The sequence below is a fragment of the Epinephelus fuscoguttatus genome, linkage group LG1 (assembly GCF_011397635.1).
Source record: "Epinephelus fuscoguttatus linkage group LG1, E.fuscoguttatus.final_Chr_v1".
NCBI classification, from domain to species: Eukaryota; Metazoa; Chordata; class Actinopteri; order Perciformes; family Serranidae; genus Epinephelus; species Epinephelus fuscoguttatus.
In genome coordinates, this window is record NC_064752.1 from 45,902,979 (window position 1) to 46,191,336 (window position 288,358).

A 288,358-nucleotide genomic window follows, 5' to 3' on the forward strand; every position below is an offset into this window, starting at 1 on the left:
GTGGTTTCCTAGCAGCTATTTGACCATGAAGGCCTGATTCGCGCAGTCTCCTCTTAACAGTTGTTCTAGAGATGGGTCTGCTGCTAGAACTCTGTGTGGCATTCATCTGGTCTCTGATCTGAGCTGCTGTTAACTTGCCATTTCTGAGGCTGGTGACTCGGATGAACTTATCCTCAGAAGCAGAGGTGACTCTTGGTCTGCCTTTCCTGGGTCGGTCCTCATGTGTGCCAGTTTCGTTGTAGCGCTTGATGGTTTTTGCGACTCCACTTGGGGACACATTGAAAGTTTTTGCAATTTTCCGGACTGACTGACCTTCATTTCTTAAAGTAATGATGGCCACTCGTTTTTCTTTAGTTAGCTGATTGGTTCTTGCCATAATATGAATTTTAACAGTTGTCCAATAGGGCTGTCGGCTGTGTATTAACCTGACTTCTGCACAACACAACTGATGGTCCCAACCCCATTGATAAAGCAAGAAATTCCACTAATTAACCCTGATAAGGCACACCTGTGAAGTGGAAACCATTTCAGGTGACTACCTCTTAGATCTGATAAAATAAATACTGCATTTTTTGCAAACTTTTTTTATTTGAACTTGTTCTTCTTTAACAGGAACCAGAACAGGCCCAAAACACTGCCTTCACAGCAACCCGAGGAGACTCAATAGTGTGTGTGTGTGTGTTTAACAAAAACTTAAAAAAATAAAAAGTCTATGCAAAATTTCTATTTTAACAAGACTCCTCTTTTCATTCAGCAGATTTCTGAGGTGAGGTGCCAGGCTCAGTAGGAAGAGCTCCTCCTCATCTGGCTTAGCACTGAGCATCCCCATCACCTCATTCTCAAAGGCCTCATCATCCTGCCCCTGCCTTTTATTTTTTGCTTTCCCAGCCCTCTGACCTGGGGGTGGTGGGGTTGCTGGGGGTGCTGAGGGTGCTGGAGGAAGTCGGGGAGTAGGGCATGGGGTGGACACTGGCACTGAGAGGCAGCATGAGGTGCCTTGTGTGACCACAGACTCGGACACCTCATACTCCTCAGGGAGCAAGAGGTTAGATGTGGTCTCCCTCTCTGTCACACTCGGCTCCAAAAAAGTCATGATTGAATTAAACTTCCAGAGGGGCTTGTGGTCCACTGCCGACCCACTTTTTTTCTCCCTGGCTGCCTTCCTCTCCTTAATGGACCTGTCCCTCAAGTTCTTCCTTTTTTTTTTCAAGCCGTCCACTGTAAATAGTCAAAAACATTTTTTATTTAAAACCTTTCTGTAATGACCTGTTGTTTTTTTTTTAAAAAAAAAATTAACTGCATGAAATAAGGCTAATGTATTTTTTTCCTCATTTGATAACCCATCTGAGTTGGAATTATGTAGCCATCACCCTTTCTGTTATGTACTTCATAAGTGAATCGAATAGTCACATATAAAATTATTAAATGTATGCCTGTACTGCATTTTCTTTGCAAGAATAGTGTGTAGCTCATGTCAGTCAACTAGATTTTTACATACTGAGTGTATGTAGTGGGTCTAATTCTGTGTTGTGTTATGTAGGCAAAGACACACTCCAGAATGGTCTCAACAGTATTTATTCACCTTTCTTTTTTGTTTATACATTTTTTTTAATTGATTTTACACACAATAGCCACAACCTTTTGTTTCCAGTCCATTCCTCCTTCATATTTGTGGCATATTGAATAAAACACACAAACAAAACAAAGACAAACAAACAAGACCCATAACACACTACCCATAAACGAGGAAAAAAAAAAAACAGTGATAAAGCTACAAAACAAAATCCAAAATAAACTCATAGGATGGGATGACATAGTTCATGTCTCTCAAGATTCTGCACATATCTATGCATACACATATACATCTTTATCTGTGTTAACATATTCTATTTCCCACTTTCATTTTTAACCAAGTTCAGTCCATACTCATGCTAAGTTAGTAAAAAAAAAAATAAATAAAAAAATAAGAGAAAAAATAAATAAATCAGCAAATCAGACTGCCCCAGGCACTCTCCAATTCGTTGTGTCATACCCTTTACGGATTGTGTCGCTAAGGTCCTAAGTAATTAATTAGCGGCTGCCATATCTTAGTAAAGTTGTGCTCATTTCTTTTGAGTTTAGCACTTAATCTTTCCATCGGCATTATTCTAAAGATTTCTCTATACCATTGTGTTACTGATAGCGGTTCTTCTTTAATCCAATTTAGAAGTATACATCTCCTTGCTAAACAAAGAAGTTTCTTTAATAACTTAGATCTCTGAGTGTCTATAATTTGTTTTTTTGATGGCAGCCCTAATAAAAACTGTCCGGGATCTTTACAGATCTTACATTTCGAAATTAATCTCAATTCTTTAACAATACCTGACCAAAATATAACAATTTTTGAGCATTCCCACAAATAATGCATATAAGTTCCAACAGAAATTTTACACTTGGTACATATGAGAGACTTGCTGGAATCGATTCTACTTAAGATATGTGGTGTTATATGTTGTCTGTGTAGTATCCAGTATTGCATTTCTTTTAATCTATTACATAAAAACAGAGTGAACTTCTTGGATACATTCTTTCCAATTTTCTTTTTCATAGCTCGTTTGAAAGTCGTTTTCCCATCGATCCATCACTTTATCTATATTTTGCTGGTTGTCGTTCACGGAATTATCATAAAAATATGAAATGAACCCTTTATTTTTCTTATATTGTATAATAGATTTCTCAAATGGCCCTAACAAAGTCTTGATCTGAGACGATTTATCAATTGCATTAATAAAGCTACGAGCCTGGAGGTAAGCAAAAAATTCACCCACACCATTTTTGTCTCTAACCATTGAAAATGACATAAGAACACCATTATCCTCAAACAGATCTCCTATCACTTTAATACCTCTGTCAAACCAGGACTGAAATATCCTGCTTCTAATTCCTGGAGGAAAGTTCCTAGTATTTACAAGCGGGGTTAGATGAGAAACTCCATTCTTTCTGCCTGTATGGTCAGCAATTTCCTTAAAAACCTTAAATGAGTTACTAAGTCCAGGATTATCTGTTGCTCTAACTGGAGATCTTTTTATACTTGTGAGTTCTCCCAGTAATTCCAGAGGGGTACATTCCCAAGCTTCGATAGATTCTGGTCCACCTTTATAATAGCAGTGAACCCATTCATATATAGTTCGACTGTGGCAGGCCCAGTTATAATATAAAATGTTTGGGAATGCCAAGTCTTTAGTCTCACTGATTATTTCCTGAATCATTTTTTAATGACGAAATTGAGTTAGACTCCTGCCTCCCTGTGGCGAAGCGTGCCAGCAGTCGTCTGGGTTTATCCCCCATTTCAAATAATCTGTTTGGCATTGAATATGCTGGCCTCTGCTTTCTGTGTTAAAATGTGGTTAAGGGCAGATTTCGTTACCTCAAATTCATCATGTAAGACTTTGGATGGATTATTCTTGAGTTGTTTTTCAAGCTCTAGTAGTTGTTTTTCAAGATAGACTTGAGTCTTTAGCGACTCTTTTTTCTTAGCTGTACAGTATGAAATGATAGCCCCCCTCATGTAGGCCTTCAGTGTTTCCCAGAGTCGAGGGATTTGTATCATCATCATTTGTTGCTAGAAAAAGTTCAGTTTGCTTCTCTACATACTCCACAAAGAAAGGACAACTTAAAATAGATGGATTTAACCGCCAGAATCGTGGAGACAGCTGAGAGAATGGAGGTTTAATTATCATAGAAACATCCGCATGATCAGTAAGTAATCTAGCACCTATACTGCATTCCTCAACTCAATCTAGCACTTTTCTTGAAGTATAAACATAATCTATTCGGGAAAAACCTTGATGAGGGTTTGAAAAGAAAGTAAAATCTCTTTCAGTGGGATGAAGAACTCTCCATGTATCAGATAGGTCTAAGTCTGAGCATACCTCTTTCATTGCCCTTGTCATTTTTGAAGATACTTTCTTGGCTGGAGGATTGCGATCTATCTCAGGATCCATGACACAATTGAAGTCTCCTGCTAAAATGGTATCTAAAGATGTGAGAGGAGAAGCTTAAGCCAAAAATGTTGAATAACATTCACACTGATAGACATTTGGAGCGTAAATACACCCAATAGTAATTTGCTCCCCGTATAACACCCCAGTTATAATTACAAAGCGGCCATGTTGGTCTTTAATGCATTTATCTAAAGTAAATGGTGTATTTTTATTAATTAGAATAGCAACTCCTCTTTTATTTGAAGAAAATGATGAGAAATATATCTGGCCAACCCATTCTCTCCTGAGTTTTTCATGTTCCCTATCAATTAAGTGTGTCTCCTGTAGTAATGCTATGTTAACTCGTTCATTCTTCAACCATGAAAGTACCTTCTTACGCTTAATCATATGATTCAGTCCTTTCACATTGAGTGTAATATATTTAATTGAACTCATTATGTGCACTTCTTACATACTCTAAAAGTGCAGTGTATATGAGTGTATCTCATGAAGAATAATATCAAATCCATCCCAGACATGTGCTTTCCAAATATCATAACACAAAACATTTGGTCAAAGTCCCATATTTTGGGTGATCTGCACAAAAACTCCCATCTCATCCCATGCACACCCACCAACAGTGCACTTAAAATAAGAATAAAATAAACACCTACATATAGAAAAGATGTAGGTAAAGAAAAAACAAAATTCCGTGATACTGAGAGAAATAGTTCACTTGATGAGAGCAAATCTCCAATCTTCACACCTCTTCTTGTGAACATAGCCACGTCAAAGCTCTCACTCACTCCCGACCCCATCTCCAAATAATGTTAATTCAATCTGAGCCACTAACCTAAATTATACACGCTCATGGAGAACAGCGATAAAAAAGGGCAAAAGTAGGCTAACATAAGTAAAAAATAAACTAAAAAAAACTGAACAAACGACGGGAAGAGAAATTTAAAAAAATAAATAAATAAAAATGCCTGCGCTGTCCATATGTTGCTGTCTCATATTTAAGTCAGTTCATTCCTCATTAATTAAATAATTGACTTTAAAATTAAATTAAGGACAGAGATAAGCCCACACAAAAAATAAAGTAGCCTACAAACAAGGAGTTTGATTGTAAAGAAAAAGCAAAGAAAATATGACACGCTCCATCTAAATTCCTATTTTACATAGCAACGATACTTAGCCTAATCAGTCCTCTTATAATCAGGCAGCCGCACAGGCTATTCTACACTTGACTTTATTGTTCATCCAAAGCCTGTATAAATGAGTGTTCATTCAAGTTACCTATCAGGGCTGTACACTTACTTTTTTAAGTGGTAGCACTGGTGCTAGCAAGTTAAAAATTTTAGTAGCACAAAGAAAAATTTAGTAGACAGTTAACATGTTTATTGTGATATTGATCAGAATTTCATTTACATATTGTTGAACAGCAATTAATCAGGTTCTTTCAAATTTAAACATTAACAGTGTTGAATGTTTCCAATGCACATCAGTCTGTGCTGATCTGAATGAGATCTTGTTCTTAAACTTGAGACACAAACTCTGGCCACTCCTTATAGTTTGGCCGCCTGGAACGTTTAGATGAGGAAAGCCAATGGATTGCAGAATTTGTTGGGTCGAATGTTTCCAATGGACCTCCCTCAGTGCTGATCCGCATGAGATCTTCTGTGGTGGAGACATGAAGACTGCTCCGGACAGAATTTTTAATTCTATTCCGGGCGGAGAAACCTCTCTCACACTGGGCAGAGGAGATTGGAAGCAGCAGCATGATTGCAACCAAGTGCAGGATGTTCTGTAAAACAGCAACTATTTGTAAGTTCTGTTTGAATATATTAAACTAATTCTATAGATATTATTATTGACATACCTCAAAGTCATGTTTGTATGGCTCTTTTGTCAGAAGAGTCTGCCACAGAGCTAGGTAGTTCTTGTCGCTGAAGGTGCTGGTAACAAGGACCTTCAGATTCTGCCACTCCTCCTGCACTTTGTTAGCGTTGCATCCTCCTCTATGAAAAGAAATGTGATGTGTGGGAGTGAGAAGTGTGAATATAAGGAGAGGTAGTTATTCAGGTAAGTAACTCCTTAATGTGTGAGTTTAAATCAATCTACTCACTTTTTAAGGATGTCACCAAAATGCTTGAGGAGGACATCAACCTCTTCAATGCTGTAGTTCAGCAGCTGGATTTGATTTTCAGGCCAGGCATCGTGGTTGAACACCCTGAAGCAACTGACTGCATTGGAGGCTTGATCTTCAGATCCACTGAGCAAACAGCTAAAGCAAGAGAACAAGAGTTCTCCAACAGCTATATCCACAGCTGTTTGCTGTTCAATGCAAGGTTGGCACCATCTCCTTTCAGCTCCATTCCCTGAAGAAATGTAGTACAAATATAAACAATATTAATATCATTTTTTAATATTATGTGGAATCCCTCACTCAATAATACTATCAAAATATTACAAAAGATTCATTACTGAAGCAAAGCATTTTAAATATTAATATATTTACTGTCAGAATGCCATACAGCCCTGCCATTCCTTCCTCACAAACCTGAAATTTGACTTTCCCTGTTGCTTTCTGGGTGCATGCAGTGAACCTCTCTAACATTCCACCTCTTTTTGGCCTCACTTTCATGCCCTCCAACTCAATCACTGTTCTCTGGAGCTCAGATGTGGCTTTTGGGAGAATCAGGTCATTTTTTTTAAGAGTGCAGCTAAGTCTTCGTAGCTTATGGAACATATCAGCCAAAAAATGGCTGAATGCACAAAAGTGTGCACGCTCCATCTCGCCCTTGACCTAAAGAGCAAGCAATTAAGAGTTATGTCCGAATTTAAATTGAATTATTTTTACAATAATTTGTCTGTGAACACAGTATTTAAAACATGAAATAATAGAAATAAAAATAAAATAGTTTACTTTTCTTGCCCTCCCTTGCACATCAGCAGAGGTAGCAGAGGCAGCAAGGTGATCCATGTGTTGCAATGTGGCTGCATACTGGCCACTGTCCTCAGCAAGAGCCCCTGTCTTGGATGGTTTGAGCAGAACATGCAAGGCTCGCTGAATATGTGGAACCCAGCGTGTTCTTTACACACTCGATGGGTTACAAATGTCACTCCAAGTTCCGTTCCCAAGGCCTGCAACTCTCGCCGTGACTTCGGGCTGTAGTGGTAGGTCTTCCACACAAGGTGCAGCAACTCATACACCTTGGCCACCATAGGCTCCTTTTTCTGAAGGGTAAGGACCACAAGCTCTAATCTAAATATCAGTTAAAAAGAGAAAAGGTGAGGAAAAATGATGTGAGGAAGCAGGAACAGTATAAGACTAACACAGAGAATTACACCTACCTGTGAGCCATGCAGTGAAAAGGAATCACATGATCCCCAATTTCTCTTTTTAAAAGAGAAATAGCTCCTCTCTGGTGCCCCATATTAAGTGCGGCTCCATCAGCTCCAAATCCAATCAGCTTCTCAATCCAGCCGTTGGTGTCTGCACCCAGTTCATCAAATGCTGCTTTTGTAGCCTCCAGTATGCCTTAAATTAATTGATATATTACATTTTTTAAAATCCATTAAGGTTTTACAAGAGAAACAGTGAAAATGAACACTTACAGGTGAGACACCTCAGGTGAATAGGGTAAATTTTTTTACTTATTGATATCACCATGAAACTTGCCCAGTTGATTACTTTAAGACAAAAAAATATTACAAATTTTCTGAAATTGTGTGTTTAAATATGCAAATGAAGTGAGGCATTGTCTACTGAAATATACGCTAATTGGCATACATTTCCAGAACAGAAATCTGAACATTGGATAAAGCCTGGTTCAAAACTCTTGTTTCATTGTGTTGACATATTAGAGCCAAAGGTATTTACAGAGGGAATTTTGGATATTTATTTTTATTGCTCCATAAATCTGAAAATACTGTCAATACGGTCATTTATTAATTTCCCCCGTGTTTTTAGTAATAAAATGCTGTATAAACTGCCATTTTATCCTGTTCACCTGTAGTGTGTCACCCTCCAGGAAAACAATATACGTGACAAAAGGGAGTATCAGCAAGGGGCATGTCAGGTAACATTATGTAAATATAATACTGACATTTACTAACCTTTTGCATGAGCGTGTTGTACTTCTTGCTGTCCGACAAGTTTATTCACTGGTTTCCCGTCTTCAATGAGCCGAACGTACACCACCTCACACTCTTTTGTAGAAACGTCCGTGCCTCCATCAATCATAATGGACAGATAATGCATGTGCTTCACTTTAGTAGCAAGTTCACATTTCATTTCGTCCGCTATTTGCCCTATCATTTCAGCACAGCGCACATGATTGTCATATGTTGCACTGACATTTATACCGTTCTTCTTGTGGAGCATTATTAATGGGCCAAATTTGGTGAAGGGCAGCTCCTCTTTCGTGACACAGTAGGCAATGTTCATCTTTATTTTCATTTCTCTCAGTACGTCCTTGTTCATCTTACTGAGTTGTTTGTTGACAGCAGCGGGGACTGTCCCTATGCGGTCTGGCTGACTTGAGACGAGGTGTGTATCTCTGCAGGCAATGTGTCGTTTTGTGGTGCTATGTTTTGAAACGTTATCCTGTTTAAATATGGTATTCCCTGTAACGTAGGGCGTCCTCTCTGCCATTGTTTCGCCTGCCTCCATACAGTATTTACAAAACACTGCTTTTTTGGCCTGATCGTAAACAAGCCAAGGAAAGTCTTTTAACCACTGCGGGTTGAATCGATAAGTTTTTGTAAGGTTATCCGAGGAGACTGCCCCGTCTGATGATGAAGAGATGAGTGTTGAAGGTTCAGACTCCGTAACGTTAACGTTACATGCTGTAGCGACAGATGACTCCTCAAAACGACGTCTTTTTTCTTGATTGTCGTCATTGTGGCTGGTTGAGGTTACAGTAACTACCAAAAAGTACCTTTTCATTTTGATGCTCCTTCATTAATGTTGTTGTTAGCTGGCGTAGTTTGTAACAGACTGTGGAAAAACTTGTTTGTCGTGGTTTTCCAGTAAAGTTCAGCGAAGGCGGGGTCATTTACCAGGAAATGTAGTTCTTTAGTAGTTGAATTGAGATGGACAGTATACACTTAGAACTACAACTCCCATGAAGCAGTTTCCCAACAACGGACGGGTACTTGTATAGGTCAAGAGACAGTAATATTCGTTTTTCCCACTTTTTTTTTAGACATGATGCCAGCGCAACTGATTTGCACATATGCAAGTGGATACATATTTCTCTTCGCACAGAATTATTTTTATTCGCAAATGCGACACAAACTGTCGCACTGTACAGCCCTGCCTATTACGCCAGCTTGATTGTTTCCACCATCTTCATAGCTTCATCGGCAGAGTCGAATCAAAAAGTCAAGAGTGTGTTCTGTAGTGCCAAGAGGCAGCGTCTCCGTCATTGTTAGCCATCTCGTTATCAGCAGCAGGTGGGTTAGTACCTCTTCGGCTTCTAAGTTTTTTCGGTCCCATTTGCCGGCGATACTTTGCTGAGCATATTTGGTATCTTATACCCGTTCCACATACTTCTACTTAGTTTTTCACCAAGTTATCAACATATCACCCATTAAAATGCAAGTTTAGGGAGAGTTGGCTCGGGAGCGTCTGAACTCACAACCTCTCAGTTTGACGTCATCACCGGAAGTCTAATTCATCTAATTATTCACCTTTCTGCATTATGGAGAAGAAACATTCACAGGTGTTCACAGGTTTTTCCTCATACATGCTCTCAGTGCTCTTTCTAGGAAAAGTCACGGAGCAAAGAGGATTATGTGTGATAGCATAAACAAAAATAAATAAAACACAAATTACATCAACTTACAGAAATTCCTATCAAAGAAATGAAAAAAATAACTTGCATAAACGCACATACCTGCATTATGGAGAAGAAACATTCACAGGTGTTCACAGGTTTTTCTTACACATGCTCTCAGTGCTCTGTAACACCATGAGGAAAGTCACTACGTCTCCTGTTAACCAGTCTCAACAGTACACTCTAGCGTGACAAGCTACGTAGCAGCCCTGCAGCACACACGGACCGCGACAACTTCTCCTCTAATTATCAAATTTATGCATGAAAACAAACATCATAACAGTTCTATCACATAACGCTGTGACTACACCAGCTTTACAAATATTTTTGAGTAACTTAAATTCACTTTTACAACAAAAACCATGAAAATACGAAGAACAGCAGATACGCTTACCTTTCTGGGAAACGTCACGGAGCAAAGAGGAAGTAAATCCCATCGAAACGCAGTAAGTGCAGTTTTAGAAAATAAAATACTCACTATACTTCCGGTAATAATCAGACCTTTTCTCTAACATATATGTGTTTAAAACATTAATATGAACATTTATAATAATACAGTTTTCTCCCAGCATTTCAACAAGACTCCAGGAATAAAGAAAAACATGACAGCAAAAACGCTACCCTTCAAAATAAAAAGTTTGCGCTTCCCTGCCTTGTTCATAATATGGCGCAACAACATCACACCACTACATGTACATGTAGTTAAGTATCAGCTTCAGTTCACAAACGTATTGTCACATGGTCTTTTCATAACCATATATTGATAATTTAAGTGATCCTGATATGAGGCATTGGAATACTATATTTTATTTTAAGCTAACATTTTATTGTTACAAGAGCAAAAAAAAAAAAAAAAAAAAAAAAAAAAAATCACATTTCTACCACTTTTAAACATACCTGGTAGGCCCCAAATTGGTGGAGATTTCTCTCCACTTTTGTGCCTTCTTGTGAAGGTTGCGATATGCCTGCAATCTTGTGTCCCAGAGCTCGTCACAGAGGGACATTTTCTCCTCCATCTTGCTGTTCCATAATTATTTTCCCCTCCATCTTGCTGTTGATCTGAATTTTTCCGCCAATTTTTTTCACACTCCTCCACATTCTCTGCTATTGGACGCACCGAGGTGTCGTCACAGTGCGTTGCGGTCAAATTAAAAAAATTTCAATTCAAGCGCAGGCTGGTGGCGCACAGACTCTGCGGCAGGCGCCCTCTCGCGCGCCGCTCAGCTCGGCAGAGGTCTGCGCTTTGCGCACTCTATGTGAAATGGGCTTTAATTTCCGGTTCACCTGTCAGAAAAAAATGGGTGTGCTGCAGAAGAAGAGGGGAGAGAGACGATTAGAGGAGAGACAGACGCATGTGCGCGTAGAGACAGTGTTTGCCGTGTTTTTCTCTGCTGAGGTGAGCTGTTCGCCAGTTGCCACGCTTCTGTAGGCCTATGGGACTGTCTATTACTGAAAGAACGTGTTTCTTTCGTTGCAAAGTGAGCTAACTGAGTTAGCCTCGCTGCCACATCGTGCGAGAGACTGCGCTCGTATCCCTTCCCTGTGCAGTGATGGAGAGGGCCGCTTGGACCAGAGGAGCTTCAGCGGACGTTGCAGGATTGATGGTGAGGACGAACTTTCCTGGTCATTTGGTGAGGTTGTGGATCTTGCTGCTTGTTGTTACTGTGCTGCTTCAGACGGAAAGAACATGGCAAACACTGTCTCCACACCCACATGTGTCTGTCTCTCCTCTACACCATTAATCTTCTTCAACAGCGCACTCTTTTCGGGGTCACTAACATTATAACATGACAATAATTACTTTTAGGCTTTTTCTCCTAAAAATACTGAACAAACACATGAAATACATTTTTTAGGCACATGTTTTAACCATAAATTTATGCATTTTAACTTTTTAATTTAAATGTTTACTTCCATGTTATATCGACTTAACCTTGACAACTGAATATTAATCAGGCATCTTCAATAACTTTAATTAAAAAAACACTTTAAAAGAGAAAAAAAATGAAACTGATATTTATCAAGCCATATGTCACTCTGCAGCTTGGCAGCGGGATTTCTGCTGTAAAGTTTAGTTGATTCAAGACACATTAAACACGGCTTAGGCTAATAGCAAGACTTTCAAACACAAGTACAGAAATCAGCTTTACTATGAATCACAGGATTCACAGACAAAGCATTTGTCTTTTGCTGGACACATTTTCCTCACAAATACAACATGCTAATGTTTTTAGCACAAGTCTGTGGCATTTTACTTTTTATAAATTAGCCTAGTTGAAGCAGACTTTTCCTCTACTCATATGAAGCAGGATAAATCACAAACAAAACTTAAAAATCAATTTTGTGGGGGCTTTATTGTCTTCACAATTTATTGTTTCTTATCTGTGAAATTAAAGTAAATAAAAGCTTCATTTCCATTGAGGGGCATAGTTTCAGCCTATAAAAAGTGACGCATAAGTATAAATCCCGCTTTAGTGAGTAAAAGCCAATACTTTATCAATGCACCTGTCTAACTGTTCAGCTTAGTTTGCCACATATCTTAAAATTTACAAGTGGTACCTGTAGGCAGTGAATCACATCAGCAGCAGCCTTCTTTAAGATGTTAACAAGAGATCTACTGTGTTTTTCTGGAACGATCTTTGTCTAGAGGTTGAGGAAGTCCTTGTGGTTGGCCAGTTCTATAGGGACTATTTGTCCATGGTACCTGTGGAGGAATATGTTTCTCAGTCGGCTTGAAATTCAGGTAAAATAAAACTAGGACTGTAAAAGCACTCAACAAAAAACAAGAGCCACAAATCACAAGATTGTGGAAAAAGTTACTCTTAATCTCGTTATGCTCAGCTCGTTGGAGATCATAACAAAGAAGGGAGGTCGACACAGGAACAGCTTTTAAATAAACAAATAACTTGAAATATTCAACAAAGGCAAACACATGGTGAAGTCAGCAATCAGTTGTGTGGTGAGGGTGTTGGGTACTATGAGTCTGTGGGTGCTAACACAAGCTATGTGTAAAAGGAAACCAAGGTTAAACTCAACATAATCAACCCAAACCAAACAAGCCCAAGGTGGGTGCCTGAAAGGCACCAGCCTTCCAGGGGGAAGAGAGAGAGCGCAATCTGGGATTCACCCAGCTTTTAAAAGCCCCAAGCAGGTGAAGCCAATCCCTAAACGAGGTGGGAGGGGCAGGTAATCAAGGAGGCTCTGGAGGAGGAAAGCAGAGGCAGGAATGCAGAAGGTGATAACTCATCTGACTTCTGGTGCACCATCTAAACACATTTTAGAAACAGCAAGAAGGAAGCGCTGACTGACTGCTCCAGCTGGTGCAGGTGCTGTGTCATGCTGGCTCAAAGGGACAAAGAGAGAAATGTGAGACAAATAAATCATGTGACTATGTCTCATCATCCCATTTCATTTCTTTTTAATGTTGATAAAATTAATTTAGTATCCTTTCTCTTCATACCTCAGCCCTGTGTTCAGCAGAATACTCATGCGACCATGGCTGTAGTTTGCCACCAAGGCATTCAGTACAAGATTGGTTTGCTGCTGTAAAAAGTTGTTTGCAGATGATGCCAGTTTCAGCAGCAAGGGCAAGGGCCTGTTCCCTCCACCTCCGGGTCCATGGCTGCACAGGCCACTGCAGAGTGCAGGTTTTTCACCTGTATCGTTAGTACAAACATCATCAGTCAAGATTTAGTGTACACACTCATAGACAGATGTCAGCAAATGAAAATGCATGACACAAAAAGAGGGAACTACAGATACCAAGAGGAAAGTTTGTACAATACCTGCTTAATGAGGACCAAACACACTTCATGGAGTTTGGTCTTCAGGATCTCTGAATGGTGCTATACCAGAGCTCAAATGATTTTCAGGCTGTCAATTTCCTTCATCCTGTATGTTTAAATGTAAAGAATGTTTAATCGATAAAAGTTACAGTTGACAGCATTTACTGGCTCCTCACAGGAGTTCAATAGGAAAGTGTCTGGCAAGCTGTATTGATGTTAAAGTGAAAGGTAAATTTCAAACCAACTAGTTGCACCATGATTGACTTAAAATCAAGCATTGGTTAAGCTGGTACAACAGACTGCTCTCCAGTGTCAGTGTCTTACCAGTTGTCAGAGGATAGGAGCTTGAAGTAGGGAGACAGACAAAACTTACCTGCTCCATTGGAATCTTTTGTAGGAGGCAGGAATGTCCTGCATCAAGTTCCTCCTCTCTGGCTCTGGGGAACTGGTTGAGGTGTTGGGACCAAAGGAGTGTCTACTGGGACCCTCTTGGAAGTTGGTGCAGGGGTCCTTCTGGGTGCCTTTGCAGGCAGACGAAACACTCTTTTCCTGGACAGAGGAACTGGCCGTGGAGAAGGAGGAGTTGGTCTGATTGGGGTATCCTCAATCAGACCAACTCCTCAGCTCAGGAGGCATTCAAGTATCAGCTGAGCTGAGGGAAGCAGTTGGGCTCTCGTCTCTGTCTGCCATCTGAACCTCTTGACATGCAAGAACGGCCATCTCACTGCCAAGAAACAACTTGTTCCAGAAGGAGTTGTCCTCCTCCTCATACAAACTCCCGGGACTCCTCTGGCCTCTGCCGATGTCCTCCACGTTGACATGGAGAACATCTAAAAGAGGAATAAACCTCATTGCTCGGGAAAGGCTGGGTGATGTTCTGAACAGAAAGTCCAAGTCTCTTCAGAACAGCATCTTTTTGGGCTTTCTATGTAGCACACAGCCTTCCTATGTGAGGAGTTGATGCAGCCCTACATATGTCCAGGATCTTGGACTCACTGGTGAAGCCATCAAGGGTCTCCTTCTGGTTCCCAGTCGGCTGTGGAAATAAAATACAACCCAAGTGAGTAACTTGGTAATCATTACAGTTGAATGGATAATTCAACTCAGATATGAACAGAAGGTAGGTCAGAGATGAGTGGAGTTGGTGAGTGTTTGGGAGCTAGTTACATGTAATTAAATTACAAAATAAATGTAATTGTAATCAGTTACAGTTATTGAGAAAAAAAATTAAGTACAGTTACTAATCAAAATGTTAGCCATTACAAAGGAATTACATCCCAATATATTTATATATATATATATTTTTTTTTATAAAAAAATGAAAAAAAAAAAAAAAGTAGAAGATGAACAAATCTACTACAGTCTATGTACAGTTTTAGAGTGAAAAAAGGAGAGGAGCACCATGCAAAAGTTTGGGCACTCCAAGACATTTGATCACTCTGACAACTTTTTCCAGGGTCTGAGACCATAATTAATTAACAAGCATTGTTAAGAAAAGTCAGGTGATGCAAATTTCAAAGCTCTATAAATACTCTGCCTCCTGAAACCTCGCCCTGTCAATCAGCAGCCATGGGCTCTTCTAGCGGCCTAGCACTCTGAAAACCAAAATAACTGGTGCCCACGAAGCAGGAGAAGGCTAAAGTGTTTTTGGGTAGCTGTTTTCTCAGTTCATAATGTAATTAAGAAATGTCAGTTAACAGGAACTGTGGAGGTCAAGTTGAGTTCTGGAGGACCAAGAAAACTTTCTGAGAGACCTGCTTGTGGGATTGTTACAAAGGCAAATCAAACCCCCAGTCTGACTGCAAGAGACCTGCAGAAAGATTTAGACTCTGGAGTGGTGGTGCACTGTTCTACTGTGCAGTGACACCAGTGGTGTAGCGGAGGGTATACGCAGGTATACGGGGTATACCCACATCTTTTTCTGGCCAATTACAGTATACCCACCTATCAGACAAAAAACCATTAGACTATATAGGAGAGTATGCCCACTTCCTCCTCTGTAACTTACCCAGCTACTAAGTAGTATGTCCACCTCATCAGCTACCACTACACCACTGAGTGACACCTGCACAAACATGATCTTCATGGAAAAACCTTTCCTGCATCCTCACCACAAAATTTAGTGTCAGAGGTTTGCAAAGTTTCCAAACAAGCCTGATGTTTTTTTTGGAAACATGTCCTGTGAACTGATGAAGTTAAAATAGAACTTTATGCATGCAGAGAGCAAAAGTATGTTTGGAGAAAGAAGGGTGCAGAATTTCATAAAAAGAACATCTGTCCAACTTGTGATGCAGCCAGTGGTATGGGGAACATTTAACAGGTAGAGGGAAGAATGGATTCAGTTCAACTTCAGTAAATTCTGGAAGCAAACTGAAGCAAGCTGAGGATGAAGGGAGGATGGGTTCTACGACAAGACAATGACCCCAAACATACCTCAAAATCAACAATGAACTACTTTAAGAGGTGAAAGCTGAAGGTTTTGCCATGGCCCTCACAGTCCCCCAACCTAAAAATAATTGAAAATCTGTGGATAGACCTCAAAAGAGCAGTGCACGCAACACAGCCCAAGAATCTCACAGAGCTAGAAACCTGTTGCAGGAAGAATGGGTAAAAAAAAACCCAAACAAGAACCAAAAAATTTTACAGGTTACAAAAAGCGTCTAGAAGCTGTATTACTGACCAAAGGAGGCACTACTAAATAATGACCATGCAAGGTGCCCAAACTTTTGCTTCAGGCCCTTTTTCCTTTTTGTTAATTTTTGGATTTTAAAATAGGTAGTCTTGCTGAAAATACTGAAGAAATGTTTTATCATCAACTCCATGCCTTTCGGAAATCAGTTCATCTTCTACTTGCTTAGCTATACACAATCAACGGAATTTTGACCAGGGGTGCCCAAACTTTTGCATGCGACTGTTTGCTTCCTGTAAAATTGTAAAGCCAAACCCTGTTCTTTTTCCTGAGCCCAACCACATGCGAGTGTTGGCAAAATATAACCACATGCATCTGTTGTTGAAGGAAAAAAACATAAATTTGCAGTGTTGTACTGATGTAGTGCATTTATTTTGAAAGAGACTTTATGCAAACTGTACATTTCCTGTGAAAACGGATGTTATGCAAGTGGTTACATCAGTCAGAGGCCTCCACCTGGGAAGACAGACAGGACGCTCAGCCAATCATTCCATTCGGATGCAATGATTGGTTGGAGTTTTCTTAGAACCATATGAGAATGGTACAGTTATGAATTTTTATCTCTGATGGAATTCACTTACATCTTAGTGTGCCATCAGCTTATTAATAGCATTTTAACCTAAACAAAGAAAAGCGTGTCCAAAAAGGTAAGTGTTGCTTCAACGACGATTACCCAGACATTCACACAGAGGCACACATCTCAATTTTTTACACAATTACCAAATTTTTGGGGTGTAACGGAAAACTAATATAACAAGTAGTGTAATGAATTACTGCCGGCAGGGTGTAATAAGTAAAGCAATGTTATTACTTTTGTAAAGAGTAACGAGTAATAAGTAATGCATTACATTTTTTAGAGTAACAAGCCCAACAGTGCTGCAGAAAAATGGCGATCTTCATGAATGAAGACCCACTCCCTGCAGAAATAATGAAATAATGCAAAAGGCTCATTCTAAGGTGAGGAGAACACAGCAATTCATATTTTCAGGTTATTATACACTAAAGAAAACAAACTCATTATATTGTATTCAGTTTCTGCAAATACATATATCACCCTAAATCCTACACACTGGACCTTTAAGTTAAAGAAGTGTCAGTTTCAGACCTGATCAGTGGAAGCTTACTAATATAAGCGCAGACTAGTTTTATGACCGAGGTGTCCATTATAATTGTAGCCTATTTTAGCCAGGGACAGATCATCGCATGGCATCGTTGTTGCTATGCCCTCCACCCCAACCACCTGCCCGTCAACCCCTGCTTACGTGAGCGTGTGCACGCGGCGGCACAACCGTGTTTGCGTGCTTGCGGAGCAGAGAGAGAACAGCTGAACGAGGGGGAACGAAGAGTCCGAGAGAGAGAGAGAGAGAGAGAGAGAGAGAGAGAGAGAGAGAGAGAGAGACCTGCGCCGCATTGACAGGAAACACGGAGTCAGAGCTCCGGTATCGCCGACAGCACAGAGGAGGAGCTGGATCTTTTTCTGATGCCGCTGCGGAGTTGACGGTGCCCGGTGCAGCAGAGGGGAGAGGAGCTGCGGATCAGTGCAGGTAAGCGGACACTTTCTACTTTCTCCTGTGATGCTCCATAGTTGTATCTCCCATCGCACTGACGCATCGGGTGGTGTCCCGCTCGTGGCGTGGCTACACCGGGGCTGATGATGAGAACCGAGGATATGGAAAATGACAGCAGGACAGAATGCAGCCCCGGTCCCGTCCAGGAGGCAAGGTAGCCTACACTGTTGCCCGGTCTCAATGCAGTGTTTTCCGGGCACCCGGTGCACACGGGCCCCCGCCTCTCTCTGCGCATCTTCTGGATGATGCTGCGGTTTTGTGGATTTTTTGCTGCTCTGCGCAAATCGCAAATAAAGGTACCGAAGTCCGATGAATTGACCGGGCCCGGCCTCGCCGTCTGCATCTGCAGAGGCCCGTGTGATGTGTGAGCAGAAGTGTCATTGCAGAGGACGACTGAACAGGGACATTTAAAGGGCTGTCAAGTTGGGCTTGTTTGGTTAGGCCCCGGGGCTGCAGCCTGGGCTGCACACAGGGTGAGTCAGGTCTGTCTCTCAGCACTGGAAGTGGATCAGAGCACATCTGAATGTGAGGGAGGCCACTCAGACAAAAAAAAAAACAAAACAAAACAAAAAAACCCCACAGCATCTAAAGTCGATTGGGCCTGTATCTCGTCACCCAGTGGAAGACACAAAAAGTATATTCCTGTGGTGTTATCATAGCGACTTGTACATGTTTCTGTGCTACAGGAGGCTGTATTACATGGTGACCTTGTTGGACTTTATGGCTGCCTATTTTAATACCATATGTGAACACTAGTGACTGAAGTCCTTTATTACAACAGTCCCACACAGTCTGCAATCAGTAGCGAGTTTAGTTACATTATTAAATCTGGTATCTAATATTGCATGTCAGCAGTAGCTCTGTATTACAGTCATTATGTACTCACAAGGGATTCCCATCAATAGTGACCTGAAGGATGTTACTCACCTGATGTTTTTATTGACAACTGTAATATTGTTCTTACTGTAGCTACTTCTAAGTGTGTGTTAAAAAGTGGCTTACAACTTAAGTTTTAAATTGTAAGGCTACTTAGATCTTTTAGGTACCAATGGCACAGTACATAAGTACACAGTTGCAACTCAAAGTCCTTTATTCACAATTTCACGAAAGCAGAGGGACAGAGTACAGTCAGTGAAATGCACACAAAAGTCCCAGTTATTGCGCAGAATCACTTCTTTAGGATGTTTTATTATTATATTATTCATATAATTGTATTATTATTAATTTATTAACATATAAGGGGCTATTTCTGGTCTAGCTAGTTGAGATGGAGCTAATTTTTAACTTCTTTATAAACTGGTGGTTAGTTTAATCTATGACAGTGCATCATCATCACCACATGTTTTGCAATTATCTGCAAGAGATAAGTATCTATAGCTGTCAAATAAATCTGAGTAAAGAGCAGCCTACATTTCCCTCTCAGATGGAGTGGAGTACAAGTTCAAAGTAGAAGTGAAATATTTTGATCCAGTACAGAGTACAAATGCCTAAAGTAGAAATACCGTACTTAAGAACAGTACTTGAGTATACTTACTTACATTGAATCAATTAAATTCAGGGGAATTTTATCATGATACTAAATTTAGTGCTTGTCCTTGAATGGGTTGATAAGAATTTGTCTGAGGTGCTCAGTTGTGAGTTTTCATGACCTATTATACTTGCAGTAATTTTAATCTCCTATGATAGGACTTTGTTATTCCTGTAGTGTTCTTCCATAGGGGCCATGGCCTGTACTGTATGTGCTTTGCTGCGACTGTGTAACTGTATAGAAAGGTTTGCATATTGACTGGTGTAATAAGAGCCTAATGCATGTACTCAGCCATGGAAAGAGAAAAGTGTGTGTGAGCACATGTGTGAGTGAGAGTTTAACATAAAACCTATAGAGGAAAGGCTGAACTCTTTTTACACTCATTTTCCCAGCAGAGGGCATGTTTGAAGTGCACAGTGAACCATCAGCTCTGAGAACAAACTCTTCATTTGCTTCAAACAGTGTGTGTAACTTTTAGAGCGATGATTAACTTCGTTGTTCTAGCAAAATTACACTCCAATCACAAGCTCACCTACAATATAAAAGTATAAAAACAACACTTTAGGTTGACTTCAGTAGTTTTTGCTTGCATTTTAAATATGGGGATTACCCTGAAGTCACATGATGTCATGTGTTTGTAGCTACGTGTAAATGCATCTCAGGTTTTTGTTTTTTTTAAACTTCATCCTGTTCTATGATGTATGTTGAATTACATAACAAACACACATTTTGATAGGTAATCAAATGGATTAATACAGGGAAATGAATTCATTGAGCAACAAACTGGGAAGTATTTCATTTTGTTTTTCTTATTTTCACAGTAACAGAGTTTTATTAGTGATTAAATTTTTGCAATTTGTATTGCAGATATTTTTTGAGTTAATTAGTTGCACTTTTCTCATTTGATTTAATGATGTCACTTCTCATCACTCTTCAAGTTTTGACTGTCAGTAGTTCAATAAAGCAAGTCATTTAAGTATTAGGAAGGAGCATTAGGAAGTGGCTGGATGTGATTGGTTAACTAAAAGATTATTTAACTCCTGGAAAGACGGTCGTTTCATAAAATAAGGTTGTCTATACAGTAGAAAGACTCAAATACTTTTAAAATGTTTGCCACATGAGCAGAAAAAAACAAAAGGGCTGAAGCATGCGATGATGATGATGTGAGTTGGTTTTGGCTATTCTGAAACAATATGCTGGCTGGTTGGAACCAATGATCTTGTGTTACAGTTAAACGGTGAGTTAAAATATGTTTCTGAAAACATATGAGGCAAAAATAGGCAATGCAGTAGCAGAATCTTGGTTCATATTTGATCAGCACTGCCTAGTTTTGATTTGATCTGAGTTTAAGATGGAGAGAGAGGAAGAGGCTGATCTCCCTCTTGATCTGCTCCTATGCTCTTTGTGTCCGTTGTGGCAGGCTTACGGAAATGCAGAACTGCAATCTGTAGTTTGAGCAACAGCCCCGGAGCCAGTGAAAATTGGAGCAAAGAGATGGGTATCAGCAAGTCAACATAATAACCGACTGTGTGTGTGTGTGTGTGTGTGTGTGTGTGTGTGTTGTGTGTGTGTGTGTGACCTGAGCCTTGGCCAACAGTTTAATGGTCTTATGTAAGAAAAGGACAGTATAACATCTGGACAGGCACGGATCTTACATAAAGAGGCCAGATGTTCATCAGGTAACAGAAGCATTTATATTATGTGATAGTATTTTTTCATGGACACACTAATTGGTAATATAATTAATATAATGAAAAATGAAACAGAAAACATAAAAATCTCAACATGAATGATTAAAGGAGACACAGACATAAACACACCATGCGATTTAGATAGTAAGTGATAGCTTGGACTCAGTGACTGAACAAACACAATTCTAGTTAGCTAATCTCAGCACTCACTACATTTAAGTTTTTTTGGTAAGCAATAACATAGCATAACACTGATGCCAGTTCACAGTTTTCACATCTGCTTGTCTGTGAGGGTCACCTTCACTCCAATCTCTTACTCCACACTCCAGTCCAGTCTAAAACGCTGCTGTCAAGCCAGCTGCAGCCGGGTCACCATGGTGAAGTTAGTTTTAAGGTGGATACTCAACAGACATTCACACTGGACCCAGCAGTATCTTCTTAGTTTCACTTTCACTGGATGTTGGCAGTGGGAGGACAGTAAGCTCACCTCCCAGCCCTCCCATGTACTGCCGGGGGCTGAAGTGGACCGTCAGTTGTACTATGAATAGAACCGTGTGTGTGTCTGTGGATGTTCAGTGCAGAAATGTATTATATATATTTGAGCCTCAACACTCATCAAAAATGTCTACATTCTTTAATGTTCAAATACAACTTTATACTGTCTGTGCTGAAGAACACCTGCATTCACTCTCTCTCTCTCTGAGAAGGCTAGGTTTAGCACCTGTCACTTTTAGCCCCCCTCCTGAAAACTGAGAATATTGGCACTTTTTACTGTGAAATTTCACCAATAAAAGCTTCTTAACACAACCTGATATGCACCAGAAAGAATACAATTTAAAATTGGGGAAAAATTAACAGCATCAGCAAACAAAGATTATTTGTATCCCTGATGTTAGCATGTAGCTACATGTATGACCGCAGTGTACTTGCAGCCAGCAAATGACTGTAATTAAGAATAGGGGCACTCTCTACCAGGAGAAATTACAGATAAAAGCTTTTAAAGACAACCATACATGTTTCAACAGGGATACTGATCCAAAATTGTGGAGAAATTTGCGACATTAGCAACCAAGTTAACATGTTTCCCTGACGTTAGCATATAGTTAAATTTAGCACTGTAGGCTACATAATGTAACAATTGCAGTAGTGTGCCCGAAACAGATAACCATGTGGTCACGCTATGACATCATACTGTAGCCAGAGTAGAAAAACCTGTGTGAAACGAAGTGTTCAGAATGGTAGGGAACCTGATGTTTTTGCTCACAGGAAATGACTTTTACGTATGTTTAGCTCATTATTTGAAATTTTGGCCACGTTTAAGAACGTCCTTCATTGTAACACGATATATAATATGGAAAAGCATAATAGGTCCCATTTAAAGCAGCTTTTAAATTGAGTCTAAACACTAACCTCAACAAAATAAGTTTGAGTCAAACCTTACAGAAACACTTTAGCTGTTATATTTAGTCAGTGTTGGAGCCAGTGTTGTCAGGTATATTCTTAATTCTAATGCTAAGTCTGACCTCAACCATTGTTTCTTTTTGCACTAATTTCAGAATGGGTATTATATAAAAATCTGAGTCCCAAAATATATTTTACACACTATGAAGCAAATTTACACAGTAGTATATTTCAATTCTGTAGGCCACATATGCATTAGTCATGTGCCAATACACATGATTTTTGGCTATCCTCTTATTTGCTGTGGATATTGGTTTAGGGTCAATGGTCAAAATATGGTATGTTTAATATGGTTTTAGACATTTATACTAGATACACCATTACTAGTGACCCTTCATGTTGGTTTTTATTATAAATGATTTTTCTTAGCAGAACATTTTCACCAAATAGGTAAAACTTGATTTAAAAAGTCAATAAGACAAAAATCTGACTAAATAAAACCATTTGCAACGCAACATATTGTAGTTTACACAATACTATACACAAGCTCACTTGCATTTTCACCTCATTTGTCCCTGAAGTTTTAAGTATTTTAATCAGTGTGTTGTTGCTCTTGAAGGAAAAACCCTTTGGATATGAGGCAACACAATCTGGATGAATTGTTTTCAACCGAGCCTTAAAGGGATAGTTCTGATTTTTTGAAGTGGGGTTGTATGAGGTACTTATCCATAGTCAGTGTATTATATTCAGGAGATGGCAGTTGGCATGCACCCAGTTTGGAGAAGTGGCTGGGACTACCACCACAGAAGCTCAACAATGTACTTGCTGTGGATGGAGGTTAGCAGCAAAAAGTATGTTAGCCAGTTTAAAAAAAGCCTACCTGAAAAATCTTTATCACTTTGAGTGGGCACTATAATGAGAATATTTTTTACAACTTTACCTTGCTGTCAGATAGCCCCGTTCTTTTAGTACTCCATTTTCTCAAACATATAATTTCCTTATTCCTGCACTGTATTATGCCTCATATCAGCTGTTAGGTTCAGTCGTTCAGTGGTTTATGGAGAAGACAACAAATACAAGACAATAAAAAAGTGATTCAATAGCAATGACGAAATGTTGCTCACTGTGGAGACAGTATGATACCTTCATGAACCCGAGTATACAGAAGGAGAACTTTTGCAGAGGGAGACTGAATGACCTGAAAAAGAAAGAGGGCAATTTTCTTTGGAAATTGGAGGCCCAGAAGGAGCAGAGGCTAACAGTATAAACTGTAAACACACTCTCACGGACCCAAAGAGCTACTGCTGCCATGAGTGGGATTTGGTTTCAACACAACTTCAGGATCTTTCGGCATCAAAAGATGCTAGCATTTCACACTTGTCTGCCTGCTTCTCCAAACCGGGAGGGTGCCAGCTGCCATGTAATACACTAACTATAGATAAATACCTCTTATAGACCCAGTTAAAAAAACCAAATTATCCCATTAACCATAAACCAAGAATATTTGTAGAGTAGTCAGTTTGCTCTTGAGCTAATTTGACAGCTGTTAGCAGTTGAAGACAGGTGAAGTTAGCAGTTCAGCATAATTCACATAACAGGGCAAAACATGAAGCTGTTCAGTGTAGCTATGTGTGAGGCTGCAGGGCTACAAACACACACACACACACACACACACACACACACACACACACACACACACACACACAGTTTAGTTTTAGTGAGATTAATCTAATGGGATGTTTCATTCTGAGTATATCTACTAAACTGATATTGATCACTGAAATGAACTGCAGTTATATAGTATTAATTTAGATATAACCTTATTAAACATATTTAATTTGATTTTTACCAGCTGTGATTTGGGTTTGTTGCAAGTGTTGGCGACCCTGGGATAATTTTCATCCAGACAGCAGCATCTAGAACACTGAGATGCCATTACTGTCTCTGATTCCAATAATGTTATGTGATACCATTGGTCCTCAAACTTTTTTTCCATAATCTACCCGAGTATCAGACCAGCACAAAATGTTTTTGGTAGAAACCCACAATGAGCAAAGGTAAACCTGAATGAGATTGTGTTTGTTGCAGCACTTGACCATTTACGGCAACTAATGATGGCATGGAAAATAGCAATACTGAACATAAAGTATACATTTTTTTAAATGTCATGACCCCCTGCAGTACCCCAGGGGTATCCCCACCCCATTTGAGAAACACTGTGAATACTGTGGTTCTGAGCTTTGTCTTTGTCTTAAGTTACTTCCAATTAAAGTGTATATTTTCCAATTATAACGAAAGTTGTTTTTGTCCTGTCAGCTACATTGCCTAAATTGTGTTAAATGGCTTCCCATTACAGTTGTACATTTACACAATAATTTTGATTAAAAAAGTTAATAAAAACATAATTGTCAAGGCAAAACCATTATAGTTAACCCATAAAAATGAAAGTAATGCCAAGGATTCTTCCATATTTAAAATGCTACTGACCAAAACATCTCCCAGACTTTAGGTACAGAACATTTAGTAATCTGGTAGTTAAATTCAAATGTAAAGGAATTTCTGCTCAGGATGTGAAAACGATTGTATGATGTCTACTGTGGCTGTGGAGGGATGTTTTTAAAGTTTAAAAAAATAATCCTGATGATGTCACAGATTTGGGCAATTGTTTTTTAAATCTTTCTCTTGTGAGCTGTCCAACTGTATGACCAGACAGACACAGTAGAGAGAAATAATTACCACATTCGGACCAAATTTGAATTTGGCCTAGAATGCGGAAAGCCGGGAGGCATATGGCCAAGAAAAGCAGCCTTCATTTGGCCAAATCTTTTGTAGCTCTCGCTACTCCACAATTCATTGTGTGCCTATCACTTTACCACCAGTGTTTACAACATCCTGGTGATAAACCTTTTGTACACTTTTGTAAATTTTGCACAAAAGAAGTTAACAAAAGGTGCCTGAGTGCACCATTAGTTTTTTACCTTTGTCAACAGCATGATCTTAATCCCAACTCATCAAATACTGTTGCTTTGACAGTGATTTCAGCATCAGATCAGACAATAGAGCCACCATAGCAATATGATACGCACCGGGTGGTGGCTATTTCTGATGTTGCCAGAAACCGTAGCATAAAAAGTGTCCCTACAGGGTGGATGGGAGGTGAGTGGGATGGGACAAACACCAGACTTTCACCTGGGAGCCCAATGTTTGTTTCCCAAAAGAAACAAATACCAAAAGTCAGTGGAGTAGTGTGCTAGTATGTGTAGCATGCTACAGTAGTAACATATGTCACGTGACTCATTTAAGGCTAACCCATGACGTTTTTTTCTAAACCTAACCAGGGACTTTTGTTGCTTAAAGGGATAGTGCACCCAAAAAAGAAAATTCAGCCATTATCTACTCACCCATATGCCGACGGAGGCCCTGGTGAAGTTTTAGAGTCCTCACATCCCTTGCAGAGATCGGCAGGGGGAGTGGCTAGCACACCTAATGGTAGACGGTGCCCCAGACTAACGTCCAAGAACACAAAATTGAATCCACAAAGTATCTCCATACTGCTCATCCATAGTGATCCAAGTGTGCTGCAGCCGCGACATAAAAAGTTGTTTCGAAAAACATCATGAACTCTGTTTTTAGCCTCACTAGGCCTGTTTCCACTGAAGAAGTTCCTGGTACTATTTGAGGAGCAAGAACTACTACAGGAACGTCCTCTCGCTCGGCCCTCTCAACCACCGTGTCTCCACTGAGAGAGCGGAGTACGAAGAAGGTTCCTGTAAAGTTACAGGCTCTGGATGTGACGTAATCGTTGGGCGACCATTTTGACCGGGGCGACGTAGGGACGCCGTTAGCCGATAGCAGTGTCTGTAATAACTCACTAAATGGCCCGTGAAAAAAATATGTTTTCCAGCGGATGTCTTAGTTACAACATGATTGAGCTTACTGGAGTAGTTTCATGTCGTATCCGACAACGGGAGGCTTTTAACAGATGACATCCTGATGTTAGCTTTGCTGCTGCTTTTAGCTGTCCCTGTCAGCTGCAGCCACTGATACTTTCTAGACATTGTGATTTCCCAAAACTGAATAAATACCACACATAGCAACACAAAACTGCTTTGCTAGCTCAATCATGTTGTCACTAAGATATCCGCTGGATAAGATATTTTTTCACGGGCCATTTAGTGAGTTTTTTTACATGGCGGCGGAAGCTATATGAACGAGCTAACCCTCGTCTGCTGAGTTTTAAAAATGCCGCTATTTTGTTGCTTTCTGTTGACGTCACATCCCTCCTTGAGTATATCCAATCAGCACCAAGTAATCCCCAAGCCCCAGCCAGGAGTTTCTCGGGGCCATTCTGAGTACCTACTCCGAGGCAGGGACTTGTTTAGCCCCTGTAAAAGTTCTGGAACTCTGTCCTTCGGGGGTGGTTCCTGCGGTGGAGACACGCACCAACGGCCCCGGCCCCGTAAAATTACCCTGAAGTTCTGGCAGTGGAAACGGGCCTATTGTAGCCTGTAGCTCTGACTGCTTCTCTGTGCTCTGCGTTCACGTGTGCGCGCACTCAGGGTGAATGGTGATCTCTGAAGAGCAGCAGTCTCGTCAGTACTGATGTCCAGATTCTCAAGTGCAGGCATCGCCAATTCCCAGTCTGAGCAGCAAAGACTTTCCTCATCCGTTGGCATTGCTTTGCATTTGAAACAACTACACCACCAGGTTTCCAGTGCTCGACTCCGGTATTCTGCGGCTGGCTGAGGGTTAGGCTCGCGAGCTGCGGCAGCTGCTTCATCCAGTAGCCTGAGTTCTGTCTGTATACTCGGACTCAAACAAATACGGCTCAACAAAGAAATGCTGCTCCTCAGTTTCAAAGTCTTCAGACATGTTGGGCTGTCCTTTGCTAAAAGACCGTAGTGCAAATGATCTTTTAGATCTGTGGTTACGTTGTCTCTCCCTGCGGCGCACGTGTCACGTGATGTAAACACGGGTGAGCAAAGCTCATGCTTTCACTGGTCTCGCGCAGGCGCGCACCCGTGATTCCATTTTCATTTTTGGGTGCACTATCCCTTTAAACTAAATCCCTATCCCTAAAAACAAAATGTTTATTTTGAAAAAGATTGTATGAAACTTAATATTTCCTGTGAAAATGAAAATGTATTTTGAAAAGACACAATGCATGTAACACGTGTCAATTGAGGCGCCATCCGTGGATGTCCAAAACTGACGAAGGAGGCTACCTAGCACTTCATATTTTGACATTTAGGTCCACTGACAAAGTGGTGATATTTGACAAGTTGGGATGAGAATGGGTTGGTCAGGTTGACCCATTTGGGGAATACGCTCAGGTCCTCAGGACCTGCTTTTGAAGGACTGTGTCCTTCAGAGGATCCACTTCCTGAATTTGGACAGAGCTAACAAGTCAATTTCTGGTGAAGGTGATATGGAGGTTGATGCGTACATTTCCTTACACCATTGAACTACATTTAAAACCACCAACAAAAAATGGCTGGCAGACAAGAAAGATGTTGCGACAAGTAAAGACTCACAAAGAGATGACTGCCTCATGACTAAATAAAACACTGTTAGATAATACAGATATGCAGTTGCAGATAAATTCCCTCCTGACTGTATGCTTTTGGCTTCCATATTGAATGTGGGCCACAGTGCCCTGGGATCTGCTAATCTAGATCTACCAGAGCATGCCCTGCTTCTGAATGGAATATATTTTTCCACTATGAATTAAAGATGTCAGGGCAGTCAGAACAGCTTCCATGTTACCGTGACCTGGAGCCAAGCTTTCTCTGGTGGGCTCCAGTGGGCATGTGCCATCTGTCAGCAGTGGTTTCATGGTCAGTGTTGTTCTGTACTGAAACCGATCTGGTGGGTTATGATGGAAGATGAACACAGTGTGCTTAAAAATGCACCACACCCAAACCAGATGCAGGATGATATGTATACATGTCTTCAGTGAGAAATCTGACTCTAGGGTGTCAGGTGTCAGTGCTTTAACTGACTTCCTCTGATGAATGACAGGAGAGGAGGCTGAGAGATGCAGTGGGGACACCCACTCACAAATATGTTAGGATTTCTGAGGCCAGACACTTAAAGCTTCAGTATGCTTCAGATGAGCTCTGTTCTGTGATGTGTTGTCCAAATACATCCAAAGGCAAAAGTGTTTATTTGTGCCCTGAAGGGCCACACAGTTTTGAAAAGCCATCATAGCTTCCTCCTGGCTCCACCTCACTGTCTCTCTTATTTCTCTCCAAGAATTTGTTTTTGTGAGCCTTTGTCATCTTGATGCAATGGTGTTATTAAGTAGTTGTGTAAACAATGAAAAAGAGAACTTCAGAGGGAACTCAAACACTGCCCTCTTTCACACCTCCGTCCTTCTGGCCAATTGCTGCATAATGTGGCCGGGGTTGTCATGTAGTCTGTTCAGGGAGGCTTCTAAAATTGATGCTGCCAAGCTGCCAAGATCTGTCTCCTCAAAGGGGGTTTCAGAGACTGTCAGATGATCTGACAAGCACTTCCCTTCAAGGAGTCTGAGGTCTTTTATAGCTTGGATTCACATTCCAGCACATTTTCATGTGTAAATCTAAGAAGCAGTATGAGAATGCTGATGAGGCACATTTAACCATGACGCAGTGTTTCAGGATGTCAGGCATCCCACCCATATGGAGATTACTCAATTTTTTCTTGGCATTTTTGCCGTTATTGTACAGTTAGTGAAGAGGCAGAGAGAGTCATGGCATGCAATAAAAATCCCTGACTGGAATCAGAGTGGTGGCATTGAGGCAGTGGCATGCTCTGTAGTCTCATGTTGCCAGACCTATCTTCACAGTGCTGTACATGTCAGTGCTAGAGGAAGGTCTGGAAGCGCACATCATTCTCCTATGGGAGAAAAAATGCTTTAGCTTGTGTGTGTTTCTTTAAACCAATCACAATCATTTGGGAGAGCTAGGCCCAGGACGCAGCAATGGTGCCCTTGCATAAAAGTGTTGGGGGGCAAATTGTTTTGCTGGAACAGTTGCACACAAGGAAGGGAGCACTTTTATTACTGAAAAGCACTGAAAAGATGGGTGAGTATGTACTTCCTTATTATTCATATTCACAACTATACTATCCTGGGTAACGTATAGATATTGTTGTAGCTGCCATACTATATCATACAACCATCTCCATTCTGTAAAACAAGCTAGCTTGCGAGCAAAGTTTTTTGTAGTGAAATGAGGAGGTATCATACAGATAACTCCTCATTTCAACCTCATGAATCAGCTATTCCTCGTACATTGCGGCGCTTTCAACACAAGCGACAGGGATAAAATAGAAATAGGGCATCCGACCAAAGTGTAGCTGAAAATGACGTGCTGCACTGCACTGCGTCATGACGCTTGCTGGAAGTTAGGACAATTCAGTAGAAAACAATGCAATCAAACTGATTTAGTCACTGGCGCTTGCTCACATCACATCTAGTTAGCACAGGGTGCTAGAGGTGAGGCCTGACTATACTTTAGCTTTGGAGGAGCTCACTGGACCTGTTAAAACCACAGATAATTTGCTAGCTGTATTTGGCTCTAGCAGAAGTCTATTATGACGATATCACAAGAGCTTGTCTTAGGTGGAATGGATTGGTGTATAGGTGAAGTCAGTGTCACTAACATCTGCAGAGTAAAACGTGGCAAATCAGTTTCAACTGGCCATGCCAGACATGCGAGACAAAGTCAAAGGCTTTTCTGAGGTGCATCCACAAGTTGTCTTATTTGTTGTAGATCAAAACAATTAACCAAAAACAGGCATGCCTTATTGCATGTTTCAAATCTTTGTCAAAGCATGCTGTTTTAAGCATGTAGGTTAAGTCAGAGGTTGTTGTTTCGTGTAGCAAAGGGTATATTGACGACAGTAACACACAGATAGCATAAGGGAGGGAAAATGCTGGCCTAAATAGCCAGCTAACGGCAGGTTTATACCCACAGTCTATATCTAGCGAGTCAGACTACATTGGCTGTAACCATCTGGCTACTAAGGCACTCCAGGTTTGACTATTCTAACACTGACATTAAAACTTGATCAGTTATGCCAGGTGCAATGCATGCATAAGAGGATTGAAGAGTATTACAGCCTGTCACTGTCAGCCACTAACTTGTGTTTTGACTGTGTGTACCTCATCTCAGAACAGAACAGCTGCTGTGGTAACAATAGACAAAAATACATTTTTAACAAGTTCAAGTTTGTGTTGTCCGTGACAGGTAGCACAACAACCTGATGGTTTTCAATGAGGCATGAGAATTCAGCTATTTTGAGTTGGGCCTTTGAGCCATATCCAAGAAGTAAAGAACATAAAAAAAAAAAAATCTAAGTAGCCATAATCCTGTAATAATTCCCCCTAAAGCTTCTCTCTGAAAACTCTGGACTCCAAGTGAAAACAATGCTGCAGTTCAGGTTTTTGGCCAGCAGATGTCAGTGTTGTGACACACAAGACATGTCTCCTCCATATAGTCATTGACACTCAGAGAGTGCACCCATATGTGTCCTACAGTCAAATAACAAACACACACACACGCACCCGGAAAATTTACTACATTTACACTGCTACATTGAGCTGTTGTGGTGCTTTTATATCACTTTATTTCATACTTAAAACATGGTTCATCACTATCAGATGTTATGTTTAGACCATTTAAAACTGAAAACAGAAACTTTCCAAATGTGTCATTTTATATTCCCTGTTGGATTATAATAGCTTGTGGTTTTACAGTGTATCTCAGGGGAACCAAAGGACACTTTACAGATATGGAGAAAAATAAATAACATAACATAAAAGTGGTCATAGCAAAGTTTGCCAGAGATAACAAATTAACAAAGTCCATAGGCTGTTGTGAACAGGTGGGTTTTCAGGAGTTTTTTGAGGTGGCCATAGATGCAGCAATACAGAGTTCTGAGATGAGAGCGTTCTAGAGGGTGAGGGCTGCCACACTGTAGGCTCTGCTGCCCCAAAGTCTGGTATGGATGGTAGTGAGCAGACCTGAGTTTGAAAATTGTAGATTCCAGGATGAGGTATAGGGGTGGAAGAGGTCCAGCAGCACTGGGGGGCAAAGACACAGTGGTATTTGTAGGTGAGGAGGAAGATTTTGTTGGAGATAAAGGATTTGACCGGGAGCTAGTGAAGATGGATAACTGTGGGCTCACGTTTTCTGAGGGAAGCTAGTGAAGAACATGAAGACCAACCAGTTCCACATCCTGCCATAGCCCAAAACTCGAGAAAATAATCTCAATTTTATACCTAAGCTAAGAAATCAGGGAGCAAAGAACATGGTTAACCATGAGCCTTTAGGTTTGCCTGTTTGCAGTGTTAATCTTGACAGCTAGTTTTAGTTGATGAAAATTCATGACATTTTAGCCATCATTTTAACTCCACCATCCACAGTCAGATACATACAGCTGATTATTTGCTGCTGAATTACAGCTCACATCTCGCACCAACTGACGCTGCTCTGGTGTGTGTGGTTTGCTGGCTAGCGAAACACCCTGGCGCAGACTATTAACTAGACTTTACCAGCCTGTCACTCATGTAGCATTTGAATATAATTACAGGCATGGCTGTTCTTGGTTTTCAGTGTCCACCACTAACATTTTCGTCACGTCTCGTCAGGGAAAATGAAACATAGATTTTGTCTTTGTTTTTATTATCGAGATCTATTTTAAATTTGTCATTTTCGTCAACCAAAACCAAATGAACGCTTGTTTGCTCACTTTTCATTCTATGTAGGATAAAATATATATTGTGTGTGAAGCTACACACTGCAATGATTTAAACCATTTAAGGGTAATTTAAAAGCGTACATACAGTTTTGAAAATATTATTACTGTTAACCTAAGCATTACATCAGTTTTTGTGTTTCATGGTAGTGTTCATGCTGTTTCATATGCCGACAAGAACACACACACTGAATACATCAATATAAATTATATACATAACATTGGCACACAAATAAATATCAGCCTTTCCAAACCTTTATTAATCAAAGCGTGGAATAAAGAGTACGTGGTGCGTACACAGCAGTAGGCTTTATGGCTGCTTTCCCAGTGAACTCCTATCCTGGCTCCCATTTAGTCAAATGGAGCAGCCAGTGCAGATGGGCCGTAGCCAGGCCAGGTGGATTGTGGGTAGGATGGGGTGGTGCCCAGTGATGGTTAAATTAATTCTGCATTAGGGAAGCCCGCTGGCATCACTATGATCACTTGGCATGGTGTGCCTGTCTAGGTATATGTGTGTGTGTGTGTGTGTTACTTACCTGGCATGGGATTTAGAACAATCGCCCTGCTGAGGTGAATGTTGGGTTTTAATACTTCACCTGGCACCAAATGTAGTCTGAACTGCAGGTCAGCATCCAGTCTGACTCTGCCTGAGGGACACAGAGAGAACTGCTGTAGAGTCAGTCAGACAGACAGCAGTATGTAGCTGGGTGGTTTTTCATTTCATCCACAGTTGCTGATTGACTTTGTATTTTACCATTATAACAAGGTTGGCTGCTCTAAATGCCCCTTTAGCCCTTTTTCAACAGGATTTGTGGAAATTTGCAGGAAAGCCCAATCAGTCTTCTTTCAGCATTGGCAGTATTAAAAAAAAAATCAGGGAGTGCGGCAAAATGCCGCCTGCCTACTTTTGTTTATACAGAAGGTGCATTTTTTGGGGCAAGGGGGGGCGTGAGCAAGTAACACAATTGTAGCTGTGTAGCTCAGCGTGTGACGTAAACAGTGACGTGGGAGGGAAGCTGCGGCTGGTCAGTCCTTTCGTAAGTTGGCCCGTTCTTCACCATCCCCGTCATCTGATGGTTAATGGCCTCTTCGTTTACGAAGGCAAGGAGAGTGCGCAATTCCTTGTCTCCCCAGTTACTCATCTTTACAGTGTCTGTCAGGTTTGCGTTTCCCTCTTGCTACTAGCTGCTCGCTAATTCCTGCTATCAGCTGTTTCCTATTTATCCACTGGCAGTGGGTCACACGTGCGGCATCATCAACAGCTCCTCCCACAAGTCTTCAACAGTCCCTCCCATTGCAGAAGGCCACCTCGGTCTTTTTAAACTAAAAGCCAATATGACTACCCTACAAGGCGGAAAATTGGGCACCTCGGATCAACTCGCCAATCCGGCTCTGTGTGTCTAAGCGCTCGCAGCTTGCCGGCAAATCAGCCCAACATTCGTAGAAAATCTGGCAGTGTAAAAGAGGCTTTTGTGTTACTTCCACTAGCTGGGCTTCCATCTGAGGCAGAGTCCTGCACAGGTCCATTTTTGAAAACCCACCCTTACTGGTAACATTCAGTAACAGCACTAACCCGTTACTTGTCAATATGTCCAAGTCAAAGCCGCACACACTTATAAAAGTCCTGGGATCCGGCCCACACCCATGATCAAACACGCAAGCTAAAGTCATTCACATTGACCTGAGTTCTTCGCTCTTGAATTGCAAATCCAGCTAAGGATTCCCTTTCACTGGCTGCGCTCGATACCAGGATAGTGAAAACAGTCTGCGCAATCACTGCCACGTTAGGAAACATGTTAGCATGTTCCTTCCACCACCATAAAACCTCAAAAGGATCCTCCTTGGGTGTGTTGAACTTGATGTAGGCTGCTACCTCATCCTCAGGTTGCGAAGTTTCATCGCTGGAGTCCTTGGTGACAAATGTGACGACAGGGTCAAAGGTTCAGCTTTTGTCACTGACTTTCAAAATAAAAGTAATTGCAGCCTAATAATAGTGATTTAGATGCCAAAATATTACACATACTGCACATCTTTGTACCTGGAAATGTACAGGTTAAAAAAAAGTGTGTGTACATATATATATATATATATATATATATACACACGCACTTTTTTTATTTATTTATTTTTTTAACCCATTACACAGCTTTTTGCTTTACCCGCAGGTAATCAACCTGATGTAGGGTTCTGATCTGATGTCTTTAGAAAGAATTTGCAGGCTTTCCTCTGCAAGAAAGACAACTCACAGTCACATATGTAAAAACAATAATTACTAAGAAATCTATCTCAACAACCTTGCTCAAAGGTATGTCATGTGATTCATCCCTTTATCAGGGCCCCACTGACTCCATTGACAGTGACTGTAAAAGAAAAGCATGGGTGGATATCATGGATGACATGATAGGCACTGCATGGAAACTGCTGTTCTGCACAAATTTAACAGCAGTTCTCTATTTAATGATTCTAGCACTGACTTGGCTGTGATAGTGTTGGCAGCTCTTAGCATTTAATATCTGACATACTGTGTGTATATTATGTTCATTTGTTTTTTTCTGGCATTTAGGATGAGGTTTTCTAATGCCACAATTTTGAGCAAATTTTCTCCCATTATTAGGTGGTTGTTACACTCTCAAAAGCACCCATTACCTCAGTCTCGGAACCTATCGGTTATTGGTCTGATGATTTTAAGTCTCTGGGAGCAACAGCCAATATTTTGGGAGATCTGGTGTAGCAAGTGGATAGCTGGGTCAAGACTCATCCATGCACTGGTCATTTCAGCTGATCTCTATAAACAGATATCTGCATGTAAATGCAAATAAATAAAAATAATAATAAAATAGTAACAAGCCAAATTGTCATCAGACGATAGCTGATGGATTGTGAGATTGCATTTTGGCCAATGCAATCTGCCTTTCCACATGCACTATTTACCTGCTGCTCAAACATGGTCAGTGCTACTCAGACTACAAAAGGAAACCAGAACACTTATGCTCCCAGAATTTTGTCCCATTGTGTACAGATTCTGCATACATATACAGATATCTGTTTATAGGTATAACTAATTCAAGCGAGAGTGCAAGTTAACCCACAACTTAGTGGGTGAAAGTGTATTTCTTCTGAATTGATTTGTCTGCCCTTAATGAAAGCTGAAAGCAGAATGGTCCCCACTAATCAATTAGAAATACCTTTTCCAATCAGCTTTACTGAATAAATACCATCTATTTCATATGTGGTTTCTTTTAGCTCGTGATCTCTTTTATGTGCAAAGATGATAGAAATTTTCAATATCAGCATTATCTTTTCTGACACTTCAAAAAATCATCCAAATCTTCCTCGACAGTCAGGCAGGTGTATCTTTATCTCTGTGGCTATGGCTCATCCCTGCTGTATACACTACATCCTCTAACTCTACAGCCATCCGTCCTTCTGTGGAAAACCTTTTTTTCCTATCTCCCATCCATCTGCGGTTCCTCTCAGGTTACCTGAGCTGTACCTTCAAGTGTCAATCACTTTTTGCTTTTCAGCAGCTTCTATTTTTAAACGCTTACAGAAGCTGCTGTTTCCTCAGAGGGCAGGGAGGGATGAGAGGAGTTTCAGAGAGAGAAAAGAAGATGGATGGGAAAGAGAGGAGTAAGAGAGGCAAAAGGAGACAGAGGCACATACCAAGATGGAAGGATGAAAATAGAATAGAATGTGAGTGTCTGGAGTGAAGGGCAATGGCACAGTGCTGTCTGGCAGGCTGCCAGGTGGAGAGGATAAATAGAGGAGGGAGGGAGGGAGGGAGGGAAGCATCCTGGAGTCTGGTACTGCTCCAGGCCTCAGTCTCCACTGAGACCACTGACTGGATGAATAGAAAACAGGGAACAAGGAGGAGAGAGTGTGTCTTACCGATATGATTCCAGTGCTGATATTGTCGGATTAATGCTGCTTAAAGCCGATTTTAAAACATGACCAATGACTTACTGTAAAATGTCTGAAATTAAATGAAAATTCAGTAATATACTAACCTTGTCTTCTAAGAGAGCAGACATGGGTGTCTCTGAGCAGCTTTATAACAAAATCTAAGTAAGCCAAGAAAATATTATCTAAAGCTCTAAAGCAGTGTTATTGGAGATCTAAACGAAAGTGAACATCAATTGTTATCACCCCAATTATCAATCATGACTGCCTTTTGCAATACAGAGCAACTCCCAGGTTGAACCTGCAGGTTGAAATCAACATATCCTTATACAACAGTTCGTATGATATACGAATAAGCGCCCCAAAATGACATTATGTTCTGAATGTAAAGTTACATAGTAAAGTTACAGAGGTTAGGTTTAGTCAAGTAAAGATATAGACGTTAGGTTTAGGAAAAGAAAGACCAAGTTCACATGGTTCCAAACATCTGTACATCAGTACAGGGGGAAAGTCCTGTATTTTGTGCCCATCCACCGGCCCCAACCAACATCCATAGCAGAAACAGAGAGGCTGAGGGAGGGAGAGAGTGAGAGACAGTTGTCTTGTATATGGAATGTCTGTGTTGCTGCGGCATTCATTCATCTTCTAACCGCTTCATCCTCTTGAGGGTCGCAGGGGGGCTGGAGCCTATCCCAGCTGACATCAGGCGAGAGGCAGGGTATACCCAGACTATCACAGGGCTGACACATAGAGACAAACAACCAGTCACACTCACATTCACACCTATGGACAATTTAGAGTTACCAATTAACCTAGTCCCCAATCTGCATGTCTTTGGACTGTGGGAGGAAGCCGGAGTGCCCGGAGAGAACCCACGCTGACACGGGGAGAACATGCAAACTCCACACAGAAGGGCTCCCACGCCCGGGATCGAACCGGCAACCCTCTTGCTGTGAGGCGAGAGTGCTAACCACCACACCACCGTGTTGCTGCGGCTTTTTTTTTTTAAAAAAAAGCATATCTGTCGCCTGCATCCAGGCGCTGTCTCAAAGTCACACAATAGACTACAGCTGACAAGAAGGACCTTGATAAGCTATGAGCTATCTCACACTAGTGTTATCACGATACCAAAATTTGGACCCACGAAACGATACCAGTCAAAGTATCACGGTTCTGAGTAGTATCACGATAGCACAGCAAAAACAGCGTGTCTGTTAGCCCCCCTCCCCCCCCCATTCAACCCACAACCGGCAGGATTTGCCTTTCGTTTCTGCTGCTGGTTGAAATCTGTAGGTGCTCCTGAATGATTTCTTTTGCTCGCACAAAACTATTTTTAGTCGCAAATGCGAGTAAAATGCTCGCACCGTAGAGCTCTGTGGAAAACAAATCACGATAGCATATATAAACAAATCTAACCTACAAGTAAAAAGAAATAAATAATAACTTTCACTGCTTAAAGATACTCAATAGCTCAGCTAATATCTGAAATATCACTGGATACAAACCACTGCAGCCGCATATTGAATGCCAGGTGGCCAGCGCGCGCCGTTATTGGACCGTGCACAGACATTCACCCTCTTGCGATTGGACTTTGAACTTATCCCACAGTAGTGGTACCTGAGGTACTGTAGTACTACGGTACTCCAACATTATGGTATCATATGTTAGGGATGTCCTGATCTGATATTCGGATCGGTATCGGCGGTGGATATTAAAACGTGCATCGGCATTGGATCAGACTGCATGGAAAAATGCCGATCCAAGAACTCCGATCCAGTTTTTCCATGGATTCTGATCCATGTTTTCCGACCAGCCCAGCACTCTGCGATTCAAGCAGTCAATTCCAATGATCCACTCCAGCACTTTCTATCAATCCACCAGGCCAGCATGCAGATTACAGACACACAGGGAGGGTAGGAGGAGTGAATTTAGTTAACTATTTGTTTTCTGCTCTTGGTTTACACTCTTACTGTTTAAGTAAAGAGCACTGATGGCATTGTTTTGGACACAATTAGTGAAACTGGAGGCATGGATGGACTACTGCTTGTTTATTGCTTGTTTAAACAGTTGTACAATATTGTGTGTGGTTTTTTGTCCCCTCTGTTGGTCCCAGGAAACAGCAGCACCAGGCTGGCACTGACACTACAAAAATAACTGAAAAGGAAAAGCTGCATTGTTTGTTAAATGCCAACAATGTCTTTTGGTGTTAATCTATTTGTTATTTATTAGGGGGCCAAAGCACAAGTGTGTGGAGTCTTCCTGCTATTTTAATTTCAATGTTAGACATTTTAAAGATTTCTTGTGTTGATTTATTTTCTGTTTATTAAGGGGCCAAAGCAGCCAAAGCAAACCAGATATATTTTTTATTTAATGTTAATGTTCAAGTTTAAAGTTTGTTTATTTAACCCTGTCAACAATAAACAGGTCAGTTTCTCATACCAACTGTTGTGGATCATTCTAACTAACCTGATTAAGTAGTTGTTCTTGTTAGAGTAATATTGCTTGATCAAACCTTTTCTAACATGACTGACAACAAAATAAGTGAATATGTATAATACGCGCTTGGATCGGATCCGTTTGGCCAAAACTCAAGGCTGTAATATCGCTATCGGGACATCCCTATCATATGTACCATGGTACCAGTATACCGTGCAACACTACCTCACACACAAACAAACAAACAAACAAATGCTCATCTGACACAATCAGATAGCTCTGTCTCCCACACATGCAGCACAGCGCTGTACTGCACGTGTGGTACTGCAGTAATTTCTTTCATCTCACAGACTGATTTAGCATAGCATGTGCAACATACAGACCGATGTGGCACTGTAGACTAATTAGCAGACAGATTAAACAGAGGAGCAACTCTGTGTCTCTCAGGGCTCTAGTTTCGCAGACCGGGCGTGGCGGGGGTGCAGTGCACCTTCGCTTCGCCAACTGGGTGTGGCCAGGCGGATTTTGCAAGTTTGGCACACCATGCACCTGGCGCAGCTACTCCTCTTTCCCACCTCCGTCCCTCCTACCGGTGCAAGTCGGAAAGATCAATCAAATGAGCCCCTCTCCTCACCCTTAAATGCACCGCGCGAAGGCGTAATGAGAGTTTATTCAGTTCGCCATTGCAGAAGAGAGCAGCAGCGTCAGACGGCCAAACTTCTCCCAGGAGGAAACTGATGTTTTGGTCCAGGAGGTCCAAGCTCGCAGTGTCCAAATATACGGAACTGCGAGCAGACCTCCACGGGCTGATGATGCAAAGGTAGCCTGGGAGGAGGTCACCACAATTGTAAATCAATATCGCGTTTCTCTCGTGCGCGCACACTGTCTCTTTCTCTCTCGCAGTCTCACTCTGTTTCTTTTCTTTTGGCTTTTCTAAGATGACAGATGCTGAATATATACTCCCTATCTGATGCTGTGGCTGTTTGTGGTTGGCTGAGAGGGATGTGAACTCATTAGTTTGCAGCTGTGTTAATCAAATCAGGTTGGGTTTCCATTACGCGTGCCAAACGTGCCAAACGGTGCCAATCCACTTTGATCTGACATCAGATGTGACGGGACAGTCAATATAGAGATACATTTATGTGCTGATTGCAGATAGCTGCATTGAATAGTGTTTTTTGGGTATTTATTGCATCATTAATGTGCCTGATATTCTGGAATCCTGCCTGTGAGGTTTTGGTGGCGTGTGCGCACTGTCCGCCAGTCAGCCAAACTTCGGCTTACACCAGCTGCGCTCTGCCTGCATTGACAGTAGACGTGGTTTCAGATGGCGAGCTTTTAGCGAACCTTCGGCGAAGCCTTTTGGCATGAAACTGTCACTGCACCAAGCTGGATCTGTCGGCACCTCCCCCTGCTGCGCCACCACACCCATCTCAGCGCACCTTGGTCTGCCAAACTACCAAACTGAGCGCGCCTCGGGTTGCGCTGCTCGAAACTAGCTCTGCGCGGGGTTCGCCAACCTGCGCCACCTGCGCTGCACCGGGAAACTCAAGCCCTCAGTGTTGCTGGAGAACTTGTGAGTGAATGAGTGGGGCGGAGCTGTGCAGGGAGTGTGAGAGAGGTGAGATGCACAAAAACCACAAGGCTCTGTATTGGTAGTGGTGTGTCTTCTCAGGTACTGGTGTCAAGATGAAATGAGATCCTGGAATCCTGTTTAAGTAATAGATCCATTAGTTCCTAACAGACACTAAACATATTACAGCAGGTTTTTTTATGGCAGTAGTTTTCTCTGTCTCCAGAAGAATTACACCTGTGTTTATTCGATTGTGTATGCCAGGACAATGGCCACATTGAAAAGAATAAGGAGGCTGTGTATTTTTACACAGTGCTTATGCCTGTCTTAATTATAGACTTTATAAAACAACCTGACATAGCCACGGTGATGTCACCCATTGGTTTGTGGACAGCCAGTCTGGCACTTTGGCTGTCACCATCTAGTTTTTTTGGAGCCAGAAGTGACCACGTGGAGCTGTGGAGGAGCGAGGGGTGGAACTGACAGGAACCTGAGGATAGTGCTGTGGTAGGGACTTGTCAAGTGTAGTTGGCTATCCTGCCAATCTGAAGGAGAGTGTGAATTTGCAGCTGTGGCAGCATGTGAAAAATGCCTTTCTAAAGTGTCATCTTATTACATTGAACTTATGATCATTCCATACAGTCAGTATAAGATAATCAGTTAAAAAAAAATAATAAAAAAGAATTATTGGCTCTATATATCAGTCTAGTGCTGGAGGAGACAGAGACAGGAGTGCTAAGGAAAGCCTGATGGAAGACAAAGGTCATAGCTCTGCTCAGTCGATGCACACTGACGATGGTTCAACAAAAGCTTTGCCACAGGCTGCTTTCCAAATGTAGCTGCTCTGTGGTTAGGATTTAAAATACAGTCAGCAGATCTGATCCTTGGAGACAAACGTCTGATTGGATAGAAGCTGCTATTCAGACAGATGTTATCAGGATAATTAAAGTTTAGGGCCTGCTTTGTTTGTCTCGCCTCTCCATTTGAAAGCATTTCTTCCCATCTCCTGATTTATTGCTCACTTTCTCTCATGTTGCAATTGTCTATGTCTAAAATATTAGGTTTCTCTCACTGTCAACTCATTGATACAGTGCTTGCATTGGCATATTTCATGTGCAGACACTGTAAACAAGGTGTCCTTTAATGTAGTTGTTTGAAGTGCTGCTGAATCAAAGGTAGGGTCACAGAGTTCGTCGTATATCCCATCCTTTTTCCTCCCTTTGCCTTCTCTTGTTCTACTCCCTCTGTTGTGCTGTAACCAGAGGCTGAATGGATTTACATTAGGAGAATAATTGTTAAGTTGATGTGTTGTGTCACTGATAAATGCTGCTTCTGAAGCCCCAACTTAACCTTAATCTAGGATGATTCTGTCAGTTTTATGTTACTGTTGCAATTTTGTATTCAGTAATATTGCCTTTATCTCTCTCTCTCTCTCTCTCTGTCTCTCTGTATGCCTTGCAGCATTACAATATTAGGCCATGCATATGCATCAAGGGCAGAAGTGACACATGGCCTTTTCAGCTGTGAAAAGGACAAAAACTAGGAGAAACTCTCCTCTGATCTTTCCGCACAACTTGACATGCATTCTAAATTGGAGCCCTCTGAATGAATCTGCAACTTCTGCTTTGTTGCTCATTTGTGCTGTCCTTCATATGGAATAGTTTTGTTGTCCCTTAACAGTACACTCTGTTATGAAGTTCAGTCTGAATTGCTGTGTCATAACCTCAGGAATAATACTGGTGTGTCACAGTTCAGGTTTTAGGCAACAGGGTAAGGTGACCCACATGCAGACACGTGCAAGCAGAGCAGATTAAATTTAAAGCACTTTACCACAGGCCATGGTCAAAAAGCAGACTTTCATTCCACAACGAGATGGTGGTAGGTAGTTAATGTTAGCAATGCACAAATTTAGCTGCTTAACATCTGAATTGGCTGATATTTGCCTTGTTGACTGCCGTTCCCCATCACATCAATACTGCGCAGGCTGAAAGGCAGGGCTTGAGACTAACGTTATCCCGTCATCCCAGGGACAACAGAAAACAATGTTAGGGATGATTCCCTGGGACGCTGTTGGGACGAAAGGACGCAGTAAACTCACTATGGACATGTCAGGAGACTCACCCTATTTTTTTCCTTGATAATGCCACTTTGTAAACAGTAAATCTGTGTTAACGTCAGCAGGATCTAACTGCTGACGGAGGTTGCATTGAGTTACATTATGATGTGTTCAAGCTCTGTTATATGAGTATTGGGTTAGGGAATGTATTTTTTGGCAAGAAACTTGAATAAATACAGCTGTTTGAAAGAGGAATTTGTGAGTGTTTTCACAGGAATATCAAATAGATATGAGAGATGGCATTATGGCAGACATAGTAAAAGGTTTTAGAGGCAGTTATTTTTTTCTTTTTAAACATCCTTTTTTATGTTGAAGAAGGTTATTTTAAAGGTTGTTACATAACTGTGTAGGAATTGAATTTGTGCTCATTCAAAGGTAGCATGATGGAGGACTGAATGAATTTAGAGCAGGTTAGTTATTTTTTTTATAGTGTAGATTTCTTTGCTTCCCTGGCCAAAAAGGGGAATAAGTAACAACAAAAACAAAATAAACAACAGCACAAAACACACCCTAAAAAACATTGGTATCGGCTACTGGCCAAATTTTAAACAAAGTATCGGCCCAGAATCAATCGGTACATCCCTAGTTAATATGATTTTAGCTGTTACAGAGTTTTGACTCGTAAATGTAACAGTAACGTTATCATCACCTTGTAAATGCACATTCGCTGATTCGCTAGCTAGTGTTAACATCAAACAGTCTAATGTTAGCTAATTGGTAACTTTAACATTATACTAGAGCACTTTCCTCACTGACTTGGGTTGAATTTCCCTTTGCAGCTGTGACTGTCAGTGAGGTCAGAGGCTGCTGGCTCTGTCTGTGGCTGTTCCCTCATCCAATCATCCAAATCTAACTGGGGCTCAGAGGGCTAATTTGGCCTGTTCTTTGTATTATGTGAATGTCACCCCGAATGTCCCTCCAAACCTGGTTAAAACTCTCAAACTCTATACAGAAATAAAAGGAATGAATAGTCAAATTTTTTTTTTTCAAAGCCAAATCCAATTTGACTGACATAATTCTAAAGTCCCTTTTCCACTGCACAAAATACCCCATTAGCACCAGCTAACATTTGGCTTTTTAACGTAATGGGAAAGGCTTTAATAAGTATTCACTCCAGGGTCAAATGACTCTGCAGTAGTCAAGGGTATTTATTGGCTCCGGCTCTGATTAGCATTGATGGAAACAGAAGATTGGGGTGAACGTGCTAATTTTAGCCCCCTAACTGGTGAGATGCAATGATGTGTCAAAATACTGTCTCTGCTCAAGCAATGATCAAATATCGGCCCAAATGATTCTTCACAGAGTTTGAAAGAGAGACTGAATGATTAAGAGATGTATAAAAAGAAATAACCATCATTAGGTTTTCAGGCCTCTGTGCTGCTTTTTAATGTTTACTAACCTGTTTTCTGGCCTGTCCATGACATCAAATGCAACACACCAAAAACGAACCTACACACAACCAGATAGGCATACTGGTCTATCTGGATTGGCTCTGCAGATTGGCTCTGTTCTACTGGCAATGGAAAATAAGTCTTTTTTTAGTGGGTTTACCTGTGTTTAAAAAAGCCTGCGTACATGCGCTAATTTAAGTGGAAACATTGTTAAAGTTGGGTAGGACCCCATATTAGGCATGTACCTTGTGAGGTCAGGACAGGTGTGGAATGACCAGGTGAGGAAATGTTCATGAGAATGCAGGGGTGTAGGAATAGATTATTAGTCTAAGGGGTAAGGGAAACAGGGCAGGGGTAACCATGACATGGTGATTAAACCAGGCTGTTCTCATGAATTTTTCTATGAAAAAGCAATGCACCCAAATTTGTATGTATATCCCACATATTTTGAGAGGCTGCACTGACAGCAGTAAACAAAGAAGCAGTCCCGAGCAGTCTTGTGATGAGGCAGACTGGTGGATGGGTCACAAAAAATGGACTTCTGCTTTGAGTCATTGTAAGGTACATCTTCACCATGGTTTTTCCTAAACCTAACCACAGTAACTTTTATTGACCGCCTAAGCGAAGGATGAAACTAACTACATAAACCTGAGGTTAAAGAAAAAACAATTTTCTTTTAATATATGAGATGCAGAAATTTGCTAGTAACTGTAGGGGGTGTGTGTCCGGCTTGTAGACTGCTTCTGGCTATAAAGAGGAAGCAGATGCTGCTGTTGTGCAGAGGAAATGAGCCCCATTAAAAGCCTGCATGGTTAATCATTAACTCAGTCCATCCAGTTTTATCACCCTTAGGTGAGTGCAAATCTGTACCACTTTGTGCTAATCAATCAGTTTCTGTTGTTTTGCTCACTGTGTGACTTAACACAACAACTACATATTTAAAGTTGACATGAAACCCAAAGGTGCAGTGATGCCCGTGGCAGTGGGTCATGATTCACAGCACAAATGGTAGTATAAAATAGATCTGTTTGCACAATGAAAGGCAAATCAATCATTTGCCTCAGAAATTTGTAGTCCTCAAACTGAGAAGCTATATTGATTTTAACATCATGTTTAAATTCTTCCCGCTCTACTTTCATATTCATATTTTCACATTCTATCTTTGTTTGTTGTTCTTTATTAGTGTCCTTAGTGTTTATTAGTGTTAACTAATGAAGTGTCGATGGTGGACAAAAGCTGTTAAATGAACTGTTTTTCATGTGGACAAGTATTAGAGGTAATAGACCTTTTTTTCACATATAGTGACAGACAGAGATGTTAGGTGAAGAATTTGATCTGAATCTCGGCTTCAGCTCATCCTCTCACTACAAATTAGCTTGAAAAGTTATTGTTTGTTGTAAACAGTTGTGTGTTTTTCACCTGATCATTCAGCTCTATTCCAGCCTGTCTGAGTGTAACTAAAGCTGGATGCCTGAAGGGCTGTTCCCACCATACATCCCATCTGTCACTGCACTTTGTGTCTTCCTACAGCTGATTAACTGCATCTGGCAGGCAGGTGAGGAGCGTCTGTGACAAAAGGCTTTCCTCATTTAGAAGCTGAACCACCTAAACCTGTTAACAAAGGACAGCCTTCCCGCCAGCAGCAGTAACCCTGCAGGGCTTTCCCACTGCTGTCTGACTAGGTGTCACAGCTTTATATTGATCATGGTTAACCCATCGCAGGATCAATAGCACTATTACCAGCCTGCTACGTGATATGATTGGCTTCGACACCTTAGAGCTGCAGTGGATAGGTGGGGTTTGTCACAGTGACCTGATGATTGTGACGTGAGGGCTGTTAAGGTCAAGAGTAAGGAGACAAAGACAGAGGGATGACAATGATGATGATGGTGACAGTATGTAAAACATTCTTACGACTCACTCATTTCAGTTTTCCTAATTTTCATGATTTCTTTACGTAGCTGGTTGGTGTAGGCTGGGGTGGTCAAACTTTTTTTTGAATGGGAACCAGTTTAGATAATGTGATAATACCCTGGGGCCAGCTGCGTCTCGCATCAGATGGGTTATTAGAGAAAAAGGAAAAATCATATACAAATTAGACAAACACAACTGAAACACATTAGATCCACCTGCATAGTTCTTACTTGGTACGTGTCTACAAAATGTATGACAGTGTGGGAGATGAATGGAAAAAATGCAAAGTGATCTTGCTTGATTAACTTGGTCAACAATATGCAGTATATTTTGAGAGACAAGCTGTGTGCTTTTTAAAAACAGTCCACACCCACGATTGGCCCCTGGTCAATGGACATGCCTGGTTTAAGCTTATGTTCACTCAAGTTTTATGTCCCTAGCATTCAAACATTATTGTTTTTCTGCTATACAAAGACATCAACCACTAATGCTTATATGCAAGAAGGTGCTCTTGGAGTGAGCAAAGTTCAGGAAGTCTTTGGTTTACAGAAATGGAGACTGTCCTTCCAAAAAAAAAGACACCATAGCTTGTTTGTGCAAACAGCTTATTTAAACCCCTGTTTACATTTATTGTAGGCAGTGACCAGTAGCGGTCACTAGGAGGAGGTCAGGTGAATGAATGGGTCAAACAAACACAGAACTTTGAACCACAAGACCACTGCACCTGTCCCATGTGAAACCAAAAGTCAGTGTTGAGTTAAGTTACATTAACTGAGGTAATGTAACTATATGTAACGTAATTGTACTTAATGTACAGTATCTGTGGGTAATGCAACTATACATAAAGTAACGTATGTAATGTCAGTAATTAATAATAATAATAATTATTATTATTATTAATTATTATTATTAATTATAATAATAATTATTTTAACCCAAACCATGATATCTTCCTAAAACTGACCAAATAGTTTTGTTGCATAAACTTGACCAAACTGCAACTGTTTCACAATGTAAACAACGTGTTTAAAACTACATGTTACTGGTCATATGTTATTTCCGTGTTGATCTCCTGACACTGGTAGGGGCATTTATTTAGGAGACGCTTCTGTGGGTTGTATTAGAGGTTTGGAACAAAGGACGTGTATGTGGTCTTATAGGTTGGAAGAATTATTGAATGAAAGAAGTAAAGAGAAAGACGGGGATAACACACAAGTGAGATGTTTTTTATGTGCCAGCAGCTCAACCGATTATGACTTCCTCTACTGTGAGTAGTACAGTAAATCTACTGAACATGTACATGTATGAAAAGGACTCAAAATATATAGCTTTTTATAGTTTCATTTAAAACAAAGTTCAGTGCATTACTCAAACAGAATGGCATTGTTTATTTGTTAGGGACTATTTTCAACAATGGATTAATCCACATTTTTTGCTTGTGAATGTAGGATCGAATCAAAATAAATTACAATGCGTGTTCTTGGGAATGAAGGAACATATCACCCAGTGCAACAGTGTGGCTCAGTAATTGGTTTTGAGTAGTTTTGGACAACAATGGAGCTCTATGGCACAAAGAAAGAAGAATCAGGCTGTAGATAAACACACAATACTGAGGTATTAAATATATAATCCTTCAGTAGAGGGATCAATTTATTATCGGTTTTTGGTTTTTACTAGCATTGCAGAATACAGCTTGAGCTACAATCAATGACTTAAGTGCATTGTGTAAGTAGAGATGAAAGGGGAGAATGGCATAGAAGATGCTGGATGAGAGTTTATTTTCTGGTTGCTTCTGATGAAACCACTATTGTATTGAGTCCCATTATGGAGGTTTCAGAAATATAAGCTACTGTAATTGAAATATTTTAAGAATGGTGAAATGGTTGAAATTATGCTTGTGTTTCTGTGTTTAATTCATTCTCCTGGACTATATACTACATCTGGGATTACCATGATCTGTACGATCACGACCCCACACACAGATGCCATTAGCATGCAGTGTTAATGGCTACTGATGGTATAAGGTTAGAGGTTATCCGCCTCTCCATTAGGGAGCCACATGCTAGCATGGGACAGATGTGTCTGTGGTGTGTGTATGGTGTGTGTGAGTGTTTGTCATCCCCTATAAAACCTCTTTTTCTAATGAGAGGCAGACCATCATTATCAGTTAAGCATTCCCTGTGAGTAATCCTAGTAAGGCCTGAAGAACTTACATGTATACACGCATCCTGACACTCTTATGTATTTGTTATCATACTTAATCAGATTTTTATGCCTCCATGTCAGCAATAGCCGTGGATGGAGGCATTGTGTTTTAAGGTAATTTGTCCATCCATCCGTCTGCCTGTCTGTCTGTCTGTCCATCTGTCTGTCCGTCCCATTCTTGTGAACTGGTCATCTCAAGAATGCCTTGAGGGAATATCTTCAAATTTGGCACAAACATCCACTTTGAGTCAAGGATTAACTGATTAGAACTTGGAGGTCAAAGGTCACTGTGACCTCGTCCGGGCTGCCCACCCTCAAGCGGGTAGTGGTGACGACTCACCGACACCAGGCAACCTCCCTTTTGAAACAAGCCGTGTGTGTTGCGAGACTCCACTCACCTCTGTCTGCAGGAGACCAGAGAGAAAGGAGTTTTCAGAAGTCTGTTTGTTTAGCTATCAGTGCTTTTGTAGCTTCTAACTACATCTCTTTGGTTTGGAGTGTAGTTTCTCTCCTGTGTCCTGTTTTCACTTGAGATATCTGCTTTATTTTACTGTTTAATGTTCGCTATCAGCCATATTAAAAGTTGTGCGAAACTGCTGTTAAAAAAACTTAACATTTCATTGTTTTGGTGCTTTATAATAAAAGTTTTACTTAACAAAATAATGTGGGGCTTTTATCATGAAGAATCTATAGTAAATTAAGTGTGTTCATTACTGAATTAGAAAAACTTTCTTAGGGGTTTTTCTTGAATAAAGGCAAGTCTACTACTACCACAGGGAGGAAGGTAAAATCAGAAACAGCCACAGTGAGATTAAGACCCTGATGCAGCAATAGTCCCAGTAGGGCACAGTCTGGACTTGAAGCTCAGTTTGACATTAACACTTGAGCCTGTGTTCCTGCTGTTTTCCTTTAATGCCAACAAACTGTCAGTGTCTACATTCAATGAAAGTCTTGTAGCATACATTAACATCACATCCACTGTAGTCTGCAGGCCTGTGCTAGCTTTCACTGTGTTGATACGCTACAGTACGCATACAATACACTCACAATACACGCACACATACACAATGCAAATATACCCACAATGCATCTGAACTCTGAGACATACTGTGGTTCTTTCTTTTTGTTCAGTGCATTTGAAAGAACCATATAATGTAGAGAAAAGTGAGCAGTGAATGCATTGTGTGTGTGTGTGTGTGTGTGTGTGTGTGTGTGTGTGTGTCCAGCTGACTGAAAGACTGAGACTGGTGTGATATGTTTAACAATGACATGGAAGTGGGAAAAAGAAAAAAAAAAACCCTCTGCATGTCCGTGTCACTGTTGATAGATTCCAAATTGTTGTTTTGTCAACACTTAACCATTTTAGTCTTCTTTAAAACTTTGAATTATAACGTATTGTGTCAGTGCAGCTGATTACATATTACAGGTGTTGCCACTGACATATGTTTTCTTTTATTTAGTCAGACATCTGCATCAAGTATAAAATGAGGATTTGATTGAAGCTTATCACCTGCTAACCAAAGCCAACTCACAGTAACAGAGTTGTAAAGTGGGAAAAGCTATTCTGGGTGTCAAGGGTTCTATTAGCCTTGTCTGAGTCTTATCCACTCTGTATCCACACTTTTGGTTTCTAATGTTGCTAATGTTGTGAGGCCAAATTTCTCCCCGATTATTCTGCTGCAACAACCCTGGTGGTGTTTAGAAGCTTTTATTGGTAATTTTTCATGGTATGTTCAAGTGATGTTATTCACTGTTACAGTCATTTCCTGGCTACATGTACACTGCTAACATACAGGACATGTAGCTACCTGCCAATGTCAAAGAAATGTAATCTTTTTGTGGACTATTCTGTTAATGTCTCCCTGATTTTTTATCAAATTCCTGCTGGAACATGTCCACTTTTGTTTAGAAGCTAAGATAAAGGAAACGTCGTCCCTCGTCTCAGTGTTTTTTTTAATTTTCTAATTTTAATTTGTTTTGATGGGTTTTTAGTTAGATGTCTGAAATGCGTTCTGTGGTTAACACAAGCTTTTAGAGATATTCACGTTTTGTTCTACGACATAAAATACATCAGTAACTACCCCAACCACGGAGTTTGACGCTTGTAAGTGTCTTAAAAAAGACAGTTGCTAACAAGTGGCTAAATGAAATGACAGAGTGTCATCACGAAACTGCATTGAATTTTACAGGGTTGTACAGTGTTTGTTGTGGTGGCGAGGTTGAAGTCATGCGACCGTAGTTTAGTTCATTTATAAACTAACATTAGCATTTATGATTGCATTTACTCTTCAAAAACAAAGGTGGTTTTCAATTGTGAAGATTACCTGGCTGAACAAAACTTTTAAGTATCATAAACACTGTTTGCCACAGAGCTTATTTTCTGCAATAACCTATAAGCCTTTTGATGAGGGATCCAGGGCGAAGTTAACTTCCGTGTCACCCTAGGAAGACATGTCATCCCTGCAGCATTCTATGAACTTGAAATATATCATACCATACACCCATAGTATTATTAAATTATTCAGGAGACTCTTGTGTTTCTATGTCAAGGAACATTAGGGACACAACTTGGAGAAAACTGGAATGTAATGCAGTTTACAGTGGAAATACATACTTCTGGCACCAGCAGCTCCTCCTACTTCCCAACATTATGGCATCAAGGAGAGTTAGTGCATCTACAGAGTGGCCATGGACCGTAAGAGACAGAGTGTGAGAGGGTGAACAGAGTGTGTCGCTGTCTGTGCACGCACACACACACGCACACATACACATACACATACCACAATCACCTCACTCTCTCTCTGCTGTCTGTCACCATCCTCTATAACCCCCCTTTTATCCTTTCAGCACCTCAGCAGATGGGCAGTAGTGCTCCGTCTCTGTCTCTGTGTCTCCGTGTCTCTCTCTCAGTGGGGAGCGGTCTTTTGATACTTGTACTGGCCCTGCGATCTACATACCCTCCCATCGCCTCAGGGGCTCACTCCCCATTGTGTCTATTGTTTTCCCTTGAAAGTGGGTTAAGAAAGACAGCAGCAGCGGACAGAAGGGACAGAGGGCTGAGGAAGATGGGGGCAGTGATCAAGAGACACAGAGGAAAGTTGAAAGAGAGAGAGAGAGAGGAAAAATGACCAAATCAAGATGGAGGGGAGGAGGTGTTGGATTATATGAATACAAGACAGGGAGATGATGAAATGATGGGGGAGGGGAAGGGAGGAGGGTTGATTTGTAAAAAAGAAACAGATTGGGGGAGAGATGAGATATGGATACCAGAGGGTGTTAATGCAAACATGGAGGGAGTTGGTGAAAAGTGGAAAAAAAAAAAAAAAGGGACGGGGGGTTGGTGATGTGTCTACAAATCAGTGATTAGAGTGGTTATTGTGCTGGTTGCTGGTCATTTAATATACCTCATTACATTGGTTTAAAAGTATAAAAGTCAAAGACAGAGGCAATGAATGTAGAGGGTTGGGAGGTTCCATAAAAATAGTGTATTTGTGGGCACATAGACAGAAAGAAGCACATAGTCCAAAAATGCAAGAGGAAAAAAATCTAGGAAATCCAGTTGTTTTTTGTTTCAGGGTTTTTCTTTTAAACTAATACAGATTTTGAACATTAAAAAATAGTTTTTTTCACCCTTCGATGGGTTGAGAGGAGGTACCGCTCAAGGCACTGGAGAGAAGCAACCCGTTCTCATTCCCAGGTCTTCAAATAGCGACAAGCGTCTCATAGTGACAGAAAGCTGAAACACCATTATAACACGTGGTTAATGTTGTGAACTGTCACAGATTTAAGCAGCAACACCTTGGTAAGTGTTAGAAGTGTTTATGTTTTGGGTTAAAATAAGTACATTTGTTATGTAATGACACGTGAGTGATGTTACTGCAAGATGATCATACAAAAAATTATGAAACATTACGGTATAGCAACGGTGACCTTTGATTTGGCATGGGCCGTTGGTACATAAGTAAGTTAATAAGCTATGTAAGTTATGTAGTGTATGGGGAAACAATGTTGACTTTTGGTTTGGATGGGACATGAACTGCCCCTCTTGGTAAAAGTTGGTGATTTTATTTGACCCATCCACCTCATACACAGACTTTCTTGTTCTTGATACCATGTCAGCTGCTCTCAGCATCAGGTATTGCTGCGGATGGCTTTACATTGGAATAAGTTGAAAGTTTGGCGCCTCTCATAATCATGCTGAAGGTAGTCTTGGGTGTCAATATCAACATTTTCACATCAATGCAGCCACTTGCATTCTTTTTTTTTTTCCAACACAGACATGCTTGCAATCAATGTTTGTGCCCCAAACTCCTCCTTATGTTCTGCTGGATCCCACAGAGGCCAGGCGGGGAGCCAAGGCTACGGCTGCTGCTCAGACTGTTGTGGTACAGATGTGATGTGTTCAGGATGAGAGGTCGGGTTTGGTCCAGGCCACAGATGCTGGGAAAGAATTCAGTCAACCCCAGATGCTATTTGCTCACATTTTAAAAGAAAACCCCTTGTCAAATTGAACAAAGCTCCATCTGTGCAGCATTTGTTCACATACAGTAACAGGAAGATGCACTTATGGTTCAGATTTTTGGGGACACAAAAGAATTTTCTGTCTGACACTGATAGTCTTGGTTTCCCTCTGCTGCTCACACATGATGTTTTTTTGTTAACAAATGCATGCATGCACACACCACAGACACAAATACACACAAACACACACACACATGCACACACATCTCTGCAGTCCTCATTAGCTCTCAGTGTGTTTTTGAGGCTGAATGCCTTTTCACTACAAACCTGATTTGTTTGCCTGATTTCCCTTTCATTTAACTCTCACACCACTGTGAATGTGAATGTGTGTGTGTGTGTGTGTGTGTGTGTGTGTATTCCATGTCTTAGTTTTGTTCAGGCTGTATAATACAACCCTTAACCAAACCAAATGACACGTTTGTCTGCTTTGATTTGAAGCGTAAATTACCCATTATTAGAGTCAATGTCATTTCTGGTCAGAAAATGACATCCATCGATTTGTCTAATAGACCTCTGCATTTTTGTCAGCCTGCTCTGCAGCTGTTCTGTGACTAATTTCAAGGTTGCTTTTCAGAAAAAAGGGCTTGAATGCTGCTCAGATTACTTTGTGCTCAGCTGTGGAGATTCATTCTATAGTATATTTTAAAACAGCCATTTGATAGCTCCACAGCACTGAAAAGGATTTAGATTTTCTGGTTAGTGGAAAACTGTCAGGCTGCTGCTCACCATCAGCAGCAATAATTCCCTGGATACTATTTATATTTCTTAATGGAATTTTTTTTTACTTAATTCACATGAGCCTAAAAAAATATTTTTTATTTATTTTTTTTTAACATTTTGTTCTACGACATGAAAAACTATTAATATCTCAGCTGAGAACGAAGCTGTAAAATGTTGGCTTCCTTTTATATGAATTATGGGTTTGGTCAGGATATGGTAAAGAGTGTAGAGATTAACTGAAGAAAATTGGTGTCTTTGTTCACAAAGCTTATTTTGTAGCCTAATTTCCATCTCATTTCATTCATTCAGCTTGACTTCACATTGATTTTAGGCGTTTTCCATAGATTGTAGAGGGGGAGGGGGAGGGGCTGCTAGTTCCAGATATGTTTTTCTTCATTCTTTGTTCCAATTTCATAATTTTCTTTCAATAACTTTAGGACTGCTTAACACAGAAAGACATTTCCTTCCATTTTCTAAGGGGGGGGGGGGGGGGGGGACTTGGATTTGGGAACCAGGGAGGCCTGAGTAAGCCCCTCGAACTTCACAGCTATATTTGGGGGAAATTTTAATTTGGTTTTGCCCAGGAGGCAACATATGGGACTGAAAAATGAATCCAACAAGAAGTGCCAAAAACTGCAGTTCCTCTCATGGCCACTTGAGGCTGGCCACAAGAGCGAGTCAATCCCCATAGACCCCCATGTTAAAATTCCCAACTTGATAGCAGCAATAATCATGTTTACAGCCTCACAGAACCTGAGGCGAATTTTTTGCGTTGCGTTACTTGTGCAAAATTGGCCGTCTGAGTGTTTTTTGAAGTATTATTTTTTGAAGAAATATTTTCTCTTAACAGCTGTGCTAATAGTTGTGCTAGCTCACTAACTGGGGAAGGCAGCTACCAGCTAACTTACTTTGCAGTTAAGTGCAACCAATAGGTGGAAACAAGTTGGGTAATCACTCTTTATTATTTTTCATACTGTCACGGCAGCACATTACAACTTACCTGCTTCTGTTTACATTCCACAATTAAAGAGCAAATTAAATAACTCTGAGCATTTTTCTAAGAAGCAACTCCACAAAATAGCTTACACAAGTCACAAATACATATTGTCGGCACTTACCATGTAGTTCTATGACTCTGGACACTAATCTCCAAGCCTTCTCCTGTTTTTTGCTCTGTCTCTGTGCAGCTTTGGGTGACCACAGACAGCGACAATAAGGTTGTCTTCCATTTCTGGTTCTTGGTTACATCAGGAGAATCTCAACTAGATCTCAGTGCTGATAGGCTTCTGTAACATGTCACGCAAATTTCTCATGCAAGTTGCAAATCACTATTGACGTTATCTGCCAATTTTAAAATTATTTATTTTTCTATTAATGTATATTGTGCACTACGGGAAGTCTGCAGTTTCATTGTATACTTGCTCATATAATGATAAACAGAGTTCTTCCTCAGTCACACTTATTTCCTGTCTTCACATCATTTGTGTTGCATCATTAGAGTCACCTGACGCGAATTCACACCTATTCTCATCTTTGCATTGACTTTGTACATACTTCTTGCGGTGTGAAACACTTGCTTCATGTTCAGTGTGAACACACCATTACCTTGTGACAAGTCGAAAAACATCTGTGTAGATGCTGTAAAACGTCATTAAAAGAACAGACTTTAATGAAGAGTTGCGGAGATGGGCTCTTATTTTGATTACTGCTACTGAACACATCTGATCTGAACCAAGACTGCAATGTTCCCCAGATAGCCATAATCACCACGTTCTACATGGAGGCCAAACAATAATTCTATGATTAATTAAGGTCTTAATCCCAGTTTAAGCCTTGTGCATAATTACTGAAGTGCCTCATACACAGTAAAGAGGCCATTGAGCTAATTTGGAGGTGGGTTGGTTCATTCACTCAGCAACTAATCTGATGACTAATCTGTTTGCCTGGTCCATCAGTGGTGATGTGTTGTCAGTCACAAGGGACTGCAGTGCAGTGTGTGTTTGTGTGTGTGTGTGTGTGTGTGTGTGTGTGTGTGTGCGCGTGTGTCCTCTTAGAGTTGTATGTGTAGTCTTCATTATGTATTCATATGTGCACAGGGAGTGTATCAGTGCTGTGAGTGACAGACGTTCAGTCTAGCCTCAGGCGGTGAGCTGTCATGGCAATCTGCGAGAATAGACTCTGGGTTACATGCGAAAATTGGTAATCCTCAAGACTATCTTGATCTTATTTTATCGTCTCCTCTGGGCTAAATGATTGTTGCTTTGTATTTTAGATATTGTGTCACCAATTTATGCATCAACATTGTTTGGTTGTGTTGTACAAGTGCACTATCTGGTGATTTCTCACTTATATTGGCAATCCAGCATAAAAAAAATCTTACATTAACACTAGACTGTGTGACTGTCTGTGAAATGGATGTTAGTCCCATAAACCTTTCTGGCATCCATAATGACTTTGTTATGATACTGTTTTGCAATATGCAATGTGCCCACATCCGATGTGAGGGGACTTGTTTAGGCTTTGATATCCCAATAATGGTGTAATAGAGGTAATTATGTGAGACAGAAATACAAAATTCTCCGATGAGTGCAAGATCGAGTGAAAGTATTTAAGAATATCAGTCTAATCTGTAAATGCGATCAGCTCCCTTCAGCTCCCTATTTTTCACAATTATTTTTTCTGTCCTAATTTTTAGAAGCAACTCAACCCTCATAGACCCCCCATGTTAAAAATGTCCACCTTAACAACAGAAATAAACATATTTACAGCCTTGTACAAAAACTGCACGGGGGGTAAAGAAGTGTAGAGAGAGGTCTGCAAGCACTGTCTTTCTGCTATAGGGGATAAAAGGCAGTAGTTTGTTTTTAATTCTTTAAACCTATCACAGTCGACTTGGGTGGCACTAAGCCCAGGATGCAGCAACAGTTCTCGTGCAAAATAGTTTAAGGGGTAAACTTGTTTTGGTGGAACATATGCATATGTGGAGGTGAGCACTGTCGTTAGAATAGATTTGCAATAGTATAAAATATGAACAAACATATGTTAATGTGTGATTCAAGTAATGGTGATAAAAAGACAAACATAATCTGGTATTCTGTGCCCTAGAGGTAAGGCATGACTATAGTCTAGCTCTGGAGGACCCGTTAAAACCCGAGATGATTTGCTGGCTGTATGTGACCTCTAGCAGAACATTATTATGACGATGTCATGCTTGTGTGAAGTGGAATATAGTGGTGTCACTGTCAGTGGTGTATACCACTACCGCAGTTAAAAGATGTTGCAAATTGAGGCGCCCTCTAGCTCACTGGATAAAGCATATGCCCCATGTAGGCTGAGGCTTAGCAGAAACCTTGATTTGATTCGTAGATTTTAACGCAAGGCAAATTTATTTATATAGCACATTTACACCCAAAGGCAACTCAAAGTGCTGTACAGATCAGTCAAGTCAAAGTTCAGTGTAGCCCATGCCTCAAAGGGCTGTACAAATAGTAATTTCATTTCAATTTCAATATCAGTTTAATCTACAAAGTCCAAAGTCCAATCACAATTCAGAGGGCTTTACAGCATACCACATCCCTCTGTGGTAAAAATGGTAGAAACCTCAGAAAGAGCAACTGAGGAGGGATCTCACTTCCAGGATGCACTGACGTGCATTAGATGTTGCATGAACAAAACAGAATAATTAGATAGTGGACACCGAGATGGTGCCCATTCATTCCAATAGAGTTGATTGCCTGATGCATATGCCCAAACAGTTTTCTAGCTTCCGGGTTTACTTGCATGATATGCAGCCCACTGAATATGCTTGGTAGTGTTTCACCCAATGGCCCTGTTGCATGTTGCATGGATGTGACAAATACTAGCCAATCACTGCACAGTGGGGTAGGACTAACCAAAAATAAAATTGTACAACTGTCATCAGTGGAGCTGCACTGTCAGCAGTGAAGGCTCCAGTATTAAAAAGGAAGAAAAATGTGTTGAATAAAAAAGATGTGTTGATTTAGATCCTTGTAAACTGCATATTTTAAGTCTGACAATGTTATAGTCAGTGTATTGCTTAATCAGTGTAATATTATTTTATCATAAAGTACTTTGTAAAAAAAATTATAACTCCGCTGAGTCATTTTAGACACTGAAAAAAACAAAAACAAGTTGGAAGACACAGCCACTACATCCAATTAGCTTATAAAGTCCTTGCAACAGTATGTCAGCAAAAAATTGCTTACTTAAACATCCAGAAAAAACAGAGCAACATTAGCTTTAGCATATGTTTCTGTCCATCTGATTAATTTAACCCAATATTCAGTCTTGTTTTAGCTCTGTTTTGGTCTCGACCAACCTGCTATGTTTGACTTTCTTCACAGCAGGATGCTAACTTTGTTTGTCTACTGTTTAGTGATGGGCAGGTAATAGGGCCGTAACGGTACATGTATTTGTGTCAAACCGTTCGGTACGCGACTTTCGGTTCAGCACGACCCTGTACCGAATTATTGGGCGCAGGATATTATTTTATTTTATTTTGTTTTATTTTAATTCCGTTTTTGCGAGCCTAACCATTTAAAATATCTAGTTCCCTGATGGACATAATTGAGTGATGGACCGAGTCCCGTAAATCTCCGCTTTCATTTTGTGCAGCACATTCTCGTATTTTGACAACATGGCAAGTGAACCTGACAAACCTGAAGACCCACCCGCGAACCTTAAGTCCTCCGTTTGGGAACACTTTGGTTTCAGGGTAAAATATGAAGATGGAAATAAACAAGTTGACAAGACAAAAGCAGTGCGCCAACACTGCAGAACAGCGGTCGGGTATGTACTTGGAAACACGTCTAACATGCTAACGCATCTAAAGCGACATCACCCGAGTTTGAACGTTAACCGGCACAACTAGAAAAAGCAATCTGGTGCAAACTACGATATCGTCGTTGTTTAAAAAGAAAGAGCGTTTCCCTAACCATTCTGATCGCGCTAAAGAAATAACCAACGCCATTGGAGTTGAGTAAAATTGTTTAAGCTGCACTTTAGATATAAGCATGTTTTGTTTACTGCACTTTAACAAAGTGGGAAAGCTAAGTAAGTTCCTAGTAAAACTGAATCTGAGCAGGCTTTAAAGCTGACCAGCTGCACTATACGTTTTATTTTAATTGAGTAAAACTGTTAAAGCAGAAATTTATATTTATATTTTTCATTCAAAAAATGTGTTAAAAAACAGCCGGATTTTATTTTTCACTTTTATATTTCTATTTTCATTCAAACAATGTGAAAAAGTAGGATTTTATATATATTTGTTTCATTCAAAAATTGTGTAAAAAGAGTTAACTGCTGTGGTGGTATGTTTTAATAAGGTTACCAATAAGTAAAAGATATTTAACAGTTGTCTATTTTTTTCATTACTGTACCGAAAAAAAATGAACCGTGACTTGTGTCCCGAGGTACGTACCAAACCGAGATTTTTGTGTACCGTTACACCCCTAGCAGGTAATGTTCAGTGGCTTTATTGGAGGTTGTTTGCCTGGAAGAGCTGCCTATAGGTGTTAATGAAAGACTGAACTGTGCAGTAAATGTGCCTTAAAATCAAAACATTGAGCTAAACGTTAAAATCTCCACTGACCTCCAGAGTTAATTCTTTCTACACTACAAATACCACTATCTTATTTTATGTGACCCTTTTACATTCAATGATAACTAAAAACATTGATGAATGAATGGAGGTTTTTAAGGGGATCCCAGAGGTCTTAAAATGTTGCTTTTCAAGAGTGCAGTCATATTTCGCTCCAGGCTGATTTTCAGAGTGAAACTGGTACAGGAACTGTTCACCTTAAATTTAAAATTCAGTCATCATCCACTCTCCTCAGGCTGACTGTCAGGATGAGTCAGAGCTGAGTGGTGAGTCCTTATCTTGCCCAGTTTCCCAGCAAGTATTAGGGCAATACTTTACAATAAACTGTGTCTAATTGTGCTCCCTGCTACAGACCCATCTCAGTCTTCTGCCAAACAACTTACATCAATGGAGTGTAGCTGGTAAGAGCTACAAAAAAATGATTTCACCTCTGTACTACCAGGGTAGTACAGAGGTGAAATCTACTGTATGCAAAATGTTCATATCCTTAATTCTTTTTACTATACTCCAGACACAGGTACATGTACAAATGAATGGCAGAATAAAGTGATGCAGTAGACAGAAAAAACGTGAGACAGAGGAAGACGAATCTAGGAAGTGATGAGAATTTAAAGCAGATGAGTTTTCCGGAGGTTACCCGTCTGTTCCTGTGGTCCTCGCCCACCAATTATCCTTTGGACCTTGTTATCTCAGTGCTTAATTAGGTCAGCCCAGGCTATCCACTAATTTGACTGGATGGAGCCCTGGCCTTAGTCAGGGTGGAGGACCAATTACCTCAAAGGTCGTACTCTACTACTGAGGAAAATGGGTATCCAGAATTGTCTTTGGTTGAGTGATGATTAAGATGTTGGATACAAGATGAGCTGGAGTGAAAGCATGCATGAAGACACACAAACACTAACGTGTGATTGTAGCTGATTATAAGGGCATGGTAGACACTTGTACTGTGGGAAACCTTGCTAAAGTTCATGGCCGTAACATTGAAGGTCAGTGGCTCTGGATTAAAGATAAATCTTCAGTGTTGTCTAAAGAAAAAAGGGTGGATGCACTGTAAGATTGTTCAGCTAGAACATTTAGTCACCAGTTTGCATATATACTGTAGCACAGTGCAGTACTTTTCAGTAATAGATTGATGTAGAATGACTATTGTGATTCTGATCAATAGGTCTAATATGAGTACCAATTATTAGAAATTCAGTTTTCAGATAATTGATATACAGATGGCTGACAAATGAATGGAAAAACAGAATGACAGAGCAGAGAAATGTACTCTGAATTCAGATACATCCATACCGGTAAAGACTCACTGAATGGTTTGATGAATATAAAAATGTTTCATATGTATGGTGTTTGAAATCACAAGCAGTGGTGAACTATCAGATATTAAAAGCTGAGGACGCCAATGCTTACAACTATCTTCAAATGCTGCATGAGCAACAGGCTGGTAAACGCCAGTAAATAGTCTGCACAAGGATGTTTTGCTAGCTTGCACACACTCACACCAGAGCAGTATTAGCTGTTGGTGTGAGTTGTGAGCTGTAATTCTGCAGTAAATAATCAGTCGTGTGTGTCTGACTGTGGATGGTGGAGCTGATAAATGGATTTATGGAGTTTGTTAGTTGCAGCGCTGGCCGTTAGCAGTTAGCTCCACTTGTTAGAGATTGCAGCGGAGCAAGCAGCGATTTGTCACTGGACTTCACGGCTGATCCCTGTAGGACTCTACTCAGTCCTGACTCGAGAAGCTTCATGGATTGATAGCTGTTTGACAGACAGGTAGGAGGCTCAGTTTTCTGTGTCAGTTTTCTCTGACAGATGAAAGCTTAGTTTTAATCACCGACTCTGTGAAAGGACACAAGTTTAAACCTCCAGACTAACATGCTGCAGATCAAGAAAGAATTCAGGCTTTTAGTTATTCTTCTGCTACTTAACAGTGAGATGGACAAGTCAGAATCTACAATGACCCTAGGTACAAAACCTAGTTGTCTCATATTAGTTAGTTGTGGTTTCATGGTTTTTGAGACTATAAATAGAGATCTTGAGCTTTTCAAATGATGATCAGTAAGTGTGTGCTTGTAAATCACTCCTTAAATCTGTCAAAACTGCTGGAGAAATGACCTAACCCTAACCCCCCTAACCCTAACCCATACAACCTGCCACTGTGATTCTAATTTCTGATACATGAATTAGCCTAACTGGATTAGTTTAAAGATGAAAAAAAAAAATCTATAAAAAAAACAAACACAATGACTAAAAGTTGACTTAAATGTCAGGAATTTTCGTTGACTAAAATGTTTTGAATTTGCATTGACTAAACCTAGACTAAAACTAGGAAGGATAGAAATGACTAATATGTGACTAAAACTAATAAACATTTTTGTCTCAAGACTGAGACTAAATCTAAAACAGCAAAATTACCACTGGTCACAAGATCCCAAGGTTGTGGAGCAACATATAGAGACCACCATCAAAATACCAGTGCAGGGGATACTTTGTAAGTACACTGTTCATTCAACCTGTAGAGTTACACACACACACACACACACACACACACACACACACACACAAGGCTCTCCTCCTTGAGTAGATGCATGCTTCCTTCTGCGGGGTGACACAGTTGGCAGGTGTAGTTCAGTAGGAAGAAAATAGGTCCTACATGAAACTGCTCACAACAAAGTTGGTGGATTATCTTCAGTAACCGGGTCTTGATTTCTGGAAAGAGACATCGCTGTTGAGTTTTGTAAATTTTGAGCACCACAAGCCAAGATAATTGGATTGATAAATAGCACTACAGGTAAGAGGGAAAACATGTATTTTTGATTCTGGGGTTAACTATTCCTTTAAAGATTTTCGGTTAAACATGCCCTGGCATCTATTGTGCCTTCAAAGTAAGGCAACAAGAGGGTCCATCCCCGACTCCTCCTGCCCACATTTGAAAGTTTCTCTGAGCAAGACACTCAACCCAAATTGGTCCCATTGGCTAGACCAATGCCTTGCATGGTTCTGGCTATGGTGTTTAAGCATAAAAGAGTGAATGACAGGCAAAGCGTATCGTTAACCAAGTCCATTTACCACTTACTCAATTCACATATAAATCTGGTGATGCTTTGACTTCATGTCTTCATTTGGTAATACTCCACAACTGACCAAGAACTCTCATAGCTATACTCAGTAAATCTTTTGGGATGTGTATACACTACATTGTGCCTTTTACATCTTGGAAATTAATTCATTTAAGCTTATGAAATAATTGCAGAATTGTGGCAAGCACTTAGCTTCAGCCCATATGGGAAGATGATGTGGTAACCAAGAACCAGTCAGAACTTGTAAGACATTCTCATATAAAACTGATGAAACTGAAGAAATAGTTTTCTGTATCTCTGATTGACAGTGTTTCTTTGGACTGTATAAGCACAGTGCATGATGAGGAAAGTAAGATACATGTATACAGTACACGCTTGACTACACTACTAATGTAAGGACAAAGCAATCTGTTTCAATTTTCATTGCATGTGTGTATGTGTGGGTGCTTACAGTGCTGTAGCCCTGTGTGTACAGTAATCAGAAGTCAATGGAGCATAGCAGGTCAGAATTGAATGCCAAGAAAGGGATTAGAGAGGAGTCAAGGGCATTAAACCCATACAGTCACTTCATTGTGTGACCTTCAACACACACACACACACGCACACGCACACGCACAGTCATGGCCCAGTGCTGACAGGTTAACAGTATGTGAGTGATGGAGGTCAGCTCCGATAGACTGATCTTTCACCTAATGCTATTCAGAGTAACGCATGTAATGTAATTCTGTGTTGTGCAGCGCTCACTCAGATTATATGGGCTTCTCTTCTGATGAAGAAGTGTGCAGGCAGAGCATTGGTTGCAAAACCTCATATGCCATAACTCTAAGCTGAGCAATGCTGTATGTGGAACCCTCAAGAAAAGTCAGTATAACAGTCCTTTAATATTCCCTCCAGAGGTTATACTGTAGCCCTCAGGTGTTTTATTACATAATTCAAACTACTTAAACACAGTTTAACTTCCATTTTAAAAATCAAACTACATGCTGATGCGTCACACAACCATTACTCCAAACTAACTTGAATACGGGTTACGGTTTAAGTAGCCTTTCTTTGTTCCTTTGGTTAATGACTATGTTTAATTGTGATAATGCTCCAAAATGTGGCATTATATAGAAAATATCTGACTTTTTGTGTTGTTGAATCATGTTCCCTTCTCCTTGTTGTGCACAATTATTCACTTATTGTAATTAACTATACAGCATATATGTCTGCATGGAATTTTAAGTCAAATTTGTCCAGCACCTTCTTGAATAAATTACAAAATGCTCATTGGACCAATACGCGAGCAATGATGAGTGGTTAGATAATGGTGACTCTCAAACCTTGTAGCTAAATATTTAAACTAGATGTAACTTAATTTCCATTTAAAATATATCTGCATATGTTTGCAGAATCTGTAGGAATTAGTACAATATTGACCAATCACATTTTGGCGGCAGGTAAACAGTCCTCGTGGAGAGCAAAAGACGCAGGGGGGGACACGACTCGCGGCAGTATTTTGAATTTGAGTGCAGTAACCATTTTGGCCACATTCTTACATACAGCGCCTTTAAGTGACTATGCCCAAGAGATCTTCATTCCATATTTAGCCAGAAAACTTGAAAAGTGTGTCTAGGCTTGATCTGGTGTGGGACCAGTACTTTCCTGAGTCTCTGAAAGCTGCTACAACACCAAAGCATGGTACAGGGATGCAGAGGCGTGTCCTAGGTAAGGCAATTCTCAGTGGTATGGTAAATAAATTTAACTAATTATCGCCTCATTATCAAATTATATCCATCCTAGATAAGAAAACTGTTGTTGCTGGCTGCCATTTTGAAAAATATTGAAAATTCAAGATGGCTCCATATCCAGTTATATAAGTGTACCAAATGTCATGCTTTTATCACAAGTTACACAATTTCTCCCTATTTTTGAGCTAAGCGACTCCACTACAATGACTAATGGTCAATCATTTATTTTACAATAATGGGACATCTGTCCCAACCCAACCCCTTTTGATGCTCATCAGACCACAGATTTTGCTATGCTGATTATGGGATGGTGTTGCAGGGCTGACTGAAGCTATATTTTTTTTGCAAGATAGTGGGTATGGTAGGGTTTTGACTTTGAGAACATTTGTTGTTTTTCAGGCAGATTATTTTAAGGCATGTAAACTGACTGAATGAAAGAAATAAGAATGGCTGTCTTCCATTGTATGTCCAACAGTTAATATATTAAAGTCTCACTTCGTAGACTTTAATATCAGTAGAGCTTTATCACTTCTTATTGGACTAATCTGCAAGTGTATTCATACCTGGTGTATTCATCCTCAATATACCAGAGCACTGACATGATGGCAATAATCCTGTCTCTGACCCCTTGGGTGTGTATGTCCTTGCTGGTTGGGTTAACGTGTCATGACCAAATATAACCCAAGCCCAGGGGTCTTCTACACACTGCACTGACACATATAGGTCACCCAACCAACTATGCACGCACGCACGCACACACGCACACACACACACTGCAGCATCACTGACAGTTTTGTCCATGTCTTACTATCTACTCTCTACTTGTCTCACTTTGTCTGTTAGCCACTTTCTGCGTTTTCTTGTCTTCCTTCTCACATCATCATCATCATCATCATCATCCTCATTCCATTAATCTTCAGACACTCAGTATGTTTACATGGCATCAGAGAAAATTGATTTATTGTTTTAGCCCGACTAAAACCAGACGTTTAAAATACATGCGAACATGGTAGTCCGACTGAAATCGCACTAAATCAGATTTCTCAAAGTCAGACTAACACACCCAGATAATGTGATTGGGAATCGAATCACTACTGCATGTGGGCAGTCAATCAGACCCAAACTGGCTTAGGTTCTCTGCTCCACCGTTTATCCACCCTCAGTTTGATGCATAACAGAAGAAGAAGCCAGTAACAACATGGCGTACAACACAACATCAGAGCCAAACATTTTTGGACAGACGAGGAGACACAGTTCATGCTGTGTCAGCTGACAGAGTTAAAATTTTTTAAATACATGGATGGGAGGAAAACACGGAATGGCGATTGTTTGGTCTGTGTTCTAATAGGTCAACTGGAAAAATGTCCAATACTAATAAGCTGAAAGGAGGCTTATCGCCACCTATTGTAGTGGAGTGGGACATACTGCGGTCAATAAATTGATTCCCCTCCTGTGCTTGTATACTGGGACAAGGACGGTAGTCCAGTTAAATGGCCTAGTCGAGCTATTACCATAGCTTGACGTCTGCAAATCTGATCTGATCTCACAAAGACTTCAGACTATAGAACTGCTCTGACTTTAAAGAAGGCTACATTAGTAAATGGATATGAGTGGATCATAGCACTACTCAGTTCAAGTCATCCATGTGGGTAAGTATGCAAGTAGTAATGTACAGGTCCACATGTATCAATGACCTTGTATCAGTGAAAAATAATGATTCATTTAGTTATAAGATTACAGCGTACACAGAATAACTGGCATTTCCTGAACAATAATGTTTTGTTTTATAATTTTTTTGTAATGTTTGTGGAGTTGGTCATCATTTCAGTTGGGGTGGTCCATCTGTCTTAATCCCTGGCCACGGCATTACGGTATACCAAAGTATTAACAAAATCCCAAAGGTATGATTTTCAATACTATCAAAAAAAAAAACAAAAAAAAACCAGACACTCATCTCTCTTTTAAACACAAACGGAGGTGCTGTATTAAAGGGATAGAGCACCCAAAAATGAAAAGTCACATAATTGAAACCACATATGGAATATGTATGGAGATATTTTGTGTTTTCAATTATGTGTTTTTGGATGTTTGAATCCGGGGTGCCATAAGCCTCCATTAGGTGGAGTTGTGTTGCTGCCTCCTCTCCCCTTGGATCTCTGCAAGTGTTGTGAGGACTCTGAAACTTCACCAGAGCCTCCCTCGGCATATGGGTGAGTAGATATTGACTGAATTTTCATTTTTGGGTGCACTATCCCTTTAAGGATGTATATTATGCACATTAGCGCCACCAGAGAACAGGCGGCTCAGCTAACAGACATGGTGACTGTGAGTAGGATAACGTTACAGGACTGTGAGCAGCCGGCCAGCAAGAGACCATGAAGAGAAAGGTACCATGGGGTGTAGCAGCATGGGTAGCACCACACAAAAATGCCGTCATATACCATACAACCTAATGAAATTTCAAGAAGGTATAAAAATGTACTGGCCTGTATAAAACCTCCCATAAATGTTCATGACAAGGTATAGCACATTTTTGCACCCCTAGTGGTGATTTGAGATGGGTCCGTCAATCCATCCATCTGACTGTCCTACTGTCCAACACTTTGGTAACCCAACACTGACTGAGCAGATTGCATTGATATTTGCTCTGTATACTAATGGTCCCCAGAGCATCGTTAATAATGTTTTTGGTGATGCTAGACCTCAAGTCTCTCACTACTGTTAGGCTAAAATGCCCACTTATGTATGAGAAATAATAATATGATATAGGCTATGAAATTTACGGCGCACATTCTCACTCCTCAGAGGATGTATTCTCTACATTTTGGATGCTTGACAGGTTAAAAAAAAGGTATTTTCCAAAACCAGTTGCATTCATGTTTCCCTGTGCCCTCTCAGCTGCCTCTCAGTAATCTGTTAATTAAGGCCTAATGAATAGAGTGAGACTCAAGACTTAAGGTGTAGATGCATATTGTTTCGTTAAAGCAGATAAGTAGTAAGTAGAGGAACAACGTGCGTGTGTTCTTGTGTGCGTGTCTGTTCTTGTGTGCACGTGTGTGTAAGCAGTCACTACCCTAATTGGTTAGGGGATGTGTGAACTGTGTTCTAGCACATGTGTTCTGTTCCCCAGAATAACAAGCATGGCTGCAGGTGTTTCCCAGAAGGGGGGGATGGGTGTGTGTGTGTGTGTGTGTGTGTGGTGTGTCTGTGTGTGCATGTGTGCGTGTGTGCATGCCTGCGTGCGCACTTACATACCTATCTAGTGTGTGTGTGTGTGTGTGTGTAATCCAATTCCTCTTCACCATCCTGATGTCTTAATACTAATAAGCAGCACTTATAAGCAGCAGCACACTTACAGATATCTCCACCTAGTTTGTGTGCATGATTACTGAGTGTATGTGTGGTCCTACTATATGTGCGGATTTGTGAAGAAAATGTGAGGAAATTTAAGTTATTCATATCCATTGTCTGTTAAATAAAATTAGGCTCCTGATACATGGAATCCTAATGCAATAATGTGCCAGGTGAAATTAGCAAAATCTCTATGCACCCATGTTACTGATTATTGGTTGTTACTGTCAGCATACCATACTAATATTATTAAATGTATTGTAATATTGCTGTAATTGGTCTTATCACTATTGACTTTATTACAAATATTTTTGTTGTTGATAAGTAAATATTAATATATAATATAATTAAATATTTTATTTTATTTATTGGGCCATTTTGCCTTTAATGGACAGGACAGGTAAGCGTGAAGGGCGGAGAGCGAGAGGGGATGACATGCAGCAAAGGGCCACAGGCTGGATTCGAACCCGGGCCACTGCGGCAACAGCCTTGTACATGGGGCGCCTGCTCTACCACTAAGCCACCGACACCCCAATATAGTTAAATATTAATATTTAATTAATATTAAACATAATACAATGTTGTTTGAGGAGAAAATACACTGTACAAAATTTTAAACCCAACACTTTTGTTGGGTACATTTTTAAGTAGCCTTTCATTTTGTCCATCCCAAGGCACACCTGTATAGTAATGATGCTGTTTAAACAGTAGCTTGATATGTCACACCTGGCAGGTGGATGGTGGAGGTGGATTAGGTGGATTAAATTGGAAAAGGAACAGTGTATCCTAACATCGATTGTAACAAATTTTCAACCGAAATTTAAGAGAAGTATATCTATTGAGTGCACGAAAAAAGTCTTAAGTCTAAACATAAACCTGAGAAAAATGGCAGCAAAAACAAAAGTGTTGGGTTTAAATTTTTGTTTAGTTGTGTATACTGGAATATAGCCCAATGCCTCCATTGAAAATAAAGAAAAAATGAACTGCATTAAATCCAAGTGGCTCAGTGAGATTGCCCATAGTGTGTCTGTTGTTTTCTATATTAGCCCATACATTGTGGGATAATATATCAGATCATCGACTGTATAGAATAATGTACAAAGCCACCATGACATCACCTATTGGTTTGTGAACTCCTACTTTTGTCTTGAGTTTGGCATTTTGGAGTCATAAGTGATAATATTTGGACCAGTGAAGTTAACACTAATGTTAGCTTCTAGGTTGGGTAGCACGGTTTATTTACAGCTGTTGTTAACTTTGATAGTGCTCATGCAAACACTAATTTTCAAGAGCAGAAAACAGGCTTAAAACTGGTAAAACAAAATGTACTTACTGACTTGTGTGTTTGTGTCAGAGTTTGTGAAATAATACGACTTCAGATAAGAATTTGTTGTTATTTAAAACTCTGAACCTGATCGAGGGACAATGCGTTAAAAAAAAATTGCATCCCTTCTTTTGTAAGTGATAACTCATGACTGCTAAAAAAGCAGCAATTTTTTATCACATTCACATCCTTAAACAGTGTGCCCCACCAATACCTCGGTACCTCACCATGACCACTACTTCTGTCTCAGGGATGCCTGAGCAAATGTACAACAGAAATTTTAAAAATAGGTTATTTGAATGTTTGCAGTTGTTTTCAGCAAAATACTCATATTTATGTGCTTTTGTTAACATACTTGCCTGCGTTGGTGCATGTGTTTACTCATGCATGCCTGTGTGTGTGTGTGTGTGTGTGTGTGTGTGTGTGTGTGTGTGTGTGGCAGTGAGTGTGTTACTGATTGGCGCAGATGTTCCACATGGCCTCCATGCCACAGATGGCCAGTCAAGTTGTCTTCTCTTGTTCTTATGTCGTCTTGGCACGTCATTAGACATGCAGTGGCTTGTACATGTTGCATGTTTGCATGTGTCTCTCTGTGCGTTTGTCTGCATGTTTGTGTGTGTGTATGAGTGTGTGTGTGTGTGTGTGTGTGTGTGTATGTGACTCCTATGGCTACTGCTGACCAGCTGCTACCAGAAGCTATTGTGTCACCAGACGCCAGGACTATATGACTGTGTGTATGTGTGTGTGTGGGTGTGTGTGGTGGTGGTGTATGGCTGTGTGTTTGTGAGCATTGTGAGTGTGTGTTGTTTTCAGAAAGTGGAGACAGTATTTCTGTGGGTGATTAAAATTTGTGCTTTCTCCCCACCAGCAGCAATATTAGAGTATTTCTGTGCTATAATGTGTAATCTGTGTTTGTGTGTGTGTGTGTGTGTGTGTGTTGGGGGCTAAGGAAGGGGCTAAATGAATGAATGACCCGTGCCTCCGCTTGGCCCTCGTGGCCCCGCCAACTCATTAACTGTAGAAAAACGACCACACCTCCTGTTGCTGGAGACAAAGACATGGGAGATTGAAGTGTGTGTGTGTGTGTGTGTGTGTGTGTATCTATATAGGTTTGGGAGGTGAAGCATGGTGGCAGGTTTTTGGGGTGGGGGGTGGGGGGCTGTGGGGGTCAGTGTATGGACAATAGGCTTGGCGCGCAGCAGCCTTTATTTGACTTGATGATCAAGGAAAAAGTGTTTAAGGCCTGCTGGTCTTACACACACACACACACACACACACACACACACACTGCTAGTACTGCCATGTCCTGCTGTTACTGTGTCTGCTGTGGGCCCAGTTTTCCTGGGGGCCCGCCTCCTCGCTGTTTTACTTCTTAAACCTTTTAATGACTTTCTGTAAGGGATGTCCCAAAATCCTTGTTGTTTTAATTAAAGACAATATTCAGAAATCTTTGATATATATTTGCCTTGGGACACATCACAATAAACAGTCATTAGATATATGTGGCAGATTTTTCTAATTCAAGTAAAAGCAGTGGAAGAGAAAAAAGTTCAAGACTAGACTAGAAGACTTGCTTTTGAGTTTATTACTGATGAGATTTTATTTATGTATTTGGGGCATTTATTTGTTTGACATCCTTACAAAGTACAATAGGTTAACATGCACAGTTTTGAACAATCCCCTAGGTTAGTCTAATTTATTCAGAAGAGGAAATGAGAGTGAACTATAAGATGATTACTCAGACTGTCCATTGTAAACATCAATCTCAGTTTACAGACCCACGTGAGCTGCGTATTTACTGCAGCAACATTAAAGCTGGGCTCACCTTTTCAGTGCAAATAAAGTAGTTAAGATCATCTGGAACTGCTCACAACCTTTCTGATTGGCTCACTGCTCATGTTTATTGTCCTGCTGGTACATTTTATTGTTATGTCATTGAGTTCCCAAAAGTGAATATTTACTTTGGTGAGAACAAAGTTATAATAACTTTGAGAATGAATGACCAGAGCTATAAACTAAAAACTTACTTTACCTTAAAGGTACTTTTACTTTTATGGCCAGGTTGCAAAAGTGGAAGTGAAAGTCATCCCCAGATTCGCTCTCATTTTGGAACAAGCTTTGTGTGCTTGGTGTGTGGCCTGGTTATATTTGCATTATTTTTGCACTGTGTTGCGATTTTCATAGGTTACTCTTGGATGCATGCTACTTACAGTCTGGCACCTGGTCACTACCTGCGCACTCTGACCAGGAACATCCCGAACACAGCAAAATAAGAAAAGAAAACACAGGCAGAGGGCAGAGTCTCTGCAGATAAATACTTAGCCACACAGTAGTGGGTCATAAGTAATGATTAAGAGGGATTATGTTACAATGAGTCTATACATTTTTTTCTTTGGAAGTTTTTTCTTAGTATATCATTGAGAAATATCATTAAAAAAAAATCCTGGACCCATTATCACAAATTGGCCTTATCTTTCTTTCTACCAACTTTTATTTAAAGTTTGTTTTAAAGTTAAATTGCAGCTATACTCTACTATAAGCCCATTATATTTTATACAGCAAATACTAGTTTGTTGCTCTATTAATGCTCTGAATGTGGCATACAGAACCTCTTAGAAGTTACAGATGCAACATCTATGAGGCTGTAGGTCAGTATCCATGAAACAAAATTTGTTCTTTATTAAAATTATTTCACAAATAATATATTAATTAATGCAGAATACTGTAAAGCGTGGCAACCATTTACATAATAAATGTATATAGAAACTCAACCCTTTCTGTTTATTAGCATTAATTAGCATTCATTACAATGTTTTTGAATTATTCACGGATGTTAAAGTTTGTTGCTCAGCTACTAAAGAATATTTAAATCAATGAGATTTGAGATGAAATGAGGTAAGGCTTCAGGAGAACTTTGATAAATGTAACGTTTATGATGGTTTTTACATGCAGACATTTTGCTGCAAGATCACTTGACTGTTAAATAATTTAAAACAATCCATATACAACTTATACTCAGCTTCTTTTGTCCTTCACAATTACAATTTCTTCTAAATGATATCTCAGTTTTTATCATAGAAGCTGAGCGCAAGGCGTCATACTCTGAAAATTATGCCCACTAGGGGGGAAAGTTACAGCATCACAATATGCAATTAAGGGCTAAAACGCTAACAAAATGGCTGTAGCTCGCAATAAACATTAAATATCAGCATGTCAAAGGATTACTTTAGCGCCTTTTGTCTACCTGAGAGTAAAAGTCATATTGACTAACTTACTATGGACAGTCTATCTCAGTGAACACTCTCCTCACCTTGCTTATCTCAGAGAAATGATCCCACTGAATGGCCAGTAGTGACACACTTTAATATTTACAACTATTTGATCGCAACACCAGGTGAGATCATCATTTATTCATTTAACTGTCTGACCAAAATTAGCAACATGTTGCTGCTTGTATGTCTTATTGCACCTTTCACGCAATACAAAGTTAATGGAGAGCAATGTATTGTTTTTGCCTCCATCGGGGGCAGGATTTAAATGTGTTCTGTCGCGACATTGTTAGCAGTTTTGTATTTGTCTCCATGTTATATGTTACTGACCTGATGGTTATTGTACATGTTCAGAGTCTCAGTGAGACAAACTGAAGAGATAAAGATTTAAAATGAAAGGAAAGGCTCATGGAAGGCTGTTTGCAGTGCTTTTCTGCCTCTGAATTGTTTTGACTCGTGTCCACCTCCTGTCAGTGTGTACGTGTGTTTTTGTGTCTAGGGCTGGGCATGGGCGGATATTCAGCATCAATGTAGCCATAGCAACGGTTGCTCAATTATCAGTGTGTGTCTTGTTTACCTCAAGACAGCGAGCCTCTCTCTCTCTCCTCTGCACTGTCTGCAACAGCTGCTCCCTCTGCACTCCCTATCTTTCACTCTCCCCCTTTCACTGTCTGCTCTTTCTTACTATTTTAATCCCTGTTTCTCTTTTTTATGACAGTCTGTTTCTCTGGCCCTAATTTTGTTTAACATAAAACAGATTCAAGCTTTAATCAGCCTGCAAGTCATGATTTGTGATAGTGCATGACCAGATGTGTGTGTGAAAAACTATTTGGTGCTGAAACTGGTTCTTCAGGTTTTTCACACAGCACCACAAACCGGCAGCCACGGTAAACCCAACACTGTTTTCGTAGTGAAATGTTAAATAGGTTTACCAGTACAAAAATCCAGCATACTGGCATAACTGTGATGCGGCCAGAGGGTACGCATAAAACAAAAACCATCAGTTGTCTGCACTCAGTGAATGCACTTTTGTACCATACCCAGTAGCTTAGCATGCACCTCCCCAAGAAGTGTAACTACAGGATGCAGTGACGCAGGTCTCCCGTTTATTTTTGTAAACTCAAAACCATTTTCCTTAGTGGAAGCAGAGCTTGTATCTTTTTATTTCACAGATAAGAAATTATAAATTGTGAAGATAATAACGCAATCACAAAATAACATTGTAAGTCTTTTGTGGGATTTATCCTGGCTTTATATGAGTAGAAGAAAAGTCCGCTAGCTGCTAGGGTAATTTATACAACAGGCAATGGCATAGGCCTATGCCAACAATGTTAGCATGCTGGATTTGTGGGGAAAACATGTTTAGTATGAGGCAACTTTGTGTGTTAACATATAATTTTGTTCAGTATTGTCGCTATTAAGCCATGTTTTATGTGTGTTAGCTGAATCAGTCAAGCTTTTCCGACTTAACAGAAACTCAACATAGGGGCATAGAAAATGTAAATGCATTCCACTGGACAAGTATAAATGCTCACAACAGTGAAGGCAACCTCAGAGGCTGAAAAATTAAGCAAGTGTAGGAGTGCCAAAAACTGCAGTTCATCGCATGGCCATTTGAGGCTGGCTGCAAAACAGAGTCAATTCCCACAGACCCCCATGTTAAGATGCACAACTTTACAGCAGAGGGACCTCAGCACTGCAGTTTACCAACCAGTAAGTGATGCCAGGGTGGCTACGTCCATTATTTTATAAAGTCTATGCCCACAGTCAGAGCTTACCTACAACTATAAATCTGCCTTTACTCTGCAGACTGATTTAATGGTCTTACTTTCACCATAATGTCAACTTTTGATACTGATTCAAACACATCTACTGGTCGGAGTATGTGGTGATGGACTAATTATTAAAAGGTGTATTTACATTTAAAGATTTTTTTTGTATTTAGTTTGCTCTCGATAAAATCATCAGAATGGCAGCAAAGTGACCATCATTGACCTAGAGTTGTGGTTTTGTGCATGCATGAGACTCTCTCGCTCACACACACACACACACACACACACCCTGTTGTCTGGGAAGAACACAGTGTTACTGGCAGGAGGGGGAGAGACAGCCCTTTATTAACATCCTTTGACTACTCTCAAACCATGAATACACTACTTACTACGAACCATTTCATGGCTAATTTTGATGTCTTAGTCTTTTTTCGTACCAATTTAGTGATTAAGACTTTTAAATTAAATGTAAGGACAATTTAGAGTCAAATTAAGTTGTCTGAGCTCTTAAAGTTGGCCTTAAGAGACTCCCTTCCCAAATGTGGAAATGACCTAAGAGTTCTTGCTTTACTGGAACTAGGCTGAACATCAAGTTTTGTTGGCACGCAGCACATCAGTATGTGTGTATGACTCATGTGCCCCTTGACTGACTCTATCAGTGCACAATGTGATTTTACGCAGCTGAGTCCTAGAGGTGGATGGACGGCTTCAACCATGCAACTTCCAGCAGAGAGGACAGGTGTCCTCACACACACAGGGTGCTCCATCCTGAGCTTAGAAAAGCCCTTGGTTGCCTGGAGGTCAGGGGTCCCAGGTGGCTGATAGTGAACAAGCAAAAACACCTCAGCTTTGTGTGTGTGATGTGTGTATATTGGCTTGGGATGCTACATTTGTAGCACATCTGTTTGGCCCTGATAGTCTTAAAGTATAAGACAACTGAATGATATATCTCTTTAAAATTTTGTTTTTCTGTCTTAAAGAATAAATACTGAAAGCTTTACTCTGACAGTGATGCAATTTTTGTAAAACATTTACTCTGACAGTGATGCAATTTTTGTAAAACATTGCACCTCTCAGAAACAATAGTCTCCTGGTCTGCTGCAGCTGACATGTTGAGCACTCTCTCTCTCTCTCTCACACACACACACACACACACACACACACACACACACACACACAGGCTAACATCAAAACACATTTTTGGCTCCCATCCTAAACTTGTTTGCTCTGATGAAGCAGCCCACTGGCCGCATGATTAGAGAGAAATAAACAACAGAGGATTCAGGGAATGTTCATTGTGTCCTCACTTCCATGGAACTGCACTGCATGGGGTTAAAGAGCTCACTGCTGACAGTTTTTACTCTTATTCACTCTTTTGTTTTTAATTGTTCTCTGTAGTCAATGCGTGTGTGTGTGTGTGTGTGTGTTGTGTCTGTGAATATTTAAATTATTTCCCCATCAAGTATTTTTTTTTTAATCTCTATGCTCCTTCTCTCTCCCAGCCTCTCTCCCTTTATATCTCTGTCACTATAAATTTTTAAATAGTTCAATTAGCGAGCTACCTGATACCGATGAAGGGGGCTGTTCACGTGTGACCATACATGTGTGTTTGTGTGGGTTTGACAGAGGTATTGTTGTTCTGGTTTAAATATTTGTTCTTTGATATATGGTGGCATATTTATATGAAATGATACAACTTCAGATAAAAATATGTTGTTTTTATAAAACTCTGAACCAGATCAAGGCACAACGCAATGTTTTCTGGGTCATAACTCATGACCATACAGCCACTCAGAAATAAAATAAAATGAGAAAATCCTTAAGATGTTATTATGACATACTGTATATTTCACATTATTACTACACATTCTAAAGGTTGTTTGAACAAGAGCCTTTTCTTGTCGTTTTTACACAAAACTGATGGGATCTTACTTAAAGCAAGACACTTTTCTCATTATAACACACCATTTGTTTGTGGACTCCTGTTTTGAAGCCTCAAGTGGTGTTTTGGAACCAGAAGTGACCATATCTGGTGCATTTACAGCTATTGTTAACTGATAAAATGCAACATCGAACTCCTTAGAGGGTCTTTTAGTACAACCAAAAGCTGGACAACACTTTTTAAGGCAACCAAAATGTTACAGTTAACATTCGTGAGTTGAGAAAACACTGAGACAGCAACGGCTATGCCAATATTCAGTGAATTCGGGGTTAACCCATGCTTACATTACTTAACCAGCGATGTTTCCATTTTTGCGTCTTGTCAACGGGTGTCACCCACCTGTTACTCAAAGCAGCCATGCCTTTAAGCTTAATTTAGGAATATTTCAAGCATTAAAAACTCATGCCCCGTACAGTTGTCACAAAGGGGGAAATTAGCCATAGAGACAAAAAACACTTTTTTGTACCAGGATATAAACATGTTCATTGCTGTTCTAAAGTTGAGCATTTTAACATGGGGTTTATTGGAACTGACTCACTTTTGGAGTTAGCCTCAAGTGTCCATTAGAGGAACTGCTGTTTTTGCACCTCTGCATTTGTTTTTCAGCTCTGGAGGCTGCCACTTCTCATAACAAGTTAATGGTTAATGGTGTCAGGTTGGTAGATAAAGATTTCCACACACTTACATCAATGCAGTGTTTCTTTTTATTGTTGAGCTTTCAGTCTATTCGACCATCATCATTGAAAGTTCAACAATAAAGTGAAACACTGCACTGATGTAAGTGTGTGGAAATCTTCTACCAATCTGGACTCATTAATGTTTAAAGCACCTTGCCAAGATTGAGCCAGGTGGATCGGTAGCTATTCTGCATCAGCGGTGTCAGGTTTGAATGCCTGAACCTCAAGTCCTGTTGTTGATGTTCTGTTATTAGTCGCCACATACTTTTCTTGTCTAAACCTAACCATGTGCTTTTGTTGATGTCCCAGCGATGGGCAGTAGCATCCTGAAACGTCCACAGTAGATGCAGGAAGATACCTAGCATGTAATACATAGACATGGAAGTTCACTGAGAAAGCAGGGATATGTGATGACTTGAGATTAGAACATGTTGGTAATACAGTATATCTTGTTATAATGTGAAAAGGATCTTGTTGAAATGGAAAAAAAATCCTGTCATCTGACTGAAATGGAAGGAGTCTGTCTGTCTGTTTGACATCGACTTCACACTGGGCAGGTGTATTGCTGAGGAATCAGATACAGTAAGTGCGGTGTTGAGTGTGAAGCTGTATGAGCAGTTTCTGATTAAAGCCCAAGCAGCAACAGGGGAGGCCCAGCAATTTGCCCATTCTGAACAGACACCTTTTGAACTAGCACTGCACTATGACAAACCGAACACATTTTGTGTTTGTCACGATAGCTGCAATATTCATTTATAAGAAAAAGAAAAACGATGGCAGTTACATCTTGTTTTTATTGTTTTACATTTACTGACAGAATGTGGCTCTGAATGTCTGATCAACATGGTTCTTCTATCCCTTGAACACTGACAGCCTCCCCTAACCATTCACATGCATTTGTTTGTGATGTGTTGAAAACCATGAAAACCCCAAACTGGCTAAAACTTTTTAAAATAGAAGCCTCACGTACTGCATAGTACTACTCACATGCCAAGTGATCACACTTCTTAGTAGCCTAACTGAAAATAACGATATACAACATGCCGAGTCAGGACATGCGGTGACTATGTCATAGGCCTGTAATGAAAGGAGCTAAAAACCAAGTACAAACAGCTAAGGGTTAAAAGGATTAATGGTGTTGAAATACTGGTGTGTGAAACAGAATGTTCCTGGCACAGATGTATTAATGAATCACTCAAGTTTAGTGTAACCACAGTTTGTCTCTCTGAATTTGATGTCTACCAGCTTGGTAACATGTCTCCATATAAAAAGACCTTGATGGGATGCATAGGAGGGTTTCCTGTGGGTCTTCTGCTCTACAGTGTGATGTTGCTGTGTGTTACTTGAGAGGGAAAGAAGGGGGACACTGTCTGTACAATGGATGCAGTCTGTTCCTCCACCACATCGTTTGGCTCGATCTACAATCCTCCATCCACTGGACAAAGCCTTATTTATAGTTGCCCACGTACTGTATCTGCTTACCATGGATTAGGTCTGGACTAACACACACACACACACACACACACACACACACACTGACATGAGAATGGGAAGTACTGGAATTTTCCATATTTGAGGGAATGAAACGTTGACATTCACCCACCCATATAACTAACAAAGTGTGTGTGTGTGTGTGTGTGTGTGTGTGTGTGTGCATGCGTGCATGTCAATCAATCAATAAATTTTATTTATAAAGCCCAATATCACAAATCACAATTTGCCTTACAGGGCTTTACAGCATATGACATCCCTCTGTCCTTAGGACCCTCACAGCAGATAAGGAAAAACTCCCCCCAAAAAACGGGGTAAAAATAAATGGTAGAAACCACAGGAAGAGCAACTGAGGAGGGATCCCTCTTCCAGGACGGACAGACGTGCAATAGATGTTGTGCAGAACAGATCAACATGATGAAATAATAGTAATCCATATGACAAAATGATACATGAAGAGAGAGAGAGAGAGAGAGAGAGAGAGAGAGAGATGCAGGACAGACAGTAATGATAAAAGCTTACAACAACATTAATTAAAGTAATAATATTACAATAATAGTTACAGCTATTGTGGTGCAATATGCTATAGGTATGGTATGTTGTAGGCGTGTGTGTGTTTGTGTTTGTGTGTTTGTAGATAGGTGACATTTCAAGTAAAGTTTCTCTCAGTTTGATGTATGAGGACACAGACACAACCAGTGGCTCCCTCCAACAATACTTTTACACTGTCTAATGACTGAGTGTTTTTACATTTAAGTGACTTGTGTGACCCTACAACCACAGACTTCTACTGAGTCATAGAGCAGTGTGATCATTGTGTGTGTGTGTGTGTGTGTGTGTGTCCGTGCTATTTTGCTACTTTGATTGGAAAACAAACTCCCCCAGTGCTTAGGGTGAGATTTGCCCATCACACTCAGTTCAATAACCACAGGACATGACTGTACTCTCTATGTATGTGTGTGTGTGTGTGTGTGTGGGGGGGGGCATGGGGTTGTCGCGCAGGGGTCAACAGCAGAGTTAATTAACGCATGGCCCCCCATGGCATACACTGTAATGAGTCCAGTTATTGTCTAGCTATAATGTTGACTGATTTTTTATTTCCCTCACCCTACCTTCTCTGTTTCCACTTTGCTTTTTTCTGCACTCACCACTCAGTAGCCCCTTTTACACTGCCAGATTTTCCGCGAATGTTGGGCCGTTTTGCGGGCAAGCTGTGAGCGTTTAGACACACAGAGCTGGATTGGCGAGTTGATCCCAGGTACCCAATTTTCCGCCTCGTAGGGTAGTCATATTGGCTGAACCCTTTTAGTTTAAACAGACTGAGGCAGCCTTCCGCACTGGCTCTCTGTAAAATCCAGAATTGAATTTAAAATCCTACTGTTAACTTATAAAGCTCTAAATGGTCAAGCTCCGTCATATCTTAGAGAGCTCATAGTGCCATATTATCCCACCAGAACACTGCGCTCTGAGAACGCAGGGTTACTCGTGGTCCCTAAAGTCTCCAAAAGTAGATCAGGAGCCAGAGCCTTTAGCTATCAGGCTCCTCTCCTGTGGAATCATCTTCCTGCTACGGTCCGGGAGGCAGACACCGTCTCCACATTTAAGACTAGACTTAAGACTTTCCTCTTTGATAAAGCTTATAGTTAGGGCTGGCTCAGGCTTGCCCTGTACCAGCCCTTAGTTAGGCTGACTTAGGCCTAGTCTGCCGGAGGACCCCCCTATAATACACCGGGCACCTTCTCTCCTTCTCTCTCTCTCTCTCTCTCTCGTATTCTATTACTGCATCTTGCTAACTCGGCCATTCTGGATGTCACTAACTCGGCTTCTTCTCCGGAGCCTTTGTGCTCCGCTGTCTCTCAGATTAACTCATATCGCAGCGGTGCCTGGACAGCGTGACGTGTGTGGTTGTGCTGCTGCCGTGGTCCTGCCAGATGCCTCCAGCTGCTGCTGCCATCATTAGTCATTAGTCATACTTCTACTGTTATTATACACATATGACTATTGTCACACAGGTATACTGCCAGATATTAATACATACTTTCAACATATTGTACCGCAGTAGCCAGAACTATAACTATAATATTATTACTTTCAATAATGTTGTTGTAAGCTACTGTCATTACCTGTCTCTCTCTCTCTCTCTCTCTTTCTCTGTCTCATTGTGTCATGTGGATTACTGTTAATTTGTTATGCTGATCTGGTCTGTACAACATCTATTGCACGTCTGTCCATCCTGGAAGAGGGATCCCTCCTCAGTTGCTCTTCCTGAGGTTTCTACCGTTTTTTTCCCCGTTAAAGGGTTTTTTTTGGGGAGTTTTTCCTTATCCGCTGCGAGAGTCCTAAGGACAGAGGGATGTCGTATGCTGTAAAGCCCTGTGAGGCAAATTGTGATTTGTGATATTGGGCTTTATAAATAAAATTGAATTGAATTGAACGGGAGGGGCTGTTGATGACTTGTGGGAGGAGCTATTGGTGCTGCATGTGCGAGCCACTGGTGGTGGATAAACAGGAAACAGCTGATAGCAGGAATTAGAGAGCAGCTAGTAGCAAGAGGGAAACACAAACCTGACAGACACTGTAAAGATGAGCAACTGAGGAGACAAGGAATTGCGTACCCTCCTTGCCCTCGCAAACGAAGAGGCCATTAACCATCAGATGACAGGGATGGTGAAGGACGGGCCAACTTGTGAGAGAATCGCCAAAGGACTGACTAGCCGCGGCTTCCCTCCCACGTCACTGTTTACGTCACACGCTGAGCTACACGTTTTGTTACTTGCTCACACCCCCCATTGCCCTGAAAAAGGGGCATTCTGTATCCTAACAAAATTAGGTAGGCCCTAAAAAGGGCTAGTGATGCTCAATATGAGCTCTGGTGTGATACCACAATAATACCTTACTTTGCTAAGTATAAACACATTCTTCTACAAAACCTTTTTTATGCTGGCAAACAGCATAGACTATAATCATAATGGATGCAGCCACTGTGACATCACCCCTTGGGATTGACAGCCACAAGTGGCCTTGAGAGGAACAGCAATTTTCGGCACTTTTGGCTTGTTTTTAGCATATTGGCTTCATTTTTCAGCCCCAGATGTCGCTGCTTGGCAACTGTCAATACAGACCCTCCTCACCAAAAAACGGCTGTTATGACAGGAGTAGAGGAGGAAGTCAGGTGATGTAGCACAAATAACAACAAAGTCTGCACTGTGAGGTGGTCAAGGTGAATGGATGGGAGAAATAAACATAGGACTTAGACCCAGGAGACCGCTGTTTATGTCCCATGTAAAACTGAAAGTCAGCTTATATTTAATTTAACTTGCATAAGCAAGTTAAGTTACTAACGTACTTAACTTACATTGTGTACATAATGTACTTAATGTGAGTGTACTTATGTATGTAACTTCAGTTGCATAAAAAATGTATTTATTTGAACCCAAATCTGGATTTGTTTCTCAGACATAACCAAGTAGTTTTGTTGCCTAAACCAGAACAAGTAAAACTGCAACCATTTCACAGCGTTAACCAGGTATTTAAAACTGCGACCCCTTAAGACCATCAGTGCATGTGCCTGTCGCCATGGTCATACATGTCAATTTGGCATTTGTTGTTGGCAAGCAAGATATTCTCTTGTTTAGGTGTGAGGACATGGTTGATACCTGTCTCTCAGTGACTTTTAACTGCATTCCTCAGGCTTCATCAGTGGATAAAGGTTCAAGCAGTCCAAGTCAAGTCTTAAGTTAGTTTGTGACTTAAGTATGAGTCAAGTTTATGTCTCAAATCTTAGGTTTACAGCTTTGTTGTCCTCTAATTGCAACTCCAATTAAAGACCTTGGGTCAAAAAAAAAAATAGTATTGTATCATAGTTGTTTTTGTTTTGTTTTTTTTCATTTTTATTGGCCAGAATATAATGAGCATTCACTGATGTTCATAAATAACAGCTGTAGAGTCAAGTTAAGATATGTTTGATTAATCAGCTGGTTAAGACACCATGAGACACGCCTTAAGAATGTCAACACATTTAATAGACTTTCCTTTGTGTGCTGATCTCAGTCTTAATCGTTTAAATTGAGTCTTAACTGGAGTATGCTACATTAAATGAGTGGATTTTATTGGACATGAGCATAACTCCAAGCTGAAAGCTTCAGTTTTGAGGTCGTAGCAGAATGATTGAAGAGGGGTGTGAGTGTGCATGTGTGTGTGTTGAGCTCAAGTGCACTGATATTGTTGCCTGTTTGTCTGTGTGCTTGTCTGTTGCAGATCCGAGCAGAGGTCAACTGACTGGAGTCCATCTGGGCACGAGTTGATGTTGTCTTTGCTTTTGTTTGTGCACATTGTGTGTGTGTGTGTGTGTGTGTGTGAGGAAATGTCTTGGTACGCGTCTTAAGGAAGAGCGGAGGGGAGGTTGAGGTTATCCTATTGTTGTCAGGGCATATCTTTTAATTATATGCGAGGGTCATTTGCATGTCAGCTAACGGCGGCAGGGTGGGGGGGTTATTGATTGTTTAGGAGTGTGGCTGGAGACAGAAGGGAGCTGAAAATGCTGGCTGAGGTCAGGAGGTCAAGACTTGATACACACACACACACACACACACACACACACACACACTACTTAGATGCATAAAAATGAAAATCTCTCTGTCTATCTGTGTCTCACCAGGCCTTACGCCTGCCGTAACTGCAGGGGGGGCGGGGGTGGGGGGGCTCTTTTAGTTACCCTGAAGGCCTAATCCTCCAACCACCCCCCCTCTCACTGACCCTCTCTCTCCCCTCTAGATTTCTTGGTCCTTTTGCTCTTTCTGCATTTTCTCTCCTATTAAGAACATTTTCATATTTTGAAATTGCTAAGTGAACAAAGAGGTTTTATTTTAAAATGATTATGTTTGACTGATGTGTATATGTTGACATATTGACAGACTGTGACTAACTGACGTTTCCCTTATTCACCTGTTTGTTTTGTTGCGCTTGTTTGAGCAGTACAGCTTATACCTTGGGATTTGGTGAGCTGTTGACCAAATCTAAAGTTGGTTGTGTGATGGTTAAAAATTATGTAAAGGGATGTCAAAAGTTAACCGTTAAGTAACTGCCTAGAATATTTTATACCGTTTACTCATGTCCATATGTGAATTTTGCAACCAACCGGGTCTGTTGGAAGCTAGTTAACGGTCTGCTCATTCGGCGATTACGGCTGATATCCCAACAGCATTGCTATGGAAACATTGTACCCACCAGCAGCTCTCCTCCAGCTTACCCCAGTGAGTAAGCGGCTCAATTTTAAGCCACAAACCCCCTTTATCATTGTTAACTATGTTATCACTGTTAGCTCAGTCAGCACCATTTGCAGCTTCAGCACCTCTGTCATGTTGTGACATAATTTGGAGCCAGAGTCTGTGCAGTAGCAATCTCTGGTGGTGTCGATTTTCCGCCAGAACACCATTGATCATGAGCACACTGATTGGTTCACACAGCTGTCATTTATCATGTCAAGAAGATGTTTTAAGAACACTTGAACAAACATCAGCACGATAAGAGCTACCTAAAATTTATTTGACGTGTACTTATAGTTTGGCTCATGTTCTATCCGCTAACATGGAGGGGACGGGCTTTATGACCTATACTACATCCAGCCACCAATCAAAATGATTGGCTTCTTTTCTGGGAGGCTGTCAGGTCATCCATCTTTGTATACAGTCCATGGTGAAGACCAGGGAGTTTGCAGTGGGCACTATATTTCTGCAGATTTTTTTTTTTGTCATAAAAATTAACTGGTTAGTTACCAGTTGGTTGGGCTGGGCTATTGAATGCAAAGTTAATAGAAACTGACATCCCGAATAATGTGCATTGAAAGTAAAGCACTATTATCATTACATACAGATATAGATAGCTCCAAAGTGCTTTAAGCCAAAGTTTGCACTAAACCTGGAAACAAAAGTAAAAATATAAACCCGGAATATACAGTGCATCTTTACGTACCTGTTGGCATGCAATAAACGTCCACTGCGAGATTCAAACGGGTGATGTTGCAATTAAGTGGTACATGCATACAATGTCAGCCTCAAGGCCAATGTGACATCTCTACTGGAGCTTTTTCTTGATCAACAGCTGGATGCAGTGACTGTGTGTAACATTTTAAAGGTCCTTTCCTCATGGTGCGGTTGCCAGGTTTGCACGCTGCCCTAAATCTATACAAAACCCAATTAACTCAGATTGGTGGCTAGTTTAATGTCTGTATAAATATTTTCATGACTTTGGGTAAGACAGTAATAAAAGGTCTATACCAATATGTTGGAGTGTTCCTTTACAAAGTATGTTGCATTTACAGTAAAAAGGCAGTGTTTGCTATTATTTTATTGTCCATATACTGTCTTTCTGATGGGTTTTGCCACACACACACACACACACACACTTCTCTCTGACTTCCAGCCATGTCTCGTCCATGAGAAAACTCAGATAGCCTCCAGCTGTGGGGGGCTTCCTTGCCTGCACTACTAGCATGGACAACTAAGTGTGTGTGTGTGTGTGTGTGTGTGTGTGTGTGTGTGTGTGTGTGTGTGAGAGATTTTGTGTGTGTGTGCATGCATGCTCTGTATTCATGCATGATTGGCCCTGTCTTCTCCGTGACCTGCGTGTGTTTTTTTGCATGTGAATGTGGTCATGCATGGCTGACATGTGTGTTCGAGCTTTTATAGGTTATATGTACATGTGGGGAGAGTGTGGGAGGAATGCATATTTTTATTTCACCAGACAGACCCACTGAGATCTGTGTCTTTAATACAGAACACGAAAGACAATACAAATGACTGCTCATTTATATCCACAAGGGAAGTATGCTACAAAAACAAGACGAGGTAAAAACAGATATATTAATATACACCACATAATTAAAAAGAAAACCCTCAAAATTATTTCCTTCTTTTTGTAAAGCTGCATGTTTTGATGTCTTCACTGGATAAATGATAATTTATGAAATTACCACTGATTCATTCATCTAAAACAAAGCCTTCTCTGACAGGCTGCTGATGTTCCAGCACAGACAGGAAAATGAACTGTTTTTGGAAACACTTAAGCGTGTCAATATGTTCTAATAGAAACCTTAAGTACAAGTATGACCCTGAAAATAGGTTCATTTTAAGATAAGCTCAAATACTTGCCATACTACACATTATACAGCACCTTCACTAAACATTTTGTACTACAAGGAAATGATGCAAGTTGTGCAGCACCAGGCATCCAGCAGTGACATACTTTTACTTACTTTACTATTACTTTAGTTCAAGTAATTCCATGTGGACACATTGCAAAATAACATGTCAAACTGAGCTCAAGTTTTTTTTTCCAGTGTGATAAATTTGTAAAAAAAAGAAAAAAAAAAGATCTAGTTTTCACTTTGTAATTATGGGGTGTTAAGTGTAGGCAGATGAGTGAAAAATAAAAGATTTAAGTATAAGGCTATAATATAAGAAAACAAGTCTGAAGACTTCCTGAACATTCTGTGTGTAGGAAGATGATGTTCCCATTCTCAATCCTGCATACAAAGCTCTCATTGGTTGAAACAGGGGAAACCTGTTCCTGGATCATTCTTGGGGTTCGATGTTTTTGTTATAGGGTTACTAAGGGGAAGTTTAGTCATAGTTTAGTTAAGCTTACCATTGAAAACATCCTGCTTAAGTCTAATAAATATCCACACCTTTCCTTTGAAATAGAGAAGAGCCATGCCTCTGTGATCTCTCATACACCTATAGATTGTGCAGACATTGGCCACTGTGTTTGAATTGCATGTGTGTGTGGGACATAGCTTGTAATGTGTGTGCGTGTGAGTGTGTTTGACAGCAGTGGGGCATGTGTGTGTCTCTGAGACTCATAAATAATGTATGAGATGGGAGGGTTGAAGGAGAGGGGGCGGTGACAGATGGAGAATCAGTGTGTGTGTGTGAGAGAGAGAGAGAGTGCGCGGACAGAGAAACAGCGAGAGCAAAGAGAGGGAGAAAGGGACAGAGAGTGAGGGAGAGAAAAATAGATTGGGTGAAAGAGATGGACAGAGTGTAGTGTTTTCCTTCATTTTTACAGTTGTTACATCTGTTGTGTTTTTGTCTTCGTGGTGGATTTGGCTGACAGACGCTCAGTCTTTGTGTTTGCTGTTTTCTCTTTGGTTTCTTGGATGCTGAAGGATTGATCGGGATGGAGATACAACACAGTCATCCAGCACTGCTGTACACCTGGACGCAAGAGCAGCACTGACAGAGGTACTAATGTCTGTACACTCTGTGTGTGTGTGTGTGTGTGTGTGTGTGTGTGTGTGTGTGTGTTTGTGAAGGGGAGAACTTTCAGTTTTCCACTTTTATTTTATGCACAGATGTAGAGTTTAGCCATATTTTAAGCAAACACGAGGATGCCAAATTCACAGTCAGCAAATTTTTTACATAGCACTGAGTCAAAATCTGCGGTTACAGTGTAAAGTGTATGGGAAATAACAGCTTTGTGAAAATATTCCAGATTTTTACTGGGTTACTTAAAGGCTCACAAAGACACTTGTTTGTTGAGAAATTAGTTTCAAAGACAGCAGCATGTGGATCAAACATAATACAGTGTGCTGTGCTTTGTGATGTGTTTAAATCCCTCACAGCTCACAGTCTTTATCCCTTGATTGTTTTCATCTCCTCACTAAATATCATCCTGAAAGACCACTACAAAATCTGTTAAATGTGTAATTCAGCCTGGTAGTGCCCGCTCTGTGTGAGTGAATGTAGGTGTGAAACTTCAGTTCATTGTTAAACAAGTTATCCTGCACGGCATGTGATACACTCAAGTCAGCATTATTGTGGATAGTATGCAGTATGTGTACTGTAGCTGCCAATTATATCACACCTTCATCATTTTAAATGATTCATTGGAAAAAAGATGCTCAATATTTTATCACCTACATACAATATCTGAATTTTATCTTGTTGTTTTAAGTGAGAAATGCATTGTGGTTACGCCTGTCTATACTGCTAAGCTGCACACACACACACACATGCACACACTAATTAGTCAGTCTGCCACAGTTGATTGGGAAAATATCGATTATGTCTTGTCTGCATGTTACCTCATTGGTCACAATTACTTTTAGAGCTGCTGTCTGTCCATCTGTCTGTCTGCATTTTTGTCTCTTTCTGTTTATTAATGATGTTAATTTCTACATTTGAAATGCATTTAGATATCTGCCTCATTCTTAGACGCCTACAGTGACATCAACAGCAGAGTTAGCTTCAGTTTCTGGGCAACAAACATCACACAGACATGATGTGATGTGGCCACTGTCGGCCATATTGGAGTTACCCAGGTGTCATCACCACTGATACCAGTTAATTGTTTCATACCAATTATTGGCAATCTCATGACAGTTGACTCCTAGTGTTAGTGGTATGGTGTGGTATTTTGCTGAGGTATGGACTCGAGTCACATGACTTGGACTTGAGTCAGACTCGACTTGTCAAAATCATAGAAGACTTGCAACTCGACATGAACTTAAACACCAATGACTCGTGACTTTACTTGAACTTGACTTTACCTTTTCCCAAGCCTGAAGATGAAAAAGTATGCTATTAAAAAAGTGTGCCATGAATCACTTCACTTTTTGTCATTTTCTGAATCAACTAACATCGAAGCTATTCTCAGCAAGTCGACTTTTAATTCCCAAGATTAACCACTTTGAGCCAATCCCACAACATCAAACCATCAAGAAATTATTACGTCACTGAGCGCCAATTGGAAAAAATTATACCAAAGATACTTTCCTTCATGTTCAAAAACTATGCTTTGGTCAGAGAAAACAAATTGGTATGAAAAAAAAAACTAACAAGGACAAGACAATGTCACCTCTTCTTTCTTATGATTCAGTTCAGTTGCACTTGTTTTAATACACTATGACTTGTTGACGAATAGAAACACAAAGTTAGGACGTTAGACTGGACATGAAATTGTCAGTCTTCACTTGACTGCAAAAATTAGAGACTTGCTTGTGACTTGCAACACAATGACTTGGTCCTACCTCTGGTATATAGCAATACTTGACATTGCTTTGATAATATATTTAGATAATATTTTTTGCTGGCTAGCCTTTTGATCCAAGTGTCATCAAAAAACATAAGTATATGTATATTAGTAGGCCTGGGACTGCTGTTTAACAGATGAATTACAACAGTTTTTTTCATTCGGACATGAACATACAATCTTCCTGTACCTGACTGGCTGAACACACTCCTCACTGGGCTCAAATTTTTGGATTTTTAAAGCTCCCATGAAAAAAAAATGTTTAAGTGTTTCTTTAATTACATATGTCCTGTGCTGATCACCTACATGCCAATATCTATCTGGGTATTCGTATTGGTATTTTAGAGTTTGTGCATAACCGCACTCAGCACTCTTGGCCACTGTAAACCCCAATCTCTGTCAGTGACAAGTCCCGCCCTTGCTTCCTGCTTTTTACAGGAAACACAGAAATATACTGAAACAAATTGCACTCTGCTAGCCATTTCATGGGACCTGCCAGCTGTCCTGAAAATGTTGTCAAATTTCTCCTAAACTAATCTACCAATATTGTAAAATTGACCATGCGGTTGTGGTGTCATGCTTGTCCATTGTCTCAAACGTCTAGTGTAAGTAGTTCATTGGGTTCAGGAGTTCTGAGAGGTTTATGAGTCATGTCATCTAAACACTTTCTATGTTCTTTGATTGATCTAATACTGGCTGGTCTAGCCAGAATTTTTTTTTTCCACAGTGAAAACTTGAACCCAAAACCATCTCACAAGTTGAAGTCTTACTTTGCAGAATTCAGCTTTCTCTGTATCTACCTTGAATGTTATCTGTTATATAATATGTTACATTACATTTTACACAACAAACAGCACATCGCATTTAGTATAGATTTTCCTATTTAATTTAGTGTCAAGTCTGTGCCTTTACACATTATTTAGAAAAAGGCACTGAAAGCCACACAGCATTCATTTATATATAATGTGGAGTGTAGACAGTAAACTGTGTCACATTATTGTGACTTACTGTGCAGCACTGTGGGGGTGTTACGCCGACATTTAACCTTTTCTCAGGTCAAAAAGTCACATCAATAAGGAAGAGACTGGTCTATTTATTGGAAATAATTCAGAGAGAAGAAATGTTCTGCTGTTCCTTTTCAGTATAACCTGTCTTTACCTCATGGCCTAAGTCTAACCATACTGTACGCCCCCTGTGTGTGTGTGTGTGTGTGTGTGTGTGTGTGTGTTTGTGTGTATGTGTGTGTGTAGGAGGCCTAAGTGGCTGTAGTGACGCAGAGCTGTCTGAACATGCTGTTTGTTTGCCACGTAGGAGGATTTTAATACTGAACACATTACACACATTTACACACAGCTCTTTCACAGATGTTTATTGTGTGTGTGTGTGTGTGTGTGTATGTGTGTGTGTGGCATATGAAAGTGGGAGGATTATTGCATTAATACATTTCAAGTGGGTTTTTTTTTTGCCATGTGCAGGTGTGTGTCTGTGTGGTGGATAAGTGTTTGTTGAGGGATGCAGGAGGATGGACAGCAGTGCCAGAGCACACACTCACACACACACACACACACACACACACACACACACACACACACACACACACACACACACACACACATTCACAAATACACAAATACAGTCATGTCTTTGTTTGGGCGCATTGTGAAGAGGAGGTTAATGCACCCAGAAAATAGAAAGAAAGAGGGAGAGACCCTAATGGACAACGACGGGCCTTTCACTGCAAATATTTGGCCAAGAGGTTTCATACTAACATCTAACATCCTATCCCCCTTTCTCTCTCTCTCTCTCTCTCTCTCTCTCTCTCTCTCTCTCTCCCCCTCTCTCTTTCCTCCCCCTCTCCTCATGGCCAAAGGGAAAAGATCAGAACAAATTGTCACTCTGTGATCTACCCACATTACATGGCTTTTTTTCTAGAAAGAACAATGCCCAAGGCCATGTGTCTGATGCCAATCATGTGGTTGTTGGAAAGCAGTGAAACGGATGTGAATTTGATTAAAAATTGTCATGATGATCATTTTGACATCAGTAAATCATTATCACAGTCATTTAGAGACATAATGATATTTAGTGTGGAAAAACAAGCAGCCCTGGCTTCTATTTAGTATGCTCACACAAAGATATTAGACTTTAGCAAATTACATTAAAATGCTGTCTAAACATATCCAGATATTTTCCTCTACATTTGGGCCTCTCGACCACATGCAAGCAGAGTTTTATATACCTGAAACAGATATATTTTAAAACGCCCTCTAAGGTGAAGATTTATCAAACTCCATTTACTGTTTGTCTGTGTGGCCTTTGCAAACAAGAACAGCAATGGCGGACTACCAGTTTGCTAATGTTTTGTTTTACTGCTTGGTCTAAAGACGACTTACACTTGCATGTGTTCAGCAATAGAAAGGCAGTGAAAATAGTACTTTCATACTCACATTGACATCGCACCACCTTTCGCTACAGTTTCAGTGTTTATATCAGTGACAGACATGAAAAAACTATATGTATCTATTTTTAACTTTTTGACTAACTTTTTAAGTAACATTTTTTTATTGTGAAAGTTTTAGAAATACAGTAGTTACAGCAGCATGCACCTCTGAAGCAGTACAGAAGCGACAACGCTGTCTGTGTGAACACTGCTCACTTAAGCTTTTGGGGCCGTTTTAGCGTTCTGGTGTAGACAGAGATATTTTGTATAACTAGGTTGTGTCGATAGAAATTTATTTTAAAACGGAGGAAAAAATTAGCCGTTTACAAAAATATCTGGATACATATAAACAGGGCCTAAGTGTCAATGTACAGTGCTAATGCAGTTTAGTATTACCCTCATGTAGTGCAGTGCAGAGTCCTGCATGGGTCTGATTTTTTTTTAAGAACTTCTGAACCTGACCTGATGCAGGACGTTGCAGGATAAAGTCAGGATGGCAGATAGGTGCACTGGATTCCCACTCAGTCTAATACTGTACAAGCGGTTAGATGCTTTAGATTTTTGAAGCACTTATCTTTAGGATTGAGACTATTGGTTGGGCAACTGAGTTGCATTAGTTCCAGGCCTAAGATCTATTGCCCTAAAGATTCATTTGTTTATATTTGTCATATCAGCAGCAGGATTCATGGCAAATGTAGTGTTAGTTGGACAAGTTGTGGAACGAAACAATACTAAAGATAGCACAGAGGCTCCACACTTTGCCATGCTAACAACAACAGCATCCATTCCCCTTAATAAAAGAGACTGTGTGCCTCTTTGTGAGAAGTTCTATGTGAGATTTGAACAGTAATGCATATTTTCACTCATAAATTAACACTCATGGATTGCCTATGTCATTGCATTGACAAAGATCTACCCACCAAATTCTAATTTATTTATCACCTCATGCTGATATATGTATGTTAATTCATCGCATATATTATAGGGACTTACATGAAGTTATTTAAGGATCTTAAGCCATATAATGTTAAACTCAGCAGTTTGACTGGGTGTTGCATGGACCTATTGCAAAATGCAGTTTATAATAAAAAAGGAATACTTCACCTGCAAAATGATCAGTTGTGTATCAGTTACTGTGTGTTACCTTAAAAAAACATAGGGTGAGTAACTGATGTACAACCATGATTACAAACTACTTCACTCTTGAATGTAAGTGTTTTTAACTGTTCTGTTGTTTGATTGTCTGAGCCGTGTGTGTGTGATCCTTTCCTTTGTATGTGTATATGTGTGTGTATGAGTATATTTATATGCCTGTATGTATATATTTGCTCTTACTTTGTTTTGTTATCATATTTATTCTGTTCTAACTGTAGACTTGACATCATTGTAAATGAGGGCGGTCCCTCAATGATTTCTCGAATTAAATAAAGGTTGAATGAATGAGCATATGTTCCTTTTGAAGGTGAAGTATTTCTCTGTTTAGCATTTAGAGCATACAGTCAAGTCCTAGTTTGGCAGATGTTGACCAAACTCTTGAGTCCAGCTAGAATAAAAATCAGAGCCATCTATAAACTGATGTGGTTATAAATGCAGTCTGATCAGTCATAACAGGTTGAACCTACCCTGTATGGTCATGTATCATGATGTAGCTTGGACCAATCAGGAGCTTGAGATGAGTCTCATGCAGCTGACGGACAGAGCCATGGTCTGTTTGGAGACCAATAAGAAAAATAAATGCACACATTTAGATGAAAAACATCAGTTAACACAGTTAGTCAATGTAATTTTAATTTGGTGGAAGGATTTTCAGTCAAAGGTGAAACAGCACACATATGATGGGTTATAGTGTGATTTGGCGGCCTTCGCCTTTGACTTCAATAGAACTGACACCAAACTCTGGATCCAATGTGAAATTTAAACGCTGTCACTGATGTCATGACCTTTCCGTCTTTTATAGTTTCCTTGGTAGCTGAAAGGAAGTAAATGGGACCAAAGCTGTTGCTGTAGCAACAGAATAGTATTGAAACAGCCTATATACAATAGTAGGTATAGAAGCATATTTTTTCATCAGTCTCCAGGCTGCTTTACCTCTGTATTTTGTCTCCATCACCACTGCTTGGACTTTTACATTTACGTAACTGTAGAGATTTAGCTGTAGATAACTTCTCTTTTGCCATGTCCAGTTAATCTGTTGGCTCAAAGTGTGTGTGCGTGTGTGTCTCTCACAAGTGTGTGTAGCCAGATAGCAGCGGATAAGCCGTTGCCTCATCAGCAGAATATTCAAACAGAAAAATCATGGCATGCAGCAGAAACCAAGTTCCTGTCGTGCAATATTCTGTCTGAGCTGCGTGTTGAGAACTAAAAAGTGGAAGGTTATCTCCTGTGCTGATGGTCCATCTCACATGAACAGAATAGAAGAGGCTTTGGATTACAGATCTATACTCAACTGGTGGAAGTGATGTGTGACTTTTTTTCAGTGCATGAATTATTGTTTCAAGTAAAAATAGTCTTTTTTTATTACCTAATAATTCTTTTGTGATCTTACAAGCTTTGTTTTCCTGTGATTACCATAAAAAGAAGCTTGTTTACTCGCCATCAGGGAATAAATATATTGACAACAGGAGAGAACTGTGTAAGAACAGATGTGTTCCTCCATCAAGGCAAGGAAAGTGAGATATTCGAGAAGCAGGATGATAATGTTTCTGACACTGTGACACTTGTGTTACACTGGCTGTCTTTTGAGAGGTGTTTTAACAAATGTGCATTTCCCCACAACTAAATCTGCACATTAATATGCAGCAAAATGTAGTCAGGGATTATGAAAAACAGGTTTTAAAAAGGGAAAATGGGTTAGATGAGTGAGAGATGGAAAGATGAGGAAGATGTTAAAGAAGGTCAAGACCCAGAATTGCCTGATTCCAGGTGGGAATACAGATGTTGTGCTCATGAGCCAGGTACTTAACCTATATTACTGCACAGGCATCCATATGTCTGTTTGTGGTTGATATAAGGCCTGGGGACAATCTGTTACACTATGACACACTGTCAAAGATTAACACTCAGACACAAATGCTCTGGAGCGAGAGGTGGTAACCTACAAAAATCCACGGAGTTACTGAGACTGTTTGGGTGCATGTGTCCTGTCAGGTCAGAGCTGTGTGCTGCTGTATTTATTTTCAGAGGATGGATGCAGATAGAGAGGGATGGCAGGCTGACAAGGGGGGCGCATTTTGGTCATTTTGCTAACAAAGCGGAAAGCATCATATCACCTACTGCCTATTAGAGCAAGGTTGCTTGGAAATTAGACTGCAGTGCACTATTAGTGAATGGGATTTGGTGGTACACATTTTAGTAGCATATTTAAAGATCAGATGGAAGGAGTAGTTGAACTTTTTCAACAAATTGGAAAGCTACCGTTCTGCCAAGTCATCCTGTTACAACAGCACTGGGACCTAAGTCACTCAATGACTGGATGTCTATTTATGATTAGGAGACTTTTACAGTGTTTTTTATAGTTTACCACCTGTTTCTGTGTGCATTTTCAATTTGGGCAAAACAAAGCTTGCGTGCAAATGCCAAAAAATTAGAAAAATTCTCAAAATATTGCAAAAAAGCTTTTATGCTTAGGGAAGGTGGAAATGTTGGTGTATTAATAAGCTAATATATGCAATGGAAACAGATTTAGTACATGAATGATGACATACAGTAATTGCGTACATTCATTGTCATCTCTGAAGGCTTTTAATATGCTTATGTATGCAGACAAGATTGTTACCAGAGCACTCCCAAGAGCACAGAGCTGTAATATTAGTTGTTCAAAGCTCTCAATGTCCATTGTCCAGTGTGCTTTCTGTTATTACACATCCATTGTTTTCCTAAGAGTTTTGACTGGTGCTCCTTTAATTACACCATCTAATTGTACCCTCTTCTTCTGTGGTGGCACCTGAATTCCAGAATTTCTGAAAATTCTGTGAAAATCGGCTGGACTATTAAACTATTAAAAACTGGCTATTAAAAGGTGGCCCTGTGACTGTCTGGAGACCTGTCCAGGGTGTACCCCACCTCTCACCCAATGTCAGCTGTGATAGGCTTCAGCCCCCCTGCGACTCCTAACAAGATAAACGGTTACGGAAAAATGAATGAATGAATGAATGAATGAATGAATGACTATTTACATGCAATCTCAGAGATAGGTAGTAGAAAGAACATGTTAGTGATGTGCCTCCAACCAAAGATTGAGAAAAAAAAAATCAGAATAAGGGAACTTGAGAATCACTACTGACAATAATGAAACAGTAAATCTGCTCTACCAGCACATCTGTATGGACCTCTTCTTGAATTGTGTCATAAATCCATTATATTAAACAGGGTGATGGCTGCCCTCAATCTAGAAATGCAATTTGGGGGTGACTTGTTCTCATGTATTTTTCCACTCAATGACTCTCTTGATTGGGGAGGACTCAGGGCTCAGCTTGCCATTGGCCATTGCTCCACTCAGTCGTGAAATGGTTCCTTTAATTTGTGACCGATGCTGCTGCTGCTGGGATAGCCCCTCTCATTTGAATTCACCCACTTAACAAGATATGACATATGGATATATAGGGTTTTGCTTAAGCATAAATTTTGTCTGTTATTCCTAAATGATATTTTTCATTTCTAGATCTCCACTTCTCATTTTTGTAGCGTTTGTTACCTAGCAAAATGCTTCGGATAACAAAGTACATTAGTAAGAGTGTATGTCAGTCATATGTTTGACGTTGTTTACCATGGTGTCTTTGTGGATTGGCTCACACGGCAGCTGGTATTTCTTCGGCAGCTTCTGAAATGTGTGGCCCAGGGTGCTGTGGATGCTCTCACATCATCCTACAGTTTTAATCTTTGCCTAATATCTCAGCAGAATTACATTTGCATTTTTGAAAATCACCTGAAGTAACAGGCTGAGTATGGCTGTTTCAGTTAGAGAAACATAACAAAAACCAGGCCCTTGCTGCAATCTTAAGTTTCAGGAAAAGTTATTCATGCTTTTAACCCAACGACTAAGTACTGTTTTACCTTAGTAATAATGGTTATAGACCAAATAACTTTTTAAGCAATGTCACTGTTGCCCACAAATTTTCAATGTTGGAATAAAATCACAAGAGTTTTACCTCAGTTGGTTCACATGTTTTCAATAGTTTGGTGTAAGGTGGTTATAAAACCTGAGTTCTCTTATGTCAGCCTTTTTTGCATCCCACCATCATCAAAACAAACATTCAAAATTATTGTACGTGTACGCTTTGTTGTTCCTTTGACTCTGCCCTCAAGTGCCACCTATTGGCTCTATCTATGCCATCATAAAGGAAGCATGGAAATTTGAGGGCAGGGAAATTTACAGTGTCTGAAACGGACGTATGTATTTTCGTATGTAAAGGGAGTACAAATAAGCCTTAAGGCGGTGGTGTTCACACTTAAGCAAAGCTTTCATACACACATGGCCATGCATTTCAGGAGGGGAAAAAACTACTGGAAAACAATTCTCTAAGCCTGGTCAGGGTTGTAAGAGCCATATTGATATTGGTAAGAATCGTATGGTAGTTTTACTTTAAAGATGTGGAAATGCTCCTTTAAGGTATGCCTTTGATGATGTCACAGCCAAACAGCCCTCAGAGATGGTTAAGCAGCCAAAGGAGCAAGACATTTTTTGACGGTGTGCCTAGTTGAGCCAATTAGGAGTGAATCTTGTAACTTTGTTTTTTGATTTTTTAATTAAAGTTTTCAAACGGAGTTACTGCCTAAGAAGATTCATTTCGTGTCAAGCTTATTGCCAACGGACTGCTTAATAGTGGTGGTAATGTGGAGTAGGCCTACTGGATGGATGAAAGATTGCCGCTACAAGGGTTGTCTTGTAGTTATGAGGGCAGCTTTTTGTTATTTCTAATGACTCTGTGGTCAGTCATTTTAAATGCTGCCATTACTGACTCTTTGGTGGTAGTGGAAGTGTTGTTGTCAGTGACCTCTATTTATTTATTTATTTATTTATTTGCTGGAAAAGATGATGAAGGAGAGCAGAGAAGCACTGTACTTTTGCTTCAGTGTTTAAGTCATGTTTGGGATCTGGCTGGACATGATGGCTTGATAGTTTGGACTTAGGCTCAACCTCTTTTCAGTAGCCCCTTTTACACAGAGATTGCACTATAAGGCCACTTTGAAGTCCCTACATTCTGTGCATTTTTGCACAGAACCAAACAACGGCAGTTTCATTCTGCTCCCATGTGTTATTTTAGACAGCATCCCAGCCTTGCAGATGCACAAGAGGCGTGATGGGCCTGATATGAAACACATCAATGTCAGCCTATAGTGTGACATATAACGTACATGTCAGCAGCGCTTTATAAACAATAACAAGGGCAAAACATTACAATAACAATCAGTTATCACCATTGTTATATGGCTGCTGATCTTGTCCTCTGCTTGGAGGGTAAGGAGCTCCCGGACCTCAGCGTTTTCCCGATTTGCGGTCATTTTTGGCAGTTGTTCTTCTTTGAGTTAGCTGCTAACTACTATCAGTTACTTTTTAAACCTCCCATGTTGGGCCGCATGCATAATATCATGTGCCGCCCATGATCCTGTTCTGCTGGCTGTCCCATTTATATAGATCAATTCAGCACTGCCGAGACAACTCTGTCCCGATTCCACCATCCTACCCTCTATACAGAACAGTGCGCAACATTCATGCCTTGAACAGGTAGTGTAAAAGAGGCTGTTGACTTCTTGTTTCCTTCAATATTTTCTTGAAACTATTGTTGTTGCTTTTAAGTTTAGAACAGCATGCCTCAAAATCTCAGAAGCAAAATCAGGGCAACATTTTTGAAAATCATCATGTTCTCACTGCATTCTCCTAAAATTATAATTTTAATGTGTCATGTAGTCATGTAGTTAACGTATTTTGTATATAATACTCAGGGCTTTGTGTATAACACATGGTCTGTCTGACTCTTATTAGGGGTGTGTGTGTGTGTGTGTGTGTGTGTGTGTGTGTGCGCGCGTGTGTGTATTTGGTACCTGATACATATCTACAAAGTGTTAATTAGACTTGTCAGCAGCTCAAACACTCAACCAGCAACCAGCCCTCTTGCAATTTTGTGAGCACACACACACACACACACACACACACACACACACACACACACACACACACACACACACAGGCACACACTCTTACAGACTCAGCAAAAAAACCCCACCTACTCTTACAAAAGCATGTGCGTACACACACACACACACACACACACACACACACACACATCACCATCCTGTCTAATCCCCTTAAATGTGTGTCCATACACACTCATACAAAGACACACGTTATCACACCTTTTAACCACTCCACCAGAGCAGTAATCACTACGCACACACTTGCACACTGACATGTCAGTCATTTTAACACCATGGCTCCCTCAGGAGGGGGGGTCGTGAAGGGGAGGGGGGTTTTCCTCACAGTAATCAAACGTGCATGTGCACACATGCACTTTATCTCCCAAACATAAACACACATGCACAAACACACACACACATGCACACACTGAGCTGTTGGTGTGTCAAGAAAAAGATATATATTCTATAATATCTACATGTATCTATATATTAAACAGCAAACATGGTCTTAACACAGGAGAGCAGCTATGTTTTGTATAGGAGGAGATGAAGGAGAGATGGGAGGGACTGATGTAATATCATCCTACATAATGAATGAATAGAGAGGAAGATGGAGGACAGGGAGGTGTCTGTTCACTGTGTCCCTTTAAGTGGACACACACATCCGATAATGGACCTAATGTCATTTTAAAGCTGTGCAAGAGAAAAAGAGCAGAGAGAGAGAAACCTGAGAAAATAAGATGTGGTAGTGGCATAATCATGGCAGAGAATTTGAAAAGGACAACTGTTTGTGTGTGAGTGTGTTTGTGTGTGTGTGAGAGAGAGAGAGAGAGAGAGACAGACAGACAGAGAGAGAGAGAGACAGAGAGACAGAGAGACAGAGAGAGGCTGCAGTACAAACCAGCCAGTGGTAGAATTACTTTAATCACCGTGGTAACCTCAAGGCAAAGGGCCCACGCTAGCAAATTAGGCCTGGTAGTCAAGCTCACAGAGCAGCACACACACACACACACACACACACACACACACGGAATAGGTCGATATAAGGGGCTCCGACAAGGTGGTTCAAGATTTTATGTTTTGGTGTTATTATTTTATTAAACGCCTGTACTGTTAATTTTGATAAATTGAACAAATTTGACAAACATTTTTCTAACAGAATAGTACAGCTCTGAAGCTGACTCACTCCACATTACATACATTATAAATGCCAAAATTTGGAAATATCTAATCCAGCCAGTAAGGCCAACCCTTTATTAAGAGTTTGATTTTTATAATAAAAAAAGGAAAGAAAATGTGTGCTCTGCCTCTTCATGACATATTAATGGAAGCCCTACAGATGACCTCAGCAGTCCACTGAGTATTCACACACACATGCACACGTCACATGAATGTACAGCCTACAGTACTACACTACATACTGTATGTGTGTGTCAAGTCTTTGAGTTGTCTTTTTGCTAAAATGAGAATGAATATTATTAGGAGAACTAGCATAATGTTTTTTATAATGACATGCTTAAATTGACCTGAAACTTTTTCTGCCTCCAAATACTTGTGATATTTAGGATTTTTTGAAGTTGGGGTGTATGAGCTACTTATTCATAGTCAGTGTATTACATACAGTGGACAGCAGTTGGCACATCCCCTGTTTGGAGAAGCAGATAGTACCACCAAGGAAGCTAAGCAGTGTACTGCTGTTGATGGAAGCAACAGCAAAACATATTTTAGCCACTTAAAAAAGTCAAATTCAGTTCAAATGTACGCAATATTTAGAATATTTTTATCTTGCTTCAGACAGCCTGCTCCAATCAGTGATGACTTCAGTTGCCCATCTGTGCCTTTTCCAAGCAGGACTCAGTTGAGAGAAACAGTTATTTAAGTTTGCTAAATACTGGAGCTATGGGTCTACTGCTGCCTTGATTGGTTGGTTTGTTTATGTTATTGTGTGACTATGGTGTTTTAAAAGGTCAGACTCTGTTCAGCAATGTTAAATTATAGTTTTTCTCAATGGAGTCTGGCTTGAAGAGAGTCAACACAGTCCAACTCCCAACTTGTCAAATACAGACGCTTGGTCAGTGGCCCTACACGTCAAAATATGAAGCAGTAGGCATCCTTGTGTCACTTTGGATGCTTTTGGACAGTGTATCAATTTACGCTTGGCATTGTGTCTTTTAAAAATGAATTTCAGTTTTCACAGGCAATATGCAGTTTCTGCTCAGTAAATGCATACAGTCTCATTTCAAAATAAACTTAGAACACAGGTAAAATCATTTTTAGGTTTACTTCCTAAGGTTTGGCAACAAGGGTGTATGGTTAGGTTCAGAAAAAAATATCATGGTTTGGCTTGAATAAAGCTTATTACTAACATTATGTCACGAGACAAATGTTACATGACATATGTTACTAGAGTAGTATGCTACACATACTAGCACATTATGTTGCTCTTTCTACTACAATAGTTGCCCTGCACAAAACATGCTGCAACCTGGTGTGTCTCAGCGCCACTATAAATGATTCCTCTGTGCATCGATGTCTGAGGCTGAGGGCCACTGACCAAGCATCCGTATTTGATAAGTTGCATAGATGCATAGATGGATATGATGGCCTCAGTTTCCTGTTGGAAAGTGCTGTCTGACGGAATGGCAGTGAAAAAGAGGTGAAAATATTCTAAATATGATGCACACTTAAAGTGATATTGAATTTTGTAGGTGGCTAAAATGTATTTCCACAGCAGTACATTGTTTAGCTTCCATGCTGTAACTGTCTGCCTTATGTTGACCGACATCTACAGTCTGTAATACACTTACTATGGGTAAGTGCCTCATATAAGCCCACCTCAAAAAAGTCCAAACTGTATCTTTAATGTGTTTAATACAGCATGTTGAAGACTTTACTGTTTTACTTCTTCAGTTCAAACTGGTTCACACAAGAAGAGATGTTTATGTATTTATTATGGTGTTGTATTTGAATTATTTATTGTGATTTTTGAATGGATTAATGAATTACTATTTAGTGTCTTACTGAATGCTACTTCCACATTGGCTTTTAGCTTCATCCCATGATGGGGGTAGGTTACTTTTAGAAAACTGAACATTCACTACCAACAGCTTTTGTCCAAATGAAGAGTCAGACCATCAAAGATTCAGATTTGTGCGATGCCTACACTTTGTAGTTGCATAACAGCAACTAGTCATTGAATACCACCACTTTGTCAGTGATTTTTGTGTCAGACACTGACGCCAAAAGTCACCTTTTGTGCAGTATGATACACTGCAGGATGGCATCAGGTTCAAATGCTGCTGTCAATGATGTAATAAGAGGAGCTGGAAAGTCCCTATACGGCAGGTGGGAGGTGTAGTGCATGGGTCTTTCACCCAGTAGCCCACTGTTCACTTCTGGTTTGAATGTAACGCCAAACCATGATGTTTTTTTTCTAAACCGAACCATGTGCTTTTGCTGTCATTCTGGTGTTGGTAGTGGCGTCTTTGAACGTCAACAGCAGATTGAGGAGGAGGATACCTGGCGTGTGATATGTAAACGTGTAAGCAAGAACTTGGAAGAGATCATATTGGTCTTTCCCACATGATCTTTTGCAATCTGAGTGACATGCTATGGTTACCAGTTGCATATGCTGGTATTAGGGCATAAAAGGATATTTTTGTAGCACATGCCCAACACCACGCTAGATTCATGTTTATTCATTAACTCTTTCAGTAAGTCACTTGGGAGCTTACAAGGCAGTCTGCTTGTTTTCCATACCCATCTTTGACCTTGCTATTAGGCTGTTTTTTTTTTATTAATTAGAATATAAAGCAGAAACACTAGCTTCTTATTGAGGAGGTTGAGATTTTGTTTCTGTGTGTACAGAGAGATGAAGACAGAGAGTGTTTGCCAGGAATGCAATATGACTGTGGGGTATTATTGCTCAGTGCACCTCGTTCCCTGTGAGGTCTGGGATCCATGCATATATACATGCACTCACACACTTTGAAATAATGCCTCCTGGATCATACACTTGCCATTTTTTGCTCTGCAGCTCTTGTTGCAATAAAACACACATACACACACACTGAGATAAAACACAATGATTGCACTTTTGCTCCATCCCTTTCAGGCCTGTATGCTCTTCCTCTCTCTTCCCCCCTACACACACACACACACACACACACACATACTCCTCAGATGCAATGCTTTGATAATGGCAAACACACCTCTAGCCTCACACTCCCGCTGGGCATGGTCTCCCAATTCACCTCCTCCTCCTCCTCCTCATCTTCATCCCTTCTTGCTCCCTATCACATCTCCCTCCTTCGTCCTCCCCTTACCTCCATCCCTCCTACCCCTTGTGGGGCTGTTGCTAAGGAGCCATGGTGACCAGGGAGTTTTCTTATTGGAGGAGAGGAGAAAAGAGGAAGTTGAAAAAGGAGGATGGATGGAGGGCGTGGGTGTGTGTGTCTGTGTGTGTGGGGGGTGTTGCTGGAGGGACCAGTGGTAAGAGGAGGAGCACAGAGTGAGATCCAGATGTGCTAATGAGGTAGCGTGGTGAACAGGCATCGCCGCAGCAGGTGATGGAGGCATGGAGGGAAAGATAGGATGCATGTATTGCTGGATTGGAAAAGTGAGGAAAGATAACAGGAGAGGAGTGAGGAATGAGTGGAATTGGGAAGGAGTGATAAGACAAGTAGAAGGGACATGGACCAGGAGTGATAGAAATGGTAAATATATAAAAGACGGAGTGATGAAATAAGTTAAAGAGACAAAGAGTGAGGAGTTTGACATTAGATGGAGACAAACAACAGTCAAGTATGATGAGATCGTGTTGGCAAAGAGAACAAAGGATTGACAGAGATGAAAATAAAGGAGAGGAGAAGGAGGCTAAAGGAAGAGAGAGAGAGAGAGAGAGAGAGAGAGAGAGAGAGAGAGAGAGAGAGGTAATTTAAGATGGGGAGGGTGAATAGCAGTAAGGGGTGGCAGGAGGAGGGAGAGAGAGAGCCAGACTGTAGCCTTCATTTATTTTGGCTGGCACAAAGGAACATTACCTTTGGACACACACACACACACACACACACACACACACACAAAATCTTGTATTACTATACATGTGAGGTCCTGCCACTGAAGGCTCATTTCTGAACCTCAGACTAAATCTAATTAAAGTCTCAAACCCAAACCTTGGTCTTAAAAGAGCCATTCGCCTGTTTCTGCATGTTTGTTTGTATTTCACAAAATCTGTTTGTATAAAGCAACTTATATTTTTCACATGCACAATCACTGTCAACAATCTGGAGTTCAGAGACTTGTTCAGGACATCCGCTTTAATCAGCCAACCTGCTCCGCCACCTGAGCTACGAATGTTATTTGGTTATTTGACCTTCCAGTCAGCAATCCATTTCCATTTTTGTCAGTATACAATATCACTCATAGTGCCTCATTTACCAATATCTGAAGTTTTTTCTTAATTTCTTTCTTAAGAAAGGTCTCAAGAAAAGGCTACATCAGATTCATGAAGTGTTTTTGAATGGCAGCGTTGTTAACACCTGTATTCCTATTATAATAAATCCCATTGTCTTTGTAAGTTGACAGTGGGTGCCACTTGATCTTAAATAGCATAGGTTAACGCCCCGCAAATCCTCATAAAAGGGTATGAGACTACAGCAGAGGAAGAATATGGAATCAAAAAATGTTTTATTGCAAGTAAAAAATGATTGATTAAAAAATGCAAATCCTAAGGTTTTGTTTGCGAGTCATTTTTTTCTGTTTGCAAGTCAAAAAGTTTTGCGAGTAAAAAGTTGAACCTGGTGGGCGGGGCCTAAACTGAAAGCTGTAAGACACGCCTCCGTTGGCCATTCTCAATTGGAATGACAGCTTGCAAAGCAACATGGGAGTTCTGAGGTTCACAGAGAATTCAGTGCGGGAGCTGTGACGAAAATCAATGAGCGGGTATGTTTATACATAACTAATAATAGCAAGAATGTTTTATTTGAACTGGTGCATGTAGATTGCTTTTGTTTTGCCAGGGCAGAACTATTTGACGACATAATGGTCAGTACCGTCGAGGCTCTGGGGTGTAGCAGTAATGCCGACTGTCGAGTGTTTCCAGTGGGAGAGAGGGAATCGTGGGTGTAGCCCGCTCTTGAGCCATGTCAAACCCACCAATAGAAACTCTTCTCTCATCCATCAGCATAGGCCCCGCCCATTAAGTGCAGTTGAACTTGCAAGCAAAACTTTAACTTGCAAAATGACCATACGTTTTTACTTACAAACTTGATTTTTGATTGCAGTTCAAGAAATATGCTCTCAAAACAGTTTTATATGATTGCAACAAAAAGACACAAAAATGCCTCCTTAGAAGAAGAAGAGGTAGAAAAAGAAGAAGAAGAATTGGTAAATGTGAAAATCTTTGTGAAAACTGTGCGTGTAAGTGGGTTTTAAGGAGAAATTTCCTCTTAAGAACGTTGAGTGAATGAGGCACAGTGTACCTTTAAAATCTTTGGAGTTTTGACTGTTGATTGAACAAAACTACTAATTTGAAGATGTCATGTTGGGCTCTGGGAAATTGTAGCAAACAATGATTGATAATGACAATAATTGTTGCAGTCTGAGTGGATGATGTGGGAATCGGCTTGCAGTATTGAATGTGCCTGTAAAGTTATCAGTGATGATCCGTCGGCTTGAATTATGGTTAAAGATCAGAGATTTTTAAGCTAATAACTGTAAGCCAGTCTTTGCCTCTGTCAGCTTAGTGTCTCTGTGTATGTCCTCTATACTAGTCAATACTGCAGAATACGAATTATGTCTACTGCCAACAGAGAGTGCCAGTTCAAGAAGTAGTTTTTTTTTCAGCATCCCCTGTGGCCTCACCGCTGCAGCCTATGCGCATTAATTCCAGTTGTAAAAATGTTTGGCACAATATATGAACCCTAAACTCCTGTATACCACAAGATGATATCATTCATGGGAACATTTTATTCATGTTGACCTGCTCCATTTAACACAGACCATTCCAGACTGACTGTGATCTTACACATCATTTGTCAGGTTATATCAGTGTCGTAATCGGGCTGTGCAGTGGTCTCCTAGTAGGGCGTGGACAGTTTTGTCCTCTTTGTCTTTGTGAGGACATCAAGAATGGAAGCACACACACACACACACACACACACACACACACACACACACACACACACAGGTAGGCAGGCAGGCTGCAGTGAGGATTCAGCCTTAATAAGCCTTTTCCAGTGGAGCAGAGCAGCAGCAGTCCTGTCATAAGCCTCTGGCTGAGCCCTCAGAGCCGACCTAACATTTATTTAACCTCCAGCTGGCTGCAGCCCTCTCATCTGCTACAGTGCATGCTTACTGACTCACTGCTGCTGTCTGATGGCCCGGCTGTGTGGACTCTGAGCTAAATACTGTACAATATAAAGAGCATTATTACATATGGACAAAAATCTATGATAATGGTCACATTAACATGACAGAAATATTACTATGACCACCAATCCATATAATCAAATGATTAAGTCATGTCTTAAGCAATATGGGCTGGTAAACCTAACATGGTCTTTATAATCTTCAATTCTTTTATGCCATATTGGAAAACCTTTAGCAGTGCCGGTGAACATATTTGGCTGGCTGCCAGCTCCCAGTGGGTGGGTGTGGTTTTTGACTGTGAACAGTGTGCCTGGAGGGATCACTAAATAGCCTCTTTGTATGTCATGAATACGTGATGTCTTGACAAAGGTGAGAGGGGACGTCTTTAGTGTGATTTGGATGTCAGCAGGAGTTCTTCAATATTTCAGATGAAGGATGGAGGAGGAGGGTTCTTTGTTGAGTCGTGTAGAGACGCACCAAACAAGAAAACTGCCACAAAGCCTTGCTGCAAACAGGTCCTGCTAGTTGATTTTATATTTTATTGCTTTTGAGCTCTCAATAAACAGGAAGGCTGACATGAATAGAAATGACTGTTAAGTTGCCTAAGCATTTCTATAACACACACAAAAACAGACACATTTCATGTTCTGTCAAAAAGTAGTTTCCTTTAAAATGTAGTTATGGTTTAGGGAAACATGAGAGAAACAAACATCAAACACATGCCAGCATGTCCTGGATCAGCTATGTTCATATCAGGGGTTGTCAGGTGCAAAATCACTGCTAACAGCTCAGTGGAGGAAATCAAATATTGGCCAAACTATAGAGGCAACCTACTCCTGCTTTTGAGAAACTGTATTGTTATGAGGACAGGTGAGAGGTCAAATCAGAGATGATGCGAAGAACTATTCAGTGTCATGACTTCTGGCTTATACCTCAACTCAGCTTTTGTTTCATTGTTTTCATTAAGGAAAGGGTAGGAATGAAGGACACGACACGTACAGTACACATCTTGAGTTTGTATTGATAATATTGAAAATACAGAGAATACAATGATACGATATAGGGGAAAAACAAGTCGAAGTCATCCTGGGCTCCTGAATGCAAAAAAAACCCATCGCCTTGGAGCCCTGCCACACCAGGCTGTTGTTTAACGTCAGGTTGTCGGTCAATGTATTGTGAGAGAACAGTGCGTATGATATGAGAGTTATTTCCTCTGATGCAGTTGCAGAACATAAATGCTAGTTGGCTGTTGGCTGTAGTTGATGTGTTTAAGTGCAATTTTTTTTGCAGAGACACAGGTTATGTGAGGCCAAGCATAGGCACTAGTTCTTCGATGTGGGTTTAGTGTGTCTCGTCCTTTAGTCTTTAGCAGGGACTCAGGAACAGCCATGGCTGAATACAATGTTGTATTTATGTTGTTACTTGTGGTACATAAGTTCTTATTAAATTATCTGCATGATGGGCAGGAAAAAAATCATCAAACATGAACGCAACAGTGACACCATTCAGTGCGCCTGTGGAAAGGCTCCTCAGCTTGGACAGTCTGCGCTGACACTGAGGAGGACCAAGTTGTCTGACAATAGATTTAATGATCTCCTCCTCATGAGGTATAACCAGTATAAAGCCATGGTTTGGTGAGAGAGCGACTCGAGTGAGTTTGATTGAGCTTAGCCATTTAAAGATTTTCGTCATCTGATGATGTAAGGGAGGCCAGTCTGTTATATTATTTTATTTACTGATATATTATTTTGGTGCAATTAATATTTACACTAGGCAGTGTTAGGAAGGCATTTTTCTGTGAAGTGCTCTTTGGGCTGGTTTTCACTAACTTTGCTGTCGGCTTTGGTGATTTTACTTTATTATTTATTATTTAGGAGATTTGTTAAGTTAGTGTGGTTAGGTTTAGGAAAAGAAACATGGTGAGGACATACCTAAAATGACTCAAAGTTCACATGGTTCCAAACACGTGACTCCAGAAGGAAGGAAGGAAGTCCTGGGTGAAAGCCTGTTTTGTGACCCATCCACCACCCCAACCTGCTCAGGACTGCTTCCTTGTTTACTGCCATCAGCACATTGATCACATGATCGCAACCTTTTAACCCTTTGAAACCTGAGCAAATTGACTTAATTTCTTTTTAAAACATGGGAAGAAGGCAATGAGCAATAAAAGAAGAAATGACCCAAAAAATTAGCAAGAAATCTGTAAAAAGAGAAAATTATATATATGATAATCAGCAAAAAACAAACAAGAAAATTAGCAAAAAAAACCCAACAAAATTCAAAACAAGAAAATTAGCAAAAAAAACCCCACAAACAAACAAAATAATCATAACAATTCTGTAACATAATTTTAAAATGTTATAATAATAATATTAAATGGAAAATATAGTTTAAATATAGTTTTTTTAAAATTTTTTTTTATTATTTCATAAATCTATTTGGTTTCTTCCTTTTTTTTTGCAATTTGTGGGGCGTTTCTTGCCAAGTTGCTCAATCCTTTTTTTCCCCATGTTTTTTAAGGAAACTGCACCAATTTGCTCAGGATTCAAAGGTTTAAATACTCGTGAAAGGTGTCTGAAAGCAGCAGAAAGAAAGTGATTTCACTCCAGGTTTCAAAGGGTTAAAATACCTGGGATGTGTACAAATTTGGGTGCACTGCTTTTCATAAGAAAACATGCAAAAACCTTGTGAGAACAGCGTGTGTGTTCTGGTCTTCATTCACATATGTATTCTTCAGTCTAGACTATTGGCAGCGTGTGTGTGTGTGTGTGTGTAAGTGTAACACACAAGGACAGACAGGAGGATTGACCTCCTTGTTCCTTTGTGAGGCAGTGTTACAACATCTGGTACATCATGAGCCCTTCTGTCTTCTCTTCACCCTTTATTTTCATATCCTTTTGTCTCTCTCTCTCTCTCTCTCTCTCTCTCTCTCTTTCTCTCTCTTTCATGCTTCTTCTCTCTTTATCCTTTCAACCCTGATCTGTTCATCTTACAACATTTTACTCCCCACACATTTTTATGTCTCTTTGACTCTGTTACTGGTATTTTTAGATGCACAGATCCAATTTGATCACTTTTTCTCAGCTCACATGGAAACAACAGTATATTTGCAACCCCTAAAAATACCCTTATGTTGTTTTAACTGTTGATTCAGTGGCATCCAGCCACTGTAATAACTGTCAGCGCTGCAGTTGCCAGTCATATACTTTGTGTTTCTTTCTCTTTTGTCTCTTCTCAAACGCCTTATCTTTCTCCCTCTCTGCCTCTCTGGTCCAGTCTGCTGATGTCTTGCTGTCTCCATCTTTAACCTCTTTCCCTCTTGTCTCTCCTCCCCCAGCCTCCCTCTCTGCCTGCCTGCCCCCATCCAGTCTTTGCGGGTGTGATGGGTAGAAACTGACAGGGGGTAACGAGCTGATTGGGGTCCCCCCGCCTCTTGTATTTCCTGTTCAGACAGTATGAGCTGAAGGAGATCTGGGTGGCTTGACATGATGTGGTTTTGGTTTCTGCTCTGCTTGTTTTTTTTTTTTTTTCGTGTGAAGTGCTTTCTGTGAAAACTTTTGTGAATATGATCACCAAATACATATTTTTGATCAGGGCTAGACTGATACAGAGTTTGTGGTTGATATCGATCTTCATCTGATATGATGCATATAGCGCAGTTTGACTGATTTCATATTTATCATTCCAGTGATTATTATAGTGTTGGCTCATTTCAAGCTGTCCTTCACTGCCTCACACTACTGTGGTGTGCTTTGTAATCTGCAATTGTTAACTGTAGACCACTGTCATGGAGGATACAGCAGGATAAGCACAGGTGTTATTACATTATTGATGGCTCTGTTTCATATTGATGGACCAGAAAGCAATTATCCAGCATGAACAAAACCAGAGCCCTGGAGGTGAAACACCTGGATGGAATGCAGCCATGATTGATGTTAGTTATTATATCTGTGTTTAATAGGTCAAAACGTCTGCTGTGAGAATGGTTGCTCGTTAACGCAAGCTTTACTTTCCATTTCATCTGACAAACTGTCACCCAAATAAAACAATAACATAAAGTTTGCCCTGAAGAACAACACATAGAAGCGTTTTCTGATGTGACACCCATATCAGCAGTGCAACTTTGTTTGTGCAAGTAGCTTTCAAATTAGTTAAATAAATCTGCTTTATGATTTGACAGCTCTATGGTTAAGGTGTGGTTAGGTTTAGGGAAGGATAATAGTTTGAGTTAAAATTAATAACTAGTTAAGGTTAGGGAAACAATATGGTTTGAGTTAAAATAACTAGTTTGTTAAAGTTAGGGGACTTTTGTTGGTGTGGTTACGATAATAAACACTTGGCTAGGTTATGGAACATTTGTATTCATGGTAAAAAAGAAAGCAACATCGGTTGGGAAGGGGAAACAAACAGAGATTTCCTGTGTTAAAGCCACTTAATCAACAAATAAATGTTGGCATTGTATGTTTCTGCAAACCAGCACAAAAACAGCTTGGATATGGTTAGGAAAAGATCATGTTTTGATTTAAAATCAGTTTTGGGAGTACAATTCCAATTAGAAAAGCAGCGATGTCTCAGTAAAAAACAACTTCTTGTTGTGGTACCCCGTGGCTATCCCCGCTAGAAAAACAGCTTGCTGATTGCCACAAAACATCCATGTTTAGGGCCTAAAGCCCAGTTCAGACCAAAAATTTGCGGCATGAATGTTGAAACAAGGGACTTACAATGGGAGATGGTCTATCAACTCTCTGTACCTCTGCTCTAATTTCCAGCATTTCAGGCTTATTTTGTGGCTCAATATAATAGGAGCTTCTTAAAACATGAATGAGGATAGTGATAGTGAGATACTGGCTGAAGTTACATTTGTAGTAATGATGAAATGGTAAAAAACATAAACAGAACGAGCATCAGATGGTCTGTATTCATAATAAATATGTTACAATAATATAAAAAACAGAAGGCTTGGCGGAGATGGCGCAACTGCTGCAGCAAGCAAACAGACTGCCTGAGGTCATTTTGACTTGACCAGCGGACCTTACTACAAGCTGATTGCCTATTGAAACACGTGATGATTTTACTTCTTAAACAAGATGCCGATGATTTGACCATCAGAGTTGCAGGTGACATTATCAGCCGGCTTAAGCCAACCTCAGAGCGGCCAGTTCACACCACTGCAGGTTATCTCTGCAACGTTCTCAAATGGTTTAATCTCATCGTGAATCTTTGGTTTGAACTGGGCTGAAATTTGTCATTTGTTGGTTTTAAACAGTGGTCTGCAGCTTAGCAGGCGTCTTGCCAAGGTGACACACCATCCACCATCTCCTCCACTTTCCGATGACAGAGTCAGCTCATATACTGTTACTTTAGCCCCATTTCCTCAGAGTAGTACGGTACAGTGTGGTTCACTTCAGTACGCTTTTTTTCCGTTTCCACTGCAAAAAGTTGTGGTTGGTACCAATGGAACTTTTCCTAACCGTTTTCGGTACCCGTTCTGTTGGGGTACCTAGAACATGGCTCATGTGCAAATGGATGGCTATGGCTCATGTAACCACTGTTCATATCATGGAGAGTTTAATTAGTAATCTGTAACTATAAAATATAAGGATGTTTTGATGCCTCTTGCAGCAGTTTGGTGGAATCGGGGCTTTTATCACTTTGAAACATTGATGGGATACGTATGACACTTGCAAATGTAACAGATTTGCAGAAACATACAATGCCAACAGGTTCTTCTGTCAACTGAGTTGGTTAAAGTCCAGTGCTTTGGTATTAGTTGTATATAAACCCAAGTTCTGGGACACAGGTTTGCCATTTTAGTATTAAATACTGTGGAAATACAAGGAACATCCTTGTATCAAAGCTACACACTGTTCCGTAAAGTGCAAGGTTATGGGAAGCCCCTGCTAACTGGAAAGGAGCTTATAGAGTTTTATGACGTCTAGTTAAGCAGAAAGCTGCTGAATGAAAGATAACATTTCTGCTTGTGCATCAAAAATATTTTTAAATGGTCTGTATTGAGCATGGCTGGTCCTCTGTTACTTTTAGAATTTGTACAGATTGGTTACTATCAGAATCACAAGTATTTCCTTTTACAAATATGTGATTTGTAAGTTAATTAGTCTTGCACACAATTGACACTCCCAAATGCTGCATGTGCATACTATACAGGACTTTAGTAGTAGTGCTAGTAGTAGTAGTAATACTGTTGGGTTTTATAGTTTACATTATAGTGTTTTTCCACAATTTCTTTAAGGAAACGGACTATTTTGGATGGGTTTTTTTTTATAGATCAAGATATTTTCATTAAAAGCACAAAGTATCAGCTTCAGTCCATTTGACCAATCAATCACAACTTTGCATCCTCTCCTCTCCCCTTCACAGCTTCCCTCCTCTGCTGTTTCTTTCTTTTCACCTCTCCTCTCTCAGTTGACCCTCTGGGACATCTTTTCAGTTCTTTATCACCTGTCTTTCTCTCTGTCCATCCATCTCTGTCTTCTCCTCCTGCTCTCCCCTTTTTCGTCCAAACCAGTGAACCTGCCTGTCTTCCCACTTTGTCTCCTCTCCTGCTCTCTCTCTTTCCGTTCCTCGCTCTTTCTTTCCCTTTCGATTAAAAGTAGGTCATTCTGCAACATTGAGCTACAGCTCCTGCCAAGCATGACATCCACATATACACATGTATTGCCTGGCAACCACGCGTTCGCCCCACAACCCCCCTCATCCTCCATCCTCATTTCCTCCATCTTACCTTCCCTGGAGGTTGTTCTCTGTGCAGAGGGCTGGGTTTGCAATCTGACACTGCTGTGTTTTGTCCCTGCTCTGCTTCCATAGAGGGGCTGAAGGTTAATTGAGCAGTGTTTTGTTGAGGAAAGGAGGGTTAATTTCACACATACATAATGTCTGTACTGTAAATGAGTATAGATGTTCAATGGAAGGGGACAGTCTAAACCATGTGTTGTAGAGGTGACATGTAGAAAGATGATTTATGTAATTTGATGGCACATATATTATATGAATATACTATAACTAGTCCATACCCATTGAGTGCACAGTTGCCCACGTACAGTTTCACATGGTGTGTGTTTGGGATACAGGTCATAGGAAACTGCAGATTAAATAGTCAACTGAACCCATTAAGAAGAGCAATGTATTCAGACAGAGTTTTTGTGAATTTCATAGTGCGATTGCTTTATTGAAAGTACAGTAGTACCATTGTCAATAGTGGGATAGTTAGTGGGCTAAAACTGTACATTAGTAGTTGAGGTAGCACATTGAAAGGCAGATAGTTAAAGTGTTTATATGTTGTATTGACTTCAAAGTGGGGCGCACTGGTAGAATGACTGACTGACAGACAGAATGACACACTGACAGTTTCTGTGATTATGTACAGCATACCATACCATGACTTAGTCATACCAAAAATTAGAAAAAAACAAAACAAAAAAAACCCCATTCGGCCACAGGGGGAGCCACAGCGCTCGGTCGCATTTTAGCCATTTTTAAGCATTTATCTGTTGTTATAGCGCCACCCAGTTGTCAATTAGAGTTAAATTTCTCCAGTCACCTTGAGTCGTCCTGTTCTACATATCTACCAAGTTTAGTAAAAATCCATATTGCAGTTAGGCCTAGATAAGAAATTAGCTCTCTAGCGCCCCCATTTTGTTTGATCAGGTCAATAATGGAGGGGTCCCCTCAGATTATGTGTGGTCATATGCCTACAAAGTTGCGTGGTGGTCGGTGAAACCCTTGAGATGTTATACACCTTTATGTGATGAGCCACGCCCTCTGCAATATTCATTGCCTTATAGAAACCATAACCACAGCATTGTTGAAACACAAAGAAATGTAAAGTTTCAACATATCCGCTACATAATAACACACAACATTACTGTGGTTTACAGAAACATACAATGGCAACATTTTTTTCTGGAGTGGGTTTGGAATTCAGTATAAATTCAATAAAACAGTGAAGAGCAGTGTTTTAGCTGCCAGTGTTTATGTTTGCTCATTGTCTTCTGGATTCAGGTTGCCCTCTTCACTAACACAGAGCTGTTCAGCAGCCAATTCTAACATCTCAGATTTCAGAGCCCCTCACCAGCACATAAATGCATCCCAAGTCAGAGTTCACGCTTTCAACTGCATTACCACACAACAAGGATAATGTTGTCACAGATATTATTACAAAATATATTTGATGTGATGGACTACTCAGCATGAGCATAATTAATGCACTAATGTCAATGGCTGCCAATAAGGTAGGAGAAACACTCTATAGGAGTGCAGCACGCTATAGAAAATGATACATGGTAATGAAGAGAATATGTGATCTGTAGGGATAAAACATGAACAAACCAAAACAACAAAAACAATCTAGTGACAGAACCCAAAACTGAAATACTTCTTAGCTATCAGGTGACAGACTGTAATATATACTATAATACCATAACAGTCAGAAAATTAAGAAACAACATCATCATAATATTTCTGTGCAGTGCTGAATATTGAATCTGGATTCATAAATGCTGTTGTTACACACAAACATGATCCAAACATCTCCCACACTTTTCCCAATTAGCCAATTAGCTCCTGAGAGTGGTTGTCATGTCAACCCCTTTAAAGAACGTCTATACTGAGGAAATGATGTCACTGTCATATAGACATTTCCCTCACAACCTCTTTAGCATGTGACCTGTGACCTTCTTGTGTGTGCATGAGCTATTCATTGCCACGACCTCTATGTATGTGTGTGTGTGTGTGTATGCGTGTGTGTGTGTGTGTGTGTGTGTGTGTGTGGCACAGTAATGGACTGAGTTCAAAGGCCATAGCTGTAGGGTGAATAGGAGGTTGGGGATGTATGGGGGTGGGAGGTAATATGCATGTATAGAAGAGTACATAACACACACACACACACACACACACACACACACACACGGACACAAACACACACCTCTGGGACAGTCATTAGTGAATTGGTGAGTGCTAGACCTGTTATAGATCAGGGAATAGCAGGTGATAGACTGGACGTCAAAGTGCCACCCACCCACACACACACACACACACACACACACACACACACACACACACACACACAGTCCTTATTGTCCCACGAGGCTGTTGAAAGCAGCTCAGAGAAAGCTGCACTAGGGTGTGTTTGATTGAGGGCATCAACAACATCAGTCCTTTCTTTATTCACCTCACACACTGAGTGCAGTCTTTACTATTTACAGTCTCTGTGTGAAGACACACCCAGTTTACTGCTGGACACAGAGCTGGCTTGCTGGCTTCTTCTGTTGTTTATACTTTTTAAAGAAACAGTTCAACACATTTTATTCATATATATAGAAATATTTACTCTGTTGGAGACAAACAGTTAACAAAATCGATGGTGATTAAGCAAATCATTGCAGTTTACAGCAGCTTTTTAGACATGAAAACTGTTTTTCACTGAGACATCATTGCTTTTCCTGCAGGGATTTTGACCCTCAAACCAGGTATTTCAAGCCAAAACAGAATCTTTATCTAAGTATAACCAAGTGGTATTTGTGCCTAAATCTAACTATGTGTAAATCAGTGTGTTGTTGAAACGTAAAGTTTCAATGTACCACTACATAATATCATGCAAATGTATATGTGGCGTGCAGAAATATACAATGCTGACATTTTGTCTGGCAATTGGGTTGAAAGTTTGGAGAGGCATTACAAGAATGTTAATGGTGGTGCATACAAACTGCATACAGAAAATTCTTTAAAATGAAATAAAATAAAATACCATAAAGCTGAAAATATCCTAAAAAGCTACATTGGAAAACCTTTGGAAATGTGAATAATTGATCATTTCATGTCGGCAGCATTTCTGATTTTGGAACAAAGGTCTTGAGAAGGCTACAGTCTGAATTTGGCTTCCTGCCTGCAAATCATTTTTTTGGGTGATGAGAGTAGAATGACAATCCAGGTTGTCAGTATTTCACTTGCAGAGAATGTATACAGTAATATTGTCGTAAGGCAATCTGTATCTCAGCAGGATAATTTGACAGAAGTCCCATCTATTGGGATCTGAGGATAGATTTAGAGCATGACTAATGGACTGTAATCACATTACGACCAAATGTAGCTCCTTGCTTTTAGCTTCTGTACACCAGACTCACTATAAGTTACTGAGAGTGATTATTTACAATCAAAGGTCCATCTACTCCGTGTTCATCTTCCAATTCAGACTTTGTTATTTGATCTTAAATTAGTGTTAACAGAGTAAGCTTAGAGGATGCAGTGAATTAAACCAGCTGTCTGATTGCGGAAGTTTTTCTTTTTCTTTTCTTTTTTTTTTTTTTTAGGACAAACTGCATTTAATTGACAACCCTTGCTTCATGTGAGCATTGTAGCATTGTTGAGTGATAACAAAACAGTCCTTTATTAAATATAAGTAGAAAACAGAGCAGCTGTGCATCTGGTCTCTGATGATCAGGCAGAATGTATGTGTTCTGCTGATCAAACTGATAAGAGTGGTAGATGGATAAACCATCAAGATCTATCATAGATAACATGATAAGCAGGTCAAGTGATCGCCAACTGTATAGTTGTATAACATAGTACAAAATGGAAACACTCAACTAAGACTCAAGTCAAAGGGACAGTTCAACCCCAAATCAAAAACACATATTTTTCTTCTTGCCTGTAGAGCTGTTTATTAGTCTAGATTGTTTTGGTATGAATGTCCGAATGTTGGAGATATCAACCATTGAGATGAATGCCTTCTCTCCAATGTAATGGGAATAGATAGCACACAGCTTGTGGTGCTCAAAGCTCCAAAAAGAAAATACATTTGAAAAATTCAACATCAATGTCTCTTTCAAGAAATCATGACCCGGCTGCTCAAAATAATCCACTGACCTTGCTGCGAGCAGTTTCATGTAGGAACTATTTTCTTTCTACAGAACTACACCCACCAACAGTACCACTGTGCAGAAGTAAGCGTGCAATTACTAAGTGCTCACCTAGCACCACTGAGCCAGCTAACGTTACAGATCAGCTGAGGAAGACACCATTGCTGTTTACATCTCGCTCTGTCACAAGCCTCTCGGCCATACATAAGATGCATGCTTCCTTCTGTGTGATGATGCGGTTGTTGGGTGTGGTTGGCCAGTAGATCAGTTTAGGGTTTACAGAAAATGTTGTTAGGGTGAAGATGGGTCTGGTTCGGGACTTCAGGTGTGGTTCTCAGCCAGCTAAGACAGTGGTGTTGCAAAACCAGATGATACAGAGAGTTTCAGTGTGTGTCAGTAGTAATACACAGCGCTGCAGCCTTACTCACATACACAGTCTCCTCAAGTAGGGCATACTACTACTGTGCCCTTTGGCAATGCACTTAACCCAGTTAAACATTTCTCCCCCAGATGTTCAATATGTGCTATAGTGTAGTCGGGAGGGGTTTAACTGCTTAAACATGTATCGGATGAACTCTTTAGTCATCAGAGAGAGTTAAGGATGATGTAACAGTTTATGAATACTGATCATTTGAAAGTGTAACCACTCTGAATATACTTTTCAGAATGCAGCTGAGTACATTTAAAGATGCTTTCACATTCATATGGTGTAAATAATTTAATAGCAAAAATAAGTAATTTTCAATCATATCCTTGTCAAAGCAAAGGCATATTTGTAAAGTGTTTATTATATTTATTGAGGTAGACCTTAAATTGCCCTCTGTAGACACATGCAGAGAATGTTATGTTTTTTGTGTGTGTTCAGTACATCTTGTCTTGTCTGTTGCCACTCTTCCCCTGTGTCTGGCATTTGGCACTGCGGCTTAAGGAGCTAAGCTGTCCTTCCTCTCTGTCTCCACACTTTCGCTCTCTCTGTCTGTGTGCGATCCACATCCTCCTCCCCGTCATCATTATCCACTTGAATATTACTATCTGACCTGTTGAAAGTCTGCTATCTGACTTCTAAAAAGGATGTTGATCGACACGTTTCTCTGTCTTGTCATGAATGTGTCCTGCCGTCACATTTACTACAATCAGACTTTCTATACTGATTCTTGGTCAAACAAGTCTCTTGGTCTCTAAAGGCTTTTGACGGATGCGAAAAATGCAGAAATATTTTATGACGGATGAAAGTTTTGGTCTCAGTGTGCAAATGTAACATAGCACAATTTGAGGTTGACTTTGGACAAAAAAGATGGACTCTGTGGAGTCCAACAAGACCTGGCCCCATCCACCCAGTCCCAACTGGACCCAGTTATTTTGTCACATCAGTTGGTAGTCATGTGAATCAACCACAATCTTTCCCTAATCCTAACTAAGTGGTTTTGTCATCTAAATGCCCAGACACACCAAATTGACTTCAGGGAACTAGAATGAAAGCAGACTGTTGTTATGCTTCACGTCACCTGTGTTTCAGCCAAAAGTTGCACATGAACACACCACCAGCACGTACGTTCTGAGCCTGCGTGAGAGGAAATAACTCTCCACACCAGCAGATGGCAGTAGACTGTATTTGTCATTTAGAGAAGGAAACCGGAAGACCGTCATGACGCTAGTTAGCCAGTTGGCACACTAACAACACAATCCAATGTTGAAAGAACAGAGCATATATACCGTACCAGTCAAGAATACCACAAACCATCACAAAATGTTTCTGTTAAAGAGCTCAATGACTAAAGAAAAAAATCTCGCCTTATGTACAAGTTTGTTTTGATCTCACTTCCTCTTGACTTTTGCTTTTTGTTTACTTTCCTCAATTCTGTTTCTCTTCTCGTGCGCTGAGCTGAACTGCTCCACTGTTGCCAACGCTGATTCAACATTCCAAATCAGCCAACAAAATGTTGACAAAGGCCGATGAGGGGCAACGCAATGTGTGTCAGGGCCTTACTACCTTACTACCGACCCCTTCTTAATCACAAGTCGTCATGTGACTTAATTGCTGACCCCTTCTGTGTCAAGGTAAGGATGCCCTTGGTGTCATTATAGGGGCAGCCTTTTACACTGTGTTGCGTTGGGCCTCTGCTCATCTCAGCTTGATTCTCAAAGCTACATTAGCCGCTAAAGTAGAGTTTGGTTTTGTTGTGTTGACGGAAACATTGTTCTTATTGTAGCGCAAACTGTTTATACATACAGTGATGTATGTTTAAAGATAGTGTGTTTTATATTTTTTAGATGCTTTTCCACAGACCTCCAGGCAGACTGTGTGTCAGTGTTGGTTTGTGTATGTGCAGCAGCAGCAACACAGACAAGAAGGATACAAAGGAAGAGGGAAAGAGCATCCTGTGATCCTGAGGGCAGCGGCTGGCGTACAGACGAGCTCTTTGAAAGCACACACACATAGTTGAAGAAATAACACTGCTGCAGACAGTCCTAAGGCGTGTGTGTGTGTGTGTGTGTGTGTGTGTGTGTGTGTGTGTGTGTGTGTGTGTGCTGCCACTGTCTGCTCTGCTGTATTTACTGCTTCTTCCTGCACTCAGACTTACACCCACTAATGAGCAGTCAGCACATCTTTCTGGCGTCTTCTCTTTAGACTTACTTTATTGCAAACTGTCTTTCTTTGCACACAAAACTTGAGCTGGTTTAGCTGTAAACATATTCAGTATTACTGTACACCATAGCCTGTCAGTGGGTCCAGTCAGAGTAACCTCAGATATTGCTTGTTTGGAATAATTTATTAGCGTACATGGCTTCCATATCTGTTTAACTCTGGTGTGATGCTTCCTGTTTAAAGTGATAAAGAAACTGTGTGTGGTCATTTGTTTGTTGAAGAGGACTCAAGAGGTTATTGTATTGTTTATTTGTTGTCTTTGTGTCTCATCAGGTCTTTTGAGTGGTCACGACAGAGTGGGTGGACAGACAGAAACTAATTGTCCACATCAGTGAACGTAAGTCAGTGTTTCTGTTCAATCAGTGCTGCACATTAGACATGAGTATTCACAAGAATGGACTGTACAGAGTTCACTAGCTGCCTAATCGTCAGGTAAATAGCCTAATTTCTCATTTAGGACAGGGTTTTGTGTGTGTGTGTGTGTGTGTGTGTGTGTGTGTGTGTGTGTGTGTGTGTGTATTTATATGTACAGTTATGTAGACATACATGCATATAGAAGTTGGTCTTAATCAGTTTAATTAGGGCAAACTAATTGTACTGAAAAATATTGGGAATAAAAGTCTCTTAAATAATGTTAAATTACATGCCAAAGGTTTTTTAGTTATAGGAGCAAATTTATAACAGTTTTTCCTCATACAGCAGTTCATATCATATCCTATGAAAATGCCCACAGACAACAGTTCGTATGATATCCTACGGAATAGTGCCCCATGAAATGATGTTAGGTCCTTAACGTAATCTTACATAATGAACATAAAGTTACGGAGGTTAGGTTTATAAAAGTAAGGTCTCCAAGGGCCAGCTCGGGACTGCCTCTCTCTTTATCTTCTTTACACAATAGCCATGTGATTGCAGCTTTCCAAAATACATGGGTTATGCACAAATTGGCCCATCATTACATGGGATATGTATGAATTTTGGTGCACACAGCCGTGACAGAATAATAATTGGAATAGGAAAAAAGAGTTTTTACTTAGTTGTGATAAACTGAAATGACATTTGGTTTTGTTGGTCATCAGTTATCAGTCATTATTGGAGGAGGCAGGTTGTCCTCTAACTGGACTATTCTATCCCCGACTCCTCCAGTCAAGATATCAAACTCCAAAGGGCTCACGTGAATGTTTAACTGACTAGAAAGTATCATCTTGTATGGTAGTCTCAGCCACCACCAGCGTATGAATGTGTTAGAGAATGGGTACTGTAAATGTGACATGTAGTGTAAAAGCTCTTTGTGTTTACAGAAAACTAGAAAGGTGTTATACAAGTGCAGGTCCATTCACCATTTATAAGTCATCAGTCACTGAGTGTCACTACTCAAGTGAGAGGAGCTGCAGATTTATGGGAATTTATCCTAATGTTTTATTGATAGAAACTGCCCACATGGTACAAAAAGTAGCCTACATAATTGTGACCTGCACAAGTAAATAATTCGTGCTCCTCCTTACCTCTGACTTATCAGAAAAGAGCCTTTACAAAACCACATCATCTGAAAATCACAGCTTAATGTCCAATCACCCAGCTCCTATAAATATTCAGCTGGTGAATATTAAACTTAACCTCATTTTAAGTTGTTGACATGGCTTGCTGATGGCTGATTCTTCTTTTGCCTTTAACATTTCCTGCCTGCAGAAGGGTGTGCTGTTAAATGTCTATCCATGATTTTTGTGTAAGTGGATGTGATTTCAGTGGGGAAGGGACACCAGCTAACAGGAAGAGAATGAAACACTGGTGTCATGGTATAGCTCTATTCACACGGTACTAGTATTACAAGAGGACCTAATGTGATTTAGAAATGACCTGCCCCATAAAAAAAAACACTACACAGCACCACTAGTGTAGATGTACAGTGTTAACCTCCTTTTCTTTTCTTTTTTTAATGTGAGTTACACAAACATGTTTTCACCTTATCTGTCTCGTCATCCCATCATCTTTGGAAATTTCACTCTTTAGATGGATTCAAGCTTGCTTTTATTGTGAATGGGTCTCTATGTTGTGTACTGAGATAAGCCTCCTGCACCCAAAATGCTGTCAAATTTTCATTCACAACTGCTTACACAGTCCCCAAAATTCTCGACCGGGAAAGAGGCAGAACAGGGGAACAGATAAAACAAAAAACCTGCATATGACCCCAAATCACCGTAATGCTGATTTGTATAGGACTAATATTATCACATGACCTGTGTGTATGGCAAAATATGGTAGGTCATTTGCGGTGGAGGTTTTACTTGACAAATTATGGACATGGTGGATTAAGATCACAGACGACCTCCACAATTAGACTAGAGGTCCACAGGAAATACTACTCCTGTGCGAATAGGCCTTATGTATGTATTACCTTTGTGCAGTTGCTTACTAGTTTGTGATTTCCTTTGACTGCTGGCTTGTTTATACATACAGTATTTATTTATGTGTGAGCAGGGCTCCCAGCAGCTATGAGAGTACTGTGTTGCTGAGGGTAATTGTGTGTGATGGATGTAGGGCTATTTTTGGGGCGTTTGTACAACAGAATTGGTGATGCCGTGGTAGTGGTGGTGGTGGTATATATGGAGGTCAGAGAAATGGCTGGGGGGACAGATAATGTGTGTTTTGCCTCCAGCTTTGCCACTGTCTCAGAGCAATAAAAAACAGGGGAGAAATGTTCAGGATTTGTATTTAGAACGAGCTTTTCAGCAAGAGGGAAAGAGGGTTTACATGAAAAAAATCCACCCAGACTTACGTCTTAACTGCCTTCCTTTTCATCATGCTAACTTCTAGTAGCATAGATCTGTATGACCTACATTCACTTTATATACTACATGCAGTGAATTTATAATGTATAAGAAGTGGGATTAAATGTACTGTGTGTCACATTAATAAGTGGGGAACAGTATCGATTAACTGTTAATTATGTGGCCCTCCACCAACAATTAAAGGGATAGCCCTGATTTTTTGATGGTGATGTCACACCCCCAGGCAGGCAGAAGAACTACCACAGAAGCAGAGCAATGTACTGCTGTGGATGAGGGCAGCAGCAAAACGTATTTTAGCCATCTTATAAGAATAAATGCAATAATCATTGTGAGTTAAAGTGTACGCTATATTTAGAATATTTTCACAGATTTACTTTGCCGTCAGACAGTGATTACCATCATATCAGTTTATGCTCCCTTAAAAGCCACCAGACCCCTTTGCCAAATATAGTAACGAACCAGCAACTCCCCCTGTACTACAAGATAGTTACTGGTTTTATCTGTTAGTTAGTTTGTATTATTGTGTGACTTTGGTGATTCCAACTTAATCCTTTAAAACACCAATAAAAGTCACACAATAACACTAAGGGCCAGTCCCAATATGTTGGCTGGTTAGCTAGCTATCTAGCGAGCAGAAGTCCCCTGTTGTCTGTCGTTCATCAAAGGAAGCATGATGCATAATGCAAACGTGATCGCAGTGGCGGCTCCTGTTCTTTCAAGGAGGGGAAGCTCATTTTCGGCCTACATCATAAAATGTGTCCGTTAATTTATACGTAAATTCTACCCTCTGGGGCTGCTGCGCGAGGCTAGTGTTACTGCCTGTGAATGCTTTGGGACGGTGGAGGGGCTCACAGCAGCACCCGCTGCTCGTTGGGGACAGTAACTACAGAGCAACAGAAGTCAGGGTCTCCAAACACAAGTACAGTCTCCAATAACACCAGAAAAAGATGCTAGATTTGTCGCTAGTCATTTTTAACAAGGAAAAAGTCACTAAGAAGATTGGAAAAGTCTCCAGATCAACTCGGAACTATGGAATGAAAGTTGAAAAATGCTCCGGTGGTGGTTTATATTTCAAGATCGCTGATTCGCTCATTTCGCTGTCAATCAAAAAGGGATTCAGCCTCAGACAGATCATCCAATCATCATGCAGAAGCCTCGCGTCCAGGCCAGCCGAGGCCAGCCCACTGCCCCATAGACCCGATGGGCGGGACAAAACCAAGCATTTATCCAATGACTAGTTTCGCTGCAGTGGAACAACCCACTCTATGCTTCCCCACTGAAGTCTTTGGACGCTGAGCTTCCACTGTTTAATGCACTGTGGCACTACGGGAATGAATGAGAAGAAAGTCACGTCAGTTACCTGTGATAAATAGCTGATTCTGAACAAAAGTTGAACGAGTTCTAGTGCATATTTAGTTAATGAAATGTAAACACAACAGTACACATTTGACCACTTATTTTTTGACATTTTAGGGGAAGCTGCTTCCCTTGCAGTCTTAGAGCAATCGCCACTGCGCAATCGATACGATGAACTCAACTGGAGACTCCATTGTAGATGCCGGTTGGAAATGTAGATGGCTCACAGCTTCCTGTTTAAAATAGTTATGTATTTCAATATTCACTTTGCACTAAATATGTTCACTTTAATCCATTGCTCACTGCTCATTATTATTATTATTATTATTATTATTATTATTATTATTATTATTATTATTATTATTAATTGCTGTTTCTTGTATTTTTTGTACTTTTTTCTGCATGCCTAGTTTTTTAAGTTTTTAAATATTGAAATCTTTAATTTGACTTTTTACCCTTGACTGCTGTAACACTGGAATTTCTCAATTGTGGGATCAATAAAGGTGTATCTTATCTTATCTTATCTTATCTTATTTTATCTTATCTTATCTTATCTTATCTTATGCCTGAACGTAACCGACGCGGTGGCATAGTGAGTGGTGTCCCAGTTCCTAGGGAAAGATTTCAACCCCTACCCCTTGTTGCTTCATTTCGAGGGCCAAGGGTTAGTGGGCAGGGGCTTGGGGTAGGGCCAAGGGCTAAGGGGTAGTGGTCAAAGGGGGGTATTGGGATTGGGCCTAAGTAACTCACCCATGGAAGAAGCAGTAGACCAGAAAATCCTGTTTTCTGCAAGGTAAAATTACTGTATTTATCAAAGGAGTCTGGTGGCTTTAAAGAGAGAAAAGATATTGGCTTCAGTTCCCCATTGGAAGGACTCTCTAAGGTAGAGGTAAACATTCTAAATATAGCTTAAACTGATATTGACATTTTTTCGGTGTCTAAAATATGATTTGATGCTGCCCCCGTCCACAGCAGTACATTGCACAGCTTCTGTTGTGGTACTATGTGCTGCTCCAATGGGGGTGTGCCGACCACCATTTACTATAGGTAATACACTGACTATGCATAAGTATCTCATACAGCCCACTTCAAAAAATCCATACTATTATTGAAACTTTTGTACAAAGTTGACAAATAGTTTGTGCTGTTCATGGTTTATCCTGTAGGAATGATTTCCCCTTGAAAATAATGAAAATTGACATAAATGCCTCATAACTGTCTCAGATCTGAATCACTACAAATGAACTGATCCTTGTGCCAAATAGTTTGCTCTGACAGAGTATGTTACAACAGCAAAGCATTCTTGTAGTGATAAGTAAAGGACCTGAAATGAAGGAATAATTACATAATCAGTGTAAAGACTAAATTTTTGGATGCCTGTAAACCCATGATTTTTGCAGTTTGCCCATTGGCAATAATGGTGGACATACACGATAAGTGCAGTGCTCTTGTCCAATAGATAAATTATTTGCAAAAAACACATTTTTGATGGTCAAGTTACAAATATGAACTTCCAATTGCAGGCTTTTTATGGACTTTTTTTATGTTTATGTTTTCCTAAAAAAGTACTGGACCAAAATTCATGCATATCCCATGCAATCATGAGTCAGTATTTTGTCATGTGTCAGTTCAGAGGAGGACCCAAATACAAACCAACAGACAGTCTGAGTTTCTAAAAAAAGAAGTGAGCTTTAATGTAGCCGATGGAAAACATTCAGTATAGGCATGCAACTCAAAGCCCAAACGAAAACAGAATAAAAACCAATCAGGAAAAACATGATGAACAGGAATGAGCACAGGAATAACGCATAAAACAGGAAGTAGATTAAACATGAATCAACAACATGAAACAAGACACAAACAGAAAACTCTCAAACAAAGTCCACAGGACAACAGAATCCAAACAAACCCAGGATCATGACATATTTATTGTCTAACCCATGTATTTGGGAAGGCTTTAGTCACCTGACCAATGCACTGACAGGAATGATTAAGGAACTAGTCCCTCAAGGATGTAGATTGCGGTGGTGGATGGGTCACATATCACAGGACTTACCCCCAGGACTTTCAGCAGGAGACAGGTGTTCAGAACTGTGGGAACTTTTGAGTGATCTCTGAATCATTTTAAGGTACGTCCTCACCATGTTTCTCTTCTCAAACCTAAAACTTGTACCTTTATGTTTAGGTTTATGTACAGAACTTAATATAAAGCACCTAAAATCGTTTGTGGGGAGCAAATTATATGATCTGTTGTGTGTGCATTTTCTTAGGATATCATAAAGTGAAGTATTGCACAGATGTAAGTGTGCGGAAATCCTCTCTACAAACTGTCTTATAAGGATATGTTGCCAGTTGACTTGTCCCATTTTTTATATATTCTTTTTGCATTAAGTGACAGAATCACGGTGTTTACTTTTCAGGGAGTTGAAAACTGCAGTTAGGAAATAGAAGTAGCAAAGCCTAAACGTAAGCTATTACAAAGCAGAACAAGGATAAGGTGTGCACAGACAAACACAAGCATTCATGTACACACATGGATACAAACTTGCCTTGTTTATCTGCGTGGGCATTAAAATTCATGTGTACTCTACAAGCATAATTACATGCAAAATCATTAAATGGAATTCAAGTGTGAAATGAGGGATTCTCCAGTTTTAGGACATGTTTACATACACATATACACACACTAAAATACACACTCAAATTCTAGTCATTTCACCTCCTCAGCTCGTTACCCATTGTGTTTGTGCCAGTAGAGCACCATTAGCACCCAGCAATATCCAAATCGAGTCTAATGGAATCTCACAGTAATGGAAACAATGGGATAGCGGCAGTTGGCTGTGTGAGTGTTTGTGTGTACTGTGTTGGGGATGGGCATAGCTGAATAGGAATGCACTGTCTGCATGAACAAAGAGGAAACACAACAATGAACTTAATGTGTGATTGCACACAGCTAAAGGAAATGATGACAATAAAAGACAAAAATAAGACAATTAAAGATCCATCTGTCCATTATGTTTAAAGACTAGTCTCTAGACTAGACTAGAAGTCTACAGTGTACTCCATTGTCTTCAATATGTGATCTACATTGCCTTGTATTTGTAGCTATAACAGTTATGCTTATCATGCTTTCATTCACAGTTTATTTGATGGTTAGGGATTGTTTAGCTCTTGCATTTTAAATTCCCTCTTTTAGGACAAATAAAACATATGAGGGCTGTGATAAGAAAATTAGTCTTAAGATGAATGGATTTAGTCTCCATTTGTCCTCACAAGACTGGGAAATGTATTATCTTACATTTATGATCAGATATCATTGGTCCACTCTCATTTGAAATACATGAAGAAGTTGTATAATATTTGAAGAACAGTTGTCTTAGCTGTCTCATTTCTAGAAGTAGGTTAACATGTTTTTTTTTTTAAAGCTCTGTGTCATGATTTGCACTTTGAGCGTGCTTCTAGCCAAACTCATGGAAGGTCACTAAGCAGTGCTCACTGATACACAAAACACTATATACACATAGCACAAATTAACATGTTAATTTTAGAAATAGCCTGCAACAGGCCAGTCTGTTTCTGTTAGAGCCTGTAGCACAGGACACAGAAGGAGAGGCCAGACGAAATTGCATCCATTTGTCTAATGGCTTCTGTGATGCACCCTTTGATGTAATGTTAGGAGAAGTACTCAGTGTGTGTTTGTGTGTGTGATGATAATGTGTGCCTAAGGTCATGGACCTCAGGCTAAACCAAGGTAACTCTGACCTGGTTGTGTATCAGCTAGTCTTTTAGGTCACCTAGTGTGTGTGTGTGTGTGTGTGTGTGTGTGTGTGTGTGTATCTGTCTCCCAGCATGTGTAAACCAAACTGTGTCAACTAGAAATGTGAAACAACCTACAATCTAGTACACTACCATACTGTCAGAGCAGCAAGCTAAACCAAACCCACCAGCTCTGTACAGCACTTGTGCATGAATGTTTGTGTCCCCTACACTATCCTGTGACACCTTTGACCTGCACATTGATCCTCCACTTTTTGGAGCCACTGCCATGATCAGGGCCACAACCATTTTTTTGTGACTGACACCAAGCAAGGCTTTGCAAGAATGCCAGATTGAAAACAAGTGTTAACTCCAGTGTCCTCCTGATTTTGGTATAGTGCTATTTGGTTCTTGGTTTTATGATGTATTTACACTGAATGTGTTTTTCGCGGGGCATTCACATACAAAGATATTTCAATCAAAAGATGCAACTTCACACCAGGCAATACAAATGACAGGAACACCCGAAAAATGCGCCATTTGTGTATTTGTGTAAGATGAACTTTTTCAACTAGTGCGAGAACTTTGCATGATGCTGTGTCACTAAAGCCCATCAGCATTGAGATCTTGTATAGATTTTCCTAAGAACAAACTTATTGTTGCTGTCTGTAGACACACATAGCTCTATGACTCAACAGCCCCCCTTTATACAGAGATCAGGCCATATAGCTGCTACGAAATCCTTTGTTCATGCTTCCTTTACATTTTTACACAGAACCAAACAATGTCAGCATCTTGCTGCTTCAGTGTGTGATTTTAAACAGATTGCCATCATTGTGAAATCAAAAGAGGCGTGATGGGAGTGACATGTAACACAAGTTTTGGCCTCTAGTGTGACATATAACATACACGTTGGCAGTGCTTTATAAACTATAACAATGGCATAATATGGCAGTAACAATCTTTTACTGTCCCTGTCATATGGCGGCTGATCTCATCCTCTGCTCAGAGGGGAGGGAGCTTCTGGAGTTCGTTGTTTTCCCAGTTTGCGGACATTTTTACCTGCTGTACTTAGCTGCTAACTGCTATCAGCTACTTTTTAAATCTCCCAGCGAGGGAAGGCATAACATGTCATCAAATGTCACACCTTTGCAGCCCAGGATCCTATCTTGCTGGCTGTTCCATTTATACAGACATCATTTCTGCACTGTTACTTCCTCTGATGCTGGCTTAAGGGTGAGACATCTCTGTTCCCCTCATTCAGTGATTGTACCTTTTAAACAGAACAGTAAGACAGCATAATGGTAGGAAATGCCTGCATTGAAGAGGCAGTGTAAAAGGGCCCATTCTCAGTACTGTACAGAATCTGAACAAAAAACGAGGGAGTTCTGAATTAAATTTGAATTAAAATTAGTGAATGAAGCCATAGGACTACATGGTAAGTTCTGAAAGTATGTATCTGTGACTCGTATATGCTATTTTGTTGAGCTAATTTAAGTTTGTTTGGTACAAGATTGTCCCGGGAATGGAGCCTCCATGTTCACATTATTTGATTTCAGCTATTGGTAGTGGTTTACTATGAACCAAGTTAGTCGTTAGCTGCCTTCCTCAGTAGAACTGTTAGCACAGATGACAAAAGCTAAAATTTGCTTCACATTAAAAGTGAACCCAGCATTAGTGAAGAGTGTAGACAACCACATGTCTCCTCTAAGCGACAGCTTCTGGGGCTGAGAAATGAAGCCAATATGGAAGTGCCAAAAACTGCAGTCCCTCTTATGGCCTCTTGAGGCTGGCAACCTTACAGCAGAAATAAACATGTTTACAGCCTACTACAAAAAAAAAGGTCTTGGTCTCTGTGGCAAATTTCCCCCTTCATGACAACTGTATAGGGGTGAATATTTATATAACTCACCTGGTTTCTTTTTTTAAGGCTTAAATTATACATAATTACGGGCTTGGTCACTTTGAGTGACAGGCTATCAGCCAAAATACCGAATTTGGGGCTTTAAAACAGCAGTCCACAAACCAATGGGTGACATCAGGGTGGCCTCTTCCATTTTTTATGCAGTCTGTGATCTCTAATACCATTGGCGTTGTCTGCCACTTCCACCATCCACCTCCTGGCAAAGTCTAATGCCTGCATGATAACCCTCTATTGGGGCACCGGGAAAGAAAACAGATGTTGAGCACAACATACCCCCATTTTATCCTGTTGAATTTGTCTAATTAGAAGGCAGCTAATTCTGGGCTTGAAAAACTATTTGCAATATTAATATGTTATTTGTGAAGCAGGATTCTGCCAACATTTGTGATTAGATTGTAAAAATAGTTGGATATCAGTTTTGTAAAATAGGTCCCAGGTTTTAGCAGCCAGCAGTATACATGCTATTCTCCACTGCCATGTGAGGTAATGTGTAGTATGTAGTATATGACGTTCATTGACCCTTTTTTCTCGCCTGCATGTGCGCTCAGCCTCAGAGTATCACTGTGTGCCGTCATTTATAATGCACTGCAGTGTGTAGAGAAGGTTCCACATGTGGGAAGAAACACTGACCTATTTCAGAGCTTTCACTGCCATTCTCTTTCTTTTATGTCCATGTCTCTCTCTCCCTCTGTCTTCCCTCTTTATCTTGATTTCTCTCTCTGTGACTTCTCTGCTGGGAACAGATCTGCAATTCAAAGCAGATTTCTGTTTTAAGGCTCATAGTGGATTGTGTGGCATGCTCTTTCCCTAATCCCTTCCTTTTACTGTTCTTCTCCTCTGGTGTGCTTTGGTGTGTGTGTGTGTGTGTGTGTGTGTGTGTGTGTGTGTGTGTCTGTATCTTCTAAAAAGAGTTCAGTAATTAACAGAGATGGGGTGATGCTGGTTCAGGTTTCATAACAGCTGGGCTACAGAGATGTGTGTGTGTGTGTGTGTGTGTGTGTGTGTGCGCGCGCGCACGTGCGCTGAGCGGGATGAGGGTGTGTCGGGGTGCGTCTTCATTCATGTGTGACCATGTACTGTACTTCCCCGTGCATCTGCAGCCATGCATGGTGTGTGTGTGTGTGTGTGTGTGTGTGTGTGTGTGTGTGTGATTGGCACCTCATGCCAGCCTATGCTGGGGTAGTAGCTCCCTAGGGGCAGATTAGCTATTTAGTTGGATAGTGTTGGACTGACATACCACCAGATGGTTTATGCATAATGTGTGTGTGTGTGTGTGTGTGTGTGTGTGTGTGTGTAGGGTAGGTGTTTGCAGGTTTTGGGTGAAATCTGACTACTGCCCCGAGGCCAAAAAGCTGTTGTGTCCCCTCTGTTGTGAAATCAGTCTGTTATTTCACAGCTCCAAAATTAAAGTAAAAAAAGGCTGATTTGGATCAATTTGTGAGCAAAACAGTTTGTATGATCATCAGGAAATAGCATTATCATAGACTTCTTCTAATGTAACTCCACAGTGCTAATATGCTTCATGCTGATTATTGTACGGTAAAGCATTAGTAAATAATCAAAACATTTGTTTGTTTGTTTGTTTTATCATTTTAGCTTTTCTAAGGGAGTTTTTGTAATTTTGCTGGATAGCTTTATCAACATAAAACAGAAAAAAAAATCTGTAAATCAGCCCAAGTGACATTGAAGGCTAATTTTCATCCTCATGAACAGATGCTAAAAAAGAAAAATAAAATAAATAAAAGGTAAATGCTAAAACATGAGACCAAACCTCTGTGTAATAGTAGCACAGTAGTAGTAGAGAAAAGTTGTTTTAAGTCAACAAAGGGCTCTTTACAGCAGTGCACAGGACATTGCATGCATATTTATGCATTCAAAGTTTTAGTATAATACATATTATACATATTATCAAGCAAGGTGTCTCTTGATACATATTGTAAAACCTCAATAAAAACTACCTACAACACTTAAAATAATAATAATTATTATTTTAGCCCCACTCTATAACACTACACTTCACCATGAAATATGATAATTAGAAATTTAAATAAAAAAATTGGAACATTACACAAGTCACGTGATCAACAGGAGGTAGTATCATTTGAGTCCTCTGAAGGCCATGGGAAGACCAAAAGTCACTCCTGTCATTTTTTTTTTCCAATGATAGTTTTGCTAAACTACTTGAAGGTGCTTAGTGTTCTCATACTAAAAGCATGTGGCTACATTTCGTGTATTTGCTAATGCTAGACTAAAAACTCAGTTACTCATATGGCCCATCTTCCACTGAGAGACATGATGTAGAAATAAATAAAACAGCCTGAAACTGACCTCTACACATTTTGAATAGTTACAGTAAACACGTGTTATTAGATACAACGCTGGGGAAAAAAGATAAAAAAAAATGAAGTTTAATTTTAAAGAGGTACATCATACAAATGGCACAGGTTCAACACCGATTATCCACCATTAGCTACTGCTCATACCACACCAAGTGAAGCTGTAGCAGTAAAACCCTATACTGTATTGAGTGAAGGTGCGTTTAATTGCTTGTGCATTTCATTTATAAAAGGAGGACTAATGTTTCCTCTTTCAAAGATTTAATAGTCTTGCTGTAATTACTACAATGAGTTAATTATATTGATGTATTATTTTTGGAACCATACTAATAGAATAATAACCGTTGAGGTAATTGTAACTATATTAAACATTTAAATTAAGGGATACAACTTCAGTCTTCTTTGTTTATTCATACAGTGGCCTGGTGGTGCCCAGTGCAGTCTCAGCCCTCCTCAGCACCTCAGCTGTCCTTTATGTTATGTCATATTCACTGCCCTCATTTTCCCATATTTTCCAGGAGATACGAAATGGCAACCTTATGGTAAACACCCACCCCCACACTCCCACCTGTTTTTTTTTCTTTTTTAAAAATTGATCCTGTTGTCATAGCTTTGAGCTGTGGTGTGATTTGAAGCAGAGTGAAGCATTGATCCTGGTGGGGGATGGCAGCATGAGGGACAGGGATTAACAGTGGGCAGGTGGTCCTGCCATGGTTGCCAGTACACAGACCTGGCTGTCATGTGGAGGTGGTGGGGAGTAAATTAGAAATCTTTGGCTTGTGGGCTGGCTGCTGAATAATGTGGCAGGAAGAAGGGTTGAAACCACTGATTTTAGAAAAACATGGATGTAATGTCTGTGCTTTCACCAGCCTACAAGCTCCTGCGAGATCAGTCTCAAGCACCTATTCAGGTTTACCACTCAGTGCCATCATTGTAGCTGAGGCCAGAAAGAGGTATGAGGCAAAAGCCAAAGGAACAACCCAGTTGCCAGAAAAAAATGTTGGCATTGTACATTTTTGCACACCACGGATACGTTACATTTCTACATTATTTTGTAGTGGATACATTGAAACTTTACATCTCAACAGTGCTGTGGTTAACATGTGGTTAGGTTTAGGAACAAAAACTACTTGGGTGTGGTTAGGAAAGATCATGTTTGGGCTGAAAAAACATAGTTTTGGGGGCACAATCCCTGGTTTTGTTGTGTGTTGGTTTGAACAGTGGTCTGTAACTTGGCAGGCATGTCACCTAGGTGACATCTCATCCACCATCCTCTCCACCTCCCAAAGACAAAGTCAGCTCATGTACTACGTCACTTTAGAAATCTTGATGATTTAATATATCCAGGGTTTGCAGACACCTACAATTCCAATATTTTGTTCTGGCAACGGGGCTGTAAGCTTGGTATGAGTGGGAACACATTCATCTTTGCTCCCATGGTGATGTTTAGTTTTGTAGAATTACATTTTGCCCAAGGCAAAGGAGTTCAATTACTTGGGGTCTTGTTCATCAGTAAGGGTAGAATGGAGCGTGAGATGGAAAGGTGGTTTAGCACGCTGTCTGTAGTGATGCGGCAGCAGCGCCGGACTATTGTGGTGAAGAGGGAGCTGAGCAAGAGGGCAATGATTTTGATTGATTGATCCATCTACGTCCCAACCCTCACCTATGGTCATGAGCTTTGGGTAGTAACCAAAAGAATGAGATTGCGGATACAAGTGGCCGAAATAAGTTTCCTCTGTAGGGTGGCTGGGCTCAGCCTTAAAGATAGGGTGAGGAGCTCAGACATTCACAGGGACCTCAGAGTAGAACTCCTTCGTGTCCAAAGGGGTCAGTTGAGGTAATTTGAGCATCTGACCAGGATGCCTCCTGGGCACCTCCCGTTAGAGCTTTTCAAGGTATGTGTAACTGGTGGGAGGCTCCGGGGCAGACCCAAAACATAATTAAACAACATTAAATGTCTTATCTGGCCTGGGAACACCTCAGGGTGCCCCAGGCGGAGCTGAAAAGCATTGCTTGGGAGAATGGCGTCTGGAGTACTTTGCTCAGCCTGCTGCCCCATGACCTGGCCCTGGATACGTGGATGAAAATGGATGGATGGATTTTGCCTTTTAAATTTTGAAATAAAACATATGCTCAAAGAATTTAGCATTGAAGATACTGTATATCAATTCAGTTTGGGAATTCACATATATATGAGATCTGTGAGCCAAAATGTCTTGTCATTAAAGTGCAATATATGGTGAGATGATAAGTAGTAATATAATATATTTCCTAGTCCTATAATGCCCATAAATATCCCTTTGTAACTTTAAGTTAAAAGATCTTACAATTGTACATTGTAGCAAAGACACTGTATCATTGGGATCATTCCATCAATCACATCTCAACATTATCAATCATCATTTCTGGGCAGATGATTGGAACATTTTACTGTAAAGCAGCTTGTGATTGAAGCCATATCCCACTTCAAGAATCAGTGCCACAGAGTTCCTCCTTGGCTTTGTTTCTAGGCTGATCTCTCCAGGGAGCCACAAAGGGACTCAGCTGTGAATGTAGGCCAGAGACGACACACAATCTCATGCCAGAATATAAACACAGCTACACACTTACCTACGCACACAGACAGTTCATACTGTAGATATACAGTGTGGTCTACTACACTGTCTTCATCCTAACCATCTGTCCCTGTCTCTGGGTCTTTGCTCGTAGGTCCTCGGCGCGGCTGTCAGGAGAACTGCCCTAGCCAGTCAGGAGAGGCGAGGGACGAGGCCGGCCAATCGGAGGGAGAGAGATGTTGGGGCAGGGCGGCCATGTGGCCCTGGCTCTTGTGTCATTACTGTTGCTACTGTGGCACGAAGCAGCACCAATTGAAGTCCCACAAGACCGTAAGTCACTCAGCAATCATCAAATCCACTTTAAGGCAATATGTTACAGCAAATGGTGATACAAATGCTGCACCAAAAACTATGACACAGTTTATTTAGTCAAAGAAGCTGGCTGAGATAGAGGGCTCAGGTTTATGTGTGCTGCTGGGATTGCTGCAGCCCCACTGACTCACTGTCTGGAAAACAGTACTTTGGACAAGCAAATGGTAATATTAAGGTAGTTATTATGTTCCATTCAGTGTCAGTGGGGTTGCAGCGATATACAGGTTTCAAGGTATACCATGATATATAAATTGACAGTTATCAAACCGTGTGCATTTTTTTATCTACAGTATTGAAAAAAAATGCAATTGGACTTAGACTCTCCCCTTGTTTTTAGTTATTTTCTAAGGGGAGACTTACACATACTTCCATTTACAAAATGGTTTCAAGTCTCAATTATAGTGTTAAAATGGTTTTTTTTTAACCAACAATAACTCTTCCATTTTCATTCCTTTAAGGGTCATACTGACTGATGATAATATGAATTCTTTAATACCATGATGTGATGAAACAGAGGTATTTTCTGAGATGGTTATCGTACTGTGAAAATCTTATACCGTTGCAACCCTAAGAGTCAGATTCTGCCAACCATTTTTAGCTCAGGTTTTTACAAACTCTTTTAACTGCATACTGTTGACATAAGCTGACACAGAACAAGGAGCTGTGTGCAGGTTTGCCTAAAAGTCATTGCTTCAAGCCCTTTTGTAAAGGGCTGATAATTTTAGAATTTATCACGAGTGAGACACATTTTGTAAATCCATTCATTGTGAGCTCAATGAGTGAATATCATATAAATTGAAAAGTTTTGTATTTCATGTCTCCATCTGTTGATGAGCCATTACAATAAGAGCATACATACATAATATGATGTTAATTTCACTACAAAGAAGACTTGATGATCACTGAAATTAGGTTGGGAAAAAAAGTGACCATATCAATATCAGTATCGGTTATCGGCCAAATACGTTGTAATATATTGGTGTATTGGATCAAAGAATCCAATATCGTACCCTACATACTACAGTCCCCTGCTGGACTCAAACAGGGTACATTGGGGGTGCAGGGTTTATGTTTCAGACTACTAGACCACCAAAATGCTCAGATATAACAACAGCTACAAATGCCATAAAAATCTGATCTTTATTTAAAATGTTTTTAGAAGGGCTCACGAAAATAGCATTGTGACACTAAACCATACATACTTGGACAAAAATTTGAATTTGCGGAGTTAAGTACGTAAGGAACACAAGTTGGAAGCAACAAAATGATGTAAAAATCTCTAAATAAACACATAAATAATGGTCCCATCCCTTAAACCAGTTGTAAAAGTCTTAACACACAATAAGAAGCCAAAATGTGTTCATAGGTTTCAAAATATTTTAGCATTTATTTTGAAAATATGAAACCATAAGCATGTTGCTGGAGCTGTGGCAGTGGGGACATTAACATGTGATTATCATGTGAACAGACTGCATCATATCCCTGGGTAATTGTGTTTCACTGGGTGGCTCCCTCACTGCAAATACAAAGATGATGGGTCTGCATTGGTTCCAACATGCACATATAATTATATTATATAGATATGCATCCAATACACACACAGTCATACACATTCTCATACCTGCCATTATGACAAGTATAAAAGCCTGACTGAATCCTGCTGTTAAATAGATTCCTGAGGGGATTGGGAACAAAAGCACAAAGGAGGAAGGGAGGACTCTCTCCTTACTTGCACTACACACACACACACACACACACATACGCATGCACGCACGCACGCACGCACGCATGCACACACGCACACACGCACACACATACACACTAACAAACACACTCCTTTTTCATAGCAAAGATGAATGTTTCACAATGAAAAATGATTTACTGAGAGAACACCAAGGACACCTGGCCTATATGTCCCATACACAACTGACACACACACACAGCAGTCAGCCGTCAGCTGCTCTGCCTTCTATTTCTCAGCCCCCACATGGCGCCGTCTCTCGCTCTGTTTTTTTTATAAGCCTGACCTTTCAACCCTGGACTTATGATGCTCTATTGATCTGATACAAACACACACACATATGCACACACCCTGCCCAACTGAGACCATTTGGATAAAACCCCTAAACCCAGTAACCTCTCCTAAATGTATTCCCCACACTGTTTTTGGTGCAAAATGAAAAAAAACAAAACAAAAACAGAATCTCTTAAAATGAGTACGAACAAATCTCTGAATCTGGAGGGATGAGATCTGGAAAACAAGGTCATAAACCAAGCTTAGGCTCGCAACTAATATTTTATTACCTGCAGGTCTCCATCAGAATAAAGTGCTGTTTTTTTTTAAAAAAAAAATAATAATAATAGTTGCTATACCTTAATAAAACTATATTTACCTTTTGCTTCAGAACTCATCTCTTTGTCCCTGGCTTTAAAGGCATCCATGCTCCAAACTGACTAATGTGCCAAGATCTCCCTCGCAAATTGTTTTAACTTGGTTGGACTAACATTTTCCAAAATACTTCAGTTTAACCATCCTCACATAGATGACATTTTATGTTTTAAAGTATCAAACATGTTATTATCACATGCAGTCAGGCACCTAAAATAAGTCACATTACACACTTCACTGTCTGATCCGTGCTGCCCTTTATTAGGCTGTTGTTGTCCGTCAGCACACAGCTCACTCACCAGAAGATCTGTGTGCTTACCCTGTGTGCATAAAAAAGATGTTTTAACATCTCATCCACTATCTGTGTCATAAGTCTACAGCCTGGCGCCTTCTCATAAATTTGTCAAATCTCAATAGTGATGGCTAAGCCTCCATAGTGAGGATAGCTATTGATTCCAAATCCAAAAAAGAAAACATCTAGAATAAAATGGAATACAAAGGAAAATAGAGAATTTAATAGTGATTGGACAGATTTGTTTGCTTTCACCACTAATGCTGCAAAGTTTAAGTACCAAATAATCCCCAAGAGCCAACTGCAGAGTAGTTTCTTTATTGTAAAACATTTTAATGAATGCTCATTTAGACCTATTAGGAATGTTGATAGGCTAATGTAGATTAGATAGGCTGCGTTGTCATCGTTATAATGCTCAAAATGTATTGCGGCTCCAGACAGATTTTTTAACATTTTTTTGGCTGAAAAAGGCTTTTGATAGTAAAGGTTGCTGACCCCTGGTTTAGGGTTAGTGGCACAATCCCCGCTGGAAAAACAGCACTGGATCCCTAAAAAACACCCATGTTTTTGGTGCCTAAAAAGCCGCTAGAAACACAGTGATAACTTGCTAAAAAAAACCAAATGGGTTTTCTTGTTTGTTGGTCTTGAACAGTGGTCAACAGCTTCACAGGCTCACTTAGGTTTCATGCCATCCACCATCCCCTCCACCTCCTGATCACAAAGTTAGCTCAATTACTACTTTACTTACGAAAAGGTAACGTATTCGTGGTTTGCAGAAATGTACAATGTCAGCATTTACTTCTGTCAACTGGGCTGGGAATTTGAATCGGTTTATGGCATTCTATTAGCTCTCCATTATTCAGGCACAGTTGCAAAAACAATGTAAATATGGGTCTTTCAAATGGCTCACTAAGCATGACACTCTTCCCTTGTAGCTTTTTGTCAAAGCCAACTAAGGGATCACATGCTTCACAGTGTGTTGATGGTTTAATTCAGTAGACAGAATGAGAAGTCCCATCCCCCTCTTTTCCTTATGTCTCCTTATCTGCTTCACAGCAAACTGCACTCCTGACCTTTATTGATGAGTGCTTTCCGCACATCCCTACAGGACACACACACATACACACACACACACACACACACACACACACTCAGTTTTTACATATTAACATCTAAAGTGCATATGATGAATGTCAGTTCAGTATAAAGGTCTGTGGAGTTACACTGTAGCTGACAGAACACACTCATCATTATTCACTGGATTAAATATGAAAAACATGCAGGCAATAACACACAAAAGCGAATAGCAGCGTAGCTCCAAGTGTGGTTACATGCACGCACTGCACACACCTTATATCAGGGCTCGTCTGTCACGCACAAGGTCAAGCCGCTGACACAGGGTCACTTTATCATTGTGTGTGTGTGTGTGTGTGTGTGTGTGTTCCTTTGTCAGTGGGAAAGGAGCTTAAATCAAAAACAGGCTGGCAAGTCCATATTACCACTAAATATCTACACATGCAGGTGTTTTGTACATTAACAGCATTTGGTTAAATAAGATTGATCTCCAGTTGAATAGATTCTTATTAGTGTTGCATTACAGTGTCTCCACATGCACCTGAAATAAGCAACGTTACACACAGAGCTGTCAGGTCAGAGCTGTCCTTCATCAGGCTGTTGTTATCAGTCAGCACACAGCTCACTTGACAGAAGAAAATGTTGGCATTGTACATTTATGCAAACCATTGATACGTTACATTTGTACATCTCATATGCATCATATTAACATTTTAAAAGTGATGTACTATATGAACCAACTTTGTCATCAGGACGTGTAGGGGATGGTGGATGGCCTGACACCTAAGTGAGATGCCTACCAAGCTGCAGACCACTGTTCAAGTCCAACAAACAACAGAAGTGGTTGTGACCTGTCATTTTTTCCCCAGTGGCTTTTTAGCCAGCAAAGTGGATGTTTTTTATAGACTTGTCACTGTGTTTCCCACGGGGATAGTGTCACAGAAAGCAACTGTTTTTTACCAAGACATCGCTGCGTTTCCACCTGGGATAGTGCCATGAAAACCATTGTCTTTAAGCTCAAACACAATCTTTTCCTAACCATAGCACTGTGGTTTTTGTGCCTAAACCTAACCACATGATAATAGAGTGTTGTTGAAATGTAAAGTTTCAATATATCTACTACAGAATAATGTACAAATGTAATCTGTCTGTAATCTTCTACCAATTGTGTTGCAGCACTTTATTTCAGATTGTCAAAAAGCCAGTCTAATCATATCCAGCATGCATTACAAGATGACTGCACAAACATAAATGAGATTTATACCCTAATCATGCATTTACCAAAGTGGACAAAATGATGCAATATGGAAAAAAGTGTTTTCTGACATTAATTTAATCAACTTAGTATAATCCAGTCCACCTCCTCACTTTCCTTTGGCCCTTCAGAAACCAAAACTCATTTGAATCACATACAGAATCTGGCTGCTGAGGAAGAGTGAGTCATGGCCCCACTTACTGAGATGAAATGAAATGAAAGTCAGAGGGAAATACAAACTGCCTCCTCGCCAGCAGTAAGCAGCAATCCACCCAGACAAAGCTGAGCTCATCAGCAGTAGATCTTTAGTCTCTCTGGCGTCTTTGATTTTGTGAAAGATTTCGTGAGTCGGCCGGGTGAGAAGACATGAATGTGTTGCCTCAACTTAAAAATAGTCTTCTCTGCTTTTATCATAGTGCCCAATACAATAGTGCATGTGTGAAAAATTCTTTTACAATTATAAAAACACCCACATCAGTAGTACAATAAACTTAATATAGCCCTGTGCCAACTTTAAACATGTGCTGGCCTCCCAAATACAGCCGAGTATGTTAAGCTTTAAAGGCAGTTTCTTCCCTTTGTTACTACTCAGTTATTTGCAATTGAAATAAACAGCATGACACTGTGTTAAAGTTTTTGATTTAGAGTCTAAAGCATTACGTGTGTGTTGTCTTTCTCCTCCGTACTGCTCACCATTTGCTGATATGGGAACTCCTTACAGGTGAGTCCTCAGTCCTCTGTTTCATTCTATAGATCACAGTTCTCTCTTACATGTTTAGAGCAACTAATTTAGATATTTTATTACATAAACTCTTCATGACATCACTGTAATCTGTAGTATTGGTTCTCAACTGGTCCGCCCTCAAGGTTCAGATTTCCCCTTAAGCAACAGTTCACAGTCCACACATCCAGGCCAATGGATCCAATCAGTGCTTCCCATTGTGCTATACCTCTTCAATTTGATTCCACAAAATGAAACTAAAACAACTTAATCAGATTACTGAAACAATACTATATTTTATTTTATTATGTTTCTGTGTTGAGATCAATGTCACCTCATCTTTCTTATGCTTGTGAACGCGATACCTCAAGAACAATGTGAGGGAATTTCTTCAAATGTGGCACAAATGTCCCTTTGGACTAAAGAATAAACTGATCAGAATTTGGTGGTCAAAGGTCAAAAGTCAACGTCACTGTGACCTCACAAAATGTGATATTGGCCATAACTCAAGAATTAATGAAGACAAAACTCCCCACAAATGTCTAATTGGTTGTAATGATGATTTTGTATGTAAAAGGTCAAATGTTAACTTCACCGTGACATCTTAATATTCGGCATAAAGCACTTTTTCTGGCCATTACTTAGTGTCATATGTCAGGGAACAGAAGATGAGACATTTGGTCAGATACCGAGTTGGTGACACTAATCTTAGGTGTTCACCTTGAGTCTGAGCTAATTGTATAGATCTTCTGTGTGTGAAGCATCCATGTTTTCACAGACATGGATGTAAATGATGAGAGAAATGTAACTGGTGTGCAGAGGCCTACAACCGTTGGGCAGTAATTTAGTTTGACCATATCACAAGAGAAGGTCTGATTAAAGGAACGCCATACAGCTGCAGTGCTGCAAATAATTAAGAAAGACAAACCCAGGCCAGCACTTTACTGCAAAATACTTTTTATTTCCCATTTTGTCTTCAGTGTAAGTAAAACAAAGTTGATTATGTTCTATGGTGTTCTGTGGTGTTCACCTGTATTGTAAAGTCACGGGCAGTAACACCACTACCCTCCAGGAAGACAGAAATGCTATTTAAAAATAGAAGCACTGCGCTGGAAAATTAATAATATTTTAAAGAAAAAACGTTCTTTAACTAAACTGAACCACCTAATGTACGGCACCAGCTGGGAACCACTGAGCTGAACATAACATGATACTATAAATGTTTATATGTCTCTAATATGATTAACAATCACATTACAATTTGTCCATGCTTCTTTTTGTCTCTCTTTGGCTTTACACTGGACTAACAGCAAAGATCCTGCAAGACCGTAAGTGTTTCTTTTTTAATATGTCACTGCTAATGTTTCTATCCCTCCTTGTCATTTTATAGCTGTTAGCTTGCAGCTTGCAATGCTGCAGTGGCATTGCAAGCTGCAAGCAATTTGACTGTGAAAAGACCCAACATTACACACTCAACAACTGCTATTTACAGGTTCTTTCTACGCTTGCTCCATAGAGGTGAAACACACTGATAGAGTAGATTTCAGAAAAGATTCTGCTGATGACCAGTTGAACCCTGCGGGACACACATCTGCTGACCAGTTAGATTAAGAGAGCACACACTTTGCAATCTGTGATTTAAAAAAAAAAAGGTATAATAAAATAGATCATTGGTTTTAAGAAGCAGTTTAGGCATATGAATTACACCGAGGAATAACAGCATCACATAGCAATACAGCATTGATAATTCAAAGTTAGTTTGTAGAATGTGAGTCTCGGAGCATGTGGAATAAGCTGATACGTCTAGGAGTAATTTCCATAGCAATTATCTCTCATAGCTTGGCTTTTATCACAAGCAAGCATACTATTAAATACTCTTATGGTTGCCATAGCAACATGAGGGATATGTATGATACAGTCCTTTCTCAGTTGTAGATGAGATTAGCTGGAATAGCTTCAATTACAGAGTGAAACTGTTCTCTCGTCTCCGTCCTCTGTGTTCGACAGGAATTCATTCTCAGTGCAGTCACAGAGCTTTCTTTTACAGCATCAAGCTCCTCCTTTAATCTAGCAGGCGGCTGGCCCTCTGAAGTGCTTGTTATCTTGTATTGTGTGTACAGTATGTGTGAGTGTGTGTGTGCACTTGTGTACAGTGTTAGATGCACAGCCCCTGCAGGGCTCAGTGAGCTGGAAATGCAAAAGGGCAGAGAAATGTTGGCTGTGTGGTGCGTCTGTGCTGCTGAAGGGTTTGATGAGCCATTAAATATGCATAATAGACTGAACACAGCTGGGGAGGTAGAAACTATGATCTATTTATTTCTTGTATCAGAATATAGAGCAAGTTTGAACTGATCTATAAAAAATGAATAAAGAAAAAAAGATGAATCATTGGAAATGTAAATGGAAAAAATTGAAAAGTGCAGGATGTCCTCATAAACTGTTTGTGTGTTTTCCTAGGAAAAGTAATGCATCAGAATTTCTACATATCCCACAAAATAATCAGCCAATAATTCATGCATAAGCCACGTATGTTGGAGGGTAGCAATCACATGACCAATATGCTGATGAGACTTATGGAGGAAATGGTCTCAACTGGTCCACTAAGGACATTGGTTGGGATGGTGGATGGGTCACAGAGCACAGGACCTTCCCCCATGAGACCAGTGTATGGAACTGTGTGAACTTTGAGTCGTGTTTCTTTTCCTAAGACTAACCACAATAACTTTACTTGCTTAAACCTAATCTATGTAATTTAGCGTTAATTTCGGAACTTTTTTTGGATGTACAGACAGTAGTGGGGCTCTGACTCCGGGAACAACCAGTAACCCAGAACCAGGCGAACGTGGAGGTCTGCGAGTTGTATAATTCTAGGTCAGGAGATTTTGGACCTAAACCATTCAGCGATTTACAGACAAGCAACAGAATTTTGTAGTTGATTCTGTCAGAAACTGGTAGCCAGTGTAGTGATCTGAGAACTGGAGCTATATGCTGAGCCTTTGAGGTCCTTGTTACAGCGACATTCTGGATCAGCTGGAGCTGTCTGTCTGAAAGCTTCATGTAAATTGGTATATTTAGTAAATGAAAACCCATGTTGTCTAGAGTGCACTAAAATGGAAGCAAAGCAGCAGTTTGTGTGTGTGTGTGTGTGTGTGTGTGTGTGTGTGTGTGTGTGTGTGTGTGTGTGTGCATTATGTGTGAACAGCTATAGTCCTGTAACCTTCTATTTGTGTCTCCCCTCCTCCCACAGTAAAGCAGCCCCCAACTATAGTCAAACAGTCAGTGAAGGACTACATTGTCGACCCCAGAGATAACATCATCATCGAGTGTGAGGCCAAGGGCAACCCAGTGCCAACGTAAGCAGTACACACACACACACACACACACACACACATGCACACAGCCTCACAACACACTCACTTATCTGTCCTCTGCTCATTACTTAGAGTTTTAAGGAATTGATCCAATTGCCGGGACACAAGCAGATGGTATGTTTAAGGTGGCTACACAGCATATTTTATTATTAGCTTTATATTTCTATTTTAGAATAATCATATCACTCAGGCTACTAGCAAGGCTGTGTAATCTGATCATAAAATTAGCATTTTATTTCATATTTTACATGGAGGGTTTTGTCTTCACCCTATTACAGTGGATGAGGTTTAATTTGTGGTGCCTACTGATATCAAAGATTATATTTAAAATATTCAACAGCAACAGCTCTTTTCCAAAACAGTGTCCCCATAATTGCTCCTGATAAGTAAACCGAGGCAGTGGTTATAATAAATACTATTGTAAAGTGTTAGTATGTCATAAAGAAGCCATAGTGTATCATGAGAAATGTCATAAAACAATGGAGGAATATGTCAGTCAGTGTGTGCATTTTTCCTGTAATCCCCTCAATCATGTGTAGGCTCCAAGCATCCACCTCCAAGGCTAAAAAATGAAGCCAGTGCATTGGTGCCAAAAACTGCAGTTCCTCCAATGGCCACTTGAGACTGGTTCCAAAACAGTCACGCCCCGTAGACCCTGATGTTATAATGCCTAACTTCACAGCAGAGATAAACATATACAGCTTGGTACAAAAAACAGTTTGGTCTCTGTAGCTAATTTCAGTATTCATGACAGCTGTGTGGGGGTGAGTTTTCTTTATACTCACTCACTCATTAAGGCTGAAAGTTACACATATTTAAAGATGGGGCTGCTTGAGTGACAGGTTATCTGCGAGGCATTGCTGTGGGGCGCTCCTTCACAGCTCCACCCTCTTGTCCAAATATGGTCACTTGTGGCTCCAAGAAAAAAACAAGATGGCAATGGCCGAAATGCAGAACTCAAGGCTTCAAAACAGGAATCCACAAACCAATGGGTGATGTCAGGGTAGCAACCTATATCTATGGCTGGCTCCCTAAAATAGCTCTCAGTAATCAAAACTTTAAGAAACCCTGATCTAAGATTTTTGTTTCAAAAGCTCCAAAATGGTCAGTTTAGCTTTAAAGTTTCTAAAACATTGCCCTGTGGGGAATTCCCCCCACACCCCTCTGGACGGTCACAGATGGTGAAGGTGATCACGGCCCTGCAGCAAACTGTGAAATCAGTGGGGCACGCCTTTGATGGAAATTAAATTAGGATAGAGCAACTGAAGTTTATTGATGTAAGATAGCGTGCCACTTGATAAGAAAGTTTGAAAAACCTTGCAGGTAACTCAGCTGAAAAACTCACAGTGTGATTAGTGTTGACTTGACAAACTGACAGGCTGCAGACTGTGTGCACCGATCAGACGCAGCTGCAGAGTAATCAGGAAAATGCAGCACAGCTGAAGACAGATCAGTCCAGGAAAGATCCATGTGATGCTGATTCCTCCTCTTCCTTTCCTTCCCACTGTCTATCTATTCATGCCATTTACTCAGGCTTACTGTCTCTCTCTGTCTTCTCTCTCCATTCTCTCCTTTGCTGCTGTTTGCCACCCTGGTCTGTCTGTCCTTGGTGTCTCCTTGCCTTCCTGTCTCTCTCTCTCTCTGTCCATCCATCCATGCCTCTCTCTGCCAGTGATAGTTATGCAGAGTGACAGTGCCACTCAGATCTGCTGTTCTGCCACTCTCTCTGTCTCTCTCACACACACACAATTATACAATTTCACCTTAGCCAAATCTTTCTTTTTCAGTGACCCTCTTCTCCTTCTGCTGAATTGTGTCTTACCCTGAAGCTCCTTTCATGCCCTCTAACAACCCTATATACTCAGTGTGACACCTGTCTGCCTGCTCTCTACAGCATTAACCTGACAAGTGGTCTGTTGTGCTTTTTGCTCTCTCTTTCTGTCTCTGCGACCCCCCACACTGTCCTTCTATGACCTCCACTCCACTCACTGTGTCAGGCTGTCTGCTCCTGCTGCTGTAAACCCAACAAAAAGACAAACCCGGGGCGTTGGTGGCTTAGTGGTAGAGCAGGCGCCCCATGTACAAGGCTGTTGCCGCAGTGGTCCGGGTTCTACTCCAGCCTGTGGCCCTTTGCTGCATGTCACTCCCTCTCTCTCTACCCCTTTCACACTCATCTGTCCTATTGATTAAAGGCTTAAAAATGCCCAAAAAAATATCTTAAAAAAAAATTTAAAAAAAAAAAGACAAACCCAACTCTTACCTAAGAACAAATCCCAAATAAGAAAGCAGTGGTGAATGTCAGAATCTTTGCGAAAACTACATAAGTGTGTTTTAAGAAGAAATGTCTTCTGGTGGTTGATTAATGAAGCTTGTTGAATTTGGTCCCATGACGTCACAACCTAAATTCAACCAGGTGTCAACAGTGAAAGATGTTGGTGAACAGGTAACAATTTCATGTTTAGATGGTTATTAAAAGGTGTTTTTCATCTGATTGCAAGCAAGACATGATGGATTGCAAGTTTACTCATTTGCATCTTTATAAATAAGCAAAATTGCCAGCTCGTACTACAAAGTACTTTCACATGTGACACAGACATGGAAGGCAATGGTGTTTTTTCTTTATCCTCCCAAAGCCAGTTGGAGGAAGGGGTGACTGTAGACAGGGATCAATAGAGAGCATAAATAAGCTGGATTAGTCTACATCCCTTTTGGATCTCTCTCTCTCATCGTTCTCATTCACAGATTTTTTTCCCCCTCTCTCCTCTTCCTTTTTTCCTCTTTTGTTCTCCACAGCCCCCCCCCCCCCCCCCCCCGCCCCCACACACACACACACAAAGGTACAGTTAAAAACTTGCTGTAATATACACCAAATCACGTACATGCATACATCGACATATACATATACATATACATATACATAATTCATACTCAGAATCAGATTTATACACACACACACACACACACACTCACTCACTTAGTCTCCAGTGGTTACATCACTGGGGGTATGACCAGCTCAGGACAGTGGTACATTGTTTATTTGGAGACCAATTGGCTTTACGTAAGACACACAAACACACACACACACACACACACTTACATACTCACACAGATTCTTGTGTACACATACACATTTACACAACCTCACAATAAGGCACTCACGGCCACTCTTCCATGCACACATACTGGCTCTCCCCTTCCCAGGACAGGCATTGTGCTCCAATAATGCACTCAGTTGACTATTCATGCTCATGAAACATTCAGCGTAAGGGATCGTTCACTTATTCACTCACAGTCAGTCTCTCACAACGCAACACATGCCACAATACACACACACACACACACACACACACACACACACACACACACACACACACACACACAGCTCTGGTCTCCAGAGCTTCAATAGTGGCCCATTGTTCGGGCTCAGTGCTGTGCTGCACCTCAAACAGGCCCAGGCTTAACTGTATCTCTCCTAAAAATGACAGGAAGCATCTTTTGCAAATCCCCGCTCATCACTAAAAATAGTGGTGCGTTATGTAAGCATATTGAGTGTTCTTCACTAATCAGGGAGCCCTCTGGAAACACCACATGGAGCAGGATTAAGCTACATCACTATTACAAGCACATGGAGAGCGTGTGGTGTGGTGGATTTCTGTGCGGCTGTCATGCGGCAGTTGAGTAATGTAAGATGGCAACCACATGGCAGGCGAAGGACTTTCACATTTTCTGGTTGTTGAAACAATTAAAAGTCCATGTTAATGTGGTGATAGTCCAGTGGCCATGCCTCATGCCTAGATAACCTTGCATCGTTCCCCTGCGTGAGTTTTTTTCCTCTTGGCTAAGTGTGCTATCAAGTCCTATCATGGCATACACACCACCACAGCACACACCACCCTGCTCTTCTGGTGACACAAACCAAATCTTAATCTTTAACAAAAAGAAGTAGCTCGATGTTGTCAGACACTTATATAACAATCGGAGTCTGTCAGTGGCAAAAACAAGCATTTTAAGTGGACATAAATTGATGTTTGGAACATGCCTCGAGTGGTTACATTGCAGCCTGTTTCACAGCTGCCGGCTGCAGCAGTCTCACTCAATTCTGGATTAATTTCAGAAATTGTTGTTCCCATTAGTTACTCAAACACAATAACATGGAAAAATAGGGTCCAGGTTGAAAAAAACAAAGTTAACCTTTAACTGTGATTAAAAAAGTGGTGACATGGAAGTGACAGAAAATGCTTAGTGATTAAACTGTAGAGAGAAGCTCAGAGCAGAGGTGGTTATGGCAGTTCCCTTCAAACTTAACCTTTGTTTTTTTGGCTATTTATGTGTTAAGTTGGCCCATTGGTTGTAATGCATTGAAGGTATGGCTAGTTTCCACGCTGTCAACTTTTAAGGTCTGTCTCTTATAAATGTCCTGTGAAAGAAAGGCAATTAAAGTTTGCCGTAACCAGAAAGGTTGTTTTAACCTCCTAATAAACATCACATAAAGGGACATCAGCAGAGTGAAGTTCATTTTCCAGGGATCAACAATGGTAAAATGCTAACTCTTTGATTGGTTCTCTTCTGGCTCAGGTTCTCATGGCGAAGGAACGGGAAGTTTTTCAACATTGGAAAAGATCCCAGGGTGACGATGCGTAAACGCTCGGGAACTCTGGAGATCGGTTTTCGTAGCGGAGGACGACCAGAAGACTATGAGGGAGAGTACCAGTGTTTTGCCACCAATGACTTTGGAGTGGCTCTGTCCAACAAAATCCTGCTCCGGGTCTCAAGTAAGATTACACCAGAACAGACACATTATGACACAAATTCCAAAGAAATCTGTTTCAATCAAAACATTGTGGTATCATATATCAGAATGACTCATGAAGTTCTCATGAATGCCCATTGCAGTTTGACTGTGCTTGCTTTAAAATATCTTCTGACCATAACTGCAACCAGCAGAAATGCCCTACAACACAGAGAAGAACAGTGGCAGTGGGACACTTTGTCTGAGGGACAAAATTTTATTATCCCTGCCTGACCCTTGTTTGACTGGAATTCTTGTCATATATCATTTCTCACATCTCTGTCTCTCTGTCTGCCCTCCCCCTTCTACTTCCATCCCCTGTCCTCATCCTTCAGAGGCTCCTCTGTGGCCTAAAGAAGTGCTGGAGCCAGTGGTGGTGACTGAAGGCTCTTCGCTGGTTCTACCCTGCAACCCCCCACCGGGTCTGCCTCCTCCGTTCACATTTTGGATGAACAGTGGTGAGCAACAATTACACACAAATATACACACAGAAGACTGAGTATATTTCTCTTTTTTATATGTTGTATGTATCATCTTTGTGTCCGGATGGTTTTCTCTACTGCCATTACTGTATCAGCCAGTAAAAATGACACTTTCATCCATTATCGGATACAGTTTTATCATTGTAAGGTAGAAAGTGACATGCAGGAAAGGTTTTTATAGTGGTGCAGCAGCAGGTGACAAATGTTTGTTTACTGGGTTTTACACCAAGGGGGGAGTAGAGGTGAATCATGACTCCTCCATATTCCATATTCCTCAAGAAAACAGACAATGCATTTAACAGGCTGAACTTGATACGGCATCCAAGAACGTCAACAACCAACACACACAGGGAACCTTGCACATCATATCTCCACATGGAAACTCCATGACCAAATGTTAATTTGTGATGAGGTCAGAGTGAGAATGTGTTGGCCAACCATATTACAGTGCAGAGGGAAGCCTGCATCTTCCTTACTGCTAGCTCATCTAGCACCACTAAGCTAGCTAATGTTACTGCTAATGTTACTGAGTTGATGCACTGATGTAGTTCAATAGAAAGAAAATAGTTCCTTTATGATACTGCTCACAACAAGGTCTGTGGATTATTTTGAGTAACCAGGCCGTGATTTCTGGAGACAGATATAAATGCTGAGTTTTTCAAATGTATTTCTTTGGTGCTTTGAGCACTCGTCTGCATCATTCTTATGTTTACTGTCATTATGGTTTTTTTTAAAAGAGCTGCCTAGTAACATCAATAAGCATCCCGACAGAAGAGCAATCTAGATGCTGAGAAGTGCATTTTATTTGTTTTTAGTCCCTTTAAATCGTGATAGGCCAGAGGTCTATCAGGTCATCTAGAGGCAGGCTTTATTCCCCTCCTTTCATAGCAGTTTATCTCAAATGACCTCTGAGTGTTTCATTTAGTCTTTTATCCCTCATGCTGTTGTCTCTCGCAGTTTCTCTCTTTCAGCAGTTGGGAGGAGACATTACAGTCTCAGGCCACTCTAGCATCTTATCATCACCTCTCTTCTCTGCACTGTATTGTCCTTCTCCCAAGTGGGTTACACTACAGTACTGCTGACCCAGTGTGTGTGTGTGTGTGTGTGTGTGTGTATGTATGTGAGTGTGTGTGTGTGTGTGTGTGTGTGTGTGTGTGTGTGTGTGTGTGTGTGAGTAGACTTCATGTCCAGCCAGAAGCCATTTTATCAGCCACAGACACTGTAAAAAGTACTTTTAACAACAGGAACATTGCCTGAATAACTTGAAAATACTATTTATTACCTGAAAACCTTTTAAAGAAGAATTTACATTTACATTAGATTTAGTTCCCAATTAAAAAGATGCAGTTTCCCTATGGAAACTTGATCCAAGCCAAATGACTCACACACAGACACTAACATATACACTCAGATACACCACAGTACATCAGTGGGTCATGTAGCCCAGACACTGTAACGCGCCTGATTAGGACTGCTGGCCTGGCTGCTGATTGGTCCTGGGGCATTGTCTTGACGAGCATACGGCTCACGTCAGCTGGCGCAGTTTCAGAGTGTGGCTGATGGTCTGTCTGGACGTCTGTGTGGGTGTGCTTCAAGTTAATGTTTGCCTGTAGCGACTGTAGGATGACACATCGGCTAGGTCAGCAGAGCTAACTTGACCAGACGTTGAACTGAATTGTGAGTGAAAATATACACATCCCACAATCTACAAGATAGTGGTCAGCCTTAAAGCTTACATTTAGATAGATCATATTTTTAGCTTTTGATACAAGATGTGAGAGATCAGTTGGTGATGATAGCTTTGATTTCTTGACAAATAAACCTGCTCTGTTTCAGACAAGAACTCTCTCCTTGCAGAGGATCTGTGGTTGGAATCATAGACTGACAATCTATAGATACTTACTCACTTTGGTAAAGTTGTGGGACATGCACATTTAAAAAAACTGGTCAAAATCAAAGCAGCAATTCAACAATATCCAGGTTTGTAGATCATAGAATGGATCAATCTCAAAATACACTGGATGCTGCATTTCCATAATGCAACTGATTTTTTCACTGCCTGCTTGGTCAAAACCCACCTCTATCAAACTCCATGAACGCAATATGAAATTTGTAGCACAACCCATGGTTGTATGATGAGACCTGGATACAGTATTGGAAGTGGGGCGCCATTCATTTCTATGAAAGTTGCTCAGTGGCACATGATGCCAAAAAAGCTCATTGGGTCCATAGAGCAGGCGCACTAGAGACTTCCGCTGGCCAAGTCGGCTACTTCTGGTTTAGCTCTCTGTCAACTTGAATAGGGATAAAGTGATTTAAACTTGCTGCTCTTCTACACTTTTCAAATGTTATCGGACCAAATAGATTAAAGTGCTGATAGTGAAACAAGTCATTTTGCAAGGGTTGTGACACTTAGTATAATGTATCCACTGATTTACAGACATCCCTTTCCCAAAGTAATTGTGTGGGAAAAATTCTTTCTGGGCCTTATGGCATCAGATGACAGACTTGGGAGTTGTTTCCCCACGCTTTGGCTACTAGGAAAATTGGCTTGAAAGCCTAGCTCACTTCCTGGGGGTGTGGTATAACCCCATAAATTCTGCACATAAAAGTAAAATAGGAAGTAGTAAATTCAATTACATGGCATATGCAAAACATAATTATCCAGATATAATCACAAACTTACAAATTATTATCCAAAATGTATAGAGCATGACTCAACAGTATAGAAAATGGCCATTGTACTACATGTTTTACATAGTCCTCTCCATTAATAGAATGGAATTGAGTAGAATTGAGTAGATTTGATTAGAATTGAAATATTTCTTATATATATATATAATATATCTTTGGAAATTTGTCTTTGGCCTCACAGACATATAAACACTTAAAAACTTTCTGTCATGGGTTAGGCCCAATCCTAATACACCCCTTGCCCCTACGGCTTCACCCTTATTCATTTTGTGCATTCATGTCTTGGGGTAGGGCATCAAGATTCTTGTTGGGGTAGAGGGGTAGGGTGAAGTATTACGGCTACATGGCCCACAAAAAAGAGTTTTTTTTAGAGGCACACTCCAAAGTGAATGTTAACAGTGATAATCAGCAAGATGGCTGGACAAGCCACAAAAGAAACCAGCAAATGTGTTTTCTTTGAAAAAAAATTATGATAACCATCATTTTGTCTTAGTTTAACATTGTTTTAAGGCAAGCAGAACAAAAGACATTGCTAGAATGCTGATGTCTCGATAGATAACTAGTTAGCTAACTAACATTACATTGTCATTGCTGACTGGTGCATGACAGTCCTGCATTTTGACATATTGTCAGGCCGCATTCCCCCCTTTGATGGCATATGATGCCCAAATGTAATTGAAGTCCAGTAGCAGTGAAGGTGCTGCACTTTGTACCTCTCTTTTACTATCAGTGCAGACTGGCAGGGTAGGAGCATGGGTTGCTAACGTTAGCCTACAGAGCACTGCTTGTTACCTGGTAATGAAGCCGATTTCTTTGACCAATTGATAGTGTGAAACTTGCACTGCAATCACAAGCACTCTGACAACCTCAAAAGGCTTCCTGTAGCCAGCGCAAGAAAAATCACCACAGCAGAAGATGCCATATTCACAACATCTAGTAACACTTGTCACATCTATTTACAGAACCACCACGACAATGACAACTGATGACATATCAGGGTCTTGATGGGTTGTCCCATTTCATAGGGGAGGTTTTCACCATAAACCCTTGTAACTCTGTCTAAGTGGGAAAGTGGCACTTGAAAACAAGGGGTAGGGGTAAAAATGAGAAATGAGATTGGACCTTCAGATATATGAGATACCTCTAACCCCTAACCCTTACAATAATTAGGTAATAAGTGTACCAAACAGGTGTGATGAAAGTGCTAAATCTTTTTAGGAAACAATTAGAGAATTACAGACCCCTAAATAAAGTGATACTGTGACTTCAAAATCACAGCTATATTCTTCCCAACAATAATAATGTGTATTTGTCTTAAAGCCTTATGTCATTACTCAGCCAAGCTTAAGTTTATATTTGAGTTTAACATTCAAACTGCAAATCCACATGTATTTGTTGTTTCTTGTATTTTAGGAAATGAATTGTTAATGGCTCTATCTCCCTCTCCATCCTGCCCTCGCCCTTCTCCGCCCTGCCCTCTGTTCGCCCCCTGTGTCTTTCAGCTATGACTCCGATCCCTCAGGATAAGAGAGTGTCCATGGGTCTGAACGGAGACCTCTACTTCTCAAATGTTTTGGCCAAAGATGCTCACACTGACTACAGCTGCAATGCTCGCTTCCTTTTCACACACACCATCCAGCAGAAGAACCCCTTCACACTCAAAGTTCTGACCAGTGAGTAGACAGACAAACACACACACACACACACACACACACAAACACACACACACAACCCCCCCCCCCCCCCCCCCCCCCCGTCTGATGTAGGTGTTTTGATCATATACCAATTCAACCAAAATGGAGTATTACATATCTCCATCTAGAGGTGATGGCATGACATGACATATTTTCATCATAACCTTCATTTACATTTTCTCAGGTTGTTGAAGAACAGAGAAGACAGTAAAATGTTGGATTATCATGATATAACATGAAATCTTTTCCCTCAGATTTGTGAGTGTCGTCAGGTCCTGTAAGTGTGTTGTGTGTGGACTGATGAGCTACTGTGTGTGCCTGTGTTTTCAGAGGAGCCGTATAATGACACATCTTACAATGCCACTGACCCCTATGGTGGTGAGTGACTTCCTATCAGGACAGCTCCGCTTCCTGTCCACCTCCTTAGTCATGTCCTGCAGTAACATGGCTGGCATACTAACCTGCTAGCAAAACAAAGTCATCCACTGACCTCAGACACAAATTTAACCCCTTAACTGCTCTCTACGTGTGTATTGTAGAAATCACTGTGTGGCCTTGTGTAGAAAGGCAAATGTTTCAGATTGAATCAAAATCTACATGTATTCCATCTACTGGAGTTGTTTTTGTCTGGGTCGTAACCAAATTGAATAATTCAAAAAATAATAAAAACAAGTATTCCCCTCATTACATCTAACAAAGATCATCCAGCCTAGACAAGAAAAGACACTACCACATTAGATTTAATGAGCAACAGTGTTAGAGTGTGCTTGAACTGTTGCTTCTTACATTCTAATTAAGTGTCCTCAGATCGCTCTGGGGAGCTTTGGATTAAAATAACACATTTGGGAAAGTTGGGCTTACCGAATTTAGAGATATTGTTGTTTGTTTGAGACAGTCTCATCATCTAAACATTTTAGCTTAATTGGACCTTGCAGCAGTCGATTTTTTTCCAGATTTAAATCTCAAAAACTAGTGAGGTCTAGCCTGACCTCACCATGCATGGTTTACGCTGTTTCATCATACAAGACTCAAGAATTTTATTGTCATTGTGCACTTGCGTCATCCTCAAATGGCGTATTGTCTTAAAGACTTCACACTTTTTTTTGAAACAAAGATCACAATAAGGCATGTAAGAGATAATAAATCTGTGGTTAAAAATGACAAAATCTAAGCAATATAAGCACAAAAACAAATATGTTGTTGATTGAAGCTGCTGGTATTTTGTGTTTGTATGTTTAAATCTGACTGTTCCTTGCCCACAAGTGCTTCCTAGAGCAGCAGTTCATGTCTTTCCTTAACATTAGAATAAATTATGTGAAACCTATTTGACCATCTTGACACACAACAGCTCTCCACTGAAACATAACTGACAACACCAGAAACAATTTAATGCCAAATGTTGCAGCAGTATCCAATTTCTCCTATTCATTTTGAGTAGCGTCAGTCAGCTGTTTATTAAATATAGAATCAAATCAAATGACATCATATCTAATGTAGATGACTTCCAATAAAAGGCGAGCTGAAATCGCTCTGACCCTAATATGCACTCACACAGTACAAGTAAATATTCATCTAATTTAGTCCATAATCTGTTTATTCCACCTTTCAATCAGTGTTAAATGATCACATGTAATGAATAAACATACAGTAATTATCTTGCAAATGACTCTTAATTCAAGTGTATTGCCCATACAGTATACCATGCACCTTCTCTGAATGAGCCCATAGCTTGAGGGAACACATCAGCCAAAGTGGCAGCATATGTGCCATTGGGTGAACTGGGGGGGCAGTGAAGCCCAGGGGTAGACGGGATATGTCCCAAAGGGAGAAGATGCTCACAGTGACAGACCAGGCTGGCGGCTCTGAGGCCCAGTGGGACTGCATACACTGACGATGCTCCAGCACGGAGGAGGATTAGGTCACATGATGAATATTCAGTCTGGATTCATGCTGTGGTCATTAATAGTCATATATATATGGAAATGAGGTTTGCTGCCTCCTATTTCTGCTTTCACACACTATTCTGTTTGAGTGTGGGGGAGTGATGGGGATTCTAACAGCTGTCGAAATGCTCACACGCGACCACTCAAACACACCCTCATACACACATGCCAGCTACTTTATCGCTAATCTCTTATGAACACACACAGATGCAAAAACCCCCAAAAACCTCTGTCTTTTTTGTGGTTGGAAGGGGGTCTGAAAAGCTGCAGTGCATCCTGGGAAGCCCTGCTAGTACCATCAGCAGGGTGTTTGCCATGTTTGCCACATTTCCAGGGTGCTCACTGCATTGCCGCAGCTCCCACTACGTTGTTTTGACTAATCTTCTTCTGTGTGTTTCCTCCTCTTGTCAGTCTTCGTCTCCTCCCAGTGTCACTAACAATAACAGATACGCTTCTGCTGACCACTGGTGAAGCTAACCGCTAACAGATGCTTTAATCCCATACAGATCTACATCACAAAGGAGGCTAATGCTAATTTAATCCCATACACTTCACAGCAAGCTGTAGCTCTCTGCTGACTGGATTTTATGTCCACAGGGTTAACAGCATTTGTATTGGGATTGAATCAGACTGGAAATGTGCAATCTTGAACTTTAAGTAATCATCAAAGAGTCAGACAACTTATGATATGATCATTTAAAGAAGCAGCATTTATTTTGAAATTGGTTTAGTCAGTGGTGAAGTTGCAAGCAATTATCAGTAAATTATCATTACCATTGTTGCATACAATCGGATATAGTGCAAGGTCAGCCCAAACCTTTAGGAGCACTTAGCAGTCAAACCACACCTCTCACAAATTTGTCCAGATTCATTCAAATCTTTATTTAAGACTCGGGAAATCAATTGAGGGAGACCCTCATTTTCAATGATGTCAAGCATGAACAAAGGCATTAAAACAATTAATAAGCAAACAAAGAACAATTATGCATATCAGTTTAAACAAAAATGAATTCATACAAAACAACAAACAACAATAGCAATAAATGGGCTAAAAAAGTAGAAATACAGGGTGATAAACATGCTGAGGTGTAGATATATAGTTAAAACACTGACACTCAATTAAAACAAGGTCTGAAATAAGGCACTTAAACAGCCATCAGGGTGGCAGAGTGTCTAAGTTTAAGGTCTTTTGTAGATTATTCCATGTGTAAGGTGCACTGTAAGAGAGTGACATTCTTCCTAGTTCAGTTCTGACTAAGGGAGTGTGAAGCAACAACCTATTCTGTGAACGAGTACCATGATTATGTGAGAACAGAGTTAAGAGTGATGAAATGTAATGTGGAAGCGTCTGTATCAAAGCTTTATAAATGAACAAATGCCAATGCTGTTCCCGCCTCACAGCCAAATGTGGCCAACCAACCTTTCAGTAAAGGTGGCAGTGATGGGTGCTGTAGGGGTCACCTGTTATGAATCTTGGGCTGAGTGCAGACAACATCCAGTGATTTTAGCAGCTTTTCCGTAAAGAACATCCCCGTAATCCAAAACAGACAAAAATATAGATTCTACCATTCTTTTCCTGTGTACAAAAGGAAAACAGCGCTTATTTCTGTACAGAGAGCCCAGTATTGTTTTCAGTGTGGCAGTCAAAATTTCAGTATGGTGCTTAAAATTAAGATTGTCATCCAGCCAAATACCAGGGTGTTTGTACTGTTTACCATGAGCCATTTGCAGAATGAATATTGAAAGACTCATTAGCCTTGGTGAACAGCATCCATTTGGTCTTGTTTGAGTTAAGTACTAGCTTGTGGTTATGTAATTGAAGTTGAAGTGAATCAAAAGATGGTCGGAAACATTCAATGGTTGATTGAGCAGATGTTGCGAACCAGGGAGGACGCAGATATGGTACTGTGCATGGGCCTAAAACCAGACCTACTGTATAGGGAGTATGTTCAGAAAACAAAGAGAGATAGGATCTAAGTTGATTATTTACCAGGGGCACCAAAATTAGGCCAGGCAACATAATTTGGAAATAGGGAGATAGTTATTTATATCGGTTTTATCACCTCCTTTATGTAAGGGAAGGATGTTGAAGGATGAAGGATGTAGGCTGTTTTCCAGTCTGTGGGGATTATTCCAGTTGAAATGGTCGGACTGAATAAATGAGTTATACATTCTGCAATTAGTGGCTCTGAAAGTTTAAGAAAGAAAGCATCTAAACTATCTGCACCGGTTGATTTTGTATTATCAATTGTAAGAAGAGCATTAGTAAATTCCTGAAGACTAAAAGAGGACAAACTGATTTATGGTAGGATGTTAAACCCTTTTGATGAGTGTTGGTCAACAGAAATTATGTGTATTCAACTTCAGAAAGTGCCGCTTGACACTTTGCTTTTATTTCACACACCTGGAGTCTTGAACACACATGCATATTTTGCCACACAATGTGATTGGGTAGTCATGACGAGCCTCTCTGTTACATCATCTGGATTTTTGTGTATACCGGCATGAGCGACATATGGCTGATGTAACATTGAATTCCGTGAACCATCAGAATCTATGACCCAGCCCCTAAACCCTAACACCATAAAAAAGTTTCTCTTTTATGGCAAGCTCAAATGTAGAGCATTAAAAACACAAGATAGATAACTTAATATTTGACTTTCATGGTTTGTCATGAGTTAAGTTTCTGTGAAAATACGATAAAGGTGTTTAACTCTTTACTGTACATAAATCAGGGCAAGTCAGTTTACATTCAGCTACATGCCTGATTAAGATGCTTCATGTGTTTGGGTGTTGTAGTATGCAAACAAAGAAAGCACTTAGCAGTTTGCTCACACCCCAGACTGCTTAGCTGAACTGACAGATTAATTTATGCTCAAATGTTTTAATCACAATTTGTGTTCAAAAGTTTGTTCCAACTAACTGAAAGAATACTGATGCTAATCCACCCCTCAGTTACTGCTTAAAAACACCTGTACAATTAGCATAGGTTCCAAATAGGTTTGTATTATCCCTGCTCCCAGTCATTGTACTGTGTGTGTGGATTATAAAAGGCCTTACAACATAAAAGCCAACTCCAAACAACACCCAGGCTCTGGTCTAAAGGCTCTTGTTTTGGCAACGTTACTGCTGCTCATTGCTTTGGCCAAGCCCTACAGGGAGGTTTAACATTATGCTGAATAATGTTATCAACAACATGATCTTAAATATACCTCAGTTTTCTGTTAAACCAATCTCATTACAGCAGAAAAACTGCACACATTTTATCAGCTGCTCTATTAAAGCTTTTAATGTCAATCTCAGCCATCTCTGTTCTCTCGGCAAACATAAAGCAAGATCAATGACTCTGTTGTTGTTTCTGCATCTCTTAATGTCTTCCTGTGAGACAAGCCAGAGGGTGTTAAACCCGTTTACAGGCCGCTTTGGCCTCACAACAGACTGCAGGCAGAGCCAAAGCCTGGCGGAGATGGAACACAGCCACAAGGAAATGATCAGAGTAATAGTGTTAGATTTATGTGGCAGCGCATTCAAAAGACGATGCTCAGCTCCTTGTAGGAAGTGAGTCATAGTACAAAGATAAACTGTGGTGTGTGTTTGTGTGTGTGTGTGTATTAACCCCACCTCGCTCTTTTGTCTGCAGGCCGTAAAGTAGCCGAGTCCACGCCGACCTTCCTCTCACCCTCAGGAACTGAGAGCTCCAAAATGGTGCTACGAGACGAACAACTGCTGCTGGAGTGTATCGCTGCTGGACTGTGAGCACACCTGCACGCGCGCACACACACACACACACACACACACAATAAGATGAAATTAATTGTAGTGAGTACTGCAGGGGCACTGCAAAACTACATGTCATTTCAAAGGTCATTAATAGGTGTTTTGCTGCTGCTGTTTAAAGACATAGTAAACTAGCAACTAAAGCTTCTTTAGCTTCCTTAATGTGACGTCTCAGTGAAAATGCAATATGAGATTGAAAAGCTGTTTAGGGATTTAATATGTTTGCTTTCTTTGTCCTTCCTCTACAGTCCGACGCCCACCATCAAGTGGTTTAAGAAGGGCGGGGACCTGCCAGGGCACAAAGTGAAGTTTGAGAACTACAACAAGACCCTGAAGATTATCAACGTGTCAGAGGAGGATGCTGGGGAGTATTTATGCATGGCCACCAATCATTTAGGTGGCATACGCCACTCCATCTTTGTTGTGGTCAAAGGTGAGGAGGTTGCAGTGGTTGTTTGGTTTTATATGAACTGGTGTCTGTGTTTGAGTCCATCATGCTAACCTGACTCCTTGTGTTCCACAGCGGCTCCTTACTGGCTGGACAAACCTACGAACCTGGTGCTCGCTCCGGACGAGAATGGGCGCCTGGTGTGCCGGGCTAACGGCAACCCCAAACCCAACATCCAGTGGCTGATTAATGGACAGCCTATAGAGAGTACATATCCTTTCTTTCTGTCTTTCTTCCATTCCTATTTCCTTCCTTTCTTCCATCGTTTCTTTCTTTTGTACATTATTTTCCTTCCTTCCTTCCTTCCTTCCTTCCTTCCTTTTTCTGTGTTTAGGTTGTATTTTTTGATTATATAATATTGTGATTGTGATTATTTTTAATTAATCAATTTAATACATTTTTAAATATTACCACATTTGATTACAAACTAAAAGAAGACTGAAAGCTACAAATCAGCCAACATTTTTTGTAAATGGTTTTATGCAAGGAGCTGCCCTGTGTGAATACAGGGTCTACATGGTAAATGCACCATTCTAGTCTTCCAATCACTTAAAGTGCTTTTACACTACATGTCATGTTCACCCATTCACACACTGGTGGCTGAAGCGACTATACAGGGTGCCACCTGCTCTTCAGTTAAAAAATCACACACACTTACACATGGATGGTGGCTTGTTGGAGCCGGGGATTGAACCACCGATATTCCAATTTTAGTCTTTTTCAATGATATTTTATTCAGGGTCGTAATATTCATCACTTGCATATTGAGGGTTTTTTTAGTAATATTATGATATTTGGGAACAGGCACCTCTACAGGTCAGTAGTTGTCTGGAAATTTCTCTCACTCCAACAGCTTCATCAGAGTCTCTGTCAACTATCATCCTCTGTAAGAACACGTGACAGAACAACATCACCTACTATAGGTGATAATGTTGTCTCATGTAATACATGATCACATCTCTCAAAACACATAGCTGCTCATAAATAGGTGGCATCCATCAGACTGAAACCAGCAAATTACAACAGGCTTGTAAACTCAAAAGAGTTTAAACAATCACATTTGGAACATTCATTCTAACAAGCCCCACAGAAAAAAGAAGGAGAAATTTTTACAAAAGAAAATGAAAATGTTCTTGCATGAGACCCAGTGTCTTTCATATAGGTTGTATGCAGCTCAGATAGAGAGGTCAACCTGGCCTGATTGGCCTGATTTCAGTCAGTGAAAATGACAATCAGGACCAGGTAGTGTTATGATGTACTCAAGGTTGTGTTATGGCTTATTATACACTGACTTTAACCACTCAGATCATTCTAGAAGTAGACAATGTCTCGACTTTACATCTGTATCAAATTCATTCGGTCAGGCTTTCTTACCATCTTATTTTTGTCACTGCCCTCTCCTCCCAGTCGCACCCCCCAGCCTGAGCCGGCAGGAGCTTGGTGACACCCTCATCTTCCGCTCGGTGCAGATGGGAAGCAGCGCTGTCTACCAGTGCAATGCTTCTAACCAGCACGGCTACCTGCTGGCCAATGCCTTTGTCAGCGTCCTCGGTGAGACATGGGGGAGGGAGGTTGATTTCAAAATGTATACAGAGCAGTAACGAACACTGACTTCTGTCAGTATAATAATACTCACCTGTAAAATGACCGTTTGTATATCAGTTACACACTGCAAGATGCCTTGAATTCATGAATTGAACGTTGTTCTAGTTTCCTTCAATGGTAAATTGAAGTAAACAGGGATCATGTTTAACAACAGCAGACCTGTAGCAAAACATCAGTTTACAAATTCTAACACAACTCAGGCAGTATAATCCAAGACTCATTTATCCAGTCGTAAGCTCAGGATTTCCTACACACATGCATTTTCACTAAAGCTTTGTGATCTGAAACACGTGTACCTATGAGTAACACACACTGAGCATGTCCAGACATGCTACTTGGCTGTGCATGAGACTGTTTGCACTGATGTGATTTAAATTGTAAGGTTTTAGCAAAAATGCATGTATTTGAGAAGTATTGAGCATACATGGATATATGAGACTTGGATGATACTGCAGGAATTCCATTTAGCTGCTTCAAATTGATTGAATTGATTGATTGATTCAGGTTCAGGTACCTGGTATCATGCATGCTAGCTAACTGTCACACTGGGACACTTGAATAAAACAGATCCATCGTTAATGTTATTAATTACATCTGTGCTTCTCCAAGTCAAATTTTCTGCTCCTAAAACATCAAACACTCACTGATCACTGATTAAACTGTTCAAACCTTTAGATCTACAAATGTTAAACACTGAAATGCAAGAGCTCTTAAAGTGGTAAAGATCTCATTCACTGTCCCTGTCTTTGTAGACATGCCTCCGAGGATGCTGGGCCCTAAAAACCAGCTGATTAAAGTCATTGAGAACAACCGCACCTTCCTGGAGTGTCCCTTTTTTGGTTCCCCTCTGCCAGATTTGCGCTGGTGAGCATCTGATGTTTATTTGTTCACTCAAATGCAAACATCACCAACTGTGAATCCACATCCACATGTCCTTGAGCATGACACTTAATTCATATATCTATACTGTATTACTTTATCCATGTGTGTAGGTTTAAGAATGGACAGGGCAGTGGGCTGGATGGTGGTCAGTACCGTGTTTACATCAATGGCACCCTAGAGATCAAACGGGCCCGAGCAGAGGATGAGGGCACCTATACCTGTGTGGCCAACAGCATCCTGGGCAAGGCCGAAAGCCAGGTTCGCCTGGAAGTCAAAGGTCAGACATTACATCACTTGTGTGTGTGTGTGTGTGTGTGTGTGTGTGGGGGCATATATGAAATGATTTCCTTTCCCTGTGCCAAATAGCCTGTGCTGTTGGATTATATTCACATCTCTTGTGCCTTTGATTAAACTGCCTCATCTTCTGTTTACTTACAGTTACATTTGTATTCAAACTGCACACACAGCAAAAATATTTCCATTTTAGCGTTCAGGGTAGAACTCAGTGAAAAGAATTAAAACAGAACTAATCTGCCAAGGCAGAGAGATAACTTTTCAATTTTAAGACACTCTTTTTAAAGTCTGCCAGATGAAAGTCTAAGAGTGTGCTCTATCCAACTCTGTTACGTCAGTCATTAGACACACCTTTCACTTCCTGGATGTATCTATATGTGCAAGTTTATGTAGTATGTACGTGTGTGTGTATGTGTTCCTCTTCAACGTTACTCCAATTCAGAGCCGACTCGTATAGTTCGAGCCCCAGAACATCAGTCAGTCATCAGGGGCTCCACGGCTCGCTTCAACTGTAAGGTGAAGTCTGATCCCACTCTGCCCAATACTGTGGCCTGGACCAAAGATGACAAGCCTCTCTACATGGGATGGAGGTAACAGCACCTGCACTAACTTGAAAATATTCTCTTATGTGTCTATCCTGCATGTGTAAGATCAGAACACCAACGACCATGTACTGTAAGTGTTAAAGAATAAAATACGTCTAATCCATGCAAAGGTATCATTTAACAAGGGTAAATGTTTGAAAAAAGTAAGGGATGATACGTGACCTGGTTTATCATTATCACTTTTTAATGGCTGATGTGGAGGCATGAACTGTCCAGTGTGCAGTGTGAAGTCTTTCCCTGGTAACACCTTTGGGTTTACCTAATACCTGGAACCATCACTGAGGCCCCATAGGGTTCTTTTGCTATGGAAGAATTATTCACTACTCAAGTAAATATGATTTATCAACTGGAGGTATTTGTATTCCACTTAGCTCATAGAACTCTTTGGCCCAGCTATTGGGACAGCTATTAGCCAGAAAGCTAATGTTATGCTAGCAAGATTCAAAGTCTATTACATTGTGTATGGTTGACAAACATTAAAAATAATCTGACAGTATGTCTAACAACAAGACTAGCCAGCTATCCAGCCAAGTCACTGTCCCCAAATCAGTATCAAGACCTTCCCAAACAAACAATATGCCACGTGTAGTGTTACTATCGGCCACGGCCTGATGTAGCGAGTTGAACAGTGAGTGGGATGTGAGGTGATTGCTTAAGTTCAGAGGGGCAGTGTAGTACCTGCAGAGTGTATTACAGTCTCCATCCTGTGGTGTTCTGATGATAAAGCACTGAAGGACTAATGTTACACTCAGTGTTGGCAATGAATTGTAAATAAAGGCTTTGATTGTGTCCCTTAGTCATATTAGATACAGGCTGATACTATTATGTAGCCAGCACATTAATGTGAAATAGTGAACAGACAATTTAGCCTGAACTTCTTAGTAGGTGTTAATGATCAGTTTTTAATGGACACCCTGCAGCCAATCAGGATCAGGTATTCACTCAGACTGTAGTATAAAGGAATTTAATTTATCAGTCAATGGATGACTGGTCTGTGGTTTGTTTGTGATTAAGGGAATTTATGAGATAAAATCTTTTGCAGCCTGGCTCATGTCACAGTTCCCCCACCCAGGGTCTTTCCGAAGATATGACTAACCTGCTGAAATCTGACTTTCTTTCTAGTTTTTTTTTAACAGGTTAACATACTGCAGTCATTAAAACACATGCAGGGCTGATTAATGTAATTTTGAATCATTGCTTGCTTTTGTATAGTTGCATATTAGGCTTTACTGTATGGCAGGGTAACATGGGTAATGTAAGACTTTTGGGACATTCGTATATTTATCGTCAACTTTAAAGAAGATTTATGACACAAAATAGAAACGTATCTTCTTGTTGTATACATATCCAGAGGTGTATACTTGAGTCACATGACTCGAGTCAAGTCAGACTCGGGTAACAAATGTGATGACTTTAGACTTGACTTGACAAAAATCAAAAAAGACTTGCAACTCAAGTTGGACTTTAACACCAGTGACTCGTGATCTCACTTGGACTTGAGCCTTTTGACTTGAAAAACCCTTCCCTCAAGCCCAAAGATTAAAAGGTATGCAATTTAAAAAGTGTGAGAGGAATCCTGTCATTTACCGAATCTACTAAATAACATTCATTTCCCCGCAAGTCAACACTTAATTTCCCAGATGATCTACTTTGTTTGAACCAACCCAACAGCATCAAATCTAAATGCAGGATAAAAGAAGAACTAATGTTATATTACTGAGTGCCATTTGGAAAAAATGGCACAAAAGATTAAAACTATGTAGTGGTCGATCAAAAACGATTGCAGTATGCAAAACATATGGGTTATTCCTCCGTAAAGTAGGTGAATAACTCTTTCATTTAAACACAAAACATGCAAAAACGTGTTACTTTTATATTACTAAGACAGGACAGAAGTGTACAAATTTCTGTTATGCTGCTGGGTAATACAACTGTATCTTATGAAAGTGCACTGTCAGTACTACTTTTTATTTTTAGATTAGTTTTTGGCCTTTTTGTGTTATTAGATAGGACTGATAGATATGGGGGGGGGGGGCAATATGCAGTAGAGGCCCACTTAGTGCACACGCTATACCAGGCGAATCACTGGGATGCCCCACCAATACTTTTTTTATGATTAACTTAAGTCACACTAGTTTTAAGAAATAAATACAAATTTTGAAAAGCATTTTGTTGTCAAAATGGCATTATATCTGGTCAAGAGCACATAAAGACTTGTTAAGGACTCAGTACTTAAAGGTAATGACTTGGGACCATACACAACAGTGCTGGAACTTGCCTGTCTTGACTTGGGACTTGACTTGGAACTTGTAAAGCCTTACTTGTGACTTGCAAAACAATGACTCGGTCCAACCTCTGATACATGGACACAGGTATACATATATGGTAGAGTAAATGTGAAACAAATAATTTGCAGATAAGAAATTGATGTTTAAAGCAAAAGTGTAATCAGTCCACTGTAAAAGATATGGCACACAAAAGGAACGTAATTTGTCTTCAAGAGGAAAGCTAAAACATGTCGAGAAATGAGTCAGTTTTACACTCAGGAGTTTTTTAAGTTTAGAATTGAATGACTGATTCATTTTAATAGATGTCAGCTTCAAAAGTGTAAACATGGAATTTTGCTGATCCTTTGTCTGTTTGTCTCCCAGGCTGAGGAAAGACGAGGAGTCGCTAACCATCCCCAATGTGAATGAGGGCGATGAGGGCTCATACACCTGCACTGTTAAATCTGAGATAGACGAGGACTCAGCCTCAGCCCGCCTCACTGTGTTAGGTACACTCATACACAGCAGTGCTGGAAATAATGACTTATTAAGAGCTGAATGTATGAAAATAAAAGTTACTGTATTTCCATTGGAATGTACCAGCACTTTACAGAATTTACATGTCTTTCCCTCTTTGACACACACACACACACACACACACACACACACACACACAGCTTTTATTTTTGCTGTTAGTGTTTTATATTTTCTCTTTTAGCTCCTCTTTAGATATTTACTGTAAATGTCTTCAGTTTTTCTTGACCCTGTACTATTTTTCAGCTCTTCAAATGGAAATCATGCACGTTGTATTGTTGCTGCAGTTTACTAAAATACTGACCTAACTTAGCTTTAACTTTACTTACTCCCACTGATTCAACAGTTTGCATGCAGTGTATTGAGACACTGTATAGTGCTGTGTAGGTAGTGCTGTAGTGAAGCTGTAATGTAGACACAGTTTGAACATCCTGTGTGAACATTGTTTTGACATGAGACTTTTCATTAATGACACTGAGTCACAGGAATAAGCCACTGTTGTTTGTTAAGAATAAAATTTGGCCCTCATTTAAATATACAAAATGTAGGGACGCTGGTGGCTTAGTGGTAGAGCAGGTGCCCCATGTACAAGGCTGTTGCTGCAGCGGCCCGGGTTCGACTCCAGCCTGTGGCCCTGTGCTGCATGTCACTCCCTCTCTCTCTCCTTTCACGCTTGTCTGTCCTATCCATTAAAGGCTAAAAAGCTCCCCAAAAAAATATCTTAAAAAAAAAAAAAAAAAATATATATATATATATATATATATATATATATATACAAAATGTAATTTTCAGCCGCCAGGTGTTTTCAGTTAATTCATTCATCTTCTAACCACTTCATCCTCTTGAGGGTCGCGGGGGGGCTGGAGCCTATCCCAGCTGACATCGGGCGAGAGGCAGGGTACACCCTGGACAGGTCGCCAGACTATCGCAGGGCTGACACATAGAGACAAACAACCATTCACACTCACATTCACCCCTACGGACAATTTAGAGTTATCAATTAACCTAGTCCCCAGTCTGCATGTCTTTGGACTGTGGGAGGAAGCCAGAGTGCCCGGAGAGAACCCACGCTGACACGGGGAGAACATGCAAACTCCGCACAGAAGGGCTCCCACGCCTGGGATCGAACCGGCAACCCTCTTGCTGTGAGGCGAGAGTGTTAACCACCACACCACCGTGCCGCCCCGTTTTCAGTTAAAACAATTACAAAAAATGGAGCGATGTTGTCATTGTACTTAGTTTCTCTAGGTAAAATTCCTTTCATGTTTATCATTCAGGAAGTCTTTACTGGGAGCTGAATTATCCACAGACATCTCTTCCTCTCCAAAACAAATAGACCTGGTGACTTAAGCTGGTTAAAAACACTGATTACAGCAGTTTCACATTAAAAATCAGTGTTTCCCCACCCTGTTTAGCTCAAAAGGGGCTGGTGCCAAGCTACTGTTCACATTTGCTCAGCGTGTTCCTCTGATTTGAACATCCGATGACTAAAACCCTTTATATGATTAAACATGTAGCTTAAAAGACCAAGATCTTAAGAGTGTGTTGTAAAAATGTGGCTTAAAACTGGATAAAAAGATAACTTATAACAGCTTCTTGCAGACCACCACAACCCTGACGCATGTGATCAGGGGTTATGACAGCACTGAAAGGCGACAGCAACCTGTGTCCTTTATTAAAATTGCATATTTCTCAGTGTTATAACATTGGTGGAAAATTTTTAGATAATGTAACAACTCAACAAAATAAGCACCATTGGTTCTGTCATTTTTAAACATTTAATGTGTAAAAGTTCGGCAGATGTTACCGTGTTTTGAAGGCATGTTTATCATTCTCAAAAATTCATCCTGTCTTAAAAAGTAGTGTTTCTGCTAAGCAGTACATTTCATTTGGGGTCAAGAAATGTCTCAACATTCTGGCTTACATCTGTGTCTCAAATCTAAATGTCAATGCAAAGGTCTCAAATGTGATGATGATGATTACACGATTGTCTCAAACTGGATGTTAGTGAAGCTGACTTTTATTAATCCAATGACATGTTAACCACTGTGCTCCCTTGCTTTTGACTGGCTGGTAGACTAACCTGCAAACTCTAACCTTTATACCCACTTCCTGGTCCTTGACCTCGCCCCACAGAGGAAGCCTCCCTCAACCCCTCAGTCTCTAGTGCCTTGCCTCCAGGTAACACACGGCTCGGGTCAAAATCTTTGTTTTTCTTTTCTTTCCTGTTCCTGATTTGTATCAAGTTTACTTTGTGTTCTTAATGTTTTACTTTCTGTCCTCTGTCTCTGTCTAAACGTGTGCCTCTGCAGTGTTATAATATCGATATGAAACACTGTTCTATTCATCTTGTATGTGCTAAATATTATTTTTTTTCTCCATGATGTGTGTTTGGAAATAGTTAATAATGATACAGATAGGATTTTGTATGCATGCACCACAATTCGTCCCGTCAAGTCATTTATTCTCATTGTTAGTTTCATAATGTCCAGTTCGGAACCATATTTCCACTCATTCTGAATTATTTGTTGATGTTAAGTAGTTTGTCTGATTTTTCCTCATTTTACTGGGCAAAACATTTATGATTTTCTGAAACAAGTAACTCAACAGTGCACTAAGAGGAGATTTAAAGGTGCTTTTCAGTGTAACAAAATCTAGTGGTGTAGCTTAATTTAAAGGCATAGTTGACTCCAAAATCAAAATCTTTCCTCCTACCTGTAGTGTTATTTTTCATCTAGATTGTTTTGGTGTGAGTTGCAGAGTGTCACTTCTGCAACTTTGCAGTTGGTGGGTTTAGTTTGGTAGAAAAAAAATAGCTCCTGCATGAAGCTGCACACAACAAAGTCTGTGAATTATCTCGAGTAACAGGGTCATAATTTCTGGACAGAGACATAGCTGAGTTTTTCGAATGTATTTTTTTTTTGGCACTTTGAGCACCACAAGCTGAGTGCCATCTAGATTCATACTGGAAAGAAGGCAGACATATCTCCAACACTCAGCAACTCACAGCAAAATAATCCAGACTGATAAATGGCCACTACAGGAAAGAGGAAAAATCATATTTTTCCTCTTTCCTGTAGTGGCCATTTATCAGTCTGGATGAGTGAGTTTTGATTTGGGGATGAGTGAGTTTTGATTTGGGGATGAACTGTCCCTTTAAGATTAAAGGAGTGACCAAAGTTTTCTCATAGAATGATTCGTATGATTTCCTACGAATTTGCGCCCTACGAATGACATTACGTCCTTAACGTACAGTTACACAATGAACATAAAGTTTTGGAGGTCAGGTTTAGGCAATAAAAGTTACTGTGGTTAGGTTTAGGAAAAGAAACATGGTGAGGACGTACCTTAAAATGACTTCAAAGATTTTTGTCAACCATCCATCACCTCAACCTGCCTTCTTACAAGTGCTTGGGATTGTTTCCTTGTTTACTGCCGTCAGCACATTGGTCACATGATGGCAACCTTTCAAAATACGTAGGAAATGTACGAATTCGGGTGCACTGCTCTTCGTAGGAAAACATACCAAATTTGTGAGAACTGCCCTGAGTGACAGGTGTTTTGCAGCATGCCTGTGGCTGTGTGCATGTGTGTGTGTGTTTGTATGTGTTGTTCCCTGTCTAAAGTAAGGTTATTCCCTGTTTCTGTGCAGACCGTCCAGACCCTCCCATGGATCTGGATCTGTCAGACCCTGCAGCCCGCAGTGTTCGCCTCACCTGGATCCCTGGAAATGACCACAGGAGCCCAGTCAAAGGTCAGTATACACACACACACACACACACACACACACACACACACACACACACACACTCTTCCTTTGCCTGCATCCTCACTTTTCCTGGACATCCTGGAAGGGATTGTATAACACTTGCATTATCACATTTCTCTAAATTTGCCTTCACAAGCACAGTCTGAACCTGATTTGTGTATTTGAAAGCTTTGCACCATCTATCTCAGTGTCCTGACAGAGTGTAGCAGTAAAGTGCATCGTCTAGGGAGACTGTGTGAGTAAAGAAGAGCTAAAGAGGTGATGTGTTAGAGTTTGTCTCAGGTCCCCAAGCTCAGGAGAGAAATGGTAATGAAAGGATGTTGAAATAGAAACACTCATTACTGAAGAAATGAGGTACATTTTGATAGGCCACAATTATAATCCATCTGTCTGAGGGCCTATTACTTATAAAATGATAATTATAATCTGTATTAATAGGAAGATTTGTAAAATTAATGCAACAGGCTCATTAAACTTGGGTGGATATGAAGTAATGAAATGACAAAATAATACATGAAGCCACAGCTGCAGGAGTTCCTAGAGAACCTACTGAACCCTGTCATGGATCTCTAGATGTCTATAAATCTCCACTGCTGTAACAGGAAGTGGTCTGCTGTGTGTTTCTGCAGAATTCCTGGTCCAGTTCGAGGAGGATCGCTGGGAGCCTGGCAGGTGGCAGGACCTGGCCTCTTACCCCGGAGATCTCAACTCTGTCATTCTGCAGCTTGCCCCCTTTGTCAACTACCAGTTCAGGGTCATCGCCATCAACTCAGTGGGCCCGAGTCAGCCCAGCCGCCCCTCGCCACGATACAAGACAAGCGGAGCTGGTGAGGAGAACGACACACTCATCTAAAAATCACATGTATTTGAAGACACGTGTAACTTCTTAGTTGGCTCATTGTAGTTTAGGTGTCTTGAAATCAACGTACCTTCTTGCACTTTACATGAAAATTATGATTTGTTTGACTGAGGGCTTCAGGTCATAACAACCCGCCTACATTTGTGAGAATAAATTTGACCTTTGATTTGAAATAGTAGATGTGTCTCCTTGAAATAAATTTGTTTGAGTCTATAGGACAGTGGTCTCAAACTAGGGAGGCACAATAATATCACTACGTCATCGGTATTGGCTGATATTGGCTTGAAAATAAACTACTGGAATCAGCCAACATGCTTTTTCTTATTTTTGCACAATGAATGAATATTACACACATTGAAAAGTGTTCTATTTGATGTCTCCATCTGCTGGTGGGCCATCATGATATAAACATGCATGCATAATACGATATTAATTCCACTACAGAAGAAACTTGATGATCACCAAAATAAGGTGGGGAAAAAGTGGAGATATCGATATCAGTAGGGGTTATCGGCCAAATAAGTTGTTATAAATCAGCATATTGGATATCAGAAAAAAAAAACAAATACTGTGCATCCCTGACTTAAACCCAATTACTGAGGGGCAGATTGTTTTCTCCAAGAAACTTTAAGTGAAATCACTTAATCATATTACAAACTCTTCTGGGGTGTATGCTGTTATAGTTGATGGTTTCATCTTTCTCTACACTATCATTAATTTCAGAGTTTACAACTCTGGTCATGGGCAGCATATAATACTTTTGCGCCTTGTGATGTTAATTAATGATGTATGGTTTCTACGGCTGTCAATTGATCAAAATATTTAATTGTGATTAATCACGATTGCCTATAGTTAACTTGTGTTTAATCGCAAATTGTTCTTGAGCCTGCAAGCTGTAGCCACCCGTTTAGCAACTGTATTGCTGTTGAAAGTTTGTTGTTTGAAGAGTTGTCCAGGTGACTCTGTTACAAACTATCCAGTGTGGTCTGCCTTTGGTGAGGTGGAGGAAGGCTCTCTGCATCAGTTGTGTGTTTGGCCAGCAGGTGCTATTTGAGGGTAGTAACTCAATTCACATAGCCAGTAAATGCAAATGACTTTAGTCTTGAAGAGAGAACCATCTAGCAGGGCTTTGAAACTGACCTTGCCATTCAAAAGACCCCTTTCTTTATCCATTTTGGCTCACTGAGGTTTGTTTCTACTTGCCATCCACAACGTTACTGCTGCATGGCTTTCTGATTTCCCAATGTATGAGGTGTGCCAAGGGTCATAATTACAGAAGGTATGTGTGGTAATCACGCATGAAAAAAAAAATGTGGCATTAAAAGAAATTGTTGTTAACTCATTACTAATGTGTCAACTTTGACAGCCCTAATAGTTTTTATTTTTCTCAGTTTAATATACTTTATATATTATACTGTACGAAATATGTTTCAGGTTTCATTTATATTTCATTTATATAGCACTTTCAAATGTCATGGCATTAAGTTGGTTTGCTATCTATTTTGCATTGTAAAGCGGCTATTATTTAAACTTAATCTAAAGAAGTAGTAAGGAGGGGCAGGACTAGATAAGTATGGCTTCTTTCTGTCCCTTCTCGGACATATAATATGGTGTTTTGCAAATGAATGTGTGTTGAATTAGCTGACTGTACAATTAATTTCTATCGTCGTTTGACTTTTTAAGAAGAATTGTCAACTGATATGTTGAACTGTTCAAGATAAATAAACAATTCAATTCAAATGTGCTTCACAATGACAGATATATAAGTATACATGTAAAAGCATAGATGAATAACAAAAAAGCAAGACATATAATAGCATAGATAAATAAAGCAAAATTAAAATCAAAACAAGTTCAAACACAATTTAAAGCCAGGGAATCAGATAAAAATAGAAAAAAAATCAGCTTAATCACAATTAGAGTGAAAGCCAGGGAATGAAAGTGAGTCTTAAGGTGCATCTTAAAAGCATCAACAGGCTTTCTAATAGCTTCTGGCAGGCTGGACATGTTTCACATATTGGGGTGTCACTGTGTTGCAAGTAATATACTTTTTATTTATCTATTTTAAATTTTGATTTTTTTTCATTATTTCTCTCATTGTAAGTACTTATTTGTGTCTCTCTCTGTGTTGCTGTTGCAACACCTGGGAATCTTATCTAATGTTAAAATAAACACAGAGATAAATCAAAATAGGACAAAATAAATGTTGAATTGTTGGCCTAATGAATGAATAAATTGTAAACCCGCGGGCTGGATATGCAGTGTGTAGCCAAGGTAAAAGTAATACAAAGTTAAAGACTCTGGGTTTTCAGCTGGTGTTAGACCATCTCTGTACCTTCAGCTGTGAGGTTTGTTGGAGATGATGTTGTTCACTCTAAGTAAATTTTGTTGTGTTAAAAAAAGCCCCAGATGCCATTCCTAGAGGTTTGCGAGGCTGGGGATCCAAGAAGGACAACATGGAGATCACCTGGGAGGTAAGACATGTTCAAGGCGAAAATAACGACTCATAAGACTCCTGTTGCCTGTTATGCCGCTGTGACAGCCGTGACCGGAGGCAATAGGCTTGTTTGAGGTGAGCCAGGCCTGCACAGATTTGATAACCAGCAATCACCACACAATGCATGCCGGTTAGATTTGTGTTCGACTTCATCCCAACTTGCTCTGATGTCATGCAAAAGTGGACAATGACATTGTCATGAGATCAAAGCAGCCATAGTTTTTACTAACAGGCTGATGTTTTCAATTTATTAATGTAGTCTGGGGACAAGTCTGCTCTGCAGCAGCAAACTGATATGATGCTGATGTATATGAGAATTCATGTAAAATCAAGGTTGAACCATGAACATATATTACAGATCATCTGTAAAACATTTTATGAAGCTACTCTGTAATTAAAACAATTGGAGACTGTGATCAAATTGATATACAGGTTTGACATCCGCCTCAGATCTAACAGGATGACTTCCTGTATGAACTGAAGGCTGCTAGAGATTGTCAGGAAACTGTCCGACTTGACCAAGGCTTTTTGTCACCACCTCCTGCTGCTGCCCCCTGATCTCATCCACTTTATGGGCTAGGCACAGTTCATCTCAAACAAGCCTGTTATTTTTTGTGTCTGTCCCATTCTTGTGAATGTGGTATCTCAGCAATTTCTTCAAATTTGGCACAAATATCCACTTTGACTCAAGGATGAATTGATGAAATTTTAGTGGTAGAAGGTCACTGTGACCTCACAAAACATAAAAGATAACATAACTCAAGAATCCATATGCTAATTATGATAAGATTTTACACATATCTCTAATAGGATAAAATGATGAATGATGATACTTTATATCCAAAAGGTTAAAGGTCATCATCACTGTGACATCATAATGTTCTGCGGAATCCCTTCTCTGACCATTACTCAAAAAATACTCTCATTACCTTTTGTAAATTCCTTCAAAATTTGAAGAGTCTGGATTTACATAAATGGAAACTGCAACTTGACAGGCTGGTGGAGACGGACAACTGTGAGGTGGTAATACCATGTTTTTTTTTGTTTGTTTGTTTTCTACAGCCTCTGCTTGATCTGGAGAGAAATGGTCCAAACCTGCACTACAGTGTGTGGTGGAGACGGAAAGATTCGGGAGAGGAGTGGAGAAATGTGACCACGGTGGGGTCCAAACATGTCGTCCATAACACAGAAACTTATGTGCCTTATGAGATCAAAATCCAGGCCAGGAATGAGTTTGGACACGGACCTGAGTCTAATGTGGTGACTGGATACTCTGGAGAGGACGGTAAGTCGATACACACTGGATATCAGTTTGTGAAAGCTAATATCAACATTGATTTTTGAACTAAAGCTGGTAGATATTTTGTGTTGAAGCTTTTAAGCTGACAGAAACTCTCTTTGCCTCTCACAATGTGATCAGTGAATCTTTTCACTTTGACTTTAAGCCATTTGACTGCAAGCAACAACAGCACCAATGAGGGAATGTTCTTATTCCTGCTTAAGCTATATTTTTGTGACTGCTCACACATACTGTGTCACTTTTTGTGTGTTCAGAGCCCACTGATGCTCCCACTGACCTGAGGGTGTCAAAGGTTGACAGCACCAAAGCGAACATACACTGGAAGCCTGTGGACCAGAGCTCTGTCCAGGGAGAGTTCAAAGAGTACAGAGTGAGACTGACTGTCTTTTAATGCTAATGAACTGACTACGGAGTTGGTCTAAAAATAGACTATTTCTCAGTCTTTGACAGTTTCTCTTGTTTCTCCTTACCCTCCTCCTTACCTTCCAGTTGCACTACTGGCGTGAGTCCAGCCTGGTTCCAGGTCTGGTGGTCAGTAAGGAGAAAAAGACAAAAGGTTTCTACAGTATGGTGGCCGAGCCATCTGGCATCCTCAGCGACCTGGTGCCCTTCTCTAAATACAAGATGTTCATGGTTGTGGCCAACAACCTCTTTGAAGGTCCCCCCAGCAACACGATGGAATTCACTACTAAGGAGGGAGGTGAGGCCCACATCTCATGTAGTTTCACAAAAGTGTTCTAACAAGGCTGGAGGTAAATTGAAGATTTTATACCACAGTTTTCCTGGCCAAAATAATTATGACTGATGATATTATGACGATAATCATCAAAATATCTCAAACTCTTAAAATGTCATTTAAACTTACTGGAATGACTTTACCTTCCATTTTGTTAACAAACAAATATTGTTATGACATCACTGATAGGTGATGCATTGCATATGATATAGTGGGTTCTACTTGCAACGATAGTGTATTTTTTTGAACAGTTTAGGGATATTTCTTATTTCCTATTCATAGTTTCTTTTTTATCATATTTGTATAGCTGTTGTTTTGCTGCCTTGTTTTTAACGTATACTTTCACTGCACTGAATCTGAGAGCTGCTACCTCATTGTCGTACACGTACAATGACAATAAAGAGATTCTGATTCTGAGCAAACATTCCGACCCTCACCTATGGTCATGAGCTTTGGGTAGTAACCCATAGAATGAGACTGTGGATACAAGTGGCTCAGCCTTAAACAAAGGGTGAGGACCTCAGATGTTCGGAGGGTGCTCAGAATAAAGCCACTGCTCTGTTGCTCCAAAAAGGCCGTTTGAGGTGGGTCAAGCATCTGATCAGGATGTCTCCTTTGCTGGGGAGACAGACACGAACTGGCCCTGGATAATCAGATGAAAATGGGTGGATGGATGGATAGGAGAGTGGTATGTTCAGTGTGACAGCAGCATTCACGTAATTTAGTAAACGAGCTAAACAAGCACGATATTCACGATTGTATTGGCAATGGAAAATCCCTACAATCAGCTTCCTGTGAGTGTTTTTTCTATCAGTAATCACCATGACAGTATGACAGGCCAAGAGCCAGTCAGTCAGACTAACGCTTGCTCTCTCTTTAACACATATTTTAAATGAAACTATATAGGAGGCAATTTAAAAGTAAAATTTAAATTAGCTTTTGCAACCAAATTTGCTGTAGGGACAGAGCATTAAGTTAACTTTGTAAGAGGTATTCTGACACTGTCTATATGGACACTCTGAAGATAACTTGTGCAGTTTAAGTTTTTTTACCCCCACTGTCTGTTTTCTAAATCCCTGCTCCTCTTTTGTGTCCACTCTTCACATATTTGTTTGCTTGATTATATGTGTCTATCTGTGTGTTTGTAGTGCCAGATGCTCCGAAGTTTTTCAGGATTAACCGGAGAAGTTTTGACACCATCCACCTTGAATGGGACAAACCTCTGGAGCCCAATGGCATTCTGATTGGATACCACCTCAAGTACCAAACAGGTGAGCTGCTCTGATTTGTCAAACCCCAAATATTCACACATAAGTACACACTTTCAGACAGAAAGCATTTTTACCTTGGTGTTTCCACTTGGTGATGAGTTGCTTAACTGTGTGAACTCTATAAAGTTCAGGATGGTACCAATGGAACCGTTCCTTGCCATCCCCAATTCAGTCACCCTTCTGTTACTTAGCACACTGATCTGGCACTAAAAGGTGGAGCTAGAAACACTGCAGTTCATTGACCGTCCTCCTTGCTCAGGGCTGAGTTGCAGCTGGTTTTGAAGCTCATCTGACCTCTGTTCATATTGTTGCAAGTCTTACATATATTAGTAAACTCTGTTGCTGCCTCTCTTTTTTCTTCTATCTTTTAAGGTGGAACATTTACTTGTAATTTTACTCTACTACTTTATTGCGTGCGTTGATGACTTGACTGCATCAGTACACTTGAAGTTTCAATATGACAACTTTGACCATTCCATTAGTTTTTATTGTCTTTCTTGGATGACATACACTTTTAATGAGTGGATCTTCAAGAGTTTAAAAATATGTATTGATTAGGACCGGATTATGGGAACTGTATTCTAATCCAAGCGTCATGGAGCATCATTCCTGTGGGCTCCGGCAGCACTAAACCCCTGCGCTTGCCTGAGATGGACTAAATGCATGAACCTGCTATTTATAAATATCCCATCGAGAGAAACTCTCACTGCAGCCTGTTCTGTGTATGTTCTGAAAATGTCAGTGTGCAATCCTGTTCCATTGTGCAGTGGAAACGCCAAACAGACCTAGGGTCTGGGTACAATGTCTGAAGGGTTACTTTTGGAACCTAAGGTACTGTACTGAAAGTGTTTGGTGGAAACGGGGCTTAAGTGTTTGTGAGCCTTGGGTATTTGCTTTGTTTTATAGTTTTTATTTGAGTCATATCGACCTTATACCAAACAACTTTAATGCTATTTCACTGTAACAGAAAAATGTCCAATGTCAAAATAAAATCAAAAGAGTTTTACCTCAGTTAATGCGCTCTCATGATCTTGATCTTTGGGGAAAGGTCGTCATAAACTCAGTCTTGGCTGTCTTAAGTCAATCTTTTCTCATCTTGATGTTCTGACAAAATCAAACATGTTTAATATTACTGTAAGTGTTAAGTCTTGACTCATGCAAATACTGAAGTTCACTGTAAACAACCGATGGGCGCACTCTCAACAGCACCAAACTGGAAGCAGCAAACCAGGTAGACAGTAAATGTGGAAGGGACTTTGAGGAGGCACCAAGTCTTGGTTCTGTACTGTGGAAAAACAGGAGAACCTGGTGGAGTTGTGGAGGGAACAAGAGTTGTTGTTTCATTCGGCATGTATCTGATCTGCCAATCAGCACTTGTTTTAGTGAGAAATCTTTCTTTTTTTGACAGGGACCACCTCTCATTCCCACCTTTCCCTCCCACTAAAATAATCAGCATATGCTGGCAGTGATTTAAGGCCTCTACATCCAAAATGTAAAGTTTGTATGCAAACAGAGTTTATCTTTATGGATTTACTGATGTTGAATGGACAAGAATACTATGGACATATGATGCCTTTTATCTTGTGTTTCTAGAGTTATGTGTTTTTGTGTACACATCAGGAATTGTTGATATATCGTATTTCTAAAAGGGATTTTGGCCTAATATTTTCCATCAGGAGCAGGATGGGAAATCATCTCAAAATATTCTAGTTTTAGTCTTGTGACCCTGCAAGATCCCCAGTCTTTGTAAAACCTTATATTGTGTGACGGAAAACTTTCATTGTCTTTAAATGTGAGAGGGTGTTAGACTTCAATCTTACAAAGTCTATTAGTCTTCTAGTTTATGATATACATATATTGTATTCAAAAATGCATAGCTTTACAACAAAGACATAATATGACAGCAAAATGAACGATAAACAATCAGACATATGGTCAATCTAAACCAGGCTACTGTACATATGCACACAGCTGCAGGATGCAAAGTAGGTCAAAGTGGAATGAGGAAGTTGCTCTGAAGGATCTGATGGAGTAATAACTGGAAGTTAAGTAAAATGCTGTCGGTCAGCAGCAGTGACTGTAAGCCCATAGTTAGCGGGCTGGCACTCTGTTGAAGTGTCACACTCCCCCAGTGGTTTGGGAATAATTCTGATAGTAAGCCAACCCATCTGTCCTTTTCTGTCATTCTCCTGTGTGTGTGTGTGTGTGTGTGTGTGTGTGTGTGTGTAGTCAATGGCTCTAGGATGGGTCGTCCCCAGTTGGAGACTTTCCCTCCTAATGAGACAGAGTTCACCATCCGCCTCCCGGACAGATCTACCCGCTACAAGTTCTACCTGTCAGCACTCACTCAGGTGGGAGCGGGGGAGGTGTTTGCTGAGGAGTCACCACACTTCGCAAATGAAGGTGAGTGTTTCTACAATTGTTGCCTCCCCTCAAAATATAATCTCACATTCAGTGCTTCCAAAGAATAATGCTCTCCTTGACGGTGAGAATGCATCTGAAACATGTAAGGTTTACAGTGCAGCCAGTTCACCACAGGGTCACTCTATGCCAAATAAGATGGGGGTTTTTGATTACATTACAGATTTTATATTCACATTTCAGATTTTTGTTTACAGACAAACAGATCTAAATAATTCACAGACACAAGCAAATGTCATATATTCCACTACTGGCCCATAGAAAATGGAAAATAATGCAACATTTGGGTCTCTGGGTCCCAAGCTATGACCCAAGCAATATATACATATAGATGTTTCCATGCTTCTGTCTAAAAATGTAGTATTTGGCTAATGTTATACCAAATTTCAATTTCAAAGGCTCTAACATAAACACTAGGTTAGTATGACAAGCCAGTGTTGCAATTTATTGCCTTTTTTTTGAGTTGCCAACATTGTGGACTCATTCCTGGGACCATTAAAATTTGTGCCTGTCCATGTGTGTAGAGTTATAAGTTCCTTCCATGTTGTCTTCATGTTTAAATCTAATAAGATATGAGGCTTACTAAACAAAACTGACTACTAAGATTCAATTAAAATATATTACAAAATGTATTTTTTGATCTCAAATAGCACATACATGAAGTCTGAACAAAGTCTGAGAGGGTCAGTGTGTAAGATATAGGGGGATTTAGTGACATCTAGAGATGAGGATTTCAACCAGCTGAAACGTCTCCCTATTAGAATTCCTTCAGGGTTCATTGATCAGAGTTTTAACCTGGAGCCAAATTATCCGCAGAGGTCAGTTAACAACCCATGTGAATAAAACCAGTAAAAATACTGAATAAAACAGTTAAAAAACCAAACAAATAGGTGTTCTCCTATGCTGTTTGGTAAGCTGCAGATGGCCTGCTTGCCTAGCACCCTCTAATGTTTGCTCACCTATTTTCTCAGATAGAGAGTGTGTTCTCAGGGATGCGCGATAATATCAGCACATCATTGCTGTTGGCCAATATCGGCCTTAAACTGAACTTTCAGAATTGGCCAACATGCTTTTTCTTTTTTTGCACAATTAAAAAAAAAAGATACATACATTGAAAAGCTTTGTAAGAGTATGCATGCATAATATGATGTTAATTCCACTACAGAAGAGACTTGCTGACCTAAAATAAGGCAGGGAAAAAAAGTGGATATATCGGTATCAGTATAGGTTATTGGCCAAATCAGTTGTTCTATATTGAATATCGACAATGGGTGGGCAGAACGACTGAAGGCTCTTGAACCCACGGTGGTCAAGTCACAATGTGAGTTGGAATGCGGAAGAGGATCTAAAAGTAGGGGAGTCTGTGTAGATAAGAAGGAGTTCAGACAGGTAGGAAGGGGCTTAATTATGAAGGGTCTTGAAGGTGAGAAGCAGAATCTTGAAATCAATGCAATATTTAACAGGAATCCAGTGAAGGTGCTGGAGAACAGGAGTGACATTATCTGTGGAGGGGGTTCTAGTAATGATATGGGCAGCTGAATTCTGGACCAATTGGAGTTTATGAAGACACTTGTGAGGGAGACCAAAGAGGACTGGATTGCAATAATCAATATGGGATGTAACCAAAGAGTGAACAAGGATAGTGGCACTGTGATTCTTATTTTCAATTGATTAAAAAACATGCTTATTATATTATACTTCATTTCTGACAATACATGCTCCTAAGCCCTACACATTGGACATTTGAATGTAAACAAAAACCTCTACCTGATTCATGGAATGACCCCTGAGTAATTTTTTTCCCACACAAAAAACACCTGAGCACTTCAGTTGCTCTCACATTTAATAGTTGATTATTATTCATTTGCACTCAACCAAACTGTAAATTATTGCCATTGCCATTTTTCATACTGTATGCGTTTCAGATATTGGTTTTAAAAGATAAGGATGAGGCTATGATCCCTATTTTTCTTGATTGGGGGGTGAATTCCACACAGACATTAGGGAAATCGGAAAATGCTGACAGAAGAATAATATGGAATGACCTTATACTTAAACATATTTCACCACACTGATCAACTTGAAACTTGCCTGAAATATAGCGGAAATAAGCGTTTTTTAAAGTTCAACAGAATAATGTCTGACCCAGTTTATCGTAAGAGTTACTGGAATTTTCATTTACTAAGAGTGTGTCTAGCATTGCTTCCCTGTATGGCACTGAACTTCCAGTCTGCTACACTGTGTGTTTTACTCTGTAATTACACCGTCTCCAGCCTTCCTCTCTGCATGGGAACTAGGTTGGTTCGATATTGTGTCTACATTGTGAGAGTCTGGTTGTGTGAATCACTGGAACCTGTGTGTGTGTGAGAGAGAGAGATAGAGACATAGAAATAGAAACTGAGAGAGCCCTTTAGTGGACACAGGCCTCTTTGTTAGTGTATCAGATGAAGAAAGAGCTGGTCTTTCTCTGATTGATTATATTATCAGCACACACACAAGAGAGGAGACACACACACACACACACACACACACACACACACATTCACAACAGATCAGAATCCCTGAGTGATTTTCTAGTCACTCAACTGTTGCATACATTCATAATACAGCGATTTGTTGATATTTAACAGTCATGACTAAAGTACACCTGACAGGTTGTTTTAAAGGATTGGTTCACCCAAAACATCCAGGAGTATCTTGCAGGAGTATCTTGCCATTTTTATTTATTTATGTATTTATTAGACTTCTGTGTCCACCGAATGTAATGGCAGTCTAAGGAATTATGTTTGTGCTGCTGACACAACCCCCCCCAAAAAAAGGACACTCACAGACATCACTGTGAGCAATTTTCATCAGGACTTTTTCTCCAGTGGAAAGCACAGACAGTTTGACAGAGGCAGATATCTCAAAACCTTAACAGATGGCATGGTATAGCATTAGTGGTAAATGAGAGTATCTTTTGAATGGATCTTCCAGCTGCTGTTGTGCTTGTTGTCCCTCTCTGTCTTTCTTACAACTCTCTCTCCTCTCCATTTCTCTTTTTGTTGGCAGAAAACTTTACTGACTCTACAGGTCTAGGTAATGGGGAATGAGAAGCACAGCGTGCCTGTTGCCCACCCCCATCCTCCATATTCGCTTCTCTCAATCTGTTCATCTTAACACTAAGCAGCAGTGCAGTCCACCTTTATTATATTATCCACTAAAGTGCAGTTCTACTGTACCAGCCCCTGCAGCTCACACTGGCAAGCAGAGGGAGTTGCTGAACTAGTTATAACACCCCCCTTGGGAAAACACCGATTTGCCTCTTGTATTTTACATCAGTAAATCATTGTTAAATGAACCTAAAGACATACAGTATGTTTTTTTAAGATCTGTGTGTGGTATCCCACAGGAAGCTATTCAGTGAATAGATATTCAACATATTCAAGCAGGTTAATAGAGCCTATGATATTAGCCCTTCCTAAGTCCCGCCCCTTTTGCTCTGTGCTCCAATAACAATCGAACAAGCTCATTACCCGGCAGAGCCTCAGTCAACTCTCCCCTTTCCTTTTCAGCATATTTTTATAGAACAGTTTGTATGATGTCCTACAAAATTGCACCCCATGAATGATGTGCTTAGTTTTAGGGAAAAAAAAGAGGACGTACCTTAACATGACTCAAAGTTCACACGGATCTGAACACGCAACCAGGGCAAAGTCCCGGGCAAAAGTCTGTTTTTTGTGACCCGTCCACCACCCTAACCCGCCTCCTTACAGGCGCCATTTGATCAGCTTTTAATGTTACTATTATATACCGTTATAACAGTAATTATATTATTTTTGATATTTGAGATTAAAGGCACAATTCATAGTCCAAGTTCTGCTTTCACCATATTAGGCGACAGATCTTCAAACAAGGGTTAACATTGGGGTTAACATGTTGACCATTGATTTTTTTGAAAAAAAAAAAAAATCAAGACTTAATAGAGATTAGTTATATAATTACACAATATACTGTACATTATTATCATATATACAATCTATATATACATGTGATTATGGCTGAAAGCTCAGTAAAATTCCAGACCTTTATGGTTTGTCAGACTTTACAAGAATGAACTTTTGTGACCACAGAAGATTTGTTTTCATCAGTAACATTGCAAACAGACAAGGTGATAGGGAGATTATTTAGGACAGTAGCAAAAATGTCTGCTTTAAAGACGATCAATGTCATCAAGTACGTAAGACTGCAACTAACTTGTCTTATGTATTTGTAGTTGTTCGTTTTGTAACTGCTCAATGTATTGTTTCCAATTTTGATTAGTTTAAAATCGTGAAAAAATTATATGAAACAGACAAAAGGTCTAAAGCTCTAAGTGAGAACAGACCAGATTGTGCTTTTCCTAATGGACTGAACTGCTGTCTACGCTGTATTTTCTTTCTATTCTCATCTGTCCATCTGCCTGTCTGCCTCTCCTCATCACTTCATTCTCCCTCTGTGTGTGAAGCTGCTGTTTGTCTGCTGCTGTGTGCTGTCAGGGATTGAAGAAGCCCTCTCCACATGCTCAGGTCATCATTGGTTTACAATACAGTAGTTTCCTCCATGCTTGACATGGTAGTAGATGTAAAATACAGAAAATTTAACATTTGAGATATATCATTATTTACACCACATGTCCCACATTCTAAATCTTTGGTATCTCTGATTTTGGAACCAATCCCTGATGGCGCACCTTCACAATGCAATCTCACAGCATCACTGCCTCTTCCTGTCTGCCACGAAACGCAAGTTAGCCTTGTGTAGCAGCAACTAATGTGTTTTGATGCGTTTTTCTGTCATTGCCATTGGATACAATGTCACGATGACGCTACTGTTTTGGGAGTGTGTGTGGAACGGGAGGAGTTGCACGTCCTCGCATTAAGATGTCGAGAGGGGGGGAAACATTTTGATGAATGATACGACTGGATGAGCGTGCTGGGGATGACAAACAGAACTCCATCAGCAGTTGGCTCATGCACTCACTCACTGGCTTGATTGTCCTGCTTCTGAGCTTTTTTTTTTTTTAAAAGTCATGTCACTCTGCCATCTTTGTACATTGCTTGTGTTCTCCTGGTCAGTTGTACATAGAGTACTGAGGATTAAAGGTAAGGTGGCTTGAAGCTTTGGGCTGAACTGGTGTACCACACCGGGCTGTAATGGCTCCTGAACATGCTGACATTTCCATCATCCTGTCCTACTTTCTCTTTCCTTTGCACGGAGATTTGGGGGCATGCTTGGCATCCAGACTGGTGATACAAGCATGCTGGCTGGGGTTTGGGGTTGTTGTGTGATGAAAATGTTTGGGGTGGGGGGCATCAGTAGTGGGACCCTTTACTGGCTGAAGATGACCTGAACTTCAAGGTACAGTAGGAGTGAACAATATTTAAAGTGAAAAGAAATGTGCTGATACAAAAATTGAGCAGGGCCTGACCCCCACAAGAGGGCACCAGAGGATCAGACCAGGGCTGGCTGAATTTTATTAGTAAAATTATAAGTTAAATCAGGTACAATCTAATCAAACAATGAGTCTAGAGTTTAATGGCAGCTTTCAGTACTTGGCACTCTTCCATGCTCTGTGTTACCTGCATAATTTTATTGGCTCTCAAAAAGTATTGGAGTCTGATACTCAGCCCACCCTGGCACACAACTGCTGCTACAACTGCTCTGACATTTCTAGCAAGCCCTCCAAACAGCTTACATGACAGAAATAGTGTAAAATAGATAAAGAGCTTAGCCTGCAAGTGCTGGCTAAGTATAAAGAAAAAGAGACGACTGTATTTGTCACAAAGCAAATGAGTAATAGACTGCCATCAGAGTTTCTACTGTAATGGCAAACACTGGATAACACTGCATAAAATGTGTTGTATTTTCCCATCAGTGGTGTGTGTGTGTGTGATGGAGGTGTCGGTAAAGGGGTCCTGTAAATGTAATATATGAGATCCTCCTGGTCAGTGCTGCAGAGGAACACTACTTAAAGGGCAGCCCTGTCTCCTAGAAATAATGTTTAGATACAACTAATTTGTAACAGCAAAAAGGAAACGTGATGCCGAGTGAATCACATTTTCTATAAACATAATAAGGAAATGTTGCTCATTAACATATCTGGGAAATCACAAAAATGTTGATACTGAATGTATCAGTAAAGTGTTCACTGACAACATATCTCAGTTGTTTTCCACCAAAATAGTCAATCTTGCAATACAGTGTCCACTCGTAGTGATTACTGCATTATTTTTTTATTACCTTTGTTATTAACATTTAACTGAAATCACGGTATTTCCTCAACCTTAATAACCAAATTGCTTTTGTTGCCTAAACCTGCAGACAAGAGTCTTTGTCCCTACTTGTCATAATATCTCCCTAGTCTTAACCAAAGTGCCTTTGTTGCTTAAACTTAAGACAGGAGTCTGGACATGAACCCAAGGTTCTGGTGTCAAAGTTCTGCACTGCAGTGTGTTTGCCTGCCATCCTCCCCAACCACCTTTTGGCAAAGCCTGTGCGATACATGAATGTAGTGTTTCGTTACCTAAAAGAAACATTGTCTCTGAACCTAATCCAGGCAGTGGTTACGTTACCACAACAACGTAATTTCTAGGATACAGGGTTATAAAGGGGCACTCTGGAAATGTAATTTACATAAAGTTGGGAGACTTGTGACAGACAGATAAAATTTAAAAAGAAAAGAAAAGTCAAAATGGGAGCACCAGCAGATGTTGAGATATCTTGCCTTTGAGTTCCCAGTACGGGATAAAAAGCTGCATCCTACATTTCCCATAATGCAACCAACAGTGTCATTTTTCTTACATGTTTTTTTTTTTTTTTTTCTAAAACTCTCTGTCCCCAGTTTTTGGTTTAAGTCCAAGCCAAGCTAACCCCCAGTTGTCATCATCATCACCGGGGTAACCCCAGATGACACCATCAGTTGTTGCTCTTTCAGATTTTACAAAGTTGAGTCCTTGAGTCAGTTCTCTGTGTCTCCTCTAGAGCCCTAACTAACACCCTCTTTACACCTTGCATTAAAATGTTTTTGGGTGATTGCAGTTGGGTAGTGCTTGACCACATGAAAGTACAGGTGTACATACTCCTAAAATACACTGAGGACAGATGCAATCCAATCAGTCAAACCACCTTCGAAGGTAGTTCGACTGAACACAAGTGTAAATGCAACTGCATTTTCAATCCACATATAATAACTACGTGAGTGGAAATATATAATCGCACGCAACTGTTACAAACCAGCGAGGCAACAGCAGCTTCCTCTCACCTAATGCTTGACCTGTCAGGGACTCACCATGCTCAATCTTACACACACGGCGTGGTCTATTGGCGTGTCTTCCTCATCCTGAGGTAGTCTTCCAGTCAATCACTGTCTTCATAATCAGGTAGGCCTGTTTCATCCTCATCAACCTCGATCTGGCTCTGACATATAACAGGGAAAACTATGGACATGCAAAGATTTCTTTAAGTATTTGTTATATTTTATGCCAATATTGTCTCTGAAAATGCAAACAATATCAAAATGTGCATCCAATGTAATTGTAATAAAATATATATAATTCTTATAATAGCTCTCAAGAGCAGGGGCAGGGGAAGGGCCCAATTTGACTGCGTTTGGAAATTTCCTCTTTTGGAAATTAACTAGTGGGGTGCCCCTTTAAATGCAACAGAAAAACTTTACAAAATAAAAGCAACTTTACCACTTTGACCTTCCCCAAATTACACCTAGTCATTTGCATCCCCTTCACGGACACCCAGTGTGACAGGCATGCTGTAATGTAAGCATCTGTCCTCTTGATGGCAGTGGAGTCTAAATCTGTGCAGGACAATGCTGAAGCATGTGTATCCATACAGAGATGAGGTGGACAACACTCAAATGAACACTGTCATCACTTACTGACTTGTGATGACTCAGGCGCGTGATGTGTGCAGTGATGAGTGTGAGGAATTCCTGGTGTGTTTTAGCTCAGGGTGTCATTGACTCTTTCCTGTGTGTGTCACTGTATGTCTACCTGTTTGATGTTCCTCCTGCCTTGTCTTTAACCCTTTGCTCTCTCCCACCTCCTCCCTTGTAGTTGAGCTTACAGACCCCACCGTGGCTTCAGCTCTCACTCCTACTCCTCCTCCTCTCGCTCCTCTTCCTCCTACTACCATCGCTCCTACAACCATTAGTACCTCAACTTCTACCACTACTACAACTACGACTACTACTACTCCTCCTACCACCACCACCACAACTGAGGCGACCACTACCACCAAACCTCCCGAGCTGGTCACCACCAAGCGTATTGATCAGAATGTGTTGGGTACATGCTGTTGTCCCATTGTGGTTTTTACTGTCTTTCTAGTGTTTTAGTTTGCCATGAATGGCATTTCATGGATATCAAAAGACGATTGCCTTCTCCCACCTGACGAAACAGGAAACTACATCAGGGCTGCATTCTGATAAGCTGTGTTGTACCTGCTGTACAAAAAGTGGGGAATTACTTCAGAATATTGGGATGTAGCCATCAGCTATCCTCCTGGTCAGGAAGTGAGAATCCAAACTTTTTTTTTTTTTTTTTTTTTTAAATTACATGGATGTTGATAACTGTACAGCTCATGGAGAGAGTACCCTTCAACACTTTAAAGTGATGAAGGTTGCCTATTTGGATTGATGAGGATTGTGATACTGGCAGAGCTCACCATTTTAGTCGACTCTAAACCAAGAGTAAGCATTGCGACCAAGTGTTTCATGAACTGAAAAATCCTCTGGCAGTTTCTTGTGGGTGACTTTTCTGTCCATGAACATACTAAACTTACCTCTGGTTTTGAGCAGACTTTGATCTGGATCGATCCTGATCAAAACGATAATTCTTGTAGGTCAATTCCCTTAGTGGTAGCACCATACATAGGTCTAAATGGAGCCCTGTGTACGGTTGTTGTAACTGTGCAATCTCTGCCCCTTGCCCCTTAACCCTTAACCCTTTACCCCTGACCCCCCCTCTTGTGTAGTGGTCCCTGGGCGGGAGATCTGGAATCTGACGGTGGAGCATAACAGTAACTACGCTAACGTCAGCTGGAGACACAACTTCCCGGCCGGCAGCAGCGAGTTTGTGCTAGAGCTCACACTGGACAGTAAGAAACCAGACCAAGCCCACCTATCAAAATTAGATCTAAACTTGATTATTAAAGACTAAAACAGAATAGTGAGATAATATTAAGTAAAAAGAGCAGGTGTAGACAAAGTTATTTTTTGGTTATGGTTATAAATCCACAGAGTCATCACCAACTCTGCAGTTCACATCAGCTAAGCACCTTTTAACTGACTGTTTTGGTATTCAAGGGCCTCATTACAGAAACCTCTGTAAAGCTTGAAATGCTATCCTTTGTCAGTTTAGGATGACATTAAGGATTTTGGTATTACCGAAACATTTTTTGTAACTGCATTTTATCCCAGCATAAGAATTCAGCCATTACAGAACCGTCCTAACCGAGGGATTTCCCAAGTTAGGAATTCTAAGGCCCAACCGAACACACCCCTTGCCCCTACCACTTTGCCCTTACCTCTCCATTTTGCACATTCATGTCTCGGGGTAGGTTGTCCCAGTTCTTGTTGGGATGGAGGGATGGGGCAAAGTGTTAGGGCTATATGGCACTTCCAAATGAAGAGTTTTCAGGGGCACATGTCAAACCAAGTGTTATGAGAAATCATTGGTAAGATGGCTACGCGAGTACAACAACCATTGTTTATCTTAGTTTGATATTATTCTAATGTATTATGGTCTGTTTTTGTATATACCAGCATCAGAAAAAAAATTGCATGTATGCTGATGTCTCCGGTAGCTAACTAGCTAGCTAATGTGACATTGTTATTGCTAATTTGTGCATGACAGCCCCGCAATTTGGCATATGTCCATGTTGCATTCCCCTTGTTTGATGGCATATGATGCCTGAAATTTAATTTAAGTCCAGCAGCAAAATTGTTGTTCTTGTTAGTGTTTCTCTAATATCAGAGCACACCGATAGGGTAGGAGCACAGTTTGCTAATGTTAGCCTACAGAGCACAGATATTTGCCTGGTAATGAAGGTCATTTTTGATTGATTGATAGTGTGAACTTAAGTTGTGAATGAATTGCAAGCGTCCTGACAACCACAAAAGGCTGCCTGTAGCCCACTCAAGAGAAATCAACACAGCAGAAGACAGCATACTTGCAATGCCCATCTGGCAACACCTTTATTTACATAAATACCTGCCTACCGATGCTTATCAGGGTTATAAAAAGTTGTCCCTTTTGTAGTTTTCTACCACTACCTCTTGTAACTCTGTTCCGAGGGGCAAGGTGGCACTTGAAAATGGCATGCAAGGCGAAGTATATGAAATGGGATTGGATCTAGGTTAGGAGGGGATTGACCCATCCTAAATTCATGATAACTGTGAAAAACTACAATTAACTACAAAAATGACAGCAGCACTTTTGTTAGGTCTGTATAGCAATGACAACAAAGATAGGGAACACCACAAATAACAAAATATAATAACTGACAGGCTACTAAGCCCTATGACTAGACTTTAAAATTCCTCGATCATATAAGGATATATTTTGACTGTCAAGAATATTGAATTTGATCAAAGTGCTATGTCTGGCTCTGGAGTGACTTCTCAAAGCTAGAATTGAGTACCCATAATTTTTTGTCCATGATAGCAGGCTGGCCAGCTGGTGACAAGTAAGAGCTGTTGTTATTATAGCGTCTCCATCTCAGTTAGCCTACTGGTGCATTCTACTCAAAGATACAAGCAGTGTCGAATAGATTCTAAACATAGATACAGGCATGACAGGAAGAGTGCCGACTGAAGAACTGACTTAACAGTTACAGTTACAGGATTTCTTAAATTAAGATAGAAGATAAAAGGTAGGAGGTCTGAGATTGGATTGGACGCAGTCAAGAGTTTAGGAATTGCTTCTGTAATAGGAAGATAGGAGTTTTACCTTTGAAACTTAAGACAGGACAAGCAGTCAGCATATTTTTCTGTAATGAGACCCCAGGCCCACGAGTTTACTGTCTGGTTTAGTCTCGTAGCCTCAGCAGCATTGAGGCAAGTATTTGCTACACAAGTATCAACTTTATAAGGCCACAATTTGCAATACGTGAGTGAGATTTTTATGTTGTCATGGACTTTTGCCCCCAAGTGGAAAATAAAACCCAACCTGATTAATGCAACTTTAAAAGAGCTGATATTGTATACATTTAGCGACTTTTAAAAAGTACTGTGTTTGACAAAGACTAGATATGTTTTATCGTTTTCTTAGCTTGCCGAAGGTGTTCAGTGCTGAGGATTAGAGAAATGACTGGATGTGAAAGACATTGTAATCAACAAAAGCACTCAAGCCCACTCTCTTAAATCGCACTGTGTGAATACTGTTCAGCTCATCCTTATTCATAGAAATCCCTGTTAGATGGAAATATAATTTTCTGGCCAAACTATGTTTTCCCTGCACGTCTAAATGAAATTTAGTGCTGTAAGCAGCAGAATTTTCATTACAGTGACAAGCCCCCATCATTAGAAAAATAAAGAATGATTCATTAGACTTCTCACTAAATAATTAATGCTTTATTATTTTAGCGCAGAATCAAGTTACACCTCAATGACAAGACAAGCAAGTAATGAGGCAAGAGCATAGAAGAAGGGAAAGGAACATGAGGATATCAGTAAAAGTTTTTCAATGAAATGTTTGCTGTCACAGCTCAAAAGCAGAAAAAAATACAGTATATCTCTCACCAGAGATAACCTTTAACTGCAGCAGCAGCAGCAGCAGCAGCAGCTCTATTGGCCTGTTGTCACCCTTTTTATTGAAGGAAGTGATATGTGTACCTAAAGGCTGATGTCTCAGTTTGGACTCTAAGAAGGGGAAAAAAGCAGAAGGTGCAGCACAACACAGTCTGTGTTTCTGTGTTTCCTCCTCTCTTGCTCTCTTTCTATTTCTCTCTGGTCTTTATATGATGGAAAATGTTGACTGTCATCATGTCACTACTAACTCTCTGTACAGTGCAACATCACGATGGTTTCTTTTCAACACGCTGCCTGGCTTTGAGTGCCTCTTGTTGGACCTGCACTGTGAATGGGCTGTTTGGCTTGCTTTGTGTGAAATGCTGTTTGAATGTGTCACTTTTTGGGCCATCCATGCTTCCATAATCACTTGCTTTTGCTTTGGATTGTGTGGTAAGCACTTTTAAAGTCTGCCTTTTTAAAACACATCATCCCTCCTTCTCTGGAATCTCAGAGCTGGTTGAGATTGGATAGTCCAGCATGTACAGGCTCTCTCGTTTTGCTGTCTACCAATTCACCAGTCTGTGATCTTCAATCAAGAACAGAAAGAAGGGAGGATGTATTTTTCATGTACCAGGGCAGTGGCTTTAATTCTTAATGATGTCTGAATGTGAATAGAAAGAGAAAGGGAGAGAGGGAGGGAGGAGAGGGGGGAGATGAGACTGATCTAATGGGTTTTGTCCCTCCCATCCATCTCCTGTTCTCCAAGGTCAAATCTGAAAGCTTTGACTCTAAGCCAAGAGTGGCAGGGAGCCCCTGACACTCTCCCACCTCCCATCATCCTCCTCCACTTCTCCTCCTGACTGTGATTCAGCAGTGTCTGCATTTCTGTCAGATTTAGGTGAAGGATGATGTTTTGGTGGCATAAGAGAAGAAAGCTGGGGGCACTTGTCATGAAAAAGGAAGTGAGAGATATTGCAAAAGGAAAGAAAATTGGAATAAATTTCAGATTGTGGGCATTAGTGCTGTGATTTGTACATGTTACACACCTGCATATTTATATTCCAACCTGTTTTCACAAAATTCTTGTGAAATGAGTCGATATTTTCAAATAACTTGCTTTACAAAGTAAAGGTGAGAACTGCTTGAATTTAATCCCAAGTGTAACCAAAGTTGTTTGACTTTCCCAAACTATGCTATTAGGCAGTCTTTTCACATGATGAACAAATGCACAGCTGAAATACATTGTAACATGTGGTTTATGTTGGGAAACGGTCACTGTTAGGTTTTGGCAACAAAACTACGAGGTTAGGTTTAGAAAAAAATATCATATTTTGGGCTAGAATAAGTTTGTTTGTTACACAACAATAGCATAACATGATGTAAATCTGTCATGTGAGTGACATCAATACATGATGACTGTACGTAAGTGACATAATAATAACAATTATAATGATAATAAATTTTATTTATATAGCACATTTCATACAATAAATGCAGCACAGAGTGCTTTAAAATAAGAGCATTATAAGCACTAGTGCCCCACATGAAAAAAACATAATGAACTTAAAACAGACTTAAAACAAAAAAAAATCACAAGATGAAATAAATCATAAAAAGTCATAAATCATTACATCATAAAATCATAGTATTGTAAAGCTATAAATCATAAAATCAAGTAAGATACAACATTTTAAAAGAATTTCAAAAGAATTGCAGCAGCATAAAGCATAAAAAGAAAGATTTTTAGACCTGTATTAGGAAAGTCAGGGCCAGGTAAAAGCTAAGTTAAGTACTTAATGTAGGCTGTGTCAGATATGTAACAAACATACGTATCTTAACCCTCACCATGATCTTGTCTTTAACCCAACCAAGCAGTTTTGTTGCCTATTCCTAACTGTTACCATTTAACAACGTCAATCTTATGTTTATGCTCCACCCTCTCATCCAAATATGGTCAACTCTGGCTTCAAAAAACCAAGATGGTGATGCCAAAAATGCCGTACTCGAGGAGTCAAAATAGGAGTCCACAAACCAAAGTGTTACATCACTGTGGCTACGTCTGTTGTTTACACAGTCCAAAGTCTAAAACTATGACCATTAATGGTCATATGTGTTGTGTTCTGCATTTGCAGGGGCACTAATTTAGGCAATGCTCCAGGGGGTTGTATTAGAGGGTAGAAACAATCAGTCAGTGTGGTCCTATGGGTTGAAGAACTTAAGCAGATTGTAGATTGTCACATCAAAGACAAGTGCTACGTATCAATAGCTTGATCTGCCACAGCAATATAGTAACATGAGATTAATCAAGTGAAATTCTAAGCTCTGAAATTATATGTAATTTCTTGCTACGATTGCTACGATGTATTTAAGAAGTATGTAGAAAGTACTGGCATGTCTTCTCTTTTGTCTACATTAGGTGTTTTATTTGGCTGGTTTTAAGGTCTTATGGTTTTATTGGTTGTTATTATTAATAGCATGGCTTTGGAATGAGTTCTGTTGGATGATGTACGTCAACCTTGTGAATTGGTTGATAGCATGGTGCATGATGTCACCACCTTGTGCTGCCCTCTCCTCTCACTGCAACCTCAGAGTCATGCTCATAGCTTGGCCATGACCGACATGTCTTTCCACAGGAAAGATTCAGGTTGTTGTTGCAGTTTATTTGTTTGTTTGTTTTATTTCGACATCATGGAGATAAGTGTGGGCCTGTGAATAATTGAGACAAACAATGCTTTGCCACCATTGACTCCAATGTTACCCTAGAACAAAGAAAGTTCTGTGATGGTCATTTTCAATTCTACCAGGTAGAAACATGATGCACAGTGGCCTTTCACGGGGCAGTATAGTTTTTATAGTTGTTTTCTCCTCCACTCCCCAATTTTCAGATGAGTTTTCTTTAAAGAATTATGCCCTTTGAAAAGGAAAAGCTTCTTCTGTTATAGCTACAAAAGAAGAAAATGGACCAAATTTTGTCAGCTGGACTGAGTTTCAAAGAGTTGCACCTCTGTGTATGTGTCTGTACTGTAAAGAGGTGAATGAATCTTGATGATGGGTTTGGGCATTGCATTGTTATCAGTCTCAATTCACTTCAGTAACCCCACCCTCACTCAGAGAGAACAGTCTCCCTGCGAAGCATCGTGATGCCGTGACCTTTGCTAGTAAGCCATTATTGTGGAACAAAGGCCACACCCCCTGGAATGTGATTGGCCCCTTTCTTGTTTCTTCAAGGCGACAAGTCGGTGAGAAATGTAACGGTGAAACAACAGCCCCCCATTAAAGTGGCGGATCTGATCGCAGGCGCCACGTACCATCTGAGGGTTTACTCACATGAGCTCAACAGCGTCAGCAGCAAACCTGTCACCTTTAAGACCAAAGCAGGTGAGACCCCACCTGGCCAGGTGGAACCAGGGTTCCAGCCAGGTGGGCTACTCTGGGTGCGAGTCTGTCAGTAGTGGTATCTACAGTAACTCAGTCAAAGCTGGGTGAGTTGTCTGGTTTGTTTTTTGATTCCATGCATGTTCTCCCAAAGGTAAACTCAGTTCAGTCAGAATAAGATATTTCACTCCTCTAGATTTGGGTGTCATCAAACCTCAATGGGATTGTCTTTATCAATTGTTTTTCATTCTTGTGTGGATGTTAAAGTTGCATTTCTGTGAGATGGAAATTTGTGAATCACCGAACTTCCTGTGACCTCTCTTCCAACAAGTGATGGTTCAGAGATTGTTGACAACCGTACCTCTAGGTTCTCCTTTGATTGTTTTGCATGGACATAAAGTATATTAATAGGTATAAACTGCAGTGCAGCTTCAGATCTTCATGATCTTGAGACATACTCTGGTGAGTTTGATGGACAACTGCTCTGCATTCTGCAACTGTATTCAAATATTTATTCTAATTCACTGCTCATATCTATAATACTCAGAGCAGGGTTCCCACACTGTCCTAAACTTCATATTCAAGGACTTTTTAAGAACATTCTAGGGTCAATTGCATCAATTTTGAGAACCTAAATTTGAGACATGGATTAAGGTAAATTACTGTTATAATACTTTTTTATAGTGAGAAGTAGCAGGCTTTCGTTAATGTAGAGAAGCTTGAATGTGCAGCCTAGTCGCCAGAGGAAAATGTCGGCATTGTATGTGTCTGTAGACCAAAGATATGTTACTCTGGTACTTTTTTTTGTGGTTCATATCAGCTTTTTTAGAGTGACGTAATATATGAGCTGACTTTGTCATCTGGAAGTATAGGGGATGGTGGATGGCAAGACATCCAGGCAAGACCAACAAAACAACCAAACCGAAAAAACTGCTCCAGTAGCTTTTTAGTCACCAAACATAGGTGTTTTTTAGATACCAGTCACTGTGTTTCCACTAGTAACAGTGCCATGAAAAGTGGTTGTTTTTTACAAACACAGTGCTGCTTTTCCAGCCGGGATCATGCTCCCAAAAGCAGGTATTTTAAGACAGAACATAATGTCTACTTCATCATAGCCAAGTAGATTTTGTGCTTAAACCTAACCACACATTCACCTCAATGTTGTTAAAATGTAAAGTAATGACATGTATCAATGTATCAGCTACACAAGAAGGAGAAATGGAATGTATAAATGGTTTGCAGAAATGTACAATGCCAAGATTTATACTGCTGATAAGGTCTGAATGTGTGAATACTTGATATGTTACAGTGATGGCAGACAGTATCAAAATAACTTAAACTCCTATTCTTGCACAAAATGTAAGCACTTTCAATGACCCATGTCAATGTATCTCTATTTTCATAATCTTTCAATACATTTTCCCCTCAAATTCACAAACTTTCAAGGATTTCAAAGACTCATGGGAACTCTGATAGAGGTAGAATTTCTGGCAGCTGTCAAAGAATGTGTGTCCTTTGAGGCTGTTCTGAAATCTGTCTGGCTGTATTGGAAGGAACAATCATTGTCAAACCACAAACCCTGATATCCCACTCTTTTCTGATTCAGATTCACAGTCTGTGTAATGGGAGAGAAGACAAACATCTTATTGTTACAGATGGGATCCTTTGTACAACATCATCCTGTGTGTGAGCTTAGGAGCAAATAATGAGATGTTGGTTCTGAGTTGTTGATGTGCTGAGCGCTCCGAGATGAGAACAGATTGATGTGTTAGCACTGACTTATTGTGGTCCAGAAAAGCACTCACTGTGTTTCCACTTTTCTCTCTCTCCTCTCCTCTCCTCTCCTCTCCTCTCCTCTCCTCTCCTGTGCAACCCTGTGTGTGTGTTCTGTGTATGTCTCCAGCCTACATAGACCAGGTAGACATTGCCACTCAAGGCTGGTTCATTGGCTTGATGTGCGCCATTGCCCTCATCATACTGATCCTCCTCATCGTCTGCTTCATCAAGAGGAGTCGTGGGGGCAAATACCCAGGTAAGACCTGACACTAAAGCTTTGATACCCATTAGAGGAACAATATTAGCCCCATGGAGCTGTCCGACAAAGGTTGATAGGATGGATTGGACCTACATCAGTAGAGTAGCAAAGAAGGTGAGGCTACTGGTTCTTATTATATTATATTAATATTTTTTAATATTTTTCACTTTGGGATGTCAAAAGCATCTAAATAGTAGTGTTCTAGCATAGACAGACTGCATTGCCACTGAGGTGAGTGCACAAACATCCCATTGTATTCACTGAGTTGTTCTTAAGTTATTGCAGAAACAATCAATTGATCAATTTGCTGATTTCATTAGAAAAAATCCTCAGTGCTCAATCTCTAACTTCTGTCTGCCATTACCAACTGGATTTTGAATTCTCTATTTGAATGGTTATTACTGAACTCAGTAGTTTACTCTAAAGTGGTTATAAAACAGAGATGTCACACATTTGAACCATCAGCATTTTAGTAGCAATGTATGAAGTAGGCAGTCTTGTATGGAACCCTTGAGAGCAACTAAGAAAAAAAAATTGTGGTGATCCATTGTCTGAGTCTAATCTGTATTGTTTTACTGTAACAGTAGTCACAGAATCAAGGATGCTTCAGTCCTTACGAGTGGGAACTTTTACCAATAATGAAAAAAAAAAACCTTAATGAGAGGGGCATTTTTGACACTATCTACAGAAATAGAATAATTTTGCACATCTAATGATAGCAATACACAGCAGAAAAAGCACTTTGGATACATTTTAATTTTTTTCATAATTAATATTGCTATTATTCATATTATGCACAGTATAAGATATAATATATGTACCTTCTATTTAGAGTGCATGGTGAAATGAAAACACACTTGGAAGAAAACATAAATGCTTATAGTCCCAGCATGGGATTGAGATGCACCCAAGCCTCTCATGGCTGATATGAGTATTACAACAACAAATATAACAAAAATAAACCTGACAAAAAAACAAAACAAAAGTCACCTGGCACAGGATGTGAGTATGGTATCAGAAAGCGGTTGGACTCTTACTTCGCACAGACTTTAAATTTTACTTGGAATAAATTGGGTTGACAATATTTTAAATGTCTAACAGTGTTTGAATTTCCCGTTAACTGGATGTTAACACTATGATGTATCGCAGACAAACTTTGAGGATGCTGGTCTTTGGTTACTTAACAAACGTAACTTAAAAAAATATCGTCAAAATAATAAATACGTCAAATATGTCAAAATGATGTAAGCACGAGACGCTGTCCTGACATTAAATTTGGTCACTCAGTGTCACAGCCTCACTTCAAACAAATACTAACGTCTGACAAGGTTTGTCATCAGCTGGGAGGAAAGGAAAAAAAAGGTTAGACTTAGAGTTTGGATCACCAGAATGTTTTTTCTCACTTGCATTTGTTTAGTTACTGATAGAAGTTGTGAAAGTTCATGAACTATGTAGAAACTTTAATGAGCTAGGTGTGTTAGTTCTGATTAAATATTTTTATTTTAGTACTTGCTCTTTTTTTTAACAGTGAAAAACAACAGAGCAATATTTCAAGTATCAGCACTCCAGCTGACACAGGACAATAAAAACCACAAGTCATTACAGAACTTAAAAAAAGCAACTGGCTGTTATGTACCAGCTAAAGATGCATTTACATGACAAATGGTAGGGTTTAATTGGTATAGTATGGATAATGAAGTTTTTATGGGCATGAGTGCCGTCCGAGTAAAATATGATGATCCTCATTTGTGTAGCTAAACAGTTATGATACTGTTGTGATTAAACATGATCTGAAGCTCAATTCTTAGGCTGTTCTGTAAATAGTAAATAAGAAACTTCTGATCAACACATATCAATTTCAGGCTTAATAACGTCTGATTACTCACTTCTGATTTAAACTCTGCCCATTCCTAGTATGGATACAGATACAGATCATTTAGTTGGTTGACCATATACAGATAATGGTGTAGCCGCTCATCCCTATAGGATGTTTGACAGATCAAAGTGTAACAGTGTGCATTTGTGGATTTATTTTATCTTATATAAAACTCCAATCAATCTAAATATTACTCCTGAAAGAACACTGCAGTGCACTTTAAGAGACAAAACTAGATTATCCTTGTTCAGAAAAATAATTTAAAAATTTTTGGGCAGTATTAATGCTGATCTACAGTACATGATAATTCAATGGTTTGGAAAAACAGAAGTTGGAGTCATTTTAATCTTTTGCAGTTTTTATAACGTCTAGGTGGTGGTTGCGTGACTGGTTTCGCAAAATATCTAGGTAGGTGCTGAAGTGTGACAATGTGAGTGTTAAGAACTAACACCCAGTAATGGGCTGCATCAAATAAGGATTATAACAAAAAAGGTGATAGACAGGAAAAGACTAATGAGAGAAGTTCACACATACACACATAAAGCGTGTTTTCAGTACTGACTGGAGCACTTACACACCTTACAAACCCAACCCAATGTTTTATAACTGCTACTAAAACAAGCTTGTAAGTCTCTTATGAAGTACACTGTGTTCCTAATGCATACTTCAGTATACATGGACTACTGGGGCAGCAGCTCAGAAAACAGTAAAAAAAAAAAACAAGTCATGAATTAATGACCCAGTCGCCAGAAAAAATGTTGGCATTGTATGTTTCTGCAAACTCACGGATATTTTTTATTTGTGTGTTTGTTTTTATGTAGCAGATACAACAAACAAATTATTTAGGTCACCCGGTTTTGGGGGCACAATCCCCGCTGAGATGCAGCATGTCTCTGTAAAAAACAAATGCAGACCATAGACATGAGTCATTGATAATGCTTGAATAGTTTTTTTTTCTTGATCTTGTCTGCCATTACAGCTCACATAAAGTGTTCACACATTCCACCCCAGTTGGCAGAAAAAAAATTTGACATCACATTTGTACATTATTAGCAGCTACTGTACGTTAGAACTTTCCATTTCTTTATGGCCCCTTTTACACAGAGATTGACTTATAGGGCCGTTATGAAGTCCCTTCTTTATGCCACTTATACATTTTTACACAGCACCAACAGTGTGTGTGTGATTTCAGACAGCATGCTGGCATCGCGGAATCAAAAGAGGTGTGACAGGAGTGACATGTAACACAACAGTAGCCATGTTTCCATCAGCCTGTTCAGATGCGCATCTAGAAGTATCGCATTGGAAAGTTATGATGGAAACGCCAAAATTCGAATTAAAATCCCCTGATTTGCACAAATTAAAATATGCTTGATTTAGCCGGGTTTTGGTTAATTCGAAACAATGCTGATTCGCAAAACGGGGGATGGAAACAGTTATGTTCGAATTAAGTCTGACGTAGCGCACCTCTCTCCATGGTGATATCCACACTCATGGTCGGGAAGGCGGTAATGCATTTACAAGCTGATTGCCTACCACCAGAAAACGTAGAAGAAGAATGCAAGACTTTTTTTGTTTCCAGTTCTGCGGAAAACTTGTGCAAGTTCGTAGTTTTCACATGCATAACACATCGTCAAACAACACCTGTGCCACCCATGATCCCGTCCTACTTTCTGTCCCGTTTATACAAACACCGTGTCAGTGGTGTTACTACCTCCGTTCACAGCTCTGAGGCAAGACAAATCTGTCCCACCATTTAGCAATTGTACCTTTCATACAGAATGGCTAGGTGGCATAACAGCATGAAATTCCCACCTTGAAGGGGCGGTGTAAAAGGTGCTTTCAACAACGCCATGGTTAACATGTTGGACACAAAAAACACTTTGCAATGGACAGGAAGAGATCATGTTTTGTTTTAAAATATCCACTTTTTGGGGGCACAATCATGGCTTGAAAAGCAGGGATGTCTTGGTGAAAAACAACTGCTACTTATGGCACTATACCCAATGGGAAAAACAGTCACTAAAACACCTCAATGTCTGTTGGCTAAAAAGTCCTTGGGAGATGCAGCAGTGACCTGTTCAAACACAACCGGTTTTGGTGTTTGTTGGTTTCTAACAGTAGTCTGCAGTGGTCTGTAGCTTGGCAGGTGTCTCTCCCAGGTGATAGGTCATCCATCTTCGCCTCCACTTCCAGATGACAAAGTCGACTTATATATCATGTCACTTTAGAAATGTCGTTTTAATGCATGTAAAACATACAAGTGGAGCATATTTGTGGTTTGCTGAAATGTACAATACCAAAATTTTCTTCTGGTGACTGAGCTGGAATTAATGGAAATATATGTTTACACTGTATTTTATTTATTTATTTATTTTTTTAAATTTAAATGGCAGCAATTCAATTAATGTCTTTCAGCAAGCGTATCATTTTCTGTTTGTGCAAACATGGTGGGGTACATTAATTTCTTGTGTACAGTCCACATTTGTTTGATTCACAGTATCAGTTTAAATGATGTGTACAATATGAGAAAGTAGGTATGTAATCGGGACACAGTGTTTGTTAACGGTTTAATAATTGAAGGCTGAGGACTAAATATGTGGAACTTAATGAGTGGATGAAGACTAACAGAGGAAACTAACTCCAGGAACCCCTCAACATGTGGATGGTTTTGTTTATTAAATCTAACCATAGCATCAGTTCAGCTCTCAGCAAAATACTGAAAATGTTACCTTTGTTCTTCTCTCCTCAGTCCGTGACAAAAAAGATCTCCCCTTGGACCCAGTAGATCAGAAGGACCAGGATGGATCCTTTGACTACCAGTAAGTATATACCACGGTCTGAATGACATGTGCACCACCCACATCAGTGACTAGCTTTGTTAGAACACTGACCTTTGAAAGATAATTTGAGCATTTTTAGTGGTCGAGGGACTTTGTGGGAAGTGGATTAGGCTGTATAACTGTGAAGTTGTATTGTCATGTCTCATCTTGTATATAATATGGAGACTGTTGTTAGGTGCTGTAACAGAGAATATGAGAAACAGCTGTAGTACAGGACATGATGAACTTGTTAAAGCGGTGTTTTTTATGGAGTTTACTGAAAAAGATGAATTAAGAGTTACAAAGCTCAGCTGACTTTGATATTTAAAGAATCACTATGGCAGTGAGCAGGAAATAATCCCTTAAAATATTATTTTATTTTTTTATTTATTGTTTATTTGATGTGGACGTCACAGTTACATTGGACAGACCAGATGCATTGTTTGAGTGTTTAGCACACGTGCTAATTCGCAACACTTGTCCACAGGAAGGCTTTTGAAATGATAAAAATGATAAATATTATTATATATAATAATATTATATATCTCTAAATCAACAAAATCACAACCACCTGCTATGTTCTGATACTGCAGGAAAACTTAGAGCTCCCGCTGACAAATAAAACCTAATTTTGGACATTCAAATTGTGCTCATTTCCAGCCTCTCTATTTATTGTAGCGGATATGAGATTTTGGAAAGATGGCAGAGGGACTTTGCTTAAAGACTTTGTCCGTTTAGAAAGCCTTCTATTATTGATGCTACATGCAGTGTTATCACCAGCAAATGATGCACAGAGGAGGGTTTTCAGATCAGATCAGATGAGACAATGCTTCAATTATGAAGGACTTTTAGGGACAGAGGTGCCAGACTTTATCAATTAGTCCAACAGGTGTGCTCACAAATGTTAATGAATCATGGTGAATGAGGCTCCTTCCAACACTAATGCAGATACATCTGAAAGGACAAACAAAAAGGCATCAGAGAGAAAGTCAAAGGGAGCAGAAGGCAGATAGTCTGTTAACACCAGCCAAATCTGTCTGTATTACCTATCTTTTAGCATCGAGTGATATATAAAAATTTTCAGCTGGCCTCTGTCAGCCCAACAACCAGCAACTGACGGTTGAATATATTTGCGCAGGTTTGGGTGCGCGTCCCTCCATCCCCGACTGATATGAGTTAACTGTTCATGAAAAATAAATTTATGTTTTTTTTAACTTGTGTTTTTTGTGGAAAAAAGGTGATTGATTTATTATTATTTTCACCATGAGGTGGTTTCTGCGTTAAGATTTATTGTCCATTAGAATGGACAGAAAAAGTTACAGACAATGGTGCAGTGGTTAGCGCTATCACTTTACAGCAAGAGGGTTCCAGGTTCGAATCCACTGACCGGTGTGTTTGCATGTTCTCCCTGTGCCAACTTAGGTTTTCTCCAGGTTCTCTGACTTCCCCCTCACAGTCCAAAGACATGCAGGTTAGGTTACTGATAACTTTAAATTGCCTGTAGGTGTGAATGTGAACGTGAATGGCTGTCTGTCTCTACAGCCCCGTTTTCACCAAGCAGTCCGCTATGGTTCAATTAAGTTCAGTACACAATTTTTCCGTTTCCACTGTGAGAAGTTGTGGATGGTACCTATGAAACCATTCCTCACCGTCTCCATTTTTGGTCACCCATCTGTTGGGGTACCTAGCACACAGATCTGGTACTAAAAAAATGGAGCTGTTAACACTGCAGTCTGTTCATCGGTCAATAGTGGACAGTCACTCTACTCAGGATTGTGTTGTGGCTGCTTTTGAGGCTTATGTAACCACTGTTACATAAGCAGCTGTAGACTGAGAAGAATTCACTGTACCGATCGCCAGCAAATTTTAAGGTGGAACGTTTATTTGTTATGTTACTCAGTGCAGGAGTTGACATGAACCCATCATCCATCCATCCATTTTCATCCGCTTAGCTGCGGGGGCAGCAGGCTGAGCAGACAGACATCCCTATCCCCAGCAACGCTTTCCGGCTCCTCCTGGGGGACCCCAAGGCATTCCCAGGGCAGATGAGATATGTAATCCCTCCAGCGTGTTCTGGGTCTGCCCTGAGGCATCCTACCAGTGGGATGTGCCCGGAAGGCCTCCAGGCGCACGCCCAGGAGGCATCCTGTTTGGATACCTGAACCACCTCAAGTGACCCCTTTCGACACGAAGGAGCAGCAGCTCTACTCCAAGCTCCCTCCAGATGTCCGAGCTCCTCACCCTATCTCTTCGGCTGAGCCCAGCCACCCCACGTAGGAAACTCATTTCTGCCGCTTGTATCCGCAATCTCATTATTTCGGTCACTACCCAGAGCTCATGACCATAGGTGAAGGTTGGGATGTAGACGGACCAGTAAATCGAAAGCTTTGCCTCCCGGCTCAGCTCCCTCTTCCCTGCAATGGACCGGTACAGAGCCTGCATCACTGCAGAAGCCACACCAAAACGCCGATCCATCTCACGCTCCATTCTACCCTCAATGTGAACAAGATCCCTTGCAGTAACTCTCCCCCAACTGGAGAGGGAAATCGACTGGTTTCCAGCAGAGAACTGTGGCCTCAGATTTGGAGGTGCTGACTTTCATCCTGACTGATCCACACTCGGCTGCAAATTGCCCCAGCTCATGCTGTAGGTCACGGTGTGATGAAGCCAACAGAACCATATCATCTGCGAAAAGCAGAGATGCAATTCTGAGGTCCCCAAACCGGACGATGGACAACCTTGGCAGAAGGCCAACACCCACCAAGAACGTGTTTGACTTTACACCAAGTATGCGGACACAGCTCTCACTTTGGTCATACAGGGACCAGATGGCTTGTAGCAGCAAGCCTGGTACCCCATACTGCCGCAGTACCCCCTACAAGACCCCCCAAGGGACGTGGTCGTAAGCCTTCTCCAAGTCCACAAAGCACATGTAGACTAGATGGGCAAACTCCCACAACCCCTCCAGCAACCTTGCAAGGGTAAAGAGCTGGTCCACTGCTTCACGGCCAGGACGAAATCTGCATTGCTCCTCCTGAATCCAAAATTCCACAATTGGTTGGAGCCTCCTTTCCAGCACCCTGGACTAAACTGATCAGTGTGATGTCACAATAGTTGGAGCACACCCTCCTGTCCCCTTTTTTGAAAATGGGGACCACCACCCAGTATGCCACTCTGCAGGCACCATACCCAACCTCCACACGACACTGAAAAGGCGTGTCAGCCGAGACAGCCCAACAGTGTCTAGAGCCTTCAGCATCTCAGGGAATCTCATCCACACCTGGCACCTTGCCACTGGGGAGCTTTTAATTACCTTAACAACCTCTGCCAGGGATATGGACGAAAGTTCCCAGAGTCTTCAGGCTTTGCCTCGTTCACAGTGGACGTGATGACCAGGTTCAGGAGGTCCTCAAAGTGCTCCTTCCACCGCTCAATGATGTCCCCAGTTCAGGTCAGCAGTTCTCCTTTTCTGCTGAGCACAGCCTGAGACAAGCCCTGCTTTCCCTTCTTGAGGCATCTAACGGTCTGCCAGAACTTCCTTGTGGCTTACAGAAGGTCTTTCTCCATAGCCTCCCAGAACTCCTCCCACACCTGGGTTTTTGCTTCAGCAACTGCCAAAGCTGCAGCCCTTCTGGCCAACAGGTACCTGTCTGCTGCTTCAGGAGACCCCTGGGTCAGCCAGACCCAAAAGGCCTCCTTCTTCAGCCTGACAGCCTCCCTCACCACTGGTTTCCACCAGCAGGCTCTTAGGTTGCCCCCACGACAGGCACCGACAACCCTCTGACCACAGCTCCTGCAGCCACCTCCACACTGAAGGCTTTGAACATGGACCATTCAGACTCCATGTCCCCAACCTCCCCCGGGATGAATGAGAAATACTTCTGGAGGTGGGAGTTGAAGACCCCACGGACAGATGCTCCCAGTTAACCCTCACTACACGTTTGGGTTTATCAGGTCTGTCAGGCAGCCTCCTCCACCATCTGATCCAACTTACCACCAGGTGGTGATCAGTTGACAGCTCTGCTTCTCTCTTCACCCGAGTGTCCAAGACACATGGCCGCAGATCTGATGATCCAACCACAAAGTCGATCATCGATCATTGGCCTAGGGTGTTCTGGTACCAGATACACTTATGAACCGTTTGTGCAATTAATTCACATGTTTATATATTTTCTCTAAGAGTTGTTTTTGTATTTTCACACACACAAATATTAAACAGCAAAAAAGTGACTACATTTTTTTCATGACAAGATAGATTTTTCTGAGTGTATAAAGGCAACAACCAATTGTATTGTGCAGAAAAACAACAACATGAAGAGTCTGAACATTATTACTCCTTTTAACCTTGACAAAAGCAGTGCATACCAGATTCACTCCTTCCACACATTTCACAATAAAAGCACTAGACATGTATACACTGCATAACTGTTTACCAGAGGGGACTGAAATTCACTCAGGGCATTTCACTGAAAGGAAACTCAGTGAAACAGCTTACAGTAGCTTAGGCTAAAGAACAACTTACCTCCTTAACTGCCAGGCGCTGCTGTGGGTCAATAGAGTCCTCGCAGTTGTCTAAAATTTGCATTGCTGCCAGCATGAATAGTTTAAATGTGTAAGATTAGCAGGCGAGTATTTTGTATTTTTGTGTCATTTATTCATTTATTTATTCACGACCTCAGTGTGTAAAGGCCTTCCAATGTGAAAATATACTTACTCTACATGCAGTTTTTCCTCACCGTTTCTCTCTGCCATTGCTGTGTCCTGCAAGCAGAGACTCCCACACTTTCTTCAGAGGCAAACCATTAAAATGTGCAAAATAAAATGAAAGAAATTGCTCCAAAAAAAACCCAACAGGCAATGTCCTCAGCCAATATCCAGTAGCCTATATGTTCTCAAAGAGAATAAAGAACATGCTTCCAATTCTTCCACTGTTTGATGCTCGAATAGTGTTTTCATATTTATCTGCATTAGTGTGGATGAAAGCTCTCTAGGTCAAGCAATGGAAGCTCCATGTCGAGTCAGAGTTCAAATTGTTACTCCAGTTGTTATCATTGTAAATCTGAGCACCAGTTCTGAAACCCTGAACACATATGTGTATCGTGCAGTGGGCCTTTCTAAGAACAATTGAACATACCGTTACATACAGTGGGCTACATTTCTGTCATGTGATACTGTATATCCTGTACAATGTGTCTGCACAGTATGTGTTGGTAAGTGATGTGTCTTTTGCTCCTTCCAGGTCCCACTGATCTATGTTGCTTCATTCTTCTTTATGAAGAATGAGTCTGTCTTTTCTGTACCTGTCCATTTTGACTAAAACAATGTTGGATTTAACCTGCTCTCTAAATCTAAGTTCTAACTCAGCTGTGTGAGAGTGGCACTAAAACTTCAACTGATCTTCAACTGTAGACGCTCTGGAATGAGAAAAAGCCTCTGAATTGTATTACTGACCTTGGAGACAACAGTATAAATACCTATATATCAACGCAGACATAACAACAAGGATCCTGTCTTTCCTGTGTTCAGGCTATCTATATTACATTATATAGTATTATATACTGTATCCAAAGCACAAGGGGATGTCTTATTGTTGAAATGTCATTGCTTAAATGAAGCAATTATATGAATTTATAGTCTTTGATTGATGCAGCATTGCATCTGATGGCATTGGACTTCAAAAGATGGCTCTGTATGAGTGTGCAGGGTAATATTCAAAAGAGGTGCGATCAGCATTTATTATCACCTGATTGGGACTGTGCTGTTGTGCTCATAAACTGTGTGATTAATCCATCTCCAGTGTGAGACCCTGTTTTGTTTTTCAATCAGTAATAAGTCAAACATTAATACCCAACCCCTCCCTCACAGTCAAGGTTGTTGCTTTACTCTGATTCTGACCCAGACTCCATCTCTAGTGCTGATCCCTCAAGTACACTCAGCTCTTAGCTCTGTGTGTACGTGTGTGCTTGTGTGCATGCAAGGGTTTACATGCATGTATCATGTGGAGCTTCTTTCCTCTTTCTTTCTCTGCACTTCCTCTCTCTTGCTGTCTCCCCTGTTTCCTCATGTCTCGTCCGTCTCTCTTCCCCACGCTGAAATGGGTCATCTGTCCCTGACAGGAACGAAAACGAGAACAGGTACTTTGGTTTCGGCACGGCATCTCTCTTGGCCTGTGCATGTCGGGGTAGGAGGTGTTTCCCCTTAGCTGGGGAAAACATGCTGCTGGATAAGGCGTAGCTTAATAGGGGAGGCCAAACAGGACAATCTGCCTGATAAATGCATTGCTGGCTCTTTGGTCGGTCTGCAAAGAGTGCACAGATTTCATTCATGATGTAAGCAATATCAGTCCAGCTGGCCTGCTTTAGTTTTTAAAGCAATATTTGAACAATGTGATAGAGAGAGGACACACGCTGACATCAGTAATTAGACGTGATTATCAGAGAGAGGGACAGGATGCAGCGGAGTGCCAGGCTTTGGTTCCTTTATGGGTGTCAAACTGTCAATCCAATAATCATCCAAACTATCACATTTCCAGATTTGTTCATTCGATAACAAGGTGAGGGCTCCCTGGCTCTGCAGCATGCTGCTTCCATGATTGTCATATGACATCCCTGTGACACACACAGAAGCACAAAGAGTAAATAACAGGGTTGTGCATTAGTCAGTATGTACAGTATAGGCCAAAAGTTTGGACACACCTTCTCATTCAATGCGTTTTCTTTATTTTCATGACTATTTACATTGTAGATTCTCACTGAAGGCATCAAAACTATGAATGAACACATGTGGAGTTATGTACTTAACAAAAAAAGGTGAAATAACTGAAAACATGTTTTATATTCTAGTTTCTTCAAAATAGCCACCCTTTGCTCTGATTACTGCTTTGCACACTCTTGGAATTCTCTCCATGAGCTTCAAGAGGTAGTCACCTGAAATGGTTTTCCAACAGTCTTGAAGGAGTTCCCAGAGGTGTTTAGCACTTGTTGGCCCCTTTGCCTTCACTCTGCGGTCCAGCTCACCCCACACCATCTCGATTGGGTTCAGGTCCGGTGACTGTGGAGGCCAGGTCATCTGCCGCAGCACTCCATCACTCTCCTTCTTGGTCAAATAGCCCTTACACAGCCTGGAGGTGTGTTTGGGGTCATTGTCCTGTTGAAAAATAAATGATCGCCCAACTAAACGCAAACCGGATGGGATGGCATGTCGCTGCAGGATGCTGTGGTAGCCATGCTGGTTCAGTGTGCCTTCAATTTTGAATAAATCCCCAACAGTGTCACCAGCAAAACACCCCACACCATCACACCTCCTCCTCCATGCTTCACAGTGGGAACCAGGCATGTGGAATCCATCTGTTCACCTTTTCTGCGTCTCACAAAGACACGGCGGTTGGAACCAAAGATCTCAAATTTGGACTCATCAGACCAAAGCACAGATTTCCACTGGTCTAATGTCCATTCCTTGTGTTTCTTGGCCCAAACAAATCTCTTCTGCTTGTTGCCTCTCCTTAGCAGTGGTTTCCTAGCAGCTATTTGACCATGAAGGCCTGATTCGCAGTCTCCTCTTAACAGTTGTTCTAGAGATGGGTCTGCTGCTAGAACTCTGTGTGGCATTCATCTGGTCTCTGATCTGAGCTGCTGTTAACTTGCGATTTCTGAGGCTGGTGACTCGGATGAACTTATCCTCAGAAGCAGAGGTGACTCTTGGTCTTCCTTTCCTGGGTCGGTCCTCATGTGTGCCAGTTTCGTTGTAGCGCTTGATGGTTTTTGCGACTCCACTTGGGGACACATTTAAAGTTTTTGCAATTTTCCGGACTGACTGACCTTAATTTCTTAAAGTAATGATGGCCACTCGTTTTTCTTTAGTTAGCTGATTGGTTCTTGCCATAATATGAATTTTAACAGTTGTCCAATAGGGCTGTCGGCTGTGTATTAACCTGACTTCTGCACAACACAACTGATGGTCCCAACCCCATTGATAAAGCAAGAAATTCCACTAATTAACCCTGATAAGGCACACCTGTGAAGTGGAAACCATTTCAGGTGACTACCTCTTGAAGCTCATCGAGAGAATGCCAAGAGTGTGCAAAGCAGTAATCAGAGCAAAGGGTGGCTATTTTGAAGAAACTAGAATATAAAACATGTTTTCAATTATTTCACCTTTTTTTGTTAAGTACATAACTCCACATGTGTTCATTCATAGTTTTGATGCCTTCAGTGAGAATCTACAATGTAAATAGTCATGAAAATAAAGAAAATGCATTGAATGAGAAGGCGTGTCCAAACTTTTGGCCTGTACTGTATGTTCGATCATAGACTGCATAAAATGATGGACGTAGCCACCATGACATCACAGATTGGATTTTGGACTTTGAAGCTTAACATTTGGATTTTTGCCGTCTCCCTCTTAGAATTTTTGAGACTATATTTGGAAGAGAGGGTAACCTTATAGCTAGCAGCTTGCTTGGTTAGCCTGGTGTATTTACAGCTGTGGTTAACTATAAAAATGCTAATGCTAACTTTTGTTCATGAAAAAGAGGCTTAGAACCATTAAAACAAAAAGTACTTACTGAAAAAAAAAAAAAAAAACAACGACTCCATAGAGGGTCTTTTAGTAAACCAGATGATCTGGTGCGAGGCAGTGCATTCTTAGTTCTAGGTTTCCTACTGTACCTCATGTGCAAAAGCAAATGCTTGTCCTTTTTCTCAATTTTTTTTCTTGTCATTATGTAGAACCAATGTCAAAAGTAAGTAAAACCATCTTTCCTGCAGTGAGACAATGTCTTTACATACAGTCTTTAATATAGTTTTTTGTATGTACCACAAATTGCTAATTTGACCTTTCTGTTTATCCACAGACTAAACTATTAAGATACAATGAGTTAATAGTCAGCTTTAAATTCATTTGTAGGCATATTTTGAGACAGGTTATCTGTTTTCTCCTGCTTCCAGTCTTTATGCTCAGGTAGGTGGAACACATCATGAAGTCGATATTGATCTTCTCATCACACTAGTGTAAAAATAATAAATACGTGTTTTTCCACAGGTCATGCTTTTATTCTCAAAACAGAGACATACTCTTTAATAACAGATGAATCCCAAAATATCCTCCATCACCCTGGTGATAAACATTCTGCTTTTAAACTGCATACTTGGTACATAGAAAATAACATAATTGCACAGTCATTCATAGTAGGCCAAGATGAAGGGGAAATTATATATCAGGTAAGATGCATTATCTCTCAGAACACAGCAGAGCACCTACTGAGGCTGTTCACGACTGAGTAAATTCAGAACTAAATATAAAATGTCTGGTTAGCAGCCCCCAGCTCTTATACAACCACATGGAAAGAGCACATTAGCAGTCAAACCTCAATTAAAACACACAGGCCATAGTCCCCTGCCACAAAGTTAAAAAAATCATTTACTCTTTGTGGCTCAAAGCTGCTTTTTTATCAATCTCAATATTGAAAGCAATATTACACAACTCCATCAATCTATGCCTGCGCATTTCTGTTACCCTGGATCAGTCTATACTAAAAGAGCTTGTATCAAACTTCTGTATAAATAAAAGAGAAAAGAAGAATCCCCATAACCACACCGGGCTCTTCATGGATCAGCTGTTCCAGCAGTACAAGGAGACGTGATCCCAGAAAGCTGCCAGTATGGGAGGTCTTTTTTTTGTTCCAGCCAAGGCACTAACATGTTTTTCACCCTTCTAGAGGTTAATTGCATTGTTTTTCCTCCGCCGGCTGACATTTAAAAAGCATCCGCCACCAGGTGCACGGGGCGAGAGATGGCAAGGGAAATCAATTTGTGTTATAGTGAGGGCAGGGAGGCAGGACGATCTATGTTTGGCACAATTTGACACCCTTAAGGAACTGATTAAGGCAACAAACAACTAGAGAACAGTTGGAGGACAAAAGATTGAACAAACACTTCTAAAATCCAACCAAAGAAAACGTAAGACCTCGGATCCATCAATCTTTGAAAGTAGAAAATGCTTCAAAGTAAAAACATCAGGAATGACATACAATTTCTTCTGTGTATAGCTTCGTCTGTTCTCTTTATCTAGTTTTGCATTATGTCTTCTTTTGAGAATCATCTATAGTTTCAATATGCAAGATAAGAATTAAACACCATTAATTATTTTAAGAAAAACAAGTTTTACTTGTCATCCTGCATGAAAAACACAAAGTTTATAGTGTAGATGTTAAAGTTAAAATCCAATTTATTACAACCTGGGTCTTAATTTTCAAGACTGGCCTTCCCTAAAAAATTACACCATACGTCATTTGTACAAGCAGCTTATCAGGACCAATATTTACGTTTAGTGTTTGGAGGTGACCTCCAGTGGCTGTAGTAATTATGAGGGGAGCAAGGGAGAAAGTCAGATGACAAAATTTAATGAGGGACAACGTTCCTGTAGGGTGGAGATTGGGGCACATAGATGTAAACAGAGACCTGGATACAGTGTTAAAGGCATTTACTCGTTCATTCCTGTGGAAGTTTCTCAGTGGCATATGAAGCCAAAAAAGTTCAACTTCCCAGGTGTAAAATTACCAAGATCTTCTGCATCATTGGGCCCATAGAGTAAGTGCACTAGAGACTTTGCCAGCTGAGTGTCTAACTTACGCCGGCCATGTGGGCTACTTCCAGTTTAGCCCTTGCAAACTGAATGGGGATAAATTGATTTAATCATGCGGCTCTAATAGACTTTTGAAATGTTATCAGCAGTGGTAAAGTGGAGGGTATATGCAGGCATTATGTTAAGTATGTAAAGTGATGATGTGAAATTACGTACATATGTACTTACTTCAAGCCAAACCAGGATTCTTTTCTGAGCCCTAACCACGCCGGTAGGGGCCCTAAATTAGGAAAAACTCTTGAGTCATATTAGAGAGTAAGGACAAATGACGTATGTGGTCTTATGAGTTGGTGCACTTGCTGTAATATTTGTAGTTGGCCATCGGCCTTGTACAAACCAAGTTAATTGCTGAGATCTGGGAATGCAGCAACATTGCTTAAAAGCCAGACAGGTTAAGAAACACAAGCACTTTGGCCATTGTACAGGAGGTAAACAAATGAAATCAATTCAAGAAACTAATGTACATTAAGAATTTCCATCACATTTTATAGATCAGCTAGCCACTTCAACTTGGACCTGTCATACTTACTGTAGAGTAGTCATACATGCACAGTTTTCTAGTGTAATAAAGGATTAAGATTGGCATTTCAATTGAGCTCAGTATCAGTCTTACTTCCACATGAAGTTGTTTAGATAACTGTTGGCTTGTTTACAACCCAACCCTACTGCCAGAAAAGAACATTGATACTGTAGAATTAGATGGAGTAAATCATGAGTTGTGAAATCCTTCAATGTGTAGTAATTCAGATACTGAGCTGTGACAATCATTTGTCTGACTGCTCGTGTTTCTTGCCCCATCAGACTTTGCATTACTGAAGTTCCCGTGTTCCCATGTCTCAGCAATTGGTGACGTCCGTGTTTTTACAACTAAAATCAACGATGGCCAAAACCACAAAAACAAGACCCAAGTTGTAACAAACTGGAATTAGATGGCTCCGACACATGCTATGCGTTTCTATATGCACAAAAGAAAAAAAAAGAATTTTCATATAATTCAAAGCCCAAACCTTTACTATATTTGTTTTATGTCATTAGCATTATGATGATTTAAATGTATTTACCTCCATACTTAGAAGAGATTTATACATGTTAATGTTGGAATATTGTCCTCATCATCCTTCTAAGTATCTCTGTATAAAGCATGCCTGGTTGTCCATTTGTGTCATGACTGTCTTTCTGTTCTACCCCTCCCACTTTATGTCTGTGTCCTTTGTCTCTTTTGGGATTTATTTTCCTCATTGGTCCAAAGGTCTCTTGAAAGGTATGAAAAGAAAGGAGTCTCCACCTGAGTCTTCTTGATCCTGCTCTAAAATAATCTCATCTTCTGTTGCTCATTTGCAGTGCATTTTAATGGATTAATGTCTGTTTTCAATTTGTTAACACCCTAATGAATTTTATCTGTCAAATGAAAGCATTTCAAAGCATGGTTAATCCAATATTGGATAAAATCAAACCTATGCAATGTCCCCAATACAAGTTAAGCAGAGGAGCTGACTTCTTGATTCTACAGTTATGTTAATCTGTGTCATTTTCATGAGATTTTGTTAACGCTGCAGATGGGCGAGTTTAAGTTTTGTTATGCAAGAAGGTTATCTGAGACTCACTCCCATTTTCTAAGTTACTTCCCCCACCTTTGCTCTTCGACTCTAAAAATCTCCTAATCAAATAATTGAATCATTCCTTACTCTGCCCCCTTTCATTCGGAAGACATTTTGAAGTCACTGAAATAAAAGGCTCCCTCTTAAAGCCGCCCAGCTCACTGAGGCTGCTAGTGCAGCGTGGTCAACAAATGAAAGCAAGCTTGGCAAATGTGGCCAGGGCAGGCAGTTTAAAAAAGACTCTGCCTCTTGGCCACATTTATTTAATTAGCTGTAAGAGATGTAATCTTGAAGCGTTTCAGTGGCACTGGTGCATGGAGAGATGTCCTTCTGATCTACTCTTGGTACACTCAAAGGATATTAAACCACAGAGCCACTTTCTATCTGCCCTCTGCCGGGCTGCTCACCTTACTGTACGCTGAATCTGATGTACTGATGAGTTATAAGGACATGAACAGACAACCTGTAGGCATTCTGGGCACTTTTAGTGACATACTTTTTTTCTTTACAAATACAAACTGCTGTCTGCAGTCTTTGGGCAATGATACATTTTTTTTTTCTGTGTTGGCTCCTTGTACAGTGTGTTTTTGTCATTTGACTCACTAACATCCAGCCAAAGCTGCTACCAAGATATTAACACCAAGAGGGGACATTCTTGATAAGTAACATTCTAATGGATTATAAAACAATGACCTTTCCCTCACATTTATCCACTTCATGCTCAACTCCCACTCTCTTCATCTACTCATCACTTCACCTTGTTACGTGTCAGCATGTGCTATGAAAGTGTCCATTGTTTCAATATCTTTGCTTCTCTCATTGTCTCTCACTATACTATAAAAGATGTTTTTATGGATTGATAAAATAAATGCTGGATTTGGGGTTCAATTAGAGTCGAATTCGCTGGATTCGAATTGTGACAGACTTTGATTGTGCTGCATCTGCTGCAGTCCATTTGTACTCTTGATTATTAACATGTATGGTTTCTAAAATGTGTCAAGTGATGTCTGTGGTTCCCCCAGTGTTTTGGCATGGAGCATGATGATTCAGAGAAGCTACAGTGTCGATTCTGTCCTCTCCAAGAAAATCTAAAAACATGATGTTTTATAACCTTGAAATGCAACACACAGAATTAAGTGGTGAAGAGAAATCAGACAGAAAAATATTTAACTTTTGCATCCTTCAAGTGCATTTCCTGCTGTTATGCTACTGGCTTGATCTGAGACAAGAAAGCTATTGCTAGCCTGTAGCTCTTTCTTCTTGTGCATGAAGTTCTCTCCCCCCAAAAGCAGAGTTAGGAGACATACAGCCATGCTCTGAACTGAAATCAAGCACAGCTCCACAAATGAGGTGCAATGGAGTTTTCATGCTTAGATCTCATGTCAGAATATGGCCACCATTTAGCATGTGTATGCAAATGTATTGTTTAAATTTTTGAGGACAGTATTTATCTCTTTTAATCGCCCCTGTCTCCTACCAAATACTGTGTGCTTACTTATATGCCTTGTCAAACAAGTATACGTCTGTAATATTGTTACTGGCAGTTTTTTTCCAATCCAGGAAGTGTAACATTCTTATACTGTACAGACATTATGGGGAGGAGGTTATCAAGGACAATTCAAATGCAGAGCTATGACAGAGCACATGTCCTGTGTCATTAATAAGGACAGCACCAAATCATACATGTTTCATGCTACCTGTAGTGTTGCATATCAGTCAACATTGTTTTGGTGTGAGTTGCAGAGTGTTGGAGATATTGGCTGTAGAGAGGTCTGCCTTCTCTTCAATATAATAGAACTTCCGCATGCATCTACTCATGGACAAGAGGCTTGTGCTCATGACAGTGGGAGATGTAAACAATAATGAAGGGATGCACAATATTGGATTTTTTTTTGCCGATATCATATATGGTGATATATAACAACTTATTTGACTGATAACCAATACCGATATTGATAGACCCACATTATTTGCCACCTAATTTAGTGATCACCAAGTCTCTTCTGTAGTGGAATTAACATCATATTATGCATGTATACTCTTATCATGATGGCTTACCAGCAGATGGAGATATGAAATATAATGCTTTTTAATGTATGCAATATTCATTCATTGTGCAAAAAAACGAAAAAGCATGTTGGCCAATTACCGATGAAGTGCCCATATCATCATGCATTCCTACAATAATGGTGTCCTCCTTGGCTGAGGTGCAACAAGGTGAGCTAGCTAACACCCTGCATCCATGAGTAGATGCAGTTCTCCCTCTACTTGGTAATATGGTTTGCAAATGTGGTTTGGTAGAAAGAAGAGAGTTCCTGCATGAAACTGCTCACAACAGGGTCTGTGGATTATCTAGTAAAGAGTAAAGAGATCAAGTAAGAGGGCCAGAATATCTGGAAAGAGACATTGCTGTTGAGTTTTTCACATGTATTTTTTTGCTGCTTTGAGCACCACAAGCTGAGTGACATCTAGTTCCATTATACTGAAGAGAAGGCAGACGACTCGGCAACTCACACCAAAACAATCTAGACTGATAAATTGCACTATAGGTAAGAAGAAAAATATGTAGTTTTGATTTAGAGGTGAGCTGTCCCTTTAAGGCTGTATGTTGATAGTGATCATTTCCCAGATTTATTCACTATAAACATTTTGCATTTATTTTTTTTAAATTATTTTTAAGGAGACAGGGTTGCTTTTAAAAACTAGAGCCGAATACTGTATAGTGTTCTGTAAAACTGACGTCTAACTTTAGATCAACAAGCATCTTTAGTATAAAATGCAATGCAGCTATCTTTTTAAAGAGTAGGTTTGGATTTTCTTAAGTCTATCTTAACACAGTACTCATGTGCCATAAGTATGTTGAAAGAATGGTCATCTATTCTTCTGTCCAGTGGGTCATGATGCAATTCTACTGAGATGTGGGACGAAATCACAGCTGGATCCACGCAAAAATGCCTTCTGAAGGCTTGGACATACTTTCCGCATCCATAGAGAGCTGTGATAATGTAGATGCGCGCACAGTTGTATTCATAGTACAAATAACGGTTCACGTCAGGCCTTGGCAGCAAACAGGAGGGCAGGGAGATGGGCTTACTGTTCTCCTACTGCTTGCATTGAGTGAAAGTGAAACTAAACAGTGGGGTTAATGGATGTCAAATATCCAATTTAAAACTAACGTCACTGTGGTGAGGCAGCTCCAGCTGGCTTGAAAGCAGTTTTGTGGACTTGACCAGAGTGTGGAGCAAGAGACTGGAGCATGCACAGTTGGTGTGCTTGCTATGCATACAGTCCATATGGTCACAAAAAGAAAATCAAAAATAATCTGCACACATATGACCACACAGTGATCTGTGCAGACCCTTGTGGACTATTATCACAAAGCTATGATGGAATAATACTGTAATATAATGTAATATACTGACATGACAATTATTTTTGTTGGTCACTGGTTATCAGTCACTCCAAGCTGAGCTGAGTGTACTGGACTTTGTGTCCTTTTTATCTTTAATTCTCAGGTGAGAGGAGAGGCATCTTTATAAGATAAGGAGTGTTTCTTAAATTAGTGCCCCTACTGATCGGGTTAGGTTTCGGAAAATAATCATGGTTTGGGTTAAAATAAGTATGTTTTTATGTGATGTAACTTCCATTAGCACTTAATGTAAAGTAATGATGTCATGTTAACGTATGCAACGTACATAACTTAAAATAATACTCATTTTTGTTTCACAAGGGACACAAACATGGGTCTCCTGGGTGAAAGTCCTGTGTTTGTTTGATCTGTCGATCCACCCTAAGCTCCTTCATACAAGGACTTTGTCACAAATCATACTACGTAGCCTTACTTCCACCTTTGCTCCCGTCATAATTACTATGGGCACTAGAGGTAGCCGCTTACACTAAACATAAATATTGGTCATAATAAACTGCTTGTACACGTGACCTATGGTGTCATTTTTGGGTGGAAGACCGTCTCAAACCACTTCATCATCAGTATGGTTAGGAGGACTAAATAGAAAGAACTGACATATAGCATGTGAGTACTGTATCTATGTAAAATTGAAATGATTCAAACCTATCCTTTAAGGAAAATATGGAAAAGAAATGAATCTGAAAAATCTAAATTCTAGTCTGACAAGACTTGAGTGACCTGCTCATTCAGTCACTTTACCAAGAGTTTGATAAGCTGAAAATTAAAATCATTTCTTTACCTGCAATCGCTATAACCTTTAACTTTCATCTTTTTACCTGTGCTGAAAGGGGACAACAGGGTCCCGAACTCCTGCTGACACCATCTAACAACATCCTGCTCCCATTTCAACCTTTAACTCTGCTCTTCATTCACCTTTGCAGCAGCGATGAGGACAACAAGCCTCTCCAGGGCAGCCAGACGTCGCTGGATGGCAACGTGAAGGAAAGTGACGACAGTCTGGTGGACTACGGCGAAGGTGGCGACGGCCAGTTCAATGAGGATGGCTCTTTCATTGGCCAGTACACAGTGAAGAAGGACAAGGACGAAACGGAGGGCAATGAGAGCTCTGAGGCCACCTCACCCGTCAACGCCATCTACTCGCTAGCGTAGCGTAGTAGCAGCACACTGGGGATGCGGTTGCACCCTCTGATTTGAGAGCGTTACGACAAACCACAACACCATACACCGGACACAAACACACACACAAATATATTAATATATGAAACACATTAAGGAACACAGCAGGGCCTGTCTGGAGACTGTGTAGGCTTCCCTCTGCAGATACAGTAACAGGGGAACACACGAGTGGAATTAGACCACAAGCCTTTATTTTAGTTTCCAGCTCTAAGAAACTGGCCCACTGGAGGTGACATTTGGACAAAGAGGACAGTACTCGTTCTCCTCTGCGCTCTGCCTGCCCTTACACAGACTTGAAGTGTGCCTTCGGGGCAGCTTTCAGCATTTGGAGGCATCACCAAGCGTTCTTTAGAGATTTTTCTTTGGTTCGTTTCTGCTCCGAACATTTTCAGTGCCCCTGCTCTCCTTCCTGATAACACCCCTCATACCTCTGTGTAGCATCCCAGTAAAGTACACACAAGAGGTCACTGACACACACACACACACACACACACACACACATTGGCCCCGTCCTGTAACATATCAGCTTCTAACCATTAAACTCAACAGGATGCCGGCAGATATGTTTATCATATTGATATTTACGCAATGAAAGATTTTAGTTTTTCCACAGCTGGTAGACGAGTCATTGAACCTTAATGAGTGCTGTATACAGTCCTGGCACACATTTTAGTGCCCTGCAAAACTATGCACTGTCACCTCCTCCATACCATTTTGGGTTTAATCTGGTTAGTAGAAATACACATTTTAGGTTTCTTTTTTACCACTTGCAGGCTCAATCACATGCTTTTATTCACTTTGCCTTGTACAATGTGGTAGACATGTTTTTCTTACCTCTAATCCAATGTTGTAGTGGCCGCCATGAGAGAAGTTATTTTGGCCACAAGCACCAAGCTCTGCTACAGTATGTTGTTACTGAATCCCATTTTTAAAAAGATAATGAGTATTATTTTGGAGCATGTTATTAACTTAGTGCAAGAGAAATGGAAGGCAACAGAGAGGAGAGTTAGTTTTGCTTGAGAAACACCAGTAGACCAGAACCTAGTGAGTTCCCTAGTTAGCATGCTGGCTAATGCTGCATTCATGTCAAATGGGAACAACAGTTGGTTGACTGTTGTACGCTTGTAAGTTCCTTTTTATGTTGGTTTCTTAGTTGTGACACACATGAATAAGTGATCAGAACTTTTGAAAGTATGTTTTATACCAAACCAGACAACATTAATGAGGGGGGGTAAAAAAAAAAAAAAAAAAAAAGAAAGAAAAAAAAAAGGATATATATCCCTTACCTTCATGATTTTTCTCAATTGTGACACGAGCACTCTGGAAGATTGGGGTCCCAACCTCAAAATTCCATATTTAGTTTTAAGCTCCTGTGAGCTGAGATGTGTAATGTTTTCGAGTTGGAAGCTAACATCTATGTTCTCTCCCATGAGACATGAATGCAGCTTAAGAGGCTGGGATCCTTATGGTGTGTTCAGACTACATTTTTGCCTTGGGCTTTTTCAGGCAAATTTCATAACTGGATTTTTTTTTTTTTTTGTCAATCTGTATTTTTTTGCCTTAAACAGCCAATGTACAGGCATTCGCTGTCAGCTAGTTAGCATACACAACAACCTCCAGTTCTCTCTGTCACCTCCTCCAGACCTCTCTCCGTTGTTGTCTATGTATGGTTTTAAATTGGACTCATGAAGCCTGGTAATAGGCTAAAAGTTTTGCTCTAGTTGAAACATTTTTAACTCACGTGAACACATTTTTGGCTCATTTCATTAATTTGTGTGCTCTCACCTCTTTGGATTGACTTTATATGCAATTGTACCACCTGTCAAATTCTCTGTGTTTAGTCTGAACCCACCTCTACAGAGGAATCCACACCTCTCTCCCTCTCTCTAGTTTTTAAGAACTCAATTTGTTAATCATTTCGGATGAAAAAACACAGCTTCAGAATACTTGAATTAAATGACAGGATTTACAGCATGAAAATATATACATTAAATTCACAGCCACCTTTGAAAGGAAATGAATCAGCTAACTTTTTAGTTTTTGCAGAGGAGGAAAGAAAAAAGAAAACTGTTTGAGTAACAGGACAAGTTCTTAGAAGTATGTCCGCTCAGTATTTCACGTCCTACAACCATATTTGTCATGTAGTCATTCAGTTAACAGACTGATGAACTGACAGCCAATTCTTTAATTTATACTAAATGTTGACTGAGTGCTCATTTGTTCCCCCACATCACTTTGGCACTCACATTGTAGTAGTCTGCTACTCAACAGCACTATTAAACCCTCCAATGCTAAATCATAAAGATCTTTACTGCAGTTAGAAACTGGAGTTCACATTGTATTTCAAATATTTATTTTATATTTCTATTTATTACATTATGTGGATAGTATTAATATTAGTCCTTAATTTAATAATTGTTATATACACATTTTTGACCAACTTCTTTTGTTGTTTCACACCAGAAATAGCCGGAATAAAGGTGTCTTTAGAATCTGTTGTTGTTCATCATGAGAGGCATTAAACACACCAGTATGTTCAAGTTAATTGTGATATTTGTAGCAGCTGGCTTCTCTGCTGTAAACAAAACAACAACAACAACAACAAAATACCTGTCACCGTACTTACAAAAAGGTCATGTTTATCTGTCCATTGTGCTGCTCTTCTCGTACTCATGTTGTATTACAGTTACTCTGTGTTGTTATTCAGATTTATGTAACATTACCTTTCCACCACACAGAAAATTAATATTGTTGCTTATTATTTATTGACATATATTCTGTACACGTACTGTAGGTCCTGAAGAAATATCTCTTATATTTGTAAATATTTAAAAATCGATTTCCCCAGAAAAATGCTTTATCTGAAAAGGAAACAAAAAGTCACAAATCTGTATACACCGAGCAAATGCGACAGGTGCATCTTTAGTCTGTTATGCACCTTTGTAATGTAGCTTTGACTAACATTTGCACTCTGAAAAAGTAACAAGAATGATCGTTCACTCTATGTTGCCCTTTGCTTTGACATTGTGATATATGGTACTGACTGTGGCAAGTCCATCAGTCTCTTGTTTGATGATGATTTGGATTCTATATCGTGAAAGAGGAATACGTTAGATTCTCTATGATGTAAATAAGACATTGAGTGCTCCTGCAATTTGTAGCATTGTCGCACACACTGCTAGTAGGCCTAAAAAACATGCATTCGCTGCCGTTTTGGAACAAACTCCCCTCTTATATATCTGTGATCTCTCTGACACCTAACATGCCTATTGTTGCATAGCTAGTTCCATTTCACAACCCAGTCACCAGAAAAAATGTCTGTATTGTGCGTTTCTGCAAACTATAGATACATTACATTTGTACATTATTATATAGTGGATACATTGAAACTTTATGTTTCAACAGTGCTGTGGTTACTGTGTGGTTAGGTTTAGGCATAAAAATCACTTGGGTACGGATAGGAAAAGGTCATGTTTGGGCTTAAAATACATGGTTTTGGTGGCACAATCACGGCTGGGGATGCTGTCAGTGTCCGTGCTTTTTGTGACACTATCCCTGGTGGAAAACAGCGATGACTCCCTCAAACAACAGATTTTGTTGTTTGTTGGTCTCCAACCAATTCTCACTCTGACCTCGTCACATATCAACATTTGCTCATAGACTTTCCACGTGGAGATATGACATGCAAGGTACCCTGGGTGTGTTGGTTGTTGACATTCAGCCTGTTACATGCATTGTGTGTTTTCAAAATACATTTCTGTTTTCACAGGAAATATACAGTTTGCATACAGTCTCTTTCAAAATAAATGCACTACGTTTGTACAACACCGCAAATTGACGTTTTTTCCTTTAACAACAAACACACGTGATTACATTTAGCCAACACATGCACGTGGTTGGGTTTGGCAACAAAAGCATGTGGTTGGATTTAGGACACAATAACTAGGTTTGGCTTTATAATCATAACTCGTCAAATAGAGTATTGGGGCTTTGTCAGTGTATTTTCACGTCTAGATATGCCACACAAGGTAACCTCCTGTGTCAGTCTATGCTTGTTACATGCATTGAGTCTTTTTAAAATACACTTCTGTTTTCACAGGAAATGTACAGTTGCTGCTTGTTAGACGTATAAAGTCTTTTTCAAAATACACAGAGCATAGGTAAAACACCTCATTTTTACATTTATTTCCTTGTGACACAAACGTACGTGGTTAGGTTTAGGGGGAAAAAAAGGTTTGGTTTCAAACTCACATAGAAAGCAAATAGCAGGCTGCTGGATGAAGGTTTGTGGACTCATCCACTACCCCTCCTGTCTGGGACTTTCCAGCTCTTTATATTAGGTTGTTGCTGGCACTGCCATGTGGCATATCATATTGCCACATAGCGTGCCTTTGTGTGTCGTCATCCGATTTTGAAATCACTGACAAAGTGGCGGTATTTGACAAGGTCAGAATGAGAACAACTGGTCTTGCCTAGGTGTCATGCCATCCACCACCCCCTCCACCTCCTGATGACAGTCAGCACATCAATTACGTCACTTTAGAAACACTGATATACAAAACATACAAATAAAACGTATTTGTGATTTGCAGAAATATACAATGTCAACATTTTTTTTCTGGAGACTGAGCTGCATTTCAGGGGCCACCTAAGAGGAAAAAAGGTCAAGTCTGCTCCTCTTCCACTAATGAGCCTCACACAAATCAAGCAGTGGCCAAATTTAGTTCCAGAAAGACATCTGTCAAAAAGTGTAGCAAGTAAAAGGGCAAATATATTCATATAAATTTTAAACGCCCTGTGATTGACACTATTTTCAGTCTGCAAACGAGGACAAACAGGAGTTTACTCCCATCAGTCATTATGTACACGTTGCAGATATAATTACAAGTTGACAAAGATTCCCTTAATGCACAATTAAACACATTACTGGCCAACAATCAGGTGAACAACTTTGGGCAACAGAGGGCTGAAATTCGACTTTTCAGACTTTGAAAGAGGCAGCCTCTAAAATGGAACACAACATATGTCCTGGTGACAGGTGGCCAATTTTAAAACAGTTGAAACATTGTCCTCGTATTTCACACCCCTTACAAATCTAAGAAATCCAGAAACACAACCTCTGTGTCACTAATTCCCTCTTCCAGAAACTCATGTTCCCTTTGGTCATTCTGCAGAAACTCAAAGCAATATACTCTGAGTTTTAATCAGTTGGGCTTTTTCTCTGATGCCATTGTTTTACAGTATGTTCACTCTGTGACCACAGGGGGTTGTTAGTTTGAGCACCAGTCACCGACATCCTGACAAAAAGAGGAGACTGCTGCTGAAATAGAAGAAAATAGGAAGAAAAAGCACCGAGAAATCAAAGATTGGGTTGCATCATGTACTTTCTCATTGGACTTGTTGGAAGTGTTTTCTTCCAGTTCTGGTCTGAAGACCTGCATCTCCCTCTTCCCACATGGCCTTTCATCTTTTCCCCCCAACCGGATCACAGCGGGGAAATGTTGTACACTGGCTAAATAACAAAGAAAAGAGAATTATGCATATTTGCTGGTACATAGTGCTTTTTTTCTTGTCCTTTTATTTGTGCACGTTGACTCTCTTTTTACTATCCGCATTGTCTCAGCTCACCTTTAAAGGGGGAAAAGAAAATGTCATGTGCAGTTTCACTGCTATGTGTTTTTCCTCATTTCAAAATGCTGCAAAGTGTAGAATTTTATCGGTGCACATGCAAGATTTGTAACTGGATTTTTTCAATGATTGATCACATGCTGTTTGGCTTTTTTTTTTTTTTTAATGAATTCTCATATTAGCATCTTCATGTTTTTACCATGTGTATCAGAGCAGCCCGTCAAAGTCTTGCTTCGACACGCAAAAATAACAGCTTTTGTAAGATACATACTCAACAGAAAATGGCATAAATATATTCACCATGTATGCGTGTATGATGAGATGTTGCAACTTCTGCTAGCGACGCCTTCTTTATAGTAAAGCTATTTCCTTTTCTCTACCTCCTGGCGGCTGGTCTTTCTGTTCAACTGTGAGCTTTTGACATGTATAGCGTGTGGTCTGAAGTGCATGGAGCAAGTGTATTCAGAATGTGTCCAACTCTACTTTTGCTGGTTTAACAGCATATCTGGGCACAAAGTAAGGCACAAGGGGCAAAGAGGTTGTATTCAGACCCTTAATTAATCTTAGGTGTGTTTTGGGTTTGCATGCCTGCACCTGGCCCACTGCTATATCCATAGCCGATTCAGCAAATTGGAGAAGCAGGTGGTTTTCTGTAGAGATAATGCAGTAAGAGCAGTAATGTCACTGCAGCAAATACCGTGGGACATGTAAGCAGCAAAACCAGAAACTGGAGTTTTACATTTGACAGAAGAAACAGAACTAAACTTTTAGCTTCTGAAAGCATGTCAAACATTTAGCTTCTGCACACAGCATTTCTCCAACAGCAGCAGCTCTGCAGCTCTGCTCTGATCTCTATTATATTCACATAACACAGAAAGTAATTAATATTTTCCTCATTTATGATGAATTGTGTCATCCACCTGCAACCTATCCACACATCCCTGTGTGTAACAAATAGAGTGCATGAGCATTGTGAGCCTGTCTACGTAGGCTTGACTGACTTAAGACCAGGAGCCAAATTCACAGAGCCTCCTCATATGAAGAGTTGCTCCTTGTGAAATTCTGAGAAAATTCTTAGAATTGGGACATTTTCTAAGAATTTCCCCTTAAAGTTCAGGCTAGGTCCCAATAAAGATAAAAGTTAGCTCCTAAAATGAAAAACTTATAGGAGTAGGGAGGAGGACTTTTAATAGGCTTAAGAGTTTCTGAAGCAGTGGAGAAAATGGCAGAAAGACAAAGAGGTAGGAGAAATATTCTCCAGATGCTGAATGAGAGAGATAAAGTGAAATGCTACAGATTAGATCCTGCAGGGATAATGTTTGTAGTCACTCTCATTAGGGGTATGCATACGTTTCCAACAGTAACGCTGTAATGCCAGAAATTAGTGTGATCACAACACAAAGATATTTTGCAACTGGAAAAATGCAGTAGTGCAGCAATGATGACTTAGGTCTGTCTCAGCCTACCATTACAGAGTGATCACACTAACAATGACAACACTTCCGCAGTCTCACATTGTGATGCAGTCCATCTGATTTCCACTGGGTGTTCACACCTCGCATGCTCACAAAAGGGAGTGTCTGTCGCAACCAATTACATCTGGTAAAAGAATATGTCACACCTAGCAAAGGGGGCCAACCACACCTGCTCACTAAGGTAAAAGTTTCTGTGCCTTCCTTGCTCAGAGATGCTCTGAAAACTTTCTGAAATCACTCATAAGCTAAGACATCTTACTAAAATTTTTAGGCTAAGTTAGGAGCTGTCTGAGAGTATTCTCAGTGTTTGTGAGTACAGCCCCTGTTCTTTTGGAACCTGATTACATCACATGCATGTGGGCATACAGATGGGCGCAAGTACATTTACGACTTACACAATGTGACTGCTGGCTGTGAAAATGACAACTACTTCAGTCTGACACTTTGCTCGAGGTGTAAGACCAGGCCTTTTATTGTAGTTTCAAAAATAAACAAGAAAATCAAGAAAAGAACTAGAATTACCACCTCGTGGTTGTATACCTCTGTCAACCAGTCAAGCTGCAGTTACACTTTGCAGATTAGTTTCATCAAATTAGTATCTGACTAAATGTGTCTCCTTCTGTTCCTGAGTTAATTAATGGCCAGAAACGTGTTTTTGCACGACACTATGATGTCACAGTGAAGCTGACCTCTTTGATCTAAAATGACATCCCTTTTATCCTTTTAGACATTTGTGTGAAATTTTGTAACTATGTATGAGAGCGGTGGGAGTGAGCTTTTACAAAAAGATGCACAACTCCCAAAAGGATTCATGTAAAATGAACAGTTTTAGACAACTTTTAAGTGTTGGCAAAGCCAGTGACATTTCCATTTTGATTCAGCCATAGAAAGCCATGTTTTCATTCAGCATTTTAACTGAAATATGTGGCATCTTCTATTTCTTGCCAGTGAACAGGCCAGTAATTCACGTCATCATGCATCATGTGTTGGTTTCAAATTGGGTGGAAAACAATACCCTTGTAGCACAAACTGTCACTGTACCATTAAGGTGTTGATGCATACCTAATGTTTAACTTTGCACAAAAGATTTAAAACTTTTTTCACATATGTGTGAAACAAAGAGTTGTCTCAATAGAGACAGTCATCACTGCCTGGGGAGATGTTTTACTGAAAACAACCCAGAAGCTTTGGATTTCACATTTCTGTCGGTTTTAGGTAGTCTCACTCACCAGGTCTGGCTGGGCCGACTCTCACTTTAAGATTGGAGGAAAAAAAACCCTGGCTGCTTGTATTTCTTTCAACCAATCACAATCGTTCTGGGCGGTGCCACAGCAACGGTGCGCCTGCAAAAATATTGCTTGGGGGGAAACAGGTTTTGGTGTAACACGCCCACAAAATATCGCCTACTGGACGCGAACCATGGCAGAAAAATGGCTACATCCCCGCAAGATCAAACACCGCAAAAGTTAGTAAAGGACGTGTTGAAAACGGTTGAAAACTGCTACACAACCGGAGGTGGGAGGGCGGGACTTCAGCGGGTGGCTCGTTCCGCCCAGTGAGAAGCTGATCTATGCAGCGAACTTCCGCCCACTCAGACTAGGTTTTAGGTGACCAGAGGTTTTGACTACCAAAAAAAAAGAAAAAGAAAAAGAAAAAGAAAAAAGTTGCAGTTATAAATTTACGCAGGAAAGTTTGTTCCTGATTGATTCAACATTTTATGCTGTGAGTCCGTGGTTTTACAGCAATAAGAGTTACAAAGCTAGAATCTGTGGAATCTCTGGATTCATTTGAAATGTTGTTTATATGAACAGAATAAAATGATGATATTGGGAGCACTGTAATCAGTGGCATAAGTTAGTTAAAATGGGCCTCAGTTCATTATGTGCCCAAAGGCACACTTGGAACTTGTTATGCACCTAAACTAGCTCCCGTATAATCATATCGTCACATGATCAAATAGAGACATGACTTTACATAACACCAACATACATATCACCCTGAAATCATCATCGCATGTATGTATAGGACAAAAATACCAAAGAAAATAAGGAATTATTTGTTTAATTGAATACTTTTCATACCTTATTTATGGTTTACGTAGAGTAAGCATTTATTTTAGAATGTATTTTGTTATAAATTGCTACTGAATACTTTACAAAAAAAGAGGAAAAAGAAAACATTGCACCATTTTTAATTAAACGTGAGTTTCTCTTTAAACACAGGCCTATTTCTCTGTGGCAATCTAAAGTACTCACAAGGGCCCGTTTTCTGCCTAACATTATAGTTGGAGGACCCACTCTATATGGGCCCCCTTAGCTCACAGGCGCCGGTGCAACTGCTCTGCTTGCACTATCTATATTTACGCCTCTGACTATAACACAGGGATGTACCATTTTCTGACAGAGAATGCTTTTTGACTGTGCGCTGAGTAAGTTGGGTCCTGTTTGATTGATGTTTGGTTTAGGTAGAAATTGTTGCACCTGCTAGGTGGTAGAACAACTTCAGGTCAAAATGGTTTACAATGTGACTGTTGGCGCTTCTAAAAGTCAAGGATGCTTCCTTGGAAGGACAGGACCCTGCAAGTTGGGTCCTACAGAAGACTCCTTTGTAGCATTTAGAACACACATTGGAACAGGCTGAGTGCCCAGGAGTGCATCACTGAAGAGGCCCCACCTTCAATTCTGGCAAATCTTCTTGCGAAGAATTGTGGGTACTTCATGCCCACTGAGAATACACACATGCATCCTTGAAAATTCTCGAAAGAGCGAAAGATTCTGAAGGAGTCCTTGCTAGAATACGAAGGATCCTTGATACTGGAAAAGTTCTTTGGCAGGATTCAATGATGTAGCCTCCTGGAAATTCAGCTATTTAAGGATCCTTTCTTGACTTAGAGAAGCACCAAGTGTCCTCATGTGTTTAAATACTCTGTGATGTGTTCGCTCATGAGGGAACCATCTCTGCAGGTAGGGGCTCTCACAAATAATAGGTGGCAAACAGAGGGGGCACAAAAATGCAACTGAGGGGCCTAAGCCCCCTTAACCCCCCTTGTGGCACTGGGCCTGTGTCTCAGCCCATTACATGGTGTTGCAAACTCCTTATTCCACCTCAGCCAGATCCAGACTTTGCCCAAATTAGGACTCATAACCTCCAGTGACATCCCAGGTCCTACATCCATGTTTATCAGCTGTGTGTGGATCAAGCCTCTATCTACCCCAGATACTATACTGTTACATTATACATGATAATACCTCCATGACCGGCTGTACCAGACGTGTCTGTACATCACATTCAGATAATGGCGCACGCTTCTATCTGTCTGGTGCCAGGTACATCTACTAATCCAGGAGCTCACTGTTTTAACCCTTCCGGTTAATGTCTAAAAGCCTGCATTATAAAACTTTAATATTTAGACCAGATATACTGCGTAAAGGCTTTTACACCCCCAGACACCACACTGATCATTTTTTACAGTCATGTTTCAGGCCACAAAGTAACCAAACCAGATCTTTATAGCCTATTGATTTATCTGCTGTACCCTGGGATAAAGTGGATTACACCATTCCCATTAAACTGCCATGACCGCTGAGCTCATTTTACATGGATGACATGCAGAAAACAAATTCAAAGATTAATAAAACACACCCTGACAGTAAATCTAGTTGTGGGTATGACAAAAATGGAAAGAGCATGAGGGTGTGGTCCCTTTGGTGGTGACATGTTTTATTGAGGATGGCCTGATCCATTCTGCCTTGACCCCCTTTAGGCTGGTAAATATTAATGTCTCAGCCCCACTGAAGACGACCGTTCCCACCGCCTCGTACATCAGTGGGTAAAAGCCATTAGCAACCCAATACATAGACTGGCAGAGAGGAGTGGACTGAAGCAGCCGTGGCCCAGTGTCTCAGAGGAAGTGTTGGGTAATTATTACATCTTCCTCAGGTTTCTGCAGCAACCGAGCCAAAGGTCAAGGAAAACTGAGATTTCTCTGTGATCTGAGTTGACAATGGAGAGCAGGGATGTCTGTGTTATTTCATATGGTTTCAAAGATGGCATGTATTCACTCTGTTAATGGTATTCAGAGTAAATGTCAAAGTTAAATATGAATTTTGTTATCATCTCCTCGATGGCCAGAACATTATGCAGCCTTTGGCTCAGACCCTGGCATCGTTTTGCATGTCCATTCTCTGCATCTGCTGCTGAGTGAAGATTTGATAAAGATGCCAACTCAGAGCTGTTATTGTCAAAACACACTCGGCCATGGATGTAAAGATTATTAACAGAGCCTTTCAAATCTGTCCTATTAGAATGGACCTTTTTTATCCTCAAATATTAAAGCAATCTATATCACTATTTTCAAACACAGAGGCATTTCATGAGGTGAAAAACTGCATTAGAACAATAGTCAAAAAGACCAAAGGGGTCATTACACTCCAGGTGCCCCACCCCCAACACACACACACACACACACACACACACACACACACACACACGCATGCATACACAGAGAGACACACACACATTTTTTATGTTGAAAATGGAGGGGCTGTATCTCACAATTTCTTTACCTTACTGTGATTGGTCAGCTATGTAGCAGTAAACAGCCAGTTCTGAATTTCTCCCGTAGCTCTCCTTTTCATTCTTCACACAAGTATTTCTGTCATTTTTCATGTGAACAACTGAGTGCAAGTGAAGTGCAGTGTCACCAAAGTGATTTCAATTCATCCTCTGGGGACCTGAGTGTCTATACCAATTTTGCTGCTTTTGTGGCCCCTAAACCTGCACAAGGGGGAAATGCAACCCTAACTGCGCTGCCAAACAGTGTCTCAGCACTATTTAAATTACACAGAACAAAACTTTAAACACAGCTCTTTTGTTTTTGCTCTCATTTCTCACAGGTGAAAGTTAAAAGATCTAAGACTTTTTTAATGTACTCAAAAGATATATTTCTCTCAAATCAGTCCCAAATTTGTTGAAATCCATTTCAGTGAGCACTTTTCCTGTTCCAATCCATTCACCTGACAAGTGTGGCATACCAACATGCTGATTAAACAGCATCACTACACTTAGGTGTACCTAGGGATGGTCACAATAAAAGGCAGTAACTGGTGTGACCACCATTTGACTCCAACAGTGCAACACGTCTCATTCACATAGAGTTGATGTTGGTCCACATCAATGGCTGTGTGAAGGTGCTGAATATGGGCAGAAATTAGAAAACACTGTCAACTGCACCAATACAGAGCATCCCAAACATGCTCATAGGTTGACATGTCTGGTGAGTGTGCAGGTTAAGGTTTTCTCCTTCCATGAATTGTGTACAGATCCCAGCAACATGGAGCCCTGCATTATCATGCTGCAACATGAGGTCATGGCAGCGCATGATCAGCATGACAATAGCTCTCAGAATCTTATCACGGTATCTCTGTGCATTCAAATTACCATCAATAGAATGCACCTGTGTTTGTTGTTTGTAGTTTTTGCCAGCCCAGACCATAACCACACCACCACCATGGGGCACTGTGTTCGCAACATTGGCATTGGCAAATGCTCACCGACATGAGTGTACACGATGTCTGCCATCTGTCTGTTACAGAGATTCTTCTGCGACAAGAACACTTCTCCAAAGTACCAGACACCAGTGAAGGTGAACAGTTGCCCTCTTAAGTCGGTTATAATAAGAGACTGGGCTAAGTCAGGTCAAGACCCTGGTGGGGACCGAGAGCATGCAAATAAGCTTCCTGAGATGTTTTTTTTAATGATTTGTGCAGAAATTCTTCAATTGTGCAAATCAACTGAAGTTCAGGTCAACTGTTCAGGTGACTGGTGTCAAATGATCTTGCAGATGAAGATCCTGAATACGGAGGTCCTGTGCTGGTGTGAGGCCAGTTGGATGTACTGCCACATTCACGTAAATGATATTGGACACGTCTTATGATAGTAAAAAGAACATTCAGTTCACAGGCAACAGCTCTGGTGGACATTTCTGCAGTCATAAAAGGAATGCACCCTCAAAACTTTTAACATCTGTGGCATTTTGTTGTGTGACCAAACAGCACCTTTTTTTTTTTTTTTTTTTTGCAGGCTTGACTCCAGCCTGTGGCCTTTTGCTGCATGTCATCCGCCCACTCTCTCTCTCCCCATTTCACACTGTCCTGTCCAATAAAGGCAAAAGGCCAAAAAATTAATCTTTAAAGAAGAGATAGAGAATCCATTATAACAGATTAATTTTTATTATTTCTATTCTATTCATGTTGAATCAGAGAAGTGTCCATCTAAACTAGGCAAAAAAGTAAGGAAATTTGTGTTTGGTAGATTATTTCTTTGTTGTAACAATGCTTCTTGGCAATAGATCTTATACTGTTGAAAAGTCTGTTTATTTCCCGTTTAAATGGTGCCACATTTGGAAGGAACATGCATTTGTGGGATGAGCAGCAGAGCTGAGTATGTGGGTTGCGCCCATGAACAATTTGCCAAATCTTCTCTGCCAATGCCAAATAGCTTTTTTTTCCTTTTTTTTTTTGCTGTTGACTCTTGTTTGGTGTTCTTTGGTGGATTGGATGAGTGAAGTCTGAAGAAACAAGACATATTGGCAATTTAACAATTCATTCATTTAACAAACAGGAGCCTCAGTAACGTGTGGAAGAACCATAGACAGGATCACTTTGGAGCATAAACCTTTAGGAAGTTAAGTTGAGCCTAAGAGCTATTCAAGGCCTAGGTAGAGATAATTTGCGGCTTGTTCCAAGATTCAGTGAGGGCCCTGAAACATTTTTTCCTGTTAAAAAGGGTGGTGCTAGGGACTGACCTGATGCTGATCACATGACCATGTTGCCATGTGTACTGATCAGGAAGATGCAGGAGGCATAATCAGCTTTATCAGTTATGCATCAGTGAAGATGGTTCCTGAGGCTTATTGCCAGTGGTTTAGGAATGGTAGAAAGAAGGATAAATAATCCTGCCTTGAGTTTCCACGTGATTTTCTTAATTCTTTTCATTGTTGATGTGCAGTTTCTGATATCAAACCTTGTGACCTTATGACAATCAGCTTATCTTTAAAGCCTTGTCATAAGTTAAATTCGAAAGCTACAGTTGCTTAACCTTGGTTTGGGGGGGTTGACTCCGGCCCCCTACTGACACCAGCAGATAAACATAGTCAAGAAACTTAAATAGACTCAAGAATGATTAATTAAAAAGGAAAAAAAAAAATTTGAAAAAAGGTTATTGACGGAAGTCCCCCTTAATAATAACTGTCCTCATCCAACTCAAGATAATTCCAATGCGAAATTAAAGTCCATTGTCCAATGCTTAAAATGAAAAAACAGGCTCTGGGAAAAAGCAATACATTGCCAAAAATGAAAAATGTTCAGAAGAAAGAGGAATCACACTCACCGGGGTGGAATAAACAAAAACAATCTGGTCCTACTTGGTCGATGGGTTTATTTCTTTCTGGTCCTCCACACAAACACGGTCAAGGACACATCAAAAACATGAGTCCATGGAAGACTTTTCTTCTCCCAAGGCAGGCTGTATCCACTCCACCTCTGTTCTCCTTCCTCTTTCCCTAACAAAATAAAAAAAAAAACCCTCCCCAAACAATTCCCTGCTCTTTTATCTCCTACCAGCCATGCCTCTTCACCTGAGTGCAGCACATCCTAACACAATTAACTCACAGGAGAAACAAGATTAGAGCAGGGGTGAGAGAGAGATACTGCAAGACACCTTACGATTGTACAGTATTTGCAGGCTGTATGTCTCTCCCCTCACCTTTGTGGCGGTGTAACAACCGAAATTGTTTTGTGACACTTCAAGGAGACAGTTCCTCAGTCGTATTAACACACATAACAGAACAGCAGGTAACAAAAGTTGAAGAGGCAGCTGCTTTAGCAGATCTGTATGATCTTACCTACCACAGGGAGTGAGGAAGTGTACCTAGGGCCGGTTGCTTTGAAGATAGTGATGTTGGACATGTTTTTTTATCTGCAGGTTCAGTTGAGCCTGCGCTAGAAGTGAATGTGAAACAGTTGTGTGACTTGGAACAAGTATGTCACTTCTGTCACAAAAAGGGGCATGTGAAAGCATATTGCTATTCTCTAAAGATAAGACACAAAGGCAAGAATGTAAAGTCTGCTGTAAACCATCCCATGTAATGTGATGTTACCTGCTGTATTAACTTCTGCTCTTCTTGATGCAGTGTACAAGCCAGATCCCGGTGCAATGTAAATTTCGTTGTCAAAAACTATGACGAAATTTTTTTGTCAACAACCTTTTTCGGCAGTTGGGTGCTCTAGCTCATGTGTATTAATTTGCAGTTGTCATAGTGACTTTATCGCACGCCATTCTGTTGGCTGTCCTAACCTCAATATTTTGTTTATTTTGTTTGATATCATAGGCCCACAAATATTAATTTAAATATCATTATCAGACTTTGATCCTCTGCCTGACCCTCCCTGTGTCCAAGCCTATTCATTTATTCTAAAAGGTCTAAGCTATTTATTTGTTCTATATAATCATGCTGTTATTAATACAAGCAGGGGATTTTAATATGAAGTGGTAACCAGTGTATGTGAATGCATGAATGGGTCAGACCTGCGGAGCACTGGATTTGAAATGAACTGTAATAAACTGGAGCTTCTTTGATTAGCTGCTGTGAAACAACATGACCCTTATCCATTTAAAATCAACAACAGTTCTTCTGAGCTCATTTTGGTTAAAGTAATGCAAAAGTAGTGTAATAAGTAACCTTTTACTCTACACAGAGAGTAATATTGTGAAGTAACTTGTTACTTTTAAATGAAGGTAACTGGTACATTTTGAGACTAACTTGCCCAACACTGCTCTCCATTCATTCATTCATTTTCCGTAACTGCCTATCCTGTTAGGGGTTGTGGTGGGGCTGGAGCCTGTCCAAGCTAACAATGGGCGAGAGGCTGAGCTACACCCTGAACAGGTCACCAGACTATTGCAGGGCTGCTCTCCATTCTTATCTTTATTTTTCCCATTTAACATACAACACTCCATTCATAATGCTTTCATTCATGCAAGCATGTTGGCACTACTGACTTCCTGAGTGCCAGTGCCTCCTCCTCTTTTGACATTTTTAGTTGATTGTGTTCGTTTTCAGATAAATTATTTGTTCATTTGCTGTAGCACATTGTGTCACCTCCCTTTATTTGTCATGGTTTTTTAACAAGGCCTTGACTTGTGAGGTGACCTCACCATTACAGCTCAGTATGTGCAGTCTATTAGACTTACATTGCAGCCTAACTCACTCTGAAATGATATACTGTTATCGTGAGATCATTCTCATGCTTTACCTTGGAATAGTGTCTCAAGTCATGGACTCATTTATTCAGTGCCTCAGTAACCTTATCAGTGCTTGAAATCCATTTTATTGAAAGTGAGGCAATGCTAACAGATCCATAGAGAGCAATTTGAAACCTGAAGTACATAACGAAATCACCTAGTTAATAAGGTCATTGTCACAAGATGATCACACAATCTCTTCAGAATTACAATAAAAATTTAATCTGCTGCGTTCCACTTTACAGAACGTAACAGATCCATGTTGGAACAAAGGATACAGCTGTGATTTTTCCAGGAGTGGTGCTGATGAAAGGTCTACATGAGAATATTAAGGTCCAAGCACCACTTACAGGTGCTTTACTGCAGGTGCTTGCTCATACAAGTTCTCACACTGTAGATTCAAGGGCTTTTGATATCTCCAAGACTACAGTCCACTGGATCATCCATAAAATCAGCTGGGCAGTACAAGGGCCCCTGAAGAAGATCATCGGGTTTCCTAAACCAGACCAGAGTGAGAATGTTGGCACTGGCTTTACCCTGTTAGCATGCTCTCCAAGATTTATATGGCAGTTGGTGCCATTGATGGCTGCCACATCCAGATTAAGTCCCCGGCAGAGGATGCCAGCTTTTATTTTGATAGGATGCTGTTTACATCCATCGACATTGGGGACATCTGTGAACATTGCGTCAAGTTCATAGATGCGTGCAGTTGTTTATCGAGGGTCTGTCCATGATGTCAGTGTGCTGAAAAACATTTCTATGCCCAATGGCTCAACCCACCAGAGGGCATGAAAGTGAAAGTGGTTATCCATGTCTGACTGCCCCCATCTGTCTGATGACACCCTGTCACGCAACTGCCCTGAATGCTGCGTAGGCTAGGTACAACAAAAAGCTGTCCAAAGCCAGGTACATCATAGAGCACTCTTTTGGGATGATGAAGACATGTTGGTATTCCATCTGCTTTAATGCCTGGTTCACACTACACAACATTTTTGTTTCTTCCGACAGTCACTATGTCAGATTACACGATTGTGGAGTCATAAAATCGACAACATGACAGACTACACGTTGATCCACAACCAATCATTGCAGGTTGCGCTTCACAACATGCGTGATGTCACGATAGGAGCTGCTAGGCAGAGCCCGATGAAGACAAAAACATAAACAACAATGGTGTCTGAAGCAGTGTGTATGTTACTGGCGGTATTGTGTTTGGAAAAGCCCCCCCAAAAAGAAGATAAAATGACTTAAGCCCCATTCTTGGGTAGCACAAAGAGGACAGTATGGATCGGCAATCCTTCAAACGGAACTAGAAGTAAAAATAACTAATGTTTCTAGCCAGCAATGAAACCTAAATGTAGCTAATGTTAGCTAGCCACAACAGGGTATTTACAAAACAGACAGACGAAGACAATATGCAAACGTTGTATATTGTTAATTGTTGATAACTCTTAAAGTTAAATTCAGTCCTGCATGCTTCCAGAAGATGGTTTAGAACATTTTAATGCTACGGCTAACCCACTAATACTGTTTTGTGAAGTTACTCACAGGTTTGAAAGGGTAAGAGTGCCAGGGATTTCCTGGTGGCTGCCCTGTCTGCACCTGTTGACAGTGTTCCAGCAATTCAAGAACATGATTTCATACTTTAGGATACACAGTGTCACATCTCATGGTTTCTTTGCCAAAGCCAAGCTTGATGCCTATGTTAAGATAAAATTTATTTTGTATTCTGTCACTGTAATTTTCCCAAGCTACCAGTATGCATTATATTTAACATGGGTTATGTATAACAAATCTAATGATCAGTCATGAGTTTTGTATTGTGTACTGTTTGATCCATTTGTTACTTTGTCCCCATTTTACCTGTAGCTTTGTAGTCATATCAATAGTAACACTGGGCCAACGGTAGCCCACAGGTCCGGGATGATTAACCTCACTGTTCTCAAGGGAGGGGGAATGTCCCAGCAGACAAAAGAAGAGACAGATGCAGTTGAAATAATGGCCAGACAAGGAAAAAGTGTGGATGCTGGAAGCCCGGTGGCTACCCCAGTCACAGTGTTGGGTATAACGCGTTACAAATTAGTTTTTGCAGTAATGAGTAACTTAACACAATAGTTAGCAACGGCTGTCGTTTGGTTCTAATAACGGAGATAACGTTAAACCTATCAGTCTGAAAGAAGCCATGGAGCTTGTGGCTCGCTACGTGGTTGGAGGAATGCTGCCGTTGTCTATGGTGGAGTCTAAATAGGTGGAGTAGGACTCGCTGATAGACATATTTCAGACTCAGGACTGGCATTATGCCTGGTACACGCTACATGCTGGTACTCACCAATTATCCCTGGTCGTCTTTCACGGCGTGTGTGATGTCATCGGGTTATTCTTGTGCTATTTTTATTACTTTCACTATTATTTGAAAGTATCTGTTCATGTGCCAGCCGACATGTTGTTGTAGTCACCTAAAAGCGTCAGCAGATGGCAGGAGCTACATTTGAAGCGCCATAAGTAAACTGTCAAGCTACTGTATCTTCCACAGGAAGTTCTGACAAATGTTTCAGAATAAAAGCCTATTTAGAAAATGGAGGGATTCTCTAGCCGAGGTTATAAGGGGCTTTTAATTTGAAACAATTGTTGAGTTTGAAATGACGGTGTGATATGTTAAAGCTATAGTGCGTAACTTCTGTTGCCTCCCAGCGGATCATGTGTTATTACAACTAATAAGCCGGCGGCACTTCCATGTACACAGAGTAACACATGCCACACACCGTGTAAACAGAGTAACACTGGCCGGTCGCCACACACTGTGTACACAGAGTAACACTCGCTTCACACCGTGTACAAAACGCTACACAACGTGGCGAACACCAGGCTGCTAAAATTACATTACGTTCATAGCACCATTTCCAAGAAAATAATAAAGTACTAGGTCCAGTACATGTAACAGCAACACATACTACTCATAATATAATTATAAACCAAGTCACTTACTTATCCAACAGCAGGAAGGCAACATCCGTGTCTGCCCTCAGCCCAATTTCTTCCTTCAGGGCTCTCCACCGAGGAAAAGCGACGCCAATACAAATCCTTGTTTGCCTTCTCCGTTGGTCACTTTCCTTCTTTGCTAATAGACCTTCAGCCGAACGTCCAGGCTTTTTCTTTGTGGCAGGATCCACTTCTGAACCGTGTCTCGGCCGCTTCTCCGCCATGTTGCTTTCACTTTCTACCTGCGCTCTACCTCTTGCTGTGACACTCTCCGCTCGTCCTTCCCCTCCCTTCTTGTTGTGAGGAAGCATTTCCTGTGCGTCAGTGCAGGAATGTCGCCGGTCTACGTGCAAACTAAAAATGATATATGTTGAAAAATACCGCAAGATGTTAGAGAAGCCGATCGGCTTAATCAGCACTGTGTCATCTCCTCTAGTAGTGGCTTGGGTGAAACGGACATTTACGGACCTGTAGAAGTTACGCACTATAGCTTTAACTTTACAAAGATAACGGAGCGATAAAAAGTAACTATATAAACACACAGAGGGATTAATAAATAACAGACCGTCTATAATGTAGTTTGTTTCAAATGAAGCTGGGAGCCTCTGCAGTTGTGGTGAGTAAAAGCCCCGCCGCTATTTGTTAATGTTATTACTTTATGTCCGACCGTGAGGATGTACCATTGTTTGCTAGCTTGATGCTAATGACAATAACGTTAACTCAGCAGGTTGACAAAGTGCCTCTGCTGTTTCACACCATCATTTCCCCCTTTTACTCTGTGTGGCAACATCCCTAGAGGAAATATTAAAAATGCTGGGGTGTTGTTGTCATACAGTTGTCTACGGCAGCAGATCGTTCTGTGTTTCTACTGGTCAAAGTAACGGCTGTGATGGGAGAATTGGATCTCAGTGAAGGGCAAGTGGTCCATAACTTTAATTTTGGAGACAAAAAACTAACATTAAGCCTGATTTATGGTCTTGTGGCGTACCTACAACGTACCTACGTTGTTGCAGTGACGCCGTCGTGAACCCTTCGAACTTCTCCGTCACTCCATTTCGTCACGGTGCAATTCACCGCCAGAGCGGTAGGGGGCTGCGTTCCTTTCCTGAATGGTTATCGTCGTTTCTAGTTGATTCTTTGTTTAGCTTCTGGCTTTTCCGGTCACAGTGAACAATGGTGACCGAGAGAGAGAGAGAGAGAATCTTGCTGGAGTTGGAGTTGTTGGATGTCAAAGAAAGTATGTTAATACTGCAACATCTACATCGCAGCAGAAGATGTTTAAAGATGGCGGGGATGGCACAATCTGGAAATACGGAACCGGAAATGCGTTACTACCAAGCAAACCAATCAAAGCCCTCTCAGTCTGCGCTGGGTCTGCGTCGCCTCGACGTGTAGTTACATTTTTGGGAGGTGCACGTCAGGCTACGACGGGGGCTATGGCGAGCCTCCTGCGTAGCCACGTACCCTACAACGTAGGTACGTAGTTGATTTAACGCAGGACCATAAATCAGGCTTTAGGCTTAGCGCCCTGTGGTCCATTGGCCAATAGGAAATGTAGAATACTCAAAAGTACTTTAAAAGTGCTTGACTGACTTTTCTCAGGGAGTAATGTTGGAAGTACTTTTAGAGTAACTGAGTTACTTTAGGGAATAACGCAGTAAAGTAAAAAATTACTTTTTTTTTTAGAAAGTAACGCAGTAATGTACTTTGATTACTTTTAAAGTAACCTTTACCCAACACTGCCCATTCATCACTTATTCAACACTCAGGACACAGCAAACTGTAATTTGACTGACTGAGCTATAATAAGGCACACAAGAATAGATAGTTTAGTTGATTAGACAATATTTATTAAAGCAAACACATAAACTGTTATATAAATAACAAAATCAGAACTTGATGTTTTAGCTAGTGCATCCAGGGATGACAAATATCTTTGTTTCCACTCCCCCTCCATTGCCCTGGGCCCCTCCTCCTCTCTCCTCCTGGCCCCCTCATATCTCTGCCACTTTTTTAAATTGCTTTTCAGCTTCTTTTCTTTCCTCTCTTTTCTCCATCTGTTTTAGATAAGTTTACTACCTGGCCCCCCTGCCTCCTTTTCTTTGTTAATGGTGTCCAGTCATCCTGAACAACTGGATAAGCAACAGTGTACATTGAGAATACAACAGTCTCCTGGCTAGACAAAAAGATAAGCAGTGGTGGGCTGATGTGATGGATAGCATGCAGGCCCAACGCCACATCCATCAACTCCACACCATTTCCAGGAGGCTGTTATTGCCTTCTCTCCCTCTGTGCTGACACCTGATCTAGGAAACTTAAGATCCTGTAAACTGGATAAACAGAGAAGTTCATGTTACTAAAGCACAGTAAATAGCTAATCAGAGGCATACACTAAACTCCTGCAACTGACCTTGGATTTCTGCCTTGGGTAAAGTGCAACCAGCCTGGGTGAAAAAGAAATTATCACATTCCAACAGATAGAGTCAAGTGTTACTACCACAAAACCTTCAACAGCAGTATTCCTCTTTCCTTTGATGAGCTCTTGCTTCTCAGTTCTCCACCTTATCGAGGTTTCAGTATATTCATAAGACCCTAACATTAAAAATGACATTGCTGTCAAAGTTATCCATGAGTGTGAGAGGGACCTCAGTATACTGCATAGCTAGTGAGATACTTAGGTAATATTAAGCGAGCAACCTATAATGTATCTATAATGCTGAGCTAGGTTGAGGTACTTTTCCTTCAAATATACCCAAAATTATGTAGAATTGGCACTTGAATGCACTTTCACCCATCACTGGAGCTTCTGTCAGCTGTCAATGAATTGTCATCTGTACACAGCTCAGTCAATGTGATGTATCTCCCACTGTACAGAGAACTGTGGGTCAGAACAAGGCCAGTAAAGTGCAGTAGATACCACAAAATGTGAGCGAGGCAGTAAGACATCCTGGAAATTTTGGTATACTGCATCTGACATAGTATTGGAACACAGTCAATCTTTTTCTGACATACTAAATAGTATGGTAGGGGTATTGAAAAGCAGTCATTACAGGGATAGTGCATATGCTGACGGAGGCCCTGGTGAAGTTTTAGAGTCCTCACATCCCTTACAGAGATCGGTGGGGGGAGCAGCTAGCATACCTAATGGCAGACGGTGCCCCAGACTAACGTCCAAGAACACAAAATTGAATCCACAAAGTATCTTCATACTGCTCATCCATAGTGATCCAAGTGTGCTGCAGCCGCGACATAAAAAGTTGTTTGGAAAAACATCATATGAACTCTGTTTTTAGCCTCACTGTAGCCTGTAGCTCTGACTGCTTCTCTGTGCTCCGCGTTCACGTGTGTGCGCTCAGGGTGATTGGTGATCTCTGAAGAGCAGCAGTCTCGTCAGTACTGATGTCCAGATTCTCAAGTGCAGGCATCGCCAATTCCCGGTCTGAGGAGCAAAGACTTTCCTCATCCGTTGGCATTGCTTTGCATTTGAAACAACTACACCACCAGGTTTCCAGTGCTCGACTCCGGTATTCTGTGGCCGGCTGAGGGTTAGGCTCATGAGCTGCGGCAGCGGCTTCGTCCAGTAGCCTGAGTTCCATCCGTATACTCGGGCTCAAACAAATACGGCTCAACAAAGAAATGCTGTTCCTCCTCAGTTTCAAAGTCTTCAGACATGTTGGGCTGTCCTTTGCTAAAAGACCGTAGTGCAAATTATCTTTTAGCTCTGTGGTTACTGTTGTCTCTCCCTGCGGTGCACATGTCATGTGATGTAAACATGGGTGAGCAAAGCTCATGCTTTTGCTGGTCTCGCGCAGGCGCGCACACGTGAACGCGGAGCACAGAGAAGCAGTCAGAGCTACAGGCTACAGTGAGGCTAAAAACAGAGTTCATATGATGTTTTTCCAAACAACTTTTATTGTCGTGGCTGCAGCACACTTGGATCACTATGGATGAGCAGTATGGAGATACTATGTGGATTCAATTTTGTGTTCTTGGACGTTAGTCTGAGGCGCTGTCTATCATTAAGTGTGCTAGCCGCTCCACCCGCCGATCTCCGCAAGGGATGTGAGGACTCTATAACTTCACCAGGGCCTCCGTCGGCATATGGGTGAGTAGATAATGGCTGAATTTTCATTTTTGGGTGCACTATCCCTTTAAAAAAAGGCTCTTGAACCTCTATCTTGAAAAGCTCAGTGTATCCCTATACAATAATTTGTATTATATCTAAGGAATTAGTGCTCTACAAATGACATTACATACTTAACAAGAAGTTACATAGGTTTAGGCAAATAAAGTAGCTTAGATTAGGTTTAGACAAATAAAGTTATGCAGGTTAGCTATAGGAAAAGAAATATGGTTACAGCGTACCTTAAAGTAAATCCAAGTCCACTTGGTTTCACACAGTTCCAAATTATTGGCCATAAAAATAATAGACGTAGCTACCGTGACTTCACCCATTGGTTTGTGGACTCTTGTGGAGCCTGGCAGGTTGGCATGTCATCTGTCATTATCTTGGTATTTTGGAGCCAGAAGTGACTATATTATGATGAGAGGTTGTTGCTGTGGAATGAGGGGTGAATCTGACTGACAAGCCGAGGACACTATCAGCAGACAGCCTGTCAGTTAAAGTAGTTGTCAACAGTTTTCATGACTGAGTTAAATTAGCTATACAGACCAAAATCCTTTTTTTATACCAGGCTGTAAACATCCTCTATGGTAATTGACTGGCTTCTGTAGCCAGCCTCAAGTGGCCGTTTAAGGAACTGCAGTTTTTGGCCTCATTTTTCAGCTAGAGACTGCCACTTGTTCCGCACACTGGTCTCCTTGAAGAGAGTCTTGTGCTGTTTGATCCATTCACCACCCCAACCTGACTTGTTACAGGGATTTTTGGTTTTCATACTACTTATTTCTTTACTCCCGTCAGCACACTGGTTAGGTGGTCAGGCAGTCTTCTTGAGTATGTGGGTTTTACAAAAATGACTGGCTCTCATTTTTTATAGGTATATGTACTAATAGTGTATGAGAACAGCCTTAACAGCTTGTTACTGTAGGTTTTAGCAAGCATTACACAAACAGGAGTAAAAAGTACATTCATTTAGGACTATTTTCAGTGGCGGATTAATCCACATTTAATCTCTAGTCAGTATTTGTGGTAGCATGAGCGTGTTTGTGGGATTGAGTCAAAATAAACAACAGTGTGTGTTCATGATAATTAAGGAAGATGTCACCCAGAGCAACATAGTGGCTCACTGATGTTTTTAATAGTTTTTGGACATCAATGGAGCTCATGGCACAGAGGACAAAAAATGTCAGGCTTTGATACACACATAATATGTTGTAGATACATTTCTTGTTGGGTTGAGGCTACAAATAGGATGTGTTTTCCAGTCTCATATTTTAATGTGATTTCCCATGTATGAAAGAGATCCATGACCCCTCTCCCCATCCTTCCTGTCTCTCTCTTTATTGTACAGTGATCAAATGAAGGTGGGAAGGAAAAAAAACAAAACAAAAATAATGCCCATCATAGCAAAGAACAGACTCCTGGTGTTCGAACACAGAGTCTAATGTAAAACAACATGTTGGACAACAATTTCTCTCCTTGTGGTCACAGATGCTGCATCGTCTCCACCGGGAAACGTTCATATAAACACAGACAGATGCTCTGCAGTCAGTGTAAGCACTGCGCCAGTTATCCAATCAAATCAACTACTTGTCCTGGGACCAGACACACATACACACACACATACACACACACAACCGGTGGGACCTCTGATTTAATCTGGTGAAGTGCTAAGGTCGACTCCCCAGTTTCCTTCCAGATATCAATCTCTTTAAAACAGAATCTCATTTGAGTCATTGGGTTAGGAGGTGAGGTCATACCCCAAAATTCTCCTACTATGCTTCATCTCTCTGTCCTGAAAGTATTATTTATGTCCTGACCTTCTAATTCTGCAAATGTGTTCTCCTGGCAAGCATTTGCATCCCACACTGAGGACCATATTGAGAAGGAATGAGCTTACACCATTCATTGTCATTGGATTGAATAGGCTCAGTGGGGAGAAGAAAATCACATTTAGGCTTTTTCTTCACAGGCCATTTCCCGAAGCCAAACAATTTACCTCAGACAGACAGTCTCTAAAAAGACAAATGACATGTACGAATCCTACGGAGACGCTTGATTTATTACAACGTCCTGTGGTGAGATACTACCAGTTGGTGCAATGAATATATGGCGTACATATGTAGCCGATTGTATGAGCAGAATATTGGTCTCTTTGATAATGACAAGATCTCTCAAAGTCCACGTCATCTTACCTGTGATATTCTCAGGTCTGTGTGAAGTCCTGCTTGGGACTAAACCAGCCTTGAACATTACATTGGATGTAATTCTGCATGAGAACATTTTTTTCAAAGTTGGAAAAGCCTTCTCAAGGAGTGCCACCCTTCTTTGACTAAAATGAAGACAGCAACAGAAAGTTGCTGCTAGTACTTGCTAGTTTGGTTTCCATTTTTGATTGTGTCAAAGAAAAGAAACACACCTTGACCTCACTTTTTGGCAGATTGTTTAACTCACTGCATAGCTATGTATGTAGACCATGGATGTATAATGAGACCTAGATACAGTGTTGGAGGCAGGGGCCCATTCATTCCATCAAAGTTGTTCAGTGGCGTGTGAGGCCAAAAAAGCTCTGTTTCCACAGTCTTAAATTACTTGTATCTTCCACATTGTGGGGCCCACAGAGCAAGTGCACTAGAGACTTATGGTGGCTGATATGGCATACTATTTTGTTATATATTTTTCCTGTGTTTAGTGTCATTGCATTTTTACAAGCCTAGTTTCTTTATTTAGCAGCTGATTTTTTTCTATTGGTCAGGCTTAGTCACATGACAGATGTAAACCAGGAAATGTAAGATTGCATATGACAGCATGCTGCAGCTGTAGAGTTTCCAAGCTGAAATAATTTTTCTTAACCATTCTGACCCTGGAAAATGCTTTGTCTGTAAGTTGACAGTTCTTTTGTGCATAACAGAGTTGTATAATGCTTTTTTTAGCTTACTCATTTTACTTTTAAGTTCATAAATATAGATAGTTATATAGTTAGATATTATTTCTCTCTGTTACAGTAGGCTAGCAACCAGCCATGTGTTACAGTAGTTAGCAGCTACATGCTAATGCAAATGTTACAGATTGCATGCACAGTGCACCTTGTAATTCTGTCCATTTTCGTGTTTATTTTCCAGTTTTACAATACTACGAGTACAAATGTCTAAAAGGTTAACTTTACTTCAGCGTCTGAGAAGTCATTTCATCATTAATGTTCGCTATGTGTTGAAGTTACACCCCGAAACAATAGTGGCAGATGGCTAACTTCTGCTGGCTGAGCAGATGACTTCCTCCTCCATCCTTGAACAAATAGTAAGTTAGTGAAGCTCTTATTTCCTGCACTCCTCTGCATTAGGGTCAACCTGCTCCACACCACATGACAGAACCCCTTTTTTATTTTGTCTGTACTGCAAGAACTAGTAATGATCATGGTTCTTTGTATGCCACTTCAGAGTAGGTGCTCTCCCAGTAAGTTTTTGGTGATTAGTCCAGACGTAAGTAGGCCTGTATGTTGATTGGTGAATACAACCGATGGCGACCGCTACTTTTAAAAAAACGTGTAACCATGTAAAAAACAGAAAAGACAACACAGACAACAGCTCATAATGAAAAAAATGGGGGAAAAACACAAATAGAAAAAAAACAATGGGATTTTGAAAAAGCAAAAGTGACGTTGCTATACCAACCAGCTCTCTGCTTACATCACATCAGTTCAGTGCTCCTGATGACAGTAATAATGCAAACAAAAAAAAAAAAACCCTGGAAGGCATGTTTTTCTCAGTGGAGCTCTCCAATAGGCAGTTCCTAACAGGGTGTCCCTTGAACAGTTTGGCCCATAAATGCCATGTTGTAGCAGTATACCAAAGAGAGGTGAACATGTGCCGCAGTCGCACAATAGTATTAATGGAAGGGGTGTCAGAGTCCCTGCACATGGAAGAATTCCTCAGTTAATGAAGCTGTCACCAGGCAGACTGACCTTTCAATGGCATCCTCTTCATGTTAGCATCATATGTGTTATTCAGGCCATGTCCATGCCTAATTGCCACCCACCAAACCTAGTGTTTTTCCAAAAATTGATACATTTTTTATTTGTATCTGTATTTTAGTGAGGACAGAGAAAATGAAGCTTCTCCAAAATGATTAAACACTGCTAAAAGTAGACTGAAGTTCTTGTTGGTACTAACCCAACCTTCATTGCTTTGTATTGTCCTCCTTCCGCCTCATACACATATACATTTTTTTAAGACCTGTGTGGTGTAGGAAGAAATTAGAGACACTTGATATATGATTTATTTAAGTGCCGCTGAATCTGTGAATGTTGACAAAACCTTCAAAATCCTAACATTTCTTTAGAGAATAATCATTAAGTGTATAAGTCTCTGTCTTTAGTTTTTTAGAACACTGGTTACAGTATAAAAACATTCTAAGGGTGAAGTTTTGGAATATTTAGGAACATTGCACTGTATGAGTAAACTTATTGTATATTTTTTCTAATGACCATTCACCAAAGTTATGCAAAAGCACATTTCTTCAGACTAAGTACTGCAGTATAACCAAGAAACAACTGATGTGTAGAGTGATTTTTGGGACACTACTTGGTATAAAAGGGAAGCTATTGAATATTTTTCCCAGTAAAAATTCACCAAAATTATGCAAAAGGATTTTTATTCCAAACTAAGTGTTGTAGTGTATCCAACAAGAGATCACCAATATCACCAATACACTTCATTTTATAAAAGTGAAGTTATTAAATATTTTTGTAGTACCTCTTTTGAGTGTTGCACTAAAGATGGTTCCTGTGCATTCATCTCACAGCTGGCTTCACATGGAAAGAACAATATTGGTCCAGCTCGGAGGCAGGCTTATTTTGATGAAAATTAGGTTGTAGCTGTTTACTTTACAAAGGTTGGAAAGTTTGTTAGTTGGTTTTTAACAACATTTGGCTATGAGTTATTCATGTGGGAAGTTTAAGTCTGTGAATATATTTTCAACTCTACCAAACTTGTTCAGGCATGCAGCTGCTGGCCCCTCTTCCTGCAACCTGTTCACATTCCCAAGTCATCAAATACCGATATCCGTGTCAGACACTGATGGAAAAAGGCATCCTTTTGCAGTGGTGTAATACACTGCCAGGAGGCGTGAATTTATCATGACGCCATTAGTTTAAAATGCTACCACACAACAATGTAATTTTAGGAGCTGCAAAGTCCCTATAGTCAGGGTCACAATAATCTGATTGAAATCTTTGTTCAAAATCTTAGGGGGGTTTATAAACTATACTACATGTGTAGACTGCTCCACCTGCTAGCCTGCCTGCAGTTTACACAGGTCTTGCATCCAAATGAGGCCTTCCTGCTTGTACTTTCTTGGTCAGAAATTGTCGCAGGTGAGAGACAATTGTGTGCCTGGGCAGAAGGGGTTGCTGCTGTGACACCACACTGTTGGGCTGTCGGCTCCTGAAAGGCTCTGTGGGTCATGGGTTCCACCTTCTCCTCTTTACAGAGCTCTTTGTGAGGTAGGAATGTGTTTGTTGCAGCAAAGCTCAGGAAGTGGAACAAAATGTCTGGTACCAGTGCATGGTCTTATGATGGACAGAGTAATGGATGAGCTGGTTGGATAAATCAACACCTCCCATGTTCTTTGTGACCAAGTTTTAATTGATTCTGTCTTTTTCATTCATCTTGGAGGTAGCAATTCATATGAAAGTGCGATAACTGAAGTTGAATTTACATAGCTCATCTATTCAGTTTGGCAATCGCATAAACCTTATGTACATTGCTTTCCATTTATAAAATGAATGAATGAATGGAATAGAGCAAAATAACGAAAAGTAAATAAATCTATTAAATAAAAGATACTTATATCCATATAGGGCCCAAAATAAGAACATCAGTGTGCTATGTGTAACAGAATTCAATCACAACTAATTAACTATATATATATATATATATATATATATATATATGTACACACACACACACACATTATATAAATATATATATATATATATATATATATATTCTGCCCAGCCCTTCTGTGCGGAGTTTGCATGTTCTCCCTGTGTCAGCGTGGGTTCTCTCCGGGCATTCCGGCTTCCTCCCACAGTCCAAAGACATGCAGATTGGGGACTAGGTTAATTGATAACTCTAAATTGTCCATAGGTGTGAATGTGAGCGTGAATGGTTGTTTGTCTCTATGTGTCAGCCCTGTGATAGTCTGGCGACCTGTCCAGGGTGTACCCTGCCTCTCGCCCGATGTCAGCTGGGATAGGCTCCAGCCCCCCCGCGACCCTCAAGAGGATGAAGCGGTTAGAAGATGAATGAATGAATGAATATTCTGCCCTCCCTGAACGTGTAGTGTTTGGTTGGCAGATAGTTAACAGTTCCCCAAATGAGAGGCAAATGTTCTTCGTTCAGGCTGTTTATTTGTCACTCCCAGATGAAGCTTACTGTAAAACTAACAAACATAGAACAAACAATGATTAATCATACAGTGTGTTTAAGTACACAAATGGCTGAGCAAACCACATATTTTAAAACAGCGTTCAAAGTACCTTAAACGCAGCATTACTGCCATTATCATTAGCTTAACATAAGTCCGCTAGCTTAATGCTAATATACAATGTAAAACGCCATAGACGGGCTAACGGAATTAACATTGCTACTGCGATAATTTTAAACTGTCACTCAACTTATTTCAACTCAAACATGGCAGAAATACATACACAACAACAATACTTACAGGTATATATTCTCTCAGCCCTTGAAACAATAGAAACTGCAGGAGTTTAGCTGCTGCCTGTCTGCTGCTAGACATCATCGATCAACTCAACTCTTGTCACACTACTACCCCCTTCAGGTGAAGGCGTGCATGCCAGAAGGGGCAGCACAATATATATATATTTTGTTTTGTGTGTATGGTTTACTGGCATGAACATGAGGTCACACATGTACGCATGACTTTGAAAAGAACATCAGGAGCAGCCTTTGTCTTTGAGAGCTGTTTGAATTAGCGCTCACAGTCTCTCTGAATCTAAGCAGAGTGATGGAGGGACAACAGACTGAGAAAGCTGGAATCTGCTGTGTTGTAATGAGGTGTATCAGTGTGTGTCTGTTCATTTGTGTCCCACAGTAGGGTCTGTATGAGTCATTCACAGGTGTGCATGGAGCACAGAGCTGGAAAAAGATTTGACATTCAACACTTTTTAATGGATAGTGGACTTGACTGAACATGTGGATCTGCTGGATACACTGAAGGTGTACAAAACAATATTTGACATTTTTTATCATTACAATATGGCAATACATGTGGTTGGCACTGTCTGGTACATTGTTCAGGGTGACAGTGACATTCAATTTCGATTCATTTTTCAGTTTTATTCATAATACTAGATATGAAACAAAAGACAGAGACTGTATTGTATTAGTTGTTGTGAGCAGCAAATTCACTACTTCTAAGCAAAAGGCAGAGGATAATGTTATCTGAGAGCCTCACTGGGCAGAGCCTGTCTTACTCCAGGCAGCTGCTCTGAGAAGCACTCACTCTGCAGTTACATCTGGGGACTAAAACTTCCCCAGAGGTACACTGACTGACCAAGAGCAAAAATGTAAACTGCTCGAGGAATCCTAGTTTGCTGAAGAGTCTCTGACTAATGATTCGAATCTCAGGGGGCAGACGTAAATTGTGGTTTAATAAGCAACTATCCATACAGTTCAGAGATATTAACTGACTATCAACAGCTAGCTTACCTCTGGTGAAATCCCATCCTCACTGTGAAGCTACAGGTTTCACCTTCAAAAACCCAGGTACTCTAGACCTCGTAGCAGCTCAGAGGATTCAACATGTAAATAAGACGTTTCTCCATCTTTTTGCAGAGAAGGTGAAAGCAATGACTTTGTTAATGTTAGTAAATCAATTGTTGAGAACTTTACAGATAATCAGAGCAATTTCTGGCTGGCTGGTTTGTGAACATCCGTTCACAAGACAGTTTGACCAAAAAGAGCTTCAGAGCAACCAAATTCAATTTAGTGACAAGTTAAGATTTACAACAGACTTAATGTATTACTATAGTAAACCGAGGATGTCCAAACATTTTGAATAGGGGCCAGATTAGATAATGTGAAAATATTAGGGGGCCAACTGCTTCTCACATCAAACAGGTTATTAAAGAATAAAAGAAATCACATACAAATGATACAAACATAACTGTTTAATGTTTCAGTGAATAAGTATTTAACTTTTGCTCCTAAAAGCAGCAGCCCCCGCTGACAACTTCACATTTCTTTGCTGTGGCCATGTCTGCTACATAGCAGAAAATGTCTGTTGTTAGGTTGCTACTTGGTGCATGTCAACAAACTGTTCAACAGTCCTGCCATCATGAAATGGACGGAAAAAAATGCAAAGTTAACTAGCCTGATAAACCAGTATCATGTGACAGGCCATATGTAGTATGTTTTGAGAGACAAGCTGCAGGCCATTTAAAATCAGCTCGGGGGCACAGCTGGCTCTCAGGCCGGACTTTGGACGTGCCTGTAGTAAACCATCCTGTTATTGGAGTGGAACTTAACATCCCATTTTAGCTTAATTAAAATTAAAGAAATGCATAAAAACTCAAATGTAACGATGGCTGGTAACAGCTTGAGTTTTGCTTGCATGATCCAAAGTGCCTTTTCAGCTAGCTTACCTAGCTTATCACATCAAAACTGTCACTCGCTCCTGCTTTTTCCACCTCAAAAACATTTTCAAACTCAGATCCATGTTAACTTACTACTAACTTCCGAGCTAGAAATGATCATCCATGCTTTTATTTCCTCACGTCTGGATTACTGTAATTCTCTTTTCACCTGTCTAAATAAAACTTCATTAGACCGCCTCCAGCTGGTCCAGAACGCTGCCGCCAGGCTTCTGTCCAGATCTCATAAGTTCACTCACATCACTCCAGTCCTGGCATCCCTGCACTGGCTCCCTGTTAATTTCAGGATCCAGCACAAGATTCTAACCATCACTTACAGAGCCCTCCATGGTCAAGCACCTGCATACTTGACGGATCTGGTGTCCTTTCACTGTCCTGTCAGAACACTGCGGTCCGCTGGAGGCCACCTACTTACTGTCCCTCACACAAGATTAAAGACGAAAGGTGATAGAGCCTTTAAGGCTGTTGCACCGAAATGGTGGAACGCACTACCTCATGAGCTGAGAGTGGCCTCTTCCGTGGACATTTTTAAAAAGCAGTTCAAAAACACATCTGTTTAGGCTTGCGTTCCATTAATTGTCCATTGTGTCATCTCTGTATTTCGCTGCACTTTACTTTTTATTTGTTTTTGTGTATTTTGCATTGTTTCTGTTATTGTATTTTTTGTATTTTATCTTGTGAAGCACTTTGTGAGTCCTCTCTGTGAGAAGTGCTATATAAATAAATTTACTTACTTGCCTTAATCAATCAATCAATTACTCAGTTTATTTGTAGTATTAAGGATTATTTCCCTCCAAATGCCTCAGTGCAAGATTTAACCTGGCAAACATCCTCCGTACCACCCTGTCTCAACTGGAAAAGGAGGGGAACTATTGCTGTTCACTGACTACAGTTCAGCGTTGAACACCATAGTTCCCTCTAGGCTGGTCACAAAGCTGAAGAAGCTGGGATTTAACACCTCACTGTGCATGTTGGTCCTTGACTTCCTGGCAGGCAGAGTCACCTGCTACACTCTCTATACACACACGACTATGTAGCCGCTTTAGACACCGATGTTTACACTGGACACCACAAGATTAAGGCCAGGAGAATCATTTAGGACCCCAGCCTTTTCACCCTGCTGAGGTTGGGAAGAAGGTACCGGTTACACCAGGCAGCACTTCCTCAGGACACAAGGATACTAAATGATGACCCTGTCTATATCATGCTGGTTTGCTTTTTTATTACTTTCTGTTCTGCTCTTAATTGTATTTAACCACATGCTTTAGCTCACAGATTTTTATCTAATTTTAATTTGGACTTTAGCATTGTGTGTTGGCTCGCTGAGTTTTTAACACAGTGTTCTTTCTCCTCTTTTATTTTGTTTATACACAAATAAATCTCAGAGTAATTACACATCAAGGTGTGTCCTTAAGTAAGTGGATGACTCTGTTGTTGTAAGCCTTCTTCACTGATCAAGACACGGTAATGGCCCGGTACTAGATGAATTGGTGTGATCGTTCTTTCCTCCACATTAATGTGTCTAAGACAAAAGAGATGTTTATTGATTTTCAGAGGAGGCCTTGCCTTCCTGCTTCTTGTATGATCAAGGGGGAGCTGGTGACAGCAGTGCAGCAGTAAAAGTATCTGGCCACTGTCTTGGAAGACAAGTTGAATTTTGAGGTGAACACTGACAGCATTTGTAAGAAGGCAGACCTGATCTTGTCTGATCTTCCCTTTAACATTGTCTTTTGGTTTGGTAATCTTAGCCTTAAAACAAAAACAAGCTGGAGGAAGTGGTCAAGTTGTGCTGGAAGATCACTGAGTATTGCTTTTAATAACCTAGAGCATCTGTATGAAGAGAGGGTCAACTCTAAAGCTCGGTCTATTGTCTCAGACTCACAACATCTCCTCTATGTTGAGTTTCAGATGCTTTCATCAGGGAATTTAGGGAGGTTTAGTCTCCCTAAATGTAGCACTAAGTGTTACAGATTGTCCTTTGTCCCATCTGCTATTGCTTATCTTAACGAGCAGTGACCATCGATGTCCATGTTTTACCCCTAACAGTGTGTGATACTGGATACTGTGTGTTATGTAGTGTACTGTCTGTTTTGTTGTACTCATGACTGCTGTCTGTATCTCAAATTGCCCCTCGGGGACATTAAACCTCACCTCACCTCACCTCACCTCACCTATGGCATCCTCTGTAGATCAGTTGGGATGGTAGACAAACTATAGTGGGTCCAGCGTGCTGGTTAGTCAAAAGCAGATGTAACCAGATGTTCAGAGCACTTGATCACTACAGCGTTGAGTGGCACTGAGCTCTAATTTAACATAGCTTCTACCGATGCAGGAAAGGCAATTGAGAGTGACAGCATAGGCGTTTCTAGCCCATTTTTGGGGGTGCTGAAGCACCCCTAAATTGAATCCCAGCACCTTTCCCCTCTCTGAGCGCTCTATCTGCACAGAGCAATGCGCTGCCTTCTAGAGTGGGTGATATACAGTAGTGGTGTAAGCACCTGGCTTAAACCAGGATATGTGGCACATTTCTTAACTTCTACCACTCAATACCAACACATTATTATCATTACAAGTCCTTTTTGCTGCATTTAATCGTAGGTCACTGTTTATGTTGTCAGGTAGGAGTTAGCTGACGTTTTTCTAGCTAGGAAACGTTACAGGTGGTCAGTACCACTGTCCTCTGTTTGAATTGGAATGAGAGAAGCTAGCTGTTGTGTCATGTGCATGTGTTAATATTAAAGCCAGGGTGCTACTGACTAGCTAACTGACTGGATGCCCATTAACATTATAACTCCTATTGTGTGTATTCATTATTATTAGTTTGTAGATTTCAAGCACTTTTCTTTTTTGAAGTGTATTTTTATTTATGTATTTGTATTATATAATACAGACGAGAAGGAAAAAGGAAGAGACAAACATTGAAAAAGTCAATTACTGTTAATGTGTTAATGTTACATGTTGTGCATTGCATTTCAAATAAAAGTCCAAAAAATAAGTCCAAGGTCCATTTTTGGTATTTTTGGTACTCACTATAGGGGGCTGGTTTGCTCCAGAAACATACATACTGTTTATGTGTATGTTGAGGAGGTGCTGTATGAAAATGAGTTATCCTCCCCCAGAAATTAGGGTTACGATATGTTTCTTTTATGATTCCAATCCATTCCCCTTTTGCTGTGGCTCAGCATTTAAATAACCTTTATCAGATTTGATGGTTTAGTCACAGACTTTCCCAAAAAGTGTTGTGCTTTTCTTTCACAAATGTGGGAATGAAATTGAGTTAAAATGTACAAAACAGTGAAATTTATCTTGCCTGGCCGGGCAGCTCTCTGGGTGCTCAGCACCCCTAAACCTCTGATCCTAGAATCCCCCGAGTGACAGAATAGGGGATGTGACTGTGTGTGTGTACACTACAGGTGTAGTAGTAGCAGTTATTCAGTTGAACATGGCCCTCCACAGTACCTGCTTGTCCTTCACTGCTATCCTATCATACTTCTGGCAAAGGATTTGCTGCTCCTCATAGACAACAGCATCATTTATTTCTCTGTCAAAAGTCTGTAAGGGTGAAAATTTTGGAATTTAAAATGATTTTTTTTTTGTTTACGTCTGGGCCAACTACAGGAAACATGACAGAATTGGAAACAGTATTCTGTGGTGCACTTTAACATTTCCTAACCGACCTACTGAAAAACGGTGCTATTTTTAGGACCAACAAGAAAGAAAGAGTTGTGGCTTAAACATTTTTCACAGACACAGACATCAATAAGGTGTTTTAGATAGGAAGGTTTGCATACAGAGTGGACCTACAATCTGATCACTCCATCAGTCTTGTCTGGCTGTCATGGGAGCAGCTCTGTGGCAGCGCACAATGTTGATGGATGAAAGTCGGTAAAGAAGTAGAAGCTCTGCCATGCTGCAAAAAACAGCAGTGTGATGACAACATAAAACATGTTTACGTCTCCAGTCTGGCTTTATCATGATTTATGTATCTTCCTGTACAAACTGGCACTGTCTGTGTGTATTTGTGGATGTTAGTTTCTAAATTGGGTTTTGAAAAACAGACTCCTCCTCCTCCTCCTCTTCCTCAGCGTGCCCTGCTGTCCGCCTGTGCCTCATTTTTCCCTCAGACAGGATCTCTCATCATTTTTTAATCTGTGAAATGTTCATATTAATCTCAGTCCACTCAGCAGACCATTCATCTGTGTTTCATTTCTATCAGTCAGTTAGCTGGCTTGTATCATGCATTTGGTTAAAGTCTACTACATCTCTGTCCATCCTGGTCCAATGAGACACTTCATCAAGCATTAGGGAACTTGATTAGCTGGACTCAAGCTCATTCCTGGTTATGAATGCATCTGCCCACCTTTCAGCCATCAATCTGTGTTATTTGTCATGTGTTGTACATTAGTCACAGGGAGAATAATAAGACGTCTCACAACACAGCATGTAATGGCATTAATGTTCATTTGTCATTTGGCAGAGCTATTTAAAGGTGGTGCTGTGGCAGCCCTAGCAGGGCTTAAAATGCACTAAGCCGCCACAGGCTCAATCTGTCAGGACTAAATTATTCATGTTAGTTAAGATGTCTGGTCACAGACAGGAGAAGAGAGGTGAGACAGGCCATGCGGGAAAACTGACTGTGTACTCTATGTCTGCTGATTTACATTTGTGTTAAATGGAAACTTGGGTATTTTTTAACCTGGACCCCCATGTTTTTGTGTCTAAGTTACTAAAGTGAACTACAATTATTTGAACCTGGTCTAGTACTGAGGGAGACTGCTGCAGCTGGCAGCAGCAAAATGGGATGCAACGTAGGCCAAATTGTTTGGGTAATAGCACGCTATCAATGTATATCCACAAATAGTGCTTGTTTTTGCCACTGACAGGCTCAAATTGTTATTATAACTGTCTGACAACATAATGGAAAGGACCCTACAGAGAAATACCAGCAAAACCATTTTCTTTACCTTTTGCTTGATCCAGTCTTTCTGTTGTGTCTAACATCGCGCTCAGTGAAAAGTTTCGTTCTGAAGTCTTGCAAGTTGTCACAGGAAAACAATAACTAACACACCAGATGGAGGGACAGGTAAAGAAAAACATTGCCAGTGTCAATATAACGTTTTCAATGATATCAGTGAGAGATGTTCCAAAGGAAATAATAGCAAATTTCTGAAATAATAGTTCTAAAATATCAGAGAGGAGCTGGAAGAAAGGACTACAATACGCATTTGAGTGATACATTTTTTAGATGTGATAGGAGAGTTGAGTTTTATTCTCAATCTAGTAGAAGACGCTTGGCATTTTGGATGCCAACTACAATTAAACAACATCAAAAAAAGAAGGAGAGTTCCACATTCACAATATAATTTGTCGACTAGGGTTGAGCTGAATACTTAGATGACACAAGCATCCAGTACAGTTGATGTACCTTATACTAGTACAATTATAATCTGGGTAAAAATGTGTCAATATCCATATCATAATGTTGTTGCAGGGCAGGATAAGTCAATATATTGTTTTTTTAAGCTAATGTTTTTATGTTTTGTCATTACTCCCTAAAGCTTTGATTATCTAATATACGTTTAGCCCATTGCTAAGAAGAGTAAGTAAGTGCAAACAGCCTCAAATGGTATACAGCTACCTAACTAAAGTTAATTATTAAATTAACTTTACAATTAATTATTATTAAAGTTAAAACTTAATATTCATCAGCCTTTGTGAGCATCTTTCCTTGGAGCAAACAAGAGTTTCTGATGATCTTTATTTGATTTAGCTTAAAGGTGACGTGTTTAAGATTTTTTTTTTGCATCCCTGAATTTGAAAAGCATCTTTGAGTGTATTATTATAATTATAATTATAATTATTATTATCATTACCATCATATTTATTAAAAGGAATTTGCTGGCATCAACCAGTGAATTGCAGATTGCAACAAGCTTAATCTTCACCCTGCTAGAATTCCTGCAGTGCTCATTGTTCAGGAGGTTTTTATCGGAAGCCAGATTATCCACAGAGATCTCTTCCTCACCAAAACAAACCAACCAGGTGATTAAAGGCACTAAAAACACAAATCTATGCATCTCTGATGCTGTTCGGCATCTCAGAGATGGGCAGCTTGCCCACAACATGCTATTGTGTGTTCACTACTTTTCTCCCCTAAGTAAATGCATGCTCACTTTTTACTGATCCAGACATTAAAAAGTTTTTACTGTGAGTCAAATAATCTGCAGAGGTCTCTTCCTTAAATACAGCAACCCACTCCAAACTTTGAAGATATCTGCTGCCAGACTTGCAGGCTCCACATGCATACAGTTTTGGCATTTACCTTTGTTCTGAATGCTGGACAGGCCTCTTCTGCCTAGTTATGGTTGCTAACGTAGGATTGAACCATGACCCTTCTAGATAGGAGCTAGGTAAGGGGTCAGTTGTCCTTCTGCGATAGCTGTGGCCAGAGGTATTATGATTTCAGGTTGTCTGTCTGTCTGTACGTACGTCCCATTCTCGTGAACACGATATCTCATGAATGTTTTGAGGAAATTTCTCCAAATTTGGCACAAACATCCACTTGGACTCAGGAATGAACCTATATCTGTACCTATACTTTGGTCAGTACAGGTCAAGGTCACTGTGACCGTGTGTCCATCTCATATTCATGAATGTAATATCTCAAGAAGGGCTTGAGGGAGTTTCCTCAAATTTGGCACAAACATCGACTTGGACTCTAAAATTAACTGGTTAGAATTTGGTGGTCAAAAGTCAAGGCAACTGTGACCTTACAAAACATGTTTTGGGCCATAACTCAAGAATGTGTGTGAAAAATCCATGTTTTCACAGACATGATATAAAGTCTGAGTGCAACTTCTCTGGTGCGCGTAAGCATAATTCCAGTTTCGTGTTTCACCTTGTCCGCCATACAGTTGATGGATAAATAATCATGAAAATTTCTCATTTTGCTTTTTGAATAATATTTGACATGTGAAAGAGGTATATGTGTGGATGTTAAGGTCCACTTGGGCTGATGTATCTGCGAGTAAGGTTGTCTTTTCTTGTATCTGGTGGTGGCTGTGTGAAAGAAGTGCCAAGTCATCTGCAAAGTCGAGGTCTTCTAGCTGTGTCCGTAACTTCCATTGGATTCCGTTTTTCCTTCCTTCAGTTGTGGTCTTCATTACCCAGTCGATGACTAGTAGAAACAGGAAAGGGGATAGCAAGCACCCCTGTCTAACCCGAGTCTTGATTTCAAAGTGGTTGGTCAGTTGTCCTTCATGAATGACCCTGCAGGTCATTCCTGCATAGTTGCTTTTGATGATGTTCACAAGCTTCGTAGGCACTCCATGATGTCTTAATAGCTTCCAAACAGTCTCTCTGTGCACACTGTCGAAAGCCTTTTCATAGTCAACAAAATTGACATACCTTAACATCCACAAGGGAAAGACAAAAACCATGAGGATGAACACAAATAATGTGGAACCAATATCACTTAAAGATACTCAACTTGAAGAAGTAGAGTCTTTCACCTACTTGGGCAGCATCATCAACAAAAAGGGAGGAACTGATGCAGATGTAAAATCCAGAAAAGGGAAGGCAAGGGCAGCCCTTCTACAACTTAGGAACATTTGGTGCTCAAAGGAGATACAACAGCAAACAAAAATAAGAATCTTTAATTCCAATGTAAAATCAGTCATGTTCTATGGAGCCGAGACCTGGAGAACAACAAATAACACAGCTAGCAAAGTTGCAAAGCTTCATAAATAGGTGCTTGAGAAGAATTTTGAAAATCCATTGGCCAGACAAGATTACCAATGAAGATCTTTGGACGAAGACACAGCAAATACCAGCTAAAGATGAAATTGGATGAAGAGGATGGAAATGGATAGGGCACACTCTTCAAAAACCAATGTCAAACATCACCAGACAGGCTCTGACGTGGAATCCTCAAGGTAAGAGAAAGAGAGGTTGGCCAAGAAACACCTGGCGAAGGGATCTGCAGGCAGACACCAAGAAGATGGGATACACCTGGTCACAGATAGAAAGGCAAGCCAGCGATCGGGTACTCTGGAGGTCCCTTGTCAATGACCTATACCCCAAAAGTGGTGTAAGGCATAAGTAAGTAAGTAAGTAAGAAAGAGGTATATTCTGAACTTACATGACCTTTTAATCTACAAGCAACTGTGACTATTACTATTTCAAATATCCTACTGACTTCTCACATGCAGTAATGTTATCATTCTTCTTGCCTAATCTCACAGGAAACCATCATCTGCTTCATCACAAAAAGAGAAAGTATGTCACAGACATTCCCTTTTTATTTAAAGAGCCTCAAGGATGTATTATTTGCGTTGCCATCACTTAATTAGATTACAGTGAACTGAAAGACTGTATATATATATATATATATATATATACTGTATATTCATCCACGTTTTCATACTGTATTAATTCATATACAGCAGTTTTATGCTCTTTTTTGTTTTTTTTATGTTGTATTGTTGTTTCAACTATCATCCATTTCATATCTTTATATCCTCTTTTCATTCAGTTTTATTTGTATGGTTGTCACTGTTGTATCTGCTGCTTTGCCGCTGCAGCATTTTCTCCTGTGTGATGGATTAAAGTTTAATTTACTCCAAACTGAAGCCAACCAAAGTGTAAATTATTAGACAGAGTAAGATTAGGATGGAAGGATGAGAAAGGAGAGAGAGAGAGAGAGAGAGAGAGAACACAACGGAATCAGTCAGACAGGGAGGGAGACTGACAGAGACATGATCTCGTTAAATATTCTGCTTCACTCCTGCACTAAAGCTGTATTCAGTCAGCCTCAGTTTAACTGGCAGTGCTGCTGCAATTGTGATTCTAATGTCTGTAGCATTCATTAGCATCTATAATTTTGATCCCCAGTGAGTCTGCAGAGTTCTTACAAGCCTGGAAAGTAATAAAAAAAAAAAAAGCACACAAAATGTCTTGAGCTAATTGCCTACTTCTTTTCAGCTATTTAGAGAAGCAGCCCAGTTAAAGTGATGTCTGGGTGATATAATGAAGGTGTTACATTTCTCCAGGCAAACTCAATATCATAACACATAAATGAGTCAACGAAAGTAGTCTAAATTGGTGTAGGAGAGTTAAAGATACAGTTGGAAACTTTTAGGAAAATAATTTTGTCATATTTAATTAAACTATCACTATATTCCGAAAAACGTACATGAGACAGATGATCTGTGAAAAAAATGATGTCATGACATCAGAGAATTAGACCATGGTGCAGTCAACAACAACTAATCAGAGCTGAGAACTTTCAAGGAGCTGTCAAACATGTCAACTGCTCCGTGAACTGCAGTCAAACTGTCAAAGTGCTGATGAAATGTGAATTGCCTATATTTCTCAAAGCAATTTGTTTTGTTGTTTTTTAAATCAAATTTTATTAAACACTGTTGCTTTAAAATGAGAAAGTTGGTCTGACTGGTGCTTTGTACTTCTGTTTAATTGTATCCACAATCGTGGCTGGGTCACAAACTTTCTCATTCTTTTTCAATCAGGAAAGACTTAACTGTAGAGATGTCACAATCTGTGCCTCAGTTCTGCATATTGCTGCCTATTGTGCCTCCCTGTCATTCTCTTCAGCCACATTTCCCCTCTTCATTAGCCCCTCATTGCCATTTCCCATTCATCCATCAAATGCCCTTGGACTTTCCTTCCTTTCCCCATCATCTCACCACCCTGGTGACGGCCCAATGTTATGGCAGCTCATTATTCCAAAACCACTTGGCTAATGATTATACAGAATGATGTAAATGGACCTTTCTATTGACTGACTGACTAATAATAATATTAATGAAATTTTATTGAAAGAGCGCTTTTTATAGTACTCAAAGACAGAAAAAAAAGAATACAGTAAAATACACAAAACATTATTCACACATTAAAAGCTGCTTGGAAAAAATTGAGTTTTGATGAGTGATTTAAACTGGGAGAGGTTGGTGCAGTCTTGCATGTGTTTGGGGAGAGAGTTTCAGAGGGAAGGGGTGGCTTTGGAGAAGGCTCTGTCACTCTCTGGTGCATGGTCCTGAATGCTGGAGTCAGGAGGCTAGCATCAGAGGAGTGGAGGCTGCTGGGGTGTGAGTGTGGCAGTGGAGCAGGTCAGTGAGGTAGGAAGGAGCCTGGTTATGGAGGGCTTTATCAGTGAAGAGAAAGACTTGCAATTGGATGCATTGTGGGAAAGGGAGCCACTGGAGGTTCTGGGGGACAGGGTTGATGTGATTCAAGTGGGAATGGGTGAGCACTTGGGCAGCAGAGTTCTGAATGTATTTGAGTTTATTAAGGATTTTGGATGGCGTACTATAAAGGATGCTGTTACAGTAGTCAATGTTGGTTAGGTTTAGGCATGAGAGGTGAGATTAGTTAGGGTTAGGGTAAGAATACCAGGATAAGCAAGTAAGAGCAGGCTGGGTCATGACTTTGCCATAGTCAGGAAAAACAAATAATGTGAAAACTAGGCTGTCAGTCCTCATGGTCAGATATTTAATCTAACAATCCTATTTTCCTGGTTAGTATTATGTAGCATTCCATGTAGTAGTTATGATAGTGGTAAAGGCTTAATCCCCTAAAAAGAACAATGTATTCACAGTTCTTTATGGACGTACATGGGTGACTGTTTGTCAGATCAGAGGTCTGATGTTTGGAGCAGCTGAGAGGTGCAGTTGGCAAGATGCACCACTGCCCCACTCTTCTCCACACCCATTCTTGTCTTCATTATCAGCCCTGGAGTTACATGCCTTTTCATGCCTAATCTCACCTGTTGCCACTTTCCCTCATTCACCTTGCAGTTTATAACCAGCCCCTTTTCACACACTCAAAACCAGTTCATTGACATGATTCTTCATGCTTTTAAGTTCCAAGCCATTTGTTACCTGTCTGTTATACAGTATTATCTGTCTCCTGAACCCTGTCATTTAAGGACCACGTTTTGAGAACCCAAGTGCAGACACAGAAGCTGAGGCTTTGAACAGGAATAAAGGGTAATTTATTGACAGACTGATAACAGTCAGGTTTGGATAGCCAGAGTCTGAAGCAAGGGATGGACCAGGGGAACTGAGCTGGGCGGGGCAGGGGGGACTGGCAAAGGGGAACCAGGCACAAAGGAGAGCTAAGCTGATCCATAGCGGCTTCTGGGCAGAGCAGGAGTGGACACGGAAGCAGAAGTCAGACCTGGGGAATACTGCAGGCGCAGGGATAATAGGTATACAAAGAGGCTGGAAGAACACTGACTGTGAAGCAGAGTCTACTATCTGGCAGCATGCTGGAGTTGAAGCCAAGTATTTGAAGCAGAGAGGATTGAAGATGGACTGCAGCTGCTGCCCAACACCTGCACACCTGATCCTATTTCTGTTATCAGAGGCAAAGACAGAGAGAGAGAGGTGGAGGGGGGAAGAAGCTCCAGGCTAGGAGGGAGAGGAGGCTGAGTGGAGGCTGTGACAATGTTACCTTGCCTGCCAGCAAGACATCTGCCTGTTCCTTGGACTTATGATTCTTATCTAACCTATTTGGATACATTTGCCTTTTTGGACTGCCTCCCCGGTGACCCTGTAAGGTTTTGCATTCTGCCAACTCTCCCAGTCTGCCTGAACTGTCTGGTTTGAGACCTCTTTTCTCTATCATTATTTCAGGAGGTAATGATGCCAGGAACTGCACTGAAGTATCCCCTGATGGAGTCTCGAAACTGGTGGTGGTGAAGGGGTGAAGTGCATTGCTGAAGAAAAGGATGGATACGATGTTGAGCAGGACTTCTGATGAGCTCAGTGAAATGACCAACTGGGAAGACTGGTTGTGATGGAGACTGGAGGTGAATGCCATGGAAGAGGGTCACATCAATCTGACACTACAATGACAGCATCAGAGAAAGGAATAGTTTTAAATTTTGGCAGCAACAGAGTGGTGAAGGAATGAGTCCCCAAAATGCAAAAAAAAAAAATGAGTTAGCATTTTTGGTTTCCTTGTCTCTATGTCAGTGGGTTTTCTGAAAGCTCAAGAGATTTTAATGTTATGTTGTACAACATAAAACACATAAGTAAATACCCCATTTGTGAACTTTGAAGCTTTGGTCTTTAAAAAGGCAGTTGCTAAAAAGTAGCTAAATCAGAATACAAAATGTTGTCATGCCGAACATGGCTTCACAGCCCCGTGGTGGTGGTGAAGTAATGCGATCATGGTGTAGTTCGTTTATAGCCTTATGTTAGCTTTTTACTGTCACCTCTTCCCTCTACAAGATTTTTAATGTTGCTTTATTGCTGCAGTGTTCCAGTCACTCCTTTGCTAGTTACTCTGTTACCTGTGGTATGACCAACTACCTGTCTGTAGCCTATGCCCATTTGGACTTATGTGTCTGTTATGACCATCTGCTCACCCACTGCAGAAGTTTAAACCGTTTTTTTGACCTGTGGCTGTGACTAAAATCACTCCCTTGTTCACTTACTTAGTGCTCCCTACACAATGTACACTTTATAGTCCACTCTATATTTAGCAGTAATTATGACTTTTAAGACTGATGAATTATTATTTTGTGTAATCTCCGACAGTGTTAAAATTGTAAAATTGTTGTTGAATATTCCCTCCGAAAAACAGTAGTTATCTGGATTTAACTCCAGTTCTATGAGTATGCCTGGAGCCGCCCACCACAAGCCCATCTGGTTCTGGCAGTTGTTGTTTAATTTCAAGCGGAGGTGGGTAAGTCGCGGTTGCTCGCTAGACGTCTGAAACCTCATTCTCTTGGAAGAGGGAAGCAGAATCCTCATCCTTATAAACACTGTGGTTGTCATCCTCATGGTAGTCGGTCCACTGTTTGGGCCAATCTGCTGCACCCTCCACCACTGGTGCCAGGCTACCATGGAGGGAGCTAACAGACAGGAGTCAGTCTCAACCTGACCTCTGCAGGCATAGGAAGCAGAGTTTTGGGGGGGGTCAGATGGCAGCATAGGCGTAGTGCAGGTGGAACAAGACTTGCTAGCAGTAGAGAAGCTGTGACACTGGAAGGTGAACGAGTATTTGCAGTGAATCCAATTGTGAAGGTGGCAGAGTGTAAAAGCGAGACGACCAACACAAGCATAGTGGCTTTATAGGAAGGTGGGTGCTGCATACATGCTAGTACATGAGTACATCAGTTTCTCCTCAGGTGCCGAGACAGAACCTTGAATGGGAAATCCAATAATGAAGTCTGTTAGAGGGCGGAGCACATATGAAATAGAACCAATAGTTCCATCTATAGTTTGAATATTCAGATTGTACTGAAATAAACTGGTAGAGGTAAATATTAGAGCTGAATGAAAATGTTTTGGTTTGAATCAAATTTGGCTGCTCAGTATGAAGATTTGACTATTCCTTCTTTGGGTTTTTTGTTATGCACAGGGGGCATAATGGTGTCTCTTTAGGATCAGTGTACCCTGGCTCCAGAGTTTGCATCATCTCCTTAGATCCTGCACCCTTAATACTCTGTCTTCAGAGCTACATTACTACCACAGAAGGGCTAGCTAGCCTGTTTCATTTAAGTTGTCTCCTTTGTGTTCTGAAACACTAGAGCGTGGAGCAAGTTGGGGCTGAGTGAATGAATGTGCTGTTTTCCATTTTAAATAGTAAAAAGAAAAATAGAAAATCAGTATGTAACAGTCAATGTTGATATTGGAGCAGGTCGTTCAAGTAATGTACACTAACTGACAAAAATTTAAGTTAGGCACGATATGAGATGAATAAGTCAACAGGTTTTCTTTGCCTCCATCTTGACTTTAAGGGAGCCGGGAGGGAAACATTTAACCAGGTGCATCTGCGCCATTGCTGTAAACCAGTTTTGCTCCATTTGCTGCATGGCATATCACAGAAGAGGAGCAATTTACCTGCTGGAGTTTGTTGACCAGGGCCCCGTTTCCCAGTTTCGATATACCTTAGCGCTCTATGAAGGTCTCTAAGATATACCTTAGCTAAGGAACTTCTTTTCCTGCAAGTGTTTTGACAAACTGTCCCTTAAGGTACATCGTAAGTTGGAGCTGTCCTTCACCACGGTGCTGAAAGTGTATTAATCCATGCTGCACGCATCGATTGATCTCAAACAAAGGTAAATAAATGACGTAATATAAAAACGTATTGCCATATTAATTTTACCTCCATCAAATATTATATCATTAATGAGGCTATGCCTTTTACAGAACATCTGTTCATCTATTTGAAGCCTAGTCCACACATACACGGGTATTTTTAAAAGCAGTGCTTTAAGACTAATTTTCCATCCAGACGAGCATTTTGGGACAGTTTCAGGAAAAATACTATACCGTCCTAATACGCCTGAAGCATATCACATTAAAAAATGACTTACGTGCGCATCCCGTTATAAACAAGGAGACTAATGATGAAGCAGAGAAAAGTCATTGCTGCTCACCAATAATGCATTTGTTATTGAAACATTTATAACAGCATACATCTTTGTCTCTTTTTTTCCATCATTGCAGTTCAATGCCAGTTTGTGTCTTACATATAATTTTTCCAAAATCAGTTCTGTCAATGTACAGAATGAATGTAATGCGCACTGGTAGCTCACGGGTAGCTGCACATATGTGCAACATTGTGACAGGATAGCACTGTCTGAGAGGACAACAAACGGACTGGAGTCTGTCCTTATAAAATGATTAACATGAACCAAACGGTGACGCATTTGGTTCAGTTGATTGAGCGCAACGATACGCTGTAATGCAGCCATAATCTTATCTACAATGAAGCAAGTAGAGGCAACGCGCTTGACTAGTTTACAGCCGGCCTCGGTAGACTTCAATTTGATCAATTTGTCAAGTATCTGTCAGATATTCAGTACATAGTGGTAGGGTGCAGCCTGTAGCCTCGTCAGAAAAAACATATCCTCAGTTAGCTCCATTAAATAAATGAATGAGTGAATACATGAATACATTAATAATTATACCTATATATTTATAATATTCAATATTCATTATTATTTTTCATGAAGTTAATTTTAAACTAATGATGTAATTTGCGCAAGGAGTCTAGATGTGAATTATACTGCAAATGTCCGTTTAAAAAGCATAATTTTGGCCTAATAAAGCTAAAACTGTGACAGGATAAATGGAGCGCATCACTAAGGGACAGCTTACAAGTTCAGACCGCCCTTCTTAAGATATACCTTTCAGAAGATGTATCTTCACTAAAGAGACTCTGGGAAACAGCCCATAAGCTTAAGGGAGACCTTAAGATTCAACTTACGATGCACGTAACACTACGAAGGCTCTGGGAAATGGGGCCCTGGTCATGTTATTACACTGTGCTATTTGTGGTCTACACATATGTTGAGGAAAATGTAGTTGAGGTAAGCTAGGTGGAAATATGAATTACCTCAGAAACCTGTTTTGGACCTTCAGTGTAAACCACTTAATCTCTCTGTCACCATGAGGCTCCACCAGAGTCCTGCACTTAACCTCTCCAACTGTGCTCAGCCCCTGGTGAGACGCTGTGTGTCATGAGCCATCTTAACACTTCATTTTAGGTAGCAGGTTCCAGCTCTATCTCATCCATCATCTTCAGCTCATCCTCTCCTCATCCATCTCTCTCTCAGCACCTTTCTCTCACATTGTCCCCACATTGAAAAAAAATGGAGATGGATGCTGAGGTCTTCCTTCAGTTGGAGCAGTGTTGTCCTGTCCATTGTCCATCTGTTCTCTTTCTTTCACCCTTCATCCATGTCCCCCTTCCTCTGTCTGCTTTTTCTACATTTACATATTCTGTCCCTCACTCACTGTTGATGTATCTGACATCACATTAACATGCACATGAGGGGGGCACAACTGAATTTGACCTACACTGCTGACTCCATCCCAATCTGATACAGACCGACTGCAGCCAGCAAAACCTATCCACCAATGTTAGCTACATGTACTGCCAGACCCTGATAAACAGTAAGAAACAAGTATGCTTCAATGACACACTGTATTGAACACTTCCATTCACATAAGATAATAACTATAGAAAGGCTCAGTAGTCATTCATTGCTGATTAATTAACTGAAAATAATTCAAGGCCAAATTTTGAAAATTTACCTGTACATTTCTGCAAACCACAGATATGTTATTTGCATGTTTCGTGGGTATCATATCAACATTTCTAAAGAGACATTGTGTATGAGCTGACATTGTCATCGGGAGTTGGAGAGGATGGTGGCTAATGTGTTGCCTGGGCAGGATCCCTGCCAAGCCGCTGACCACTGTTCAAGAATAGCAACCAACAAAACCAGTTATTTAACAACTCCAGCAGCTTTACCTGGTACTAAATGTGGGTGTTTTGTAGAGACGTGTTGCTGTTTTGCCAGTGGGGATAGTTCCCACAACACAGAGAATTTTACGACAAAATATGATCTTTTCCTAACCACTGCTGACCACTAGGAAGTCATGTAAGTGCAGCTAGATGAACTACCTCAACACTGGACAGAGAAGTTTGGAATACAACACACAGAGGTAGAGCAACTTCACTCTCTGCTCAGGACGCCATTACTCTACTATATTTCACTTAGCAAATAGTTGTTTGCAGCTATATTAATACCCTGAATGTTGTACACAGAACCTTTAACAAATAGTTTCATGCATAAAGCCTTTTTGAAAAAAGCTTAGAAATTAAACCCTTCAGCTGAGAAGGAGCCAAATAATCTTGCATACTCTCAGCCAGTTGTACTGACTTAAGTAACACCTTTCTGTCCTTGAATCAGTGGTTCCCTTTTCTCTTTGGCTTATGACCCTTTAAAATAAAGGAATGTCTTTTTACCTGCCAATTAAAATGTCAGCTGTCCACCAGTACACCACGCTTTATCTTGTCTTCATGATGGTGGTTTCTGAGAGTGTTTACAGTTCCCTGATATTCAATCCATCACTCAATCATGTAACTTAACTAATTACAATAGACAGAAAAAGGTATACAAAACAACATCAGTGTAATCAAAAAATTTTATTTTTTTTTTAATAAATATTTAGTTAAGTGGATACCAAATTTTATGAGAGAAATGAATGAAATAGATAAATAACCATTAATACAAAGTGTTGACACGAAGTTTGAGCATCTTAACCAAAAGTAATTCACTTCCTGTTTAATCTGAGGTATTTTTGGAATCTAGAAGAGGTGAAAGTCTCCAATATGTCACAAAAAAGCTTTATAATTTTAGATAATTTTCTCTCTTATACCCTAAATAATCTTGTGGCTGTTGAGATCTATCTTATGACGCTTTAGGAGGTCTTGACCCCTGAGTTGAGAACCACTGCCGTAGACCTCGAAGGTCTAGGTACTGAAACATTATTAGAGAGTACACGTAAATGACAAAATGTGTCTTTTCGGTCTGTTCCCAGACAAAATGTTTTTATTTTTGTCGCTTTAAATGACAAATGTCTTTTTACTCCATTCACAAAATGAAATGATTTTATAGTTTATTTTGTTAACATTCAGTTTGATGATAACTCTATTTATTGGCTTTATAATTATTTTGTAAGTCATCTGAGCTCTGGTAAGAAGAGCTTCTCACATGAAGTAGCAAATCAATTGCAGATAATAATAATACGATAATAATTCACCTGTGAAAAAGTCTTTGATTATTCCAGTGGCATGGTGCAGCCTGTATTTTTCTGTCCCTGTGGGTCTCCAGAAACATGACAAACACTAAACAACCCAAATTATTACCACAGGAAACACCAGTATTCAGCGAAAAAGGCAGTGTGACAAAAATCAATGTGAGGCAATGTCCCACTGTAGAAGGAAATGGAGCTAATTTGATGCTGCTGTCATCGTAGTGGGACGCCTCACCCTGTGTTTTACCCCTCCTTCTCTCCCTCCTCCCTCTAGCCCTCTTGGGGGTTACTCTGTGACTCTTTAATGAGCTGCATGTATACACAGCAGCCAGATGCCAGCGGAGAGCCATTAGCTCATATCACAGAGTGGGTCACCCCCCTCCTCACACCCACACATCACCCAGCCCAAATACCTCATCCCTCCTTCCTCCTTCCCACTGTCTCAGTGTGTGGAACCAATACGTTTGCTGAAATAGCAAAGAACAATGGCAAACAATAAATTTTATTTTGTTCATTTAACCACAGACAGCCCATTGTGTTGCTGCAGCATCATGGATTTCCTGTAGGATTTTAAAACTTGCAGGAAACTCTGCTTCATCTTTAACAAACTATTAAAGAGTAAACATCACTATGATTTTACTATGACTGTTTTATTTTCTCATGATTGTCTACAATGAAATTACAATCAATGTTTATATCATAGCCAGCACAGAATCTAATCTATCTAGTCTAAAACAAACAGGTCCGAGTCAGAGAGACATTAAGTGCCCTCAGAGGACCTTCAGGGGCCCTGGAGGCAATTCCTTGGGTCTGATAAATAAGTAAATAGTGATAAATAATTAAGTTTATTATACTTTAATTCAGTAGAAATGATCCCAGCTGAAGCATAATGTAATCAGTTGGGCTCAGTCTCAACACTCCCAACTCCACGGACAATGTAGATATTTCGACACTATACAGTATAATTAAGATTTTTGAAAAAGTATTCCTGTACCAGGTACAAGCTCTACCTCCCTAAACTACAGAGGACTACAAGGCCCCAATCAGACAGAACACTTTTTAGCAGCCAAGTAGTGGTGGCAATTGCTGGATAGCCATTGCTGTATGGCGTTACCAGCCATAGTTACCATGGTCTAAACAGAAAACAGCAGGCCTGGAGGCAAATAAGTGCGGTGGTCTCCTTGAGATTTTGGGTAAGTTGTTTTTTATTGATTTAAACTGTAGGCTACTAGTAATGAACTATTATGCAGCATACAATAATGGATTGTAAGCTACTGTTAGCTCGTTTTCAAGCAAGCTGCAAGACATATCCGAAGCCTTAGCTATGTTCTGACATTAAAGGAACAGTTGACCCAAAATCAAAAATACTTTTTTTTTTCCCCTCATAAGTGCTATTTACCCATCAATGCTCTAGCATGTTCTGACATAACTGCACTGCCAGGATGTTTTGCTCCTAAACAAACTGTTCACATGAAAGATTTGGATCATTTATATCCTTATGGTTTTTTTTGGTGAATTAAAAAAAAAAATCTCTTGGTTGCACCCTTGGCAGTATTACCCCTGGTAAGATCTGTCACTGGCTATATCGGTCTAGACTGTTTTGATGTAAGTTATCGAGTGTTGGAGCTATCGGCCATAGACATGTCTGCCTTCTCTTCATTATAATGGAACTAGATGGCACTCAGCTTTTGGTACTCTTGAAAATTAATTTGAAAAACTCAAAAGCAAAGTAGGAGCTATTTTATTTCTACCAAACTACAACCACCAATTGTATCACTGTGCAGAGGGAAGTGTGCAAAGACAGAAAATAGAGAAAAACATGATAAACATAAAATGACAAAGGGAAACAAAGTAAAGTGGTGTTGTTGTAGTTTAGGCTGCAAGCAAGTCAGCCAGTAATTGTGGGCTTGGTGTTTAGGTACCTGACTTCTCCTGTCCACATGTCAAATTGTCCCTCAGCATATTGTTCCCATGTCCTAGCTGGTACCGGATGTCAAAATTTTAAATTTCTAGAAAATTTTAATTGCATGTTGTATGGACATTCACATTATGACACTTGGCAGATATTGGATTTTGTTCTTCATACCTTATGACTAAATGTTTGGAAGCTGTTGGATTTGTTTACTGAACAACACAACTTAAAACCAACAAGACATCAGCGTCATCTGTTGTTGGTAGTCTGCGTCAAATTGTAGCTGACGTTGTCCAAGATGTCCACACATTAAATTTTGGTCAGTGTTACAACCTAAATTCAACCAAATAAACATCTAATGACTCTGGTGGCCAGCTGGGGTGTGTCGAAAAAGTTGCACCAAATGAATCAACAAGTCTGATACAAAAAGAAAACAAGCATCCAGCAACAATTAGCAACATTAATTAATCAAATTTCAATGAACTGTTTACTCTGTAAAATAAAAACAAAACAAAACAACAGATGGTCATCATTAGTGCCATGGAAAGTTCTTTTTTTTTTTTTTGGAAGTCTGCCTGGCAGTCTGAAACCCCAAATTGAATTAACTAAGACAAAAACAACAAAACAGCAACTCCTTACCTCTAAGAAGCATAAACTAGTTTTGACTAACCAGTTATCAAAATAAACTAATGTTAAGTCAGGTGAAGAGGCTGTACCTGTTAACACTTAATCAGTTTCCAGAATGTCACAAATTAGTTTTCTTTCATTCGGGAAGGTTTTGCGGTACTGGCCTTAACAGTCACACTGAAAAATTAACATTTTAGACTGATTTGCATGTTGCCTCATTATCATGAACACACACACTGTATTTTGATTCAATCTCACATACACCATCCACAGCTAAAAATAGTTCCCAGCAAATAAACCATTTCCTCCTGTTTTTTTATATCTGTGCAGAGAATTACTGAGGCTTCTCTTTAAATGAAATTATATATTTGCGAGCTGTTATCAAAGATTTACAACTTCAGCAGGATCTAATGGGCCTCAGACAGGGTGTGGAAGGCTCTGGCCTTGAAAAAGTCAAATGACTATCCTCTGTTCCCTTTACCCCATTCTCTCCTCCTCCCACCCCACTCCCACCCTCTCCTCCATCCCTCTGTTGAGCTCCTCAGTGCCGCATGGCTAGTAGTGCCTCACTGAGCAGACACCCAGCCCAAACACTGAGTCCCAGCTGGGAATTTCGCTGTATACTGGCTGTCTAGCTGGGACAGGATGGAGGGGCTGGAGGAGAACAGGCACAGCAGGGGAGTGGAGGTTAAAACAAGCACATCTTTTATTAATTGGGGGGAGCCTTTAAGTGATCTGTATTAATCATTCACATTGCACGTTCATTACAGCCGCTGTCACTCTTGGTTTAGTTTGATTGCCTGGGGAGGGTAGAGGGGGCATGTTAAATAATGTTCATGACCATCAGATGCTTTGTTTGGAGCTCAGTGTAGAAGATTATTGCCACAAAAACCTACAAACCTGCTTTACATCAGGAACAAAAGTCACCCACATTTATTTTATTATTTCAATTATCTGGATGATCTTTATTGTTATCGTTTACACATGGTGAAGCAGGCAGTACAGTAACACTAAATACTTACTGACTGCTTTGCCAAATGCAGAAAAATGGAGGCAAAAATTTCTAACCATTCTGGAAAGTTGTGGTTACAACCTCCCAAACAACAACAACAAAAAAAGGTGGCCATTTACATTGACGTAATTTTTGCAGTCCATTTTTCTACAAAATAAATTTACTCCATTTTTGCTTTGCCAAATGCATATTAGAGGAAAACAACTGTTGCCGGCTCATAGCAAATGCTGTTTTTCCAGCCCAGGAAGTGCAAAACTCTTATACGGTATAAGGCATAGGAGGAGTTTAGGATAAATGGATGATTGTACAAAACTCAGAACTTTACACCAGAGAACAGAGAGTATAGTCCCTTCCCACTGTAGAAAAAACTCCACTAACACCCATTAACATCTGGCCTTTATATCAAAAAGGGAAGGTGACAATCGGCATTCACACCCAGGTCAAATGATTCTGCAGTAGTCACAGGTATTTACCAGCTCCACATCCAACCAGCAATGATGGACATACCACCATAAAAATACCGTCCATCTGCGCCTAAGCAGTGCTTAAACATCATTCCAAAATTAATCTGCACTGAGTCTGAAAGAGAGATTGAATAAGTAAGAGAGATACAGTATATATAACGAAGTAACCACTGTAACATTTTCACAGGCCTCCATGCTGCTTTCCACTGTTTACTAACCTGTTTTCCAGCCTGTTCATGACACTGAACGTGACAAACAAACAAAAAAATAGAAAAGCTCAACCCATATGCTGCAAAGTCATGTACAAAGCTCAAGTCTTCTGGAATTTTATTGCTTATTTTTTTTAGCAGATTTTCCCATGTTCAAAAAAACCTATATACACGTGCTAATTTTGGTGGAAAAGGGGTATATTCAATGGGAAAGATTACAATCTGCATTCATGACCAGGACAAATGACCCTACAGTAGTCACCGGTATTAATTGGCTTCAGCTCCACTCGGCTCCGTCTGCATGTCCACAGGTACTGGCAATCAGTGTCAATTTAGAGGTCGAAAATCATGACGAAAGTTTTGTGTCAACGACCTTTTTTCCATAACGAAAACGAGACGATGACATGCAAAAAATATGTCTTGATAATAAAAACCAAGACAAAATCCATGTTTCATTTTCATTGATGAGATGTGACAAAAATGTTCTTGTTATATTTAAGTACTGAACAGGACCCACAATGCAACAATTCAGACTCGGAGACAAAAAGTCAAAAGATAACAAAAATTTAATGGAATGTTCCATGTAAAAATATCAGCAAACAAAAACCATACAAAAATAAAGGGGTAGAGAGTGGACAGGCAGAGATGTCAGGGTTTTTGTCCATCTTGACGGCCAATAGCTCTCTATCCCCCATGTCGTAGTTCTGTTCACCGGAGTTTAGTTTCCGTGAGAAGAAGGCACATGGATGGAGTTTCTGGTCAGGACCGGAACGTTGAGAAAGTACGGCTCCAACCCCTGTATGAGATGCGTCAACCTCAACCACGAACTGGAGGGAGGGGTCAGGATGAACCAGAACAGGAGCTGAGGTGAAGAGTGATTTGAGCCGGAGAAATGCTTTTTCTGCCTCTGGAGACCAAGCAAAGGGAGAGAGACGGGTGAGTTTGGCTAACGGGGCTGCCACCTTACCGTAGTCTCTGATGAATCTTCTGTAGAAGTTTGCAAATCCAAGGAAGCTCTGAAGTTGCTTCCGGGTCTCCAGGACCAGCCATTCGGCTACTGCTGTGATCTTTACGGGGTCCGTCTTCACCTACCCACTCTCAATGACATACCCCAAAAAAGAAACTGACGATGCATGAAACTCACATTTTTCAGCTTTAACATATAGCCTATTTTCCAAGAGTCTCCGCAAAACTTGACGGACATGGTTAGTGTGTTCAGCAGGGTTCTTAGAAAAAAATCAGAATGTCATCCAGATACAGAAAAACAAAATGGTTCAAACCGCTGGGACATCTCATGAGTGGGATTATTGGAGTGTAGAGCCTCCACCCAAGTTAATGCTCTGCCTCTAAACAGCCCCAACATGTACCGTACCTTAATAACAGGAGCAGAGAAGGTGACAGGTTTGACTGAATATCATCGTGCATTGTAACAGGAAGCCTCGACACTTGCTGAGTTCATCTGAAAAAGGCTCTGGATCAATGGCGTGGGATTCCCGTGTGGGAGACTGGACATCTAAAGTGGGCAGAACTGTTCTGGAATCCACAGATGGAGGAGCTGTAGATGAGGCAGAGGAATCCAGTGAGGCGAGTACGGTGAGACGACAATCTAATTGAGATACCTGGTCCACAAGGATTTGATTCTAGTCCTGTAGAGTCCTTAGTGTTTCACTGTGTTGACCCAACAAGGTCCCCTGCATGGCCAGGGCTCTCTGAAAAGTTTGAAACTCTGAATCTGAATGTGCGGGGTCTATACTGGTCAAATCGTTCGGGTATATTTAAAGCAACACAATGGAGGATTGCGCTTTTTACCTCACGGGGTCCCCCTACAGACGAAAAATGGTATTGTCTGTTACAACTGTCGCAGACATCTTTCTGCGCGTGCATTTGTTGACAAGCCAACAATACCGATGAACTTCCTGAAGATGGCTGTGTAATGCGCGATCATCATGTCTTCAGAACAGGTAAAGTAGCCTTATAGCATTTTGTACATACATGATTAGGCCAATTGCTTTATTTATTTATTTATTCATTTTCGAAACTCAGAAATGAGTTGCTCTCTGCATGAAAGCCATATTTCAATCTGCTCTGTCCGCAGTCTCTCATTCACCACTATTATGATTTACATATCACACTTGCAGTGCTAACAGTCACTGTTAAAGACAAACTAAAATGAAAGCTGTCTGTATGTAGGCTAACACTTTCTTAAAATGTACCTGAGGCAGTCGACCTGCAGACAGTGAGTCTCCTAAGTGGAGGGTATGCACTTTACACTTTATGCACTTTACGCTGCCAGGCTTAGTAGTGGGCCGATGCCTGCATGGTGGCCGGTATTTGTCCTATTGTACACCATGTGTACACCATGTGTACTTATAAGTCTTTGGAAAAACCCTATTGTTGTTTGTGTACTGTGTGTTGTGTGTCAATGTAAACGCAGTTTTCACGCACTCTGAGCCCAAGACAAATTTCCTGTAAAGGACAATAAAGTTTATTTGAATGATTGATTTGATTGGGTAACAGCAGTAACAGCCCCAGGTCACCATCGGTCAGGCATCCCTCCTCCTCTTTCAGCTCTCGCCGGCGTGGGAAAGCCAGGCCAATATTCCTACCCAAACCCCGAAACTGCATAGTGCCAGTGCAAGCGAAACAGATGCTCTCAAGTAGTGCTGGGCGGTATGACCAAAAATTTATATCACGGTATTTTTCAAAATTATATTGGTTTCAAGGGATATGACGGTATTTCTTTTTAATGCACGTCTAGGTGTTAACCACATTTTCTAATGATTTAGAGAGGAATTGCTGCAGTAAATTGGCTTAGAATGGCCTATTTTACTGTCATGAGGAGTGAATATTGTAGAAAAACATTAATGTCCATACTAGTATTAATACAGGTTTGCATGGCCTCACAAAATGATGCTGTTTACAAAGAGGTGGCACTCATGATTCTAATGAAGTGAAGGAATCAGAATGCATGACAGCGGTACCATGTCTTTGGCTAAGTGGATAGTGATAGTGTTGGTAATCTCAATCCACCGTTTGCTTTTCTTTAACTCTACAACATGTGCAGAGAATTGTTATTTGATCAACGTCGTCTTTTTTTTTTAAAGCCAAAGAACTTCCAAACAACAGACACGGCTCCTCTTTTCGGTACAAGTTCTTCTGTGTCATGTTCTCGTTCTGGAATTTCAGTTTCAGAACTTTCACAGTTTTTATCCATCTTCACCGCTCAACGCGCCATTGTGCCATCACATACTTGGTTAGTGCAACTGCAGAACAGTCCCGTCAAACAATGTCCTGTGGCGCTATGTTCCGCTGCGCGGCGTTCCCAACGTTGTGTACGCTACATACTCACCGGTATTGGAGTATATGAAAAATTCATATCATAAGAAAAATAAATACCAGTATTCCAAATCCAAACACCCAATCTTCAGAGTCTCAGGGACAAACACAAAGCAGGGCAAGGCTGACTTACGACTGGAGATGAGACCTGAAGCACAGGAGACAGCAGTCAGGGAAAAGAGCTGACAAAAAGGCAAAAACAGGCAGCAAAACATTCACGGAGGTTCTTCAGAGTCAGAGTTGTTACCACTATGGGAAACGGACAATTTGACGAATAATGGAAGTTGATCTGGAGTCTTTATAGTGAGCAAGCAAGTGAGTTCTTGATAGGCTGATTGACGGCAGGTGTGCAGTGGAGGCAGAGAAGGCGGGGACGAACAGGAGAGGGAGAGTGACCAGCCACGCCCTGTTGGTGGACTATTGGACTTTGAAAGCCGAGAATAAGAATAAGAGTAACTTTATTCATCCCCAAGGGGAAATTCAATTATCTGTCAGCTCATCTATTATATGTCAAAGAATTATAAAGCCTGATGGCTGTTGGTATATAGGATCTTCTGTATCTCTCTGTCCTGCATCGAAGAGAGAGAAGCCGTCCACCACAGTTTTTTTGGTCCATCAAGGTGTTGTGGAGTGGATGATCTGGGTTGTTCATGATGGCCTCGAACATCTTCAGTGTGCATCTCTCCACCACCTTCTCCAGTGTGTCCAACCTGACTCCAATCACAGAGCCAGCTCTTCTGACTAGTTTGTCCAGCCGCCTTGCATCTTTGTGCCTGATGCTTCCTTCTTTGACCTCAAGTCTCAGTAGGTGTAGAATCAGCCGCTCCAAGGTCTTCATGATGTGTGAAGTGAGGGCTACTGGTCTGAAGTCATTAAGTTCAGCTGGATATTAAATTTTTGGTACCGGCACAACACAGGAAGTCTTCCACAGTGCCGGCACCCGCTCCAATTGTAGACTGAGGTTGAAGATCTTGTGGAGAGATTGACACAGTTGGGCAGCACAGCCTTGGACACACACCATCTGGGCCAGCAGCCTTCCCAGAGCAAAGTCTTCCCAGATCCAACCTCACTCCCATCTCTGTGACAGACAATTGTGGAGGCAGGTGTAAGAGGGGGGGTGGCTGCCACATTGGAGTTGTACACAAATTGTGGAGGTGGAGGTGATGGAGGAGGAGGAGGAGGGGGAGCATTGGAAGAGGGAGTGGCTGCCGTATTGAATCTACTGAAGAACTGATTGAGTTCATCAGCTCTTTCTGCATCACCCACCACTGGCTGTCTTTTCTTGTTGTTGTAACCAGAGATGGTGTTGACTCCTCTCCACATTTCACGGCTGTTGCTGTGTTGTAGATTCCTCTCCAGTTTCTTTTTGTGTTCCACCTTTGCCATCTTAAGTCTCTTCTTCAACTCATGTTGCACTTGTTTGAGCCGTGCTTTGTCACCATCTCTAAAAGCTGCCTTCTTCTTACTGAGGATTGCCTTTATGTCACTGGTAATCCAAGGTTTGTTATTGTGGAAACAGCATACAGTCTTTGTAGGTATGACTGTGTCGCTACAGAAGTTGATGTAATCAGTAAAACAGTCAACCTGTCTATCTGTGTCCATGATGCTCTCCTCTGTTTCCAGCAGCACATCCCAGTCTGTGCATTCAAAGCAGTTTCTTTTAGCCTCAGTAGCCTCTGGTGTCCATTTCCTGACTGTGAGTTTAGTTGCAGGCTGCCTCCACACACAGGGTTTGTAACATGTCTGCAGAAGAACCAAGCTGTGATCTGACCTGCCCAGTGATGGTAAGGCAGTGGCTCTGTAAGCTTCTTTGACATTGGCATACAGCAGATCAAGGATTTTATTTTCTCTGGTTGGACAGTTAACAAACTGTGTAAATCCAGTCAGGTGAAGGAGAGGGAAACATGGTTGAAGTCTCCTGATATTATCAATAGTGCCTCAGCATGTTTAGTCTGTATCTTAGCAACGAGTTCATGGAGAACTTCACATGGAACTTCAGCAGTTACCTTGGGTAGGATGTACGCAAGTATTGTTATGATATGACTGAATTCTCTTGGTACATAATATGGCCTTATACCAACTGCCAAAAGTTCAATATCTGGACAACACACCTTCTCCTTGACAGTAGGACTGCACCATCTCTGGTTCACAAATAAAGCCAGGCCCCCACCTTTTTTCTTGCCACTAGCTTTAGAGTCTCTGTCTGATCGTATGAGAGTGAAGCCAGGTAGATCCACGCTGGAATCTGAGATGTTTTGATTCAACCACTTTTCTGTAAAACACATGAGAGTGCACTCACAGTATACTTTCTGAGTCTTCACCAATATCTCCATTTCATCACTCTTGTTGGGCAGAGTTGACATTTTCCATGATGACTGATGGCAGAAAGGGCTTATATCTCCATTTCCAAGCCTTCACCTTTGCACCAGCACGGCAACCACGAAAACACCTCTTCATCTCGGCTGGAATAGGATGATGTCCTCCAGACTTGCTCCATTTCAACGAAAAGCTCCTCTCTTGAATAAACTCTTCTCTTCACAGAAGTATCCATTAGTAGTTGAGAAAAATATAATAAAAAAATCAGTAAAACTAAATAAAATTGCAGAGCTACCAGACTTTGCTGCTACTAGTTGAAGCGCATGTTATATTCCAATGGCTGTGCATGTAAATATCTTCAAATGCTGCAAGAGCGACTGGTAAATAATCTGTGCCATGATGTTTTGCTAGCCAGCAAAGCCACTCACAGTGAAGCAGCATCAGCCATTGGTGCAAACTGTGAGTTGTAATTCAGCAGTAAATAATCAGCCATGTGTGTCTGACTGTGGATGGTGGAGCTGCTGAACTGATTTGTGGAGGTTGTTAGTTGCAGCGATGGCTGTTAGCAGTTAGCTCCACTTGTTTGCTGCTGAACGGCAGCGGAGCAAGCAGCCACTGTCCGCTGGACTTTACACCTGATCCCTGCAGGACTCCACTCAGTGCAGACTCTAGAAGGTTTATGGGTTGATTCTGTTGAAACCTCCAGACTAACATGTTGCAGATTAAGAAAGAATTCAGGCTTCAATTATTTCTCTGCTTAACAGTGAGATCGATAAGTCAGAGTTTACAATGAACCTGGGTACAAATCCTAGTTGTCTCAAATTAGCTATCTGTGTTGTTAAAGTGTTTGAGAGCATAAATAGAGAGATACTGAGCTTTTCAAATGATGATCAGTAAGTGTGTGCTCATACATCACCCCTTAAACCTGTCAAAAGCAGCTGGACGAATGACAGTTTTTAAGTGTGTAGAAATTATCTGTAGCTGTAGAAAAAATAGTCTTAATGAAATTTTGATAGAACCTGTCACCTTGGTTCTAAATTCTGATGCATAAATTAGCCTCACTGGATTAGTTTAAAAAAGAACATATAGAAAACTTAATGACTAAAAGTCAACTTGAATGTCATGATATTTCACCCACTAAAATGTTTTGAATTTTTGTCGACTAAAACTATGAAGGATAAAAATCATTCAAATGTGATTAAAACTAATAAGCATTTTCATCTCAACACTAAGACTAAAACTAAAATACACTGTGGACAACGGGAGTGGAGTCTGTCTTGTATTTTTAGCCCATTTTCCTGGGTCTCTGAAAACCTGCATATATGCACTGATTTTGATTAAATAATGATTTAACCTAGGTCACTGATGAGTTACATGTTAAAAGTCTAAGTGGGCAGATGCTTGTATTCCTTTGGTTGGAAATCTTGCAGTGCGCCTGGTAGCTAGCCACAGTGGTCTCTGTACTACATACCAGTAGCAAGTGCAGATGCCTGGGGCGACAGAGCCTTCTCCATAGCCGCCCCCTCCCTCTGGAACACCCTCCCTATACACATCCGTGACTGTCCAAATCCATCCACCTTCAAATCATTCCTCAAAACCCACCTTTTCAAATCCGCTTTTAACCTTTAACATTAGCTTTTCGTTCTCGGTTCCTCATGTGCCCTCCTATTCTTTGTTTTGCACTATGCTTTTGCACCTTGTTGTTTTATACTGTCCTTGTCTTCTGTTTATCTCTTTGCACTTACATGTATGTACTTCTTTTCTTTGGTTTTAAATGTAAAGCGTCTTTGAGAGCTGTAAAAGCACTGTATACATAAAATGTATTATTATTATTATTATTATTTAATGGAGTTATGCTTTGTTACTGACTTAAGCTGGCATTATCTGTGAAAACCTGTTGACCGAGAGCTTTGAATGCCTCAGCTGGTGAATTGCATACAGTAACAATATGCTACAGGAGTTTCAGTCCTGCTGTCTACATGTTGTTAGTCTTAGGCTACAAAAGCACTTGGTTAGGGTTTGTGAACCATGTTTGATTCAATATTTAAAAAGTAATAAAACCACTGTTGACTTCAAAATTTCCAACATCAAAAACAAATTTTATGGCATGAAATTCATAGTCATTTTCAGTCAGTTGGAGGACAATATTGAGCACAGAGGGTCTGTTTCTTTTATTTAAATGTTTTTTATATTCAGTGTTGATCTTTGTGAGGCATTCCACTTTGTCTTTCATTTCTCTTTTACTGAGGTTACACAGATTTTTGAAAAGGGAAAGAGTTATGTAGCAAATAAGGTTGTATTGTCATTGTATTGTCAACTGGTAACACAAACAGGCAAGTTGAAGAAACCACGGGACCTTAGAGGTCTTAAAGAGACTGATAGAGATGTAGTGGCCTGGGGCCTCATTTATAAAGCTTGCTTACACACAAAACGGGGCTTGAAAGTGGCGTACGCCACTTACCACGCAAAGGTTGTGATTTATAAAAATAAACTTGGCGGGAGAATGTGCGCACCTGTAAGCAAACTCTGAGTCATGCGTGCGCACATTTTGGAGACACTGGGAAGTGGCGACGCAGACGGCGAGGTGGAGAAGTGGAGTCAGATTTTTATTGATGTCTCACACAAATTTAATGTCATGCTATATCCACCTTAGATCCACGTTATCATTGAAATTAAATCCAGCAGCCTTATTTTGCACTTGGAGTGAGTGATAATTGTTTCATAAAAACGTTGTAAAATCCATCTCAAATCCTGATTTGAAATTCTTTCTAAATACGTATTTAATCCACACTGCCTCTAACGTCTCATTGTCCACTCAGTGAGCGCAGGAGGGGGAGAGGACGACGCGACTGCATGGAATATATTTATTTATTTAGCTAAATATTTCCAGTGTGTTTATCATGTCTCGAAATACAGCCATTAAGCACAACCATTACACTCATTTCATCAGCCCTACTTAGACATGTGCTGTTCATGACAAAACCGGCATGAAGAAACGTGTTCGCCTATTACACTTTAATCTTTGAATTGTATTTCAAATTACACGTTGTATTTTGGGACAGGGATACCACTGGTTCCACTGTAATTCAGGCCGGGTGTCTGATCAGACTAATTGCCATAAACATATAAATACTGCAGTAACCCTCGTGCATAATTGCGCAAGATGGCACTGGCACATACTCCTTTTTGCCTCTACCTTTAATAAATGTGATTCTTTATGTCGCACATCAGTGTCAAACATCTTCAAATTTAAAAGCAACACATTAACTACATGTTGGTAAAGGAGCAGAAATATTTGGTCTACCTTTAGATCAGACTACTTTTGTTTTTGTTCTGTCACTGTCCATGCAGTCCCACAGACACAGCTGACAGCATCAGCAGTGTTGATGTGTTGCCACTTTTTTTTCGCTTTCTTTTATTAGTGATCCCGCTGCTGTGGCCACCAAATAAAATCTTTCTTCAGTCCTCCACCTCCCGTTAAAGGGTCTCTAGCTCAGTCTCGGAGAAATTCCGTTTTTGGTTCGTTTCTCACACCTGTCACCGTGACTCAGAACGAGAGAACATTCGCGTGCCGGCTTATTTATATGCAGATCGCATTCATGAGGTGATTTGCATGACCATTTATGGTTGAACTAGGGTGTGTAGAGGGCGGAATATGAGGCGGATCTGGGTGCGCAAAACTCCAGGAGGTCTGTGATTTATAAAGAGAACATTGCGTGCAAGTGTGCGTGCGCATGGTTTTATAAATCAGATTATTTTTTGGCGCACGCCATTTTCAGCTTGGGTCATGGATGGTTGTATCGCGGCTAGTATGATAGTGCTAGTTTTTTTGTCATTGGTTCATGTAATTAATTTTGCTACCGTACAGTTTTACAAAAGGCATCAAAGTTACTCTCCATGTTTGTGTTAAAAAAAACACAGCATTATGTTTTCTATGAAAGGTATTTGCTGATGCAAATGTATTGCATTTGAACTGAATTCCTGGCAGACAGGGCTAACTTAGGAATTTTCTTTTGTCAGTGGATTATCAGCAATTCAGTATGTTCTCTTGTGTGAGAGGACTGTTTTCTAAAGTCTTGTTTTCTGTAAAGATGAGCGTTTCAACCTTTTCTCCCAGATTGGAAAAGCTCGTTCAGCACATGAACTAAGTCCTTACCACTCAGTACGTGCACATAACATTAGAGAAAATCGATTTATTGTGTTGGTCTGACTAAAACCGACTTTTAAAATACATGCTAACATGTTAGTCAGTCTGAAATCGTACTAAATTGAATTACTCAAAGTCAGACTAACACACCCAGGTGATGCACTTTGGAATCTACAGTATACAGTCAGTCGGACTTAAACTGGCCTAGGCGCTCTGTGCAGGTTCCACAGTTTCTAGTCCAATTAAATGGCCTAGTCCAGCTATAACTGTAACTTGACTTAACTGTGGATATGAACTTACTGACTGTTAGCGCCCGCTGGTCAAATCTCTGGCGGCTGGTTTTAGAACATAAGGCTGGTCACCTGTTTCAAGAGATAAATGAGTGGATGGATTGCAGTGAAGTCTGCGGCAGACAGCATGTTGCTGCCATGGTGTGCCGTTGTCAGGTGGTGGGTCACTGCTCTGCTCGCTGTACATGCTTACAGAGAATTATATAATAATAATAATAATAATAATAATACAGAGAATTGGTTTTTAGAACATTGCAGAACAGCACATTGCAAGCAGTTGCATGTTTCAACTCATCTCGTCACAAATCTTTGGTCTGAACTGGGCTTAATAGTTTAACCATAAAAATTCAACATGCAATTATGGAAATGTTCTGGAATTAACTTTTAGATAATAATGATTATTATATGTTCATATGAAGAGGACAACATACACCTTTAAAACATGTTTTTGATCTTTTCCAGATCTGCTTTGTACTTTAACAGTTGATCATCCCCTTAACTGTTCTCAGTTACTCACAGGCCATGTTTATTCAGTAAACTGTGATCCAGCAGTGCAAGCATATTGCTGCATTATAGATCCAGACTTTCTGTTTCCACTCAAAACAGCCTTCATTTATTTTTCCCTTTGAACAGAATATTTGACATTTCAGTCACTCTGCGGGGGGACTGATTCCACAAAGACAAATGAAGTCCAAACAAATACGACTGCAGGACTTTGAATCACACACACACACACACACACACACACACACACACACACACACACGCACATACACACAGACACACACACACGCACAACAAATTCAGGCACATACAGAAAATGAAATGTCTTTCCACTATCAGTGTTTCATCACGTTTTGTAACTAAATGTTGTCTGGCAGGTCTGAGCTAAATGAGATTTATTTATCCAAAATACAAATCGATGGCTTTTAGTATATGAAGAAAGTATCAACAAATATGGAAATGAGCTACATGGTTGGTCGGTTCATTCTGTTGTAAGTAAAAGAGGGAATCTTGTTGGTCACTTTCCCTGGGGAGGAATCCTTTGCAAGGGTCAAGAGGCTAACAGGATTAGCTGCTAGTTAGAAACTGTCATTCTGCAAATGAGTGGATGGATTGCGACATACCTGACAGTAGACAGATAATTGATTATGGCACCAAGCATTCGTGTGCCACTTTAGGTCATTGTGAAGTTGATTCATATTGACGCCTTGAATCTTTTATGATGGCTTGAAAAGAAGAAGGATACACAGCTGTGTCTTATTTCAGGGACAGCAGTTTTTAAAGTCTGTGTGTGAAAACTAAATATGTCATACTGGATCAATAAGGCTCAAAGAAATGTTAAAATCTTGTCGCCCTGTGCCTGAATCTACAAGATGCAACTAGTGTTCTCTGAACCCTTATATTCTGCACTTCACTGTGCATCTGACAGCTGTTTAATGGTGCATTCAGTGCACCATCTTCAAGCTGTAATCTGATCCTAGAGGCATGTGTGTTTCAAAACTCTTAACACAGTTATCACAATGTCTGACCTATATGACACAATTCATCTTGTTTTTACAGAATTAAAAGTCAATTAACATGTTTCTAAAATGCTTACATTTTCTTGACATACAAGCTTACCAAATACCAAAATTGTGGGTCTTTCTTGTCCTATTTACAAATGCTTGCACAGAGCATGCTGGAAATAAAAAAAAAAATAAATAAATAAAAACAATGTCACAGTTTTCCTAATTGAACACAACTGTGCATTCAGATGTTACAATTTCAAAACAGTTCACTCAAGCTGCCCCTTGAACGTCACAGATTTTAATCTGTGAATCTGAATCTGAATTTTGTGTTGTCAAATGTGTTTTATATGGTCTTAGTAGCTACTTTGTCTTCTCGTCATGTGTCTACACATCAAATTTAAAGTTGTGTCTGAAAGAGATACACCCCTCTAATGATTGTCTATGCAACTAGTCTATGCAGTTGCATGTCATCTTCAAAATGTACAGAACAGGTGATGTTTACTGTTTCTTAAAATGAGGTACACTAGCTAGCTATTTTTATGTGACCATAAAAAAGAAACAGCTCCAGTGAGATATTAGTTTGATACCTCATCCTACATCTCAAAGTCAAGTTAACAGCTCTGACTTGATAGTTTTTACACTTGTGAAAAAAACATCAGATCTCAATGTTGATTTAAATCTGAGCTCCAGTCCTTCAACAGCTACTCTGCAGGGAGCTTTACAGTCAAACAGAATCTTCTGATGACAATGACATATTCATTACCAGCTGCCATTACTTCTTTACTCTGTTCAGACTTCAAAGAAACGTCTTTCTTTAAAGAGAAAAGAATGATCCAGCACCACCCAGCCTCCAGTATCATCCCCTTGATGAGTCTTTCTCTTTCATCACACCTCAGACCTCCCATCATAGATAACTTCTCCCCCTACTCTCCCCTCTCGCCTCCTCTTCACACCTCCGCAGCCGATGTGTTGCCTCTGCTCTGTCTTTCTTTTATCCCCAAGAGCTCAGGATGTGAAGCTCAGAGGCTTTGGCTCATTTGGGAGCTGAGATATTGTACTCCCATACAGTGTGAAGTGAAGTCAGTGAGTGTGGATGAAGTCAGAGTGTGGGTGTGCATCAGAAAGTTTCTTTTTTTCAAGTGTTTCCAAACCACAACTATTGGTAGTTTGGGTGCTGTTTACCCAAAAATCTAATTCTTCCCAAAGCGGAAAATTGTGTGACAGCTTTTAGCCTCATTAGAGTGCAGTGTGATCTGACACACGTGCACAAATCCACTCATATGTTTTGCTTTGAACCTAACACACTGAACCTGAATTTTTTGAACACCTGGGGCCACATGCGTAACGTATGCCTTTTTGCACACATATACTGGCTTTTATAAAGGAAGAATATGCAGTGAGAATGTGTGCACTTCATGCATTCCTCAGACCAGACATACACACAGTTTACCTAAGGTAGCTGTGGGCGATATGATAAGAAGGAGATTACATATTAGTCGAGAGATGGAAAGCATTGCTTTTAGGGGGTTTACCAACTTCACTGATTGTTTTATTATTTTTGCAGCATTAACTGCATTCTGTAAAATGTCACCCAAAGGTGCATTTATATGATTGATCATAAATTATTTATGAGTGATAGATTTCAACATTATTCCTATTCTCCTACCTTTAAATGTCTAATTGTGGCCTGTGGAGCACTTTGTAAAGTCAGTTTGCACATAAGTGCTATGAATGAATCAGTGATCATCCTTGTGACATCTAATAATGATGATGATGATAGAGATTTTACCACGATGATGGTTTGGAGAAATGTCATTTAATAGTGGTGAGGACGCTACAAATATCTACAGCTGTGCACCGTTGGGGAACCTCGCTGGTTTGTCATATTGCACATTCTTTACTGTTCCTCTGACAGGCCTAATGGATGGTTGAAGGGCACAAGTTTAGGGTGTTTCTACATCCATTTACGGTGAACTGTAGGTGTGGGAATGAGACACGTTCTCATGCATCCAGTGCCACAATGAACGAGATTTCTAAAACTGAATCAGGTGTATGCACAGCTTAAAAAATCTCATGAAAAGAATCAGGGCTGGATGGTATTCACACCAATTTATTTGCATTATGATATGAATTTTTCATATACTGCAATACTGGTGAATAACCCAAACAACGTACTGAACGTGTGCGGCAGGAAAGTGTTTCAGCGGGGACCCATTTCACTGCTGCACACCAGAGGCGTGCTAGAGCTGGTGAGAGTGAGAGCAGCTGTGTCCCAATTAGAGGTGAGAATGGCTGCCGGAGAGAGTCCTGAAAGCGAAGCAACTTTACACGTTGCTGAAGAAGAACACAATGACTCAGAAGAACTCATACCAAAAAGAGCAGTGTTTCCCCTGTATGCAACTAGCAGTGGAAATATGACCGCCACTGCTGATTTCTTTTTCCTTTTTTTCATCTTTACTCTCTAGAAACTATATTATTTGGCGCTACGGACACTCCATATCCAGGCCTATAGAACAGGTCTATACCTTGTCCTTTTATTAAACTTAAACAGCAACCACCCCAACCTGCCTCCTTATAGGCAGTCAGGACTGCTGACTTTTTCTAAACCCTTGGTTTTCAGTCTGATTGATCAGTAACTAGACACACTCCATCCATTTCTGTGTGTGACATTAGAAGATGTGCCCTCTCTGACAGATCAATGCTTAGCCCCTCATCCCCTCTCTATCCAGATAATGGGGTTTAATGGAGCTGCTCCCCTGAGACCCCTTCAGTATGAGATGTGATGGGATGGAGGGTTGCTCCAGGATGGAGGTGGGATGTCTGCCATGTGTTAGTTTTGTGACAAAAACTCTAATAATTTAATCAGTGTATTTGATTGACAGGGCCACATCGGGTATTAATCAGAGTAAGGTTACACTGCAGACCATCTGCACATGGACTGAGAATGACTTAAGTCCCCATCTCTGTCACTCTGTACAGGAAATCAATATGCACTCTAGTCAGCAGTCGGGACAGACAGTGTGTCTTCTGTCTTACATTAAAACATCACCACAATACTGAACTCCTCTTGAAGCACAGTGGCACTGCTATTCTTAGAGCCAAATGGAAACTAAATTGCATTTTCTTGTCTGCTACATCACACGTATATGCTCTGTATATCACCTGTCCCGTGTTCTCCTTTGAGAAAAAGAAAAACAAAAAGGAGACAGTCAGTACATTTACATGGACAGTTTAATTCCACTTTCATTCGGAATGAAAGGCCATTCCGATTAAAAGTGGTCATGTAAAGGTGTGTTCACACTGGACTTTCAATTTTTTTCGCTGTCACTTGGTTCGCCCCTTTGATACTTTGATATCGCTTCATCGCTCAGTTACAATCGCTCATCAATGTGGCAGAAATCAACAGACTTGCTTTTTCCCTTTCATGATGTCATTGAAGCAATCTGGGTATTTCGGGGTTTATTTCTTTTATTCTTAAGTTGTTTTTTTTTTTTTTTTTTAATTAAAATGTGTAATATAGCCAACAATATTATAGACCAAAAGTTAAAACAATTTATTATTGTAGAATGTATTTAGCAAATCACCACTCTCAACTGGAGACACGGCGCAGCAGCAGCGCAGCAGCAGCGCAGCAGCAGCATTATAAAAAGCCGACAAATAGTGTTAATTAATTGACATGAGACACTGGAGAGGTTGTCAGTCCTATTCTATAGTCTGTAATTTTTTTATTTTATCATAACTTCTCAGAAATTACTCAAAAATGCATTCATTGTGTACTTCTGAGCACACATAAACAATAAAGTTATATATGATGGTCTGGCAGATCGTTGCGGCGCTTGGAGGCAGCTGACAGTGACAGTTTTCTCAGCAGCCATTTTTCTTCCTACCAGTAACCCATGGTTGAGGCAGCTCCAGCTCCGCTCACATGCTCTGACTCAGGCATCAGAGCCTCTGAGCTACAGCAATAGATGCATTGGCGCTGTCCGTGGTGCTTAACACTAGGACCGCCAGGATTACAGCACCCCTCCAAGCACCGCAGTCCCGCCGGCTGGCGCAGTCACTGTTGAGATTACATTCATTTTTTATTATTAACATTGTATGCTTTGGTGTACTTTTAGAGTTTTGCAATATGTCCTGTATGTATCAAAATGTATAATTTCGGTCGGTGGTATAAATGCTCAGAAGTCTAGTGTGTTTCATTTTTGTAACTTACAGGCTTCAGAAAACATACAAGACACATTTTTAGTAAAAGTCATAGGAAGAGAAGCTTGTAGGTTTTATCTAAACAGAGTTATTTGCATTATAAAAACCATCTTGGCGGCTCTAGGACAAGTGCACTTACATTGATCACTTCCATAAAATAAAACGAGAAATTGGAGAAGATTGAAAAAATTGTTAAAATTAAATTAGGGAACTGATCACAGATGCACTGTGTCTGTGTGTTTTACATCTATTGTTGCTTTTAATTTGCAGCTATACTTTTAATGAAGCTGACATGTCATGACAGTCAAGCCCCCCCCCCCCCCGATTACGGGATTACGGCAGCCAATCAGCGTTGAGCTGCAACTGACAGGACCCAGCAAAATACAGCTCCAGATGGGATTTCTCATCTCAAGCGACAAGCTCTGTCACTGTCGCTCGGAGCCCGAGCAATTTTTCTCCCGGGCGAATATACGCTCAATCACCCGTTTGCATTGACTTTGTATGTAAACTCGTCTCTAGCCAAAAAAAAAAAAAAAAAAAAAAACAGGTCCGGTGTGAACACACTTTAAACGGTCATTCCGACTGAAAAATGGTCATTCCAGTTGAAAATTTAATCCGATTAAAGGGGGTGGTTTATTCCGTTTGTCATTCCGAATTAAAGAATTTTGTGTGCATGTATACACTCATTCCTCTTTAAGTTCATTCCGGCCTTTCTGCCCATGCTTGTTTCCTTGCACTTCTGGCACGATGACGTATATAGCGTGCATAGCAACGGGCTGAGATAGAGCAGTCGGCCTTCGACCTTCTACCTCCCTTCTCCTGCTCAACAGACAAAGCATTAGCAGAACAAGGTTGTTGTCGTACTGCTGCTTCAAGAATATAAGCAAAACAAGCCCGAAAAAGGCACTAAGAACGGCGTCGTCAAGCATCTTGTTATCCGGAGCGAGGACTACAGTGTTTTCTTCCAGTAAACGTGAACACGTAACATCCGCCCTGCCCCCATCCATTCAGAAACCTTCCCTGCCCCAAATCTTGTGCAGACCTGAATAAAGGCGATTAAACTGATCTCCCATGTAAAACCTCATTCGGAATGAATATTTCTCATGTAAACTACCTGGAAAAACTTTAATTCTGAATGATTTCATTCAGATTTATTTCATTCTGAATGAGAAGCCATCATGTAACCATACCCATTGTAACCCCAGTCCCATGTAGCTAGTTAATACTAATGGGGGTGTTGTAGTACAGTGGGACGGGGCCTGAGTTTGACTGGAAATGGCGCAACACACCTGTGACAACTGTGGTAGTGATATACAATGACTTAGCGATGCCTCCAATAACTTTTCTGAAGTAACCAAAAATGTTGGTACTATCCCTTTTAAACCCAATGAATAACTTCACTTGCAATTACCACACCAAATTTAGTAAAATAAACACAGGGCGTTTAATAAAAGGAAAACAGGAATTGGCAATTTATAAATTATTTATCTGGCTCACTGTTGACCTTTAAATGGGTTACTGATGAAAATATTCCCAGTTCACAATACCACTCCAGCAAAATAGACTCACTCTGATCACAAATGAACTCAAACAGAAAAAGCTGTATTGGTAAAGAAACTTAATCCAATGTCCACAGCCCACTCTCACGCACACATACACACAGGGCTTATTTGAATGAGACAAATAAACACGTTGTGGGCCCAGTCGATGGTTGTGAGCGTGGAGGCCGGAAACTAGATGGCCAGTTAACTGGGTTTAACCAGCATAAACAAAAACGCACGTGCAAAGAGTTAGTTCTGTACTTACAAACCCAGCCGACAGTCAGTAATGCAGATGAGCAGGGGAAAAGGGCAAAGGGCAATGCAGTTTCGGCGGCAAGGGGAATGGGGCCGTGCAGCCACACAGTGCCGGAACGGAGCTCAGTACAGCAGCTATAAGTCTCTCTCCAGCGGTCCAAGTCCCTCCCGGTCCCGGTCTCTCCCTCTCATGGGCAAATGTCCAGTTCTGAACCACACAGTAACTCTTAGTAAACAAACTACAGGCTAATTCATGGCGAAATAACCACAGCATGTCTCAAACAAATGAGCTAGTGCTAAATGCAATGTAAAATAACAATATGACACGCCATAGAGAGGCTAAGCTAAAGGCTAGCAGCGATTAGCATTACAGCTCGTTTTATACCCATTAAAACACATGCATTTACCTCTGGGAGCTTCTCAAAAGTCACACACAGCAACCACAAGACGACTCTCCGTCAGTCTTGGTAGTTTGAAGTGTTACATTCTTGTTCACTTTATGCTTATCCAGCTCGGACAGCAATACAGCTTCTGCCGCAGCTAACCTGCGTTTTCCACGGAGGTCAGGCTAAGCACCTCCTCCCTCATCAAGGTGAGATTAAGAGTGGCTAAAGACTACAGACAAGCCAATTAGAGAAGAGAGAATAAGTGATTGACATTCCATGCTGACATCAATCTTAAATGCTCCATACGCACAACGTGGTCTGCACAAACAAACAAACTACGATGGTTATAACTCCAACCATGAATTCTGACTGTTTTAGCTGTAAATACACTGACTGGTTTTAAACATTTTAACATTTTTAAACATATTTATACATTAACTTGTGCCCTGTTTAACAAACATTTTAAAGTATTCTTAGAGAAATGAAATAGAACACAAAACACATTTTAATGTCCTCATAGAAATTAATGAAATAGTAATGCCATCATAAAAATGAATGAAATAATAGCCACAGGGCTACACCATTTTTTTATATTTTGCTTTCAGGAGTATGCCTTCCCATTCATTATCCATATATATATATATATATATATATATATATATATATATATATATAAGGTATCCAGACCTCATATCAATACAGCCAATTAAATCTTGTATAAGACTGTTACATGAGTGTTCTAACTTTAACCATGTAGTTTTTGTGCCTAAACAAAACCAAACATTAATGATGCAGTATGCCACGTTCAGAGTCTGGTCCAGAATTGCCTGCATGCAGCTTTCACCTAAGCAGCAGTCTCCAACACTAAAAACA

At 40.4% G+C, this 288,358-nt stretch overlaps 3 protein-coding genes across 24 annotated transcripts; 1 reads left to right on the forward strand and 2 right to left on the reverse strand.

The window, feature by feature from the left end:
* Positions 1-5,448: 5,448 nt before the first annotated feature.
* Positions 5,449-6,559, reverse strand: LOC125889084 (uncharacterized). The gene is made up of 4 exons (XM_049576771.1): positions 6,523-6,559; positions 6,088-6,340; positions 5,842-5,980; positions 5,449-5,766 (listed from the first exon to the last, which is right to left on the reverse strand). Exons 1-4 carry the CDS (start codon positions 6,557-6,559, stop codon positions 5,497-5,499), a joined length of 699 nt encoding a protein of 232 aa, XP_049432728.1. The 3' UTR covers positions 5,449-5,496.
* A 31-nt stretch (positions 6,560-6,590) lies between these two features.
* LOC125885589 (zinc finger protein 862-like) lies at positions 6,591-10,211 on the reverse strand. 2 transcript variants are annotated; one of them, XM_049571262.1, is made up of 6 exons: positions 10,200-10,211; positions 9,866-9,930; positions 8,082-8,195; positions 7,317-7,503; positions 6,889-7,227; positions 6,591-6,768 (listed from the first exon to the last, which is right to left on the reverse strand). In XM_049571262.1, exons 2-6 carry the CDS (start codon positions 9,885-9,887, stop codon positions 6,660-6,662), a joined length of 771 nt encoding a protein of 256 aa, XP_049427219.1. In that variant the 5' UTR covers positions 9,888-9,930; positions 10,200-10,211; the 3' UTR covers positions 6,591-6,659. The 2 variants fall into 2 exon arrangements, with proteins under 2 accessions (XP_049427219.1, XP_049427212.1); XM_049571255.1 differs by lacking the exons at positions 9,866-9,930; positions 10,200-10,211 and having other exon boundaries at positions 8,082-9,213.
* Positions 10,212-17,687: 7,476 nt separating this feature from the next.
* Positions 17,688-221,483, forward strand: nfasca (neurofascin homolog (chicken) a). 21 transcript variants are annotated; one of them, XM_049566611.1, is made up of 35 exons: positions 17,688-17,823; positions 85,408-85,483; positions 118,009-118,072; positions 132,606-132,781; positions 139,865-139,882; positions 141,802-141,907; positions 146,501-146,697; positions 147,050-147,172; positions 151,393-151,563; positions 151,915-151,962; positions 157,168-157,279; positions 157,553-157,737; positions 157,828-157,959; positions 159,160-159,303; positions 160,110-160,221; positions 160,350-160,516; positions 160,976-161,123; positions 163,790-163,914; positions 166,076-166,120; positions 167,592-167,693; positions 168,338-168,535; positions 170,971-171,041; positions 172,127-172,349; positions 172,619-172,734; positions 172,854-173,064; positions 174,249-174,371; positions 176,601-176,774; positions 179,844-179,870; positions 184,883-185,113; positions 185,802-185,924; positions 191,788-191,937; positions 193,838-193,966; positions 196,218-196,253; positions 198,598-198,667; positions 215,257-221,483. In XM_049566611.1, exons 4-35 carry the CDS (start codon positions 132,688-132,690, stop codon positions 215,483-215,485), a joined length of 4,140 nt encoding a protein of 1,379 aa, XP_049422568.1. In that variant the 5' UTR covers positions 17,688-17,823; positions 85,408-85,483; positions 118,009-118,072; positions 132,606-132,687; the 3' UTR covers positions 215,486-221,483. The 21 variants fall into 21 exon arrangements, with proteins under 21 accessions (XP_049422568.1, XP_049422648.1, XP_049422819.1 ...); XM_049566691.1 differs by lacking the exon at positions 85,408-85,483; XM_049566552.1 differs by lacking the exon at positions 17,688-17,823 and having other exon boundaries at positions 85,185-85,483.
* Positions 221,484-288,358: the final 66,875 nt, after the last annotated feature.

Bases quoted from the DNA above. Each gene is read 5' to 3' on its own strand.
- LOC125889084 (XM_049576771.1), bottom strand. From the start codon at position 6,559: ATGCACCCAGAAAGCAACAGGGAAAGTCAAATTTCAG. The intron at 5,981-6,087 runs GTGAGTAGATTG...TTCTTTTCATAG, and splicing joins TTTGGTGACATCCTTAAAAA to AGGAGGATGCAACGCTAACA. The intron at 5,767-5,841 runs GTATGTCAATAA...GCTGTTTTACAG, and splicing joins CATACAAACATGACTTTGAG to AACATCCTGCACTTGGTTGC.
- LOC125885589 (XM_049571255.1), bottom strand. From the start codon at position 8,913: ATGAAAAGGTACTTTTTGGTAGTTACTGTAACCTCAACCAGCCACAAT. The intron at 7,504-8,081 runs GTTAGTAAATGT...AATTAATTTAAG, and splicing joins ACAACACGCTCATGCAAAAG to GCATACTGGAGGCTACAAAA. The intron at 7,228-7,316 runs GTAGGTGTAATT...ACTGATATTTAG, and splicing joins TTTCACTGCATGGCTCACAG to ATTAGAGCTTGTGGTCCTTA.
- nfasca (XM_049566611.1), top strand. From the start codon at position 132,688: ATGTTGGGGCAGGGCGGCCATGTGGCCCTGGCTCTTGTGTCATTACTG. The intron at 147,173-151,392 runs GTGAGCAACAAT...TGTGTCTTTCAG, and splicing joins CACATTTTGGATGAACAGTG to CTATGACTCCGATCCCTCAG. The intron at 179,871-184,882 runs GTAATGGGGAAT...CCTCCCTTGTAG, and splicing joins TACTGACTCTACAGGTCTAG to TTGAGCTTACAGACCCCACC.